Source organism: Saccopteryx leptura, chromosome 2 (assembly GCF_036850995.1).
Source record: "Saccopteryx leptura isolate mSacLep1 chromosome 2, mSacLep1_pri_phased_curated, whole genome shotgun sequence".
Classification (NCBI taxonomy): Eukaryota; Metazoa; Chordata; class Mammalia; order Chiroptera; family Emballonuridae; genus Saccopteryx; species Saccopteryx leptura.
Genome location: NC_089504.1, coordinates 64,564,461 through 64,852,818, shown reverse-complemented (window position 1 = coordinate 64,852,818; position 288,358 = coordinate 64,564,461). Strand labels below are relative to the sequence as shown.

Sequence of the window (288,358 nt, the reverse complement as noted above, 5' to 3'; positions counted from 1 at the left end):
TTTTGAAATATTACATTTTTCAAGGAATTTGTCCATTTTACCTAGGTTGTCTAATTTTTTGGCATACAGTTCTTCATAGTATTTTCTTACAATCCTTTGTATTTCTGCTGTGTCAGTTGTTACTTCTCCACTCTCATTTATAATTTTATTTATCTGAGCCTTCTATTTTTTTTTTCTTCATGAGTCTGGTTAAAGGTTCATTATCTTGTTTACCTTTTCAAAGAATCAGCTCTTTATTTCATTGATCCTCTGTATTGATTATTTAGTCTCTATGTCATTTATTTCTGCTCTGATCTTTATTATTTCCATCCTTCTACTTCCTCTGGGTTTTTTCTAGTTCTTTTAGATGCAAGGTTAAGGTGTTTATTTGAGCTTTTTCTTGCTTCTTTAGGTATGCCTGTAATGCTATGAACTTCTCTCTCAGGACTGCTTTTGCTGTGTCCCATAAATTTTGAGTTGTTGTATGTTCATTTTCATTTGTTTCAAGGAAATTTTTGATTTCTTCCTTGATCTCATTGCTCACCCATTTGTTATTTGATAACATGCTATTTAGTTTCCAAGTGTTTGAATGTTTTTCAGTTTTTCTATTTTAGTTGATTTCTAGTTTCATGCCACTGTGATTAGAGAAGATGATTGATATGATTTCAATCTTCTTCAATTTAATGAGACACATTTTATGTCCTAACACGTGGTCTATCCTAGAGAATATACCATGAGCACAAGAAAAGAATTTATATTCTGCTGCTTTAGGGTGAAAGGTTCTGAAGATATCTACTAAATTCAGTTGATCTAGTGTGTCCTTTAAGACTGCTGTTTCTTTGTTAATTTTCTTCCTTGAGGATTTATCCATTGATGTTAGTGGGGTATTGAAATCTCCTACTATTATAGTATTGCTGTTGATCTCTCCCTTTATGTCCATCAAAATCTGCTTTATATTTTTTAGGTGCTCATATATTAGGTGCATAGATATTTAGAATGATTATATTTTCCTGTTGGATTGCTCCCTTTATCATATTGTAATGACCTTCTTTATCCCTTACTATAGCCTTTGTTTTAAAGTCTATTTTGTCAGATATAAGTATTGCTACCCCAGCTTTTTTTTCATTTTCTTGAATGAAATATTTTTTCCATCCCTTTACTTTCAGTGTATATATGTATCTTTTGTTTTGAGGTGGGTCTCTTGTAGACAGCATATGTATGGGTCCTGTTTTCTTATCCATGCAGCTACCCTATGTCTTTTGATTGGAGCATTTAATCCCTTTACATTTAAATTTATTATTTTTTGTTGTTGTTGTTTTGCTTTGTTTTGTTTTTGTGACAGAGACATAGAAACAGATAGGGACAGACTGACAGGAAAGGAGAGAGATGAGAAGCATCAATTCTTCATTGTAGCACCTTAGTTTTCCATTGACTGCTTTCTCATATGTGCCTTGACCGGGGTCTACAGCAGACTGAGCAACCACTTGCTCAAGCCAGTCACCTTTGGCTCCAGCTGTGAGCCTTACTCAAAGCAAATGAGCCCACTCTCAAACTAGGAACCTCGGGGTTTCGAACCTGGGTCCTCTGTGTCCCAGTCTGATGCTCTATCCACTGCACCACTGCATGGTCAGGCTAAGGTTATTATTGATAAAGCTAGTGCTCGATTTATGAACACAATTGGTTCTGATAGACCGGTCGTAACATGATTTGGTCATAAGTTGAGTAGGCTATATGTACAGTACTGTGAATTGATGTTATAAAAATCTTAAAGTCAAAGACAAAGACAATTTACACTTGGTAGACATCTTGGGAGGGGTTTGATGAAAAATACCCAAGACACAAAACACAAATTGCTGTACCGAGTCTGGGATAACAGTTGAAATGGTGCACGCAGAGATGGTAGTGCTGCCAGAAGCTGGTCCGCACTGTCGTACACCCAGCTGGGCAATGCTTGCACTGCCAGATGTGGAGCAGTTGTGGCTAGCGATTGTGGTCGTAAAGTCAAATGGTTGTAAGTTGCATAGGTCATAAGTCAATCTATACCTGTATGTGGTTGTTTATTGCCATTTTATTCTTTAAATCTACATTCCTCTTTTACTAGATTTCTCCCCCCCCCCCCTTTGTTCTGTTTACAACAGGCCCCTTAACATTTCTTGCAGCATTGGTTTGGTTGTAATGAATTCCTTGTGGGTTTTTCTTTTTTTTTGGTCTGGGAAGTTTTTTATTTCTTCTTCAATTTTAAATGATAGCCTTGCTGGATAAAGAAGTCTTCATTGTAGGCTCCTGTTTTGCATTACTTTGAATATTTCTTGCCATTCCCTTATGGTCTCCAATGTTTCTGTTGAAAAGTCAGATGTCATCCTTATGGGGGCTCCTTTGTAGGTGATTGACTGCTTTTCTCTAGCAGCTTTTAGTATTCTTTATCTCTTAGCTTTGTTATTTTAATTATGATGTGTCTTTGTGTAGGTCTCTTTGGGTTCCTCTTTAATGGGATTCTCTGTGCTTCTAGAACTTGTGTGACTTTTTCCTGCATCAATTTAGGGAAGTTTTCAGCTATGATTTCTTCAATCAGATTCTCTATGCCTTGTTCTTTCTCTTCTCCTTCAGGAACCCCTTTATGCGGATGTTGTTCCTCTTCATGTTGTCACAGAGCTCTCTTAGAGTTTCTTCAGAATTTCTGATCCTCTTTTCTTTTTGCTGTTCTGCTTCCATGCTTTTGCTTATCTTGTCTCTAAATCGCTGATTCAATCCTCTGCTTCATCCAGCCTGCTTTTAATTCCTTATAGTGTAGTCTTCATACTGATATTGTGTTGGTCATTTCTGTCTGGTTCTTTTTTGTGATTTCAATGTCTTTTTTGATGCCTGCTATCTCTTTGTTTAGGTGCTCATTGTGTCCATCCATTGTTGCTCTAAGATCCTTGAGCTTCCTAACAATCATTATTCTAAACTCTGCATCCCATATCTTGTTTATTTCAATCTCATTCAGTTCTTTTTCTGGGATTTGTCTCATTGATTCATTTGAATTGCATTCTTCTCTTCCCATTTTGTCTCCGTATAGACTCTTTCTTTGAATGTGTTGTTTGTGTAGCTAGCTGAGTATAGGGTTGTAGTTGTCTTCCTTCAGCTTTCAGTTGTGTTGTTTCTAGATCTTCTTGGGTTGGCCTCAGTTGTTGTTTGTAATCCGCTGTGGGCTACTTGTCTGCTGATACTACTCTTTTTGCTATTTGTGTCAGCATTTTATATGCCTTAGCTGGGTCAGGTGTGAGGAGCCTTTCCTAAGATACCCCTCTAACTAGGGTTGTTAGGTCCTGAGCTGATGCTCCCCGTATCTGGCCACTGATGTACCAGCCCTAGACTTCCCTGTTTGGAACCTTGTGCAGACCAGTAGGTGTCACTGCTTATGACTGGCCCTTAGCAACCTTCTTGAAGCTACAGATGATCCAGAATTTGTGGCTACCTCTGCTAGGCCCTGATGTCCTAGTATATATCAACTGCACTCCAAGGCTGGCTTTTATCTACTCTTGGCCAGTTATTGTGGCCTCTCTATTCCTGAGGTGTGGTCTTTCCACCGGCTCTCCATTTCTACTGCCTCCTCAGGCACTCAGGCACCGGCACTGCCAGACATGAACGCTTGTGGGCCACAGCTTAGGCTGCCCTGCGGGCACAGGGACTCCTTGCCTTGCCGGGCTCTGTCCTCCCATGGACTTGCAGGATGCCTCTCAGGACTCCGCCTCCTGCAGGTGCATGGGATGCTTCTCTGGGCTCTGCCCCTCGCCATCACCACGTGGGCTGCCATACTGCACCCCAGTGGGCACACAGGCTTCTTCTCTGGGCTCCGCCCCTTGCTGTCGCCATGTGAGCCATCAGTCTCTGCCCTGTGGCTGTGCCAGACCTCTCACCAAGCTCCACCCCCCACGGGCACACAGCCTGCCTCTCCAGGCTCCACCCCTCATGGGCACATGGGAGGTCTCTTCAAGTTCAACCCACCACCACCATGCTGGCCGCCAGGCTCTACCCCATACAGCCACTGCATGGGCTGCTTCACTGGGCTCTGCTCCCTGCTGCCATGTGGGCCAAGCACCCCAGCCGTTGCTGCAGCTGGGCCCTCCCACCGTTTGGAGGGCACTCAGCAGTCTATGGGGGCAGTGTAGCCCAGACCTCAGCACTCAAAACCTGTGTCCCTGATATGCCCCCTGCTTCTAAGTGTCTCTCTGCACTGACTGGAGCAGGAGAGCCACTGTTGGGCAGGGTAATTGCTTCCCTTTGCTGGTTTGGTTCTCCCAGGAAAAATGATCACTTTAGGTTTGGGGAATGACCCAGTACAGGGGTCAGGGTGGCTGTCCCCCACAATCTCTCCCTGTGCAGCTGAGACTACACTCTCTTCTCGCTACTCCAGTCCTCTCAGCGCTTACCACTCCCAGAGCCCTGGGTAAGTGACTGTGAATAAGGTTTTCTGCACAGTCCCTTTAAGATGGAGCCTGAGCCCTGGCCGGTTGGCTCAGTGGTAGAGCGTCAGCCTGGCATGCAGAAGTCCCAGGTTCAATTCCCAGCCAGGGCACACAGGAGAAGTGCCCATCTGCTTCTCCACCCCTCCCCCTCTCCTTCATCTCTGTCTCTCTCTTCCCCTCCCGCAGCGAGGCTCCATTGGAGCAAAAATGGCCCGGGCGCTGGGGATGGCTCCTTGGCCTCTGCCCCAGGTGCTAGAGTGGCTCTGGTTGTGACGGAGCGTCGCCCTCTGGTGGGCAGAGCGTCGCCCTCTGGTGGGTGTGCCGGGTGGATTCGGTCGTGTGCATGCGGGAGTCTGTCTGGTTGTCTCTCCCCGTTTCCAGCTTCAGAAAAATACAAAAAAAAAAAAAGATGGAGCCTGAGTCTGAGAGTTCTGTTTCCCTCTTGCAAACAGTAACCCAGCTCCTTTTTCAGCTAAATACTGTCTGTACACCTCCTCTAGTCTCTGGGCTCCAGGTTGGGGTTCTGGTCCTGGCGTTGAGGACCCACAATTCTCCAGGCAACCCTCCCTGCTGCGAGAGACCCTCTGGGCCGCCTTTCACTCCTGGGAGCGGGGCAGCCCTTTCCGCATCTCTGCCCTTCCTACTAGTCTCAGTGTGGCTTCTTCAGTGATGCTTGGTTATAGATTCCTCTTAGTTTAGTCCAAAGTTAGTTTTTCAAGATGGCTGTTCCTAAGTTGTAATCCACTTTGGTTCTGGGAGGTGGGAGTTGAAATATCCACCTATTCCATTGCCATTTTCCCTCCTCCACTAATATTATATTTTTGTTCATATGTCCTTTCCCTGATTTCTTTTCATTCTCTGTCCATGTGTTTCTTTAGTTCTTTGAGCATATTTAAGACCGCTGTTTTAAAATTTGTTTGTCTAGTAAGTCTGATATCTGATCTTTCTCAGAAATGGTTCGGTCAGTTTATTTTCTTACTTTGAATGGGTCATGTTTTATTATTTCTTGAAATGCTTTGTGACTTTGGTTGAAAAATTGGCATTTGAAAATCAGCCACCTCTCCCAGTCTTTTCAGATAGGCTCTGTGCCAGGGAAGTCCTTCACTAATTAGTTGTACATGTTCTGAGACTTGAAATCAACGCAAAGAGACAGCTTAAGGTACTATAAGGTCCTGTCTAAGATGTAACGTACCAAAGACTTTGTGACTTTTTAAAATACTTCCAAATACACACTGCTTTGAAAAGTGTTAATTTCCCAAGAAGTCTCACCCAGCTTCTTCTTGGGGTCTTGGATGGTTTATTGAACATTTCCACCAATACTCTCTTGCCCAGGCATCTGTATCTCTTAGTATCTCTGAGCTTTCCCAACAACATCCACTGTTTCTTCCTGTCTGAGATCTGATTTAGGCAAAACAGACACCAGTTCTTTAAGCAGCCCCTAGATACCTTAGAATATTGCAAATATAGTCTGTTTACTTCCTCCAGTTTGAGGGAAAGAATTGGATACGGGGCTAATACATGCCAGCAAGCAGATGCAACACAAAATATCTTACAATGTTGAATATGGGTTTCCTTGACTGGTCATTTGGTTGCTGTAGGCAAAGGGTCCCCAAACTACGGTGCGCGGGCCACATGCGGCCCCCTGAGGCCATTTATCCAGCCCCACTGCACTTTCATTGGTGGTCAGTGAGAGGAGCATAGTTCCCCTTGAAATATTGGTCAGTTTGTTGATTTAAATTTACTTGTTCTTTATTTTAAATATTGTATTTGTTCCCGTTTTGTTTTTTTACTTTAAAATAAGATATGTGCAGTGTGCATAGGAATTTGTTCATAGTTTTTTTTATAGTCCGGCCCTCCAATGGTCTGAGGGACAGTGAACTGGCCCCCTGTGTAAAAAGTTTGGGGACCCCTGCTGTAGGCCTTTGACTATTTCCCAGAGCTTCTATAAGATTATATTAGTGCAATTTTTAATGTCTACATGAGGAAAGTAGAACTTGCTGCTCCCTAGCATGCTATTTTGCTAATGCCACTCCTATAGTTTGCCATCGTATATATAGCACTATGATATGTTTTGAGTTAAACTTTTAAAAAGATTTTTAATTGAATTTATTACAGTGATATTGGTTAACAAACTTATACAGGTTTCACCCTGGCCAGTGGCACAGTAGATGAGCATCATCCCAGAGTGCTGAGGTCACTGGTTCAATCCCAGGGTCACTGGGTCTATCTGGGGGTCACCAGCTCAATCCAGGGGTCCCTGGCTCAATCCTGAGAGTGCAAGCTCAATTCCAGTCAATACAGACAGTGCCAGCTCAATCCTGAGGGCTCTGGCTTAATCCTGAAGGCATTGGCTTGACCCAAAGATTGACAGCTCAAGCCCTGATCAGGGCATGTATGAGAAGCCATCAACAGGTACACGACTAAATGTGATAACTAAGAGGAACAATGAGTTGATGCTTTCCTCTCTCTCTCCCTTCCCCCAGCCTTCCTCTTTCAAAAAAATTATACAGGTTTCAAGTGTACAATTCAATAATATATCATCTGTATATTGCATTGTGTTCACCACCCCAACTCAAGTTGCCCTCCATCACCATCTATTCCCTCCTCTACCTTCCTCCACCTTCCCTACCTTTCCCTCCTGCAATCTCCACACTGTTTTCTGTGTCCTCAAGTTCTTTTCTTTGCTTAACCCCTTCACATTTTGAGTTAAATTTGTGAAAGGTGTAACTTCTTCATTTATATTCTTTTGAGGGGAGGGGGCATACTGATGTCCAGTTGTCCCAGTATTGTATGTTTAACAGAAAATCTTTTCACTCACTTTTTCCAGTTGAGAGAAGGGCTTGATGTCACTGCTTTGCTAGCATCAGCTCTACTGCCTTCTCTAACCTTCAGAACTTTGAACCACTGACACTTTGTTCAATTATCCTGCCCTCCCAGGAGACAAAGATACTCTACTTTAGAGCTTAGGCACACAGTTGTACTCATCAGACAGACGGTGTTATCTGTGAGGTCAGCAAATGGAACATCCACTACCTATGCCTTATACAGGCATACTTAATTTTAATGAGCTTTGCTTTATTGTTCTTTGTAGAGATTGCATTTTTCACAAATCGAAGGTAAAAGCCTCCACTAGTAAAAAGATTATGACTTGCTGGAGGTTCAGATGATGGTTAGTATTTTTTAAACAATAAATTGTTTTTAAATTAAGATATGCAGTTTTTTAGACACAATCAATTGCACACTCAATAGACTACAGTACAGTATAAACATAACTTTTATATCCACTGGGAAACAAAAAAAATATTGTGACTCGCTTTGAATATTTACTTTGTTGTAGTGGTCTAAAATCAAACCCATAATATCTTTCAAGTATACCTGTATGTAATAAGGACTTACTACTTTTCAAACACTTTTGCAACCACTCTGAAAGAAAGATGATTAACACTCTTATTTTACAGATGAAGAAAATGCTCAGAGAGCATAGCTTTTCTAAAATAGCTATAAAGAATAAGTAATGGCAGACCCTAGCCGGTTGGTTCAGTGGTAGAGCATCAGCCCATTGTGTGGATGTGCTGGGTTCTATTCCCAGCCAGGGCACACAAAAGAAGCCCTCATCTGCTTCTCCACCCTTTCCCCTCTCTTTTCTATCTCTCTTTTCCCCTCCTGCAGCCAAGGGTCCATTGGAGCAAAGCTGGTCTGGGCACTGAAGATAGCTCCATGTTCTTTGCCTCAGGCACTAGAATGGCTCTGGTTGCAATGGAGCAGAAGGGCAAAGCATCGCACAGCTTGCTGGGTAGATCCCAGTCAGGTACATGCGGGAGTCTGTCTCTCTGCCTCTCCACTTCTCACTTGAGATAAAAAAAAAAAAAAGAATAATGGCAAATTATACTAGCACCCCAATGTCAGCCACATCCAGAGTAGCCTTACAGTCTTCTTCTCCAGGTTTTTTTTTTTGTTTTTTTTTTAAGCTGGAAACAGGGAGAGACAGTCAGACAGACTCCCGCATGCGCCCGACCGGGATCCACCTGGCACACCCACCAGGGGCGAAGCTCTGCCCACCAGGGGGCGATGCTCTGCCCCTCCGGGGCGTCGCTCTGCCATGACCAGAGCCACTCTAGTGTCTGGGGCAGAGGCCAAGGAGCCATCCCCAGCGCCCGGGCCATCTTTGCTCTAATGGAGCCTCGGCTGCGGGAGGGGAAAAGAGAGACAGAGAGGAAGGAGGGGGGGAGTGGAGAAGCAAATGGGCGCTTCTCCTATGTGCCCTGGCCGGGAATCGAACCCAGGTCCCCCGCACGCCAGGCCAACGCTCTACCACTGAGCCAACCAGCCAGGGCCTTTTTTTTTTTTTTTTTTTTTTTTTTTTAGCACTTATTATATGCCAAGCACTATAGAACCAACTTGTAGGTCCATTTCCTCACCCCAATTTTCAATTCTGAAAAATTTCATACTACCAGAAAAATTGAAGATAGTATACTTAATACCTCTATTTCATCTACTTATTTACACACACATAAACAACTCACACACACTCACATAACCAAACATTTTTGCTAATCCATTTAAAAAGTCAACTGCAGATACATGAAACCTTACTCGTAAATTTTTCAGCCTGTATCTTTGAAACATGAATAGTCTCCTATGTAACCACCACAGCATTATCACACTCAAGGAAGTAAATGTTGATTTAGTGTAAAATAATATAATTTGTAATTTCCACATTATAAAAAATTTCTGTTTTGTATATCCTCTGTTTTCAATTGGGGAACCCATTAAGGTTTACAAATTGCATTTATCATGTCCTTCAGTCTTCTTTAATCTAGAATGCTGTCAACTCCACCTTTTCTTTGTCTTTCATAACATTAGCATTATTAAAGAGTTCAGGACAATTGATATATAGAATGCTATAGATCTTTTCAAAGTACAGCTAGTGCTCGACATATGACCATGATTGGTTCCAACAGACCAGTCGTAACACGATTTGGTCGTAAGTTGAGTAGGCTATATGTACAGTACTGTGAAATGATGTTATAAAAATCTTTAATATTTTATCATAATTTTCTTTCATTATTGTTATATATCATAATTTTCTTTGTTCATTTTATGCCATTTGTATCATCTCTACGCCATTTTGTTTCTTATTTTTACATTCGTCAGGTTTACGTAAAACACTGCATTACCAGTACAACTGGTTTAATATTTGCAAAACATACTAAATTACAAAATACCGGTTCATACAAAAATACAGGTGTAAAAAATACCGTAGGAAACATTTTCCCAATTGCAAAACATATCAAAATATATAAACATGAACGAAGCATTTTATTGGCTGCTGGTGCTTGGCTGCGGATCGTTGATGTCGTCATCTGAGGCAGAAGTTGGGGTTACCGGAGTTGGTTTTTTCACAAACATGGTGAGCTTTGTCTGAATCGTATTTTTCTCTTTTTCTTCATAAATTTCATGGTACAGATGAAACACATCGTGCGCCATTGGTTCAATCCTTGCAAATCATTCAATGTTTGGGTCCATTGCTTCGAAATGTATAAGAAGTTTATTCAGTAAAGATAAACCTTCTGATAATCCCTTAGTGGTGAACTTTCTTTCTGGCTTCTCCTCTTCTTTCTCTGCTTCTCTTCTTTCTTTTTCCACCACTCTTTCTTCTTCCAGTTCGATTAGCTCTTCATTTGTAAGTTCTCCGGATTCTTTGTCTAGCAACTCTTCAATATTCACTTTCTTTCCTCCTTTGTACTGCTTAATTACCTTCATTTTCGTGTCGAGATTGATGGCCTTTCTTTCCTTCTTGGCAGGCTGAGGCATAGACAAAGACAATTTCCTCTTGGTAGACATATTGGGAGGGCTTTGATGAAAAATATCCAAGACACAAAACACAAATTGCTGTACCAAGTCTGGGATAACAGTTGAAATGGTACACGCAGAGATGGTTGTGCTGCCGGAAGCTGGTCCACACAGTCGTATACCCAGCTGGACAACGTTTGCGCTGCCAGATGCAGAGCAGTCGTGGCTAGCAATTGTGGTTATCAAGTCGAATGGTCATAAGTTGCATAGGTCGTAAGTCGATCAATACCTGTAGAAGTTAGGCAACCTGGCTTCTGTTTAATTGATTAAACAAGGAGGCCATTAGATGAAGGTGCCTTTAAAGTTTTAGTGGTCTATATAAGCAAACCAAAACCTAAGCCTGAAATTATTCATAGCTAAAAAATCAAAACCTAATAACTACCTTCCACAAATAGCCAACCAGACTTTCCCAAATGAATTAGCATTTAAGCTACAGCTAATCAACAATTTCCTTGCTTTGCTTCCACCTCTTCTCCATAAAGGTCTTTCTCCTAGTCCCTATTGATGGACTGGTCCTAATCACTTCTGATTTGATACTGCTTGATTCAAATTGATTTTTTGTTTTAGGTGAGAGGAGGGAGATAGGCAGACTCCCACATGGGCCCCAGCCGGGATCCACCTGGCACCCCATCTTGGGCCGATGCTCGAGTACCAAGCTATTTTTAGCACCTGAGGCTGACACACCCCAATGAGCTACCCTCAGTGCCCGGGGACACAATCAAACCAATCAAACCACTGGCTGCAGAAGAGGAAGAGGAAGAGAGGGCAGAGAGAGAGAGAAGTACATGGTTGTTTCTCCTGTGTGCCCTGCCTGGGAATCGAACCCAGGATTCCATACTTCAGGCCAATGCTCTTATCTACTGAGCCACTGGCCAAGGCCTCAAATTGATTTTTGCTCAAATAAAAAAAATTTTAAGTAAGAAGAGGGGAGATAGAGAAACAGACTCCCATGTGCACCCCAGTTGGGATCCATCAGGCAACCCTGTCTAGAGCTGATGCTCACATCAACCAAGCTATCCTCGGTGTGCCTGAGGCCAAAACTTGGACCAACAGAGCTATCCTCAGCTCCCAGGGCCAACATTCGAACCAAACAAGCCACTGGCTGTGGGACGGGAAAACAGGCAGAAGAAGAGGAAGGAAGGAGAGAGAAGCAGATAGTCACTTCTCATGTATGCCCCAACCAGGGGTCGAACCTGGATGTCCACACAATTAGCTGACGCTCTTATCCATTGAGCCAACTGACCAGGGCCATAAACTCTTAAAATAATTTTAAAACCTCATTTCTCCATTGACTTGCCTTTTAATTCAACTGCCTTCTGTTTAATTTAATTGCCTTTTGTTTAATTGATTAAACAAGGAGGCCATTAGATGAAGGTGCCTTTAAAGCTTTAGTGGTCTATATAAGCAAACCAAAACCTAAGCCTGAAATTATTCATAGTTTTGTTGAAGATCAGTTGAATATATTTGTGTCAAGCTATTTCTAGGCTCTCCTTCCTGCTTCTATTCTATTTATATATTCTTTTGTCAATATCACATTGACTTCATTACTGTAGCTTTATAGTAAGTTTTGAAGTCAGGGAGGGTCAATTCTCTGGTTTAGTTCTTCTCTTTATGCCACTGATCTTTTGAAACTCCACATAAACTTTACAATCAATTTGCCAATATTTACAAGATAATCTGCTGGGATTTTGATTAAGATTGCATTTAATCTATAGGTAAATTTGGAAAGAACCTGTTACATCTTAATAATATTGAGTCTTTCTATCCAAAAGCTTGGCAAATCTCTCCATTTATTCACATATGCTTTTATTTTCTTCATTAGAAGTTTGTAGTTTTCCTCTTAGAGATCATGCACATATTTTCTTAGCTTTAAACCCAAATACTTTTTTGGTGCTAAAATATTTTTGGTGCTAATGTATATAGTTTTGTGGTTTTTATTTCAAGTTCTAATTATTCCTTGCTGGTACACAGGAAAGCAATTAAATTTATATATTAACTTCATATTCTACAACCTGGCTGATTATTAGTTCCAAAAGATTTTTAAAAATTTGTTGTTGTTACTATAGGGTCTTCTACATAACCAATCATGTCATCTGCAAATAAAGACAGTTTTATATCTTCATTGCCAATTTGTATCACTTTTATTTCCCTTTACAGTCTTATTGCATATCCCAATATGATACTGAAAATGAGTGGTGAGAGGAGACACCCTTGCCTTGCCTTGCCTCTGATCTTAGTGAGAAATACTCCGGTTTCTCAACATTAAGTCAGATGTTAGCTTTAGCATTTTCATAGATATTCTTTGTCAAGTTGAGAAAGTTCTTTTCTATTTATAGTTTGATGAACATTTATAACATGATTGGGTGTTGAAATTTGTCAAATGTGACTTTTGTATCTATTGATATCATCATATGGTTTTATTTTTTTAGCCTGTTAATATGATGAATGACAATAATTGATTTTCCAATATTAAACCAGCTTTCTATATCTGTGATAAATGTTATTTGGTCATGTCATGCTATTCTTTTTAAACATTGTTAGATGTGATACCCTAATATTTTGTTGATGATTTTTACATCTATATTCATGAGAGATATTGATCTATAGTTTTCTTTTCATGTAATGACTTTGTTTGGTTTTGATATGCTGGTTTGGAGGGTAATTCTGACTTCACAGAATGATATAGGATGTATTCTCTCTGTTTCTATCTTCAGAAAGACTATGGAGAATTAGTATAATTTTTATTTAAATGTTTGGAAGAACTCTCCAGAGAATCCATTCAGGCCTGCTGTTTTCTATTTTGGAAGGTTATTAATTACTGATAAATGTCTGTGGTATAGTTGTATTCAAATTGTTTCTTCTTCCTGTGAGTTTTGGCAGATGTGTCTTTCAGAGAACTGGTCTGTTTCATAGAGATTATCAAATTTATGGACATAGAGTCGTTCATAGTATTCCTTTAGTATCCATTTACTATCCACAGGATCTGTAGTGATGGACCCTCTTTTATTTTTGATATTTGTAATTTGTATCTACTCTTTTTCTCTTAGCTAACCTGGCTACAGGTTTATTATTTCATTAATCTTTTTATTTTTTATTTTTTATTTATTTATTTATTTTTCTTTCATTTTTCTGAAGCTGGAAACAGGGAGAGACAGTCAGACAGACTCCCGCATGCGCCCGACCGGGATCCACCCGGCACGCCCACCAGGGGCGACGCTCTGCCCACCAGGGGGCGATGCTCTGCCCATCCTGGGTGTCGCCATGTTGCGACCAGAGCCACTCTAGCACCTGAGGCAGAGGCCACAGAGCCATCCCCAGCGCCCGGGCCATCTTTGCTCCAATGGAGCCTTGGCTGCGGGAGGGGAAGAGAGAGACAGAGAGGAAAGCGCGGCGGAGGAGTGGAGAAGCAAATGGGCGCTTCTCCTATGTGCCCTGGCCGGGAATCGAACCCAGGTCCTCCGCATGCTAGGCCGACGCTCTACCGCTGAGCCAACCGGCCAGGGCCTCATTAATCTTTTTAAAAATAGCTTTTTATTTCATTGATTTTTTTCTCTATTGATTTCCTGTTTTAAATTGTATTGTTTTCTAGCCTAGTTTTTAATTATTTCTTTTCTCTACTTAGACTGACAGCTGTCAGAGGGGATGGAGGCTGGACTACTGGGTGGAAAAGGTGAAGGGATTAAACAAAGAAAAAAAACTTATAGATACAGACAACAGAGAAAAATTGGGGTGGGAAGAGGTGAAGGAGAATAGAGGGGGGATAGATGGTGATGGAGGGACACATGATTTGGGGTGGTGAGCACAATGCAATATACAGATGATATATTGTTGAATTGTGCACCTGAAACCTGTATAATTATATTAACCAATGTGACTCTAATAAATTCAAAAAAATATATTTTTAAAACTTTGTATTAATGTGCTTCTTTTTTCTAGTTTTTTAAGAGAAAAGGTTAGACCAGTGTTTTTCAATCACTGGTCTGTGAACTACTTCCTGCCAGTTTGCAGAAGAGTTAACCACCTTGATGATGTATGAAGATTATAGACCCAATGATCTTAGTCAAACTTGCGTATGCTCAGGGTAATTTCTTCCTTAACCATTCCCGAAATAATTCTATATTCACCATCCCCAAGTGTAAAAAGGTTGAAAACAACTGCTTTAGAGTACATAACTGAATCTATAAGAGACTCCAAGAAGAATCCAAGACAGGATGGCAAAAAGCTTGAAAGAATATACTGTTTGACTTCTCTCTCTCTACACTTAGAAATAAAAGTAAGCCATTCTGCAGAAAAGATGCACTACACAAAGGTTTATCCTGAGAATATAAAATGGTACAGTCAATCTGGAAAATCATTTGACACTTAAAAAAAATTAAATATGCAGTTATTTTACAATACAAAAATCACACTCCTAAACATTAACCAATATTTGAAATTATGTTCACACAAAACACTTTACACAAATGTTCATAGAAGCTTTATTTGTAGTAAACAAACCTTCATATTTGAAGTTTAAAGAAACATCAGTATGTATATATTATGGAATACTACTTGTCATTAAAAATGAACCAAGCACTGATACAAGTAACAGCCCAGACACACCCCCAAAGAATTAGGCTGAGTAAAAAAATGCAAATCTCAAATGTTATGTAATATATGATTCCTTTTATAAAATATTCTAATAATTATTTATTAAATAATAAAATATTATTTCTATAATAACATTATAGAAAGAAAAAAACATTTTTAAGATTAAAGCCAATTGTGTAGCATGGTAGAGAAGTAAGTATGACTATAAGACCTCCTTGTGGTGCTGGAGTAGATAAATATAATACCTGTATCAAGGTCAATACCTTGGTTGTAATATGTTACTATAGTTTTGTGAGGTGTTACCATTGAGAACAATTGGGTAAAGTGTATTCAGAATCATTCTGTATTATTAATTATATTCATATGTGAACTCTATGTGATCACAAAATTAAAAATTTATAAACAAGAAAACAATATGATTCAAAAATGGAAAGAGGACTTGAATAAATGTTTTACCAAAGTAGGTATACAAATGGCCTAAAAGCACATGAAAATGCTTAATATCACTAATCACTAGGGAAATGCAAATCAAAACCACAATGACATACCATATCACACACACTAGAAGAGCTTTCATCAAAAAAAAAAAAAAAAGCAAAACCAGAAAACCACAAGTATTGGTGAAGATACAGAGAAACTGAAACTCTTATACACTGTTGGTTAAAATTTTAAATGGTAAAGCTAATGTAAAAACAGTGTGGTGGGCCCTGGCCAGTTGGCTCAGTGGTAGAGCGTCAGCCTGGCGTGCAGGAGTCCCGGGTTCGATTCCCAGCCAGGGCACACAGGAGAAGCGCCCATCTGCTTCTCCACCCCTCCTCCTCTCCTTCCTCTCTGTCTCTCTCTTCCCCTCCCGCAGCCAAGGCTCCATTGGAGCAAAGATGGCCCGGGCACTGAGGATGGCTCTGTGGCCTCGGCCTCAGGCACTGGAATGGCCCCCTGGTGGGCATGCTGGGTGGATCCCTGTCAGCGCATGCGGGAGTCTGTCTGACTGCCTCCCCATTTCCAACTTCAGAAAAATACAAAAAAAAACAAAAAACCAGTGTGATGGTTCTTCAAAATATTAAAAATAGAATTAACATATGATCTGGAAATTTCACTTCTGAGTGTATACCAAAAAGTTAAAAGCAGGGTCTCAAAGACATTTTGTCTACCCACGTTAATAGCAGCTTTATTCAAAATAGCTAGCTAAAAGGTGAAAGTAGTATGTTTCACCAATGGATTAATGGATAAACAAAATGTGGTATATATGTACAACGGTATAGTATTCTGCCTTAAAAAGATACTACAGAGGCCCTGGCTGGTTGGCTCAGTGGTAGAGCATCAGCCTGGTGTGTGGAAGTCCCAGGTTCGATTCCCAGTCAGGGCACACAGGAGAAGTGCCCATCTGCTTCTCCACCCTTCCCCCTCTCCTTCTTCTGTTATCTCTCTCTTCCCCTCCTGCATCCAAGGCTGTACTCCAAGGCTTCATTGGAGTAAAGTTGGCCTGGGTGCTGAGGATGGCTCCATGGCCTCTGCCTCAGGCACTAGAATGGCTCTGGCCACAACTGAGCAATGCCCCAGATGGGTAGAGCATTGCCCCCAGTGGGCATGCCTGGTGGATCCTAGTGGGTGCATGCAGGAATCTGTCTGACTGCCTCCTGCTTCTAACTTCAGAAAAATACAAAAAAAATACAAAAAAATAAAAGTAAAAGATACTACAGAGAAAACTATAGACTGATATCCCTTATATTGATGCCAAAATCTTCAACAAAGAACAGCAAATAGAATTCAGCATTAAAAGGATGATATACCATGACTAAGTAGATTTGTTATTACAATACAAGGATAATTCATATATAAAAATCAGTTAGATGGGTGACGTCACGGAAATGGCGCCGTGAGCAGCGCGTCCGACAGATCTCCCCAAAATCACAACAAATTTATCAACTAGAAACAGGAAAATTTATCCTCGGAGCATTCCGGAGTTCCACACAAACTGAAAGCGAAAGGACTGTTATCATTTGAATCTGAGAGACGAGGGTGTGGAGGAAGCTACCGCAGGGACGTTCATTCAAGCCGCGAGGAAGTGCGCCTGTGGTGAGTCAGCCCACACTCGGGAGCCCCGAGCAGCAGCCGCGAGCAGTCGCGAGCAGCCACAGTGAGCAGCTGCCGCGAGCAGCCGCAGGCGCGCGCCCGGTTCGGTTGCAGAGCGAGCATCGCCCACACTCCGGAGCAGCGAGCAGCCGCTGGCGCGCCCGGTCCGGTTGCAGAGCGAGCACCGCTAACGTTCCCAGCGGCCCGCGCACTGCGAGTGAGAGTCGCCAGCCACCGGTGCCCGGAGCACCCCATTCGCGCGTGTACCCTGGGCATTCCACGCGCCCAGAACGCCCTGCTGGCCCGCACACCCAGGGTGCCCCATCATCCTGCGCCCGGTGCGCCCCAGCCGCCAGCAGCGGGGGGAGCGGGAGAGGCCCCAGGGCAGTATTCCCTACTTGGGAGATTCTCTCCGCGGGCGGGGCACCTCACCCAGCCATTCAAGCTAACAATCAAGCGTTGGGGGAGGGGCGCGCGCAGGCAGCCTGAAATACCTTCGGGAGCACAGCTGCGACCCAATCACTGAAATTAGCTAAAAAGTTTTTTCTCAGCAAGAGAAACTGATATCAAAATAAACAGACAGCCAACTAAATGGGAAATGATATTTTCAAACAACAGCTCAGATAAGGGCCTAATATCCAAAATTTACAAAGAACTCATAAAACTCAACAACAAACAAACAAACAATCCAATAAAAAAATGGGAAGAGGACATGAATAGACACTTCTCCCAGGAAGAGATACAAATGGCCAACAGATATATGAAAAGATGCTCAGCTTCATTAGTTATTAGGGAAATGCAAATCAAAACTACAATGAGATACCACCTCACCCCTGTTAGATTAGCCATTATCAACAAGACGGGTAATAGCAAATGTTGGAGAGGCTGTGGAGAAAAAGGAACCCTCATTCACTGTTGGTGGGACTGTAAAGTAGTACAACCATTATGGAGGAAAGTATGGTGGTTCCTCAAAAAACTGCAAATAGAACTACCTTATGACCCAGCAATCCCTCTACTGGGTATATACCCCAAAACCTCAGAAACATTGATACGTGAAGACACATGTAGCCCCATGTTCATTGCAGCACTGTTCACAGTGGCCAAGACATGGAAACAACCAAAAAGCCCTTCAATAGAAGACTGGATAAAGAAGATGTGGCACATATACACTATGGAATACTACTCAGCCATAAGAAATGATGACATCAGATCATTTACAGCAAAATGGTGGGATCTTGATAACATTATAAGGAGTGAAATAAGTAAATCAGAAAAAAACAAGAACTACATGATTCCATACATTGGTGGAACATAAAAATGAGACTAAGAGACATGGACAAGAGTGTGGTGGTTACCAGGGGTGGGGGGAGGGAGGACAGGGGGAGAGTTAGGGGGAGGGGGAGGGGCACAGAGAACTAGATAGAGGATGGCGAAGGACAATCTGACTTTGGGCGAGGGGTATGCAACATAATCTAATGACAAAATAACCTAGACATGTTTTCTTTGAATATATGTACCCTGATTTATTAATGTCATCCCATTACCATTAATAAAAATTCATTTAAAAAAAAAGAAAAGAAAACAAAAAAAAAATCAGTTAATGTAACATAGCATATGAACAAAATAATGGAAAAAATATAATAAAAAATTTGACAAAATTCCATACCATTTCATAATTTTAAAAGACCTAACATACTTGGAATAGAAGAACTCATATTCAACATGAAGGCTGTGTATGAAAAACCCACACTTAACATTATTCTCAGTGGTGAAGAACTGAAAGCTTATCATTTGAGTTTAGGAATAAGGCAAAGATTCCCACTTTCACCCCTTCAATTCAACGCAGTAGCCAGAGCAATTAAATAAGAATGAGAGAAAAAGGCATACAAATTAGAAAAGAATTAAAACATTTTCTGCCTGATGATGCCATGATCTTATACACAGAAACACCTGAAAATTTCACAAAATAACTCTCAGAAATAAACAATTACAGTAAAGTAGCAGGATACAAAATCAACATGTAAAAATTGGAGTATTTATATATACTAACAATAAACATCCATAAAAGAAATGGAGAATATAATTCTATTTACAAGAACATCAAAAACAATAAAATACACAGAAATAAAGCTAAACAAGGAGAAATCTATAAAATATTGCTGGAATTAATTAAAGAAGGCATGAATAAATAGAAACACACACTACTTTCATGGATTGGAAGACTTAATGTTGTTAAGCAATCAATACTACACGTTTAATGCTATCCCTATCAAAATGTCAATGACCTTATTTTTTTGCACAAATAGAAAAATAAATAAAACAAAATTATTTTTTCCTTAAAAAAGAAATGAGTTAGAGGACTCTACTTCCTAATTTCAAAACTTTCTACAAAGCTTTAGTTAAAGTAACTAAAACAGGTACTGGCATAAGAACAGTCACATAAATCAATGGAAAGTAATAGCCTAGAAACAAATCTTTTTTCTTCCTTTTTAAAAAAATTTTATTTAGAAAATTAAGTTTAACAGGTTGACATTGATCAGTAAGAGTACATAGGTTTCAGGTTAACGTTTCTATAGCATTTGGACTGTTGATTGCATTGTATACCCATCACCCCAAATCAAACCATTTTCTATCACCATGTATTTGTCCCTCTTTACTCCCTTTAGCATACCCCCTTTCTTCACATCCACCTCCACCACCTGGTAACCACTTCACTTTTATCTATGTCAATGAGTCTCAATTTATATCCCACCTATGTGTAGGATCATATAATTCTTAGCTTTATCTGATTTACTTATTTCACTCAGCATAATGTTCTCAAGGTCTATCCATATTGTTATAAATGGCACTATGTTATCATTTCTTATGGCTGAGTAGTATTCCATTGTATATATGTACTACATCTTTAACCCTCCGAGAGACACTTTGGTTGTTTCCATATCTAGGCCACTGTGAATAATGCTGCAGTGATCATGAAGGCACACTGTTTTTGAATTTTGGGGGTAGATATCCAGTAAAGGGATTGCTGGGTCGTATAGTAATTCTATTCTTAATTGTTTGAGGAGCCACCATACTTTCTTCCATAATGGTTATACTAAATTGCTTTCCCACCAGAGGGGATGAGGGTTTCTTTGTCTTCATGGCCTCTCCTACACTTGTTATTACCTGTCTTGTTGATAATAGACAATCTAACAGGTGTGAGGTGGTATCTTATCGTAGTTTTGATTTGCATTTCTCAAATAGCTAGCAAAGATGAGCCTCTTTTCATATATCTGTTGGCCATTTGTATGTCCTCTTGGGAGAAATGTCGGTTCAGGTGCTTGTTTGTTGCTGAGCCTTGTGAGTTCTTTATGTATTTTGGATATTAACCCCTTAGTGGAGCTGTTATTTGCATATATCATGTCCTAGTTAGTTGGCTGCCTATTTGTTTGCTGTCAATTTCTTTTGCTGTGCAGAAAGTTTTTAGTTTGATATAGTCACATTCATTTATTTTTGCCTTTACTTCCATTGCCTTTGGGGTCAAATTCATAAATTGTTCTCTTTAGCCAAGGTCCATGAGTTTAGTACCTATGCTTTCTTCTATGTAATTTATTGTTTCAGCTCTTATATTTAGGTCTTTGATCCATTCTGAAGTAATTTTTGTTCGGGGAGACAAACTATAGTCATTTCATTCTTTTACATGTGGCTTTTCAAGTTTCCCAGCACCATTTATTGAAGAGGTTTTCTTTTCTCCATTGTGTGTTTTTGTCTCTTTTGTCAAAGATTATTTGTTTATATATATGTGGTTTTATTTCCGGGCTCTCGATTTTGTTTCATTGGTCTGTATGTCTGTTTTACTGCCAATACCATGCTGTTTTGATTATTGTGGTTCTCTAGTATAATCTGAAGTAAGGTAGTGTGAGTCCTCCAGCTTCATTCTTTTTTCTCAGTATTGGTTTGGCTATTCAGGGTTTTTTATGGTTCCGTATAAAACTGGTGTTTTTTGTTCTATTTCTTTAAAAATGTCATTGGGGTTTAGATGGGGATTGCATTAAATTTGTATATTGATTTGGGTAATATGGCCATTTTAACTATGTTGATCCTTCCAATCCACGAACATGAAATATATTTCCATTGTATTGTGTCTTTTTCAATTTCTTTCAATAATGTTTTGTAGTTTTCACTATATAGGTCCTTCACATCCTTTGTTAAGTTTATTGCTAAGTACTTATTTTTTTATTGTTGCAATTATAAAAGGAATTTTTTTAGTTCATTTTCTGAAGTTTTATTGTTGGCATATAGAAAAGTAGTAGATGTTTGTATAATGATTTTGTATCCAACGAGTTCACTGTATTGGCTTATTGTTTCTAATAGTTCTTTGGTGAAGTCTTTGGGGTTTTCTATATACAGGATCATGTCATCTGCAAAAAAATGATACCTTTACTTCTTCTTTCCCGATATGGATGCCTTTATTTCTTTCTCTTGCCTGATTGCTCTGGCTAAAACTTCCAGAACTATGTTAAATAAGAGTGGAGAGAGTGCACAGCCTTGTCTCATTCCTGATTTTAAAAGAAAAGCCTTCATGTTTTTCACCATTTAGTATGATATTAGCTGATAGTTTGTCATATATGGTCTTTATTATGTTGAGGTACTTTCCTTCTATTCCAATTTTATTGAGTGTTTTAAACATAAAGAGATGTTGTATCTTATCAAATGCCTTTTCTGCATCTATTGATAGTATCATATGATTTTTGTTCTTTGTTTTGTTGATGTGTATTATGTTGATCTATTTCCATATATTCAACCATCCTATGCTCCTAGAATGAATCCCACTTGATCATGATGTATTATTTTTTAATTGTGTTGTATTCGATTTGCTAAAATTTTGTTTAGGATTCTTATATCTGTATTTATTAGAGATATTGATCTGTAGTTATTCATTTATGTATTGTCCTTGCCAGGTTTTGGTATGAGGTTTTGTCAGCCTCATAAAATATGTTGGGAAGTATTGCTTCTTCTATTTTTTGGAAGACTTTGAGAAAGATAGGTACCAAATCATCTTTGAATTCACATCTGGTCCTAGACTTTTGTTTTGGGGGAGGTTTTGGATAGTTGTTTCTATTTCCTCCCTGCTTATAGGACTATTTATGGTTTCTACTTCTTCATGGCTCAGACTAGGAAGGTTGTATAGTTCTAGGAATTTATGCATTTCCTCTAGATTGCTGAATTTGGTGGCATATAATCTTTCATAATATTCTACTGTGATCTATTATATATCTCTGATACCTGTTGTAATTTCTCCTCTTTCATTTCATATTTTGTTTATATGACTCCTTCCTCTTTTTTCCTTAGTGAGTCTAGCCAGTGGCTTGTTGACTTTATTGATCTTTTCAAAGAACCAGCTCTTTGTTATATTATTTTTTTCTATATTTTTTGTTCTCTATTTCATTTAGATATGTTCTAATTTTTACTCATTTTTTCTTCTTCTTTGAGTTGCCTTTGCTCTTCTTTGTCTGGTTCCTTAAGGTGTGTGTGATGTTAGGTTGTTTACATGGGATATGTCTTGTTTCTTGAATAAGCCTGTAATGATACACACTTCCCTCTTATTACTGCTTTCACCACATCTCAGAAACTTTGATATGTCATGTTGTCATTTTCATTTATCTGTATATATTTTTTTGATCTCTGCTCTTATTCCTTCTTTGACCCAGTCATTTTTTTAGAAGTATGTTGTTTAATTTTTACATTTTTGTAGGTTTCTTTACTTCCTTTTTGCAGTTGAGTTCTAATTTCAAAGCCTTATGATCAGAAAATATGCTTAGTATAATTTCAATCTTCCTGAATTTGTTGATGTTAGTTTTGTGGCCCTACATATTGTCTATCCTTGAGAATGTTCCATTGCACACTGGAGAAGAATGTATGATCTGATGTTTGGGGATGAAATGTCCTATAAGTTTCTATTATATCATTGTGTCCAGAGTGTCATTTAAGGATGATATTTCTTTATTAATTTTCTTTTGGATGATCTATCTAAAGGAGTCAATAGTGTGTTGAAATCTCCAAGTATAATCATGTTTTTGTCAGATTCTATTTTTAGATCAGTTACCATGTTTCCCCGAAAATAAGACAGTGTCTTATATTAATTTTTGCTCCTAAAGATGCACTAGGTCTTATTTTCAGGGGATGTCTTATTTTTCCATGAACAAGAATTCACACTTATTGTTGAAAAAAAAAATTAACATTTATTAATATATTGTAGTCATGTCATCACAAACATCAGCATAACCAGCCAAACTCTGAATTCTATCAAGAATTTCTTTTGACTCTATTTCCATGTACAACAATCTACCCTGTTTCCCCGAATATAAGACAGTGTTTTATATTAATTTTTGCTCCTAAAGATGCACTAGGTCTTATTTTCAAGGGAGGCCTTATATTTCTAAGCTTGAAAAAAATTTCACTAGGTCTTATTTTGGGGGATGTCTTGTTTTTGGAAAAATAGGGTAGTAGATGTCTTATATATGTATATTTTGGTGCTCTCTTGTTCAGTGCATATATATTAAGATATATATTAAGAAGTGTATGTGTTCTTGATGCAATGTCATCTTTATCATTATAAAATGTCTATTTTTGTCTCTGGTTACTTTTGTTGTCTTAAAGTCAGCATTGTCAGATATGACTATGGCTACACCTGCTCTTTTTTTTGGATAGTATTTGCTTGACAAATTGTTTTCCAGCCTTTCACTTTGAATTTACTTTTTTCCTTGCAGTTTAGATGTGTCTAAGGCAGTATACAATTGGTTTCCACTTTTTTATCTCATTTGCTACTCTGTGACTCTTTATTGGTGAGTTCAGTCTATTTACATTTAGGGTAATTAACACTTGACGATTTCCTATGGCCATTTTATGTTTTGTTTTCTGGTAGCTCTGTGTCTTGTTTGGTTCTTCTCTTTTCTGTTTCTGTCAGTTGTTTTTGTTTGGTGGTATTCCATACTTCTTTTCCGTTTCTTCTCTTTTTAAGCTGTGTGTTTCAGTAGTGGCTTTTACGTGGGTGGTTACTATTAAGAAAAAAATGTTCATATATATGAGTCCTTCATCATATGAGTGCTTCTGCACTCCATCCTCCTTCGCTACTGCAGATCTTTGTCCTCTCCCCTTTTATGTTACTGTTGTCACAGATTATCCTTGCTTTTATTGTGACCTTGTTGAAGCTTTTACTTGTAGTTTTGATTTGTTTTATTCTTTGTGTCTGGTCGAATAACCCTCTTGAGTATTTCCTGCAGTGGGGGTTTTCTGGTGATAAATTCCCTCAGCTTCCATATGTCTGTAAAAGTTTTAATTTTTCCTTCATATCTGAAGGATAACTTTGGTGGATATAGTATACAGTATTCTTGGCTGGTAATTCCTCTCTTTCAGTACTTTGAATGTTTGGGTCCACTCTCTATTGGCTTGTAGAGTTTCTGCTGAGAAGTCTGATGATAAAATAATGGGCTTTCCTTTAAATTTTATGTTCTTCTTTTCCCTAGCTGCCTTGAGGATTCTTTTTTTGTCATTGACTTTTGACAGTTTTATTACAATGTGCCTTAGAGTAGGTCTGTTTGGGTTGCAGTAACTCGGCATTCTGTTTTCTTATTGATTTGAGGCCCTCTTTCCATATGTTTGGGAACTTCTCATCAATTATTTGTTTGAATAGGCTCTCCATTACCTTCTCTTTCTCTGATATACCTATTATTTTTATATTGCTCTTTCTGATGGAGTCAGACTATTCTTATAGAGCTTTCTCAGTTTTTTAAATTTGTAAATCTCTCTCCTTTTCTCTCTGTAGCATCTCTGGTTTCCTGTCTTCAATGTCACTGATTCTTTCCTCAATCTGGTGTGTTCTCTTTGCTTAACTTGCTACCTCAGTCTTCAATGCACGTGAAGAGTTCTTCATCTCTATTTTTAAAGTTTCTGTGTCCTTGGTGAGGTATTTGTTTTGTTCATTAATTTGTTTTCTGAGCTCATTAAGTTGCCTATTGGTGTCTTCCCCCATCTCACTGAGTATTTTCAGGACTTCAATTTTGAATTCTATATCATTTAACTCCAATGCTTCCATGTGATTGAATTTTTTTCTGGAGATTTAAAATTTGATTTCTGAAACACATCTCTGTCTTGTGTAGCCATGGTATTCGATTTCTTCTTCCTTGATGGCATTTGATAGTGCTATTGTTAAGAATTCTTAACAAAAAAAATTGAAAAAAATTTTAAAATACAATAAAAAAATTTTAAATTACGACAAAAAGAAAAAGTGCAGGATAAAAGATTGAAAGCAAGGAAAAATATCAAATACAGAACAGCCACAAAAAAGTAAAAATATTGAAAAATGAAATTCAAAAATGAAAAAGAATAAGAAAGAAAAAGGGAGGAATGAACAATAAATTTCTTCTTTTGGTAGGTGCCATTGTATTACAACTTTTAGGTCTGTGGAAGTCTTGAACTATCTGCTGAGATGTTGCTGTTGCAATGATATAGGAAGGATCACAGTTGCATTAGTTTGTGGGGCATATTGTGAGGGCTTTCCAGCTTTGGCCTTATGGCTTTGGCTTTACCACTTCAGTTTTCTGGCTTTATAGCTCTAACAATGGCAATCTCAGGCTTCCAGCACTCCTCCCCACATCTCAACAAACCTGGGGACCAAACATGGAACACCTCTGTTCTTCAGGGGAGAGTGTGGTTCTGAAGAGCTAGCTGTGGGGTTTATTTCTGTCACTCTTGTACCAAGAGGTGAGGAAGGCACGATCTGGGGGCCTGCATTGCTGCATTTCAGCTTTCTCTGTCTTTGCCAAGTATGGCCTGCAGGCAGACCACAGGAACACTTGCTGTAACCCCACCCTTTGGCTGCTTTGGTTAATCTCTCTCTCTGCCCCTCTGTCTCACTGCTCCTCCCAGCAGAAGCAGATTCAATCACTCCAAGTTTTCCTCTTCATACTCCTCAGACAAAATCCAGAGAGCCCAAGCTTCCCTTCTCCCCATAGTCCAGCAGTGAAAAAACAAAACAAAACAAAACACCTCAGTCACTCCAGGATTGTCTCGTCTCCTGTCCAAAGCCCACTGTGATTGCATTTTATCTTTTGCCCACCTTTTCATCCTGTCCCACCTTTAGTCCATTTAGGTGCCTGGATCCTTCAGGTGTGAGTGCAAGCCCAGCTGGGGTTCTTTTGCTGAGTTATAGTTGTTCAATTTGTTGAAATTTCAAGGGGCTGCCATTCCTCTGATGTCATCCTCCTATAAATATTTTTTAAGTTTTTATGGGAGCACTGTAAACTTGAAATGGCCATATGTTGAGACTATCATGACCCCCCATATATCTTTTTCCTAAAGTTGACATGCAATATTATATTAGTTTCTGGTGTATAACCCAGTGATTAGACATTATATAACTTACTAAGTAATCGTCCCAATAAATCTTGTACTCATCTGACACCATATATAGAAATTGCAGCATTATTGACTATAATCTCTATGCTGTACTTTACATTCTCATAACTATTTGGTAACTACCAATTTGTACTCCTTAATCTCTCTCCTTTTTCCACCCATCCTCCCAACACACCTTCCATCTAGCAACCCTTAAAAGATTCTCTCTAGCTATGAATCTGTTTCTGTTCTGCTTGTTCATTTATTTTGGGTTTTTTTTTAGATTCCATTGCTGATAGATCTGTATTTATCACTTTATTATTCATATTTTTTATCTCTTTCCCCTCCCTCACCCTTCCTCTCACTTCTCTTCCTTCTCTCTTTCTTCCTCTTCTTCCTCCACTTCCTTTTCCTCAAGACCCTTTAACATTTCATTTGGTGGTGATGCACTCCTTTAGCTATTTCATGTCTGAGAAGCTCTTTATATATATGTCCTTTGATTCTAAATGATAGCTTTGCTGGGTAGAGTAATCTTGGTTCTAGGTCCTTGTTTTTTTCATAACTGAATATTTCTTGTCAATCCCTTCTGGCCTGAAAAGTTTCTGTTGAGAATTCAGTTGAAAGTCTTATGGGAGCTCCTTTGTAGGTAACTAACTGCTTTTCTCTTGCTGCTTTTAAGATTCTCTCTTTGTTTTTAACCTTTGGCATTTTAATTATGATGTGTCTTGAGTTCATCTTATTTGGGATTCTCTGTACTTCCTGAATTGTATGCCTATTTCCTTCACCAGGTTAGGGAAGTTTTCTGTCATTTTTTTAATGTAGGTTTTCAATTCCTAGCTCTTCCTCTTCTTCTTCTGGCACCCTCATGATGGGAATATTTGTATGCTTGAAGTTGTGCCAGAGGCTCCCTATACTATACTAATTTTTTGGATTCTTTCTTTCTGTTCTAACTGGGTGTTTTCTGCTTCCTTAATTTCCAAATCTCTGATTTGATCCTCTGATTCATCTACTCCACTATAGAATCCTTATAAATTATTCTTCGTTTCAGCAATGTATTCTTCATTTTTTATTCTTTTTTATGATTTCTAGTTCCATTTTTGTTTCATATCTCTCCATTGAAGTTCTAAGTTAATCTACTCTTCCCTTAAGTTCATTGAGCATCCAGTGTTTTGAACTCTATATCTAGTAAATTTCTTGTCTCCCTTTTGCTTAGTTATTTTTTCTAGAGTTTTGTTCTGTTCTTTCATTTGGGATATATTTCTTTGCTTCCTAATTTTTGCAGTCTCCCGGTGTTTGCTTCTAAGTGTTAGATAAAGCCACTACATTTACCAGGCTTGGTAAAGTGGCCTTATATAGTAGATGTCTTGTAGCATCCTGTGGCACAACCTCTCCAGTCACATGAGCTAGACACTCCAGGTACACCTCCCAGTGTAGGCTATGTACACCTTTCTGTTATAGTTGAGCTTTAACTGCTGTTGGCAAGTCAAAGGCAGTGATTTACCCCTGACTGATGAGCTGCAAGGACTGGTTTCAATCACCATGGAGGATCAGCTGTACTGGGGTCTACCCTATAGAACAGGACTTACTTCAATGGGGCTCTGGTGTCCACTGAGTCTGCCCCTTTAGTGTATCACTTTAGTGTATCACCATTACATAAAGCATGGTCTGAAGCTGTCTACCGGGTGTGTTGGTTCTGGGGCCTCCCAGGTCAAGGTCAGCCACAACTGGGTTCTGACTGCAACCACCCAGCATGAGCTACAAAGCAATCTGCAGGTGGCTACTACTTGTGCTGGGCATGGAGGTGCCCATGAAAGGCCAAGCTGAAAATCAAGACTGACTGCTACTGGTGACACTTAGCAAGAGGTAGCGGGTATGCTGAGGCCAGATGCTGCTTGTTTGAGAGCTTTTAGGAAAGTCTGAAGCATGAGCCAAGACTGTTGGTTAAATGGAAAGGCCACTGGAAACAGTTTGAGTGGACCTGCATGTTGGGTGGAGTGGGGACTCAGGAAACCACCAACACTTTTGTTTAGGAGAACACCACCACTCCAGTTCTGCTGACACCAGACAATTCAGTTCTTACTTGTACATACACAATTTCTTTAGATTGCTGTTTTGGACAGGAGCTCAGAATGAGCAAGTCCAAGTAAGTCCATGTGTGAATTCTTTAATGGGAATGTTGGGACTCCAGCAGCTCTCTGTCTCAATCAGCCACAATCCTTGCTGGTTTTTACAGCCAGAAGTTATGGAAACTTGTCTTCCTAGCAGTGGACTCATAGGCTGGGGGTGGAAATTATGGGGCTGAGATCCCTCACTCCTCAGGGAGGACCTCCACAGCCAAGATATCCTTCCCTATTTTTATCTGCCATGTGTGAGAGAAACCCTTTTCTGTATCTCTGCCCTTCCTACCAGTCTTGATGTGGCTTCTTCTTTAGATACTTAGTTGTGGGTCTGATGTTCAGCCAAATTTCATGTGGTTCTGAATGATGGTTGTTCTATACCATAGCTGTAATATTGAGATCGTGATGGGAGAATGCCTAAGTCCCCAAGACCCATAGTTTTCAATGACTCAGGCCTTTCCCCCTTTCCAGCTATGCCATCTTTAGCAAATTTCTCAATATCTCTAAGTCTGAGCTCTCTCATCTATAAAATGGGGATAATTATAGTAATACTTGATATGATTGCTACAGGATTAAATGTGGTAAAATGTGTATAAGCCTGATGTGATAATCACTCAACAGATGATGTCATTATTATCATCATTCTTTCAAGGCATAACTTGGCTATCAAACTATACTATAAGGCTATAATAATCACAACAGCATGGTACTGGCATAAAAACAGACACATAGATCAATGGAACAGATTAGAGAGCCTAGAAATAAATCCACACCTATACAGTCAATTAATATAATATATAACAAAGAAAGCAAGAACATATGATGGGATAAAGACATTCAATAAATGGTGCTGAGAAAATTGGTCATATATGTGCAAAAAGTAAAAATAGACCACCTTCTTACAACAAGCACAATAATAAACTCAGAATGAATTAAAGACTTAAATGTAAGACTTGAAACCATAAAACTCCTAGAAGAAAACAATGGCAGTAAAATCTCTAATGTTTCTCTTAGCAATATTTATTTGATATATTTCCTCAAGGGAAACAAAAGGAAAAATAAACAAATTGGACTATATCAAACTAAAAAGTTTTTGCACAGCAAAAGAAACCATCAACAAAACAAAGAGACAACCCATTGAATGGGAGAACAGATTCACCAATTATATATCTGATAAGGTGTTTTATCTAAAATTTATAAAGAACTCATAAAACTCAACACCAAAACAAATAAACAAACAATCCAATTAAAAAATGGGGCAGCAAACTGACAGACACTTTTCCAAAGAGGACATACTGATGGCCAATAGACATATGAAAAGATGCTCAACATCACTAATCATCAGAGAAATGCAAAATAAAAACACCATGAGGTATCACCTTATACCTGTCAGAATGGCTATCATCAATAAATCAACAACAAGTGCTGGCAAGGATGTGGAGAAAAAGGCACTCTAGTGCACTGTTGGTAGAAATGCAAATTGGTGCAGCCACTAGAGAATATAGTACGAATATTCCTCAAAATTAAAAATGGAACTGCATTATGACCCAGTGATTCCACTTCTGGATATATATCTGAAGAAAATCAAATACTAATGCAAAAGAATATATGCATCCCTATATCCACTGAAGCATTATTTACCAAGGCCAAGATATGGAAGCAACCCAAGTGCCCATCAGTAGATGAGTGGATAAAAAAAATCAATGGTTCATATAAACAATGAATATTACTTGGCCATAAAAAAAAAATGAAATCTTACCATTTGTGACAGCAATGATGGACCTGCATGGTATTACACTAAATAAGTCAGACCGAAAATGATAAATACATTTTATTTCACTTATATGTGGAATCTAAAGAGCAAAATAAATGAACAAGCAAAACAGAAAGACTCATAGGTACAGAGATCAGACTGATAGTTTCCAGAGGGCTGGTGGGTTGGGAAACTGGGTGAAAACAGTACAGGGATTAAGAAATACAAATTGGTAGTAACAAAATAGTCATGGTGATATAAAGTGCAGCATAGGGACTATAGTCAATAATACTGTAATAAATATTGTAGTAAGTGTGCTGCCAGGTGGTACTTGAAATATCAGGGGAATCACTTTGTCAAGTATATGATTTTCTAACCACTATACTGTATACCTGAAAATAATATAAAATAATATTGAATTAAACTGTAATTAAAAAAATTTTAAAGAATAATTTAAAAACAGATCATTGAATACATATTATTTGAATGTATCCAAGAATACATACTTGGTGTAAACACCAAGAATAAAGTGTCACAAAAATACCATTATAGTAGGGAAGGCAAACAAATAATTGGACAGAAAGCAAAAAGTAAGTAAAGGAGACATTTCTTGTATTATAACCAAACAATTATTTTAGTTATTATATTCTACCTACAATTAACATTACTATACTGAACATTTTAAGGATTAAACCTCGGGAATACCAGTTCCCGTATCAAGAAATCAACACAAAAATGCTAAAATAACTTGAAAAACAAATATTTTCGTATAATTCCTAACAATCCCATAGTCTGTCCTTCAAAAATAAAATTCTCATTTATACATACTCAAATGTGGTTTATTGTGCAGCTACCATTTTATGACAATTTTCTGGAATAAGGTACCTAGGATGGGAAACTAATAAGTCAGGCAGGAATTTATTCAGTAATATTAGTAACTTATTCATTCAAAATAAATAATCTCACTAATAATTTGTTCAATTTACTAAATTTATTGAATCTTGCTAATAAACATAATAAGTAGCATTAGTAGTTAGAATGCATTCCTTCATTGTTTATTGAAGGGCCTGTTTAGCAGGTAGGGTCCTGGGCTTGGATAAATAAGTATTAAACAAAAAGAGTTCTACTCCTTAACGAGTTTTTAACTAATAGAGAAGAGATAATTATATGATTTTTTTCAAAATTCACCATAGAACAACAAAGAACTATAATTATGACATAAATATAAAATAGGATGTAAAAGAACAAGTAGTCAATTCTTAGGGAGTTTATTCATTTATTCTTCCATTCATTCCCCCCAAATATATGATTGTTGATATTAATATTTACTTTATTATTTCTTATCAACATTATAAATTATAATTATTAACATTAAACTATTACTGAGAGCTGACTATGTGCCAGGCACTGCTCGTGGCAGATGATATCAAGGTAAACAAATAAAATGACTGCCTTCATGGAGCTCACATTCTGGTAGAAGGAAACAAATAGTAAACAGAGAAGTAAAATATATATGGTATGGTAGTTTGTAATGAATGTATGAAGAACTTCAAAGCAGGGCAAGGGTGTAAAAAAAGTGCAAAGAGAATGAGAGTACAAATCAAATTTGCTAGTTTCTGACACATATTACTTGAGAAGCTTTTTAAATCTTCCTCTCAGTATAACAAATATTTTCCTTCCTCATAGTGTTTTGCAGATAACGTTCTAACTGGAACTCATGGCCCACTCTGGTTTGGACATTATTTTTCAAGGAAGGCAATGAAATTGTACTAATCAAATCATATCGGCCTTTTAAAAAGATCTGACTGCCAGTTAATTTAACAGCACTCATGGATGCCACTGGGAAGCAGGGTAAAACCAGGGGAACGGAAAATGGAAACAAAGACAGAGAGGAGGCAGAAAGGAGAAAAAAAAGAAATGTAAAAGAATGTGGAGAATATCACTGACAACTGCTGGCGCTTCTCTGAGGCTCTGGCATCCTTAGTCTACTACTCCTGAGACGGCCCCTGGCTGCCCCCTTGTGGGTGGTAGCACCTCCATTATAGCTAACACACTAATAAAATTTTATTTCAAGTGACAAAGCGACCTATAGGGATTGTACTGAACTTTCCTGCTCCTTTCCTCCTAATTGAACAAAATTCTGTTATTCTTAAAAGGCAAATTTTTACGAGTGTCTGTCACAGGCTAGTTACAATTTGACAGTAGACAATCCTCTATCATCTATAACTGAAAACCAGATTATCATCCCAGGTACCCTAGGCCTATTTCTCCCCGCAGAACTGGTAGGAATTTTCTGAAGAAGCTTTGAATCTGACTTTAAAATACACATACACATACTCCATCCAGCACACACGTTTCAGTATATTTCATTGACAACTACGCGTCAGGCCCTGAGGAGCTGCAGGAGCAAGAACAGACACAGGCACTGACTTCATGCAGCTTGGGAATTTACGGGAAGGCGGTACCGAGCAAGCAACACAAATGTTAACAAACCTACTGTGATAAACATCATGAAGGAAATGAGAGGTTTCTCTGAGGAAGTGACGCCCCGTTACCTACCAAGCAAAAAGGGATATAGTAGAAGGAGCAACACTTTTTACGGCTTTTTCGGTTAACTGGGGCCCCATGTTTCATTTGATCAGTCTCCCTAGTGAGGAAGACAAGAAAAATGAAATCAATCGTACTACTTACGACCGTCTGAGAGCCCAAGGGAGCGTGGGCAACCCAGGCCCTGGCAGCACCTCACACCACCTCTTCCTGGTGTTCTCACGAGGCCCGCACGCGCTATGAGAGAGCGCGTGCGCGTGCGCGTGCGCGTGCTTGAGGGCCTGCGCGGGGGCGTGCGGCCGTTAGCGCGCCCGGCGGAGCTGGCTGGGGTTGTTAAAGGGATGCCACAGCGTCTCTGTTTACGTTTGCTGTGGTTCGGGCTCTTGTTGCTTCGGTTTTCCCATGAGCAAAGCTACAGAAGCAATGCCAGGAAGCTGTGCGGCAGGCAACTACTAAACAGAATAGTAGAGCTCTGTGGCGATGCTGACTGGAGCCACTTCGAGGTGAATACCCCTCTAAAAACACAGCTGCTGCCCCAGGCCATGGAGAAGGTTGAAAGCCTCAACTTTGGCAGGTTGGGAAATTCCCAAACCACTTTCCCCGTCTTGGGGAGAGGCACAAACACAGGTAAAAATCTAAACCAAAGGCATGTTTGTTTATTTCTGTGTATTTCTTATCCCCAAATCTGCTCTGCCAGATGGTGAGCTTCCCCAAGAAATGGGTTTTTTGTCTAGTACACAGGTAAATAAAACATTTTTATGAACCAGTATATTGTGGATATACAAGACCTCTAAGAAGTTCTTTTTTAACTTAGAGGAAATAAATGTACATATGTAAGCCTACACATTTATGTAAGATTGCTGCTTCTTCCCTCGCTTTCCCTTGAATACCCTTGTCACCTAGCAAACTCATTTTGTTTTGTTAGACTTTGTCCTCCAAAGGCTAACTTAGGTATTATTTTCCCTGTGAAGTTGTCACTGTCCCATACCATAGCTACTCCATTTTCCATTCTAGTATGGTATTAACACTTAGTTCTATTTAATTTTTATTGATTGATTTTAGAGAGAAGAAGAAGAGAGAAACGATTTGTTGTTCTAGTTATTTATGCTTTCATTGGTTGATTCTTGTATGTGCCCTGACCAGGGATTAAAACCACAATATTGGTGTATTGGGACCATGCCTTAACCAACTGAGCTACCTGGCCAGGATCCACTTAGTTCTATTTGGCTGTCACCTGAACTGACTACATAACTGGCCTGGCCCAGTGCAAGATGAAAACGCAGGACCCCTTGTTCAAAAGGCAGGAAAAGGCCATTAGGTTTATTTAAATAACTTTGTATTCCTTTCTTGTATCTCCTCTGCTCACATATGATCCATTGTTCCATCAGACTTAAAGGTTCAAACATATAGCTACTGAGAATTTCAAGACAAAAGAGCATTGAACAAAATACAGCATCCTTCTAAGCCCTAGGTCTATGCAACTTTATTCCCCTTAGCTCCAGCCTCCTTATACCATGCCACACTGTAGGGACTATCTCATGCATATTTTTTATCTGAAATGCCTAGCAGAGGGCCTAATACTTTGTATGTGTTTAATACATAATGAATTTATATTGAATGCTTTTAAGGAATCTTTAGGAAGAATATTCTTGTGTCAGAGCTATTGTTATCTTCCAACTATGCTTTTACATTTTGTGATAAACACATTTTAGTCCTATACTGTTTACCATTTTAAAAGAAAATGCACTTTTAAAAATAAATTAATTTGATTTGGACAAATTTTGCAAAGGTCAAGATTTCTGAAATTAATGGTGCCTATAATGAGATAGGCACTGTTTTACTTTGTTTCAGTTATCTGCATTAGGATTTCTTTAGGCGACCCCTGTGTTTTGGTCGTTCGACCCCCACCGGGGTCGCAACCCACAGGTTGAGAACTGCTGCTTTATTGGCATGATACACCTTTCCTTAACTTCTTTTTGAATGAATCAATCAATAAATGAATGAAACTTACAGGATTAGTACTGCTAAGGGAATGAAAACTTTTAAAAACATAAACAATAGAAACCATGAGAACGAATCTTGATCATTTTCCACCATCAAACCCACCTACATATAAATTCTCTTTATCCTGTTCTTGTAAAGGAAGAAGTGTCACTCCCCAAAGTCTTCCACTTTTACAGTCAGTGATTCTCACACTTTAATGTGCATATGAATCACCTGGTGAATACTTTTAATATATAGATTCTGGTTAGGTAGATCTGGGGTGGGGCCTGAAAGTCTACATTTTCACAAGCTCCCAGGTGATGCTGATGCTGCTAGTTGGATGATGCTTTTTGAGTAACAAGGGTCTAGTACACCTGTCTATTCCTTATTCTTTTCTCCTAGAAATGTAAGGAGGACCTTCATTTTCTACTTCATGTTGGGTGGGCATTTCTCTCACATCAAATACTGTGCTTTTACTACCTATAACTACAGTCAAAACTTCACTTTCAAACATCCACGCTTGAGTGTGTTATTTAAAAACAGGTTGGAAACCCTTTTCTTGACAAAGCCTGTTATGGAGACTATTTTCTTAATTAAGAAGAAAAGTCAACTTTAAAACTCAGAGCTGATTAATGACTCCTTTGCTTCAGATATTATTCACACTCCCCTGGAGGAATCTGTCATTAATTCAATGATGAAACAAGATTTGTGTGAAATAAAAATATATCTGACAATATTTCAGAATTGCTGTACCTGTTCAACATGTTACTGTGGGAACTATGTTAAGGATAGTTTGCTGAAATGGAAATATGTGGCAGTTAAGCAATAGTTTTAAACTATACAGAAGAAGGAAAAATGGGTTTAGGTTATCAATATGAATTTGCATTATAACTTTAAAATGTTTTAATCTCTAGGGAGAGATAACATTTAATCTGACCTGTTCATTTCCAGGGGATAGTTAGAAGTTGTAGAGAAATATAGGTATGTGTTTCCAATATAGCATTTCAATACAGAATATATAATTATGCCATTTCTTTTACATATGAATGTAGCTGGAAAGTTGATTAACTGTTATTTAGCTTGTACCAACAGGACACATTTCTATGTTAGAGCAAGTCAATTATTAACGATTTAATTTTTTTTAATTTTTAAATTACAGTTGATGTATATTATATTAATTTCAGGTGTACAACCTCATGATTAGACATTTATATAACTTACAAAGTGATCACCTTGATAAATCTAGTACCCATCTGACACCATTGTTACTACAATATTATTAATTATATTCCCTATGCTGTACTCGATAACCTCATGTCTATCCTGTAACTACCAATTTGTACTTCTTAATCCTTTCCCCTTTTTCACCCATTCCCCCAGTCCCCTCCCATCTGGTAACTGTCCAAATGTTCTCTGTATCTGAGTCTGTTTCTGTTCAGCTTGTTTTTTTGTGTTTTAGATTCCACATATCAGTGAAATCATCTAGCATTTTAACAGTATGATCATCTATCTGTTTACCTCTAACATGGAAAAGATAGCTTGGTATACTGATATTCAGAAATGCTTTATTTCCAGACTAATTATATATAACTTGAATCTGAAATTGTGTACATCTTGTTAGTGGATCCTGAAGGTATGGGCCATGTCTCCAAGACCTACCCCAAAATGTGGCTTCACAAAGCTGACATATTTCTGAATTCTGGCTGATTATAGTGCTTCCCAGCTCTTAGTGCCAGATGAAACCATTAATGTTTTATCACCAGCCATTCAAAATTTATAACACCTGTTCCAATTAGACTGACCATATTCCCCTATTCTTGGTCTTCATTCATCTATTCTTGATTTTTGTTTTTTAAACAGCATTATCAAAACTGGGCCATGCAGGCCCCCTCTCTATATATTAACAAAATTTGAGTGGCTATTATATGCTAGGTATTTTTCCTAGTACTAGATATATAAAGGTGAACAGTTTTACTCCAGAGACAGGGAAAGGCTCCTGTCCTCATGAAGCTTGCCGAAAAGTAAAGATAGATAAGAAACATAAGTAAATTATATAGTGTATATACATGCTACAACATGAACTTTGAAAACATTATGCTAAGTGAAAGAAACCTGACACAAAAGGCCACATATACTATGATTTCATTTTCGTAATAGGAAAATCCAAAGAAATAGAAAGTAGACTAGTGGTTTCCAGGAATTGAAGGACAAGAAAAATAGTAGAGTCTGCAGATGAGTATGGGGTTACTTTTGGGGGTGATAGAAATGTTCTTGATTACATAGCGGTGATGGTTGCACAACCTTGGGAATATACTAAAAAAAACCCACTAAATTGTATACTTTAAAATGCTGAATTTTATGACATGTGAATAATATATCAAAAAATGCTTTTTACATAGAAATATGAAAGGTCTCTAATCTTTTTTATAGGAAATCACTGCCTATAAGTATTTTAGTTAAAATATATATTGCTTTTGAATAACCATTTTATTATTTAAAATGTGATTACTTGTTTTTTAATAATTAACTAACTTTAGGCCCTGGCCAGTTGGTTCAGTGGTAGAGCGTCAGCCTGGCGTGTGGAAGTCCCGGGTTCGATTCCCGGCCAGGGCACACAGGAGAAGCGCCCATCTGCTTCTCCACCCCTCCCCCTCTCCTTCCTCTCTGTCTCTCTCTTCCCCTCCCGCAGCCGAGGCTCCATTGGAGCAAAGATGGCCCGGGTGCTGGGGACGGCTCCATGACCTCTGCCTCAGGTGCTAGAGTGGCTCTGGTCGCAACAGAGCAATGCCCGGATGGGCAGAGCATCGCCCTCTGGTGGGCGTGCCGGTTGGATCCCGGTCGGGCACATGCGGGAGTCTATCAGACTGCCTCCTCATTTCCAGCTTCGGAAAAATAAAATAATAATAATAATAATTAACTGACTTTAGTATTCCAGTATTATGATTACATTTTCAGCTAAATGAAGATTTTAATAAAGTAGAATTTTTTCTTATCTCTCAACAGTGTCTACTTCTGAATCTCCGAAAGAAGCAATAAACAATTTGGAGATGCAGACACCTCCTGAGTATCAGTATAAAAAGGCCCACTTGCTACCTAATAAGACAAAAGAATTTGTCTCATCACAAGATACCAAACCATATATTCAAGAGATTGTAGACTATCAGAAGAAAAATACAAACAAAATTGAAACCTTAAGGAAATTGTTTTGGGGGTATCATCCTCAAAGAATACGCAGAGGATACTCAGAAAAATGTTGTCTTAAGGGATGTACAAAAGAAGAACTTATTATGGCATGCCTTCCGTATATTGATTATAAAAACTTAAAGAAGTATCAGTTGTGACTGAGATATACTAACCATCATAGGAATTATACTAACTTAATAAAAGCTAATATGTTTATTTTACTTTTAATTTATTTATTTTATTTATTTTTGGCAATTATCCTTGTAGGTTCTCTGTTGTAGTACCTGCAAGCACTTGACAGTTCGTTATGGTGATAATAGGAATCTTAGTATTTTCTTTGTTGACCCCTATTTTTCATAATTTTTGTATTTGAAGATGTTACTGGAGATGGCATGATCCATGCAGACATCTAAGAATTACCTGTTCATCCTTGTCATTATGGTTGAAACTGTCTTGTATTTAAATGGATTATAGAGTGTTCTGTATTCCATCTGTATGACATCCAGGTTGATGCCCATGACTATTATTAGGCTCACTCCAGTATGCCAATACAGCTGTACCACTAACTTAAAAACAACTAACCAACTACCACTCCTGTAACAGTACGCACACTTTTAATTCCTTGAATTTTATTATAGTAACTGGTCAGAAATCTTTTCAGTTTCTATTGAAGACTTAAAAAGATTTTAGTTAATCTCCTTTGGTTGTAAAGTCTCTCCAAGATACTCTGTCTTTGCTTGGAAGGTACTGATATAATTGTAACACTCTACTCTAACTTAGTTTCTGTGGGCTTGAATGATAAAGCCTCTGACAGTGTTTCAGAAAGTGGTTTTGAATTGGTTTGAGGCAACCAGTTTCATCTTAAATGGAAACTTCAAATGATTAGTACTGGTTTGCTTGCTTGCAGTCTGTCATTCAAATAGTATATCTCTTCACATGCATTTTAAGACCTCTTCAACAGTATACTGTTGTCTCCCCCCCCATCTTTTCTGCTATTTGTGTTATATCTTCTACTTCCACATCTATTATAAACCACATAATTCATTTTTATTATTTTGTTTAAAATAATTATCTTTTTTATTCATACACCTTTTTTAAGTGAGAGGAGGGGAAATAGAGATAGACTCCCACATGTGCCCTGACTGGGATCCACCCGGCGACCCCCATATGGGGCCAATGCTCTTCCCAGCTGTGGCCCATGCTCACAACTGAGCTATTTTTAGCACCTGAGGCAGAAGCTCCACGGAACCATCCTCAGCACCTGGGACTGATGCACTCGAACCAATCGAGCCATGAATGTGGTAGAGAAGGGGGAATGGAGGAAAGAAGCAGATGGTCACCTCTCCAGTGTGTCCTGACCAGGAATTGAACCCAGGACATCCACGTGCTGGGCGGACACTCTACCTACTAAGCCAAATGGCCAGGGCCTATTCATACACTTTTAATGAGATGAATGCCATTGAATATTTTTTCATTAACTGATTTTTATATTAAGACAATGTCTGTCATGTAGCCATCAAAATTTGATGGTCCATACAGGGAGGAGGGAAGCTCGAGCTCTTAGGATTTTTTCTGAGAGGTACAAAGAGGGAAACTCAGAGTGACTGGGTCTCCTTCTGCCAGGAGAAGTGGTGAGATAGAGGTGCAGAGGTTGAGATAAACCAAAGTGGCCAGAGTGCAAGGTCATGGCCAGTGTTCCCACTGTCTGCCTGCAGCCCACACTCAGCAGAGACAGAGAAAATTAAAGTGCATCCCTCAACCTCCCAGATCCTGACTCCCTCACCTCACAGTACCAAGAATGGTGGAGACAAACCCACAGCTAGCTCACCAGAGCCCCTCTAGTTCCTGAACAACAGAGGTGCTCCATATAAGGTCCCCAAGTCTGTTGAGATGTGGGAGGAGCTCCCAGAAGCCTGAGATTGCCATTGCTTAAGCTGTAAAGCCTGAAAGCTGAAGACATAAAGCTGCAGCCCTAAGGCTGAAGCCATAAAGCCCTCACAACACGCCCCAGCCAGCAATGTGACAGTGGCCATGTCTATATCATTGTGACAGCAACATCTCAGCGGAAGACAGCCCAGGAACTTCACAGAGCTAAAAGTTGTAATACAGCAACATCTACTGGAAGAAACCTCCCAAAACCTAAATATATTCCCCTCTTCTTCCTTTTTTTCTTATTTTTTTTAAATTTATTTTCTTTAATTTTATATCTTTATTCTGATTTTTTGGTGTTTTGTTTTTGACTTTTTTTGTTTGCTTATGCTCTTTTTTCCTATGATTTTTCTTAACTTGTCATAATTTTTAATTCTTTATTGTATTCTTTATTTTAATTTCTCGTTTCTTTATATATTTTTTTTTGTTAGGGTTCTTAACAATACCACTCTCAAGTGCCATCAAGGAAGAAGAAATCAAATACCATGGCTACACAAGACAGGGACGTAGTTCAGAAAGAAAATGAAAAATCTCTAGGAAAACAATCTCAATCACCTAGAAAGCTTGGAGTTAAATCATAGAGAATTCAAAATTGAAGTTTTGAAAATACTCAATGTGATGTGTGAAGACACCAAAAGGCAGCATAATGAGCTCAGAAAACAAATAAATGAACAAAATTAATACCTCACCAAGAAGACTGAAACTTTAAAAACAGAAATGAAGAACTCAGATGTGATTTGAAGACTGAGGTAGCAAGTTTAGCTAATAGAACAAGCCAGATAGAGGAAAGACAGGCAACTGGAGATGCTACAGAGAGAAGAGGAGACTCACAAATTAGAAAAAAATGAGAGAGCTCTACAAGAATGTTTGACTAAATCAGAAAGAGCAATATAAGAATAATGGGTATATTAGAAAAGAGGGAGAAGAGAATGAAGAGCCTATTCAAACAAATAATAGAGAATTTCCCAAGCCTATGGAAAGAGATAAAGCATCAAACCCAAGAAGCAAACAGAACACTGAGTTACTGCAACCCAAATAGACCCACTCCATGACAAACTGCAATAAAATTGCCAAACATCAATGACAAAAAAAGAATCTTCAAGGCACCTAGGAAAAAGAACATATTTTTTAAAAGCCCATTAAGTTATCATCAGACTTCTCAGCAGAAACTCTACAAGCCAAGAGAGAGTAGACTCAAACATTTCAAGTACTGAAAGAGGAATTACCAGCCAAGAATACTATATCCATCAAAGTTATCCTTAAGAAATGAAGGAGAAATTAAAACTTTTACAGACATACAGAAGCTGAGGGAATTTATCACCAGAAAATACCCACAGCAGAAAATTCTCAAGGGGGTTATTTGACCAGATACAACAAAAACAAATCAAAACTATAAGTAAAAGCTCCAACAAGGTCAAAATAAAAACAAGGATAATTGTGACGACAATAACATAAAAGGGGAAAGGACAAAGATGCACAGTAGCAAAGGAGGATAGAGAGCAGAAGCACTTATATGATGAAGGACTTTTGTATATATGAACATTTTTCTCTTAATAACCTAGTGGTAACCACCCACAAAAAAGCCACTACTAAAACACACAGCTTAAAATAAAAGAAGAAACGGGAAAAAAGTATGGAATACCACCAAACAAAAACTACTAACAGAAACAGAAAAGAGAAGAACCAAATAGGACACAGAACTACCAGAAAACAAAATGGCTGTAAAAATCCTCAAATGACAATAATTATCCTAAATATAAATGGACTGAACTCACCAATAAAGAGGCACAAAGTAGCAAATTGGGTCAAAAAGCAAAACCCAACCATATGCTGCCTTCAAGAGACACATCTAAGCTGCAAGGACAAAAGTAGATTCAAAGTGAAAGGTTGGAAACGAGTCTCCAAACAAATAATATCCAAAGAGAAGCAGGTGTAGCCATACTCATATCTGACAATGCTGACTTCAGGACAACATAGGTAACCAGAGAAAAGATAGACATTTCATAATGACAAAGAGTACATTGTATCAAGAAGACATAACACTTCTTAATATATATACACTGAACCAGGGAGCACCAAAGTAAATAAGATATCTACTAACTGATATAAAAACAAACAGACAAAAAACATCATCTAATTGGACATTTCAACACACTATTGATTGCTTCAGACTGATCATCCAAACAGAAAATCAAAGAAATATTGGCCTTAACACTCTGGACCAAATGGATTTAATAGACACTTATAGGATATTTCATCACAAATAGTCAGATTATACTTTCTTCTCCAGTGTGCATAGAACATTCTTAAGGACAGACCATATGTTGGGCCACAAAACTAACATCAACAAATTCAGAAGGACTAAAATAATACCAAGCATCCTGGCCAATCAGCTCAGTGGTAGAGCACCAGCATGGTATGTGAGTGTCCCGGGTTTGATTCCTGGTCAGGGCACACAGAAACACCAATCTGCTTCTCCACCCCTCCCCCTCTGACCTCTCTCTCTCTCTTCTCCTCCCCGCATGCAGCCATGGCTTGATTAGAGCGAGTTGACCCCAGGCTCTGAAGATGGCTCCATGGCCTCTGTCTCAGGTGCTAAAAAATGGCTTCGGTGCAACAGAGCAAGGGTCCCAGATGGGTAGAGCATTGTCTCCTAGCAGACTAGCTGGGTGGATCCCAGTCAAAGTGCATGTGGGAATCTGTCTCTGCCTCCCCTCCTCTTACTAAATTAAAAAAAAAAAGAAAAAGAAAAATATAATACCAAGCATATTTTCAAATCATAAGGCTTTGAAATTTGAATTCAATGTAAAAGGGAAGTAAAGAAACCCACAAAAATGTGAACAACATACAGTGGTACCTTGAGATACAAATTTAATTTGTTCTGTAACCAAGCTCGTAAGGCAGTCAACTTGTATATCAAATTGCTGATACTGGACCTGTGCGCCAACACACCAACTAGCAGCAACTTCTGAATCACGACTCATATCTCAGAATTTCACTCGGATCTTGAACAAAAATATGAACTGAGTCGCAGCTCATATCTTAAAATATTCATATGTTGGTCTGTTTGTATCTCAAGGTACCACTGTACTTCTAAAAAATGACAGGGTCAAAGAAGAAATAAAAGCAGACATCAAAAGATATATACAGACAAATGAAGAACACAACACAACATATCAAAATTTCTGGGGTGCAGCAAAAGCAGTTTTAAGAGGGAAATTTATATCATTATAAGCTTATATCAAGAAACATGAGATCTCAAGTAAACAACCTAATATCATACCTTAACTACAAAAAGAAGCACAAAGGCAACCCAAAGTCAGCAGAAGAAAGGAAATAGTAAAAATTAGAGCAGAACTAAATGAAATAGAGAAAAAACTATAGAAAAAATTAATACAACAAAGAGCTGGTTCTTTGAAAAGATCAATAAAATCAACAAACCACTGGCTAGACTCAGAAAAAAAAGAGGAAGGACTCATATAAACAAAATCCAAAATGAAAGAGGAGAAATTACCACAGACATCATAGATATACAAAGGATCATAGTAGAATATTATGAAAGATTATATGCCACCAAATTCAACAACCTAGAGGAAATGGATAAATTCCTAGGACTATACAATCTTCATAGACAGAGGATTGCATAGTCACAAAGAAGTGGAAAACCTAAACAGACCTATAAAAGCAGGGAGGAAATAGTGACAACTATCAAAAACTTTCAAAAACGGCCCTGGCCGGTTGGCTCAGTGGTAGAGCATCAGCCTGGCGTGCAGAAGTCCCGAGTTCGATTCCCGGCCAGGGCACACAGGAGAAGCGCCCATCTGCTTCTCCACCCCTCCCCCTCTCCTTCCTCTCTGACTCTCTCTTCCCCTCCCGCAGCGAGGCTCCATTGGAGCAAAGATGGCCCGGGCGCTGGGGATGGCTCCTTGGCCTCTGCCCCAGGCGCTAGAGTGGCTCTGGTCGCGACATAGTGATGCCCTGGAGGGGCAGAGCATCGCCCCCTGGTGGGCAGAGCGTCGCCCCCTGGTGGGCGTGCCGGGTGGATCCTGGTCGGGCACATGCGGGAGTCTGTCTGACTATCTCTCCCTGTTTCCAGCTTCAGAAAAATACACACACAAAAAAAAACTTTCAAAAACAAAAGTCCAGGCCCAAATGCTTACACTAGTGAATTCTACCAAACATTCAAAGATGATTTGGTACCTATCTTTTTCAAAGTCTTCCAAAAAATAAAAGAAGAAGCAATACTCCCCAACATATTTTATGAGGCCAACATAACCCTCATACCAAAACCTGGCAAGTACAACACACACACAAAAAAAACTACAGAGTATTATCTCTAATAAATACAGATGCAAAAATCCTAAGCAAAATACTAGTCAATCGAATACAACACATTAAAAAAATAATACAGCCTGACCAGGTGGTGGTGCAATGGATAGAGCATTGGACTGGGATGTGGAGGACCCAGGTTCAAAATCCCAAGGTTGCCAGCTTGAGTGTGGGCTCACCTGGTTTGAGCAAGGCTCACCAGCTTGATCCCAGGGTCGGCTGGCTTGAGCAGGGGGTCACTTGGTCTGCTGTAGCCTCCTGGTCAAGGCACATATAAGAAAGCAATTCATGAACAACTAAGGTGCTGCAATGAAGAATTGATGCTTCTTATCTCTCTCCCTTCCTGTCTATCTGTCCCTATCTCTGTGTCTGTCACAAAAATACAAAAAACATCAGGAACAAGTGGGATTCATTCCAGGAACACAAGGATGGTTCAACATATGGAAATTCATCAATGTACAATACCACATCAACAAAACAAAGAACAAAAATTATATGAACCTATCAATAGATGAAGAAAAGGCATTTGATAAGATACAATATCCCTTTATGGTTAAAGTACTCAATAAAATCAAAATAGAAGGAAAGTACCTAAACATAATAAAGGCCATATATGACAAAACATCAGCTAATATCGTACTAACTGGTGAAAAACTGAAGGCTTTTCCTCTAAAATCAGGAACAAGACAAGGCTGCCCACTCTCTCCACTTCTACGCAAAACGTAATAGTTTTGAAAGTTTTAGCCAGAACAATCAGGCAAGAGAAAGAAATAAAAGGCATCCATATCTGGAAAGAAGAAGTAAAGTTATCACTTTTTGCAGATGATATGATCCTGTATATAAAAAACTCCAAAGACTCCACCAAACTATTAGAAACAATAAACCAATACAGTAAAGTCACAGGATAAACTCAATATACAAAAGTCTATTGCTTTTTATATGCCAACAATGAAACATCAGAAAATGAACTCAAAAAAAACAATTCCTTTTACAATTGCAACAGCAAAAAATAAAGTACCTAGGAATAAACAAACGAGGTGAGGGATCTGTATACTGAAAACTACAAAACATTAGTGAAATAAATTGAAAAAAACAATAATATGGAAAAATATTTCATGTTTATGGATTGTAAGAATTAAAATAGTTAAAATGGCCATATTATCCAAAGCAATGTACAAATTTAATGCAATCCCCCTCAAAATCTCTATGTCATTTTTTAAAGAAATAGAACAAAAAATTACCAGGTTTGCATGGAATCATAAAAACCCTGAATAGCCAAAGCAATCCTGAGGAAAAAGGATGAAGCTGGAGGAATCACATTACCTGACTTCAAATTATACTATAGGGCCACTATAATCAAAACAGCATGATATTGGCAGAAAAACACATACACAGCAATGGACCAGAATCGAGAGCCCAGAAATAAAACCACATATATATGGATAAATCATCTTCGACAAAGGACCCAAAAACACACAATGGAGAAAAGAAAGCCTTGCAAGATTCCAAGATGGCAACAGAGTAGGCAGACGTTCTAACTGCCACCTCCTAGGACCAAAATGGATTACAACTTAAGAACAATCATCTTGAAAAAAACGTTGTACTAAACGAAGAGGAGTCTATAACCAAGGATCACAGAAACCACATTGAAACTGGTAGGAAGGGCAGAGATGCACACAGGGCTGCATCTCCACCCAGGATTGAGCAGTGGAGGGTCTGGAGGCACACTTATACGGGAGGTTCGCCCTGAGAGGGGAGGGTCCTAACCTCAGTTCGGGTGCTCCAGCCTAGAGACTCAGAGCCTAGAACACACACCCACAACATTTGGTGGTGAAAAGAGCTGAGGTTTCTGTCTGCCAGGATAGCTCAGTTTATTTGAGCATGGGCCCCAGATGGGAGTTGCCAGAGGTGGGTCCCCGTAGGGGCGCATGCAGGAGTCAATCTCCCCTCCTCTTAAAAAAATTGTTGCTTAAAGATCTAATACCAGTGGCTGTTCTGACACTGACTTATCTATCTACCCTCCTTTACTGAGATCATTTCTGAGGTAATGCTGGTTTGGCCCATGTCCATGTGAATGCAGTGTTTCTCAACTTTCTTTCCATTATCTGCCGTCTCTTACTACCCACACCCCAATCCAAGAATTTTAGACATTTTCCCCTATCTTCTCCACTGTGAAATTTTAATATCATTGCATGTTTATGAAATTTACATATTTATGTGCTTTATACATAAAAAAGAGATATTTTTATCCCTCAACATTAATATTCACCCTGTAATGTCACCTCTATTGAAAAGTCATGCTGTGGAGAGTAAAACTCCAATTCTTACACTAGGCCCAGGCTCAAGATACCTTTCCTATGGGTCCTTTATACATGAGATTATTTGGGGCAACACCAAACTAGGTTCCCTGAAAACACCATGACTAGGGCTCCTACCCTCAGAGAAGCAACAGAACTGAAAGTTTTAATCTCTTCCTTTTGTCTGAATATCTAATATGAAATTCTAAATTGATATACCATTAGGATTCACCCTCACATATAGCATTATTCAGGATCCCTTTGCCTATATCCATCATTGGCTTACCAACTCTTCTTTATTCTCAATATGTGAATGGTACTTAGTATTTTATCAACTTAAGAGGTGATGGCTTCGTTACTATAATGGTTAACACAAATTACCTGGTACAGCTTCAGAGTTGTAGGTACCTTGCATTGTCATACTGACAAATGAGTACAAATGTACAAAAGTCTGAAGTGATATAAAATGTAGATACAGTGTTTGTACTTTTGTTTTTTGCTTTTGGTTTTTTTTAAAATAATTTTATTTTTTTAATGGGGTGACATCAATAAATCAGGATACATATATTCAAAGATAACAAGTCCAGGTTATCTTGTTCAATTATGTTGCATACCCATCACTCAAAGTCAGATTGTCCTCTGTCATCTTCTCTCTAGTTTTCTTTGTGTCCCTCCTCCTCCCCCTTTCCCCCCTCTCCCCGTAACCACCACACTCTTATCAATGTCTCTTAGTTTCACTTTTATGTCCCACCTACGTATGGAATAATGCAGTTCCTGGTTTTTTCTGATTTACTTATTTCACTTCGTATCATGTTATCAAGATCCCACCATTTTGCTGTAAATGATCCGATGTCATCATTTCTTATGGCTGAGTAGTATTCCATAGTGTATATGTGCCACATCTTCTTTATCCAGTCATCTATTGATGGGCTTTTTGGTTGTTTCCATGTCCTGGCCACTGTGAACAATGCTGCAATGAACATGGGGCTGCAAGTGTCTTTACATATCAATGTTTCTGAGCTTTGGGGGTATATACCCAGTAGAGGGATTGCTGGGTCATAAGGTAGTTCTATTTTCAGTTTTTTGAGGAACCACCATACTTTCTTCCATAATGGTTGTACTACTTTACATTCCCACCAACAGTGTATGAGGGTTCCTTTTTCTCCACAGCCTCTCCAACATTTGCTATTACCTGTCTTGTTAATAATAGCTAATCTAACAGGTGTGAGGTGGTATCTCATTGCAGTTTTGATATGCATTTCTCTAATAACTAATGAAGATGAGCATCTTTTCATATATCTGTTGGCCATTTGTATTTCTTCCTGGGAGAAGTGTCTGTTCATGTCCTCTTCCCATTTTTTTATTGGATTGTTTGTTTGTTTGTTGTTGAGTTTTATGAGTTCTTTGTATATTTTGGATATTAGACCCTTATCTGAGCTGTTGTTTGAAAATATCATTTCCCATTTAGTTGGCTTTCTGTTTATTTTGTTATCAGTTTCTCTTGCTGAGCAAAAACTTCTTAGTCTGATGTAGTCCCATTCATTAATTTTTGCCTTCACTTCTCTTGCCTTTGTAGTCAAATTCATAAAATGTTCTTTAAAACCCAGGTCCATGAGTTGAGTACCTATGTCTTCTTCTATGTACTTAATTGTTTCAGGTCTTATGTTTAGATCTTTGATCCATTTTGAGTTAATTTTAGTACAGGGAGACAAACTAAAGTCCAGTTTCATTCTTTTGCATGTGGCTTTCCAGTTTTCCCAGCACCATTTATTGAAGAGGCTTTCTTTTCTCCATTGTGTGTTCTTGGCCATTTTATCAAAAATTATTTGACTATATATATGTGGTTTTATTTCTGGGTTTTCTATTCTGTTCCATTGGTCTGAGTGTCTATTTTTCTGCCAATACCATGCTGTTTTGATTGTCGTGGCCCTATGATATAGTTGAAGTCAGGTATTGTAATGCCCCCAGCTTCATTCTTTTTCTTTAGGATTGCTTTGACTATTCAGGGTTTTTAATAGTTCCATATAAATCTGATGATTTTTTGCTCTATTTCTTTAAAAAATGTCATTGGAATTTTGATGGGAATTGCATTAAATTTGTATATTGCTTTGGGTAATATGGCCATCTTGATTATATTTATTCTTCCTAACCAAGAACAAGGTATATTCTTCCATCTCATTATATCTTTTTTGATTTCCCTTAACAATGGTTTATAGTTTTCATTATATAAGTCCTTTACATTCTTTGTTATGTTTATTCCTAAGTATTTTTTTTTGTTGTTGTTGCAATCGTGAAGGGGATTATTCTTTTGAGTTCATTCTCAATTGTTTCATTGTTGGCATATAGAAAGGCTATTGACTTCTGTATGTTAATTTTGTATCCTGTGGCCTTACTGTATTGGCTTATTGTTTCTAGTAGTCTTTTTGTGGATTCTTTGGGGTTTTCAATGTAAAGGATCATATCATCTGCAAAAAGTGATACCTTTACTTCTTCTTTTCCGATATGGATGCCTTTTATTTCTTTGTCTTGTCTGATTGCTCTGGCTAGAACCTCTAGTACCACATTAAATAAGAGTGGAGAGAGTGGACAACCCTGTCTTGTTCCTGATTTAAGGGGGAAAGCCTTCAGTTTAGTGCCATTTAATATGATGTTAGCTGATGGTTTATCATATATGGCCTTTATCATGTTGAGATATTTTCCTTCTATACTCATTTTGTTGAGAGTCTTAAACATAAAATTGTGTTGTATTTTATCGAAAGCCTTTTCTGCTTCTATTGATAAGATCATGTAGTTTTTGTTCTTTGTTTTGTTGATATGGTGTATTATGTTAACCGTTTTACGTATGTTGAACCATCCTTGAGATTCTGGGATGAATCCCACTTGATCATGATGTATTATTCTTTTAATATGTTGTTGTATTGGATTTGCTAGTATTTTGTTTAGTATTTTAGCATCTGTATTCATTAGAGATATTGGTCTGTAGTTTTCTTTTTTTGTGCCATCCTTGCCTGGTTTTGGTATGAGGGTTATGTTGGCCTCATAAAATGTGTTTGGAAGTATTGCTTCTTCTTCAATTTTTTGGAAGACTTTGAGTAGAATAGGAACCAAGTCTTCTTTGAATGTTTGATAAAATTCGCTGGTATAGCCGTCAGGGCCTGGACTTTTATTTTTGGGGAGGTTTTTAATGGTTTTTTCTATTTCTTCTCTACTAATAGGTCTGTTTAGGCTTTCTGCTTCTTCTTGACTCAATCTAGAAAGGTTGTATTGTTCTAGGAATTTATCCATTTCTTCTAGGTTGTTGAATTTAGTGTCATAAAGTTTTTTATAGTATTCTACAATAATTTTTTTGTATATCTATGGTGTCCGTGGTGATTTCTCCTCTTTCATTTTGGATTTTGTTTATATGAGTCCTTTCTCTTTTTTCCTTGATAAGTCTTGCCAAGGGTTTGTCGATTTTGTTGATCTTTTCAAAGAACCAGCTCCTTGTTCTATTAATTTTTTCTATAGTTTTTCTGTTCTCTATTTCATTTATTTCTGCTCTGATTTTTATTATCTCCTTTCTTCGGCTGGTTTTGGGTTGTCTTTGTTCTTCTTTTTCTAGTTCCTTAAGGTGTGAAGTTAAGTGGTTCATTTGGGCTCTCTCTTGTTTGTTCATATATGCCTGAAGTGATATGAACTTTCCTCTTATCACTGCTTTTGCTGCATCCCATAAATTCTGATATGTCGTATTGTCATTTTCATTAGTCTGTATATATCTTTTGATCTCTGCTCTTATTTCTTCTTTGACCCATTCATTTTTTAAAAGCATGTTGTTTAGTTTCCACATATTTGTGGGATTTTTTCCCTCTTTTTTGCAGTTGAATTCTAGTTTCAAGGCTTTATGATCAGAAAATATGCTTGGTACAACTTCGATTTTTCTGAATTTGCTGATGTTGTTTTTGTGGCCCAACATATGGTCAATTCTTGAAAATGATCCATGTACACTGGAGAAAAAAGTATACTCAGTCACTTTGGATGAAATGTCCTGTAGATGTCTATCATATCCAGGTGCTCTAGTGTTTTGTTTAAGGCCACTGTATCTTTGTAGATTCTCTGTTTGGATGACCGATCTAGAGCCGTCAGTGGTGTATTGAGGTCTCCAAGTATGATTGTATTTTTGTCAGTTTTGGTTTTAAGATCAATAAGTAGCTGTCTTATATATTTTGGTGCTTCTTGGTTTGGTGCATATATATTAAGGATTGTTATGTCTTCTTGATTCAGTGTCCCCTTAGCCATTATGAAATGGCCATTTTTGTCTCTGAGTACTTTTGCTGTCTTGTAGTCAGCATTATTAGATATGAGTATTGCTACGCCTGCTTTTTTTTGGATGTTATTTGCTTGGAGTATTGTTTTCCAGCCTTTCACTTTGAATTTGTTTTTATCCTGTTACTTAGATAAGTTTCCTGTAGGCAGCATACAGTTGGATTTTCTTTTTTAATCCATTCTGCCACTCTGTGCCTTTTTATTGGTGAGTTTAATCCGTTAACATTTAGTGTAATTATTGACACTTGTGAGTTTTCTATTGCCATTTTATATATTGCTTTCTGTTAGTTTTGTGTCTTGTTTCATCCTTCTCTTTCGTTTTTCTATCTTTTGTTTTTATTTGGTTGTATTCCATACATCTTTCCTCTGTTGCTATCTTTCTTATCTCATGTACTTCTGTGGTGGTTTTTTAAATGGTGGTTACCTTTAAGTAATGAAAAGGTTTCCTACCCTTTTCATTGTAGTGCACTATTTTGTGAGTACTTTTGCACTCCATCGTCCTTTGCTACTGTTAATCTCCATCCTCTGCCCTCCCTTCTTTTTGTTGTTGTCACAGTTTAAGTTTGGTTTTATTGTGTTCTTGGTGGAGCTGTTACTTGTGGATTTGTTTTTTGTTTTTTTGTTCTTTGTATCTGATTGGAGAACCCCCTTTAGTAATTCCTGGAGTGGGGGTTTTCTGATGATAAATTCCCTCATCTTGGCCCTGGCTGGTTGGCTCAGCGGTAGAGCATCGGCCTGGTGTGCAGGGAACCCGGGTTCGATTCCCGGCCAGGGCACATAGGAGAAGCACCCATTTGCTTCTCCACCCCCCCTCCTTCATCCCTGTCTCTCTCTTCCCCTCCCGCAGCCAAGGCTCCACTGGAGCAAAGATGGCCCGGGTGCTGGGGATGGCTCCTTGGCCTCTGCCCCAGGCGCTATAGTGGCTCTGGTCACGATAGAGCGACGCCCCGGAGGGGCAGAGCATCGCCCCCTGGTGGGCAGAGCTTCGCCCCTGGTGGGCATGCTGGGTGATCCCGGTCGGGTGCATGCAGGAGTCTCTCCCCGTTTCCAGCTTCAGAAAAATACAAAAAAAAAAAAAAAAATTCCCTCATCTTTTCTGTATCTGTGAATGTTTTTATTTCTCCTTCATATTTGAAGGATAGCTTTGATGGGTATAGTATTCGTGGCTGAAAGTTCCTCTCTTTCAGGACTTTAAATGTTGGAGTCTACTCTCTTCTAGCTTGAAGAGTTTCTGCTGAGATAATCTGATGATAATCTAATGAGCCTTCCTTTATATGTTGTATTCTTTTCCCTGGCTGTCTTGAGAATTTTTTCTTTGCCGTTGGTTTGTGCCAATTTATTTATGATGTGCCTTGGAGTAGGTTTGTTGGGGTTAAGAATACTCGGAGTTCTGTTTGCTTCTTGAATTTGAGGCTTTAGTTCTTTCCACAGGCTTGGGAAGTTCTCATCTATTATTTGTTTGAGTATGTTCTCCATTCCATTTTCTCTCTTTTTTCCCTCTGATATACCTATTATTCTTATGTTATTCTTTTTGATGGAGTCAGATAATTCTTGTAGGGCTATCTCATTTTTTTTAAATTTTTGAGTCTCTTTCTTCTCTCTGTTGTGCCTCAAGTTGCTTATCTTCTATTTCACTAATCCTCTCTTCTATCTGGCCTATTCTATTAGCTAAGCTTGTTACTTCGTTTTTCAGCTCGTGAATTGAGTTTTTCATCTCTGTTTGATTTGTTTTTATAGTTTTAATTTCCTTGGAAATATATTCTTTGTGTTCATTGAGTTGTTTTCTGAGCTCCCTAAATTGCCTTTCTGTGTTTTCTTGTATATCTTGGAGGATTTTTAGGATTTCTATCTTGAATTCTCTATCATTTAGCTCCAAGGTTTCCAATATATTAAATTTTTTCTCCATAGATTTTTCCTCATCTAGCTTTGTTACCTCTCTTTTATATCCATGATATTCGATTTTCTCTTCCTTAACGGCATCTGAGGGTGGTTTTGTTGATAGTATTAATGAGATTTAATAAAGAATAAAAAGTTAAAAAAATAAAAAATCAAAGTTTTTTTTTAAAAAAATTAATAATGTAATAAAGAAAAATAAAATAAAAATTAAAAAAAAGAATTTATTCCCCCCTCCTTTTTTCCTCTCCTCTCCTCTCCCCTCTTTCTTGAGAAAATCTTGTGGTGAACTGTGAATTATATTGTATTAAATAGAACAAACAATGCTTGTAATGGAGGGCCTGAATTGGGGAAAAGTAATAAAGGGGCAAAAAAAAAAAAAAAAAAAAAAAAGGGGGTATGGATCCACAAAAAGCAAATAAGGAAAAAATTTGGGTCAAGAATAAAATTATTTGCTTTTAGGTGTTGGTTGACTAAGAGTTATGATGAGAGGAATAAGAGGGAAACAGGAAAATGGGGGGACAAATTAAAAAATTACTATTGTATTTAGTGGAACAAGAACTAGATAAAATGGAGAGCCAGGGATGGGAGCACTGCTAGTGAGTTAAAAAGGTGAAGTAAAAACCCCCCAAAATGCCACAAACATAAGTTTGAGTCCCAGATAAGATAATTTGTTCGTTATTGAGGTTTGAATGAAAGGAGACGTAAAGGAGAAAGGAAGAATCTAATATAGAGGGAGAAAAGAAAGAGAGAGAGAGAGAAAAAAGAGGGAACCACTAAAAGAAGAAAAAAGAAAAAAGAGATGAGAGAGAGAGAGAGTTAAAGGTTTTGGAGTGCAAACCTCATAGAGAGAAAGGAAGAGGAAAGAAAAGATAATGGGCAATGTAACACTTATGGGTAGTGTAGTTCAAGGAGAGGAGAGAGTAAGACAGGCAGAGAGTTAATAGACCAAATTGGAGGAGGAAAAAAAGAATATCAAGAATGAAGATAAGAAAAACAAACGAACAAATATAATAAAATGGGATAGGTTATAAAGTCTGCGGATTATTCTTGATTTTTTTTTTTTTTGTATTTTTTTGAAGCTGGAAACGGGGAGAGACAGTCAGACAGACTCCTGCATGCGCCCGACCGGGATCCACCCGGCACGCCCACCAGGGGCGATGCTCTGCCCACCAGGGGGCAGTGCTCTGCCCCTCCGGGGTGTCGCTCTGCCGCGACCAGAGCCACTCTAGCGCCTGGGGCAGAGGCCAAGGAGCCATCCCCAGCGCCTGGGCCATCTTTGCTCCAATGGAGCCTTGGCTGCGGGAGGGGAAGAGAAGAGACAGAGGAAGGAGGGGGTGGGGGTGGAGAAGCAAATGGGCGCTTCTCCTATGTGCCCTGGCCAGGAATCGAACCCGGGTCCCCCGCACGCCAGGCCGACACTCTACCGCTGAGCCAACCGGCCAGGGCCAGATTTTGAGAGATTATCTTCTTGCTTTTTCTTTTCTCTCCCTCTTCCTGGTCAGTGACTCTGTACCCCGGGTTCTGCCCCTTTGGCACGCTCAGGTAGAGGTTTGCAGTTGATAAGTCTCTATGGCGATGTCATGTATTGTGCTTTAGTCTCGTTGGCAGTCGAGGCTCATTAGCATTTATAGGCTCTGCCAGTGAAAGAGTCTGTGTTCCTGGAGCCTTTCTCCTAGTCTTTCCTTCTTCAATTAGTAGCCTGATAATCCAGCTATGGGGTTGCTGCTGCCTCTGCCTGGATAGTAAGAGGCTCAAAGAGCTGGCAACTCCCCACTCTATTCCCACTCAGCACAGGGCTCTGGGTAAGGCTCAGTCAGTCAGAGCTGCTAGCATAATCAGGTGGGGCTTCCACCCACTCAAAGACCTCTGGCTCTGCCACTCTGTTCGTTACATGGGCGGGCGCCCACTCCCGGGGCACTTGGAGGAAACTGTCGCTCACTATCTGTGCGCGCAGACCAGGATATCCGGTCAACTGCCTCACCCTCTGATTGAAACCCCTCCCACACGGAAAAGTTCCAGCATTGGAATTGGCTCTTGCTCCATCCCCGTGCACGGCTGTTACAAGGCGCTGGGGCGGCCTGAGATTCCACTTTTGGCCCACACAAAGGCCCCTGACTCTGCCCCTCTGTGGGATAACACGGGCACATACTGCCAAGGCACTCGGAGGAATCTCTCGCTCACTATCTGCGTGCGCAGACCAGGATATCAGGCCGGCCGCCTCACCCTCTTTTTTTATTTATTTATTATTTTTTTTTTTTCTGAAGCTGGAAACGGGTAGAGACCGTCAGACAGACTCCCGCATGTGCCCGACTGGGATCCACCCAGCACACCCACCAGGGGTGACGCTCTGCCCACCAGGGGGCGATGCTCTGCCCCTCTGGGGCGTCACTCTGCCGCGACCAGAGCCACTCTAGTGCCTGGGGCAGAGGCCAAGGAGCCATCCCCAGCACCCGGGCCATCTTTGCTCCAATGGAGCCTTGGCTGCGGGAGGGGAAGGGAGAGACAGAGAGGAAGGAGGGGGGGTGGAGAAGCAAATGGACGTTTCTCCTATGTGCCCTGGCCGGGAATCGAATCCGGGTCCCCCACATGCCAGGTTGATGCTCTATTGCTAAGCCAACTGGCCAGGCCCCGCCTCACCCTCTGAGTGAAACCCCCACCCGCACGGAAAAGTTCCAGCGTTGGAATTAGTTCTTGCTCCCTCCCCGTATGCGGCTTTTTAAGGGCGCTGGGGCAGTCCAGAGATTCCGCTTTCGGCCCACACAAAGGCCTCTGACTCTGCCTCTCTGTGGGATAACACGGGCGCCCACTCCCGGGGCTTTGGAAGGAATCTCTCGCCCATGCTGATCAGGGGATCGGAGAAAATGGCTGCCCCACTTGTCTTTCTTTGTCTGCGTTTGGCGCGAGTGTTAGCTTGTATTGCCCGGGTTGCCACAGGAACAGTTTTTCCTCAGCTTGGATCTCCGAGCCACAGCCTGGTTCGGCCGTTTGTGCCGCAGCCTGGATCTATTCACCCCCTTTGCCCGCCTTAGTTTCTATATTCTCAGTTCCCAGTGAAAGCCGCCCTGTTTAGGTTAGTGAGGAAGGCGGAGCATTTCTTACTCCCTATTTCCTTCGGGTTTGATTATATATTTAGCCAATTTTTTGCTCGACCATACCTTCGTGTGTATTGTGAAACATCTGGAGGCTCCAAGGATAGGTTTTTCTGTTTCTGGTTGAAGATCTTGTTGAGTTTTGGGGGAGATTTATCGGTATCGCTTCCTACCCCGCCATTACTCTGACGTCTGTACTTTTGTTTTTTAATTTAGAAAAAAGGATTCTATTAAAAATATGGCCATTAAGTAATCAAGTTAGAAGTATTAGAAAATGAGCCAAAGTATTTTTGGCATTTGAATCAGTTATGCTCTAACTCAATACTCTAACCTTCCACATTTATTATAGTCCCAAAATAAGAGAAATTTTAAAATGTTAGAAAAAATCCCATTAAATGTGAATTTAATATCACGTATTTTTTAGAAATCTTTATTTTTTATTCATTTTTGAGAGAGATGAGAGAGAGAATGAGAGAAAAGTGAGGAAGGAGCAGGAAGCATCAACTCCCATATGTGCCTTGACCAGACAAGCCTTGGGTTTTAAATGGGCGACATCAGCGTTCCAGGTCAACGCTTTATCCACTGTGCCACCACAGGTCAGGCTTAATATCACATTTGACAAAAACTTAAAAATTCTCTTTTCTCAGCACTGTACTCATTGTTTCTTAGGTCTCAGATTTCCAAATCATTTAAGATTGTTTTTTATAGTACTATAAATTTTTGGAATTTTTTTCCTCTGTAATAGTAATTTTGGAAATAAATAGGCCTCCTGAAACAATTGTAATATATTCCGGGTTCTAGAATTCAACTTCAACGTTTTAAATAAAGAATTCTAGAATTCCATTTTAACATTAAAAAACAGAAAGCTGTTTCAATTTTCTTTATCAACTATACCTTTATTCATATTATTAAGAAGCAGTATTCAGCATGCTGCAATGTAATAGTATAAAACTTAATGGAGCCCTGGAAGAATAGTTCAGGTGGTTAGGGCATTGTCCAGATATGCAGAGGTTGTTGGATCGATCCCTGATCAGGGCACATACAGAAACGGATTGTTTCTGTTGTTCTCTCTCTCTCTCTCTCAAATCAATCAGTCAATCAATCAATTAATCAATAAAAAACAGAAAGGGAAGAAAAGTGGTGCTAGGAGATTCACATTACCCTCCACTGAAAGAAACAAGAATTTAAAAAATATATTTTTTAAACAAAGAAAGGAAAGAAGAAAACATTCTGGCAGGATTTGTGAGAATTAATGACTATAACTTTGTTTTTAAGTTGCTTTCTGAACAGTAATTCAACACAAACCACTTCCGAGTTGTAATTTTACTCTGGGCCACCTGAAGCTTGCACATCATCACTTTGGTGATGCAGAGTAGTAGTATTTTAACTAGTATTGTTAGAGAACTTAGTTAAAGACTCAGGAGAAGTCTTTGATTCTGCAAACAACTTTCTTTTTACTTTTACTCCAACCAAAATTGAGGGTTCTTAAATGTTACTAAGAACATATAATAAATTTTGTTCTAATATACTTAAAATTTTAAAAAGCTATAATGATTTATTGTTACAGCAATCTTCAAAAAAAGTTTTATGCAGAGGAAGAAAGTATCATGTCTATTTCCAGTAGTTGAAGATGAAAAGAAAATTTCAAGTAGATATTTTCATAACTGAGTGCCTTGAGTATTAGGCTTCCCTTTCTTATTTTGTTTCTATTTTCTATAGTATCTAAGATTTACTTAATCTCTAATGTTTTTAATTTCAGTAAGTAAATTCTGACTCACAATCTTAAACTACATGCTAACAGAAAACTCACACTCTGAGATGTTTATATTCCAAACATCTGAAAGATCCTAAATTTTATTAAAAATACTACCCACTTATCTTTTCTTGTGTGTAAAGCATGTCTAAACATTTTCATCTATGTATACAACTGTTCTTGTATACATAGATTAAATAATAAATTGATCAATAAATTTTTTTATTGCTTGCTCTTGTTTTTAATACTCGTTCTTAATCATCCACAACTGATCATTTTCCTTCTCAGCTGCTTGTTGTCTTTACGATATCCTGCCATACCATTGAGAAGATAAAAATTCTGAGATGTTCTAAATTAAATTACAGAGGCTGGAGAGTAAGATAAAAATAGTTGATCAATTAATAGCTGTAAACAATATAAATTGTTTATATTACATCGGTACTGCACAGTGCCTACTAACACCTCATGGTTCTTTAATCGTTTCAACTGACTGCCCTCAGATATTATCTTCTGGATCAGCTCTATTCTTCAAATTGAACTTAGCATTTTATTATAAAAACTTTTGCTTTTATAAGTCTTTGTTTTGCATAGCTTGATATTATAAAGACACCACTCTGATAATGGTTGCTCATTTTGAGCTGATCACTAAGACCTATGAGAAATCTCAACAAACTACAGAAGATATCATCTTTAAATAAACATGATGGTAAAAACCTTTTCTGTTCCAGCACTCTTGTTGTTCAGATGTGATCTAAGCCTCCTAAAAACTCACTTTCCCTTCTGTGTGGGACATAACATACCAGGAATGAACCTTCCTGGCTATCAGGGACCGACAATGGGATGACATATCCAAAATAAGCCACCTGACAACAGAGGACCAATTGTGCTTTTTAATAACTGATTAGTGCTGCTTTCCAATAATGGATCAGCCATGCTTTCAAGGAAATATCTTGATCAAAATGTAAACACTAATATAAATAGGGCCACATTAAAATGGAGCTGCCATGCCAGAGGAATTCTTTGCATATCTTATGCCTCAAATCTTAGAATTTTAAAACAGGACAAAGTAACCTTTGGACTGGGCTTAGGCCAACACTATGTATCAAAGAACTCTTTTTTTGAGAAAGACTGGGGGTGGAGGGAGTGAATGAGGAAAGGAGACAGGGAAGTGAGAGAGGAAGGGAGAGAGAGAAACATCAACTCATTGCTTCACTTTATTATTATTATTTTTTTTGGTATTTTTCTGAAGCTGGAAACGGGGAGAGACAGTCAGACAGACTCCCGCATGCGCCCGACTGGGATCCACCCGGCACACCCACCAGGGGCGACGCTCTGCCCACCAGGGGGCGATGCTCTGCGCCTCCGGGGGCGTCGCTCTGTTGCGACCAGAGCCACTCTAGCGCCTGGGGCAGAGGCCAAGGAGCCATCCCCAGCGCCTGGGCCATCTTTGCTCCAATGGAGCCTCGGCTGCAGGAGGGGAAGAAAGAGATAGAGAGGAAGGAGAGGGGGAGGGGTGGAGAAGCAGATGGGCGCTTCTCCTGTGTGCCCTGGCCGGGAATTGAACCTGGGACTTCTGCACGCCAGGCCGATGCTCTACCACTGAGCCAACCGGCCAGGGCCTCATTGCTTCACTTTAGTTGTGCATCCATTGATTGCTTCTCATGCATGCCTTGATTGGGGGGCATCAAGTTGACAACCTCGAGCTCCAACCAGCAACCTTAGGGTCTGCCCAGCAACCCTGGGCTTGCCAAAAAACTTTTTTTTCCTGCATGTGCCCCAACTGGGATCCACCCAGCAAGTCCACTAGGGGTTGATGCTCTGCCCGTCTGCGGCCTTGCTCTGTTACAACTGAAGCCATTTTTTGAGCACCTGAGGTGGAGCCATGGTACCATCCTCAGCACCCAGGGCCAACTTGCTCTAATTGAGCCTTGGCTGCAGGAGGGGGAGAAGACAGAGAGAGAGAGAGAGAGAGAGAGAGAGAGAGAGAGAGAGAGAGAGAAGCGAGAGGAGGAGGTGTGGAAAAGCAGATGGGCGCTTCTCCTGTGTCCCTGACCATTTCCTGGTACATCCACAAGCTGGGCCAACGCTCTACCACTGAGCCAACGGCCATGGCTGCCAAAGAACTTTCTGCAAAGACAACCAGAAAGCCATTATTATGCCTGCTGGACTGACTACCAAACTCAAAATTAAATTTAAAATGTTGTTTAAAATAACATCATTGTGTTATATATATTATCAGCACTGGTAGAAATGTCTTCCTTCTATTAATGTACTTGCTCCCTTTTTCTTTCTCATAAATACCAATTGCTTTGTCTCAAAACACTGAGCTTCTGCCTGAATTAGTGTATCTGAATAAATATTCTTACTGATCTCAAAAGAAACAATTGTTGCCCCTCACTTTGAAAGACTTTTTTTATCTTTTTATTTTTAAGTTAACAGTTTTGAGCCAACTAACAAAAAACAGGTCACATTCCTGAATGTATGTTGGAGCTTTGAATCAACTTCCAGGAGTACATATTAGCCAACCACTAGACACACCACCACATCTTGCTTATACATGCACTTTCAAAACTATTGCTTGTAACCAATCAAAAAGTAGTAAATGTTTCTTTCTTACAGATTGTGCATCTATCATAGAACTTCCCCTACTTCACCTTTTCTCACCTCTCTTATCTGTAGCCAATGTAAATTCTTTCAAGACAACTTACATCTTTCTTCCCCCAAACAATGTGTAAAAGCACCCATCAACTCCAGGACAGCAGATAGGTTTGTCTTTTCTACCTAGCCTGCTGATGTGGTTTAGACTTCATGTTGCAGGACCTTGTCATTTTCTGGCTAGCATATGGCTCAATAAGCTTTTAGCTGTGGAAGCTTTTGTTTGTTTAACACCATCTTTTCCTAACTACCTTGCACTATGTATGTTATCTACCAAATCAGATCTAAAATCTATGTTTGTTTGTTCATACTACTCAAAGCTGACTTACTTAACCCCAATAAATATAATTTATAGGCGAACTTATTAGTTATTTTAAATTGATTTTAATTTAGTGTTTACATAGATTCAAGTGTTCCAATGAATACATCCCCACCACCCCTTTGTTCCCCTCAACATCCCCCTTGTCCCCCTCCTCCCAATGCCCTGCCCCCTTCCCTCCAGGATTTGCTTTTCTGATTTCTATAATGCTGTGTTATGTATATATAATTTCACCAATCTCTTTCCCTTCTCTGATCGCACCTATCATCCCCTTTCCCTCTGTCCACTTTCCCTCTGGTCCCTTTGATCCCGCCGCTGCCCCATTCCATTCTTCAGTTCAAACTGTTCATTGGATTCCTCAAATGAATGAGGTCATATGATATTTTTCTTTCTCTGCCTGGTTTATTTCACTGAACATAATAGTTTCTAGGTCCATCCATGTTGTCACAAAATGTAAGATTTCCGTCTTTTTCATGGCTCCATAGTACTCCATTTTGTATATGTACCACCGTTTTTTAATCCACTTGTCCACTGACGGACACTTGGGCTGTTTCCAGATCTTGGCTATTGTAAACAATGCTGCCATAAACATGGGGGTGCATTTCTTCCTTTGAATCAGTGATTTGGTGTTCTTAGGAAATATTCCTAAAAGTGAGATGGCTCGGTCAAAGGTATTTCCATTTTTAGCTTTGAGGAATCTCCATACTGTTTTCCAGTGGCTGCACCAGTCTGCATTCCCACCAGCAGTGCAGGAGGGTTCCCTTTTTCCCACATCCTCGCCAGCGCTTATTATGTGTTGTTTTGTTAATGAATGCCATTCTGACTGGTGTGAGGTAGTATCACATTGTCGTTTTAATTTGCATTTCTCTAATGATTAGTGATGTTGAACATTCTTTCATCTGCCTATTGGCCATCTGTATGTCCTCTTTGGATAAGTGTCTATTCACTTCTTTTGCCCATTTTTTTTTATTGGATTGTTTATCTTCCTGGTGTTGAGTTTTACAAGTTCTTTATAAATTTTGGATATTAACTCCTTATCAGACGTATTGTCCAATATGTTCTCTCATTGTGTGGTTTGTCTTATTTTGTTCATATTGTCTTTAGCTGTGCAAAAGTTTTTTAGTTTGATATAGTCCGTTTTTCATCCTGTCCTTTATTTCACTTGCCCATAGAGATAAATCAGCAAATATATTGCTGCGAGAGATGTCAAAGAGCCTACTGCCTGTGTTTTCTTCTAAGAAGCTTATGGTTTCACAACTTACATTTAAGTCTTTTATCCATTTCGAGTTTATTTTTGTGAATGGTGTAAGTTGATGGTCTAGTTTCATATTTTTTGCAGGTAGCTGTCCAATTTTTGCAACACTATTTGTTAAAGACCCTGTCTTTACTCCACTTGTATGCTCTTACCTTCGTTTAAAAATCAGTTGTCCATAAAGGTGTGGGTTTATTTCTGGGTTCTCAGTTCTGTTCCATTGATCTATATGCCTCTCCTTATGCCAGTACCAACCTGTTTTGAGTACAATGTCTTGTAGTATAACTTGATGTCAGGAAGTGTGATACCACCCATTTTATTCTTTTTCAAGATTACTGAGGCTATTCCTGTTCTTTTTTGGTTCCATATGAATTTTTGGAACATATGTTCTATATCTTTGAAGTATATCATTAGTATTTTAATAGGAATTGCATTGAATTTATAAATTGCTTTGGGTAATATAGACATTTTAATGATGTTTATTCTTCCTATCCATGAACACAGTACCTGCTTCCACTTGTTTGTATCTTCCTTGATTTCTTTTATCAATGTTTTACAATTTTCCAAGTACAAGTCTTTAACCTCCTTGGTTAAATTTACTCCTAGGTACTTTTTTTATTGTTGTTGCAATAGTGAAGGGGATTGTTTTCTTAACTTCTCTTTCAGACAGTTCATTGTTGGTGTATAAAAATGCCTCTGATTTCTGAATACTAATTTTATATCCTGCACCTTGCTGAATTCATTTATCAGGTTCAACAGTTTTTTGACTGAGACTTTAGGGTTTTCTAGGTACAGTATCATTAACAAATAAGGATAGTTTTACATCTTCTTTTCCAATTTGGATGCCTTTTATTTCTTCTTCTTGTCTGATTGCTGTGGCTAGGACTTCCAGAACTATGTTGAATAAAGAGTGGTGAAAGGGGGCACCCCTGCCTTGTTCTTGATCTTAAGGGGATTGCTTTTAAGTTTTGCCCATTGAGTATGATGTTGGCTGTGGGTTTGTCATAGATGGCCTTTATCATGTTGAGGTATGTTTCCTGTATTCCCACTTTGCTGAGAGTTTTGATCATAAATGGGTGATGGATTTTATCAAATGCTTTTTCTGCATCTATTTATTAAATATGTTGTTTTTCTCTATCCTTTTGTTTATGTGATGAATCGCATTGATTGATTTGTGAATATTGTACCAGCCTTGCCTTCCCAGAATGAATCCTACTTGATCATGACGTATGATTTTTTTCATGTATTGCTGGATCCGGTTTGCTAATATTTTGCTGAGAATTTTAGCATCTAAATTCATCAGGGATACTGGCCTATAGTTTTCTTTCTTTGTATTGTCTTTTGCCTGGTTTTGGAATCAGAATTATGCTCACCTCATAAAAGGAGCTTGAAAGTCTTCCCTCCTCTTGAATTTTTTGAAATAACTTGAGAAGGATAAGAGTTAGTTCTTCTTTGAATATTTGGTAGAATTTGCCTGTGAAGCCATCTGGCCCAGGGCTTTTGTTTGTTGGGAGTTTTTTTTTTTTTATAACTGTCTCGACCTCATTTGTTATAATCGGTCTGTTTAGGTTTTCTGATTCATCCAGATTGATTTTTGAAAGATTATATGTGTCAAGGAATTTGTCCATTTCACCTAGGTTGTCTAATATTTTGGCATACAATTCTTCACAGTATTTTCTTACAATCCTTTATTTCTGCTGTGTCAGTTGTTACTTCTCCACTCTCATTTATTATTTTTTAATTTTTTAATTAATTTTAATGGGGTGACATCAATAAATCAGGGTACATATGTTCAAAGAAAACATGTCCAGGTTATCTTGTCATTCAATTATGTTGCATACTCATCACCCAAAGTCAGATTGTCCTTCGTCATTTTCTATCTAATTTTCTTTGTGCCTCCCCCCCCCCCCCCGTAACCACCACACTCTTGTCCATGTCTTTTAGTCTTGTTTTTATGTCCCACCTATGTATGGACTCATGCAGTTCTTGGTTTTTTTCTGATTTACGTATTTCACTCCATATAATGTCATCAAGACCCAACCGTTTTGTTGTAAATGATCCGATGTCATCATTTCTTATGGATAAGTAGTATTCCATAGTATATATGTGCCACATCTTTATCCAGTCATCTATTGAAGGGATTTTTGGTTGTTTCCATGTCTTGGTCACAGTGAACAATGCTGCAATGCACATGGGGCTGCATGTGTCTTTACGTATCAATGTTTCTGAGTTTTTGGGGTATATACCCAGTAGAGGGATTGCTGGGTCATAAGGTAGTTCTATTTTCAGTTTTTTGAGGAACCACCATACTTTCTTCCATAATGGTTGTACTACTTTACATTCCCACCAACAGTGTATGAGGGTTCCTTTTTCTCCACAGCCTCTCCAACATTTGCTATTACCTATCTTGTTGATAATAGTTAATCTAACACGTGTGAGGTGGTATTTCATTGTAGTTTTGATTTGCATTTCTCTAATAACTAATGAAGATGAGCATCTTTTCATATATCTGTTGACCATTTGTATTTCTTCCTGGGAGAAGTGTCTGTTCATGTCCTCTTCCCATTTTTTTATTGGATTGTTTGTTTGTTTGTTTGTTGTTGAGTTTTTCAAGTTCTTTGTATATTTTGGATATTAGGCCCTTATCTGAGCTGTTGTTTGAAAATATCATTTCCCATTTAGATGGCTATCTGTTTATTTTGTTGTCAGTTTCTCTTGCTGAGCAAAAACTTCTTAGTCTGATGTACTCCCATTCATTTATCTTTGCTTTACTTCTATTGCCTTTGGAGTCAAATTCATAAAATGCTCTTTAAAACCAAGGTCACTGAGTTTAGTACCTATGTCTCCTTTTATGTACTTTATTGTTTCAGGTCTTATATTTAGATCTTTGATCCATTTTGAATTAATTTTAGTACAAGGGGATAAACTGTGGTCAAGTTTCATTTTTTTGCATGTGGCTTTCCAGTTTTCCCAGCACCATTTGTTGAAGATGCTTTCTTTTCTCCATTGTGTGTTGTTGGCCCCTATATCAAAAATTATTTGACCATATATATGTGGTTTTATTTCTGGACTTTCTATTCTGTCTATTGGTCTGAGTGTCTATTTTTCTGCCAATACCATGCTGTTTTGATTGTCGTGGCTCTATAATATAGTTTGAAGTCAGGTATTGTAATGCCACCAGCTTCGGTTTTTTTCCTTAGGATTGCTTTGGCTATTTGGGTTTTTTTTATAGTTCCATATAAATCTGATGATTTTTTGTTCCATTTCTTTAAAAAATGTCATTGGAATTTTGATGGGAATTGCATTAAATTTGTATATTGCTTTGCGTAATATGGCCATTTTGATTATATTTATTCTTCCTATCCAAGAACAAGGAATATTTTTGCATCTCATTGTATCTTTTTTGATTTCCCTTAACAATGCTTTGTAGTTTTTGTTATATAGTTCCTTTACATTGTTTGTTATGTTTATTCCTAGGTATTTTTTTTTTTTTGGTTGCGATTGTGAAGGGAATTATTTTTTTGAGTTCGGTTTCTAATGTTTCATTGTTGGCATGTAGAAAAGCTATGGACTTTTGTATATTAATTTTGTATCCTGTGACCTTACTGTATTGGTTTATTGTTTCTAGTAATCTTTTTGTGGAGTCTGGGGTTTTTGATGTATAGGATCATATCATCTGCAAAAAGTGATACCTTTACTGATATGGATGCCTATTTCTTTATCTTGTCTGATTGCTCTGGCTAGAATTTCTAGCACCACATTAAATAAGAGTGGAGAGAGTGGATAACCCTGTCATGTTCCTGATTTAAGGGAGAAAGTCCTCAGTTTTATGCCATTTAATATGATGTTAGCTGATGGTTTATCATAGATGGCCTTTATCATGTTGAGATATTTTCCTTCTATACCCATTTTGTTGAGTGTCTTAAATATAAAGTAGTGTTGTATTTTATTGAATGCCTTTTCTGCATTTATTGATAAGATCATGTGGTTTTTGTTCTTTGTTTTGTTGATATGGTGTATTATGTTAACCGTTTTGCGTATGTTGAACCATCCTTGAGATTCTGGGATGAATCCCACCTGATCATGATGTATTATTTTTTTAATATGTTGTTGTATTCGATTTGCTAGAATTTTGTTTAGTGTTTTAGTATCTGTATTCATTAGAGATATTGGTATGTAGTTTTCTTTTTTTGTGTCGTCCTTGCCAGGTTTCGGTATGAGGGTTATGTTGGCCTCATAAAATGTGTTTGGAAGTATTGCTTCTTCTTCAATTTTTTGGAAGACTTTGAGTAGAATAGGAACCAAGTCTTCTTTGAATGTTTGATAGAATTTGCTAGTATAACCGTCTGGGCCTGGACTTTTATTTTTGGGGAGGTTTTTAATAGTTTTCTCTATTTCCTCCCTGCTAATTGGTCTGTTTAGGCTTTCTGCTTCTTCATGACTCAGTCTAGGAAGGTTGTATTGTTCTAGGAATTTATCCATTTCTTCTAGGTTGTTGAATTTGGTGGCATGCAGTTTTTTGTAGTATTCTACAATAATTCTTTGTATATCTATGATGTCTGTGGTGATTTCTCCTCTTTCATTTTGGATTTTGTTTATATGAGTCCTTTCTGTTTTTTCCTTGGTGAGTCTTTCCAAGGGTTTGTCAATTTTGTTGATCTTTTCAAAGAACCAGCTCCTTGTTCTATTGATTTTTTCTATAGCTTTTCTGTTCTCTATTTCATTTATTTCTGCTCTGATTTTTATTATCTCCTTTCTTCGGCTGGTTTTGGGTTGTCTTTGTTCTTCTTTTTCTAGTTCCTTAAGGTGTGAAGTTAAGTGGTTCACTTGGGCTCTCTCTTATTTGTTCATATAAGCCTGAAGTGATATAAACTTCCCTCTTATTACTGCTTTTGCTGCATCCCAGAGATTCTGATATGTCATATTATTTTCATTTTTCTGTATATATCGTTTGATCTCTGCGCTTATGGGTCTTCTTTGACCCATTCATTTTTTAAAAGTATGTTGTTTAGTTTCCACATTTTTGTGGGGTTTTCCCCCTCATTTTGCAGTTGAATTCTAGTTTCAAGGCTTTATGATCAGAAAATATGCTTGGTACAACTTCGATTTTTCTGAATTTGCTGATGTTATTTTTGTGGCCCAACATATGGTCAATTCTGGAGAATGTTCCATGTACACTTGAGAAAAATGTATACTCTGTCACTTTGGGATGAAATATCCTGTAGATGTCTATCATATCCAGGTGCTCTAGTGTTTTGTTTAAGGGCAATATATCTTTATTGATTTTCTGTTTGGATGAATGATCTAGAGCTGTCAGCGGTATTGAGGTCTCCAAGTATGATTGTATTTTTGTCAGTTTTTGTTTTTAGGTCAATAAGTAGCTGTCTCATATATTTTGGTGCTCTTTGGTTTGGTGCATATATATTAAAAATTCTTGTCTTCTTGATTCAGTGTCCCCTTAATCATTATGAAATGACCATTTTTGTCTCTGAGTACTTTTGCTGTCTTGTAGTCAGCATTATTAGATATGAGTATTGCTACGCCTGCTTTTTTTTGGATGTTATTTGCTTGGAGTATTGTTTTCCAGCCTTTCACTTTGAATTTGTTTTTATCCTTGTTACTTAAATGAGTTTCTTGTAGGCAGCATACAGTTGGATTTTCTTTTTTAATTCATTCTGCTACTCTGTGCCTTTTTATTGGTGAGTTTAATCCATTTACATTTAGTGTAATTATTGACACTTGTGGGTTCCCTATTGCCATTTTATAAATTGCTTCCTGTTAGTTTTGTATCTTGTTTGATTCTTCTCTTTTGTTTTTCGATCATTTGTTTTTGTTTGGTTGTATTCCATACACTTTCCTCTGTTGCTACCTTTTTTAAGTCATGTGCTTCTGTGGTGGTTTTTTCAAGGGTGGTTACCATTAAGTAATGAAAGAGGTACCTACCATGTTCATTGTAGTACACTATCTTATGAGTGCTTCTGCACTCCATCGTCCTTTGCTACTGTTAATCTCCGTCCTCTCCCCATTTTCTTTTTTTTCTGTTGTCACTGTTTAAATTTGGTTTTATTGTTTTCTTGGTGGAGCTTTTACTTGTGGTTTTGTGTTGTTTTGTTCTTTGAATCTGGTTGGAAAACCCCCTTTAGTATTTCCTGGAGTGGGAGTTTTCTGATGATAAATTCCCTCATCTTTTCTGTATCTGTGAATGTTTTTATTTCTCCTTCATATTTGAAGAATAGCTTTGATGGGTATAGTATTCTTGGCTGAAAGTTCCTCTCTTTCAGGACTTTAAATATTGGGGTCCACTCTCTTCTAGCTTGTAGAGTTTCTGCTGGGAAATCCGATGATAATCTAATAGGCCTTCCTTTATATGTTGTATTCTTCTTTTCCCTGGCTGCTTTGAGAATTTTTTTCTTTGTCGTTGGTTTGTGCCAATTTCATTATGATGTGCCTTGGAGTAGGTTTGTTGAGGTTAAGAAAACTCGGTGTTCTGTTTGCTTCTTGAATTTGAGGCTTTAGTTCTTTCCACCGGCTTGGGAAGTTCTCATCTATTATTTGTTTGAATATGTTCTGCATTCCATTTTCTCTCTCTTCTCCCTCTGATAAACCTATTATTCTTGTGTTAGTCTTTTTGATGGAATCAGACAATTCCTGTAGGGCTTTCTCATTTTTAAAAATTTTTGAGTCTCTCTCTTCTTCTCTCTGTTGTGCCTCAAGTTGCTTGTCTTTTATGTCACTAATCCTACCTTCTGTCTGGCCTGTTCTATTAGCTAAGCTTGTTACCTCGTTTTTCAGTTCATGAGTTGAGTTTTTCATCTCTGATTTGTTTTTATAGTTTCTTGGTAATATATTCTTTGTGTTCGTTGAGTTGTTTTCTGAGCTCCCTAAATTGCCTTTCTGTGTTTTCTTGTATATCTCTGAGTATTTTTAGGATTTCTATTTTCAATTTTCTGTCATTTAGCTCTAATATTTCCAATATATTTAATTTTTTCTCCATAGATTTTTCATCATCTATCTGTGCTACATCTCTGTCTTTTGTATCCATGATATTTGCTTTCCTTTTCATTAATGGCATCTGAGGTTGGTATTGTTGATAGCACTATTGAGAATTAATAAAGAATAAAAAGTAAAGGAATAAAAATGGGAAAAAAAGAAAATTTATTATTTCCCTTTTTTTCTTCTTCTTCTCCTCTCTCCTCCTCCTTGAGAAAATATCGTAATGAAATGTGAATTATATTGTGCTAAATGGAACAAAAACTACCTATAACGGAGGGCCTGAGTTGGGGAGAAGTGATAAAGGGGCAATAAAGGAGGTAGGGACCCACAAGATGCAAAAAAGAGGAAAATTTGGGTCAAGAATAAAATGACTTGCTTGTAAGTGATGGTCAACTAAGAGATATAATGAGAGAGATAAGAGGGAAACAGGAAAAAGGAAAAAAATTACTATTGTATTAAGTGGAGAAAAACTAGATAGAATGGAGAGCCGGGGTTGGGGGGAATGCTAATGAGTTAAAAAGCAAAGTGAAAAGCACCCAAAATGCCACAAAGAAAAAAAATTCGAGTCCCAAATAAAATAATTTGTTCGTGATTGAGGATTGAATGAGAGGAAAAGTAAAGGAGAAAGGAAGAAACTAATAGAGAGGGAGAAAAAAGAAAAAGGGAAAAAGGAAAAGAAGAAAAAAAAGAACAAAAAGAGAGAGAGAGTTAAGGGTTTTGGAGTGTAACCCTTATAGAGAGAAAGGAAGAAGAAAGAAAATGAGAAATGTAACACTTATGAGTAGTGTAGTTCAAGAAGAGGAAAGAATAAGATGGGCAGAGAATAAAAGGACTGAGTTGGAAGAAAATAATAAAGACAAAAAGATGAAAGAAACAAAAAAAATGGAAAAAGTTATAAAGTCTGTGGATTTTTCTTGATATTGAGAGGTTATCTTCTTCCTTTTTCTTTCCTCTCCCTCTTCCTGGTCAGTAACTCTGTACTCCAGGCTCTGCCCCTGTGGCATGCTTAGGTAGAGATTTGCAGTTGATAAGTCTCTATGGTGATATCATATATTAGGCTTCAGTCTCGTTGGTAGTTGAGGCTTGTTAGCATTTGCAGGCTCCAACAATGAGAGTCTGTTTTCCCGGAGCCTCTCTCCTAGTCTCTCCTTCCTGAATTAGCAGCCTGATATCCAGCAATGAGGTTGCCACTGCCTCTGCCTTTGTTTTCAGTGTGTGGGACTTTCAGACATTCCAAGGATAGATTTTTCTGTCTCTGGTTGAAGAACTTGTTAAAATTTGGGGGAGATTAATCAGTAGGGTTCCTCATGGTGCCATTTCTCTGACGTCCTCCTATTTTTTTTCTCATTTATAATTTTATTTATTTGAGTCCTCTCTTCTTTTTTCTTGGTGAGTCTGGTTAAAGGTTCATCAATCTAGTTTATCTTTTCAAAGAACCAGCTCTTGGTTTCATTGATCCTCTCTATTGTTTTTTAGCCTCTATGTCATTTATTTCCACTCTGATATTTCCTTCCTTCTACTTCCTCTGGGCTTTAGTTGCTGTTCTTTTTCTAGTTCTTTTAGATGCAGGGTTAAGGTGTTTATTTGAGCTTTTCTTGCTTAAGATATGTCTGTAATGCTATGAACTTCCCTCTCAGGACTGCTTTTGTTGTGTCCCATAAATTTTGAGTTGTTATATGTTCATTTTCATTTGTTTCAAGGAAATTTTTGATTTCTTCCTTGATCTCATTTTTCACCCATTTATTATTTGATAACATGTTGTTTAATTTCCAAGTGTTTGAATGTTTTTCTATTTTAGTTGATTTCTAGTTTCATGCCACTGTGATTAGAGAAGATGCTTGATATGATTTCAATCTTCTTCAACTTATTGAGACACATTTTGTGTCCTAACATGTGGTCTATCCTAGAGAATGTACCATGAGCACTATTCTGCTGCTTTAGGGTGAAAGGTTCTAAAGATATCTATTAAATCCAGTTGATCTAGTGTGTCCTTTAAGGCTACTATTTCTTTGTTAATTTTCTTTCTTGAGGATTTGTCCATTGATGTTAGTGGGGTATTGAATTTTCTTTCTTGAGGATTTATCCATTGATGTTAGTGGGGTATATATCCCCTACTATTATAGTATTGCTGTTGATCTTGCCCTTTATGCCCATCAAAATCTGCTTTATATATTTGGGTGCTCCTAATTAGGTGCATAGATATTTATCATGGTTATATCTTCCTGTTGGATTGCTCCCTTTATCAATTTGTAGTGACCTTCTTTATTCCTTACTATATAGCCTTTGTTTTAAAGTCTATTTTGTCAGATATATTTATTGCTACCCGTTTTTTTTTTCATTTCCATTTGCATGAAATATTTTTTTCCATTCCTTAACACTCAGTCTATATGTATCTTTTGTTTTAAGGTGTGTCTCCTGTAGACAGCATATGTATGGGTCCTGTTTTCTTATCCATGCAGCTACCCTCTGTCTTTTGATTGGAGCATTTAATCCATTTACATTTAAGGTTATTATTGATATGTAGTTGTTTATTGCCATTTTATTCTTTAAATTTACATTCCTGTTTTACTAGATCCCCCCCCCTTTGTTCTGTTTACAATAGGCCCCTTAACATTTCTTGAAGCACTGGTTTGGTTGTAATGAATTCCTTGAGTTGTCTGGGAAGCTTTTTATTTCTCCTTCAATTTAAACAATAGCCTTGCTGGATAAAGAAGTCTTTATCTTGCTGGATAAAGAGTTGTAGGCTCTTATTTTGCATTATTTTAAATATTTCTTGCCATTCCTTTCTGGCTTCAGGTGTTTCTGTTGAAAAGTAGGATGTCATCCTTATAGGGGCTCCTTTGTAGGTGATTGAATGCTTTTCTCTAGCAGCTTTTAATATTCTTTATCTCTTAGCTTTGGTATTATAATTAAGATGTGTCTTGGTGTAGGTCTCTGGGTTCCTCTTTAATGGGATTCTCTGTGCTTCTTGAACTTGTTTGACTTTTTCCTGAATCAATTTAGGGAAGTTTTCAGCGTTGATTTCTTCAGTCAGGTTCTCGATCCCCTGTTCTTTCTGTTCTCCTTCAGGAACCCCTATTATGCGGATGTTGTTTCTCTTCATGTTGTTACAGAGCTCTCTTAGAATTTCCTCATTTTGATCCTCTTTTCTTTTTGTTTTTCTGCTTCTGTGCCTTCACTTATCTTGTCCTCTAAATCGCTGATTTGATCCTCTCCTTCATCCAGCCGATTTTAGTTCCTTCCTCTAAATCGCTGATTCGATCCTCTCCTTCATCCAGCCGATTTTAGTTCCTTCTAGTGTAGTCTTCATTTCTGATATTGTGTTGGTCATTTCTGTCTGGTTCTTTTTTATGATTTCAATGTCCTTTTCGATGCCTGCTATCTCTTTGTTTAGGTGCTCATTTTGTCAATCTATTTTTGCTCTAAGATCCTTGAGCATCCTAACATAAATTATTCTAAACTCTGCCTCCTGTAACTTGGTTGTTTCCATCTCATTCAGTTCTTTTTCTGGGGATTTCTCTTGTTGATTCATTTAAATTGCATTTCTCTCTCTTCCCATTTTGTCTCGGTCTAGACTGCTCCTTTTGGATGTGTTGTTTGTGTAGCTCGCTGAGTATAGGGTTGGAGTTGTCTTCCTCTAGCTTTCAGTTGTGTTGTTTCTAGATCTTTTTGGGTTGGCCTTATTTGTTGTTTGTAATCTGCTATGGGCTACTTGTCTGCTGGTACTGCTCTTTTTGCTATTTGTGTTGGCATTTTATATGCCTTAGCTGGGTAAGGTGTGAGGAGCCTTTCCTTAAGATATCCCTTTAACTAGGGTTGTTAGGTCCTGAGCTGATGCTCTCTGTATCTGGTTGCTGGATGTACCAGCCCTGGATCTCTCTGGCCAGAACCTGGCACAGACCAATTGGGGTTGCTGCTTTTGATTGGCCCTTAGCAACCTTCTTTTAGCTACAGACGATCCAGAATTTGTGGCTGCCTCTGCTGGGTCATGCCATTGTAGATATGAGCTGCACTCCTAGGCTGGCTTTTATCTACTCTTGGCCAGTGTGTGTGGCCTATTTCTGAAGTGTGGTCTTTCCTCCCACCCCCTGCTGCCTCTGCCTCCTCCGGCACTCGGGCATCGGTGCACGCTCCCAGGCCGCAGCTTTGGCTGCTCTGTGGCCCAGGGGACTCCTTACCTCGCTGGGCTCTGCCCTTATCCCTGTAGTTGCGGGCTGCCTCTCTGGGCCCCCCACCAGACATGAGGGCTGCCTCTCAGGGCTCCGCCCCCCACAGGCACGTGGAACCCCTCGCTGGGCTCCACCCCCGTTTGCCATGTGAGCCAAGCACTGTTGCTGGCCGCCACTACAGCTGGGCGCTCCCGCCCTTCAGACAGTACTTAGCAGGTTGGGGGGTTGTGTAGCCCAAACTGCAGCCCTCAAAACCTGTGTACCTGATGCTCCCTCTGCTTCTAAGTATCTCTCTGCACTGACTGGAGCAGGAGAGCCTATGGTTGGTGCAGTAATTGCTTCCCTTTGCTGGCTTGGTTCTCCCAGGAAGAATGTCCACGTTAGGTTTGGGAAGTGACCCAGTACAGGGGTCAGAGTGGCTATCCCAGTCTCTCCCTGTGCCCCTGACACTATGCTCTCCTCTCGCTACTCCAGTCCTCTCGGAACTCCTTGCTCCTGGAGCCCCGTCTAAGTTGCTGTGAACAAGGTTTTCTGTGCGTTCCCTTTAAGACAAAGCCTTGGCCTGAGAGTTCTGTCTCCTTCTCACAAACAGTAACCCAGCTCTTCTTCAGATAAATACTGTCCGTACTCCTCTTCTAGTCTCTGGGGCTCCAGGCTGGGATTTTGGTCCTGTGGCTGAGGACTCACAACTTTCCAGGCAACGGACCCTGCCATGAGAGACCCTCTGGGCTGCCTCTCGCTCCTGGGAGCAGACAGCCCTTTCCCTGTCTCCATCCTTCCTACCAGCTCAGTGTGGTTCCCTCGATGATGCTTGGTGATAGATTCCTCTTAGTTTAGTCCAAAGTTGGTTTTTCAAGATGATTGTTCCTAAGTTAAGTTGTTAGCCACTTTGGTTATGGGCGGTGGGAGTTGTAATGTCCACCTAATCTGTTGCCATTTTATTCCTGTCTTTTCTTCTAAAACTCCTATATAGTTAAGATCATAACTATTCACAAAATTTAAGAATATGGATAACTAGAACAGGGATTCTTAGAGCTCTTTTAACCTTCCTCTTACTCCTCCTCTTCCCCCCTTCCTTCTTCTCTATCTCTCACCTCCTCCCTCCCTCCCTCCCTCCCCATCTCCCTTCTTCTCTCTCCCTCTCTCTCTATCACCCCCTCTCTTCCTCCCTCCTTCTCTCCACCACCTCAGTCCTCACTGTGTGGCTCCAGGTGTGCTATGTAATTTCCAGGTCCCATAGGTAATAGATCGTTTTTTGTTTTGTTTTGTTTTTTCAAGGTTTCCTGCTGGTTTTTGCTAAATGGCATCTTGCCATCACAATAAGAATCACAAGGATAGGTCCAACCACATTAGTTATTGACAGGTTGACACCAACACACAAAACAAATCATTAACAAGTTTTAAAGCCACATTAGTAAAGATTGGTGTTTCAATTGGAGATAAGACTTTTCTCCATACATTACTAAGATTGCAAAAAAATGAACCATATTTAGGGCCTGCACCAATTAATTAATGCCATCTGGCATAAGCACAATAGTAATTAATTTTTTAACTTAAAGAAGAACATATTGTAATATAGTAACAAAATTTAAATATTTTAATATTTAGGTATATAATGTATATTTTACTAAGAATTTGATTCATATGAAAAGTTAAAGGCTGTATCATATTTATATTACATAAATTTGATTAATGTGTAAGTTTTTAAATTCTCCTCTCTCAGTGGCATTCTGAAATCTCTTCAATGTTACTGTAAGCATCACGAAACACTTAGCAGCAAGTTACCTTGAAATTAAGTACAACCAACCCAAATCTGGGAATGAATACTAAGTATATTTTCTGATATTAACACTGATTTTTTTTCTAAAATAAAATAAACTTTACCTCGTATAATCTAGTTTTTTGTTTGGGTAGTCCTGCTGACTTATTATTTATTCTCATATAGCAAAGTGGAAATATCTTTATAGTAAGTTATACTGGAAAACCGGAGAAACTTTCATTAGGAATAACTTAAATTCGAGAACTAGAGTGGATAAGCAATGCTCACAAAGAGCACACAGTAGTTGATAGCAATCTTAGGAAGCATATCTTATAAAAAATCTAAAGGTAAGTTTACTATTATAAAAGGCTTTCTGTGCACATCTCTAACCAGTGTGTGTACACTACTTCCTTGGTTAGGTCACAATACAAAAGAAAATAACTTCTGAATATTTATTACATCAATATTTCAATTTTGTGGGAACATGCTAAAGGCACAATGAAGAAAATAATACAGTCTTAATAAACTGACCACATAATGCCACTCCATGGAGAATGATTCCCCAGGTATAGAACTGAGGTATTTTCTAATGTCTACTCAATAATAAGACTGTTTAAATTTGAAATATCATAAGTTATAGTTGTGATAAAAATTTCACTTGACTTCATAGCAGACATCTTGGGTTATAAGAAAGCAATCCTCTACAGCAAATTATAGTGCTAATGGCAGCATATACATAAATAACATAAAATTGTGACTATTTTCCAAACTAGGCTGCTGCATGATATAAGCAATTACTTATATAAAGACTGTATAACTTAATATATCAGAATATTTACAGAATTCTAAGAATATCTTTACCTTCATTTCTGAAGATTAAATCTGAAGAAACATTTTGGCATTAAATGGTACAATAATTACCTATTTCTTATGCAGAACCAAGTAAACAGCTACAGGTTCAATTTCTTTTTCTGTATAGTCAGAATCAAAACTTAAACATCATTAACCTTTAATGAATAATAATTTTCTTGAAAACTTAGAATTTTACAATAAGGTAGTCATCCCACTGTAAATACTTAAGAATGTTTATATTTTTCCCTAAAACTAAAAACTAAAACATTAAAAACATTTTTTGAAAGAAATCTAGTTAACATCCTTGTTTTTTTTTAAAGTTTTAGAACTTTAAAATTCTATCATTTCAGTACTTAAGTTTTAGTAAACAGATCTAAAATCAAATACATCATATAATATGCTTTTGACTTGCAAAGTAGAACAAAAGATTAATTGCACTATATTTACAGATCCTTGAAGAGTTGTTATAAATTAAATAATATATTCAACTTTCATCAAAATATCTACCAGAAATTTTTTAAAATTTAATGCACTATCATTTTAGATGATTTCTGCATTCAGTAACTACTAAAATATTTAAAAGATCATGTAAAAAGCATTTCTTCTCTTTCCATCCTTCCAAACAAAAAAAAATCTCAAACTTTACATGTGAAGCAGTTTTTTCTTATACAATTTGCACTTTAAAATTAGCTCCAAAAAATAGTCAGAAAATTAAAAGCCTTAAGTACAAGTTTGAAAAAAAATTGTATATGCCACTGAAACTAGAGTAAGAAACTATTTTCCTTTTAACCAAATACTAAGTGTTTTAAACTTTGTATAAATAATACAATAAACTGCCACATATTAGGTATGGTGCCTAAAATGGAGTAGCAATAAGACAAATGATGCAGACAAGAAACAACTCTTTATACTTCACTGAAAATATGTATACTCTCATTTTTCTTAAAGGCTATTATGAATTTTCTACTGGCATTCTTGAATAAAATAACAAGCATACTTTTTCACCAATTTACTTTTTCCCTTGTACATGAGAATCTCTAACAAAAGAAAATATTTTCTGTGAGTACAGTAGAGATTTCTGAAATCCCTAAAATGCAGTTTTTAGGAAAATAAAATCCTAACCCACATTATGCATCTTAATAGGCTTATACATTTAATAAATAATGTATTTTATGGCTCACACTTAAATTTAATGCATGACCATTAAATTTAAATTTAAAGCAATCCCAGGGATTAAAGAATCTTACTGAGCCAACAGCATAAAGGATGACAATATTCCCACATTCATAATCTCTAAATTTAAAAAGAAAACTATTCACCAAAGTCTTAGAAAAACTTAGAGATAAGTTCTATTTTTAAAAAAACATACCACAAATAGATACAATGGAGACAAATAAGAAAATAGATTGTATTACAGCTTTGTAAACTAGTTCCATTTCAAAATGTATTCTTCAGAGTCAGGAAGATTTCCTATACAAATAACACTAAACATTTGTTCCCTTTTCTTTGAAAAATATTTACAGTACAAAGAGCTACAAGCAAAAAGTGTACATCTGCTTATATTGCTTGTCAGTAGACAAACAAGAACACAAAGGTGCTTATTCAATTATCTGAGCATCTTAATGTGTTTGTAAAGTTAAGTTATTGTAAATCAATTATGGAAAATTAGAAAACACCATTAATGAATACCAGCCCCTGTGTAAAACATCACACAAGATGCCAAAGTATTATACATTCACTGTGGTAAAAACTGTACATATGTATTCTGTGCACTTTTAACACTGTAAAATTTATATTACAATTTTTTCATCTTTCAAAATTCTGAGTTAAAAAATGTCTTTTTTTCTTTTGCCAAAAAACATGGGGATGTTAACTGATTAGGTTCATGAAACTTTTTATAAAATTCTTTAAGAAGTTTTCATCAATTTCTTTTACTGGTGTCATAAAGAAAAACTCACTAAACTGAAAGTTTTGAGCAGATATTTCCACATATTTGTGGCTAATATCATAATATACATAATAATGATATATCTAATAATAGTCCACAGCAATGTAATATACAAAACTTTGTTCTCTAACTTTATTTTGGTCTCAGAGTGAAGTTCACTTCTTTCATCCAGCCATGTTGTCCCTTATTTGATCAACTCGCAGAGCTAGGTGTCTGAAAGAGGGGCGTTGATTTACATTATTGTTCCAACATTCTGTCATGATCACATATATCTGTAAAAGAAAAAATTATAATGAGCACAAAGTGCTATCTTTTAATTGGCAGGAGTCATGAATTTGGAACTGCTATTTAATTCTCCCATATAGATATATGTCACAGCTACGCCTAGATCCACAGTCATACGATTAGGTTATTTACCTAAAAGCTTATCAATTACATTTCATAGAGTGACCTGTAGTCCTTGTTTCATTTATTTTTATTTTTATCAATTGGCTTTTCCCTCTAAAGACTTTGTTTTAAAAGAGAAAGAAATTGTATGATCACTGGGGGGAAAAAAATTTATTTTTTACCTCATCTGGGCATCCATCTGGTCTTGGTAATCTTCCGTTATTCTTCAAGAGTTCTATCAAATGAAACACAATCATCTGTCCTTGTTTGTCGTTGCCAATCATACGCATGAATTCCTGAAACACAAATCCACTGTTCAATGAGATTTTTTGGTACATTTAATTTGAAGCAGAATCCTTTCTTAACTTCTCCCGGTAAATGGGAAAACTTCTGTATATGTATGTTTTTTATTAATTTACAGAATTTTTTTATTAATTTTAATGGAGTGACATTGATAAATCAGGGTATATATGTTCAGAGAAAACATCTCCAGATTTTGACATTTGATTATGTTGCATACCCATTACCCAAAGTCAAATTGTCTTCCGTCACCTTCTATCTGGTTTTCTTTGTGCCCCTTCCCTCCCCCCTTCTCCTCCCCCACCCCCACCCCCGTTACCATCACAGTCTTGTCCATGTCTCTGAGTCTCATTTTTATGTCCCATCTATGTATGGAATCATATAGTTCTTTCTCACATATTTGAAACTTTTTAAAAACAGACTATCTTAAGGATCAGAAACTTCTTTTTCAATAATACTTCAGAAAATATTATTAAATGTGGGGTTTCTAAAATGCCATCTTCATAACTGTGATATATTCAACACAAATTCCCTGAGAAAGGCCCAAAATAAGGGAACAAAAAAAAATTTACAATTTTTTGGTTTTTATTGTTTTAACATATCATATCACATTTCGGCTGAAATAAAAACTTGAATGTGAGAGGGAATAAAAAGAAAATGCGGAATGAATGTTTAAGCATACATACATGGAGAGAAAAAACATTCACGTTAAAACTTCATAAAAGTCTGAACTGTAAGCTAGAAAAAATATTTACAACACATCATTTATTTAAATATAGAGAGCTAGTATAAACCGGTAAGAAAAATTACCAATATAAAAATGGACAAAGTACAGAAGGAGACAATGCACACACACACATACTCATACCAAAACCCAATAAATATGTATTCAACCACACTAAGAGAAGAAGTGCAAATTAAATAAAAAAGATACACCTTCTGTCCTATCAATTTGGCAAAACTGTGTAAAAACATAATGGTCAATACCGTCAAATGATGAAATGTACAAGTCCTATGCACTGTTATTGAGAATGTAACCTGGTATAGTTTTTCTGGAACGCATTTTGAAATAATTATAACCTTTAATCTATCATTAAACTTTTATTCTAAGGTGACAACCAGAAATAAACAAATATTGACTCATGACGATGTTCACTATGTTCATTGAGGTGCTACTTAAAAGACTGAAGAATGGAAAAAAATGGTTTAGAAATTATATCCTTATTATGAAATGCTACCCAAATGTTAGATGCCATATTTGCAGTAAATATTTACTAACAGGAAAATACCCATGCTCTAATGCTTGATAAAAAAGCAGGACAGAAAGCTTACATACATATAAATTAAAAGAAGCCTAGAAGAAAAACATCACAATATTAAAGTTACCTCTCAGTAGTTGAATAAGAGATGATTTTTTTCCATACTTTTCTATATTAAAAAAAAAAATTCTACAACAATCAGGGAAAAATTATTTTAAAAGGCTTATTTTAACTTTTGCAATAATTCCTAGAATAAATTTATTGGATTTACTAGGAATATTCATAAGAGAATATAGTACAGTATAAAGTATTTTACCTCTCTCTTTTTTTTTAAGTGAGAGGAGGGGAGCTAGTGAGACACTCTCCCAATGTGCCTGACTGGAATCCACCTGACAACCCCCATTTAAAGCCGATGCTCGCAACTGGGCTATTTTTAACACCTGAGGCCTATGTGCTCGGACCAACAAAACTATCCTCAGTGCCCCAAGCTGATGCTCAAACCAATCCAGCCACTGGCTGAGGGAGAAGAGGAAGGGAAAGGGGAAAGAGGGGGAAAGAGAAGCAGATAGTTGCTTCTCCTATGTGCCCTGAACAGGGATCAAACCCAGGACATCCATATGCCAAACTGATGCTCTATCCACTGAGCCACTGGCCAGGGCCCCCTTTTCTTTTTAAAAATTAAAATTAATTTAGCCTGACCTATGGTGGCACAGTGGATAAAGTGTTGACCTGGAATGCTGAGGTCACAGGTTCGAAAACCCAGACTTGCCTGGTTAAGGCACATACAAGAAGCAACTACTCTAAGTTGATGCTTCCTGCTCCCCTTCCCGCCCCATTTCTCTCTCTAAAATCCATAAATAAATTTTTAAATCTTAAAAAAAAAATTCAAGTTAATTTAAGAAGTTTAGGGTTATTTTATTAGATGCTGTCTTACAATCAAGCAATAAAAGTCATAAAATTAGCCTGAAGCTTACTATTATTGTTTGGAAAAAGCTGAAAGTAAATAAAAAACACACTGACCGCTGGTGGACTTTTACTCTTCTCAATATATGTGAAAAGTTCATATAGAACCACTCCAAAGCTCCAAACATCTGAGGCCACAGAAAACTTGCTTTCTGTTAGTGATTCTGGAGCATACCTGTGATGTAGGAAAAGCATTTAAAAGACAGTTACTTATGCGCCAACTCTTGATTTACCTGTAAACCAATGGATTAAAAAAAAAGGCAAGGTGTACCGGAAAGAATTAACATAGCAGGCTTGAAACTGCCATCAAGAAGGCCTGCTTGCAATGTTGACACTTTCCTGGTACCTGGAACTTAGATTTCACAAGGGTTTCCATAATTCCCTAAATGATAAGAGTGGCTCACTGTGCCTAAAATATTTCTGCAAACAATATGGTTTGTGCTGAACACCTGCTTTCCTTCTTGGAGTCTGGAATTTTGGTATGTGTTGAGCGGAGAGTGACTACGTGTCCAGTTCCAGTGAAAACTTTGGGCACTAAGTCTCTAAGGAACTTCTGTGGTAGACAACATTTCACATGTATTGTCACAATTTACTGCTGGGGAAAGTAAGTGTGTCCTAAATCAGTGGTCCCCAACCTTTTTTGGGCCATGGACCGGTTTAATGTCAGAAAATATTTTCACAGACCGGCCTTTAGGGTGGGATGGATAAATGTATCACGTGAACGAGACAAGCATCAAGAGTGAGTCTTAATCGGATGTAACAGAGGGAATCTGGTCATTTTTAAAAAATAAAACATCATTCAGACTTAAATATAAATAAAACAAATAATGGAAGTTATTTATTCTTTCTCTGCGGACTGGTACCAAATGGCCCACGGACCGCTACCGGTCCGCGGCCTGGGGGTTGGGGACCACTCTCCTAAATGACTTTACTGGGCGAGAACCCTTGAAAGACTGTGCTTGGTTTCCTCCAGCTTTGCCCCAGACTCCTTTTCCCTTTGCCAATTTTGCTTTGTATCCTTTCCCAGAAAGGAATCCTGGCTACAAATATGACTGACTGACTATGCAGAGTGCTATGAATCCTCCTAGTAAATGTCAACCCTGAGGGTGGTTTTGGGAACCTTCAACACACAAAGATAACCTAAAATCCAAAATAAAAATTTTTTTGTCTGTGTAGGAAAAACCTATAGGGTTAACTGCAAAGTACCTTCTAAAAATTGAAAAAATAAGCTGCTCTTTGCAAATTAAGTTTTAAAATGAATATACATAAGTATCCTAGAGGAAAAATAAATGGCTTCTAAACGGGATCAAGACTTGAGGCTATTAACATATAAAAGAAAGAACCTGTTCATCCCAAGGGAGTGATCTTGTGAGGAAGCACAGAAAACAGAAAGTCACAGGGGGAAATGGTGCCACTGTCTACTCAAGTATCAATACTAACCAAGGGATTATTTTGGCTAGTGGACTGTGAATATCCTGATTGCATTGCAAAATTTATCTTTATTACAGAAGATGATGACAGAGATCTGCTTAAGACTGATGAGATTAAAATATGAATTATAAAAACCTATCTCTCCTTAAATATTTCCTTCTAAAAATCCTTCTCTGATGTCTCAGTCTCAATGAGCCAATGATACTGAATTTCTAGAGTGCTATTTTTTTTTTTTCTTTTTCTTTAGCTGGAAACGGGGAGAGACAGTCAGACAGACTCCCGCATGCGCCCGACCGGGATCCACCCGGCACGCCCACCAGGGGCGATGCTCTGCCCACCAGGGGGCGATGCTCTGCCCCTCCGGGGCGTCGCTTTGCTGCGACCAGAGCCACTCTAGCGCCTGGGGCAGAGGCCAAGGAGCCATCCCCAGCGCCCGGGCCATCTTTGCTCCAATGGAGCCTTCGCTGCGGGAGGGGAAGAGAGAGACAGAGAGGAAGGAGGGGGTGGGGGTAGAGAAGCAAATGGGCGCTTCTCCTATGTGCCCTGGCCGGGAATCGAACCCGGGTCCCCCTGCACGCCAGGCCGACGCTCTACCGCTGAGCCAACCGGCCAGGGCCCTGAATTTCTATAATACCTGTAGTCCATACCACACAATTAACCATGTAATGCTAAATGTTTTTAAAAACACTTTACATATTTAGTTATGATATTTTTAAATGAATGTTAGTTAGCTTCATCCTACAAATGAATCATAATCTCCCTGAAGACAGTGCTGTTCCCCCAACCACCGCAAAATATTCTTATCTTTTGGTTTTCATAAAAGGACTCTTTGTAATTCCACCCCAACCCCTGCCCACTTCCAAGGTTGTTTCTCTCTCTCTCATCACTTATGCAAAGATAAATACAAATCAAAAAAGAAAAACTGTAATTCTTCCTATTAAAAATGAGAAACAATTCTTTCTCCTCTTTATTTACTTTAGAAAACTTGCTGTAAATTCCTTGTCTCTTTCAAAAGTATATAAATCTTTTTAAAAGCTTTTGCTTAAAATCCTCTTGCTAGCTTTATAACATAGGAATGTTTTTCTCAAGACCCTGGGAACCATCTCTTTGGAATGTAATAATCAGGAAGTTAGCACCCCTACCCCCCAGTTTCTGTGGAAGAGTAGGAACCTAACTCAGCAGGTGCCTCCTTCCAAGTTACAAATTATCTCTTGTCAAGAAGATACGAGGAATTTATTTTTCCTTTGGTAAAGTCAGGTAACAAAGATGGTAACTTTACCCAATGAATTTAGGATGAACTATATGTGTCAAACAGTGATGTGAAGTCCTCTCACTTGAGGACTAGTTATTATTTTGAGAACATGTCAGTAATGGGTTGAATCTCCTTGGCCATAAAAAAAGAATAAGGTTTCTTTCTCTCTTTGCAGTCTATAAGCAAATTGCTTCTGATGCACATTACTTTCTGGATTGATGCTTATTCAGTAATAAAACTCTTCTAACTTTGTGGTGAGGTTCTGGTTTGGGAGGGAATTTAGTTTTTAATTGCACTTCCCCAACACTTTCCCTTCTTTTCTCCATCATCTAAATCTAGGTTTCCTCAAGGTTCCATTATCCAATCTTTTCCTTGCTCTCAAAAACTTTCCTGTAGGTAGTATCATACACCTATCTACTGAAGTCTCCTAAATTTATAACATCTTTGACCTTTCTTTTGTGCTTTATACTTACTGAACATTCCCATATTAAAAGTTTTATAGGCAAACAGAACTTCATTTGCAGTTTTCCAAAACCTACTGATTATTTTTCTTTCTCTGTGCAATAAATTGCATCACAATTTATCTAACTGCCCAAGCTGGAAATTTAAGAATTATTTTGACTAATCTTTCATTCCCTCTATTGGGCCACCAAGTCCCCTTAAAGTATGCCTTAGAAATCTCTCCCATCAGTATCCTATTCCAATTATCACTGTAATGGTCTTAGGTCAGATCCTGTACTAGATCACTAGTTACAGAGGTCTTCAAACCAGATGAAGAGTAACTTCAAGGATAAAGATTTTCCAAGGGGTACTCTATAGCAAGTACAGTATAAGAGTCCTCTGTGAGTCCAAAACCCTGCTTCAACAATTTAAAAAATGTATTTCAGGAGAAGCACTTTTCTCTCAATTCTTCTTAACACTAACCCCTCAGGCATAACGGAATATGCTATTAGCTTAAAACAGATAGCACTTCTGAACACACAAGCAATATAGATGACAAAGATTCTTTTAAATGAAACTGTAATTTTAAGAAGATATGATGGATTAAATCCGATGGATAAAAATTATATCTGATTTCCTTCAGACCAGATTTAGTGTTCATTATTCAAGTTCTTTCAGACCAGATTTAGTGTTCATCATTGATCATTTAAGTTAGTTAAAACCTATATTATCAACTTATATTCTGAAATATTTATACAAAATGTAGTCAACCTCACTTCATTATATAAAATTTAATGTTTTTACTTGTTAATATAAAACTATATGTCAAATGACCATCTGATTAGCTTTTAGCAGTATATATAGCTTTCTTTTTCATTACTTTGGAAAAATTTGAACATGATAAAAATGATATTATTTCTGATTTTTATTCAAGCTTCTTATTTAATTATTCCCCAAAGTTAAATATCCGAGTTTAATACATACCTCCATAACACATTTACTGAAAGAATATTAGGCCTTTTATGATATACCTCACTTTATAAATTATAATATTAGCTATATCTGACTCTGTACTATTTCTTTTAAGTTAAGCAATGAAAAATTATTTACTATTTTCATCACTCAATGATATTAATGATAGTAGATGTACATCATTTTAAGTTTACCTTGATTCCCTTGTGATTTTTCTTTCCAGATATGCAGGGAGAAATACAGGGCCCAAGGTTTACATAATTTGGAAGCTTTCATTATGACAAAGGATATAAAATTAGGTATGAAATTGAATATTCAAAATTAGAAAGAACAAATCTTGGAAGAATGATATTCCAGGGAATACTCTTTGTTAGCTTCATTATAAACGTGCCTCTGCACATGTGTTCTGCAATTTATTACTCTTTCTTAGAAATATTTCATTATATTACTAAATTTATTTGAATTGAAACTGAAGTCAGACTTTTCTGTTGGAAATTAAATGTAATTTGTTTATGAGACTGAGCATTGCCAAATGGGTTATATAAAGGATATTCTTCATAAACTGAGTCAATCTTTGAGGCAGCACAAAGATTTGACATATTTAAATAATATATTTAAAACATGATACTAGATGCTATTAAAAATACTATATTTAAATTAACTGTCTGTTTTAACAAGCTTTTCTGAATGTACCATTTTAAACAAGATACCTTAAATGAGAGCCACACCACAATTTCAATTTTTAGTATACTGCTTCTCAAAGATGGAGAAAATGAATGACTAATGATTGGGTAGTAAGTCTACTTTTGAAAATCAAGTGGCCTTAATTCTTTGTTTCTAATAACAATGAAAAAAGAATCAATCAAATCAAATTGCCAGGTAACAGATAAATTTTAATGGAAGGTCACTATATACTTTCTTACTTTGTATCTCAGAAGGAAACATAGAAATGATTGATACTGTTATAATAAAACTTCCATTCCTATCTACTTATTTATACAAACTACATAGTTTTCTCAGTGTTTCTATCTACAAAAATGCAAAATAAATAAAGAATTTATGCTGAATCTAGTTCCAGTATAGAAATTATTTTTCCAAGGAAATATGAATTAATCGGAGAGGGAAACTTCCATTTATCTCATTAATAAATATCTTTACAAAGCAGCACAGGTGTTCAAGAAAAAAAAGAAGAAATAATACAGGATTCCAACAAATGATGAACTATTATATGATCCTGAAAAAGATAATAGAGATCAGGCCTAGGTTGATGCACGGAGAAGAGGATACATGGTTTTGGAAAACAGAGGCCGTGTCAACAACAGCCTGCTCCAAATAGTGATGCTGTCTTGAACTGCCCTGTCTGCATGACAGCACTCTGTCTTGATTGGAAAAGGCATGAATCATACAAAACTCAGAATAAAGCAATGTTTGTGATGCATTGTTCCGTCAACAAAGAAGAGGTTCAAAGATACAAAGCCCCAGAGAACAGGGAGAAAAGGCAAGGCCACAGAAGATGAGGTCTAACCAGGAAGATGCTGCAGAGCAGGCAGAGGCAGCAGGGGAAACCGATCACCCAGTTCTGTGCAATGAGAGTTCTACGTAAGTGTCAGTCTACGACAAGGATGAAGTCTTTCACTTTTTCAATGGTTTAGCAAGCCATTCCTAAATATCTAAGTTGGCATTTAATTGCTCAATACTGTCTATAATGCAAATATAGATAGTTATTTTCCCCCTGCTTGTTCTTATCAAGTGACATTCTGAGTGGTTATTTGAGGAAGCAGTGCCTTATTCTTTTTGAAAGAGAATGGTTACCAACTTTCATCTCTCTCCCTTAAAAAAAAAATTTCCCCCAGCTCTGTTAGGACCGATAATTCATTCCCTTTCTGATGGACTTGGAAAACGTGGGGCTTTTTATTTATTAAAGCTCCTTAGAATTAAAATGTTCTGGAGTTAAAAATAAAAAATTTAAAAAAAAAGGAAACGTCTTCAGCCTGACCACTAGGCAGTGGCATAGTGGATAGAGCATCAGACTGGGATGTGGAGGACCCAGGTTTGAAACCCAGATGTTGCCATCTTGAGCGCGGGCTCACCAACTTGAGTGTAGGGTCACTGGCTTGAGCAAGGGGTCACTTGCTCTGCTGTAGCCCCGGGGTCAAGGTACATATGAGAAAGCAATCAATGAAGAACTAAGGTGCTGCAACAAAGAATTGATGCTTCTCATCTCTCTTCTTAACTGTCCTTATCTGTCCCCCTCTCTGACTCTCTCTGTCTCTGTAAAAAAAAAAAAAGTCTTCAATAAAATTCTTTAAACAATTATTCAAATTTATAATTTATTTACATTGTTTTGGAAAGCTGTATCCTGATAACTTCAATAATAACTCAACCCAGAAGAAAAATGTAAATACCTATGAGTTTTGCAGTCAAAGGAAATTTAAAAACTAATTTCAATTCATATGCATATTTTGGTTACAAAAGAGACAAGTGCTCAAAAGATTTTCCAAATACAAAATATAATACATTATGCAAAACTTGGGATGAGTTGAAAGTGGAAATATAATTTTAAAGAGAAAAGGAAACGATGTTAAATTTCTATCCAAAAAAAAATGTCTGTTCCTATATTTTAAGTGGGTGACAATAGGTATCAAATTGTTATTTACATAGATTTTATTGGGTACAGCTAAAAGATTGCTATACATGTTATTTAAATGTCAATATTTATAATACTTTAGAAATACATTATTTACACTATTAAATTTACAAATAACTATTTTTTGTTTTAGGTGAGAGGAGGGGAGATAGTGAGGCAGACTCCCGCATGCGCCATGACTGGGATCCACCCAGCAACCGCCATCTGGGGCCGATTCTCAAATCAACTGAGCTATCCTCAGTGCCTGGGCCAAAGCTTGAACGAATTGAGCCACTGGCTGCAAAAGGGGATGACAGAGAGAAGGGGGAGAGGGAGAAAAAGAGAAGCAAATGGTCGCTTCTCATGTGTACTGCGACCAGGAATCTAACTCGAGACGTCCATACGCTGGGCTGACGATCCACATTCACTGAGCCACTGGCCAGGGCCATGAATAACTATTTAAATTTAGCTATCAATTTTAAAATATGTGAGACAATATATTTCTTCATAATCCTCTCAGTGGATATTTATATACAAAGCATTTAAAAACCAATCGCCCAGAATCCAGCAAAAGTTGCCTAACTTGTCTCTCCTCAATACAATGTACCTTTTATACCAGTTGTTAGTTGTTCTCAAATCATTAGGTCAAAGGCCCTTCATACACTCTTAAAAATTATTGAAATCCTCAAAAGCTTTTTTTTATGAGGGTTATTTCTATCAATATTTATCATATTAGATATTAAAACTAAGGAAATGTTAGAGTATTTATTAATTCATCAAAAATATCAATAAACCCAGTACATGATAACAAATAATGTTTATGAAAAATGACTATTTTCAAACCAGAATAATTTTGTGGTAAGAGTGGCATTGCTTTGATTTTTTTTTTTTTAAGTTTCTTTAATGTTTGGGTTAACAGAGACTATACAACTATAGCCTATGGAAAATTCCACTATCTATTTATAAAAAAATGAGAATGAAAAAGGCAAATAACATCTTAGTAGTAGTATGAAAATAACTTTTGATAACAGAGACTTGCTAAGAGGGTACCAGAGATCCTCATACTTTGAGAACTGCTGTTTCCCACCAAAAGCAGAGGTAAAGAACAAAAAAAACAAAGTAGATTTATATTCCCCTGGATAAAGCCTCTAATTTCTCACCTACATGCTGCTACTAATAAAGTCTGAACTCATTAACATGGTGCATGGGGCTCAATACCATTGTACCCCTAACTACCCCTGTTTGTTTTGTAATTTATGCCCTTCAGCTGCAAGCCCCTGATCCTCTTGTTCCTGTTGTCCTCCTTATGGAATGCCCTTCCTCTGGTCTACCAAGTAAACTTTCATTTATTTATATTTTTTAAGAAAGCGAGAGAGAGAGAGAGAAAGGGACAGACAGGAACAGACAGACAGGAAGGGAGAGAGATGAGAAGCATCAATTCTTCGTTGCAGTTCCTTAGTTGTTCACTGATTGCTTTCTCATATGTGTCTTGACCGGGGTGCTATAGCAGAATGAGTGACCCCTTACTCAAGCCAGCGACCTTGGGCTTCAAGCCAGTGACCTTTGGGCTCAAGCCAGCAACCACGGGGTCATGTTTATGATCCCACTCTCAAGCCGGTGACCCCACACTCAAGCTGGTGAGTCCACACTCAAGCCAAATGAACCCGAGCTTAAGCCAGGGACCTCGGGGTTTTGAACCTGGGTCCTCAGCATCCCAGGCTGATGCTCTTTCTACTCAGCCACCACATAGGCTATCCAGTAAACTTTTTTTTTTTTTTTGGTATTTTTCCAAAGCCAGAAACGGGGAAGCAGTCAGACAGACTCCCGCATGCGCCCAACCGAGATCCACCCAGCATGCCCACCAGGGGGCGATGCTCTGCCCCTCCAGGGCATCGCTTTGTTGCGACCAGAGCCACTCTAGCGCCTGAGGCAGAGGCCACAGAGCCATCCGCAGTGCCCGGGCCAACTTTGCTCCAATGGAGCCTTTGGCTGCGGGAGGGGAAGAGAGAGACAGAGATGAAGGAGAGGGGGAGGGGTGGAGAAGCAGATGGGCGCTTCTCCTGTGTGCCCTGGCCGGGAATCGAACCCGGGACTCCTGCACACCAGGCCGACGCTCTACCACTGAGCCAACCGGCCAGGGCCTATCCAGTAAACTTTTAAATAAAACATTTACCTATTACTTTACTTCTTTTCTTTTTATTAAACTATAGATGACATATATAGTAAATAAGCTTCAGGTGTACAACATAGTTATTCAACATTTACATACCTTGCAAAATGATCACTGTGATAAATCTAGTAACCATTTGTCACCATACAAAGTTATATGATACTACTGACTATATTCCTTATACTGTACATTACATTCCTGTGATTTATTTTATACTGGAAGTTTGTATTACTTATTTCCTTTCACTTTTTCACTCATCTCCCTAGGGACCCCCAACACCTCAAGGTATCATGTTTAGTGAAATAAGTCAGACAGAAAAGGACTAATACCCTATGATTTCACTTGATGTTATATATGAAATCTAAAAAACCCTGACCTTAAACAAGCTATTTACCCTATCTACAATTCCATTCCCCCATGCTTAAATTGAGATAATGATACATATTCTACAAGAGTTATTATGAGGATTAAGTGAAATAATCCATGAAATGCATTTAAGTATATAATAAATTTTTGCTATTATAAACATATAAATGACAAACTATTAATAATAGTAAAAATAAAGTTTGAAGTTTGCACTGTAAAATTTCATTTTACTGTACTAAAATGCACTCACCAGAATATCGGACTTTCACCAGGTTCTTTTACTTTGTAGTATTCCTTGTCTTGTGGTAAGACTTTGGTTAACCCAAAATCTCCAATTTTAACTCTGTTTTCATTCTCCACTAATATATTCCTTGTTGCCAGATCCCTGTGGATATACCTTTTTGTACCAAGATACTCCATACCCTATGGATAAAATAACATTTTTCTTTCAGCTGGTTTTGAAAACATAAACAATTTAAATGGCCTTGCCTATATATACTCCCTTAATTATCTAAGAAAAACTAGAGAATTTCTTAATTACTTCAACATACTCTTTTCACCTATAACAAATAGCCAGAATATTAGGTACCTTGCATATTTGCGATGTATATTGCAGAAGTTTTTTATGATCTATCCGTTCTTTATGCTTTTGGAGATAGTCTCGTAAACTTCCATATGGTAAATATTCCATAATTAATCTTAGATTACGCCGGCCTTTAAAAATACAAATGGGAAAATAATGTTTTACTTTGCCATATTTTACTGATGAAATACTAAAAAAAAATACATAAATGACTTTAAAGTATTAGAAATATGTGTCTAAAATGACAAAATTTGACTATAAATTAAAGGTGGCATAGTAAAAAAAAAAGCTTTTGAATCAAATAATTTTAAAAAGAAGCTTTAAAATAGCTGTTTTACTCTTCTGTAACTCTATGTATACCAAAATAAACTGTTCAGAAAAGTTCCTTTCTCTTCATTTGTACTGAAAAAAAGCATCTAATTTTAAAAATATTTTTAAAGAAAACCTGAGCAAAGACAATTTCTTTCTTTAAAAACGATGTTCACTTGCCCTGGCTGGTTGGCTCAGTGCTAGAGCGTCGGCCTGGCTTTCAGGAGTCCCAGGTTCGATTCCTGGCCAGGGCACACAGGAGAAGTGCCCATCTGCTTCTCGACCCCTCACCCTCTCCTTCCTCTCTGTCTCTCTCTTCCCCTCCCGCAGCCAAGGCTCCTTTGGACCAAAGTTGGCCCAGGCCCTGGGGATGGCTCTATGGCCTCTTCTGCCTCAGGCGCTAGAATGGCTCTGGTTGCAACAGAGCAACACCCCAGATGGGCAGAGCATCGCCCCCTGGTGGGCATGCCAGGTGGATACTGATCGGGTGTATGTGGGAGTCTGTCTGACTGCCTCCCCGTTTCCAACTTCAGAAAAATACAAAAAAAAAACCCCAAAAACTGTTTTTTAAAAAAACACACAATGTTTACTTAACAAGCTTAAGCAAGAGTGATAACTACCACCCTCAGTGAAGAGAATGATTAAGCATCTAGCAAAAGACTTCCTGTCGTTATAGTCCACCATCACCAAGCACAATCTCTAGTCTTCTCTTTCCACACTGGTATAAGTCCAGATCTTGAGACAGTACATGTTTCTATTACCCAGGATGCCAACTACGTATCTCGAGTTCAAAATAGGTATAGGTTTCAATGCACAACATACCAGCACTGTAGCACACTCCCTTGTACTTTACGATGTTGTCATGCTGCAGGGATTTAAGGATTTCAATTTCCCTTTCAAAGTCTCTGAGGTGCTCTTCAGTACTGTGCTGGAGCTTTTTCACAGCCACCACCTCCCCAGTGTTGTCTTGTAAAGGGTCATACCGGCACATCTCTACACTGCCGAAATTACCCTAAACAGCACAGCACAGCACATTAAGATAGAAATCTCAAGTTTTCTATACAAATATTAACAAGTTCTTATTACATAAACAATTCAATAGCTAGAATTAACACACATCCCTAAGCTTACATTAGGCACCTTTCAGAACAAAAAAGGAAACAGTATTTCAACAGATGGGTAATAAGTCTATATATTTAATTTCCTCAAAAGAAATTATAAGATCAAATATAAACAACTTCAAAAAAAAAAAGTATTTAAACACAAATCATGAACATTAATTAAGAATACCTCAGGAACATGCCAGGGAATTCCTAAATTTCTATCACTAACTTCCAGGAAGAACTTTGCTTCTACACAATATATCCTCTGACATCACTGCCAATGAACTGGATGGAGTAAGGGTCTATTATGGACTGAATGTGAATGTCCCCCCCAAAATTCATATGATAAAGCTCTAACCTCCAATATAAGTATATTTGGAGAAAGGGTCTTTGAGGAGACATTAAAAGATAAATGAGGTCTTAAGGGTGTCAATCTGATAGGGCTGGTGACTTTGTAAGAAGAGAAAGAGGCCGTGGCCGGTGGCTCAGTGGATACAGTGCCAGCTCAGTGTATGGACATCCCGGGTTAAATTCCCGGTCAGGGCACACAAGAGAAGCAACCATCTGCTTCTCTCCCCCTCCTTCTCCCCTCCCTCCTCTCCTCCCACAGCCAGTGGCTCACTCAATTGGTTTGAGCTTCGGTCTCAGGCTCTGAGGATAGCTGGGTTGGTCCAAGCCTCAGCCTTAGACACTAAAAATAGCTTGGTTGATTTGAGCATCAGCCCCAGACGGGATGCCAGGTTGATCCTGGTCATGGTACATGCAGGAGCCTGTCTGTCTCACTATCTCCCCTTCTCTCATTTAAAAAAAAAAAAAAAAAAAAGGAAAAGAAACCAGAATTTTCTGTTATCTAAAGATATAGCAAGAACGTGGCCTTATGAGGATGGAAAGAAAAGCCTTCACCAGCAGCCAAACCCTGCCAGAACCTTAATTTCAGACTTTCTAGCCACCAGAAATATGAGAAATAGATATCTGATGTTTAAGTAACCAAGCCTATGTTATTTTGTTATGGCAACCTGAGCAGAGTAACATGAAGTCTGATTTATTTGCCCAAAAAAGTAAATTTTTATGGGGATGTTTCTTTTTTTTTTAAGGTGAACTCTTAAAGAAATCTGTTTTCTTTTTATTTAAGAATTATTATCTACATAGAGTTGATAAATTGAGATATAACATTTAAAATTAAGTTTCGGCATTAATCAAATTAGTATATTTTGGATATTACTGCATTTTTAAAAAATATAACAACATAGTCCTTGAGTTACAAGATTCTAAGTGACAATATTTTCAGTTAAATATTTGAAGTCAGTTAAAAAATTAGACCAGCCTGACCAGGCGGTGGCGCAGTGGATAGAGCGTCGGACTGGGATGCAGAGGACCCAGGTTCGAGACCCTGAGGTTGCCAGCTTGAGCGTGGGTTCACCTGGTTTGAGAAAAGCTCACCAGCTTGGACCCAAGGTCACTGGCTCAAGCAAGGAGTTACTCGGTCTGCTGTAGCCCCATATTCAAGGCACATATGAGAAAGCAATCAAAGAACAACTAAGGTGCCGCAATGAAAAACTAATGATTAATGCTTCTCAACTCTCTCCGTTCCTGTCTGTCCCTGTCTATCCCTCTCTCTGACTCTCTCTCTCTGTCCCTGTAAAAAAAAAAAAAATTAGACCACATATAAGCTCAAAGTTAAAACTCTAATTACATAGGCCACTGAGCAAGTGATAAGCTGACACTTCTGAGAGTAGGTTATAAAAAGACCATAGCTTCCACCTTGGGTGTTCATTCTCAGCTGCTATGTCAATAGCCCCATGAGTGCACTTGAAAGTAGATCTTCCCCTAGTCATGACTTCAGATGAGACTGCAAGATCTGGTTGACACCCACTAAATTGCTCCCAGAATCCTGACTTTCCTACACTAGGTTAGAATAAATGTTTGTTGTTTTCAGCTGTTAAAGTTTAGGGTAATTTGTTATACAACAATAGATAACTAATACACCCAAAGACCTAGACTTTTTTTTTTTGCCTCTGCTACATTCCCTTGAAACATTCTTAAGAATATATTTCAAACAAGGAACAACAGCAAAATATTAATCTAGCTATGCCAACATTCAATATACTGTAACTCTCAATGTTTAACTCTGATAAAGATGAATCAGAACATTTAGCTTACATACAAGGCCTAAGTGAGGCCATCATAATGTGTCCATAAATGTGTCCAAACCAAAATCTAATTCATAAGGTCACATGGTTCAGAACCCTATGCTAACAAACTTAGGGAAAGAAAGAGCTTACCACTATGACTGAACCTGCTAAGAACTGAGTCTTTCTTTGTCTTACTTAAAATATATAGGCTAACCATGACTCTATGGCCTTTTAGCAGACAGAAACTGTCTGCTAGTGAATAAGTCTAGTCAACATCCAGACTCTGAACAGACTATTTCTCCCTAAGGTGACTAAAAAAGGAAGTAAGTTAAGTTAATTTTTCCTTTTGCTATTTCATAAATATAGTGCTTTCTTCCAACAGAGTCCCATGGTCAAAACAATTGGGGAAATACTGCCTAATTTATCATCCTCTTGAAGATGTTCAATGTATATTACATGTTAAAGGTTCTGAGAAGTTCTTAAAGACAGCTAGCTGTTTATTTAAATACAGCACTTCTCCAACATCTGACAAAGGTAAACCTTTTTTTCTACAAAGTCATTAAAGTTTTGTGAAATGTGAACTTTAAAGAATCTCTAAAGCTATTTCTGCCCAAATATGTTCTGTGATTATTTAAAACACTTCTACTATCTTACCTTCCCAAGTTGCTGCAGAAATTTCAAGTGTCTCTCTTCAAACTGAGTAGGGTCTCGGTCTTCAAAAGCACCAGAAAACCCTAGGGCACCTATCCTTATATTTGGTAACATGTCATTCTCTGTTAATAGTTCATAATCTGCAGAAATAAAGAATATTACCACCATAAGCTGGCAAATACATCCCCTGAGTTAAATCGATATTTATTCAAGCTGACTAAAATAATTAGAATGAGTTAGAAGTACTAAATACAAATTAATACAGGTTAAGTCTAATAGTTTAGATTATACTCATGAGAACCTTTAATTATTACCCATAATTTGACAGGCTTTCAAGAGAGATTTTTGCAAAGGGTAAGTAATTACTTCACAAAATAGGTAGTTTTAATATTATAAAGTGAGAATATATCCTGATTTTTGCTGTGAAATTAGCAAGTAGTATCAGAACAGGAAATACCTGTGGATCAGACACATGCATATTTAACTACATATTTTAAAGGAGAGGACAAACAAAAACAAATCTACTTCATGTTTAGAAAATCAATTATAAAATGTTAAAAAATAGTTTAAAAAAATTTTTAAACATTCAAATAAGGCAAACTGCTGTAATATACTACTCATCAAGTGGCAGACTAAAACTGGAAAATTGAAGGAGAAAAGGCCTTTAAAGACAGCTCAATCAAGGAGTCTAGAATACGTATAAAATAGGAAAAGTCATAACCATAAGAAATTAAGAAGTCCTAAAAGACATCAAAGGACTATTGTAAGGGATTACAAAATTAGTAAAGATTTATTAAATACAACAAAAATAGAGAGATAGCTGGAAAATCAGTAAGATTACTCCATCAATACATACCTGGAGTAAATAAACTATTAAGATCTCGTATGATAGCTCTGAAAGAAGGTCTGAAATCTGGTTCATAATCCATACAATTATTAATAAGATTTGCTAATTCTGTCCACTTTGGTGCAGGAAGCTGGTGTCTATCTTCATAAAACTGTAGCTTCTATAATTAAAAAACCACATATTGAAAATAAATTGCATAACACCTTATCAAACTTCTTTTTAACATTAGATGGGCTAAAAAGTAAAAAACCATGTGACAGAAACACAAGGATCACAGAGTTAATCCAATTCCACAGTCTATATAAACTTACTCTTTGAGAATCCAAAGCACTCAGAGGCTTATCTCCACCACTGCAGATTTCCCACAAAGTGGTACCAAAACTCCATTGGTCTGTTGCCAAGCTTAAATTCTTAGGATTTTCAATGCATTCAGGTGGTACCCATGGTATTCTCTCCTGAAGAACTTTTAAAAGATAGGAACATAATCTAGTTAAATAATTCTCACAAAAGACAAATAAGTCTTTTATATGCAAATAATTATCACACTGATTTGAATAACTAATTCATTATCTCAGCTTTAACAATGACAACACTGAGATCTTAAAGGCTGAATGAATAATTTGCCTAAAGTCACATAATTTGTCAGTAGCCCTAAGAGAATTAGAATCATGTACAACAAATCCAGGATCCATTAAATCAGCAATTATCAACTGGTGTGACATGAGAATTTTTAAAACATGCAATACCTGACTATTTAGTCAGGGTCACTGACCTCTTTTCCCTTAGATTGTCAAATAAAAAAACTGACAACAGCCAACACAACAATGGCTATCCAGTGCAAATGCATCAATATTATATCTATTGTTTTAATCAGATCAGCAAAAAATATATTTTTTGGTATGCAGCAGAATTTAAGTACAGTAGTACCTTGAGATATGAGCAGACCAACATAACTTTTTTTTTTTTTAAGATACGAGCTGCAACTCGGTCGATATTGTTTGAGATCCAAGCAAAATTCCAAGATACAAGTCGTGATTCGGGAAGCTGCCACTAGTTGGCGCTTTGGCACACAGGTCCAGTATCGGCAGCACATCAGCATCTGATTGTTTCTCATGTATTACCCACAGAATCAAGTCGAATCTCATGCACTGTACTGGTTATTGCATCATTTTTGCCTTTTTTACTAACTTTTTTTATGTGCTATCATGGGGCCGAAGAAAGTAAGTGTAACGGACAGTGGTGAGAAGAAGAGAATGATGTCGATAGAAGTAAAGCAAGGAATAACAGAAAAACATGAGCGTGGTGTACGAGTGATTGAACTGGCAAGGCTATACGACTGCAATACATCTACAATTTATACCATCCTTAAACAAAAGGATGCCATCAAAAGCGCAATCTGGTGAAAGGAACTACAATTCTGTCCCAATTAAGGACAAATATCCATGAAGAAATGGAGAAGCTTCTGCTGGTGTAGGTGAAAGAGAAAGATCTGGCAGGAGATACAGTGATGGCAACTGTAATATACAAAAAGGCACATATTATTTACTGCGACTTGAAGAAGAAAGAACCATCAACCTCAAAAGAGGCAGCAGAAGATACATTTAAGGCAAGTCACAGCTGGTTTGAAAATTTCAAGAATCTGGCATCCTCTCGGTGGTGAGGCATGGTGAAGCTGCGAGTGCTGACATTAAGGTAGCTCAGGAGTACATCACATGTTTTGCTGCACTTATCGCAAAGGAAAGCTTTATTCCCCCAACAAGTGTTCAACTGTGACGAAACAGGATTGTTTTGGAAAAAAATGCCCCAGAGGACTTTCATCACCGCAGAGGAGAAGAAGCTGCCAGGCCATAACCCATGAAGGACTGTCTGACCCTTGCATTGTGTGCAAATGCTAGCGGTGACTGTAAAGTAAAGCCACTGCTAGTGTATCATTCCAAAAATCCTCAAGCCTTTAAGACTCACAGATTCTTAAAAAAAATCTGCAGGTTATGTGGTGCGCCAATGCTAGGGCATGAGTTACATGGCAGTTTTTTATTGAATGGGTAAGTCTCGTCTTTGGTCCTGCTGTGAAGAAATATCTTCAAGAAAATAAACTCCCGATGAAAGCATTATTAATCCTTGATAATGCTCCAGCCCATCCACCTGGTCTTGAAGATGACATTCTCAATGAGTTCAAATTCGTGAAAGCCCTCTACCTCCCACACAACACGACTTCAATCTTGCAACCTATGGATCAGCAGGTCATTTCCAACTTTAAAAAGCTTTACACGAAGCACTTGTTTTGCCGCTGCTTTGAGGTGACTGAGAATACCATTCTAACCCTTTGAGAGTTTTGGAAAGATCACTACAACATCGTGGTATGTTTACGCATTATTGACTTGGCATGGCAAGAGCTTACAAAAAGAACCTTGAACTCGGCATGGAAAAAGTTATGACCTGATGTTGTCGCAGACAGGGACTTTGAAGGATTTGAACCAGAGACCAAGACTGAGGTAGAAGTGTTGGAGGAGAGTGTGTCCCTCAGAAAGTCGATGGGTCTGGAGGTAGATGAGGGTGATGTAGATGAGCTCGTCGAGGAACATGAGGAGAAACTCTCAACTGAGGAGTTGAAGGAGCTACAGATGATGCAACACATGGAGCTTCTGCAAGAGATTAGTAGTGAGGAGGAGGTAGAGTCGGAGGAAGTGATTTCTACAAGTGATATTAAAGACATGCTGGCAATGTGGGAGAAGCTTTCAAGTTTCATTGAAAAGAAACACCCAGAAAAAGTTTCAACTGGTCATGCTTCAGCACTTTTTAATGACACTTGTTTGTCACATTTCCGTACCATTTTAAAAGGCAGGCAAAAGCAAACCTCTTTGGATAGATTTTTATTCAAAAGTCCTGCAAGTGAAAGTGCAGAAAGTGCAGCCAAAAAAGCAAAAACAGGTGATGATTAAATGAAAAATATGTAATGTTAAGCTTAGGTTAAGTTTAAAGTTAAGAAAGTGCATTTTTTTTTACAATTAAGTTTATGTGGTTTCATTTTAAGTAAAGAAAGTGCAATTTTAGTTTTGTTTAAAGAAAATGCGCCCTGGCCGGTTGGCTCAGCGGTAGAGCGTCGGCCTAGCGTGTGGAGGACCCGGGTTCGATTCCCGGCCAGGGCACATAGGAGAAGCGCCCATTTGCTTCTCCACCCCTCCGCCGCGCTTTCCTCTCTGTCTCTCTCTTCCCCTCCCGCAGCCAAGGCTCCATTGGAGCAAAAATGGCCCGGGTGCTGGGGATGGCTCTGTGGCCTCTGCCTCAGGCGCTAGAGTGGCTCTGGTCGCAACATGGCGACCCCCAGGATGGGCAGAGCATCGCCCCCTGGTGGGCAGAGCGTCGCCCCTGGTGGGCGTGCCGGGTGGATCCCGGTCGGGCGCATGCGGGAGTCTGTCAGACTGTCTCTCCCTGTTTCCAGCTTCAGAAAAATTAAAAAAAAGAAAAAAAAAAAAGAAAATGCAGTTTTAGTTTACGTGTCTACAGTGCCTGCAACCCTCCCTCCCTCCTCCTCTGCCATTCACCTGCGTTAGCCGCACTCTTCTGTCTCCAAGGTAAGAATACAGTACTAAATAACACATTTTTCTTTTATTTCATATATTTTGTTATGCATTGGTAAAGTACACGTGTGTGTTATTTTTTAATTAAAAACATGTCTTTTTTCATCATTTAGGATGGTTTGGAGATATTTCACAAGGCTGGAACGAATTAAATCTATTTCAGTTATTTTAAATGAGAGAAATTTGTTTGATATACGAGTTGATGACTTACGAGCTCGGTTACAGAACGAATTAAACTCATATCTCAAGGTACCACTGTAATTAGTTTATGTGTGTCATCAGGTGAAAAAAGTTGAAAATCACTGCATTAAATCATAGCTTTCTCTACTCCTATTAATTCTGCATTCAAAATGTTTTTTCATAAATTTGTCCTAAAATTACCTCTTGATATTTTTTGTATTTCTTTACAATGTGTAAGTATATAGTAAAGGTACAGTTAGCATCATTCTAATCTGTTTTAATGATTCAATAATAGTGGTAATTCTAATTTGAGGATGACATCGGATCATTTACAACAGGGGTCCCCAAACTATGGCCCGCGGGCCACATGCGGCCCCCTGACGCCATTTATCTGGCCCCTGCTGCACTTCTGGAAGGGGCACCTCTTTCATAGGTGGTCAGTGGAGGAGCATAGTTCCCATTGAAATACTGGTCAGTTTGTTGATTTAAATTTACTTGTTATTTTAAATATTGTATTTGTTCCCGTTTTGTTTTTTTACTTTAAAATAAGATATGTGCAGTGTGCATAGGGATTTGTTCATAGTTTTTTTGTAGTCCGGCCCTCCAACGGTCTGAGGGACGGTGAACTGGCCCCCTGTGTAAAAAGTTTGGGGACCCCTGATTTACAACAACATGGATGGATCTTGATAACATTATACGGAGTGAAATAAGTAAATCAGAAAAAATTAAGAACTACATGATTCCATACATAGGTGGGACATAAAAATGAGACTAAGAGACATGGACAAGAGTGTGGTGGTTTTGGGGCGGGGGGGGGGAGAGGGAGGGAGAGGGGGGAGGGGAGGGGCACAAAGAAAACCAGATAAAAGGTGATGGAAGACAATTTGACTTTGGGTGATGGGTATGCAACATAATTAAATGTCAAAATAACCTGGAGATGTTTTCTCTGAACATATGTAACCTGATTTATTAATGTCACCCCATTAAAATTAATTAAAAAAAAACAAAAACCAAAAACCCCACCAGAACTGAACCTCTAAAAAACAGTGAATCCTCTATGGATAAGCCACTATGAAAGGCTAAATTCAAATGCCATATGACCTTTACTCTCTAAGGCCTTTCATGTGTGCTTTAAGAGAAATTTCAATCATATTTGGTTATTGAATACCATTTATTGTATATTCTCAAAGCTTTACATTACAGTGTGCTGGACTTTTCTGGAACCAAGAAAAAAAAACCTTTTGATTTTTTTTCAGATTTGAAATAAGACATAGAATAGAAAAATAAAAAAAAATAAAAATAAGGAAAAACAGGCAATTATACCAAGATATTCTATATACAAAATAAATACATGTAGGTTCTGCTCAGATCACAGAATTTTCCAAGTAAAATTTCTGTGGTCTTTGACCCTGTCAAAAAAAAACTGCATTCAAGAAAAGAGGATGCATTTTAACTTCACCTTCTTGTAGTCTGTCATAGATAGATGATAGATAAAAATGAAGACTAATTGGTTAAATCTTTGGATATATTCAAAGAGTACATGATGCTTTCTCCTTTACTATATGAATATATTTTCTCTTTCTTCATTTCCTATTCTGAAGGATAAAATTTCACTAAATACCAGATTTAAGATTCTATTACATTTTCTGCCTTATAATCTGTCTTCGCTGCCAGATAAGCCACCAAGTTTAATGTCTATGGTCTCAAACAGGATACCATTCATTAATGCACAAAAAATGGGTTGATTTTGACTTTAAATATTCAAAGCACTTCCTAGTATTTAGAGGAAGGTAGTAGATGACAAAGGAAGGACACATTAATACCAAAGAAACTGAGGTAAAACTGGCTAAGTTCTCCAAAAGAGTCAATTTAGACACAGTGCACAAACATCAAAATAAACTACAGTTCAATTAATATAACATGTAAACAAAGAACAAACTATCTAGAAATACATATAAGTGAATATTTGACCTGTGGATAAGAAAGAACTTTCAAGGGATAAAAGTAATGGAAGAAATTATAAAGAAAATTATCAACAAACTTTCATACTTAAACAATCTTAATGTTAAAAAAAATAAAAGGTAAGTTAGATTTGTAAAGAATTTGACACAAAATAAGAAAGGTAATATTATTCCATGAAGAATACACAAGGACCAATAAAAAGTTCACTAAAACCTGCAGAGAAAAGAAACAGGGCAGTAAAGGATAAACACAAATACACAATAAATTTATGAAAAACTCTTCAGTGTTATGAATAATCACAGAACAGCAAAGCAAAACAATGCAATGTGATTTTCACCTATTACATTAAGAGTTCTCCAATACTCAAAAGCCCTCTGAGGTCAACTGAGTACCACACTTTTTCAGAGAGATCCCTGATGACTTCTACTGAGTGCCTTAAAAATGTTCCCATCCCTTAATTCAGTAATTACACTGTATGTATCTATTCTAAGAAAAAATTTAGAAATACAGCCAAGACTTCTTTACATCTTATCATAGTCTCTAAAAAAATAAAATGTAAATAAATGAATAAAATCTGACCTTCCATACATAATTAGGGAATAAAACTGTTTAAAAAAGAAGATGCCAGCCTGACCTGATGGGAGGTAGCACAGTGGATAGAGTGTTGGACTGGGACACAGAGGACCCAGGTTTGAAACCCCAAGGTTGCTGCCTTGAGTGCAGACACTGACTTGAGCATGGGATCATAGACATGACCCCATAGTTGCTGGCTCAAGCCCAAAGGTCACTGGCTTAAGACCAAGGTCACTGGCTTGAGCAAGGGGTCACTCATTCTGCTGTAGCTCGCCCCGCCACCATGTCAAGGCACATATGAGAAAGCAATCAATGAACAACAAAGGAGCTGCAACAAAGAATTGATGCTTCTCACCTGACCGGGCGGTGGCGCAGTGGATAGAGCATTGGACTGGGATGCGAAGAACCCAGGTTCGAGACCCTGAGGTAGCCAGCTTGAGCACAGGCTCATCTGGTTTGAGCAAAAGCTCACCAGCTTGGACCCAATGTTGCTGGCTCAAGCAAGGGATTACTCGGTTAGCTGTAGCCCCATGGTCAAGGCACATATGAGAAAGCAATCAATGAACAACTAAGGCGTCACAAAGAAAAACTAATGATTGATGCTTCTCATCTCTCTCCGTTCCTGTCTGTCTGTCCCTATCTATCCCTCTCTCTGACTCTCTCTCTCTGTCACTGTAAAAAAAAAAGTTGATGCTTCTCATCTCTTTCCTGTCTGTTCCTATCTGTCCCTTTCTCTGTCTCTGTTATACATACACACACAAATAAAAATAAAAAAAGTTGCCTACTAAAAAGGGCTCCTGGTGGCTAACTGGGCTCAAATTTTAAAAAGCAAACAAACAAAAAAAAACCCAAAACACAAACAGAGCCTTGCAGCCGTTTCTACACAAGGTCCTCTGCCTGCCATTATCAGAACCAGCCCTTACAAAAGTGTTCCTAGAATCCTATTTCAACCAGTAGGACTAAGGCTTTCCCATCTACTTGGAGCTACAACACAGCTTTAACCAACCAGAGTGGCTCTATTCTGACTAATCAAGACAGTGCCTTTGGGATCAATCAAACTGTGAGTATTTGGAGTTCTCATTTGCATGAGGACAAACAAATCAGGGACCAGGGGTGGGGACACCTGTCTATATAACCTAGCTCCCCTCTGGCTCGGGAAGCACAGTTTCCCTTTCTAACAAAGACTGAAAACTGAGTTTCCCTGGCTTCTCACCAGAGCAGACCAGCACAGGCACACTGGAGCAGATCAGCACAGAGCAGAGTAGACCATCAAGAAGAGCAGTGTCTAGCCAGAGAAGGGCCAGGCCCCAAGGCTGCCTCATAGCAGTGCTGTCTTCACAGCCATGCTGTATCACAACTGAGCGGTTTTGACTGAATAGTTTCCATTTTCACCACACCCCAATTTGGAGATCTCTGTTGGCATTAAATTAACACCAATAACCATCCGATGACAGTCCCTAATAACATGACTATAAGGATAAATGGACATAGACTAGGATGTAACTTTCACTTAATTTAGATTGCTAAAAATGGTTGATAAACTTAATGTTGATCAAGAATAGGTCAATAAAATGGTTTAAGAAAAATTAACATTTTTTTATGCAACCCTCCAAGTAAATCTTAATAAAGTTAAATATGACCCCTGCAGAACTTACTGTCCTTTGGCAAAACTGTAATACTAATGCCAGGATCGCTAAGTTTGATGAAAGGAGGATTTCCTGTCTTCCTGTCTTCTTCTCTGATAAGTAGAATATTTTTGGCACACACATTCCCATGAATAAGGGATTTTTCTTCCTATTAAAATAAAATGCACATACATTCAAATATCAATCCACACACCTCAAAAATTCAATAAAATTTAAAAAAATTAATCCACAAATATATGAGCACTTAATGTCTTAGGCCCCAAAATGGATTTAAAAAGAAAAATAACTAAATAGTATTAATTAGTAACCATTAATTTGGAGGTATGCTTTGAGATAATAAAAGGAAATTTTATGGCAACACTGTGCTTCCTGTATTACATTTTAAGTGATACAATAATCTATACCCATAAAACAAATACATTAAAATACTCAATAACTTTTCACTTTTTAAAGTTGAGATTTTAAGTAGTATCAATTTCTAGGTGGTAGACAAATACTACTCCTGTTCAACAGCAGAATATAGGTGCACATGAGGGGTCTGATCACTGGCTGGCCCTATGGTTTTCTGCTTCTCTAGCAATATTAGACATAATTTCTAATTGCACACAAACACCACAAGGTATATTCTAACGGGGTTTCTGCTATCCATAGTTAGAACAACATGTTTCTGCATAATTTTTGGTTAAATTATCTAAACCCCAGTGAAACAAACATAGAGTGTTCAGCAGTTCTAAGAAATTGGTATGATGACAAAACTATTTCTTTTTAAGGTGATTTTACAAAAATGAATATATGCCTAAAATAATACCTTTCAAAAACTAACAAAGATTATTTTAAATGACTCTGCATCCATTTACAGATCTATTTCTTGTTCCCAGGTCAATATCCTTTCTATATTGCTTCATAAAACAAATTTCTGATAAAAGAATAAACTAATTACTTACTAGAAAATGCATGGCCCATGCCAACTGCTTAGCCACTTCAAGTTTCCATAATATATTTATAGAATTTTTATTCTTTTTCAAATATGTATCTAGTGATCCAAATTTCACAAACTCTTGAACCAGAATATCTGCATTAAAATATAATAATAAGGCTCAAGTACACATACAATAAAAATATATATATAATTTAAAACTTTTATAAATACATTTACAGTTATATGTGGGTACTATAGGAAAAGAGATTAAAATACATATAATTCACTAATTTAAAGAACCTAATAGCTGTATACTATTTGGGGGGCTGGTTTATTCACAACAGCAGATAGAAATTTAAACAATTTTATATACAATATTCTATGTAATTATGTATTACATATAGTAATATATAACTATATATTATGTATTGTTATATAGTATATGTGCATAAATATAACATATAAAATTATATATAACATATATATACACATTTTATACACACACACTCACACACACATATAAAATATTTCAGCACACCTCTATGTATCATTACTGAATTATGGCTACATTTTTTAAAACAAATGAAAATTTCTCACATAGTTAATTTTCTTCCATGAAACTATTTAGACATTCAAAACTTATTGAAATTCTTCCACACACAAAAATCAATACTGATGTCTATTCTATTGGAGGCATAAAGGATAACTTCAATTTGAACTGCGTTCATTTATTTAAGCTAGGCTGTAAAAAATTAGTGTTGTGCATTGCTTTATCTTTAAAATGATTTTAAAACTTTTTTATTCATTAATTCGAGAGGGGGGGGGAATATCAATCTGTTCTTGTATATGCCCTGAGTGGGGATTGAATCAGCAACCTCTGCACTTTGGGAGGACACTTAAACCAACAGAGCCATCCAGCCTGGGCTAAAACTATTTTTAAAAATACTATTCAAATATGTTTTGCTTGAAAAACAAGAATTTGCTCTTTAAAAAGTGCTGACTGCCTTTAAATCACAATAAAAACTCCCAACCCTGTTAGTATTGACCAAGTTCCTGAAAGCCAAGACTGTTTCTACATAAAAGTATGTTATTTAATAAAGTAATTAACTGGTTTTAGGGTTTATTACATTCATCTATTCTGATGTTATGTTAAATCAGCCATAATCTACAGGATTGGTCAAAAATAGGTTTATAATTGTTTGTAGGGAAAATACAATAATAAATAATAATACAAAAATAAACTGTGCTTGAGTATTCCCAACTGTAAACCTTTTTGCCCTATCCTGTATATTGTTATGGTAAAAGATTAGTAAAATTGTTTACTATAATACCCTACTATTTTGACTTTTTTTTTTTGACAGAGACAGAGAGAGAGTCAGAAAGAGAGACAGATAGGGACAGACAGACAGGAAGGGAGAGAAATGAGAAGCATCAATTCTTTGTTGCAGCTCCTTAGTTGTTCACTGATTGCGTTCCTTGACCAGGAGCTACAGCAGAGCGAGTGACCCCTTGCTCAAGCCAGCGACCTTTGGGCTCAAGCCAGCATCCATAATGTCATGTCTATGATCCCACACTCAAGCCAGTTATCCTATGCTCAAGCTGGTGAGCCCATGCTCAAGCCGATGAGTTCACACTCAAGCCGACGACCTTGGGGTTTCAAACCTGGGTCCTCCATGTTGCAGTCTGACGCTCTACCAATGTGCCACTGCCTGGTCAGGCTGTTTTAACATTTTAACATAAACCATCTTAACTATTTGCTGCATTTTAATTTCATTCACTGGTTTCCTTTTTTAGAAGACCTAACTGAACAGTTCTACAATGTTTTTGGTTTCAATAATATTTAATTCCTATTAAATTACTGTTTATACTGATACCTAACTATGATCCTGAAATTGAATTTTCTATATAAACAAAAATGAAGGTATTGAGAGAGGTATAACATTAACATAAAGAAGCCAGAGATGTACTTACTCTCCTCTCCACAGACACATACTCCATAATTTAAAACCAGATGCTTGTGAGAAAGTTGGCTCATCATGCTTGCTGCTTCAAAGAAAGACTAAGGAAAAGAAAAACATACAAAAAATGCAAAAGAATTACTATTTATGCCCATAAGTATTCACAATTTAGAAAGATATTCTTTTTTTCCTATTCTCAGCAGAACTATATATAAGGCTACAATGTCCTTTGTCCCCTTCTATGGTCTTGCAATGCTATCAATCTTAATGCTAAAGTTCATTCTGAGGAAACCCCTCAATAACGCTGGAATTGGAAGATAGCAACGAGAGAGAGTAATAATGATACAGGGAAGCATGAATGATGGAAAGTAAACAAGCTTAGGCCCATGGCACCTAGAGTAGAAGACAGAGGTACAGAGGTAGACACCAGAGATAGTAAAATGGGACACTTAAAGTAAATGGAGAGAACCTTCAAATAACATGTCCTAAGGAATTAAGAATGATCTCTGCACAGAAAATATCACAACTATGTTGGGAGATTAGTACAGTATTAACATCATTCTAACTCACTAAACACTGATTAGAACTTCTGGCTATGGTTGTTGAGGATCACATTCATCAACACTGGTATTCTGGAATAGAACAACTCTTCAACTTATGTTTCTCATCATCTTTCACTAACATCCTTTAAGACATTTTCAGTATCACAAATGTTTGGTGATGACTTGTTATACTAAGGACTCTGGCAAATGGTAGTTGGGTTTCTGTGGGCCAGTATCTCTGGAATCCATATTTTACCTACAATGTTCCTTAGTACAAACTCTATTTTTTTTTCAAGTAGATGAAATTGTGGAGGAAATCTGGAGAACCAAGTCTGTAAACCATTGCCTTATGCAGAGACATAATGACACCCATAACACAATGCGAAAATTAGTTTGAAAATGTTACAAAATATATTCCATTACTTTTTCATTTTCTTTCTTTTTTTCTGAGAGAGACAGAGATAGAGAGACAGGGACAGACAGACAGGGAGAGAGATAAGATGCATCAATTCACAGATGCAGCACCTTAGTTGTTCATTGATTGTTTTCTCATATGTGCCTTCACGGTGGGGAGTGGGGGTAGACCTCCAGCCAAACCAGTGACCCCTTGCTCAAGCCAGCAATTAAGCCAATTTTGAGAAACTGCAAGCATGAATGTATTATGTGCCTATGAGCCCACATCTTTAAATATCATACACTACATGAACTATACAAAGAACATACGCACCTCTGAATAGTTTCTATGTGCCTTATCCAGAACTTTTAAAAGGACTTCTGTTTCATGCAGTTGACCATAGTCTCCCACTTCTCTTCTTACGCCTTTAAAAATTTTTGTAAAAGTGCCTTGGCCGAGGCTTTCATTCTTTAAAAGTAAGAAAGGAAAGAAAAGAATGAGTAAAAGATGGATAAAGATGTGGGAATTAGGAAATATGTTCAATGACAAAGTTAAAAAATTCATAAGCAAATATTTCCCTTACAAACTAAACCCAGATTTAAGACTCCAAATTAATCATATTTGCCTCCTTATATAGTAATAGAAGACAAGAAAACAAAGATTAGTGAATAAAATGTATTTTGGTTCCACCTAGTTCTTAAACCCCCTGAATTAGCTATAATTATCACTTATTTGCAGTGTCAATGTTTACTTACATTTATTTACGTGTGAATTTTTTTTTTTGTTTGTCTTTCCTAATATTGCAGTAGAAAGGCAATACAGTATGGTCTGCAGAGGCAGAATTTCTGACTTGTTCCTTACTACCTAATGCAAATGCAGCACACAGTGTGACCTTGTAAAGGCAATTTAATCTCTCTGTGCTGCATTTGACCTGTTTTCCTCATCAAAGGAATAGGAATAATACCTATTTTTCCAGAGATTGTTATGAACAATAAATGAATAAAAACATGAAAGCACTTAGTCTAGTCCATTACACACAGTTAATAATCAATTATTAGCTACTACTACTATTACTGGTATTTCTTACATACCCTTACAGAGTAATTATTGAAACCCAGAACTCTGAAACAGGGGTGCTTGTGTTCAAGTCGAAACGCTAATATTATTATTTTTATAATGTTAGGTTACCTGAAGCATCTTTGCTTTCCATTATTCACACGAGAATTCATGTCTTTACAATTCCTGATAATGTTATTTACTGTCCCTTTACGGAACCCAGACAGCAGTTGATCCTTCTCATTTTGCTCTTATGTCCCTTAATCTCTCTTTCATAATTTACATTTCTTTCTCCCTATCTGCTATATCTGAATAATTTTCAGGTCTATCTTCCAATTCACTAATTCTCTCTCTTCAACTATAAGTAATCTGATTTTTAATCTGTTTCTTTTGTTTTAATATCAAGTATATCTTTCATTTCTATATTTTCTCTAAATCTTTTTGGTCTTTTTAAATAATGTCTTGTTTTTTTCCTCATGTCTTCAACTCCTTTTATATCTTTAAAAATATGTATATATTTTATAATCTCTTTCTAAAAAGTTTGTTATATGAAGTACTTTTGATGTTTGTTGGTCTGCTGACTCTTGCTTACTCATAGATTATTTCGCTTTATATTTTAAATTTTTCAGTTAAAAGCCCAGGTTTGAAGTCGTTTCATCCGTAGAGTCCTGAGTGACCTAGCTTAATTGTATATTCTTCCAAAAAGATTTTGTTTCTGCTTCTGCCAAGCACCACAGAGTATTACTAGGGCAATATCACTTTTTATTTTAATTTATTAGCTTAGGATTTCTCAGATCATGCAGGTGGTATAAAGAAAACCAAACTCAAAAGCTTATGATTACAAATTCTCAGGAGAGACTTTTATTCATAAGAACCCAACTAAAAATAAAACAGACAATACTCCTCTTTGCCTTTCGCGAGTGGATAAATGTTTCACAATTCACATATTGTTTAATTGAGAATTATTTACTTGAAGTTCCTGGCTTTATTGGGAGATAGCCTCACTTTTAACTCCGGGTCCTATGTAGGCCTTAAGACTTGGCCCTGCTTTTAGATCTTAATTCCCTTGATTAGTGAGACTAATCTCAACCCCCAATACCATTCTGTAGCCAAAACATCAGCTCTTATGTACTTCTTTATTTTCAGTTTCTTCTTCATTTTTAATTCCTTGAATTTTCCTTACTTTATCCACAACTTGAGAATTAAGATATAGATCTTTTGCAGAAGATTTTTAAGTTTTTACTTAAGATTTAAAAATAAAAGTTTTAAATCCTGCAAAGAGAATACAATTCCCTTTTTTTTTTTTTTTCATTTTTCCGAAGCTGGAAACGGGGGAGGCAGTCAGACAGACTCCCGCATGCACCGGACCGGGATCCACTTGGCATGCCCACCAGGGGGCGATGCTCTGCCCCTCTGGGGCATCGCTCTGTTGCACCCAGAGCGAGCCATTCTAGTGCCTGAGGCAGAGGCCACAGAGCCATCCTCAGCGCCCGGGGCCATCTTTGCTCCAATGGAGCCTCAGCTGCGGGAGGGGAAGAGAGAGACAGAGAGGGAGGGGGAGGGGTGGAGAAGCAGATGGGCGCTTCTCCTGTGTGCCCTGGCCGGGAATCGAACCCGGGACTCCCACACGCCAGGCCAACGCTCTACCGCTGAGCCAACTGGCCAAGGCCCAATTCCCTTCTTTAAATCATTAATTTTACTAAATTCTAACTCGTTTGGTATAACATTTCCACAAGAAATAAAAATAAACCAATAAAATTTTAACAATATTGATTATAATAAAAATAGTTCCAAATGTCACCTGAATATAAGTGGGAAACAGTTGTTATTTTAAAAAGACAAGAAAGAAAATAATCAGCATCTGATGACTTACAAATATCAAGTCTTCATTTCTAATTTTGTGAAACACCATTTGGTTCACATTATTATGCCTCTGTAATGTTGGTGAGGTTGGTACATCAGAAATGCCATTGGTTCTGAAAACTAGAAGGTTTGATTTATCTGTAAAAGAAAAAAAAACAAATAATAAGAAATATATACAGTCAAAACACACTGAAAAGGGATAAAATAAAATGTGTTCTAAATATAAGAAATGCTTAACAACTTCTTACTATTTATTTTTTCCACAGAAAATTACTCTAGAAATTTATTCACTGAATTTTAATATATTCTAACCAGTTCTTTCAAATATTTAAAATTATAATCACTCCCTTAGCCAATATAATTTTCCAGGAATTATAACAATTTTTAATAATACTATTATTTCAAAAGATTTCCAACCTTACTATTTTCATTTTAGAAGTATAAAAATTACAATTCTGAAAGAGCATGAAAATTTTTACTTAGAACATATAAGAATTTGGTAGTGAGGTCTTTCTTTCATTTCAGCAAATAAGTAACTGGTTTATATCAAACAATTATTATTTTTAAATACCACTTTAAAAATTCAGAACTTCACATCATTTCTAGATAATCCGAACCAAATGGAAAAATCCTATTTGAGAATGTATGTATAAAAATGAGACAAAATTAATGTCTTTAAAGCTACATCTTTCATATTTCTTTTTAAGTCCATACACTGATGATATCACTCACTATATACAAAGGCCATGACCTAGCTTTTAAAAATAACTGGAAAGTTATTGTACCTTTTGGCTTTGGAGGACAGCATTTTGTAAACTGGAAAATTATATTGTCTGAGCGAACAGTTTCCATCTGGTAGCAATTCAAAAGATCTTTAAGATTACTGAAGTTCTTCTTAGTCCCACTGAGGTTGTATTCTTCATTCTCAGTTTTTGTAATTAAACAGTGCTTATATTCAATGACATTGTCTCGCTATATAAGTTTAATTATAAAGAGGAAGGAAAAATCACAATAGACATCATAGTGATTATTGTCACAAAATGAATTTCACAAGAATAACCAATAAAATAGTATTCACACATTTGAATCATGAGTCCTAATACAGCACCAGTTTAGGGTAACAAAGGTACTTGATTCCTAAAGAACAAATATACGTACTGCACAGCCTACAGATATGGCTTAATAACTGACTTCATTTAAAAAATAAAAGCAATTATAATGAACAATAATAATACTATCCTTAACAGCTTTCCATCATTTATAAGATAAAGTCTACAACTAATTTAATGTATAATAAAGCATTCCTTGAACAGGCTGTGCCTCCATCTCCAACTTCAACTTCTGCCACTCCCAACAGACAGTCTATGCTCTAGCTATAATAAGCGACTTAAACATTTTCAAGAAAAACTTTTCAAGTAAATGTCATGCTATTTCATGCCTTGATAACTGTACATGTTCTCTCTCTACCTATGAATGCACATCTTCTCCTTCTGATCAATGGGCTTTCATTCATTCCTAAAACTCAGTTCAAGTTCCACTTTCTGTGTGGTCCTCCCTATAACTCTCACCACATTCCACAAGCAAAGGTGATTACCCACTCCACTGTGCCATTACTGTATTTGTATAATCGTCTCCAATATGGTTATTTTAATATTTTTCAGTTTTCCAATGTTTATCTTATGTGCTATATTATGAACTTGGTCATTCATCTATTTTTTTGAGCTATTTTTTTTTAAATGAATTTTTATTAATGGTAATGGGATGACATTAATAAATCAGGGTACATATATTCAAAGAAAACATGTCTAGGTTATTTTGTCATTAGATTATGTTGCATACCCCTCGCCCAAAGTCAGATTGTCCTTCGCCATCCTCTATCTAGTTCTCTGTGCCCCTCCCCCTCCCCCTAACTCTCCCCCTGTCCTCCCTCCCCCCACCCCTGGTAACCACCACATTCTTGTCCATGTCTCTTAGTCTCATTTTTATGTTCCACCAATGTATGGAATCATGTAGTTCTTGTTTTTTTCTGATTTACTTATTTCACTCCTTATAATGTTATCAAGATCCCACCATTTTGCTGTAAATGATCTGATGTCATCATTTCTTATGGCTGAGTAGTATTCCATAGTGTATATGTGCCACATCTTCTTTATCCAGTCTTCTATTGAAGGGCTTTTTGGTTGTTTCCATGTCTTGGCCACTGTGAACAGTGCTGCAATGAACATGGGGCTACATGTGTCTTTACGTATCAATGTTTCTGAGGTTTTGGGGTATATACCCAGTAGAGGGATTGCTGGGTCATAAGGTAGTTCTATTTGCAGTTTTTTGAGGAACCACCATACTTTCCTCCATAATGGTTGTACTACTTTACAGTCCCACCAACAGTGAATGAGGGTTCCTTTTTCTCCACAGCCTCTCCAACATTTGTTATTACCCGTCTTGTTGATAATAGCTAATCTAACAGGGGTGAGGTGGTATCTCATTGTAGTTTTGATTTGCATTTCCCTAATAACTAATGAAGCTGAGCATCTTTTCATATATCTGTTGGCCATTTGTATCTCTTCCTGGGAGAAGTGTCTATTCATGTTTTGAGCTATTTTTTATAAGCATATTCAACCTACTTACAACTATTTATATAAACTCAACTAAAAACTTCAAGGTCAATCTCAGTTCCTTCCTACTCTAAAAGATCTTCCTTAAAAAGTGTAAGCATTTTTGTTATTGTCTATATTTACCTATGCCAAATAATTATGAAGCTCAATTTAGTACTTTTTTGGTACACTTCCTTATATTTTTCCAAAAGACCAATTTCTGGAAACAGGGCTATATATCATATACTCCCTAATACATAACAATATATTCATTTTGATTTGGTAATTGACTATAATAAACTGTTGTAATTTAAAAAATATTGTGAAATTAGGATAGAGTTTTTTACAATGCTGAAGTTATGGAGTAACTTACCTTCTGTTTTATAGACAATTAATCCACTACGTATGCTAAATATAAGATGGTTGTATTTTATAATCTTAAAATAACTGATACATAATAAAATCCTTACATTCTATTTTTAAAAACAAGATAAATTTTGGATGCTGACATAAAGTTTCTCAAGATTTATACCATGAAACTGCCTTATAAGTAATAGTATCTTTCTAGATAATTTTCGATAGTAAGCAATCTTAGAGAACATCCAAAATAATCTGTATTAACAGTGAGGTTTCATTGTAGTTTTATGCTTAAAATATACACTGTAGATCATTACTCTTTATATTGAAAAATCACTAGTTAAAAGCGCAATATTTCTTATTTCATTGTTACTGCCCTATGTCACTTTAATCTTTTAACCATTACTAGTAAAAGGAAAGTTTGCTTCCAATTTATTTTGTTCCATATATTTTGGTAAAGATTTCCATTTTTCTGAAAAGAGATTCTAAGAAACTTGATGTAATTTGACACACTTGTGACACCTAAACATCAAAAAATAAAATAAATTCACATAAAAAGACAGAAAAACATTATAAATCATTTTATACTTTTATACAAATCCTAGGAATTATATCTTCTTTATTACATACACAGAATTCCTCAGGTAAATTAAACATTATTATGCTGGTTATATTCAGAGCAGTAATTCAAAAGGACATAAGGTAAATAAACACAAAGGGGAAATTATATAGTCTAAAAAGAGATGTTATTATTAATTAATGTGACATACTAACCTCGACAGCAAAAGTCAAAAAATATTTATTAAACTCTTTAGGACTGCATCGAAGTACATAAAGTCCAGTCTGATTACCTGCTTTCTTCAGTTTACTTATGGCAAAATCCATTCTAAAGGTAAAGAAATAGTATGAATGATAACATAGCAAGCTATCAAATAAAGATGAAAAGTTAAACCTAAAACTCAGAAATTTTAGAAATCTCCTCTACTTTGTAAGTTTATCAATGACCTTACATAGAAAATTATTAAAAGTTCAAACTAACTCAAGGGGCAATTATATTGCTTTAAAAACAAATAAAAGGTATTACAGAACACACAAAATCATAAAGAACAACTCATTCATTTGAATTTTCTGCCTTCTGATTACAAACTTAGTATTTTAAAAACCATACTTACTCTCATAAAACTTCATTTAACTATAAAAACAATATATCATAAAACAGTATATCTCTTTTACCATATCAATTTCTAATATAAAAATATATGTGCATTATTTTAATATTTAATATAATACCAAAGTCTAGGAGAAAACCCATGGCAAGTAACAAAGACTACTGATTTTTAAAATTTGATATACATATATAGTATAGATATCCAATAAATTCAATAAAAAGGAAAAAAATCAAAATCAAAATAAATAAAATTTGATGTTTATAGAAACTGTACATCTTGAAAGAAAAGTCAAAATATAATCTACATGAAAGCAGAAATCATCTCTATTTCACTTATCACTATCTTATCACATTACCTAGGCAACTAAATATCAAACTTTACAGGTTAGAAATATTGCAGACTGGGATACAGGTGATAAATTATATCCTAAGTAATTCTAATTATTATTTCATCTAATTGTAAAACTTTTATTACAAAAAACTTCAGTTAAGATATTTTTTTCCTAAACTCCTAAGCTGATATATATATATATCAGTTGTGTAAAACATTCTTTGTAAATAACTCATTTACTTTTTATAAAATGTACTTCTAAAGTCTCCATTACTCACGAAATTGGGCCATGACAGTTGCTTTGTATATTTTCAAGCACCATTCGAGGTGCTACTTCTTTACAGAGGTAATGATGTGCATCTGCAGTTAATCTATAATATCCATCAATTAATGAAACAAAAGACAAAGCCTCTCTTAATGAACTAAGTTCAATTTCCTAAGCAAAAAACAAAAAAAGAAAAGAAAAAAGAAATAAGTGTCATTTAAAAAGTCAACTGCATGGCACATATTGAAAACCCTCTTTGCTCTATGTTATTAGATTAACTCTACTAGATTAATTTTCTTCCAAATTGCTCAAATGTCTTTTATGGTCCCATTTGAAGTACAATTCTTCTGTCTAATATTTAAGACCCTCTTGAATATGGGCTTATCATGCCTTTCCAGTTATAGTTCATGCTACATCCATAATTTCACTATATTTTCCAGTACCCCTTTTAGACAAATGTGCCAGTCATTTCAATTAGAAATCTACCTAATCTGATAGAAAAGTATTAATTAGAAATAATGACCATTTATTTTTACATATTATGTTATAAACTAAAATGTATATAGAATAAACTAAAATCATGTATAACTATGCTATGATTGTATCATACATACTTATGGAAACATATAATCAGTCTAAAATACAGCATCTTATTTAATGGGAAAACACTGAAGCAACTTCTCCTAAAATCATGAATAAGATAAGAAAGTAAATAAAAATACACTATGTAATAGTGTACTGTATTGTATTATACTAACATAATGAAGCCACAGAAAGCAAAAACAAATACAGAAATTGGAACAAGAAGTTGAAATATCTCTATTTGGAGATTATGTGATTATATACTTAGGAAACCCAAAAGAAAAGTATAAAATTACTACAACAGTAAGATCACTTATTAAGAAAGCAAGATGCAGAATCAATCTCTTTTACACATAAAAAATAGTCAATTAGGTCTTATAAAAGTATAAACTTAATAAAAAAACAATCATTTTTAGAAAAACTTCAAAACACTCCTGTGAGACAATTTTTTACTTGACTATATAGAAGATATAATACGTTCTTGAATAGGAAAACTTAACATCTTAAAAATGTAAAAATCTTCCCGGAATTAATTTCCTAATTTGTCACAATTCCATAAAAATACCAAAAGGCTCTGAAGGATGTGCCTAGAAAAACAAGGCAAATATGAGATTCAGAAAACCAAGAATCCAACTTAAGAGAAATAAAGAGAGACAGGAAGATAATTTCCATGAAATACTTGTCAAGCTTTCTCTAAACTAGGCCCTAGAGCACAGTGCAAGGTGCAGGGAATGAAAACACACGCGCACACACACACACACACACACACACACACACACACACACACAAAGAAAACACACACAAAAATATTACCCTTGCCTTCAAGACTCTCATAGTCTGATAGGGAGAACGTGCACACTATTAACCATATATATAAGGACTACCGGAAAGTTCTGTCCGTTTTTGGAATAAAACAAAATACAAATTTTTCTTACCGTCAATAAACTTTATTAAATAATATATTTCCACACCAATCCTATCTTCTGAATATGGTCAGAAATGGTTTGCTGAGCTGAATTAAGCCTTTCTGCCATCTCTGATGTTGTCAGAAAAGGATCTTGTTCCAACATGGTCTTAACACCATCGTCATCGATCAAAGATGGTCGCCCTGAACGTGGCTTATCAGAAAGGTCGAAATCACCTGTTTCGAATTTTTCAAACCATCTTCTGCATGTCCTATCAGAAACTGTACCTTCACCAAACACTTTCAATAAATTTCTACATGCTTCTCTAGCATTTCTTCCTTGTTGAAATTCATATACAATACAGTGGCATAAATGAACTTTATCAGTAGCCATGGGTACACTATCGCTTCACACATAAAACTAACGTGAATCAACTTTGTTTTAATTTGCTACGTCAGTATGTATACATTAAGTGATAAAAATAGAGAGGCACACATGCGCCAAATAAACATGTGCTTACATAAATTGTTGTGATAGAAACGGACAGAACTTTCCGGTAGACCTTATATATATGGTTAACCATATATATATATATGTATGTGGTTAATATATATATATATATATATATGCCCCCCTCCCCCAAAGTTAGAAGCTGGGAGGCAGTCAGACTCCTGCATGCACCCAACTGAGATCCACCAGGTATGCCCACCAGGGGGTGATGCTCTGCCCATCTGGGGCATAGCTCCATTGCTGCCGGAGCCATTCTAGCGCCTGAGGCAGAGGCCATGGAACCATTCTCAGCACTCGGGCCATCTTTGCTCCAATGGAGCCTTGGCTGCAGGAGGGGAAAAGAGAGATAGAGAGGAAGAGGAGGAGAAGCAGATGGGCACTTCTCCTATGTGCCCTGGCCAGGAATCGAACCTGGGACTTCCACATGCAGGGCTGACATTCTACCACTGAGCCAACCAGCCAGGGCCTTAATCATATTTTTAATCTAAGAGCAAAGCATGCTAACTAAAATGACTTACAAGTTATAATTTTGGTAATTTAAACAAGAAATGGCCAAAGAGGTACATACAGATACTTAAGTTAAATGAAAAAATAACATTAATATAACATTTAAGCCAAGAAGTTAATAAATACCTAAGTTAAAATAAGATAAAGCCAGATATATGATACTTAAGAGCAGAGTATAAAGGAATTCATTCCTTTCTTTTCAACTAAAATAAATAGGATTTTAGAAACTAAGGAAAGAGAAAGGGTTAAATCTTTTAGAATCAATCATGTCTTACAGCTTAGCAGGGCTGAGCTGGGACTGGTTTATACAGTGTGTCTCTAAAGTCATGGTACACTTTTGACAGGTCACAGGAAAGCAACAAAAGACGATAGAAATGTGAAATCTGCACCAAATATAAGAAAAACTCTCCCAGTTTCATACTTATTCAGTGCAGTTCGATGTGGGCTCACGCACAGAATTTTTAGGGCTCCTTAGGTAGCTATCCCGTATAGCCTCTACAGACTCATCACTGACTGATGGCCTACCAGTACCGGGTTTCTCCATCAAACTGCCAGTTTCCTTCAACTGCTTATCCCACTGAGTAATGTTATTCCTATGTGGTGGCGCTTCATTATAAACATGCCGATATTCACGTTGCACTTTGGTAACGGATTCGAATTTAGCGAGGCACAGAACACACTGAACTTTCCTCTGTACCATCCACATCTCGACTGGCATGGCCATGGGCTGCTCCGCTGTATACATGGTGTTACATCATCATCTGCGCTAACGCACATGCTGCCACATCATCCTACAGAAACTTGGAGAGTTTTCCTGTTATTTGGTGCAGATTTCATATTTCTATCGTCTTTTGTTGCTTTCCTGTGACCGGTCAAAAGTGCACCATGTCTTTATGGACACACTGTATTTTGTTATATAAATTCCCAGTAATACTGTTTTGGTTTCTTTCTCTCCTGTAATTAGACAGTGTGACTGGTATTATACAATTCTCTCTATTGGTTAAAAAAGATTACAGTCAGGAATAAGAACTATAGAGAGAACTTGCACAACCCAGATTGGAAGTAAAAGTAACTGGTGCTTTGCTAAATCATAAAAATGAGTTAAAAGATGATGTCAGAGTAATGGCGGCATGAAAGATACTCCTGATCTCTCCCCTTGAAATTTCAACAATTTGAACTATAATGCAGCAAAGAAACCCCAGTGGGCTCACTGGCGTGCTTGAAAGATCCACACACCAAATGAACTAAAGGTGGGACATTGAAAAGGAGGGCAGAAGATAAAATGCATTCCCTGTGGGATCTGGAGAGGAGACAAACCTGAAATGACTGGTTTTTTGTTTTTATTTTCTCTACTAGACTTTGGGGAGGAGGGAATCTCAGGCTGTCTGGATTTTGTCTGAGGGGTATGGAGAGGGGAACCTGGAATGACTGGGTCTTCTTCTTCTAGGAGATAAACCAAAGCAGCCAGAGCACGGGGTCAGGGCCAGTGTTCCCAAGCTCTACCTGCACACCACACTCAGCAGAGAGAGAAAAAACCAAAGTGTGGCTTCAGCCACCCAGGTCCCTCCTCCCTCACCTCATGGTACAAAGAGTGGCAGAGACAAACCCCAAAGGTAGCTCTCCAGAGCTACCCTCTCCGCTGAAGAACAGAAGTACTCTATTCTGGTCCCCCGGTCTGTTGAGACATGGGGAAGAGCACTGGGAAGTCTGAGATCACCATTGCTAGAGATAGAAAGTCAGAAAGACATAAAGCCCTCACAACACGCCCAACCCATGACCGTGATTGCGGCCCTGCTTACATCATTGAGACAGCAACATAAGTAGTGCAGGACAGCCTACGAACTTCACAGTGTAAAAACTTGTAACATAGTGAACCTACTGGAAGAAGACTCTCAAAACTGAAATTTCTTTTTTCTTTTTTTCCTTCTTATTCTTTTTTCTCTTTTTCTCTTCTGAATTTCATTATCTTTAATTTTTATATTTTTAAATGTAATTTCTTATGGCTGCTTGGTTTTTTATTTTGTTTGTTCATTCTGATCATTTTTTCTGTGGTTGTCATATCATAATTTTTTAAATGTTTATATTTTTTATTGTTTTGAACTTTTCATTTAAAAAAATTTTTTTTGTTAGGGTTCTCTTTTTTTGACAGAAACAGGGACAGACAGACAGGAAGAGAGAGAGATGAGAAGCATCAATTCTTCGTTACAGCTCCTTAGTTGTTCAGTGATTGCTTTCTCATATTTGCCTTAACTGGGGGCTACAGTAGAGCAAGTGACCCTTTGCCCAAGACAGTGACCTTGCACTTCAAGCCAGCGACTTTTGGACTCAAGTCAGCAACCATGGGGTCATGTCTATGATCCCACGCTCAAGCCGAATGAGCCCGAGCTCAAGCTGGTAACCTTGGGGTTTCGAACCTGGGTGCTTTATATCCCAGTCCAAAGCTCTATCCACTGTGCCACTGCCTGGTCAGGCATTAGGATTGTTAACATTACCACTCTCAAATGCCATCAAAGAAGAAGAAATTGAATACCATGGCTACACAAGACAGAGACGTATTTCAGTAAAAAGATGAGAAATATTTTTTAAAAAATCTCAATCACATGGAAACCTTGGAGTTAAATGAAAAATAATTCAAAACTGAAGTTCTGAAAATACTCAGAGATGTGAGAAAACACCAGTATGCAACTTAATGACCTCAGGAAACAAATTAATGACTAAACGAATACTTCACCAAGGAGATGGAAACTTGAAAATCCGAGATGAAGAACCAATAAGTGAACTGAAGACTGAGGTCGTAAGTTCAGCTAAGAGAACACACCAGATAGAGAAAATAATCACTGACATCAGAGACAAGCAAAAGGAGACATATTCACAAATTTAAAAAACTGAGAGCTCTACAAGAATTGTCTGACTCAATCAGAAAGAGCAATATAAGAAGAATGAAGCCTGACAAGGCAGTTGCACAGTGTATAGATCATCGGACTGGGACACAGAGGAACCAGGTTCGAAACCCCGAGGTCGCTGGCTCACCAGCTTGAACCCAAGGCTGCTGGTTTGAACAAGGGGTCACTCGGTCTGCTGTAGCCCCTGGGTCAAGGCACATATGAGAAAGCAATCAATGAACAACTCAGGTCCTGCAATGAAGAACTGATGCTTCTCATCTCTCTCCTTTCCTGTCTGTCTGCCCCTATCTGTCCGTCTCTGTCACCAAAGGGGGGAAAAAAGAACAATGGGTATATCATAAGAAGAGAAGAGGGAGAAGGGGCTGGAGAGCCTATTCAAACAAATAAATATTGATGAGAATTTCCCAAGCCTATGGAAAGAGATAAAGCCTCAAATCCAAGAAGTAAACAGAACACTGAGTTACCTCAACCCAGAGAGACCTACTCCAAGGCCCATCATAATAAAAATGTCAAAAATCACCCCAAACATTCCAAGTACTGAAAGAGAGGAATTACCAGCCAAGAATACTATACCCATCAAAGTTATCCTTCAAATATGAAGGAGAAATTAAAACTTTTGCAGACATACAGAAGCCGACAGAATTTATCACCAGAAAAACCCCACTGCAGGAAATACTCAAGGGCGTTATTTGACCAGACACAAAAAACAAAACAAACCAAAACTCCAAGTAAAAGCTCCAACAAGGTCACAATAAACACAAGGATAATTTGTGACAACAATAACATAAAAGGGAGAGGACAAAGATCTGCAGTAGAAAAGGAAGATGGAGTGCAGAAATTCTAAGATAAATGACTCTTATACATAGGAACATTTTTCTCTTAATAACCTAATGTTAACCACCCAATAAAAAGCCACTACTGAAATACACAGCAATAAAAAATAAGAAACAGGGAAAAGAAGTATGGAATACCACAACACAAAACCAACTAACAGAAATAGAAAAGAACCAAACAGGACACAGAGCTACCAAGAAAACAAAACATAAAATGGCTATAGAAAATCCTCAAGTGTCAATAATTATCCTAAATGTAAATGGATTGAATTCACCAATAAAGAGGCACAGAGTAGCGATTGGATAAAAAAAAAAAAAACCCAACCATATGCTGCCTTCAAGAGTCACATCTAAGCCACAAAGACTTTGAGTCGACCCAAAATGAAAGCTTGGAAAACGATTCTCCAAGCAAATAATATCCAAAGAAAAGCAGGTGTGGCCATACTTATATCTGACAACATTGAATTCAAGACAACAAAGGTAACCAGAGACAAAGATGGACATTTCATAAAGATAAAGGGGACATTATATCAAGAAGACATAACACTTCTTAATATATATACCCCAAACCAGGGAGCACCAAAATATATGAGATATCTACTAACTGATCTAAAAACAGATGCAGACAAAAACACAATCATACTTGGACATTTCAACACACCATTGATTGCTTCAGATAGATCATACAAACAGAAAATCAATAAAGAAGTACTGGCCTTAAACAACACACTGAACCAAAACATTTACAGAAGATTTCATTCTAAAAAGTCAGATTATACATGTTTGTCCAGTGTGCATGGAACATTCTTAAGGATAGATAGACCATATGATGGGCCATAATACTAACATCAACAAATTCAGGAAAATTGAAATTATACCAAGCATATTTTCTGACCATAAGCCTTGGAAATTAGAATTCAACTGCAAAAAGAAAGTAAAGAAACTCACAAAAATGTAGAAATTTAACAACATACTTCTAAAAAAAATGGGTCAAAGAAGGCATAAAAGCGGAGATCAAGAGATATATACAAATGAAAATGACAACACAACATATCAAAATTTGTGAGATAAAGCAAAAGCTATAATGAGAGGGAAGTTTATATCATTACAGGCTTATATCAAGAAATAAGAGAGATCCCAAGTAAACAGCTTAACATCACATCTTAAAGAAATAGAAAAAGAACAAAGGTAATACCAAGTCAGCAGAAGAAAGGAAATAGTAAAAATAAGACCGGAACTAAATAAATAGAGAACAAAATAATTATAGAAAAAATTAATACAAAAAAGGCTAGTTCTTTGAAAAATCAATAAAATTGACAAACCACTGGCTAGACTCACTAAGGAAAAAAGAGGAAGAACTCATATAAACAAAATATGAAATGAAAGAGGAAAAATTACCATAAACATAATAAATATATCTACAAAGGATCATAGAAGAATTTTATGAAAGACTATATGCCACCAAATTCAACAACCTAGAGGAAATGGATAAATTCCTAAAACTATACAATCTTCCTAGATTGAGTCACGAAGAAGTCGAAAATGTAAACAGACCTATAAACAAAGAGGAAACAGAAACAACTATCAAAAACCTCCAATAAACAAAATCCAGGACCAGAAGGCTGCACTATTGAGGTCTACCAAACATTCAAAGATCTGGTATTTATCCTTCTCAAAATCTTCCCAAAAATAGAAGAAGAAGCAATACTCCCTAACACATTTTATGAAGTCAACATAACTCTCATACCAAAACATGGCAAGAACAAAACAGAAAAAGAAAACTACAGACCAATATCTCTAATAAATGCAGATGCAAAAATCCTAAACAAAATACTAGCAAATCAAATACAAAAACACATTAAAAAAATAATATATCAGGAACAAGTGGGATTCATTCCAGGAACACAAGGATGGTTCAACATACGGAAATTGATCAATGTACTATACCACATCAACAAAACAAAGAACAAAAATCATATGTACCTATCAACAGATGCAGAAAAAGCATTTGATAAGATACATCGCTTTATGTTTAAAACACTCAATAAAATAGGTATTGAAGAAAGTACCTCAACATAATAATGGCCATATATGACAAACTATCAGCTAATATCATACTAATTGGTGACAAAATGAAGGCTTTCCTCTAAAAGCAGGAACAAAACAAGGCTGCCCACTCTCTCCACTCTTATGCAAAACACAGTACTGGAAGTTTTAGCCAGAGCAATCAGGCAAGAGAAAGAAATAAAAGACATCTACATCGGGAAAGAGGCAGTAAAGGTATTACTTTTTGCACATGATACTATCAATATATATAGAAAACCCCCAAAACTCCACCAAAAAACTACTAGAAACAATAAATCAATACAGTAAAGTCACAGGATACAAAATCAGTATAGTATATATAAAAGTCTATTGTTTCCCTACATGCCAACAATAAAACTTCAGAAAATGAACTAAAAATAAAAATTCCGCCCTGGCCGGTTGGCTCAGCGGTAGAGCGTCGGCCTAGCGTGCGGAGGACCCGGGTTCGATTCCCGGCCAGGGCACATAGGAGAGGCGCACATTTGCCTCTCCACCCCTCCGCCGCACTTTCCTCTCTGTCTCTCTCTTCCCCTCCTGCAGCCAAGGCTCCATTGGAGCAAAGATGGCCCGGGCGCTGGGGATGGCTCTGTGGCCTCTGCCTCAGGCGCTGGAGTGGCTCTGGTCGCAACATGGCGACGCCCAGGATGGGCAGAGCATCGCCCCCTGGTGGGCAGAGCTTCGCCCCTGGTGGGCGTGCCGGGTGGATCCCGGTCGGGCGCATGCGGGAGTCTGTCTGACTGTCTCTCCCTGTTTCCAGCTTCAGAAAAATGAAAAAAAAAAAAAAAAAGAAAAAAAAAATTCCTTTTACAATTGAACAAAGAAAAGTAAAATACCTAGGAATAAACTTAAAGGATGAGAAGGACCTATATACTGAAAACTACAGAACATTATTGACAAAATTGAAAAGAACACAATAGAATGGAAAAATACTTCATGTTTATGTATTAGAACAATCAACATACTTCAAATAGCCATATTACCCAAAACAATATACAAATTTAATGCAAACCCCACCAAAATCCCAATGTCACTTTTTAAAGAAAAAGAACAATAAATTACCACATTTGTATGAAACCATAAAAACCCCGAACAGCCAAAGCAATACTGAGAAAAAAGAATGAAGGCAAGGGTATCACACTACCTGACTCCAAATTACATTATAGAGCCTCAATAATCAAAACAGCATGGTTTTGGCAGAAAAATGGACATACAGACCAACGGAACAGAATGTAAAGCCCAGATATAAAACCACATATATATGGACAAATCATCTTCAACAAAGAAGTCAAAAACACACAATGGAGAAAAGAATGCCTCTTCAATAAATGGTACTGGGAAAATTGGGAAGCCACTTGCAAAAGAATGAAACTTCACTACAGTTTGTCCCTCTGCACAAAAATTAATTCAAAATAGAATAGATCAAAGATCTAAATATAAGAACTGAAACAATAAATTACATAGACGAAAACATAGGTACTAAGCTTATGGACCTTGGCTGTAGAGTACAATTCATGAATTTGACCCCAAAGGCAAGGGAAGTAAAGGCAAAAATAAATGAATGGGACTTTATCAAACTAAAAAAGCTTCTCACAGCAAAAGAGACTGACAACAAAACAAACAGGCAGCCAACTAACGGGGAGATGATATTTGGAAACAACAGCTCAGATAAGGAGTTAATATCCAAAATATATAAAGAACTCATAAATTTCAGCAACAAACAAGCAAACAATCCAATTAAAAAATGGGGAGAGGACCTGAACAGACAGTTCTTCTAAGAGGACATACAAATGGCCAACAGATATATGAAAAGAGGCTCAGCTTCATTAGCTAATCAAGAAATGCAAATCAAAACTACAATGAGATACCATGTCACACCTGTTAGATTAGCTATTATCAACAAGACAGGTAATAAGAAGTGTTGGAGAGGCTGTGGAGAAAAAAGAACCCTCATTCACTGCTGGTGGGAATGCAAATCAGTATAACCATTATGGAAGAAAGTATGGTGGTTCTTAAAAAAATTAGGAATAGAATTACTATATGACCCAGTGATCCCTCCACTGGGTAATTACCCCCCAAACTAGAAAACATTGGTAAGTAAAGACATACGCACCACCATATTCATCCCAGCATTATTCACAGTGACCAAGATGTGGAAAAAAGTGTCCCTCGATAAGAGTATTGGATAAAAATGATGTGGTACATATATAAAATGGAATACTACCAGTCATAAGAAATGATGACATAGTGCCATTTATGATAACATGGATGGACCTTGAGAACATTATACTGAGTGAAATAGGTAAATCAGAAAAAAATAAGAACTTTTTGATTTCACACACAGGTAGGATATAAACTGAGACTGATAGACATAGATAAAAGTGAAGTGGTTCCCAGGGGAAGGGGGATGTTGGGAAGGGGTCATGGGGGAAGATAGTCTTGGGAAGATAGTCTTGACAGTGATACAAAAAACTAGATGACATATAAAAGCTGACTAAGCTGATATTTATGTTTAGAGCTATATTTAAAACTATAAAAAATTTCTATGAGATAACAGGTATTGAGAAGAAATACTTCTAAATAATATATAACATAACCATTATTTAGTCATAAAGCAAACTTACCAGATTTTTACCATCTTGTTTATGAATAGTTACAATTCTGCTCTCATTTGAGCCTTCTTGGTTTGCCTGCTTAATACTGACATCAATAATATCAGGAAAATCACAATATAACTGTAAATCCTATAATTAAGAGTATTCGAAATTAAAACAGGTAGAATCTATGGACACATTTTAAAACAAAACTTATGAAGGAGATAACATTCAATAACAAATTCTTTAATATAAAACAGTATTAATAGCAATAGATAAGTATTAAATGGGATACTTCCCTCCAATATTCTAACCCTAGACTATACTATATCTTGCTTTTACTTAAAAATGACAGCATTAAAAAGTGCCAGATTCTTAGGTGTGCTCTAGTAACCCCTTCAATCCAATCAACACTGATAGCAACCAATACCAGAAAATTAAAAATTTTGTTTACCACAGAATGAAGATTAAAAATTTTTTGTATCTCTAATAACAATCAAAGAATACAGATATTAACAAACTTAAAACTTATAATGCAATCCTAAAACAAACTATTTAAGAGGACATCATAAAATCAATTAAAATTAATCTTTTCTAGGATATTAAATTTTATGATTGTGCCTCCTATCAATAGTAAAATAAAAAATTAAAGGTAAAAGGAGGAAAAACAACCTTAAAAATCATTTTTGTGCCTTTTCTGAAACTAATAAAAAACCATTATTATTTTGTCGTAAAGAATAAAAACAATATTTAAAAACAATCAGAAAAGAACTATAGATATGACCTTGATGGCTTCACACCATTAAAAATTTACACTTCTATCAATGGGAGATGAAAAATACAACACCATGCTTCAAATGACTAAAATTACTTTGTTTTTATTGCCATTCTACTTAAATTAACAAAGAATGAGAACATATTATTAAAAATTACCTGTTCTGTCAGTGTCTCACTTTCTTTATGTTTCCCTCTTGACCACTGAATTCCAGCGTTTCCAGTTATTATAATGGTTGCAAAAATCTCCTCACCTGAAGGACCTCTTCCAGGTTCTTTTACTTCAAATTGCTCTGTGTAGAAGGCAGACTGAAGAGTTTCCAGATTTATAAGATACTTAAGTTTCAAATTTCTGGCAGTGGCTTTGCAATGGCTGAATTGCTCAATAAATCTGCGAAATCTGTACCTTATTCGCTTTCTTGTCAAAATATGATAGTCTTGGATCTTTGCTCGAATACATTTTGGTAAGAATGTCTTGTAGCTAAAGAGTACAAACAGCAAAACAAAACAAATTGGAATATAAATCTAAAACAAAATTAAAAGAGAAATTACCACCTTTCTCCATGAAGTAGGTACTGTAAGCACATAAGTGAAGAAAGATGACATAGTCACCACTCACACAATATAAAACCTTTCGTTTGATATGAACATATATATATATATATATATAAATTCTAAGTTATCATAAATGTTTAGAATAGGAGACATTACTGTTCTTTCCCTAATGCAAATGAAGTCAGTCTAGTTACTAATGGAATCTTTAAAATTTTGTTTCCTCTGATTATCTTATATATCATTTTTTTGGCACTGTGCTGTAAATGTATCCTATGAAGTCATACACAAATACTTATCTGAATTCTAGAACTTGTTACATTTTGTTTAATGTTATTGTTGTTCATTATACAAACATACTTTTGTATACATTGTTTTCTTAGGCCAGCTGCAGTCAAAATAATGTCATTTGGAAATGTTCTGACTTTTGTACTTCCATTTCCATATAAAATATCCTTAAAAAAGTAGATAACTTATTTCCCTCCTGCTCAAATATCTGATACAGATAATAAGTACTCAAAACATATAACTTCCAAATTCTTTTACATTAAAATTTTTATTTTATATTTTAGTCCTACCTATGCTTTTGAAGTTATGAGTGTCTATCATATAAGAGTGGTGGAAAGTATTTGCTACTGCTCATCTCTTCCCAATTCTGTATTCAGTGATATCAGGTGTATACCCTGAGATTGGCCATAAAGGGAGTATCCATGGATATCAGCAAACATTACAAACAAACCAGATCTTTCCCCTCCACCTCTCTAAAGAACAGGTAAACATTTACCGGCATACCACTTCTTACTCCTTTCCCCACCACTCTACTGTAAGTCCCTGGAGGGACTCTCAGTTTTGTACTCTAATAACCAATACTGTTGGAGAAACTCATTTGACAAGGCAGATGTGTTGCACTGTAAATTCATAATCACCAATTTTAAATAGACTTTCATCACAATCATCACTTTTTTGACGTTTCTCTTTCCGACTAATGTTCCTAAGTCCCACAACCATGCCATACCTTCTCCAATTTCCTCAAAGCTCCTCCCTCAAACCTCAGCTATATGCCTCCTCACTTTCAGCTGATGACTTCATTTCCTTCTATATATATATAAAAAAAAATGAATAAGTAAATAACTTCTCTAAGCAGAGTTCCTTCTATAGCCTGCAGGCAAACCTACATATATCTGCACTCATTCTCTCCTTTCCACCTATTACAATAAATAAGATATAAACCTACTAGTTAAAGCCATTTCTTTAACAGGTACTTCCTAAACCCTACCTTCCTCTAATATACATCTACTTTCTGGGGACTTTTATTCTACATATTATTTCTCTTCTATCCACATGTTTAAAAAATATGTACTAACGTTCTTCCCATCCTAAATATAAAACCTCTTTTTCCCACATCCTCTCCAGCTATAGCCTACCTGGCCTCTTTTTGAGAGTTTAAGCAGTCATTTCCATTTTCTTGCCTTCCATTCACTCCTCAACTCACTCCAATTTGGCTTCTGCTCCATAATCCCACAGAAACTGCTCTTGCTAAAATAAAGAAAAACTTCCATGTTGCTAAAACCTCAAATTTTTGTGTTTGTGTGATTTTTCAGCAGCATCCAACACTGTTGTTGATCATTCTCCCCTCGAAACTCTCTCCCCTTAGCTTCTCTGATTTATTCCCATCTCTTTGACTGCTCCTTCTCAACCTTCTTCACAGGTTCATTCCCCTTTACCTGGTGATAAAATGTTGATGTTCCTCAAGAGTTAATAATCATGGCTGGGTTGCTCAGTGGGTAGAATGTTGGCTCCATGTATGGATGTCCCATGTTCGATTTCGGGTCAGGGCACACAGGGGAAGCAACCATTTGCTTCCCTCTCTCTCCCTCTCCCCCTTCTCTTCTTCTCCTCCTCCCACAGCCAGTGGCTTGATTGGTTCTTGCATCAGCCCTGGGTCCTGAGGCTACTCGGTTGATTCAAGCATCAGCTCCAGACATGAGTGGATCCCAGTAGGGGCACATGTGGGAGTCTACCTCATTATCTCCCCTCCTCTTACTTAAAAAAAATCATGGACTTTATTCTTATTTATACACTATTCTTTCTTTTAGATACTCTATATGCAAATCACTCACTATTTCTTTCTGTAGCCCTGATCTCTAAACTCCAGACCCTTATCTTCCATAGTCAAGTCAAAATACCCATTTAATTTGGATAGCCAAAAAGCCCCTGAAACAATGTGTCAAACCAAACTCATGAGTCTCCCTAACATCCTCCCAAGATCCTCTTACAACATTCCCTATCTGAGTAAGCACCACTATAATTCACCTACTTCTAAAAGTCCCAGAAACCCAGGAATCATCTTTTACGTTTTACGCCACCTTCTCCCTCAATCCCCATTATTCAATCCATCACCACATTCCCTTGATTTTGCCGTTTATATAGCTCTCTTTTCTGCCCATTTTTCTCATTACTAACCCATTCAACTGCATCTACTGGAGGAACTACTGCAACGCTTTACTCTCTGATTGACCCTCATTTACATTTACTCTTACATTCCTCTGATTTGTTTTCTACAGCAGATTCATGGGGAATCTTTTAAAAACACAAATCATTTCACCCTTGCTAAAAGCCTTGCATGTTTTCTTAGTGCTCTTAATCTTGACAACATGACTCTAAGGTTCTACATGGTCAAGCTCCTGTCTTATCTCTTACTAACTCTGAGCTCTGAGTGACTCTTTTCAGAGCTTCCTATGTTCCCTTCTGCTACAAGGCCTTTCCATCACTCACCTGTCTCCACCCATTAAATTCTACTCATTTTCCAGACCATAAAAGTCACATTCTGTTCCTTTTCATAGCAATTATATATTTGTAAGTAAACAAATATATAAAAGTCTAGATAGGGCATAGGAGAGTCTCAGTAAGTTTGGAATAAACATTGAAAAGAAGATTAAAAATGCAAATACCCATGCCCCCTTTATCTACTTCTGTCAAAAACAAATTAGTTACCAGAAGCCATACTAAGTTTGGAACGCAATTCACATAAACACCAATGACTACTTGATTTAATAAGGCTTTGGAAAACTAATTTGAAGATTAAAAAGAGGAGTTTAAGATAACATCATACAACAAAGCTTTCCACTTTGATTCGTAGAATCAAGGACTAGACATACACCTTTGGGAATTCCACAGTAGTGTGTGGTTCTTGAATATGATGAATACACTTCAATGTCATGCTCAGAACCAGACTTGTGAGAAACACTAAAATAAGCATAAAACATTTTTCAGATGCTTCTCTTATATTGAGTTTTTTTAAAGAATCCTAAAATTAAGGCTCTCAAAGGCTCTGAAATTGAGCTTTGCCTTAGAAATTGTATTATATTTTGTACTGTAAAATGAAATCATCTTATTATTACAATTGAAGTAGGCCACTGGAAATTTTAGTATTTACTTAGTTGTTTAGAAAGGGAGTCTTAGTGATATGAAGTATGCAGCTCAGCTGCTATATAAGTGTCCCTGGCCTTGGCCTAGTATTTGCAAATTCAATAGTCTCCTCTAAACTCTCCATTCTTCAGTTCCCTTATTCCTACCCTTTAGCAAATGTAAGATTTAAAGAGCAGATGAAGAATGAAAATAAAAATCTTATTTGTTTCTTTCACTTTCTGTATTTCAACAGCTAAGCCAAAATATTTAATTAGGAAATGGCACACAAAGAGTTAGTATCTAATACATATACAAGCACAAATACATATATGCGGGTGTGAATACACACAGAAGCATGAGCTCACAGACATAGACACACCTAATGAACAGGCTCAGACACAGATGCACCCTGAAGGTATTTTTTTTTTTTACTTCTGGGAAAGGATATGTATTTAGTTACACTAATAAGAGATCCGTACTCTACTGGATATTTCTGGGAACAAAGTAGCTTATTTAATTATACCCCAAACTACTCATTCACCTGTTCTCTCATCAATCCTGAATGTTTAAACACTGAGTCGAGTTCTTTGATTATTTCTCAGAGATGAACACTAAATGAGAATTCAGAAACGATCAGTGAGTTAAATTATATTAAGAAGGCAAGCCAGGCAGGTATGTTTTTGCATTAGGATAGGCATAAATTATTTATCTAATATTAAACTATCATGTATAAGAGACAAAAGAAAAATAGAAAATTAGACTACTTCAAAATTTAAACTCTTGCCCTGGCCAGTTGTCTCAGCGAAAGAGCCTTGGCACAGCATGTGGAAGTCCCGGGTTTGATTTCCGGCCAGAGCACACAGGAGAAGCACCCATCTGCTTATCCACCCTTCCCACTCTCCTTTCTCTCTGTCCCTCTCTTCCTCTTGGGCAGCCAAGGCTCCACTGGAACAAAAGGTTGGCCCGGGTGCTGAGGATGGCTCCATGGCCTCTGCCTCAGGCACTGGAATGGCTCCAGTTGCAGCAGAGCTACGCCCCAGATGGGCCCAGCATAGCCCCCTGGTGGGCATGCTGGGTGGATCCCAGTCAGGAGCATGCAGGAGTCGTCTGCCCCTCCCCCCCCACTTCTCACTTCAGAAAAATACAAAAACAAAGCAAAACAAAAAAAAATTTAAACTCTTGTGATGCAAATGATACTTTCAAGAAAGTGAAAAATACAATCCATAGAATGAGAAAAATATCTGCAAAACATACAAAGGATAACTTGTATTTGGAGACTTGTATCCATTATACAAAGAGAGAGCCCAGACAACTCAATAATAAAAAATATTGAGTTGTACATTTTAAATGTGTAAACTTTATGGTATGTGAATTATATCTCAATAAAGATGTTTTAAAATATTATGGGATTTTATAATAAAGTTTAAGATTTGTACAATTATAAAAGTAAAACAAAGAAATATAAATGCAGAATTTTACAAATGCATTTATATCCTGATTAAGAAAAAAACAGAAAAATACAATTACTAAACATTCACTGAGTTTAGGACACTAAATTAAATAATATAGGGAAAAGAATAGAGGGTGTTATTCCTGACCTCAGAGAAACCACAGACTGTACCAAGACTTTGGAAATACTGTGGCCTCTAAAGTACAAGTGTTCCAACATAGCATAAGCCTAGAGATGGCTTCACATTTATAAAATTTATCTTCAGTGGCTCAGAGCTTCTCTGTTCTTCAACTGTATTGCCTTCAATTCCTTCAGTTTCTTTTAATGGTATAAGATACTCCTCCCTGACTCTCTTCTCGTACCATCTAGCATATAGCAGATATTCAAGAAATACTGTTAAGTGAATAAAATAATAAACAAATTAATAAATAAGTTCATATCCTAAGAGGTATCACTGGCATTTTAATAAAGATCGAGGCCTTAGTGAAATCAGAAACATTTTTGTTTTTTCCTTTGGGCTTTGTAATCTTCTAGATTCCTCAGTGAGGTCCTAAAATCATACACTATGGCCCACAGCCATAGGTTAAGGCCTAAAGGGCATCTAAAAGCAAGACAATACTTAAAACTAAAGAGGCAAGAAGTTAATATCCTGAAAACTGTGATAAACTGTTTTGAAGGCACTCAGGTAAGAAGCGACTGAAGACAATGACTAAAAGAGGCATTTTAAGAAATAAAGAGAATTTTAAACAGATGAGTAACATCTTCAAACTTTAAATTTGATAGGTATATATAACACACATATTTAGTCTTCAAACTTAAAAAAAAACAACCAAAAATCAAAGCATTCTTATATATATCCTTATTTAAATATATACCTTTAAAAAGAGTAGAAGTTTTACAGACATTAATGCTGGGCTACACTTTGGGTGATGAATATATAATACAATATACAGATGATGTATATTAAAGAACTGCACACCTGAAACCTATAAAATTTTATTAACCAAGGTCACCCCAATTCATAAAAATTTTTTTAAAAAGCTGGGTTATAGGAGTAGTATCTCAAATATTATATTTGGCATGAATGTCAAAATTCAGTGTGTAGAAGAATAATTTGGACAATATGGACTGTGCTTCACTTGTATAAGATTCTGCTGAATCAGTATAAGAGAAATAAGGTCTGAGAATCTAATGTATGTACAACATGGCAACTATAATTAACAACACTGTATTGTGTAACTGAAATTTGTTAAAGAGAACAGAACTGAAATATTCTCACTGAAACAAACAAAAAAAGATAAATATATGGGGTGATGGATATTTTAATAAACAGGAATCTGTCAAAATGTATTCAAATATCAAATCATCATGATACAGTACTTTAAATATCTTATAATTTTATATGTCAATTATACCTCAATAAAGCTGAAAATTTTTTAAAAACCTCCTGGAGCACTTATAAAAAACTCATATTTGTAACCTTTACCTCAAGTTTACTAAATCCAAATTCTTGGTTAGAGCCCAAGAATTTTTTATTTTAGCAGCACCTCAGGTGATACTAATTCAAGTGAAATATGGACACTATTAGAGACATTCTGAATCAGAATTATTTACACCAACAATGTGAGGATGTGCTAGCAGAAATTATGCCTCTGGGTGCTCTTTTTCAGTTCTCTGACCTTACCTAGCCATTTCAGAAAAAAGAAATTAAATAAATAACTATTGAATACCCATGATATTTTCTGTAGTACACCAACTCTTCAATAATTTCTTTTACTTATAAGTAAGTACAGTACTACTCAAAAGCAATGTATAATATGATGATAACAGTTTATGCTGTTGTATAGTTTACATGAAAGTTGTTAAGACAGTAATCCTGAGTTCTTATCACAAGGAAAACAATATTTTTCTCTTTTTTCTTTCTAGCTATATGAAATGATTGATGCTAACTAAATTATTGTGATAATCATTTCATGATATATGTAAGTCAAATTATTATGCTGTATACCTTAAACTTATAGTGTTTATGTCAATGTTCCAATAAAACTAGAAGAAAAAATAAGTTTCTTTTATCTCACAAAGTATGTGATGTGCATAAGAAAATTACCTGACAGAGCTATAAATGTCCAGTGGGGTTTGGTCCTTTTCTTTGGCTATTCTCATCATATCTAACACTGCCATCCCAAGACACTCTTCCTGCGTTTCATGAGTTACAGGTACTTTTATCCATCCATGCAAAAAATCATGACGCCACTAAAGGGAAAAAATATTAAAGAAGGAAATATCTCTTAAGTTTCAATATCACATTTTAATCTACTACTGTATTTTAACCTATAATATACACTGCTCAAAAAAAATTAGGGAATATCTTATAGCTTCACATTCATTTTTAAGATACCCCCTAATTTTTGTGAGCAGTATAATTTCCAGAACACATGCATTTAAAAAGAATGTCAATTCCCCTGATTTTCATTTTGCCCTAAAATTTTAGTAAAAGTTCTTTTGCAAATGGAAACTGACTAAAATTCAGTTCCGAACCAGAGAGTACATATATCGATCTTATGCTTATGTTTTTCTACATCAAAACTACCTAAATTAAAATAGATATTAACTAAATATGTACTGAGTTCCAAGTATACTCAAAGCATTATACCAAGGACTGTGTTGGATACAGTCTAAGATGTGGTCTCAACTCTCAAGGAGACTAAAATCTAGCAGAGAAACTACCTAAGTAAAAAGAAAATTATGGTGCCAGATACTGTATAGTAAGTGCCATACAACAGATAGTTCTGATTATGTCCAGTTGGGTTAATTAGGGGTTTCATGGAAAATTTGAAGATAAAGTATCTTCTTTGAAGATAAAGTAATATTTTTTTTAAAACTTGACTATGCGCTCATGATACTTTTTTAAGATATTACTTATTGCCCTGGCCAGTTGGCTCAGTGGTAGAGCGTCCGCCCGGCGTGTGGAAGTCCTGGGTTCGATTCCCGGCCAGGGCACACAGGAGAAACACCCATCTGCTTCTCCACCCTTCCCCCTCTCCTTTCTATCTCTCTCTTCCCCTCTCACAGCCAAGGCTCCATTGGAGCAAAGTTGGCCTGGGCACTTAGATGGCTCCATGTCCTCTACCTCAGGTGCTAAAAATATGGCTCTGGTTGCAATGGAGCAGCACCCCAGATGGGCAGAGCATCGCCCCCTGGTGGGCATGCCAGGTGGATCCCGGTCAGGCGCATGTGGTAGTCTGTCTCTCTGCTTCTTGCTTCTCACTTCAGAAAAATACAAAAAAATTTTTTTTACAGAGAGAGGAGGTGGGAAGCAATAAGTATCAACTCATAGTTGCTTCACTGTAGTTATTCATTGATTGCTTTTTGTACATGCCTTGACACAACAAGCCCAGGGTTTCAAACAGTCAACCTGAGCATTACAGGTCAATCCTTTCTTCATGGCGCTACCACAGGTCAGGCTGAAGTAATTTTGATGGACACAAAACACAGTGAGAAAATAAATGCCACAAGAACAAAGCACAAAGCATGTTCAAAGATTCAAACTAGTTTGGCTGGGGCAGACAACTTGAAAAAGTAAGTTTAAGTCAGACTGCAGTAATCCTTGAATGACTTGATTCTAGAAGCAATAGAGAACCAGTTTCTTAAGGCATCTTTTCTTAAAGCCTCATGACTTTTTCAATGGTAGGAGTGGCAATGATATAAGTACTTTAAGGAAATAAAGTGTTTTCGGAGAGAATTCTTAAGAGGTTGCTATAATGGTTCAGCTATAAGATAATGAGGGACTGATGGAGAGAACAGAAGACCTGAAAAGAGTCTAAAAAACTGATAAATTTATAATTATATATATAAAAATGGGCCCTGGCCAGTTGGCTCAATGGTAGAGCATCAACCCAACATGTAGATGTCCTGGGTTTGATTCCCAGTCAGCGCACAAAGGAGAAGCGACCATTTCCTTCACTACCCCTCCTCTTTCCCCTTCTCTCTATGTTTCTCTCTTCCCTCCCACAGCCATAGCTCAACTGGTTCTAGGGCATCACCCCAGGCAGTGAGGATGGCTCCTGGAGCCTCTGCTTTGGCATTAAAAATAACTCGGTTGTGAGCATGGCCCCAGATAGGCAAAGCAGCGGCCCAAGATGAGGGTTGCAGGGTGGATCCTGGTAGGGGCGCATGAAGGAGTCTATCTCCCTCCTCTCACTTGGAAAAGAAGAAAAAATAAAAATGAAGAAAAGGGGAAAACAGAGTTCCAAGATTTTGATCTGGATACTTTAGAGATAGGAGAAAATCAGACTGAACATGTAGTAAGAGAAAGGGTAGAACATTGAAAGCATCAATATTCTAAAAGCAATAGCAATTTTCTTTATAAGAAAGGTAAGAGCTATAATAATCAATGGAATACCAATACTTAACCAAGGTTTTAAACTGGATAAGAGAAAAATAGGGCTGCTTCTATATTTTTTCTATGTATCTTCCTTCTTTTGATAACATCTCATAAAATTAAAATTTTACATGAATTGTTTTAAAATAATCTGATTAAAAGAAATAAATATGCATTTAAAAATAAATTTGCTAACTTTCAAAAAACTTTAACTTTCTATTAACTAATTAGAAAACATTTTTGTACAAAAATATAAACTACATTACTCAAAAGGCACAAGCAATGAAAAAAACAGCATTAACCAAAACAAAGGCCTAAATGTTGATAATAAAAAAATTAATTCAGGGAAAGTGCTGAATTTTTTTTTTGCTCAATTTCGAATATTTATTTCACTACACTTTTAAAAATGAGCAAATAAATTATTTTGATTCAGAAGAAGCTACTGAAACTGATGGCTAGGTGGATTTCTTTTTAATACTTTGCTATTTCCCCATATATTATATAAAACTAGTAGATAATAAATTCTGTTCATGAAGATATTCTGTGGAACTGATGCCCAAAAGAAAACAAATATATGAAAAGTCAGTGAGATAGCACTAAGAATATAATCAATCAAATACTCATTAGAGAAAATTTACAAATAAAGTCCCAAATGCCAAAGCATATTATTTTAAACTAGTTTGCCTTCAAAATCACAGAATGTACCAATAAATTTTCACTTCAATAAAACTGCAGAAAAGTAGTTTTTTATGGGTAGCTGACAACATTTGGACAAAGAATTTTTATCTCCATTCAGTCAGAAAAATAAGAAAACAGTTATAATCACAAATCAGAAATGAACCAAAGAAAGAACATGGAGTATATATCAACAACTTTTTGCTGAATATATATGACCTAATTGAAGGTTGTTCATATAAAAAGGGACACAGGGGTTGGGGATGAGGATGTTATATTCCATGGGACACTTGAATCAATGTAAACACAATAAATTAAAAATTAATAAAAATTAAAAAAAGAAAGGGCCTGACCAGGCAGTGGTGCAGCAGATAGAGCATTGGACTGGGATGCAGAGGACCCAGGTTTGAGACCCTGAGGTCACCAATTTGAGCGTGGGCTCATCTGGCTTGAGCAAAAAGCTGACCAGCTTGGACCCAAGGTCACTGGCTCGAGCAAGGGGTTACTCAGTCTGCTGAAGGCCTGCGGTCAAGGCACATATGAGAAAGCAATCAATGAACAACTAAGGTGTCGCAATGAAAAACTGATGATTGATGCTTCTCATCTCTCTCTGTTCCTGTCTGTCTGTCCCTATCTATCCCTCTGACTCTCTCTCTGTCCCTGTAAAAAAATAAATAAAAAATTTTAAAAAAAGGTTGTTCATGTGGCAGCAGTTTACTTATTTCCTGAGTGGCCTTTTTGATGATATAAAGAAAATCCTCAGAAAAAGCATAAATTAAAAGAGGCAGCTTGCTTTTGGCTTTTTAATTGCTTACCTGTTCCAAATCTGTCTTTCTACAGTACTGTCTTATATAATCTAAAGAGAGTTTAATGGCTGAACTACTACTTTTCAGTTATTTTAAAATGTAAACATATTCGTACACTCTGGTAATATGACTGGCAAATTTACTTTACTAAGTCTCTAATATGCATAAAGCCTAACTGATATAATACATTCAATGAATAAGATAATTACTACTTTATTTTCTGAGCAGAGATTTATAGAAGTAGAAGCATTAAGAAATAGAAAAATGGAAACTAACATAAAATAATACTGAATGTCAATAGTAATTGAAAAATTTTTAAGTATATAAAAAAAAATAAAATATTCATGTTATTGTACAGACACAATTCAGAATTGTAATTCATAACTGTGAAATTAATTTGCTGTCCTAAATATGACGATCTCTCCTAGCAAGACAAAATTGGAAATCATCCATAATTTTTCTAGATCAAAAAGTATAAGATATTACAGAATTAATATCAGGGTAAAGTAACAATGAATAGTTTAGGCAAACTTGCCTTCTTAATGTGACTTAACTAGCATGCCACCAAAATAGATCATCTCTTCAGTACAAATGAAATAATAAAATTATAAAAGCAACAGAAAGTCATAACTCATAGTATACTATTTTGAAAAGCCTTTCTCTCTTTCTTATTGGTTACTAAAACAAAGAAAGCCAAATAATGGTTGGTGGTCAAATGCATTTGACAAGCATGCCAAGACCATTCAATGAAGCAAGTACAGTCTTTTCAACAAATGGTGCTGGAAAAACCAGATATCAACATGTAAAACTGAAGTTGGACCCTTATCTTATACCATATACAAATATTTACCCAAAACGGACAAAAGACCTATATGTAAGAGCTAAAACAAGAAAATATAAAACACTTATAAGAAAATACAAGGAGAGCCTGACCTGTGGTGGGGCAGTGGATAAAGCATTAACCTGGAATGCTGAGGTCGCCGGATCGAAACCCTGATCTTGCCTGGTCAAGGCACATATGGGAGCTGATGCTTCCTGCTCCTCCCCTCGTGTTCTCTCTCTCTCTCTCTCTCTCTCTCTCTCATACATGCTCTCTCTCCCTCCCATCTCTAAAATGAATAAATAAAATCTTTTAAAAATAAATAAATTTAAAAAGAAAAAGAAAAGAAAATACAGGGAGAAAGGTACATGATATTGGATCTCACAATGATTTTTCAAATATGACATCAAAAGCACAGGTAACAAAGGAGAAACTATACTGGACTACATAAAAATTAAACTTTTGCTCACACAGGGCACAACCAAAAGAGTAAAAAGTAAATCTATGGAATGGGAGAAAATACCTACAAATTATATATCTGATAAGGAGTTAATATTCAAAATAAAGAACACTTATAACTCGACAAAAAAATTTTTAAATAGGCAAAGGATTTGAATAAAGATTTCCTCAAAGAAGATATACAAATGGCCAACATGCTTATGAAAAAATGTTCAACATCATTAATCATTACGGAAATGCAAATTAAAACTGCAAGATACCACCTTCACATTTATCAGAATGGTTATTATCAAAAATTAAGTGTTGACCAAGATGTCTAGAAACTGAAATGCTTATAAACTGCTAGCAGAAATGTAAAACGATGCAGCTGCTATGGAAACCAATATAAGAGTTCCTCAAAAAAAAAAAAAAAAAAAAAGAAGAAAAAGAAATTACCATTTGATTCAATTAATTCTACTCTGGATATATATGTCCAAAGAAATTGAAAGCAGGATCTCAGATACCTGTATACCCATGTTCACAGCAGCACTGTTCACAAGATCCAAAAGCTCTCTAATATCCATTAACAGGTGAATGGATAAACAAAATGTGCTACTATGTACAATGGAATATTCAATCTTAAAAACAAAGGAAATTCTGATACACACTACCAACATGAATGAACCTTGAAACATTATGCTAAGAGAAATAAGCCAGTCACAAAAGAGCAAATACTGTATAATTCCACAGGTGGCTGCCAGAGGCCAGAGGAGAGGGGAATGAGGAATTACTGTTTAATGTGTATGAAGTTTCAATTTAGGAAGATGAAAAATGTTCTGATGATGGACAGTGGTGATGGTTGTACAACTTTATTTATGCCACTGAGCTATCCAGCCATAAATAGTTAAAATAGCCTGACTGGTGTGGTGCAGTGCATAGAGCAGGGGTCGGGAACCTATGACTTGTGAGCCAGATGTGGCTCTTTTGATGGCTGCATCTGGCTCGCAGACAAATCTTTAATAAAAAAAATAACATTAAAAATATAAAACATTCTCATGTATTATAATCCATTCATTTCCTACCACTCATGATCATGATTGTGGGTGGCTGGAGCCAATCACAGCTGTCCTCCGGGAAAACACCAAATTTTTATTGGATAATGCCTAACGTACACAGATTGTTGTATGGCTCTCACGGAACTACATTTTAAAATATGTGGCATTCATGGCTCTCTCAGCCAAAAAGGTTCCCGACCCCCAGGATAGAGCATCAACCTACGGATGCTGAGAACCCAGGCTGGAAACCTCGAGGTCACCTGCTTGAGTGTGGGCTCACCCGGCTTGAGCACAGGGTGGCTGGTTTGAGCATGGGATCATCATCAGCATGATCCTATAGTCGCTGGCTTGAACCCAAAGGTCACTGACTTGATCAAGGGGTCAATGGCTTGGCTTAAACCCCCTGGGCAAGGCACATATGAGAAGCAATCAATGAACAACTAAAAGTGATGCAACTATAAATTGATGTTTCTCGTCTCTCTCCTTTTACCCTTCCTTCTCTCTCTCTCTCTTCGCAAAAGAAAAAAGTTATAATAAAAATAGTTAAAATAGTAAATTTTATGACATTATTTTACCACAACAGAAAATGTAGGTTGCTTTCACCCCCCAAAAAAGAAAGTTTTCAATTTGTTGCTGACAAACTGAACTAGCCTTATCAAACATCTTAGAAATGTGAGCCATCAGCATCTGTGGGATTACTTCCTATGATATTATCAAAGCTGATTTAGAACTCCTTAATCTGATACCTTGAGGAAGATCAAAAACATACCTTTACCCAAAAACACTAAGATCTTTTTTCTTTCTTTAGTTTCTACTCCTCAGTCTTCTAGCACATAAAAACAAAAGTTATTTAATAAAATACTTCAATTACTCCTTAAATCAACTAACAGATAAAAAAAAGCATTACAAAATGTTCAAATACACTATAAAAATTTAATATAACAGTATTAATAAACAAATAACTGGAACACAGCTCTCAGACTAAGTATTAACACCCAGCCACCCTCTCATGAGGAGCTACACAAACTATTATAGCTCAACTTTTTATGCAGTTACTTTTATACTAGTTCCTTTATATTTTACTCCCCACTATTTAAGTCTGAAATTGTTCAGGAATTAAAAACAAAAAGATTTCTCTAAAGATATTTTACTGTCTTATGTTCCAGCCACTTATGTCTACATTGTACAGCTGTAAAAACTCACTCTAAACATTGAAATCCTTAAAGTAATCTAAAGCATAAAAAAATAAAAAGAAAAATGGTCAAATCAAGAAATCTTTATAAAATAGATTATATTATCCATAAACCACAGGATTAAAAATTAGTAATAAAGACTTAGTTTTGCTATCTATCTGCACCTGTTATACAAGACAGATCAATTTTCCCATATATGAAGTTTTTTCTGATTAAGAGGTACACTACACAGAAAGATATATCATTTTACACATGCACAAGTAGATCATATAATCATACCTGAGCAAAAAGATAAGACATGACAAAATCATCAAGAAGAGGAGCTTCGGCACCTCGAGTTATTCCATACCGATAGGTTCTGTTGCTGCCGTTGCAATACCAGTAAGGAAAGTAAAATCTACAAGACAATTAAAACATTCTGTCAGCCTCCAAATAGTTCCAACATAAATGTACTGTATATATATAACCACTTACAGCATAAGGTATTATTCCATAATCAGAAAACACAGCTAATAGTGTTTAATATAAATCAAGAACAAAAGGAAACCTGGATGAGACCATAATAAAAATAAAGGTAGAAAGTACAAGAAACATAATGATAAAATCAATACACTGCCTTCCTTCCATGCACAGAAGGTAGATACAATAATAGGAAAAAGAGAAATGTAGAAATATGCTTATTATTAATACTTGTGGATTGTTAAAAATCATATCATCTCCAAATAACTACTTTTTGCTTCTTTGTTCTCAATTATTAAACATTTCTTCCCCTGTCTTACTGCACTGGTTAGGAACTCAACTAAAATTTTAAACAAAAGCTAGCTGTCCATTTTTGTTCCTAATTTTAAATAAACCGCTTTTAACATTTTGTCATTTAAGATTGTTATTTGCTATATGATTTTTACAGATACGCTTTATCATGGTAAGTACATTTCTCTTTAATGTTAGTTGAGGCTTCCTTTACCTTTCTTTTTAAAATTATGACTGAGTCCATGTTCTTTTTTCACTGCAACATTGGCTCTCTGCCTTGAACAAATCTATTTCATAAGAGCCACAGATCAAACTTAACATCTTTGTTTCATTCTTTTTAGTAGAAAAGTACATCTGGATTTCTCTAAGTTAGTATTACATGTTACCATAAATTATTAAATAAATTAACTTTATAATTTGAGATGGTAATAAACACTAGCAAAATCTTCTCTTCAGCTTAAAATAAGTTATTAAAAAGAAGAGATGTGAGATTACACTTTATTTCATAAAACATCTAATTTCCTGGACAACTAGCACCATTCCAAACATTTAGGACTTTGCTAGTAAAAGCCTTGCTCACCATTTTAAAATTGTAATTATAAGCGGTAAAGTAGCATCTCACCAGAACAGCTTTGTTCTCAGACGATTCTAGTTAAAGAACATATATGGATACTTCCTCTAATGAAGAAACAGTCTTAAATGAAGAAAATTAAATGCTAATTAGTTCTACTCACTGATATTAGGTACCTTGCAATTTTAAATAAGTTCAGTAATTTCTCCCACTTTTTCTTACTACTATTATGTGAGTCATTTTACTGAATAAAGTACCTTATTCTGTAGAGTACATTGTGCCTGGTTGATTCATCTATATGGAAGACATGGTTGGGAGGATACCAGATCCTTTCTGTTTCACTCATTAAAGCAAACATACTATGATACACAGGTGTGATTCCTAAAATAAGAAGCAGAAAAATAAATAAATACAGATAGTTAAAAGTATATTTGCATAGCATCTATAACTTTTAGTGGGTCTGAAGTACAAATCAAAATCAGCACAAAATGCAGTAGCAGGCCCTGACCATTTGGCTCAGTAGTAGAGAATCAACCTAGCGTGTGGACATCCCAGGTTCAATTCCCGGTCAGGGCATATAGGAGAAGTGACCATCTGCTTCTCCTCCCCTCCTGCTTCCTCCTTCTCTCTCTCTTCCCCTCCCAGACATGGCTCGATTGACTAGAGCACGTGGGCCCCAGGCACTGAAGATGGCTCCGCTGAGCCTCCCCAAGCCTCCATCTCAGGTACTGAAAATAGCTCAGTTGCCAGAAACAGCACCAGATGGGCAGAACATCCACTCCAGACAGTGGTTGCCAGGTGGATCCTGGTTGAGTTGCAAGCAGTATTCTGTGTCTCTATTTCCCCTTCTAGTTCAACACAACCTACAACTGAATTCTTAACTAAGTATCTTTTCCCCTATATTTTAAAATATGATTGCTGGAACTCTTTCAAGCAGATTTTTTAAATTATTCAATTTATTTAGTTGTCTCTACAGAAAAACTGATTCAAATCTGTGTTTTAATTGATAATGAGGACATCAAATAACCAAAATATTTAGAAGTCACTGGATACTTTTAAAAGCATAGTGAAACAGCTTTATTTTTAAATATCAAGTTTTACACAATACACTAGCAATTATATTCTCTGCACTATTTAAACTTACAATGAAAAAATTTCATTGTCAACTTAAAATGCAAGAGCATGTGATTCTTTTTCAAAGATATATATATTAAATATGATATATATTATATATATCAAAGATATGATAAATATTAACAAAAAGTTGAAGGTCACTGAAATTTTTAAAAAGCATATAAAATATCTAAGTAACACAATTAATGCTTATACATATACATATACACCAATCATGTGGAGATTAAAAATAAGTCTCAGCCCTGGCTGGTTGGCTCAGTGGTAGAGCGTCGGCCTGGCGTGCAAAAGTCCCGGGTTCGATTACAGGAGAAGCGCCCATATGCTTCTCCACCCCTCCCCCTCTCCTTCCTCTCTGTCTCTCTCTTCCCCTCCCGCAGCCGAGGCTCCATTGGAGCAAAGATGGCCCGGGCACTGGGGATGGCTCCTTGGCCTCTGCCCCAGGCGCTAGAGTGGCTCTGGTCGCAACAGAGTGACGCCCAGGAGGGGCAGAGCATCGCCCCCTGGTGGGCAGAGCGTTGCCCCCTGGTGGGCGTGCCGGGTGGATCCCGGTCGTGCGCATGCGGGAGTCTGTCTGACTGTCTCTTCCCGTTTCCAGCTTCAGAAAAATACAAAATAAATAAATAAATAAGTCTCCGAAAATGCCAGAGAATAATCATGTATAGCATGTTCTCTAATCATGCTTCAATTAACTCAGAAATGAATACTTACATTTTAAAATCTTATATATTTGAAAATATAAGCCTCAAAAAAAGCAACAGTATTTTTATTTTAATATTTTCATTCTTTTCCACTGTAGGCAAAAATGATACCAACTTGACACAATAACAACAAAAAATTTTAATTTGTAGTTAAGTTATTAAAACAACTATCTACTTATAGGTGTATAATAATTTCAGTAAGTTATATATAAAAAGCTTATTCAGTAAAAACAATGAAACTGTATCCTTGCATTCGTTCTTGTATTTACAAATATTTCTAAATATCTCACAGGTCACAGGAATATTATAACAGAAATTAAAAAGCATTTACAATGAATGACAATCAATATCAAGTATTAAAAATTATAAAATATAACTAAAGTAAAACTCAAGGAAGAAAAATGTAGCTTTAATTTGATTGTATCAGAAAATAACAGACTGATCTACACTATCTAAGTTAAGACGTTAACGAACAACAGACTAATACCAAAGACAGCTGACAGGACATGACACTATAGAAGTTAACAGGGAATACAATTTTAATAAAGAATATCAACAAGATAAAAGTTGATTTTTTGCAATGACTAAACTCTGATAAAAAAAGGCAGAGATAAAAACTAAGAATTTTTTAAGTGTAAGTTATGAAGACAAAAAGAGTGCTAGAATAAATTTGAAAATGTAGACAAATGAACAATTTAAAAATATATAACTTCAAAAATGGATTTAATAAAAAACTTCAAAAGAAACATAATCATTAAAGAAACAACCTATCCCTTTAAAAAATAAAGGGAGAAGAAGAAGTAAAGAGAAATAAGAATCAGAAAGAAAACCATCATCAGGCCCGAATAAAGTTTATGAGTTCAACCAAACATGAAAGACAATTACAATCTTAATTACAGAGAAAAAAGAAGAGAACAGAGAAATTGACAGTTATTGTGGGTTCAGTTCTACCATGATACCAAAACCAGACATTATAAAATAATGTCACCAAAATAGACACTAAAAATCCTAAACTAAATATTAGCAAACCAAATCCAGCAATGTTTCTTTTTTTTAAATTAACAAAGTTCATTTATCCTAAGATTGCACAGATGGCTATATTAGAAAAACCTATTAATATAAATTTATCACAATAACATACTGGAGAAAAATTAGCAGTAAATGGCAAAATCCGATTTGAAAAGTTAAGTAGGAAGTAGACTGATATGTATTATATATGGTTTTATGATCATGGAGAAAACTACAAAAAGATTCACAAGAGATTATTTATATGCCCTGGTTAACAGAATGGTACTAAAAGAAAAGAAAGGTCAGAGTACAGTAAAGAAATCTTTTCAAAGAATTTATTAAATAAAAACAGTAAGCCCTTGTAGGAAAATGGCCTGAGATTGGAACTCTGTCCTGACACAAGTCTTTGCTGTGGACTTTGGAACGCCAAGTCCTGCGGGGGCAAGCACTGGTAAGATTGTTTAAAGGAAGCTTCTGAACCTTTCAGCCGTTTCCTGCATACCTGCAAGGTTTTAGTTCATCATCCTTCTCTGTTCCTGGGCCTATGCTCTGCTAACTTGCTTACTGATTAAAGAAAAAAGTAAATACAATGAGGCTGCAGAGATCTGGGCTCTCAGTCCAAGAGGCTGGGAGTTCCCTGTACCCATCTTTTCTTCATGCATGTCTTTTGTGTTTTTTCTTAAGTCCTGCAGCTCCTTCCTCTCTTGCATACCCATTACAGAGCTGGTCTCAGCAAACCCTCATGTCAAAAAGAAAAAAAAAATGAAAAGGGGGGAGAAAAAGAGACTAATCAATATCAAAATAAGGGTTCACCATATAAATTATCTTGAAACTATAGAGAATGATTGCTTGTCATTCTCTAAACTTTAAAGTAACAATAAGTTGACAGCAAATGCCAGTCAAATAATTTGAGGACGTTGTTTTACCTGAATACTATTTTGAACTGCATAAATTCCACATTGAAAAAATACTTTAAACTTGAAATTTTAAGAAAACCAGATAGAAGGTGACGGAAGACAATTTGACTTTGGGTGAGGGGTATGCAACATAATCAAATGTCAAAATAATCTGGAGATGTTTTCTCGGAACATATGTACCCTGATTTATCAATGTCACTGCATTAAAATTAATAAAGATAAGATAAAAAAAAACTTGAAATTTTAAATAACATCATCTAATCAAGTAGTTAGCATCATAATCCCATGTCTCTGTACCTTACAATATACTACTTCTTTTATCTAGAAGGTACTATCTCTTCTCTATCTGCAAAATATTTCACATAAACCAGTGTTATAGGTATATAAGAGACACAGTAGGAGATAAACCTGCCCAGGAACGAGTCTAAAAGACCTGATATGAGAGTATCTTAGAGAAAATCCTGGAAGTACAGCTTAACAAAGAGTTAGGTTTTAGTTTAAATGTAATCATATAAATGCAATTACATATGAAACTATTTTTTAGAAAAAGACAATGAATGTTATGATTTTCAAACAATAGTGTAACTATACAAAGCAAGAATTGTGAATTCATACTATAAATCATCATGATTTTTTAAAAATGAATAATAATATCTTAACATTAGAAAGACAATTTATTAATTATGAGTATCAAAATAGGTAAATAAATGTATCCACATAAATTGGCAAAAAGGGGTCTGAGAAAGGTGGCACAGCCCTGGACAGGTAGCTTAGTTGGTCAGAGCACCATCCATCCCAATATATATGATAACAAGGTTGCGGGTTTGATCCCTAATCAAGACACACATAAGAATCAACCAAGGAATGCATAAATAAGTGGAACAACAACTTGATCTTTTCTCTCTCTCTCTCTCTCTCTCTCTCTCTAATATTAATAGATAAAATAAAAAAATCTTTAAAACAAATTCAATGAAAAATAAAACTAAAAAATAAAATGGGGGTACACACCAAAAGAAAGTGGTAGGTCAGCCCTACAATAACAAAAGACAATGCTTATATTTATAGTCATGTTTAGCCACACTGATACCTTATTTCACAGTGGCAATTGTATATTAATACTTATTTCATTTTTTCATTTTGATTGGGTTGTTCAAGAAAAGAAGAAAAGGCAGTGACAGTGTAGTTGAAATATATATTGTATTGAAAAAATAGGACCTCAAAGAAACTTCTGTCATTTTTAAGTCTCTTTTCTTTCCCTATACAACAAGTCCAAATTATTTTTATTTTTATTTATTAAAATCACTTCAATGTGTTTATTCTTTTCCAACTCAACCCATTACAGGATTTGTGATGTAATTTCATATCATCCCAGAGCAAGAACAGTCATTGTTCCACTAATATTAACAAAGTCCCTACTCCATAAAAAGAATAAGATGGGTATGGGAAATATAAAAATGAAATAGTATCTAACTTTAAGGATGGCACAGAGAAGACTTTGGAGAATTATAATTCAAGAGGCTAAGTATAATCGGGGAAAACCACAAGAAAATACAGACGTACAGGCAAGAGATGACAAAGATTCTTGGCTGGACAAATTTTAGTCAGGTTCCTCTGAATCCTCTTCCCAATATGGCCCATGTGTACTTCTTTATAGAACAGGGGTCCCCAAACTTTTTACACAGGGGGCCAGTTCACTATCCCTCAGACCACTGGAGGGCCGGACTATAAAAAAAACTATGAACAAATCCCTATGCACACTGCACATATCTTATTTTAAAGTAAGAAAACAAAACGGGAACAAATACAATAATTAAAATAAAGAACAAGTAAATTTAAATCAACAAACTGACCAGTATTTCAATGGGAACTACAGGCCTGCTTTTGGCTAATGAGATGGTCAATGTGCTCCTCTCACTGAGCACCAATGAAAGAGGTGCCCCTTCCGGAAGTGCGGCAGGGGGGCGGATAAATGGCCTCAAGAGGCCGCATGCGGCCCGCGGGCCGTAGTTTGGGGACCCCTGTTATAGAATCCAGTTTTAGCAAGAATCCTGCTAAGTCCCTTTAGCAAGAATTCCCCACCTGGGACATATCATTAAACTCCCTTTCCCGCCTGACCAGGAGGTGGCGCAGTGGATAGAGCGTCGGATTGGGATGCAGAGGACCCAGGTTCCAGAGCCTGAGGTCGCCAGCTTGAGCGCGGGCTCATCTGGTTTGAGCAAAAAGCCCACCAGCTTGAACCCAAGGTTGCTGGCTCCAGCAAAGGGTTACTCAGTCTGCTGAAGGCCCGTGATCAAGGCACGTATGAGAAAGCAATCAATGAACAACTAAGGTGTTGCAACACGCAATGAAAACTAATGATTGATGCTTCTCATCTCTCTCTGTTCCTGTCTGTCTGTCCCTGTCTATCCCTCTCTCTGACTCACTCTTTGTCTCTGTAAAAAATAAATAAATAAACAAATAAACAAACAACTCCCTTTCCCTACTATCCCTCAGGTAATATCTGATCACTTAGCCTGCCTTGAGTAAGAATCCTGTTAGGTTGGTTCAATGGGTAACAACTAACAGAATAATATAAAACCTATAACAAAAAAGTCTGATAGAAGCTAAAAGTTAAAAAATATATATGTAAAATGTTAGGTAAGAAAGAAAATAGAAAACAAAAACAAATAAATCAAATAGTAGTAAAAGAATAGACTTAAACAAAACTATATTAGCAATTACATTACATGTAAAAGTAAACAAGCCAATTAAAACATACAGCCTATCATTCTGGATTATAAAAAAGACCTTTTATTATTTAAAAGATATTCTTTAAATGAAGGACATAGAAAGGATGAAGCTAAAAAGAAGAAAAATGATATCTCATGCAAACATAAAGCAAAAAAACCTGGTGAGTGAGAAAATAAAAGTTTAAGAAAGAAGTATTAGTTGAGATAAAAAGTAATCCTTCATACTGATAAGAGGTCAATTCAACAGAAAGACAAAAATATTAAATTTGTGTGCAACTCATAAGAAGGCTTCAAAATATATGAAGCAAAAGTAGATGGAACCAGAAAAAAAGCAGACAAATTTTAAATCTATTAACCAACTTAAATTTAATTTATATTTAAAGAACACTACACCTGGCAAGTGCAGACTATATACTGTTTTCAAATGCATGTGAAACATTTTTAAAAAGTTACCTGATAACACTGGGGAACAAATTTTTTTTCATTTTCTGTTGCATGAGGTTTTAGAACTGTTTCTATATATTTCTGCATTGCTGATTCCAAATCTGAAATCCATTTTTGGTGCATGCTCTAGTTTTTATGCAATTTTAATTTCTTTTTGTTACAGTTAATGGCATGCATTGGTTTTTAAACTGGAGTTAAAGGGCAACAACTCTTGGATTGAACATAACCACAAGGCAATTAATATTTCACAAACATCACTTTTACATAATTGTAGTTGTTTCTAAATGTAAAAAATTATTATCTGATAAAAACACCCTTTATTTTAAGATCGGAATCATGACTTCTTTGAGTAGGCGTAAATGTAAGAATAGTCCTGACACCTTCTGTTATATATGTGGCTGTTACACACTTCAAAGTCAAAGGCACAATATTTCATCATGTGACACGTGCATATATTGCCTATTTTCAAGTTCCCCTTAGCGATCAAGACAAAAATTGGGCTCCTCATATTGTGTGTCATAATTATAAGGAAATGCTTCATGACTGGACAAAAAGAAAACACAAAGGAATGCCTTTTGGTATTCCCATGGTTTGGTGCAAACCTAAGGACCACAGCAGTGACTGTTATTTCTGTCTGATCCATACAAAGGGCATCGGCAAGAAAAAATGGCATATGATCGCATATCTTAATATTCCTTCAGCAATACAACCTATCCCACACTCTGAGACACTCCTGGTTCCAGTTCTCAATGGTTTTATTTCTCCTAAGGACGAAGAAAGTGAACATGGTTATCAAGTGTATTTTGATAAGATGCATGAGGAAATGGTTGTAAAATCTTAAGGGTCTTCTTCTAATGCCAAGCACTCATTAACCTCTCAGCAGTTTAGCCAACCGAATTGAATGACTTAGTAAGAGATTTGGGCCTATCAAAGAAAGCAGCTGAGTTATTAGCCTCCAGGCTTCAAGAAAAGAATGTACTTCACCGGTCAGCTAAAGTATCCCATTTCAGGAAGTGTAAACAAATTTCTGTGGACTTTTTTTCCGAAGACAAACACTTTGTTTACTGTCATGATATCTGTAGTCTTCTCAGCCAGCTAGGTGTTACCACTTACAGTCCAACAGGATGGCGGCTATTTCTTGACAGCTCTAAATGAAGTCGGAGATGTGTTCTCCTACACAATGGTAATGTTCATGCAGTGGTAATGTTTATTCAACTCATCTGTGAGAAGATTATAATGACATAAAAGTTGTCCTCGACTTTCTGAAGTATGAGGAGCATAACTGGAACATTTGTGTGGATCTTAAAATGGTAAATTTCCTGCTAGGACAACAGAGAGGTTTCACATATCCTCGCTTTCTGTGTTTGTGGGACAACCGAGCTTGGGAGAAACACTGAACACAGAAGGAGTGGCTGAAACATGAAGATCTGGAAGTAGGGATGCAAAATATTGTGAATGAACCTGTACTTAATCGAGACAGGATCATTTTCCCCCACTTCACATCAAACTTGGCTTAATGAAGCAGTTTGTTCAGGCTTTGAATAGAGAAAGTGAATGCTTTCAACATATTATTTCTGCTTTTCCTGCCTTGTCTTTCGAGAAGATAAAAGCAGGTATATTCGATGAACTTCAAATTCAAACCCTCATATGTGATGAAGAATTTGCCAGGAAGATGAATAAGGAGGAGAAAGCAGCATGGCAGTCTTTTGTGGCAGTTACAAAGAACTTCCTTGGCAACAAAAAAGCAGAAAACTATGAACTTCTGGTTCAAAGGATGCTGTTGGCTTTCCGCGACATTGGATGTAACATGAGCGTTAAGATTCACTTCGTGGCCCTGGCCAGTTGGCTCAGCGGTAGAGCATCGGCCTGGCATGCGGGGGGACCCGGGTTCGATTCCCAGCCAGGGCACCTAGGAGAAGCGCCCATTTGCTTCTCCACCCCCACCCCCTCCTTCCTCTCTGTCTCTCTCTTCCCCTCCCGCAGCCAAGGCTCCATTGGAGCAAAGATGGCCCGGGCGCTGGGGATGGCTCCTTGGCCTCTGCCCCGGGTGCTGGAGTGGCTCTGGTCGCGGCAGAGCGACACCCCGGAGGGGCAGAGCATCGCCCCTTGGTGGGCAGAGCGTCGCCCCTGGTGGGCGTGCCAGGTGGATCCCGGTCGGGCGCATGCGGGAGTCTGTCTGATTGTCTCTCCCCGTTTCCAGCTTCAGAAAAATACAAAAAAAAAAAAAAAAAAAGATTCACTTCGTGAATAGTCACGTTGATAAGTTTCCCCAAAATCTTGGAGCTGTTAGTGATGAGCAGACTACTGCTGGAGCATCAAATGAAATTGTCCTCAACAAGTACACAAACGCAAGAGCTACAAACGCAAATTTTTGCCTGAATAGAATTTAAATAAGTTTTGAGCAAATTTTATGATTAAAATAAGTGTTTTAATATGTTCTATTTCAAAATTGTAGGCAAATTCTGATGCCATCATATCTTTTAGTGTATTAGTGTATTTACTGCATTATATAAATTATTATATTTTCACAAAGATGATGCCCAAGAAGACATCTACCTTCATTATGTTAAACTAAATATTGAAAATTTTACAATAAGATGAAAACTTAAAACCTTTAATTGCAAAAAAACTGTAGCTTACTGAGAAAAACTAATGTCAGATTTGAGATCAGGACACTCGAATTAGGTAAGAACAAGTGTTTCTGTGGATGCAACAAAAATTTTGTTCCCCAGTGTAATTTGAATCACAAAACAGTCCACAAATTTCAGAGGCCTGAAACTATAAAAAGTATAATATGGGAGTCCCAGAGGAAAATAAAACAAAGAAAGGGAACAAAAAGAATATTTAGAGAAATAATGGCACAAACCTCCCCAAATTTTATGAAACCTACATATACACAAATCCATGAAGTTCAATGAGTTCTAAGATAAATAAATTCAAAGTAATACATACCAAAGCACATTAAAAATCAAACTATCAAAGCTAACAATAGAGAACCTTGAAAATAGTAAGAGAGAAGTGATTCAATGCATTCAAGAAATTCAAGAGTAGGAATTCTCAATAAGACTCATAGCCAGCTTCTCATCAGAAACCATTTAGGTCATATTTAAAGTGCTTAAAGAGAAAACTGTCAAACAAGAATTTTCTATCTGCAAAATTATCCTTCACAAATGAAGGAAAAATTAATACTTTCTTAAATAAACAAAAACTAAGGGAGTTCACTGTTAATAGACATGCCCTACAAGAAATGCTAAAAGCATTTTTTAGGTGGCAATGACAAGACATTAGATAGTAACACAAAAACAAGGAAAGGAAAAGAACTCTGATGACAGTAACTATATAGGTAAATACAAAAGCCAGTATTAAATTTTTCATTGCTATTTCTCTTTTTCCGTACATAATTTAAAAGACAAATGTGTAAACCAATCATTTAAATCTACATTAATGGGCACACAAGGCCTAAAGACATAATTGGTAAAACAATACCACAAAGGAGAAGGTACAGAGGTGTATATAAGCAGAGTTTTGCATACTATCGAAGCTAAGTTAGTATTAATTCAAAACAGATTATTACAATGGTATAATGAAAAAAATAAACACAAAAGACAACAGTAGAGAAAACAAGAAGTAAAAAAATATGAGAAATATAGAAAACAGAGAAAATGGCAGAAATTAGTCTTCCTTATCAGTAAGTACTACAAACGTAAATGAATAAACTATATGAATAGGCAGAGACTGGTAGAATGGGTAAAAAATACAACCTAACTTTATGTTGTCCACAAGAGACTCACTTTAAATCTAAAGACATTTTAAGTTGAAAAGGAAAGGATGAAAAAAGATAACCCATGCAAACAGTAAGCAAAAAAAAAGCTGGAATGGCTATAACTAGTAACAATAAATAAACTCAATGAGATTGTGATATATAGTGAATATATATATATATATATATTTGGTCATTTAGATGATGAAAATATATTTTTCAGATATATTTTCAGATATGACTGAAAAATATATATTTGGTCTTCATCCACAGGTCCTGCCTCATATTTCTCAAAAACCTCTAGAATTTCCTGAGCAATAAAAGCAATGGGGGAATCTTTGGTTATAATATAAAAATTGAGATTTTTTTTTTTTTTTTTACAGAGACAGAGAGAGAGCCAGAGAGAGGGAGGGATAGATAGAAACAAACAGGAATGAAGAGAGATGAGAAGCATTATCATTAGTTTTTCATTGCAACACCTTAGTTGTTCATTGATTGCTTTCTCATATGTGCCTTGACCGTGGAGCTAAAGCAGACTGAGTAACCCCTTGCTCAAGCCAGTGACCTTGGGTCCAAGCTGGTGAGCTTTGCTCAACCAGATGAGCCTGCGCTCAAACTGGTGACCTCGGGGTCTCGAACCTGGGTCCTCAGCATCCCAGTCTGACACTCTATCAACTGCGCCACCACCTGGTCAGGCAAAAAATTAAGGGATATTTTATTGCTTCATATTCATTTTGAAATATCCCCTAATTTTTGTGAGCATTATATTTGGTCTCTTGTCCTCAGTTTCTGAAAACACTTCAGAGCCAAAGAAGTAAAATAGGTGTCTATTATTCAAAACACACCTGTTCCACCACTATTGGGTTTATGTTAATAAAGATGGCTTTTACAAAGCATCTCCAGACATGAATAGAAGGTTGGAACTTTAAGTCCCACCCTCTGATTTCTGGGGAGGAGACAAGGAGCTAGAGGTTGAATCAAACACCAATGACCAATGAGTAATTTATCATGCCTCCATTTAATGAAGCCTCCATAAAAATACAAAAGGAGAGGTTTTTGGGAGTTTCCATGATGGAAAACCAGAACACTTGCAACTATGCTGAGTCTCAAAATCCATAAACACAAAAGTTCCTTTGATCAGAAGCTCAACCTACAAATCTCTTCAGATGGCTGTTGGTTCATAGTCTTTTAACATGCTTTGTAATAAATCTATAATCTAGTTAGTAAACGGGTTTTCATAATTCTATGAGCTATTCTAGCAAATTAACCAATTCCAAGGAAGGGGTTATTAGAACCTTCCATTTATACCTGATCAGTCAGAAACACAGGTAATAACTGAGTTAAATTCTTGATACCCTCCTGGTGTCTGAGAATTGCATGTTGGTGTAATAAAGCAAACACATTCTGTGGAACTGGGTCCAGGAAACCTTCAGATACTCTTAAGTCAAAAACAGTTACAAAGACAAAGAATATCATGAAAGTTTAAATTCTTCAAGAAGTATAACAATTGTAAATATACATACCTAAAATAAGCCCTAAAATATATAAACATTTAGAAAGTTCAATACCCCATCTCAGTGACGGACACAAAAACAAGACCAAAAAAAAAAGGAAGAATAATAATTAGGGAATTAAATAATGCTATAAATCAACTACATCTAACAGATATATATATATAGGACACTACCCCAAAATAACAAATACACATTTTTCTAAAATACAAATAGAATATGCTCCAGGATAGGCCACACGTTAAGCCACAAATGAAATCTCAATATGTATATTTATAAAGACTGAAATCATCCAAAGTATCTTCTCTGACCATAATGGACTAAAACTAGAAACCATAACAGAAGGAAAACTAAAGAAATTCACCAATATATGGAAATTAAACAACATACTGAAACAATCAATGGGTCAAAGTAAAAATAACAAGAAATTAGAAAATAAAATGAGACAAATGAAAACAAAACCACAAGATATCAAAACTTATGGTATTCAGCAGAACCAAAACATAGAGGGGGGATTTGGGCTGTACACACCTACATTAAAAAATAAATAAAGATCTCAAATCAATAGCCTCACTCCACACCTTAAAGAACTAAAAAATGTAGACCAAGCCCAAAGCTAACAGAAAGGAAGAAATAATAAAGGCTAGAGTACAAATAAGAGAAAAAGAGAACAGAAAAAAAAACATAAAAATCAGTGAAACCAAACACTGATTCTATGAAAAGATCAAGAAAATTGACAAACTTTTAGCCAAACTGAACAACAAAGGATTCAAACTACCAAAATCAGAAATGAAAGTGGGAATACCGCTACTGACATTACAAAAATAAAAAGTGTAGGAAAATACTATGAAAAAAAATATTTGCCAACATTATATAACCTAGATAAAATGGAAAAATTCCTAGTCACATAAACTATCAAAACTGACTCAAGAAGAAATAGAAAATCTAAACAGACCTATAAAAATTGAATTCGTAGCATAAAATGTCACCCCCCAAAAAAAAGCCCAGGACCAGATGGCTTTGTTGGTGAATTCTATCAATCACTGAAAAAATAAAAAATAAAAACAATCTTTCTTAAAATCTTCAACAAAAAAAAAAAAAAAAGAGGGAATGCTTCCCAACTCAATTAGGCAGCATTACCACCTTATAAAAAGATGAACAAAGACACTGTAACATAACTACAGACCAATATCCTTGATGAATATAAATACAAATGTCCTCAACAAAATAGTGGCAAACCACATCCAGCAAAACATTAAAAAGGTTGATTAACCAGGAAGATTTATCCTAAGAATAACAGTGGTTCAATATATGAAAATAATAAAGATAATGGGGAAAAAACCCCACAGATTTTAAAAATACTTAAACTAGAAATGGAAGGAAACATCCTCAATGTAATAATAGGCACTGATAAAATACCCACAAGTAACATCATAAGCATTGAAAGACTAAAAAACTACCCTTAAGATCAGGAACAAGACAAGGATGCCTCATTCATAACACTTCTATTCAACATGGTAATAAAAGTTCCTGAATAGCCAAAGCAATCCTGAAAAAAAAGAATGGAGCCATAGGTATCACACTATCCAAGTTCAAATTATACTAGATATCTATGATAATCAAAACAGCACAGTACTGACAGAAAAACAGACATATAGACCAATGAAACGGAACTGAGAGCCCAGAAATAAAACCACATATATATGGACAAATAATCTTTGACAAAGGAGACAAAAACACACAATGGAGAAAAGAAAGCCTCTTCAATAAATGATGCTGAAAAAATTGGAAAGCCACATACAAAGGAATGAAACTTGACTATAGTTTGTACCCCTGCATTAATTAAAAATGGATCAAAGACCTAAATATAAGAGCTGAAACATTAATTGACATAGAAGAAAACAGAGGTACTAAACTTACGAACTTTGGCTGTAGAGAACATTTTATGATTTTGACCCCAAAGGCAAAGGAAGTAAAGGCAAAAATAAATGAATGGTACTATATCAAACTAGAAAGCTTCTGCACAGCAAAAACAACCAACAAAACAAAAGGTAGCCAACCAAATGGGAGATGGTATTCACAAACAACAGCTCCGATAAAGGGTCAATATCCAAAATAAATAAAGAACTCACAAAGCTCAACAACAAACAATCCAATTTAAAAAATGGGAAGAGCACTTGAACAGATACTTCTTCCAAGAAGACATACAAATGGCCAACAGATACTATATGAAAAGATGCTCATCTTCACTAGCTATTTGAGAAAAGCAAATCAAAACTACAATGAGATACCACCTCATACCTGTTAGGTTGGCTGTTATCAACAAGACAGGTAATAAAAAGTGTTGGAGAGACTACAGAAAAAAAGAAACTCTTATTCACTGCTGATGGAAATGCAAATAAGTACAACCATTATAGAAGAAAGTATGGTGGTTCCTCAAAAAATTGAGAATAGAACTACCCTATGACCCAGCAATCTCTTTACTGGGTATCAACCCAAGGAATTTGAAAACATTGGTACACAGGGACACATGCATTCCTGTGTTCAGTGCAGCATTATTCACAGTGGCCAAGACAGGAACAGCCAAAGTGTCTCTCGATAGAAGATTGAATAAAGAAGATGTGGTACATATATACAATGGAATATTACTCAGCCATAGAAATGATGATCTATAGCCATTTACAAAAACATGGATGGACCTTGAGAACATTATACTGAGTGAAATAAGTAAATCAAAAAAAGCTAAGAACTATATGATTTCACACATAGGTGGGCTATAAAACTGAGACTCATGGACATAGATAAAAGTGAAGTGGTTACCAGGGGGAGGGGGTGGAGAGAGGGAAGTAAAGAGCTGGAGAAATATTTATATGGTGACGGAAAATGATTTGACTTTGGGTGATGGGCACACAATGCAATCAACAGTTCAAATGCTATAGAGATGTTCACCTGAAACCTATATCAATGTCACCACATTAAATTTAGTTTCTAAAGAATAATAATAAAAAAAAAGTTCTAGCCAGAGCATTTAGGTAAGAAAAATAAAAGATATCCAAGTTGGGAAGGAAGAATCAAAATTGCCCCTATCTGCACATGGCATGATCTTATATACAGAAAATAATAAACAATCCCCCCAAAATGATCAGAGCTTTAAATGAATTCAGCAAAGTTGCAGAATACAAGATCAACAGGCAAAAAACAGTTGTATTTTTATATGCTATGAATGAACAATCTATAAATGATAATAATACCACCGTATTGTTCTCTTCTGACCACACTTTCTCATTTTTCACAAGATGGTTGGCTAAGATTTTTCCAAATCTTTAAGTTTTGCTTCCTTTTTGCTTAACAAGTCCATCTTTAAGTTATTTCTCTCTCATCACATTTTACTATCAGCAGTCAGGATTCATCAACCCGTACCTTCAACAGATCGCTTAGCTAAATATTAATTTTATTGCTCACAGAACCCTACTTTTCACAAAACACAAAAACACAAACAATTCAGGCAAGTTCTTTGCCACTTTACAACAAGAATTACTTTTCCTCCAGTTTCCAATAACATGTTCTTCATCTGCTTCTAAGACCTCATCAGGTGGCCTTTATGGTCCATATTTCTACCAACACACTGCACAAGATTACTTAAGTACCTCTAAGAAGACTGAGGCTTTCTCTACAGTTATCCTCTTTTCTAAGTCCTCACCAGAACTACCTTTAAAGGTCTGCTCACAGCAATGTAGGCTTTTTCTAGCATGCACCTCAAAACTCTTCAATTGTCCATTACCCAATTTCAAAGCCACTTCCACATTTTTAGGTATTTGTTAAAAGTATCTCCCCACTTCTCAGTACCATTTTTTGTCTTAGTCCATTTAGAATGCTATAACAAAAATACCATAGACTAAGTGGCTTATAAACAACAAAAGTTTCTCACAATTCTAGAGGTTGGAAAGTACAAAACAGAGAGCTGCCAGATTCAGCATCTAATGAGAACCTACTCCTGGTTTGTAGATAACTTTTTCTGATTCATCTTCTTACTATATCCTCACATGAGCCTGACCAGGTGGTGGCACAGTGGATAGAGCGTCAGACTGGGATGCAGAGGACCCAGGTTCAAGACTCCGAGGTCTCCAGCTTGAACGCGGGCTCATCTGGTTTGAGCAAAAGCTCACCAGCTTGGACCCAAGGTCGCTGGCTTGAGCAAGGGGTTACTTGGTCTGCTGAAGACCCACAGTCAGGGCACAAATGAGAAAGCAATCGAACAACTAAGGTGTCACAACGAAAAACTGATAATTGATGCTTCTCATCTCTCTTCGTTCCTGTCTGTCTGTCCCTATCTATCCCTCTCTCTGACTCTCTCTCTGTCCCTGTAAAAAAAATAAAAAAAATAAAAAAATATCCTCACATGACAAAAGAGGCAAAGATGCTTTCTGGGTCTCTTTTTATAAGGATACTAATCCTACTGATGAGGGATCTGCCTGATGGTCTAATCACTTCCCAAAGCCCTACCTCCAAATACCATTACACTGGGGGAATAGATTCCAACATAAATTTGGAAGATGAGGGAAGCATTCAGTCTATAGGACTAACCCAAGGCAGGTATACCTTAAATCAGGGGTCCCCAAACTTTTTACACAGGGGGCCAGTTCAGTGTCCCTCAGACCATTGGAGGGCCGCCACATACAGTGCTCCTCTCACTGACCATCAATGAAAGAGGTGCCCCTTCCGGAAGTGTGGCGGGGGGCCAGATAAATGGCCTCAGGGAGCTGCATGCAGCCTGCAGGCTGTAGTTTGGGGACACCTGTCTTAAATTCTACTCTACAGATGCTCTCATTTTTTTATACATGAAAACACACCTGTCTGCCATACAAGCATTAAAAAATAATATTAACACATTATAAATATACATTGTATTTGAATAGCATAATTAAAGCAATCATTTAATAACAAAAAGAAACAACTATTTTTAATAGTTACCAGAGGCTTTAGAAGCAGCAACACAAATTTCTTCTGCAATATACTCCCCAGTTGGAAACTTCAGGTAATCGCCCTCAGTTTTCCCAAGGGAATGATAAAGATACACCTGTAGAACTGGATCTATTTGCTTCACAGAATCAGCAATTCCAGGAATATCACCATTCTGATGTATAGGAGATGTCGGTGTCCCTTCCATTTCTGTTACTGTAAGGCAAGCCATTTCCATGCAGAGCCGTTTTCAGAACATTTGCCTATAAGAGAAAACAACATAGTTAACAAATAAAAATGGTATTGATAAGGTATGCTTTATTTACCAAGAAGTCTTCACAGACAGCAATGACTCTGTCTAATCCATTGTTTGAATAAATAGTGTCTTACTATACCCATAAAAGACATCAAGATTATAAACTTCCTGTGAACAAGGACCATAAAATTGTCAAGTTTACAATCTTATTAAGGAAACAAAATATAAGTATGTAACACACAACAAAGAAAATCAGTTACAAACCACAGAAGAGATCCCAGGAGGCAATGTGATTTCTCAACAAATGAATTACTCTGAAAATTGCTTATTGGTGTCTGGAGGGGAAAAACTAACATTTCCAGCTAGGATTAATGAATGAGTTTTACTAGAGCAGTGGTCGGCAAACTCATTAGTCAACAGAGCCAAATATCAAGAGTACAACGATTGAAATTTCTTTTGAGAGCCAAATTTTTTAAACTTAAACTATATAGGTAGGTACATTCCTTATCAAGGTAGCGCCTGCACGTGGTATTTTGTGGAAGAGCCACACTCAAGGGGCCAAAGAGCCACATGTGGCTCGCGAGCTGCAGTTTGCCGACCACTGTAACTAGAGGAAGCTATATTTAAAACTGATCTCAAACAATGGATTGGATTTAGATGGATGGAAGAGGAAGAACATTCCAAGACAGTGAAACTGCTGAAGAGGAGAGAAGTACAAAATTTGTTCAGTAATATATTGGGTTGAAGTGTAGAATTTGAGAAGTTACACAATTTAGGATGGATAGATACTTGTGGCAAAACTGTAGCTACAAACCCATCTGCATTCTTTCCCTTCTTCCTTAATACAGAAGCCCAATTTGTGGAGGAAAGTAATGTATGACAAACAAAACAAATCATTGTACTTCCTCACAGATGTACAGCCATATGAACCAGTTTCAGCAAATGAGATTTAAATGAAAGTTGCTGGGTAGTACTTCCAGGACTAGTCCTTAAAAGGAGGCTGACTTAGCTTCCTTTTTGCTTTTCCCCCCTACTCTCTTCCTACCTGAATCTAAATATAAATATAGGATAGTGAGTCACCTTAAAACCAAGACAACCAAGTAGAAAAGCCCAAGAAAATAAGAGACCTGACAACCTTACACATCTGAATCAATGTCAGGCATCACCTACAATCTATAACCAGACATCCTGCTACTTGTAAATGAATGCACTCTAACTGATATAGTACAAAATTAAGAAAGGTCTGACTGAGTTAATTTCAACTCTACCCAACAATCAATGATTAATTAGAAAGGTAAAATGATGAAGAGTCAGAAAGCTACTGCAATGCTGTATAAGATCCCGAACTGAAAGAGCAACACAATGAGAGGTAAAGCAAGAGCAAAAAGACTTGATACAACCTGGAGACTAAATATTGGAGAAACCAGAAATGGAAGACAGTGTGAAGATTTCAAATTTGTGATAACTATAATATCAAAAAGACCTAATACCTCTTAATATATATGCACCAAACCAAAGAGCACTAAAATATAAAGTATAAGACATCTACTACTGATCTAACAATAGAAACAGACAGAAACACAATCATACTTGGACATTTCAACACATCATTGATGCCTTTAGATAGATCATCCAAACAGAAAATCAATAAAGAAATATCGTCCTTAAATGGGATTCTTCCCAAAATGTCAGATTATATTCTTCTCCAGTGTGCATGGAACATTCTCAAGGATAGACCATATGCTGGACCACAAAACTAACATCAACAAATTCAGGAAGACTGAAATTATACCAAGTATATTTTCTGATTATAAGGCTTTGAAATTAGAATTCAACTGCAAAAAGGAAGTAAAGAAACCCACTGAAATGTGAAAATCAAACAATATACTTCTAAAGAAATGACTGGGTCAAAGAAGGAATAAAGCAGAGATCAAAAGATATATACAGACAAATGAAAATGACAACACAGCCTGACCAGGTGGTGGCACAGTGGATAGAGCGTCGGACTGGGATGCGGAAGACCCAGGTTCGAGACCCCAAGGTTGCCGGCTTGAGCATGGGCTCATCTGGCTTGAGCAAAGCTCACTGGCTTGGACCCAAGGCCCCTGGCTCAAGCAAGGGGTTACTCAGTCTGCTGTAGCCCCACGGTCAAGCCACATATGAGAAAGCAATCAATGAACAGCGATGGTGTCATAACAAAAAAACTAATGATTGATGCTTCTCATCTCTCTCCATTCCTGTCTGTCTGTCCCTATCTATCCCTCTCTCTGACTCTCACTCTGTCTCTGTAAAAAAATAAATAAATAAAAATTAAAAAAATAAATAAAATGACAATACAACATATCAAAATTTCTGGGATGCAGCAAAAGCAGTAATAAACATATGTACCCTGATTTATCAATGTCACTGCATTAAAATTAATAAAAAAGGGGAAGTTTATATCAAGAAACAAGAGAGATCCCAAGTAAACAACCTAATATCACATCTTAAATAAAGAGAAAAAGAAGAACAAAGGCAACCCAAAATCGGCAGAAGAAAGCAAAATAGTAAAAATTAGAGCTGACTAAATGAAACAGAAAACAGAAAAAGTACCTGTATAGCAAAAGTTAATACAACAAAGAGCTGGTTTTCTTAAAAGATCAATAAGAATTAATTGATAAATCCCTGGCCAGACTCACTAAAAAAAAAAAAGAGAAAGGACTCATAAAAACAAAATCTAAAAGGAAAGAGGAGAAATTGCCACAGATATCATAGATATACAAAGGATTGTTGTGTAATACTATGAAAAATTATATGGCACTAAATTCAACAATCTAGAAGAAATGGATAAATTCCTAGAACTATACAATCTTCCTAGACTGAGTCACGAAGAAATGGAAAATGTAAATAGACCCATAATAAAGGAGGAAATAGAAACAGTTATCAAAAACCTCCCCAAAAATAAAAGTCCAGGGCCAGATGGCTACACTAGTGAATTCTACCAAATATTCATAGAAGAGTTGATTCCTATTCTTCTCAAAGTCTTCCGAAAAATAAAAGAAGCAACACTCCCCAACATATTTTATGAGGCCAACATAATCTGCATACCAAAACCTGACAAGGACAAAAAAAGAAAACTACAGACCAATATCTCTAATGAATACAGATGCAAAAAATACTAAACTAAATACTAGCAAATCAAATACAACACATTAAAAAAAAATAATACATCACAATCAAGTGGGATTCATTCCAGGAGCACTAGGATGGTTCAACATAAGGAAATGGATTAACGTTATACACCACGTCAACAAAACAAGGTCACAAATCATATGATCCTATCAACAGAAGCAGAAAAGGCATTCAATAGGAAACAACATCCCTTTATGTTCAAAACATTCAATAAAATGGGTACAGAAGAAAGTATCTCAACATAATAAAGCCCATATATGACAAACTATCAGCTAATATACTAAATGGTGAAAAACTGAAAGGTTTTTCTATAAAATTAGGAACAAGTCAAGGCTGCCCACTATGTCCATTCCTGTTAAACACAGTGCTGGAAAATTTAGCCAGAGTGATAGGACAAGAGGAAGAAATAAAAGGCATTCAGATCAAAAAAGAAGAAGTAAAAGTTTCACTTTTTGCAGATGACATAATCCAATATATAGAAAACCCCAAAGACTTCACAGAAAGACTAACAGAAACAATAAACCAATACAGTAAGGTCACAGGATACAAAATCAATATACAGAAGTCTACTGCTTTCATATATGTCAACAATGAAACTTTGGAAAATGAACTCACAAAAATAATCCCTTTTACAGTTTCAACAACAAAATAAATAAATAAATAAATAAATAAAATACCTGGGGATAAACTTAATAAGAAATGTAGAGTATCTATATACTAAAAACTACACAGCATTATTAAAGAAAATTGAAAAAGACACAATGAAATAGGAAAATATTCCATGTTCATGGGTTGGAAGAATCAACATAGTTAAAATGGTCATATTACCCAAAGAAATATAGAAAATTAATGCAATTCCCTTCAAAATTCCAATATCATTTTTTAAAGAAATGGAACAAAAAATCACCAGGTTTGTATGGAAACATAAAAAAAACCTCAAATAGCCAAAGCACTACTGAGAAAGAAAGAACAAAGCTGGAAGTATTATAATACCTGACTTCAAATTATACTGAAGAGCCATGATAATCAAAACAGCACGGTGCCTGACTAGGCGGTGGTGCAGTGGATAGAGCGCCGGACTGGGATGCGGAGGACCCAGGTTTGAGACCCCGAGGTCACCAGCTAGAGCACGGGCTCATCTGGTTTGAGCAAAGCTCACCAGCTTGGACCCAAGGTTGCTGGCTCGAGCAAGGGGTTACTCGATCTGCTGAAGGCCCACGGTCAAGGCACATATGAGAAAGCAATCAATGAACTAAGGTGTTGCAATGAAAAAACTGATGATTGATGCTTCTCATCTCTCTCCCTTCCTGTCTGTCTGTCCCTATCTATCCCTCTCTCTGACTCTCTCTCTGTCTCTCTAAAAAAAAAAAAAAAAAAAAAAAGGCCTGACCTGTGGTGGCGCAGTGGATAAAGCGTTGACCTGGAAATGCTGAGGTCACCAGTTCGAAACCCTGGGCTTGCCTGGTCAAGGCACATATGGGAGTTGATGCTTCCAGCTCCCCCCTCCTCTGTCTCTCCTCTCTCTCTCTCTCTCTCTCTCTCTCTCTCTCTGTCTCTCCCTCTCCTCTCTAAAATGAATTAAAAAAAAAACACAGCATGGTATCAGCAAAAAAAAAAAAAAAAAAAAAAGACACATAGACCAATGGAACAGAATTGAGAGCCCAGAAATAAAACCACATATACGGTATATAGTCAAATCATCTTCAACTAAGGAGCCGAAATCACACAACAGAGGAAAGAAAGTCTCTTCAATAAACAGTGCTGGAAAAACTGGAAAGCCGCATGCAAAATAATGAAACTTGATTACAGTTTGTCCCCCTGCACAAAAATCAATTCAAAATGGATCAAAGACCTAAACATAAGATCTGAAACAATAAGTTACATAATAGAAAACATAGGCACTAAACTCATAGACCTTGGCCGTATAGAACAATTTATGAATTTGACCCCAAAGGCAAGGGAGGTAAAGGCAAAATAAATGAATGGGACTATATCAAACTAAAAAGCTTCTGCACATCAAAAGAAACTGACAACAAAACAAATGGACAGCCAACAAAATGGGAGATGATATTTTCTCTTTTTTTTTTTTTTTAATTTTTTTTTTCTGAAGCCGGAAACAGGGAGAGACAGTCAGACAGACTCCCGCATGTGCCCCACTCTAGCGCCTGGGGCAGAGGCCGAGGAGCCATCCCCAGCACCCGGGCTATCCTTGCTCCAGTGGAGCCTCGGCTGCGGGAGGGGAAGAGAGAGACAGAGAGGAAGGAGAGGGGGAGGGGTGGAGAAGCAGATGAGCGCTTCTTCTGTGTGCCCTGGCCGGGAATCGAACCTGGGACTTCTGCATGCCAGGCTGACGCTCTACCACTGAGCCAAGCGGCCAGGGCTGATGATATTTTCAAACAACAACTCAGATAATGGCCGAATATCCAAAATATACAAAGAACTCACAAAGCTCAGCAAGAAATAAGCAATCCAATTAAGAAATGGGGAGAGGACATGAACAGATACTTCGCCCAGGAAGAAATACAAATGGCCAACAGATATAAGAAAATATGCTTATCTTCACTAGCTATTCGAGAAATGCAAATCAAAACTACAATGAGATACAACCTTACACCTGTTATAATGGCTACTACCAACAAGACAGGTAACAGCAAAGTGTTGGAGAGGCTGTGGAGAAAAGGAACTCTCATTTACTGCTGGTAGGAATGCAAATTAGTGCAACCATAATGGAAGAAAGTATGATGGCTCCTCAGAAAACTAAGAATAGAACTATCATATGACCCAGCAATCCCTTCTTTCTCTCCATATCTTCCTCTCTTGCTCACTCTCTTTCTCAAAAGAAAAAAATATATATATAGGAAAACTCAATATTGTTCTGACATTAATTCTTTTTCCAGATTGATCTACAGATTCAGACAAGTCTCAAAATTTTAGTAACTCATATTTTTGGAAATCTAGAAAGAAACTAAAATCTATATGAAAAACAAAAAATAACAATAATAGCCAAAACAATCCTGAAAAGCAAACTTGAAGGATTTACACTACCAGACATCAAATTTACTATAAAGTTATAATAATTAAGTTAGGTTGGTATTGGCATAAATATCCACAAACAGCAAATGAAATAGAGTTCAAAGAAATATCCTCATATAAGGTCACCTAGTTTATAAGAGATGTGTCACTACACTGGTGAAAATATCTTGGTCTTTTCAATAAATGTTTCTCAGTTAGTTGGTAATCGAGATGGGAGAAGAAAAATCTTGACTTCTGCTTTACACCTTACCCAAATATTAATTTGAGATAGATAATTATTCAAAGGTAATAAATACTCCAGAAAAAAAATAAGAATATTTTCATGGTGTGCATGAATAAAGGGGGTTTTATGGAAAGTAACCTCACAGGGTGATCTGATCATAAATTCTTAACTGGGCAGGTCATGGTGGGTCTTACCCCAGGTCTTTATCTTCTTCAGTGAAAGGTTTAAACCAGCCCTGTCCACTGTTCTTGTGCATCTAGATCAGGGGTTCCCAAACTTTTTATACAGAGGGTCAGTTCACTGTCCTTCAGACCGTTGGAGGGCTGGACTATAAAAAAAACTATGAACAAATCCCTATGCACACTGCACATATCTTATTTTAAAGTAAAAAAACAAATGGGAACAAATGCTATATTTAAAATAAAGAACAAGTAAATTTAAATCAACAAACTGACCAGTATTTCAATGGGAACTATGGACCTGCTTTTGGCTAATGAGATGGTCAATGTGCTCCTCTCACTGACCACCAATGAAAGAGGTGCCCCTTCCGGAAGTGCGGCGGGGGCCGGATAAATGGCCTCAGGGGGCCTCATGCGGCCAGTGGGCCGTAGTTTGGGGACTCCTGATCTAGATGTACACTTCTTTAAAATACCAGAAGTTGCCAAAAGTAATACCCCTAAAAGGGGGTATTAACCCTAAAAAGAGTACATAATCTTGTTAACTCCCCTGTAATGCCTTTTCCCCACCTCCAGGTAATCTTTCCTTCCTTAATTCGAAATGCACAAAAGAGACTGGAAAACTGTGGCAAAGCATTTGAGATCTTGCACCTGGCATGTGATCAGTTTGGCTCAAATAAACTCTTATAAAAATTCTCTATAGGTTTACACATTTCTTATATTGACATAACCTCTTCAAGTGTGCATGGAACATTCACATTAAATTGTACCATATACTGGAATGGTGTATAAACTACAGTAAGTTTCAGTTCATTTGAAAAGGCTGAATTTATAAGAATTATGTTCTTGGCCCTGGCCGGTTGGCTCAGTGGTATAGCATCGACGCAGCATGTGGAAGTCCAGAGTTTGAGTCCTGGTCAGGGCACACAAGAGAAGTACCCATCTGCTTCTCCACCCTTTTCCCTCTCCTTCCTCTCTCTCTCTCTCTTCCCCTCCTGTGGCCAAGGCACCATTGGAGCAAAGTTGACCCAGGCGCTGAGGATGGCTCTATGGCCTCTGCCTCAGATGCTAGAATGGCTCCGGCACAACAGAGCAACGCCCCAGATGGGCAGAGCATAGCCTCCTGGTGGGCATACCAGGTGGATGGATCCCAGTCGGGCGCATGCGGGAGTCTGTCTGACTGCCTCCCTGCTTCTAACTTTGGAAAAACATACACACACAAAAATAAATAAATAAATAAATTTATGTTCTTAAACCTTAATGAAGTTAAATTAGAAACTAATAATGGCCCTGGCCAGGTAACTCAGTTGGTTAGAGCGTCTTCCCGATACACCAAGGTTGTAGGGCACATACAAGAATCAAACAATGAATTAATGCTTAAAATCAATTTCTCTCTCGTTCTCTTAATTTTAAAAAAGAGAGTAATATTAAGAGGATATCTAGAAAATCTCTCAATATTGCAAAATTAAAATATTTCTAAGTAACATGGAAAACCATTACCTTCTGTTCCTTTGTCCATAATACTATTCCAGAAGACAAAAGGTTGTTACCTCCATAATTCCTGGCCCTCACCTAATAAACCTAAAAAGTTCTTTGAGAATGGTTTAAGAAAAGTAGAAAATCTACTGTTAAAGCTGTTGGGAATAATATCTAAAAACAACTTCTGGCCCTAGCCTGGTAGCTCAGTTGGTTGGAGCATCATCCTTATGTGCTAGGGTTGTGGGTTTGATTCCCAGTTGGGGCACTGACAGGAATCAACCAATAAATGGGCATGGATGAGTGGAAAACAAATCAATGTTCTCTTTTCTCTCTCTCTCTCTCTCTCTCTCTCAAATCAATAATAAATAAATAAAGTTTCCACTACTTATGTTAATGGGAAAGGGAAAAATCCTTCCTCCTTCTTCTGGTTCTTTTGGCTGGTTAAATAATCAAATCAACATAAGGCAGATTAACAAGAGAAAATCAAATTAATTTCATGCACAAGGGAACCTCACATACATGAAAGAGTCAAAGACCCACAAACATGAGAGGAGACCCCACATATATGAGAGGTCCAGGGACAGAAAGTTAAAATGAGGTATACTGGCATTCTAAGTAAAGGATGAGGTAAGGCACCTTGGGGCTTCCCAGGGGAGGAAGGTCATTGCAAGACAATACAAGGAGCAGACACTCAGTAACTAGTAGTGTGTGCATATAGATAAGTCAGAAGTTATCTCTTATAATCTCTTATTATGGGCAAGGCTGCTAATTTAAATTCTTCCAGTCGTTAAGGGAGAGGAGTAAAAGTTCTCTTAAGCCTGAAGTCTCTCTTGTCTTTAACTCAAAATCATCTGCAAAGAGGCACATCTTGGGATGACTCATTCTGAACATCTATCTACATTCAATAGATTCTAGTTTGGGTTCTTCAATTTAAAGCAGAAATGTACAGCTGGGGTGGATTTTATGGTGTGGATTATGACTCAAATTGTTTTTTTTTTTCAAAGTATGCCTATTCTTAGAAAAAATATAAAAGGAATGTTAAACAATTCCCCCAGCTACCTGTTAGCATCCAAACAAACCTTTTAATTGTCTTTACCTATTCTCATGACTACTTTAAGCTAATTGGTTTCTACCATATATTTGCCTACCCAAACATACATTCAAGTGCACATCTGACTAATTATATCTAATGCAATATTTCTCTAAACTATAATCAAACATACAAGTAAGGAGACAGCCAAGAAAAGTTACATAACATGAATTGTACAAGGGCAGAGTGTCTACTTTGAGCTTCCTGTCAAAGTTAATAGGAACACCCTATCATTAACAAAAATCATCAGTGATAAGAATTTGGATCTATTGCCCTGGCCTGGTAGCTCAACTGGTTAGAGCAGGCATGGCCAACATATGGCCCGCAGGCGGATCCAGCCCACATAATGAGTTTATGTGACCCATGATTAAATTTTTAATATTCTCCGCTACTTTAAAATCTCAGCTACTCAGAAGTGAAAGCATCTTTGATTATTGGAAATTGAGAAATTTAACAAGATAGTGGTGATACATGGAAAAGAATTCCACGTGTGACTAATCTAGGGTTAACTTCCAATAATTCGTCAAATGGATTAGCAATACTTCTTATTTTTTAAAAAAATTCATTATAAGGATTTACAACTTTTGTACTCATCTGTACTCAGTATGAACTACTTGACATTTAGCGGAGATGTAAAACCCACATTCTTTTAGGCGGAGTTTGCCAGTACGCACCCAAGGTCAAACAATTCGTTACTTTTGTGGTCGAGTGTGCTGAATCAAGTGGTGTTGTAGCATAGACAATAGCTGCAGTTGATAACTGAAAACAGGTCCAGGCTGTTTGTAAAACGAAATATTTATAATTGTTTTATTTGTGATATAACCCCTTCAAGCTCATTCTATTAAATAAATGTTTTGATTGATTGTGATACAGTTTGGATATTTATACAGTATGTAATTATACTTTTATTAAAAAATATTTTTATTAAAATATATATTAAAATATTTTTCACTCACTTACATTTATTCATAAACAAATTACATAATAAAATTGTTTACTTAAATGAATCATTTTTGTATTTAACACTCTTTAATTTTAATATTTCATCTGGCCCGTGAATAAAGTTTTCTTTCTAATCTGGCCTGGGGGCAAAAACTGTTGGCCAAGCCTGGATTAGAGTGTCATCCTGATACTCCAAGGCTGCAGGTTCAATCCCTGGCCAGGGCACATATAACAATCAATTAAGGCATGCATGAATGAATAGAGTAACAAATTGATGTTTCTCTCTCTCTCAATAAATAGAAAAAAATTTTTAAAGAATTTTTAAAAAGAATTGAATCTACTTTTCAGCAACTATTTGAAAAAGTAATAACAGAAAACTTCTCTGAGTGTGTTGGTCAAATAAGTTTGTAAATATGATATATATGTTTGCTCGCTTGTGACTTATATTGGGTGTGGGGGACAGGCTATATAAGCAGGCCAGGTCGTTGTAGCCTAAGGTTTGGTTTTGGGATTAAGCTTTTCCCCACACCCTTGACTGATTGTATGATCTGGGTGGTGCACTCTCATGGGAATCCAATTATGCCTTGGATAAGTGACTTTGTATCGGGGACTTCCTTGTTTGTATATTGGATTAAGGGATTTTGGTTTTCTACACTATAAAGTGGGACAGACCAGGAGCTGGCACACACAGTTCCTGCTATCACAATTGCAGGGGCTTCCCTGATCCCTTGCCCTTCATGGGAAGAGCTGGTTTTCTGCTTTTCCCTTGTCTTCTTTTGTGGTTTGCTTGTCTTGGTGAGACACCAATAAATAGGATGGCCCCCCATCCTCTGACTCCGCCATTTCTTTATCGTCTGCCCGAATCCAATGGGAACCTGCATGTGAATGGCCACAATGGCGGCTCCTGGCCTTACAGAGTGAAGGTAATAGACACACAAGTCCAAGAAACTCAGAGTCTCAAACAAGATGGACCCAAGGGGGCACACACCTAAGACACATCATAATTAAAACGTCAAAGGTTAAAGACAAAGAGAGAATCTTAAATGTAGCAAGAGAAAAGCAGTTAGTTACCTACAAGGGAGGTCCCACAGACTCTCAGCTGATTTCTCAACAGAAATTTTGCAGGCCAGAAGGGATGGACAAGAAATATTCAATATTCAAAGTGATGAAAAGCAAGGACCTACAACTAAGATTACTCTAACCCAGCAAAGCTATCGTTTATGATCAAAGGAAAAATAAAGAGTATCCCAGACAAGAAAAAGCTAAAGGCGTTCATCACCACCAAACCAGTCTTACAGGAAATGTTAAAGGTTCTTAAGAAGAAGAAGAAAAAAAGATAAAAAATATTAACAAGAAAATGGCAATAAATACATACCTATCAACAATGGAATCTAAAAGCCAAAATAAAGGAACAAAACTATAAAAAAGAAAAACCATTTATGATATATCAGATAATTAGAAATTTGATTGCTTGCTTAATGTATAAAGATAAAAGAATTATGATTTTTTCATATTAAAAATAGTTCTTATATTTTAGAGGTACATACAGAAATAATAATGGAAGAAATGATGTCTACAATGTGCTTCAAAATAACACAATAGTAGGGAAAACAGATGGCACAGAACTAACTATAGGTAATTACAGCTATTGAGGCTGCGTGATTACTTTATTATACTATTATGTCTGTTTTTGCATGTTCAAAATTCTACCTGAAAAAAGGTTTTTTATAGGATTTTGTTATATTTTACCTAGTACTTCTTAAAAGAGTGTTTTCAGGTTATTCAAACAAAAATATCAGAAAATAATATCCAAGATTTATAATTTTTTTTCACGTAGGTGTAAAAGCAAAGATATGTCATAAAATTTACTACAAATTTTTTTCTTTTGAAGCTACTAATCTCTAAATATAATTATACATTAACAGTTTAATTCATTTATATTCAAACAAAAAACAAAATCTCACCAATTATACTTAAAAATATCTAAAACAAAGTATTTCTTGGATGCCCAGAGTTATTATATATCTAAAATATCTAATCAAACGAAACACTCTCCTTTACAACACTCATTTGATCTGCAAGAATAAAATGCAATTTAAGAACTTACGAAAGATACCAGTTTACTTTTTATTTAATATAGATTTTTAAATATTTAATTTATAATCTCTAGTGCCAATTAGTAGTTCTAATTGTTTGTTGCCAGTCTAATCTTAACACTGTGTGGGTCCTTAGTATTCACATTTTTTCCTTTGACTTCCTTCATCTTTATAATGATGTTAAAACAGTGTACTCCATACTGAAATAATTTAAAGCAATGGTTTACACCTCAGGCTACAAGTTATAATAACACAGGGAACTTTTTATAAATATCAATACCTTAACCTACTCAAGGTCAAAGAAATAATATGGTCTGATAGAAACTTCAAAATAAATATTTTAGTGATGCTCAAATATACAAGGGAAAGATGATGCTCAAATATATAAGGGAAAGATTAACATTCATGAAAAGAACAAGAAATTATAAAAGAAAACCATTTCAGCAGAATATATGGGATAATGATAGTCTAGATAGAGATGAAGAGAATAATAAGCTGAAAGACAGTACTAAGGCATTCACCCAGATAGCAGCAACTATAAAGAAAACAAAAATTTGAAAATGTAATTAAGAGACAGAGAAAAGATTGTAAGACCCCTGTATGCATCTACTAGGCAATCAATAAGAACAAACATTGAAAACAGAAATAGCTGAAAATTTTACAAAACCAAATGAAGACATTATCAGGAATTAAATGGAGTAAAATAAACTTTTAAAATTCACATCTAGATATACCATAAGCAAACTATAATTCCTTAGAATATCATACATAAGGAAAAAAGGTGAATAACAACCAAAGACAAAAGGCAGATTATTTACAAATGAATAAAAATTAAACTGGCATCTTTTCAACAATAATTAATACTAGATGACAATGCAGTAATATCTTCAAACTGATGACAGAAAATAATCCAGGAAACAACATTTTTCAAGGGTGAGGGGAAAAAGGTATTTTCAGACATTCAAAGCTATATAAAGAAAAGATGTTAAACCACACACAGACTCTTACTAAAAGAACTATTAGTAGATATGGATTTTTTTTTATTTTTTTTAATTTATTTATTTTAGAGAGGAGAGGGAGAGACAGAGAGAGAGAGAGGAGAGACAGGAAAAGAGAAGGGGGGAGGAGCTGGAAGCATCAACTCCCATATACGCCTTGACCAGGCAAGCCCAGGGTTTTGAACCAGCGACCTCAGCATTTCCAGGTCGACACTTTATCCACTGCGCCACCACAGGTCAGGCAGTAGATATGAAATGTTTTTTATGAAAGGAAAACATAATTCAGACAGAGAGCATTTCAGTTACAACAGTAATCACCAAAATTGACTAAAAAAAAAAAAGCTTGTTAAAAAAGAAACACATAAAGGTGAAACTTTACATTAAAATAAGACGGTATTTGGTTCCTCCTTGCCTACTTAGTAGGAGATTTACTCAATAACTTGGAACTTTGCTGTAAAAGGTTTTATTTAAGCATATGTCAAAAATGTTAAAAGTAACCACTAAAAGAAAAGACTTACAATCTACAAAAAGGAAAAATATAAAGAAAATGACAAACAAAAATATAGTAAAAAAATTTTAAGTCCAAATGTCAGTATGTACAAATAAACCAATTAAACCTACCTTACATATGACAAAGGACATCAGATTGAATCTTTTTTAATCAGGATAAGGAAGATGTGGTACATATATACAATGGAATACTACTCAGCCATAAGAAACGGTGACATAGTATCACTTACGACAACATGGATGGACCTTGATAACTTTATACTGAGTGAAATAAGTAAATCAGAAAAAGCTAAAACTGTATGAATCCACACATAGGTGGGATACAAAATTGAGACTCACGGACATAGATAAGAATGCAGTGGTTACCAGAGCAAGGAGGGATGTGGGGGAGGAGGAGGGGTTGGGTATAAAGAGGGACAAATTATAAGGTGATGAAGGATGATATGACTTTGGGTGATGGGTATACAACATAATTGACTGTTCTGATGTGGAGATGTTTACCCGAAATCTATATACTGTTGATCAATGTCACCCTGTTAAATTTAATTTTCTAAATAAATTTAAAAAAAAGATATACAGTACTTAGAAGAGACAGATAACAAAACCCTACAGAAAGATTAACCAAAATAAAAAGACATTTTTCTCAATTTGACAGGGACAAAATGGCACTAATTCTTACTGATGATAAGCTGAACTATAAACTCAAAGAAGGAAACTTTAAAATATAAGTCAGTAAGTAATAGAAACCCCAACTGAAAAAAAAAGTAAAAGATATGAATAGATAAATATAAAAAATGGTAAATCCCACTTGTGAACAAGAAAATATAAATTAAAATAAGATACCAAATCATACCCATGAGGTTGGCAAAATTATGAAGTCTCAAAAGACCAAGTGTCATAGAGAGGACATAAAGCAGAAGAACCTTTCAAAAAACTTGTTTTGAAAAGCAATTATGCTACCTTTAATTAACCTGAAGATATACCTATTTTACAACCCAAAAATTCCATTTCTAGTATAGCTCTAGAGAAATAAACTGCAGAGCCCTGAGGAGCCACTGCGCCACCTCACCCACAGGTGTTGTAAAGTACCAAAAGCTACAGAATAAATATTAATATTTTAAGAGGCTTAAAGAACATTTTATTAATTTGGGTTAAGGTGTGCAGAGAAATTTTGTGAATGATCTCTGTACCGTGTGATTGGCATAAAACCAGGATGGCCCTTGGCATTGTATTATAAATGCGAAGGGAAGGAAAACATGGATTCCCTGACATTCCACCACATCTGTGGGGAAAGGGGTGAATGGCTAGCCAGGTGCAGGAAGAGAAAAGCCAAAATAAACCTTTTCTTATAGCAATGAGCCATTTGCGGGCATTTGTCCCCATGGAAACTATCTCTCCCATGTGAATGCATGCAGTTAATGTGTGTGACTCTGGACAAAGAGATAGCGGATAAACATTAGAAAATATAGGAATGTCTCTTAATATGTAAAGAGACATCTTTCTATCATTGTGTTGACTTACAAATTTTGTTTTCTCCAAAATGATGTATGGCTTGCAAATTGAACATGGTCCTATCATGTTAAAAGGCATATGGCTATAACCAATAGTGGTAAAGGGCTCCTAATTGCAATTTTTGCTTCTATACTTCCCGCTTGCAAAACTATAAAAACTAAAGTAGAACAAAGGGCCGGCGCGCTCTCCCTCAGATTTCTGTCGGAGTTGCCGCCACTTGGCCAAGCTAGACAATAAAGCTTTGGTGTGTACTTGACGGATTTTGTTCATGTCTTCAATGTTTTGAGTCCCTCCGGATTAGGCTTAACATAAACTAGTACATAATTTTCAGAATAGCATTATTTATAATAAAAAAGCAAGTAACTTTAATGTTCATCAGTTGAAAAAAATATGTAAATTGTAGAATTTCATACAATGCAAATACCATACTATACATCAATTTAATGATGAATGAACTAGAGCTATATGTATCAAAACATGGATAAATGTCACCAAAATATGTGAGGATTACAAATTTGTTGATCGATATTTATGCATGATACCATTTTACCATTTATTTAAAGTTCAAATTCAATTTAATAGTACCATATTACTTATTTATATACATATGTAGTAAAAGTTTAAAATATGCGGCCCTGGCCGGTTGGCTCAGCGGTAGAGCTTCGGCCTGGCGTGTAGAAGTCCCGGGTTCAATTCCCGGCCAGGGCACATAGGAGAAGCGCCCATTTGCTTCTCCACCCCCCTCCCCTCCTTCCTCTCTGTCTCTCTCTTCCCCTCCGGAAGCCGAGGCTCCATTGGAGCAAGGATGGCCAGGGCGCTGGGGATGGCTCCTTGGCCTCTGCTCCAGGCGCTGGAGTGGCTCTGGTCGTGGCAGAGCAACGCCCCGGAGGGGCAGAGCATCGCCCCCTGGTGGGCAAAGCGTTGCCCCTGGTGGGCGTGCTGGGTGGATCCCGGTTGGGTGCATGCGGGAGTCTGTCTGACTGTCTCTCCCCGTTTCCAGCTTCCGAAAAATACAAAAAAAAAAAAGTTTAAAATGTGCATGACAATGATACTAACTCCAAGTTAGTGGGCACCTCTAGTGAGGTAAAAGGGAGAGATACAGGAGTAGAAATAGGTAGATGAGCTTCAACTCTATCTATAATGTTTATTTCTCAAAAAAAAAAAAAAGATCTAAAGCAAAAAGTGGCCAAAAAACTGTCAGAACTGAATGGTAAATACAGGTAAATTAATTATTCTATTTTTCCTGACTTCCTATATATTAAGAATATTTTTAAAAAAAATCATAATACTAAAATGAAAAGAATAAAGGGAAGAATCTTTGGTTTAGGAGACAACTTGAAATAGAACTGGGTTTGAATCCTGACCCCAGTGCTCTTACTCTGAAGAAATTATTTAATCCTTCTAAGCCTCAATTTCCTAATCTCATCTAAAAAATATAAATAACAGCCTCTATTTCAGAGATATTATAAGGATTAAATGGGACAACCTATCTGAAATAATCTCACCCGAGATTAGCACTTGCCCAACTTTTCATACTTTACAAGACAATGCTGGAACTATTTGTCCCTCCTCCCCCCCCTTTATTTTCTTTTTTCCTCCAAACATAACAGGCTTTGAGAGTTAAAATGTATGGTAATTAATACATGTTGAAAAAAGAAACTGCTGAAAATTAAAACTTCTTATTGAAGTTGGTCACATTACCACCAAAGACATGATGTCTTAGTTTAAATGTTCCTAGAAGCAAAACTTGGTACAGGATTCAAATGAAACATTAGTTTTGAAGTTCAGGTAACATTAACAAGGAAATAGAGGTGATATAGGGAAGAGAAGACAGCCAATAAACTGCACTCTTAAATCAGCTACCACAGTTGGCTTAATCCCTCAGAAAAGCTCTAAGAAAACAGTGTAAAATATGTCTCAGAATTATCCCACCCAGGGCAGCTATAGTATTTATAGGATACCAAACACTGGGAGTCACTGGCTGAGTGACTTCTGGCCTGCCACAAGCACTGGAAGCATGGATTCCTACAGTTCCAAGAAAAAAAGTCAGCAGGTAGAAATGCAAATACTAACAAGATTGCTAAAGCACACAGAAGTTGCCAGAGGATAAGGGTGGAACATATCCATACTACATAATTATACTATTATTTAAAGAGCACAAAAGGTGAAAAAAGAGATGATACAATGTCAGATCTGGATTATTAGTTCAGAACTTGTTCTTCCTCAGTTTCCACTTGAAAACTAAATTACATTAATCTTAATTACATCAAACAGAACAAACCAAAAGTTTTCCTTTTTGTTTTCTTTCTCATATATATTTTGTATGGTCTTTAAAGAGTGAGTGTTCCCATTTTGTCAAAAATGGAATGTCCTCCTCACACAGCATAAGAAAAATGGATTCTAGATATAACAGCAAAATTAACTTACAAAAAAGTTTTAAAAAAGAGATAGCTACTACCTAACCAGGCAGTGGCGCAGTGGATAGAGCATAGGACTGGGACGCAGAGGACCCAGGTTTGAAACCCTGAGGTTGCCGGCTTGAGGCCGGGCTCATGAGCTTGAGCGCGGGGTTGCTGGCTTGAAGCCCAAGGTCACTGGCTTGAGCAAGGGGTCATTCACTCTGCTGTAAACCACCCCCCACCCCCCCATCAAGGCACATATGAAAAAGCAATCAATGAACAACTAAGGAACCATAACAAAGAATTGATGCTTCTCATCTCTCTCCCTTCCTGTCTGTCTGTCCCCATCTGTCCCTCTCTCTTAGTCAGAAAAAAAAAAAGAGATAGCTAGTTAAATGTTTTTATCTTACATTCACACCATCAAATCTATTATGCTACACACTTCAACTGAATGTAAATATTAGATTAAAATGTCTATAAAGTCAGTAATGGTAAAGACTATTAAATTAAACTCATTTAGTCTAAAGTCATAGGATAAATTTTGTCAAGACAGGGTTTTGAATGCTTTAAAACCAAAGTAATTTGGTTGTAAGAGGGGAGATGTTATATACTTTCATTATCCAAAACTTAGAAGTGTTTGTTGGAGTAAAAAGTCCCCTGTGAATCTGATACATTAAACCAAAAGATGGTAAACAAAAAGTGGTTGGTTACTTGCTCTTTCTCTACTTGTACATATACATACTTTTTCTTCATCTAAAATACATGTACAAAAGCTGTAATAGTATAAAAGAACTCCTTTTTGGAATAATGAGGAGGAACAGTGTCTAGGAAGATGCAAACATTTCATTTATTACATAAAAACATATGTATCTCCTATAAACAAAATTAAAAGCAAATGATGGATAGTTCCTTAAAATATAGATACTGTTAAATTCTGTTTGAATGTATATGATAGGCATTTAAAACCAAAATAGTATTGTTATACACACAGACAGGTCAGTGGACCAAAACAGCATCTAGAAATAAAACCAAGTATATATGGGAACTTAATATAATAATATTTCAATACAATAATAAAGCATATTTGTTTACAAAAGGCACTGGCATAACTGACAATACAACTAGAGAAAACATGCTAAACCAGTGATTTTCAACCTTTTTCATCTCATGGTACATAAACTACCAAAATTCAGCAGCACACCCAAATTATATATTTTTCAAACTGACAAAAAAAATAGGTATAATTTTGATCCTTTCACACCAGACGGCTATTGTTGCTTTGGCTATTGTCATTTTTTTATTTGACAACTTAAGGGAAAAGAGATCAGTGTCCTGACTGAATAGTCAAGTATTTAAAAATTCTTGTAGCACACTGGTTGAACAACACTGTGCTAAACCTATACTTTACATAAAAGTATACTGTATATAAATTAAATATTTAATGTAAAATATAAAGGAATCAAAATACTGAAAGAACCTTTGAGATGACTTTTACCTGGAATAGAAAATTTTTCTTATGCAAAATGAAAAACCCAAAATACATGTAACAAAAGTCACACAACTTAGTTGTCTAAGTCCTTTTTTATTTGGCTAATACAGTGGTATTTTTTATTCCCACTTGAGTTTCAATGCCTTTGGCAAGACATGCACTGTCCAGTTCCCCATGGTCTGCCCTTCTCTCTACTATCTTACATAACAAGTCTCTATATATTATACATTAATGACACTGAAGTCAATCAAGTTTTTTACCTCTAAAATAAAGAAAAAGATCCATTATCTTAAATTTCTTATTTCTCTAGAGAAATGAATCATAAACAAAAGCAAAAGGCAGACTGAGAGAAAATATGTTTAATTCACTTGTCAAACAAGGAGTATCCAAACAAAGAGCTCCACAAACTGATAAAAGACAATCCACGGTCCTGGCCAGTTGGCTCAGGGGTAGAGTGTCAGCTCAGCGTGTGGATGTCCTGGGTTCAATTCCCAGCCAGGGCATATAGGAGAAGCACCCATCTGCTCCTCCACCCCACCCCTCTCGCCTCCATCTATCTATCTCTTCTCTCCTCCGGCAGCTGTGGCTCGATTAGAAGCGAGCTGATCCCAGGTGCTAAGGATGGCTCCATGGCCTCCACCGCAGGCATAAATTATGGCTCTGGTTGCAACGGAACAAGCACCCCAGATGGGCATAGTACTGCCCCCTAGAGTGGGCTTGCCGGGTGGATCCCGGTCCAGGTGCATGCGAGATTCTGTTTCTGCCTCCCCACCCTTATTAAAAAATAAAATAAAATGTTAATTAAAAATTAAAGAAATAAAACTAAAATTAAGCATAACAAAAATCTAAAAATTATTTCAAGTTAGAGTAACTGTCAGTAGGAATCAATTTCTATAATTAGTTATATATGCCTTTATTTCATTTCTCTTTATATTTCTATCCTAATTCTTTAAAAATGACATTTAAAAAAATCATTTTTCTTAGCTCTTCTTAATGCTCTTCTGATTCATCTCCTTGTATATTTGAAATTGGACATTTCCACTAATTTCTTGGTGTGCTTTAAATCCATCCATTTTGATTACTTTTATACCAAAAAAATCTTTCACATGTATACATCTTTTCCAACCTAGTATCTAAGCAAAAAACAAAGGAAATAAAGACTGATAAACTTGACTACATAAAGTTATAAACATTATAATCAAGTTTTTCTCAATTGAGAAAAAAACATGCTACAAATGTATAATACAGTTATACAAATAATCCTTACAAATCAATGAGAACATGAACAACGAACATGAATAAGCATTTCACAAAAGAAATGCAAAATTCCCTAAAATAAAGACATGATCAACATCATTAATAATTAGAGAAAAGTAAATAAAAATGAAATATTGTTTTATCCTTATTAAACTGGCAAAAATTAAGACTGGCAATACTGTTGGCAAGGATAGAAAAGAGTATTTAAAAAGGACAAGAGCACAATAGTAGGATGTGTATCAAAGAATTCTATGAAACACTGTTAATAATAATGAAAAACTTTGAAATGACATTAAAGGGAGCTGCTAACTCCCTTTATGGTATACACAGCTAGTAGAATAGTATGAAGACAATGCTTGACCAGGTAGTGACAAACTGGATAGAGTGTCAGACTGGGACACAGAGGACCCAAGTTCTAAACCCGAGGTCAATGGCTTGAGCATGGACTCATCCGGCTTGAGATACAAGATCACCAGCTTGAGCGCAGGGTCACTGGCTTGAGCATGGGATCATAGACATGACCCCATGGCTGATGGCTTGAAGCCCAAGGTTGCTGACTTGAGCAAGGGGTCACTTGCTCTGCTGTAGCCCCCCATCCTGTCAAGGCACATATTAGAAAGTAATCAATGAACAACTAAGGTGCCGCAACAAAAAATTGATGCTTCACATTTCTCTCCCTTCCTGTCTGTCTGTCCCTATCTGCCTCTCTCTCTGTCACAAAAAAAAAAAAAAATTACAGTATGAAGACAATAAAAACGATATCCATGGCTTCCATTATAACCTTAGCATTATATTCTATGCATAGCACAAAACTGAAATCAAGTATTTATTGAATAATTGTCACATTAATGATTTATTTAATAAGTGATTAAACATTGAGTGATTTTTCAGTATGTAGGTGGTAAGTGACTGACCAACTAAGTGATCCGTGAGAAATCAATTAACCAACTGAGTGAGTGGCTTGAGTGACTGATTGATGAGCTAAATGACTGACCCTACAGGATGACCTTATTCATTTAAAACTGGATTTGAATTTCTCACTATACACCACATCCAGAAAGGTATTAAAAAATTTGTTAAGCAAGTTCTGTCAATCACATGAAATCTTTTTTTGCTCCTTTCATTGACAAATGTAAATTTTAAATGACTAATTTAGAAATACTTCCTGATTTAGAAATCACAGTATAGTTTCACAGCAGCCAATGTTAGAAAAGAAGCCTGGAAATAGACCCAACTATATAATTTAAAACACTACCATTTCATAGCAGCAGAGAAAAGACGGATTATCCCATCTTTTCAAACACAAATAGTGTTTGAACAACTAGACAACCATCTGAGGGGAAAAGGTTGAATCCATCTTATACCTTGCAACAATATAAATTCCAAATAAATCAAAAAGAAAAAAATAGGCTGCCCTTGTCAGATAGCTCAGTTGGTTAGAGCTTTGTCCCAAAGCACAGAAGTTGCTGGTTCAATTCCTGGTCAGGACACATCCAGGAACAGATCTATGTTCCCCCTCCCTCTTTCTTTCCACCTTCCTCTACCCCTAATTAATAAACAAAACTTTTTTTAAAAGAAGAAAAAGGTGCTCGCTTTGGCAGCACATATACTAAAATTGGAACAATACAGAGAAGATTAGCATGGCCCCTGCGCAAGGATGACACACAAATTCATGAAGCGGTCCATATTAAAAAAAAAGAAGAAGAAGAAGAAAAAGATGGAAGTTTTCCAAAATATAATTTCAGGGTTAAGAAGGGGCCTAAGTAGGAGGAAATAATAAATTATTACTGTTTTTTTTTGTGGGGTGTTTTACCTTTTTTTTTTTTTTTTTTACTTTTTACTCTTTATTAATTCTAATTAGTGCTATCAACAAGACCACCCTCAGATGCCAATAAGAAAGAGGAAATCGAATATTATGGATACAAAAGATAGAGAGGTAACACAAATAGATGTGGAAAAATCTATGGAGAAAAGATTTAACATATTGGAAGCCTTGGAGCTAAATGACAGAGAATTTAAAATAGAAATCTTAAAAATACTCAGAGATATACAAGAAAACACAGAAAGGCAATTTAGGGAGATCAGAAAACAACTCAATGAACACAAAGAATATATTACCAAGGAAATAGAAACTATAAAAACAAATCAAACAGAAATGAAAAACTCAATTCACGAGCTGAAAAACGAGGTAACAAGCTTAGCTAACAGAACAGCCCAGATAGAAGATAGGATTAGTGAAATAGAAGATAAGCAACTTAAGGCACAACAGAGAGAAGAAGAAAGAGACTCAAAAATAATAAAAAACGAGAAAACCCTACAGGAATTGTCTGACTCCATCAGAAAGAATAACATGAGAATAATAGGTATATCAGAGGGAGAAGAGAAAGAAAATGGAATGGAGAATATACTCAAACAAATAATAGACGAGAACTTCCCAAGCCTGTGGAAAGAACTAAAGCCTCAAATTCAAGAAGCAAACAGAACACCGAGTTTTCTTAACCCCAACAAACCCACTCCAAGGCACATCATAATGAAGATGACACAAACCAATGACAAAGAAAAAATTCTCAAGGCAGCCAGGGAAAAGAAGAGTACAACATATAAAGGAAGGCCTATTAGATTATCATCAGATTTCTCAGCAGAAACTCTACAAGCTAGAAGAGAGTGGACCCCAATATTTAAAGCCCTGAAAGAGAGGAACTTTCAGCCAAGAATACTATACCCATCAAAGCTATCCTTCAAGTACGAAGGAGATATAAAAACATTCACAAATACAGAAAAGATGAGAGAATTTATCAGCAGAAAGCCCCCACTCCAGGAAATACTAAAGGGGGTTTTCCAACCAGATTCAAAGAACAAAAGAAAACAAAACCACAAGTAACAGCTCCACCAAGAACACAATAAAACCAAACTTAAACTGTGACAACAAAAGAAAAAAAGGGGGGGAGAGGATGGAGATTAACAGTAGCAAAGGACGATGAAGTGCAGAAATACTCATAAGATAGGGTACTACAATGAATATGGTAGGTACCCTTTTCATTACTTAATGGTAACCACCCTTGAAAAAACCACCACAAAAACACTTGACTTAAAAAAGGTAGCAACAGAGGAAAGAAGAATGGAATACAAACAAACAAAAACAAATGATAGAAAAACAAAAGAGAAGAATCAAACAAGATACAAAACTAACAGAAAGCAATTTATAAAACGGCAATAGGGAACCCACAAGTGTCAATAATTACACTAAATGTAAATGGATTAAACTTACCAATAAAAAGACACAGAGTAGCAGAATGGATTAAAAAAGAAAATCCAACTATATGCTGCCTACAAGAAACACATCTAAGCAACAAGGATAAAAACAAATTCAAAGTGAAAGGCTGGAAAACAATACTCCAAGCAAAAAACACCCAAAGAAAAGCAGGTGTAGCAATACTCATATCTAATAATGCTGACTACAAGACAGAAAAAGTACTCAGAGACAAAAATGGTCATTTCATAATGATTAAGGGGAAGTTGAATCAAGAAGACATAACAATCCTTAATATATATGCACCAAACCAAGGAGCACCAAAATATATAAGACAGCTACTTACTGACCTTAAAACAAAAACTAACAAAAATACAATCATACTTGGAGACCTCAATACACCGCTGACGGCTCTAGATCGGTCATCCAAACAGAGAATCAATAAAGATATAGTGGCCTTAAACAAAATACTAGAACACCTGGATATGATAGACATCTATAGGACACTTCATCCCAAAGCGACAGAGTATACATTTTTCTCTAGTGTACATGGAACATTCTCAAGAATTGACCATATGTTGGGCCACAAAGACAATATCAGCAAATTTAGAAAAACTGAAATTGTACCAAGCATATTCTCTGATCATAAAGCCTTGAAACTAGAATTCAACTACAAAAAAGAGGGGGAAAACCCCACAAAAATGTGGAAACTAAACAACATACTTCTAAAAAATGAATGGGTCAAAGAAGAAATAAGCGCAGAGATCAAAAGATATATACAGACAAATGAAAATGAAAATACGACATATCAGAATCTCTGGGATGCAGCAAAAGCAGTAATAAGAGGAAAGTTCATATCACTTCAGGCCTATATGAACAAACAAGAGAGAGCCCAAGTAAACCACTTAACTTCACACCTTAAGGAACTAGAAAAAGAAGAACAAAGACAACCCAAAACCAGCCGAAGAAAGGAGATAATAAAAATCAGAGCAGAAATAAATGAAATAGAGAACAGAAAAACTATAGAAAAAATCAATAAAACAAGGAGCTGGTTCTTTGAAAAGATCAACAAAATTGACAAATCCTTGGCAAGACTCACCAAGGAAAAAAGGCACAGGACTCAAATAAATAAAATCCAAAATGAAAGAGGAGAGACCACCACAGACATCATAGATATACAAAGAATTATTGTAGAATACTATGAAAAACTATATGCCACCAAATACAACAATCTAGAAGAAATGGATAAATTCCTAGAACAATACAACCTTCCTAGACTGAGTCATGAAGAAGCGGAAAGCCTAAACAGACCAATCAGCAGGGAGGAAATAGAAAAAACTATTAAAAACCTCCCCAAAAATAAAAGTCCAGGCCCAGACCGTTATACTAATGAATTCTATCAAACATTCAAAGAAGACTTGGTTCCTATTCTACTCAAAGTCTTCCAAAAAATTGAAGAAGAAGCAATACTTCCAAACACATTTTATGAGGCCAACATAACCCTCATACCAAAACCTGGCAAGGATGGCACAAAGAAAGAAAACTACAGACCAATATCTCTAATGAATACAGATGCTAAAATACTAAACAAAATACTGGCAAACCGAATACAACAACATATTAAAAAAATAATACATCATGATCAAGTGGGATTCATCCCAGAATCTCAAGGATGGTTCAACATACGCAAAACGGTTAACGTAATACACCATATCAACAAAACAAAGAACAAAAACCACATGATCTTATCAATAGATGCAGAAAAGGCTTTCGATAAAATACAACACAATTTTATGTTTAAGACTCTCAACAAAATGGGTATAGAAGGAAAATATCTCAACATGATAAAGGCCATATATGATAAACCATCAGCCAACATCATATTAAATGACATAAAACTGAGGACTTTCCACCTTAAATCAGGAACAAGACAGGGTTGTCCACTCTCTCCGCTCTTATTTAATGTGGTTCTAGAAGTTCTGGCCAGAGCAATCAGACAAGACAAAGAAATAAAAGGCATCCATATCGGAAAAGAAGAAGTAAAGGTATCACTTTTTGCTGATGATATGATCCTATACATCGAAAACCCAAAGGACTCCACAAAAAGATTATTAGAAACAATAAACCAATACAGTAAGGTCGCAGGATACAAAATTAACATACAAAAGTCCATAGCTTTTCTATATGCCAACAATGAAATATTAGAAAACGAACTCAAAAAAATAATCCCCTTCACGATTGCAACAAAAAAAATAAAATACCTAGGAATAAACATAACAAAGAATGTAAAGGACCTATATAACGAAAACTACAAGGCATTGATTGCTAAGAGAAATAGAAAAAGACACAATGAGATGGAAAAATATTCCTTGTTCTTGGATAGGAAGAATAAATATAATTAAAATGGCCATATTACACAAAGCAATATATAAATTTAATGCAATTCTCATCAAAATTCCTATGACATTTTTTAAAGAAATGGAACAAAAAATCATCAGATTTATATGGAACTATAAAAAACCCCGAATAGCCAAAGCAATCCTAAGGAAAAAGAATGAAGCTGGGGGCATTACAATACCTGACTTTAAACTATATTATAGAGCCACAATAATCAAAACAGCATGGTATTGGCAGAAAAATAGACACTCAGACCAATGGAACAGAATAGAAAGCCCAGAAATAAAACCACATATATATGGTCAAATAATCTTTGACAAAGGGGCCAACAACACACAATGGAGAAAAGAAAGCCTCTTCAACAAATGGTGATGGGAAAACTGGAAAGCCACATGCAAAAGAATGAAACTCGACTACAGCCTGTCCCCGTGTACTAAAATTAATTCAAAATGGATCAAAGACCTAAATATAAGACCTGAAACAATAAAGTACATAGAAGAAGACATAGGTACTAAACTCATGGACCTGGGTTTTAAAGAACATTTTATGAACTTGACTCCAATGGCAAGAGAAGTGAAGGCAAAGATAAATGAATGGGACTACATCAGACTAAAAAGTTTTTTCTCAGCAAGAGAAACTGATATCAAAATAAACAGACAGCCAACTAAATGGGAAATGATATTTTCAAACAACAGCTCAGATAAGGGCCTAATATCCAAAATTTACAAAGAACTCATAAAACTCAACAACAAACAAACAAACAATCCAATAAAAAAATGGGAAGACCGCCCTGGCCGGTTGGCTCAGCGGTAGAGCGTCAGCCTAGCGTGCGGAGGACCCGGGTTCGATTCCCGGCCAGGGCACACAGGAGAAGCGCCCATTTGCTTCTCCACCCCTCCGCCGCGCTTTCCTCTCTGTCTCTCTCTTCCCCTCCCGCAGCCGAGGCTCCATTGGAGCAAAGATGGCCCGGGCGCTGGGGATGGCTCTGTGGCCTCTGCCTCAGGCGCTAGAGTGGCTCTGGTCGCAACATGGCGACGCCCAGGATGGGCAGAGCATCGCCCCCTGGTGGGCAGAGCATCGCCCCTGGTGGGCGTGCCGGGTGGATCCCGGTCGGGCGCATGCGGGAGTCTGTCTGACTGTCTCTCCCCGTTTCCAGCTTCAGAAAAATGGAAAAAAAAATAAAAATAAAAAAAAATAAAAAAAAAAATGGGAAGAGGACATGAACAGACACTTCTCCCAGGAAGAGATACAAATGGCCAACAGATATATGAAAAGATGCTCAGCTTCATTAGTTATTAGAGAAATGCAAATCAAAACTACAATGAGATACCACCTCACCCCTGTTAGATTAGCTATTATCAACAAGACAGGTAATAGCAAATGTTGGAGAGGCTGCGGAGAAAAGGGAACTCTCATCCACTGTTGGTGGGACTGTAAAGTAGTACAACCATTATGGAGGAAAGTATGGTGGTTCCTCAAAAAACTGCAAACAGAACTACCTTATGACCCAGCAATCCCTCTACTGGGTATATACCCCAAAACCTCAGAAACATTGATACGTAAAGACAGATGTAGCCCCATGTTCATTGCAGCACTGTTCACAGTGGCCAAGACATGGAAACAACCAAAAAGCCCTTCAATAGAAGACTGGATAAAGAAGATGTGGCACATATACACTATGGAATACTACTCAGCCATAAGAAATGATGACATCAGATCATTTACAGCAAAATGGTGGGATCTTGATAACATCATATGGAGTGAAATAAGTAAATCAGAAAAAAACAAGAACTACATGATTCCATACATTGGTGGAACATAAAAACGAGACTAAGAGACATGGACAAGAATGTGGTGGTTACCAGGGGTGGGGGGAGGGAGGACATAGAAGAGGGAGAGAGTTAGGGGGAGGGGGAGGGGCACAGAGAACTAGATAGAGGGTGACGGAGGACAATCTGACTATGGGCGAGGGGTATGCAACATAATTTAATGACAAGATAACCTAGACATGTTTTCTTTGAATATATGTACCCTGATTTATTAATGTCATCCCATTAACATTAATAAAAATTTATTAAAAAAAAAAAAAGAAGGGAACTAAGTAGATTTTTTTAAGTAATAAAAGGAATGATAAAGTAATAAAAGGAGTGCACAGCAACAACAAAAATAAAAACCACACTATAAACAGAGTCAGCTTGACCTGTGGTGGTGCAGTGGATAAAAACATCGACCAGGAACGCTGAGGTCACCAGTTTGAAACCCTGGGCTTGCCTGGTCAAGGCACATATGGATGTTGATGCTTCCTGCTCCCCTCCTTCTCTCTCTCTCTGTCCCTCTCTCTCTCTCTCTCTCTGTCCTCTCTCTAAAATGAATAAATTAAAAAAATCTTTTAAAAAAATCTTTAAAAAAACAGTCAAAAAGATTAAAAAGACAACCTGAGGAAAATATTTACCATTCATTTATCAAACCCAGAGCTATTTTTTTTAGTCTAGAAAGAGCTCTCATAAATCAAAGTAAAAGGTCAACAACCAGACAGAAAATGGGCCAGAATATGAGGGAACAGTTCCCAGAAAAGAAAAATTCAAAGCAAATTAAAATGGTGCGATTCCACTTTTCACATCTCAAATTGATAAATATCAAACCATCTGAAAACAGTTGTAGAAAAGTAAAAGCTGGCATTTCTATGGAGATCAATTTGGCAATATTTATTGAAATTAATAACACGTATCACTTTTAAATTAGCAATTCTTCTTCTATATAATTTAGTTATGGTCCTACACATGCAAATTGACATACGTACAGAGATATTTCTTACTTTTTAGATTCTAAAACATTTAACATGTCACCTGTTCAGAGTAAGTAAAATTTTTGAGAGAATAAATGTAAGACACAAATACAGACAACCCTTTCAAAGAAGTGGAAAATGTGGCAGTAGCTTGAAGAGAATGTGTCAAGTAATAGCATTAAATTAGGAATTGGCAAACAAATGATCACAGGTCAAATTCAGCCAGTTGCCTGTTTGTAAATAAAGCTTTGTAAATCCTTTCATTTTTGTATTGTCCTTGGTTGCTTTTGCACCACAAAGGCAGAATTGAGTAGTTGCAATAGGAATAATCTTGCCAGCAAAGCCTAAAGTATTTAAAATATTAGGCCCTGGCCGGTTGGCTCAGCGGTAGAGCATTGGCCCAGCGTGTGGAAGGCCTGGGTTCGATTTCCGGCGAGAGTACACAGGAGAAGCACCCATCTGCTTCTCCACCCTTACCCACCTCCTTCCTTTCTGTCTCTCTCTTCCCCTCCTGCAGCCAAGGCTCCATTGGAGAAGTTGGCCCGGGCACTGAGGATAGCTCCATGGCCTCTGCCTCAGGCGCAGGAATGGTTCTGGTGGCCCTGGCCGGTTGGCTCAGTGGTAGAGCGTCGGCCTGGCGTGTAGAAGTCCCGGGTTCGATTCCCGGCCAGGGCACACAGGAGAAGCGCCCATTTGCTTCTCCACCCCTCCCCCTCTCCTTCCTCTCTGTCTCTCTCTTCCCCTCCCATAGCCGAGGCTCCATTGGAGCAAAGATGGCCCGGGCGCTGGGGATGGCTCCTTGGCCTCTGCCCCAGGCGCTAGAGTGGCTCTGGTCGCCACAGAGCGACGCCCCGGAGGGGCAGAGCATTGCCCCCTGGTGGGCAGAGCGTCGCCCCCTGGTGGGTGTGCCAGGTGGATCCTGGTCGGGCGCATGCGGGAGTCTGTCTAACTGTCTCTCCTGGTATCTAGCTTCAGAAAAATAAAAAAATAAAAAAAAAGAATGGCTCTAGTTGCAACAGAGCTACACCCCAGATGGGCAGAGCATCGCCCCCTGGTGGGCGTGCCAGGTGGATCCGGTCGGGTGCATGCAGGAGTCTGTCTGTCTGCCTTCCTCTACTTCTCACTTCAGAAAAATACAAATAAAATAAAATAAAATATTTAATACTAGAAAAACTTTGCCAACCCTGGTTTACATCAGTCTGGTCCCCAAACCAACATCATCAGCATTACCTGGGAACTTGTTAGAAATGTAAATTCTCAGGTTCCACTCCAGACCTCCTGAAAGAGAAACTCTGGGAATGGGCACAGCAATTTGTTTAAACCAGCCCACTAGGTAATTTTTTTTAATTAAGTGAAAAGCAGGAAGCAGGGAGGCACACAGACTCCCCCATGCACCTGACCCCGATCCACCCAGCAAGCCCCCTACAGGGGGCTCTGCCCATCTGGGGCCACTGCTCCGTTGCTGGGCAACCCAGCTATTTCAGCACCTAAAGCAAGGCCATGGAGTCATCCTCACAATCCAGGGCCAAACTGCTTGAATCATTCGAGCCAAGGCTCTGGGACAGGAGGAGAGAGAGAGAGAGAGAGAAAGGAAAGGGGAAGGGGGTGAGGTAGAGAAGTAAATTGTCACTTCTCCCATGTGCCCTGACCAGGAATCAAAACCTGGAATATCCACATGCCAGGCCAATGCTCTATTGCTGAGCCAACTGACCAGGGCTTAGGTAATTCCATTAAGAACCCCTGGGTTAGGAGACAATTCTAGTATATCCAGGAATAGATGAAGACCCATCTGAGGTTTGTGTTCACAAAAGTAGAGGGCCTTGAGAAGATTTAATGGAAGCCTAATAAACCTTACCAGACCAGGCTGAAAGGAAAGTGAGGAAAATACTATTGAAGGATCAATTAAAGGAGATCCTTGTTATGCAGTAGTGGAAAGCTTGGCAAAACTATCCGCTACAGTAACACGGCAAATAAAATATATACAGTTGACCCTGAACAATACAGGAGTTAAGGGTGCTGATCCCTGTACAGTCAAACATTTGCGTATAACTTTCAACTCCCCCAAAACTTAACTATGAATAGCCTATTGTTGACCAGAAGCCTGACCAATAACAGAATCGATTAACAAATACTTTTATAAGTTTCATATACATATTCTTAAAATAAACTAGAAAAAAGAAAATTAAGGAAATCATAAGGAAAATACATTTACAGTACTGCATTTATCAATACAGTAAGTTTATGTCATCTGATGATTATTTATTACACAGTAAGTGGCAGTGGATCATCATAAGAGGCAGTGAATCATCATCAAGATCTTCATCTCCATCTTCACATTGAGCAGGCTAAGGAGGAGAAAAAGTGTAGGCTTTGATGCCTCAGGGGTGGCAGAGGCAGAATATGTGGAGGAAGTAGAAAGGGAGGCAGGAGAGGCAGGCACCCTTGATACAACTTTATGGAAATAGATTGTGATTTGTCTGGTTGTTCTGCTTTTTCATTTCTCTAAAAATGTTTCTACATGGTACCAATCTGTCTTCCACTGTTTACTTTCAGAGCCAGTATCATGGAAGGGTCCATGTTGTAAAAGAAGTCAAAAGCAGTCCTGAATAATCAGAACCCTTCTGTCAGATTATCTAATGTCAATTTATTTTCTGGCCCTGCTTCTGTCTTCTTCTTCATCGTGTGGCACTGGTTCTGAGGCACTCATCTCCATCAAGTTTTTCTGTTAATTCCTCTCGTGTGGTGCTTATTAGCTCTTAAATTTTTCCAAGATTCATATCTTGAGACCCCTCCCCCCACTTTTTGCCATATCCACAATCTCTCATAATTCCCTTGATTGACTCTGTCACAAATCCTGTGAATTCATGCACATCTGGACACAGTTTTATTCAACAGGAATTTATTATTTCAGGCTTGATGACTTTCACAGCCTTTTCTATAACAACAATGGAATTTTCAATTGTATAATCCTTCCAGGCTTTCATGATGTTCTATCAGGGTTCTTCTCAACAGTGTTTACAATCCTTTCCATAGGTCCTTATGATTCTCCAATCTAGAGGCTGAATTAGAAACAATGTCTTTGGGGGCAATTGACCATTTCTATGCCTTAGGCCAGGGGTCCCCAAACTACGGCCCACAGGCCGCATGCGGCCCCCTGAGGCCATTTATCTGGCCCCCGCCGCACTTCCGGAAGGGGCACCTCTTTCATTGGTGGTCAGTGAGAGGAGCACAGTTCCCATTGAAATATTGGTCAGTTTGTTGATTTAAATTTACTTGTTCTTTATTTTAAATATTGTATTTGTTCCCGTTTTGTTTTTTTACTTTAAAATAAGATATGTGCAGTGTGCATAAGGATTTGTTCATAGTTTTTTTTTATAATCCGGCCCTCCAATGGTCTGAGAGACAGTGAACTGGCCCCCTGTGTAAAAAGTTTGGGGACCCCTGCCTTAGGCGTTGAGCTCATAGCATTCTAAATTACCAAGGGCGGATGTGAGGGCGATCTGGCTGCGACATCTGTCACCCCATTGATCGCCAGGGTTGATTCGGCTGATCTGGCTGGCTAGGCGGGTGTCCCCTTCCTCCCTCACCGCTCCATGTGCATCCCTCCCGAAGCTGCGCGCTCGGTCGAAGAGGACGACCTTCCCCGCTAGAGGAGAGGACCGTTCTTCAGTCAAGGGTATACGAGTAGCTGCGCTCCCCTGCTAGAACCTCCAAACAAGTCTCAAGATAAATTACCAAGGGCATTGTCCAGTATCAAAAGAACTTTAAAAGGCAATCCCTTACTGACAAGGTACTTCCTAACTTCAGGGACAAAGCATAAAAAAATTAAAAAAACCAATCCAGAAAAAACGGTTCTTGTTCTCCAGGCTTTCTTGTACAATCATAAGACTGGCAGCTGGCATTTATCTTTTGTCTTCAAGACTCAAGGGTTAGCAGCCTTACAGATAGGAGCAGTCCTCATCATAAACCCGACTGCATTAGAGTTGATTAGAGTTGGCCTATCCCTCTCTAAAATCCTGGTGTTCATTTCTCTTCCTCAACAAATAAATGTTCTTTGTAGCATTTTCCAGAATAGGGTACTTGTGTCTGCATTAAAAATCTGTTCAGGCAGATACATTTCTCCTCAATGATTTTCTTAATGATATCCAGGAACTCCACTGCTGCTCATTCAACAGAAGCCGTTTCCCCTGTTATCTTGATAATTTTTACGCTAAATCTCTTTCTAAAATTATCAAATCATCCTTTGCTGGCATTAAATTCTCTGGCATTAGATCCTTTACCTTCCTTTTGCTTTAAGCTGTCATAATAATGACTTTACTTTTTCAGAATTATATATATTAGTCTATAATTATGCCTTTCTCCCACATAAAAGGTGCACCCACATAAAAGATGCATTTTCATTATGTGATAAACAGGTATTTAGCAAAAAGTACAGCATCACACCTGCTGGATTCATTTATCTTGAAATGGTGGGCAACCACAGCGGCATACTCAATCTGTAGTGCATATCAACCAATTCAATTTCTTGTGAGGAGCATTTCCAACATGGCACTTTGTATGGGTCCCATGGTGCTATTCTAGGCTCACAGTAATGCAGTAAACGATGAAAAATACCCAAGAACCGTAAGAGATCACTAACTGTGATATGCAATTTACTGGAGAGAGGAACTGCTCTCATGGAGATGATTAGTATCACACAGTGTTTTAAGAGGATACTTGCAACACTTGAGCGCATCTCAATAACAGGAGGTGGCTATGAAATTATTATAGTACCACAGTATGTGCTACAATTAATTTTATGCAGTTATAATATTGCATCTTCACCTTATTTATATTTGTCTTGCCAGAGAATGGTGCCATGTACAGTCTGTGTCTGTGTGCCTAAGTTTTGATAAAATTTAACTTTTTATAATAGATTTGTATATGTTTTGTTATTATCATAAAATTATAAAACAAACTAGTATCTAGATATATTTATGCATTCATTCATGACATACATTTTTCCTGATTTTTCAATATTTCTAAGTTATGTAGTTCATCTGCAAGTTTTAAAAATTATCACGAATCTCCAAAAAACTTTTCCAATATACTATTAAAAAGAAATCTACATATAAGTGGGCCCACACAGTTCAAACTAGTGTTGTTCAAAGGTCAACTGTATGTAATAAATGAATTAAGGAGATTCTAGGTAGAATGCTGAAGAAGCAGCTGGCTTTTTCTAGCTGCTTTTATAACTGAGGGAGCAGAGAGATGAACTGAAGAATGAGCTATTCACTTTTTGAGTGAAATTTCAAGAAAATGTAAAGGGCTCAAAACAGTGTTTTCAGCCAACAAAGTGTTCTTAAAGTAAGAAAGGGTTTAAGGGCAACGATTACTCTAGGCTGGGACTGTAAGATCCATTGTTAAAATCTCAGCAAGATCTAAGTCAAATCTAAGGAACCTCATGGATCCTTTCAGACACAAGATTATCTAAGGATCTTAAGAGTGTTGTTCCACAGCAGCCTCACAGGGAGCCTAAGGTAGGAAAAAGATTGCTGCTACAAGAGATTTATTGTATGGCCTTTATCTGACGAAGTCTGTTATGAATTAATTAATACACAGGAAGTCTACAAAGTTTTTAAAGGAATTACATTAGCTTAAAATGAAAGGGACAGTAACATATAAAATAAAAGGAGGCCTTTGAACCCTAAACCACACACTAGGCAGGAAGCAAGCTCACATTACTCAGTTGCAAACACAGATAAGTTTTTGTGGGGGAAAAATGATTCAGCCTGACCAGGCGGTGGTGCAGTGGATAGAGCATCAGCCTGGGACTCAGAGGACCCAGGTCCCAAGCCCTAAGGTCGCCAGCTTGAGCATGGGCTCACCAGCTGGAGCACAGGGTCGCTGGCTTGAGCATAAGATCACAGACATGACCCCATGGTCACTAGCTTGAGCCCAAAGGTCGCTGGCTTGAAGCCCAAGGTCACTGGCTTGAGCAAGGAGTCTCTGGCTCAGCTATAGCCCCCTAGTCAAGCCACATATGAGAAAGCAATCAATGAACAACTAAGGTGCCGCAACAAAGAATTGATGCTTCTCATTCTCTCTCCCTTCCTGTCTGTCTGTCCATCCCTGTCTGTCCCTCTCTCCATATCTATTTTTAAAAAAAAGATTCAGTATGTGAAATCAAAGATCAAAAGCACAAGCCATGGTCCCCTAAGAGCAACTAGGGAGTAGGAGTGAGCCCCAATCAAGAAACTGCCAACATGTAGCCAGCCAGATTTCAGAAATGCTATAGACTGCCTGCCATGTGCCTCTCTCCTCTTTTTGAACAGGAATATCTACTGCGGTTAACATATGCCCTCCCAATCTTGTATGTTAATTATGTGGGGACATATTATTTGTCTCTTCACAGGTCTTTAGTTAAAGAGCTATCATTCTCAAGAAACTATACCCAAGGACCCTGATCTGTATCTGGACCTGATTTAGATGATGCCATACCAGATTTTAAGTTGATGTCATAATGGGATATGAATTAGAGGTCTCTGAGGAGGAGCTTAGTATATTTTGCATGTATTTTGGATGTGGAAAGGATATGAAGTATGAAAAAAGGGTAAACTATAGCAATAGTATTGTCCAGAGATGGTCATTAACAATATCTCCTGTCCCACATGTTTTTTTCCACAATATGACTTTGCCAACCTCCTATTAATAAGCGGAGTCTAGCGCTTCCCCTCTTGGGAGCATACCCACGTGTTTCCGTTCCTCTTCTTCTTCCCCCACAGGTGTGCATCTCCTAAACTCTTAAGGGTCCCCACAAGAGTTGCAACCAGGGGAGCAATGCGCAGTAGCAGCTTCTCCCAGGCTCACCCTCAGAACCTGTCTCTAGGGCCCCCTTTTCTCTGACTTCTCAGAGAGCCGGAGCAGCCCTGCCTTGGCTCTCTCCTGTTGTTTCTTTTAACCAAACCCTGTCCTTGTTTCACTGTCCCAAGCTTTAATAAATGTACTCCAAAAAAAATAAACAAATAAGTGGGTCTAATCCTTCACTCTCCACCCCCTCAATGGCATGTTCAACAAAACAGTTGATTTTAAACCCTGGCTCACCAAGTTAGAAAGTCAACTGTCTTGTGGCCACCTCCCATGCTATAAGAAAGTCCAGGCCATGCTCCAGTTAACAGCCCTAGATGAGATCTTGGTTAATTGTCAGCATCAACTATATCAGTCATGTAAGTGAAGAGACCTCTGGATAATTCCAGTCCCTTAACTTCAGGTTACCCCCAGCCAACAAGTCTTCCCAACTGAGGCCCTAGACATTGTGGAGTAGAAAGAAACAAGCCAACATTGGCGTGTCCCATCTGAATTACTGACCCATAATATTTATATCTATAAGTCTAATAAAGTAGTTGTTTTACATCAGCAAATTTGGGGCTAGTCATGTCATGCAGCAATAGCAGCCAGACTACATACTAATGGAAATGATCTTATAGAGAGAAAAAGAGAATACAGGAAAAAGAGGGGAAAATATACAGGCAAAGTTCTTGAACGCAAAAGGGGATGGATGCCTCTATACAAGCAGATGGAGAAGACTTGCAAAGGGGGAAAGGGCAGAGTATAAGTACAGACACAGGATGAGAAAGAGGAGATACTGTGGTAGATTGTTATTTAGAAATATAGAGTACACACCAAAAGACACTGCTATGAAATTTATACATATTTTACCATGTGATTCCACCCTTTTAAAATAAAGTTTAAAAAAATTATTTACTTCATTCCTCATTTTCAAAATAAGGAAAATATAAGTCTCAATGATTATATGACTGGATCAAAATCACACACCATGTTGACAGCAGAGTCAGTCAATGACCTCCTGATTTCCAAACCACTATACCTCCTCACATCACATTACCTTTCACATTACAAAAATATTACCTACTGGCATATTTCATAAGCAGAATTTATTAAACTAAAATCATTTAGTAAGCAATAATGAATACCCTATTCCCAAGGACTGATAGCAAAAAGCAGACTGAAAGACGTCCTTGGAAAAATCAAAATAAGCATTCAAGCAAAACAAATAGCCCATGGACTATTCCAACCTAGTCCACATCTGGTAGTCATACTGCACAGGTTTCAAAAACAGATAGTGCTTTCTTTTGCCCTTTCCAATTCTCCAAACTTGAACACTCTTAATCATGCTAACTTCAGTTATCTACAAAGAATCTCTTTCCTGTTAGAAACTCATACCTTATAATTTTGTTCAGATTTTATCAGTACAATAGCACCCAAAGATCACTTGTCTAACCCACTAGATCACTGAATGTCTAATGCTAATCTCTGAATGTCTACTTAACTAATATAAATGCAGGGTTAATGTCCACAAGGAATAGCAGTACCTGCATAGTGTGAAATGAACAGACACCGAAAAATGAGAAACACTCAAAAATACCTCCCAGGCTTTATTATGCCCAAAATTCTCATCATTAGTCCCAGTCATAAGAGCTTTGGATAGAAGTCTCCATTGTTTAGCCAATTGTCAAATCCAAAGATCGTGTCACACTAAAAAGAACAAAATATTAATAGCAGTTACTTCTGCATGAGAAAACTATAAGCAATGTTCTTTCTTCTGCTTTTCTAGACTTCAGAGCAGGTACAACACTAGTACACAGTTTTAAACCCTTTTTTCAGTTCTGATTCTTCTCATTTGCTGGCAGTGATCAACAACGATCAACATGTTACTCATTCTCACCTTCTTAACCTACCCATCTACTTGATTCTCATATTAACTATCCTTCTTTGTCTCCTTTGCCAATTCTTTCACCCAGTTTCTAATTACAGCCAATTCCCCAGGTTCAATCTCAGGTCTACTGCTCTTCACTCTGAACACCACAGTCCCAGCTTTAAATTCCTCTACCAAGTTCTAGTTATATATCCCACTTACTGGCTATTTTCACTTGGTAACCCCACTGTCAACTTAAACATATCCAAAAGATAAGTCCAACTTATATCTGTATCTCCTCAACCAGTTACTAATCCTTTTATACCTATTTCTGTCAATACTGCCACTAATAACATTTCATTTCTTTCCTTATCGCTAACCAGATGAGTAACTTTGGGCACATTTTTACATCTGTCTGGGTCTCATATTCCTAATACATAAAATGTATTCATTGTGATCCAGATGCTCTCAAATATCTTGGAGTTGCAACATTCTTCACTTCTTCTATTACTGAAGATCAAACTCTCAAAGTCAGCTTTGATCACTCTTCTTCCTCCCTCCTATATCCTCCTTTCCTATCCAATCCACAATAAAGTCTTGTGTGACATCTTGCCAGTCTTATTTCCACTAAATGCAAATCCTCATTACTTCAGACCTAGAATATTTCCCTACTCTATCACTTCTCACTCCAATTCATACAATTCAAAATATTTCTTTTAGCAAGCTCTTTCTCAATCCAAAAATTTTAACACTTCTCTATTACTCTGGAGCAAAGTACAGTCTTCTCATCCGGACTCTTAAAAGCATCTATAATCTAATTCCAACCTACATTTTCAACCTGATTTCTTACTACTCTCCCACACAAACCTTCATTTCAGTCAAGTTGTTTTATGTACTGTTCTCCGAACATGGCATGCATAGTTTGCCTTAGTTTACTTACTATATAAGTTCCTTCCACTTATGCAAAATCCTATCTGTGCGTATGTGCTTTTCTTTATCCAGGAATTGTTCATCAAATACAATCAATTTGAAAAAAATATGGTTAACACTAGAGCAATAATTATCAAATGACCAAAGCATGGTGTCTGTACATATAAACTATGCAAAGATTTTCTAAAGACTAAAAGGACTATATAAATATAGAGAGGGCCCTGCCTGGTTGGCTCAGTGGTAGAATGTCAACCTGGCATGTGGATGTCCTGGGTTCAATTCCCGGTCAGGGCACACAGGAGAAACGACTATCTGCTTCTCCTCTCCTCCCCTCCTCTTCCCCTCTTGTTTAAATCTCTCTTTCCCTACCACAGCCATGGCTTGACTGATTTGAGCACATAAGCCCCAGGTGCTGAGGATGGCTCCGTGGAGCTTCTGCCACAGGTGCTAAAAATAGCTTAGTTGCAAGCATCAGCCTCAGATGGGGGTGGCTGGGTAGATCCCAGTGAGGACGAATGCAGGAGTCCATCTCACTATCTCTCCTCCTCTCACTTAAAAAAAATAAATAAATAAAAATTAAAAAGAAATATAGAGAGGGAAAAAGTAGTATTTAGTGAATTAGTTTCACAAATGAGGCAGAATTTTAACTGGAAGTATAGTTATAGTAACAGTAGGAATAGTATTAATAGTAGTGGTAATAAATAATTACAATAATATTAGCTAAAACTTAAGGTGTGATTAATGTGCCAGGAACTGGTCTTAAGGACATTCATGTATTAATTTTCACTACAAATCTATGAAAAAAAATACTATAATTCACACCTAGTTAGTAGTGTAATAGGATACAGAACTGGGCTTGGTGGAAAAACATGAATAAAAGTTAAAAGATGGAATAAGTACAGCTTCTATTAGAAAATGTGGAAAATGGCTTGCAAGATGATAGCAGAGAATGCTTGCTGAGGGTCCTTACACAAAAGACTGAAATAAATAGGGCAGAGATTAATAAGAGTATCTTGAAAGCCAGAAAATAGAAGTTGAATAGGTATAAAGTGGGAAGCCATTGAAGATATGGGGGCAAGAGAATGCCACAATAAGGAGTATTAGAGTGACATTTTTATTAAGGATAACTAGGAGAAAGAGATTCTGAGAGGTTGCTATGACTTTCAATAATCTAGGCTGAGGAAGTGAGTCCTGGAATTCAGATGGTAAGGTGGGGGAAGCAGAGATAGACAAAAGAAATATGGTCAGGCCATGTTAAATGGATTAATATAAGTGGTTAATGAAAGAGGTGTTTTTAAAATGCATAATTTAAATTCTATATAACAAGGAGAGAAGGAAATTACAAAAGGATATAAAATGATTTTCATCTGGGCCAAGCTGAGTTTGAGAAGATGGTCAAAACTAGTAGAAGATAGCCTGACCTGCTGTGGCGCAGTAGATAAAGCATGAACCTGGAATGCTTGGGTCACCAATTCGAAAACCTGGGCTTGCCTGGTCAAGGCACATACAACAAGCAATCAATTAACAACTAAAGTGAAGCAACTATGAGTTGATACTCCTCACTCCATCCCCTTCCTCTGTAAAACCAATAAATAAAGTCTTTAAAAATATATATATATATTTATACTAGAAGACCAGTACTGTGACTATAATGACAAATGAGCAACAAGATTACAGGGGTCCTCAGGTTACGACAGTCTCAACATTTCAAGTTTACGACACTCACTCCCATAAAAACTTTAAAAAATTGACACGTGAGTGTTTCAGCTTATGCTGTTAGCATCACACTTTTTTTTTAACACTCATTTTTTTGGTCATTTTTTCTGTTACTACAGTACAATGTACAGTACAGTATATTTATGTTCTTATCCTTTTTCTGTGGCTCAGCTGTATTTTTACATTCTAGATTATGATTTTACAACTGTGTTAGGATAGGTAAGTGACTTACGCTGGGGTGTGTTTTGACTTACTTGTCACTGTCATAGATATAGAACTATGTTGTAACCCGAGCACCCCCTGTAGTTTTAAAATGAAAGAACTGGGCAGAAACTTTAAAGACAAATAGGAGCCCTGGCCGATTGGCTCAGTGGTAGAGCATCGGCCTGGCATGCAGAAGTCCTGGGTTCGATTCCCAGCCAGGGCACATAGGAGAAGCGCCCATCTGCTTCTCCACCCCTCCCCCTCTCCTTCCTCTCTGTCTCTCTCTTCCCCTCCCGCAGCCAAGGCTCCATTGGAGCAAAGATGGCCCGGGCGCTGGGGATGGCTCCTTGGCCTCTACCCCAGGCGCTAGAGTGGCTCTGGTCGCAACAGAGCGACACCCGGGAGGGGCAGAGCATCGCCCCCTGGTGGGCAAAGCGTCGCCCCCTGGTGGGCGTGCCGGGTGGATCCCGGTTGGGTGCATGCGGGAGTCTGACTGTTTCTCTCCGTTTCTAGCTTCAGAAAAATACAAAAAAAAAAAAAAAAAGACAAATAGGAAAGGAAATAGTGTATATTAAGCCATGATCAGCTGACACTAGTCTTTTATCATTAATTATATCAATATTTTTGGTAGAAAAAGGGAATCAATAAGTGATCAACTTTAAAAAAATACAGTTTTCACCTGACCTGTGGCAGTGAAATGGATAAAGCATTGGTGTGGAATGCTGAGTCGTCAGTTCAAAGCCCCAGGGTTGCCAAGTCAAGGCACATACGGGAAGCAACTTTCAGTTGATGCTTCCCACTTCTCCCCCTACCTTTCTCTCTCTCTCAGCCCTCTCTAAAAATCAATAAAATTAAAAAAAAAAAATTTTAAATACAGTTTTTCAGCCCTGGCTGGTTGGCTAAGCGGTGGAGCATCAGCCCGGCATGTAGATGTCCCAGGTTTGATTCCCGGTCAGGGCACAGAGGAGAAGCAACCATCTGTGTCACCCTCCCCCTTCCCTTTCTCTCTTTCTCTATTTTCTCCTCCCACAGCCATGGCTTAATTGGTTCAAGAGCACCGGCCCCAGGCACTGAGGATGGCTCCATGGAGCCTCCACCTCAGGCATTAAAAGTAGCTTGATTGTGAGCACGGCCTCAGATGGGCAGAGCATAGGCCCCAGATGGGTGATGCTAGGTGGAACCCAGTCAAGGTCATGCACGAGTCTGTCCCTGTATCTCACCTCCTCTCACTTGGAAAAGAAAAAAATATATAGTTTTTCCACTAAAAATACATTTTTTTAAAATCAGAAAAGCCAACCAAAATGAACAAAATAAACTAACAAACAAAATAGAAACAGACTCATAGATACAGAGAACAGACTGACAGCTGTCAGAAGGGAGGGAGTAGGGAGCCTGGGTGAAAATGGTGAAGGAATTAAGCAAAAAGATAACAAAAACAAAACCTCATAAACAGACAACAGAGAGAAAGGGGGTGGGAGAAAGTCGAAGAGGGTACAGGGGGATACATGGTGATGAAGGAGACTTGACTTGGTGTGCTGAACACACAATGCAGTGTACAGATGATGTACTACAGAATGTTACACTGGAAAGCTACATAATTGTATTAAATAATGTCACCCTAATACATTCAATAAAAGAAAAAAAAGAAAAGCTATGGCAGACGTTTTCAAATCCAGTCTTAGTAATTTTTCCCCAAGACCTCTAAGCCAAAAGAAATAAAAGTAGGTAGGGTCAAAGCATTTAAGTGTTAAGGTCCTTACAACTTAGTGATTGCTGAGCACTGTACAACTTTGCAAACTTTGGAATTAAATCGGATACCATCACACTCTCATTGCCTGTATCATTGATTTTCATATAGTATTTGTTTTTTATTAGAACCTCTAATACAGCTTTGCAAAGTCATGACATTGTAGAAAGGAATGTTTTCATTTAATGTTGAAACTGTGAACTACTTCAAACAAATGGTTCAGGCCTGAGTTTATTGGTACTCTGGGGCACTCAGCACACAATTTGGGCAACTGGAGTAAAGGGAAGGGGCTTAAAAAGAGACCCAAAAAAATGCAATGTCAGAAAAACAAATGAAATGTCTTAGCACATTTAACCACAAGAGGGCAGAACAATAGTAGGTGGGGGCAGCACAGTGTAGAAAAGGGTGTCAAAGAGGTGAAAACAACCTTTCCATAAAAAGGCTATAAAATCCCTTAATCAGTTAAAGACCTAAAAGTCTTTTTTCTCCTCATACTAAAGAGGAAGAAACACTGGTCACTGGCAGATCATCTTATGCAGAGTCATTCTGCCTTCTCTGAATCTCTTGGCCTGCCCAGCAATGATAGTAGCCAATATACTACTTTGCATGTATAATCTTATTCAACTTTCACAACAATCATAAGAAAAGTGAGGCCCTGGCAGGTTTGCTCAGTAGTAGAGCATCGGCCAGGCATGTGGATGTCCCAGGTTTGATTCCTGGCCAGGACACACAGGAGAATTGACCATTTGCTTCTCCACCCCTCCCCCTTCTCTCTCTTCTCCCTCTCCCACAGCCACGGCTGGATTGGCTCAAGCACATTGAGCCTGCTGAGGATGGCTCTGTGGGGCATCCAACTCGGGCACTAGAAATAGCTCGTTGCAAGCAGGGCCCCAGATGGGCAGAGCACTCATCAGGAGTCAGCGCATGCGGGAGTTTACCTCCCCTACTCTCACTTGGAAGAGAAGGAAAAAGAAAAGAAAAAGAAAGAAAAGTGAAGTTCAAAGAGATTTTAAATAATACAACACCAGGATTCAAACCCAGATCTAATTGCAAAGCCAGTGCTGTTTCCTGTTCTGCCTCAGAAGCATCCCATCTTTCAGTAACAGTCAGGCAAAGGTAAAGAAAAGATACTAGTTCCCTTCCTAGACCTGAGACACCTGTCTCAAATTACCAGGAAACAACAGTAAATGGTCCTTAAATGGTCCTCCAAACTATTCCTTAAATCAGGGGTCGGAACCGTGTTGGCTGGGAGAGCCAAAAACGCCACATATACATAAATAAATATTTTAAATTGTAATTCTGTGAGATACAACGACACACACACACACACACACACACACACACACACACACACACACACACACCACCCCCCCCCCCCCCCCCCCCCCGTGTACTTCAAGCATCATCCAATAAAAATTTGGTGTTGTCCCGGAGGACAGCTGTGATTGGCTCCAGCCACCCGCAACCATGAACATGAGCGGTAGGAAATGAATGGATTGTAATACATGAGAACGTATTATATTTTTAACGTTATTATTTTTTTTATTAAAGATTTGTCTGCGAGCCAGATGCAGCCATCAAAAGAGCCACATCTGGCTCACGAGCCATAGGTTCCTGACCCCTGCCTTAAATGGTCCCTAAAACACCATATAAACTCCAAACGCAGGACATTCAATTAAGGCAAAAACATGTATTTTGTACATATCTAGTCAGCAAGTACACAGCTTTCCTATACAGGTAAATACGTATACTATTAAGGCAAGCATTGGGACACATCCAGTTTGCAGGTATATTTGTTACACACCAAAAGATACGTGCATATACAAGGGAATGATTCTCCCACTAGAAGCTGCAAAAGGTGAAGGGGGTGGGAAGAGGGAAGCTAAAGGTTGATTATTCATCTTCAAATCTGCAAGATACTATATCAGAATATTTGCAGTAGCCCAACAACTCACTTGTGCAAACCTATTATGAAACCAAAAGCAATCGTCATCTCTCTTATGCATACTTCTGGTTTCCTTCTCCCAATTTCTCCTCCCCACTCTGTATGAAACACCTCAGCTGCTTCTCTTCTTTCATTCAGCGAAAAGGAGTTTCTCCTGACAGATTAATAACCACCGGAAAGCAAACTGGGTAAACTCAACCGACAGCAAACTCAGGGAGATAAAACTATCCAGGAAGCATTCAGTGTAGTGGCTGAAACAGGCAGGAACAACTAAAAACGTGTTCTCTCAGTACGTATCTCTCAGTACTACAAAATGTTCCTCTTTGAAGAGTAAGAATCTCTGGCTGCTTAAAGGAAAGGGTGACTGACAACGTGGGGTTTTTTTTCCTGCAAAGATGAATTATTTCCATAATCAGCAGAGAAAGAAACAATGAATGTATCTTAAAAGATCCAGGACCCAAGATACACACCCCCAAGATAACCTCCCAGACCAACATTAAAAGTTCAGCACTGCCATTTTCGGGAGGGGGAGCGACGGAGCCGGCGTGCCCACACACGCTTGCACCTCCCTGGGCGCGCTCCCACGGCTCGTGAGCCCCTCACCTTTACCGCGGCGGCGAAGGCCGGCCGCCCGGTCGCACACCCACCTTCGCGGCAGGGGGAGGAAGGGCCTCTTGTTTCTGCTGAAGAAAAACAGTTCACATCTTGTTCCCTTGCCTGTTAAGGCAACCTAAAAAAGAAGAAGCAGAAGCAGTCACTACCTCAGAAATCCGAGGGAAAGACATGTTCCTTTCTGGGCTGTTGAGGTGTCTAGAGAATTTTAAAGAGGGGTAGTAAAGGGTGGGGGTGGATATTAGGCTCGCAAAAATGCAAATATCAACAGCAAAACACTCTGGTTTCCCTACAAACAAGGAGATTTTCCTGCTGTCAAGCTCACTGCCACGAGCAGGGGAAAGCGGGGGTCAGAAGGTGGGAGGATAGTGGGGAGACAACCGCTGTCCCCCGCCCAGAGAACAGACGGCAATAAAACGCACCCGCTGCGCGGTCGGGCGACGAGGACGCGCCCCCAAGCCCACAGGGGCTGCTCCTACCGGGCGACTCCGGCCGGCCGCGGTCTGCCAAGCCCCGGGAGCCGGCACGGGTCCGAGCGTCCGCCAGGCTGGGACCTCCGGGTCCCTCCCGTGCGATCGCGGCTCGCACTCACATCCCTCGGCGGCGAGGACCGGGCCTCTCCCTGCGCCGCGGCAGCAGCTCTTCGCCCCGGCGCGCGCCGCAAGTGCTGGCCCAGGAGCCGAGCGGTCGAGGCGGCGGCGCGAACACCCAAGCGAGCCGGTCAGCGCCCAGGGAGGCCGTTCACTATCGCCGCTGCTGCCTCCTTCTGCGGCTCTTCCTCTCTACTTCCTGCAGCCCACACCACCCTTAATTCAGGCAGCCGGGAAGCCCGTCACAGGCGTCGTCTCCACCCTCTCCCCGGCCACCCAGCTTCCTCGGAGCCGCAGGCGACACCCTGACTTAGCCTACGGGCCAGCCTTCACCCGAACAGCCAGTTTACTGCTGACTGAGGCCGGGTCTGAGCCAGGTGGGGGCGGGAGCGGGGGCGGGAGCGCGCCCCCGGACTGCGCGTGCGCCGCTCCGCCCGGGCCGCGCTTCTCCCGGCGCGCGCCGCGGGCCCGACGTGGGGCCCAGGCCGGACCGTGGCCTCAAGCGAAGCTGGCGGGCGCGCGCGGAGATTCCCGGGACCGCCCCAGGGCCGCAGCGCGTGAAGAAGCTGAGCTGGCGGGGGCTAGCGAGGACAGCCCTCCCCAACATGACAGTGTGTGGCCGCCGCCATCAGCGGAGGCGGCTGGGAATGAGTCAGCCGGCCGGGAAGGCGCCCCCTGCGCGCAGCCTGGCACAGCCCACTTTCCCCGCCCGCGCGCTGCTGTCTCCTTTCCGCCTTTGCTTCCACGTTCCGGGTGCAGCAAACCCGTGCTTTCCCAGACTTGGTCTATAGGCCGAGAGGAAGTGGCGCCGAAGGTTGGGGCAACGCGCTCACCCGCACAGTTAACGTGGTAGCGCAAACCCGAGCGCCCGACTCCAATTCGTCACTCTGCTAGAAAGCGATGAGGTTGGGATGAGGCTCCCAGCTGCCTGCGGATTGACAGCAAGGCCTGGGTAATTGAGTAGAAACAATTTCCAACTTCCCAAAGAGCTTCATTCATGCATTCAACAAATATTTACAGAGCACCTACTGGGTGCCGGGCAGTAGGCGCCTATGGATGCTATGTGATCACTAATTGCTTACTCCTTGCATACTGGAGCTAGTATTCTGATAAAGTTATAAAAAAGCCTTAAATGTATAGTGTGGGTATGTAATTGCCACTAAAAAAAGAAAAAGAAAGAAAAGAAAAAAGGAAGGAAGGGAAAGACAGAAAGAAAGAGAAAGAGAGAAGAGGAAGGGAGGGAGGGAGGAAGGGAGGAAGGGAGGGAGGGAAAGTGAGCAGGCTGTTTTAGTGAGGGTGGCCAGAAAAGACCTTCCACAGTAACTGACATTTCAGCAGAGATCTGAAGTATGAAAATGAGCCAGACCTATGACTACCTTGGAAAAAAGTTTTAGGCAGAGGGACTAGCAAAGAGGCTAAGACCCTCAAGTGAATGTGCTTGGCAAGTTCAGGAACCAGGAAAGAAGTCACTGTGGCTGGAGGACAGTGAAGGAGGGGGCCAGGGGTAGGAGGTGAGGCCAAAAAAAGTAGCCTTTAACCACCTGTGTAGGGTGTTTTTCACTTATTAACCCTCTTTCTGTCACTCTGAAAGACATGATGCATTTCTAGCCCCAGCTTCTCCATACACAAATGATCCTGCCATTCAAGTCTAGCTTGTATTTAATGGTTTCTTTAAATAAACATCACCAAAGGAACTCCTGCATTTTTTCTTACATAAGACCCATTGCAAAAGGTCTTTAAGCAAATGATAGCAGGAGAGGAAATGACTTGAATTCACACTGACTTCTTTAAAATAAATGATGAACTAGGGCCTTGTTTCCTCATAAGAGGATGAGATAATAGGGAATTGCATTCCTATGGAGCAATATTGTAATTTATAAGATATTTGGTGTTCATCATCCACAACTCCAAAACTCTTGAAATTTCCTAAATGCAGAGTGTGGTTAAGGTCTTTTGTCATGTTAATGAGGTATCTTTTGGACATCCCCCCCACACACACACCTCATTTTGGGATAAGGAAAAGGGTCTGGAAATTAAGTTCAATTGCTGCCCAGGCTAAGTAAGTAGCTCAGTTGGTTGGAGTCATCATCCTGATACATCATGGTTGCCACGTTTTGATTTCCGGTCAGGGCATAATTAAAAAAAAAAAGTTCAGTTTCCAGTGCTTAATGACTCATTCAATCCTGACTGTAATAAAGCCTCCATAAAAACCCGGGAAGACAGATTTCCATTTTCGGAGACCTTCCACATTTAGGGGAACTAGAATGCTTCCACGTGAATGCCACCTGTTGGGGTCCCAAACGCCACAAGAACAAAAGGCCCTCACCCTAAGTATCTCTTCATCTGGCTGTATCTTTTAAAAAGAAAAAAAAGATTTTATTTATTGATTTTACAGAGAGAGGGGAGACAAAAGAGAAGTATCAACTCATACTTGCTTCACTTTAGTTGTTCACTGATTGCTTGTCATATGTGCCTTGCCTGCACAAGCCTGTGTTTCCAACCGGAGACCTCAGTGTTCCGGGTCAACACTCTATCCACTGTGCCTCCACAGGCCAGGCTGGATGTACCCTTTATATCCTTTTCTAATAAACCAATAATCTAGTAAGCAAAATGTTTCTCTGAGTTCTGTGAGCCATTTTAGCAAATTAATCAAACCCAAGGAGGGGGTTGTGGGAACCTCTGATTTATAGCCAGTTGGTCAGAAGTACAGGTAACAATTTGGACTTGAGATTGGCATTTTCAATTGAAGCATTCTTTGAAACATCCAATTTATAGTCAGTTGGCCAGAAAAAGACGTAAGAGCCTGGGGCTTGTGATGGCATCTAAAGTATATGTGTTCTGGGGAGGTGGATGGTGGGGCAGTCTTATAGGTCTGAACCCTTAACCTATAGACTTTGATGCTCAGGTTAGATAGTGTTAGAATTGAGTTAATGCCCTGGTCGGGTAGTTCAGTTGGCTAAAATGTCATCCTGATATGCCAAGGTAGCTGGTTTGATCCCCGGTCAAACCAGGGCACATAGAAAAATCAACCAATGAATATATGAATAAGTGGAACAACAAATTTATGTTTCTCTATCTCTCTCCCTTGCTCTCTCCAAAATCAATCAAAATTTTTTAATTGAGTTGAATTCTTGGACTCCCAGATGGTATCTAAGGAAGTACTATTTGTTGGTGTGAGGGAACACCCACTCCTATGAGAGAATTGGGTCCAGGAATCCTGTTTGGGTGCTACTGTCTTAACAAGCAAAACATGCTGCAGAGTCTCTTTTTTTAATTTCTAATAAAAAAAAGAAATGTAACTTGTGATTCAAACAGCAAATCTAAAACTTGCTTACAATATTAAGGCTGAAATTACAAACAGCAACCACCATGAGAGTTCTCTTTCTTGCAAACAAAAACTGTTGCTGTAGTAGAAACTAGAACATAGGCCCACAAAAATAAAAATAAATAAATAAATAAATAAATCAAGTGATGAATGTGGCTTTAATGTAAGTTAAAATGAAAAGCATCTGAATTGTGGAAATAGAAACATTCTCTTTTGTGAGTCAAAAAAAAAAGTCTGTTTTAGTACTGATACATTCATTGTATATTATAGTTAAGTGATGTTTCTATATTTTACAATGATGTGTTTAACCAGGCATGGTATCTGTTACTGTCCACTGCCTGTCTATAGGGGAAAAAAAAACAGTTTGGAACTAGTCTATATGGAGGGTTTCTTGTGGGGAAATGGTTTTTTTTATATATATTAGAGATTTGGATATAGAAGACAGGTGGCCAAGGGAAATATGTTATTCATAGGCTTATACAATTGAGAAATTGATATATTCACATAAAGAGAGGAAACGATTTGCTTAGCGTCTGTCATTCAAATAGTGAAAGCTTCTCTTCTCACAAAAATATCAGGATTTTAAACTAATACTGCTCTGGAATATTTAGCTCTTTTCACTCTGCAGAGAATTTTTTAGCTTTTTATGTGATCCTTGGTAGCTAGAAATTTTCTCCCAGGGCAAACATTTCAGAAAGTTTGCCCTATTCTTTGATAAAGACAAAAAGAGAATACCAAAAAATTTGACCAAGTCTTTCACAGCATTCTTTCACACAAATATTGAGAAGTAATAAGTGTGAGTTGGATGATACACATTTAAATTCCAAAAAGATAGTATGGCCCCTATCTAAAAATAAAAATCAGCAGGTAATTATCAACTATGGGGCAATGTGTAGTGGTATGCAGCAAAATTCTGTCCCTCACTGTAGTAGAACCTAGCAGCAGTGGTTCCTGACTGCTCTTCCCCAAACTTATACCTTGCAAAAAAACTGTGACCACCCTGGCCAAGTAGCTCAGTTGGTTAGAGTATCATCCTGATACCTCAGGGCTGTGTGTTCAATCCCCAGTCAGGGAACATACAAGAATCAACCAATGAATACATAAATAAGTGGAACAACAAATTAGTATTTCTTGATCTCTCTCAAAAAATCCATAAAAAACAGCAGCAAAAAAAAATCGTGACAGTATGTGTGAGACAGGCCTTTGGCTTCTATCTCATTTGAAAGTTTTTTAGGTGGCTTTGAAGCAAAGCTGAGACTGAAAATGCAGGGCCAGCAGTTAAAGGCTTCAAGCTTGAGAGCCTGACAGACCCAAGTCTGAGACACAGCTTACAGTCATTTAGAGTTTCTAAACTTCCATTTCCTCATCAGTATAATGGTGATAATACTATCTTCTCTGAAGAGTTGTTTTGAAGATTAGATGAAAAAGTATTTTTAATCCCTTAGCACAGTTATTTAATGCCTAGTCTAGTTGTTGTAGGGACCACTTACAGATATCACCAAGTTGGGGGGGTATATAAAAATATTGAATTTCCTTTGTAACCTTGAAAGCATTTGTCACAATTTATTGCATTACATGTAACTGTGTGGGCTGGTATGATTAGGGCTCAGTTGTAATAGAGAAAAATGCTAAGACCTGCATTTGGATTTAAAAAAATAAAATTATGCCACTAAATGATGAAATAATAAAAACAGTCTTAAGGGGAGCATAAATGATATAGAGAAGAAAAAAAGACAGGAAAGTTCTTAGGAAGGGGAAACAGGCCCAAGCAATGGACCTGGATAGACCCCCAACAGTTAGTTTGTTTCTTACCGAAACAGGGAAGATGAACTTTTCTGAATGCAGAAAGGAAGTGACTATAAAGAGACGCTGATTTATCCCAGGTCTAGTAATATAAAGGAAAAGCAGGACTATGAATCAGGTAGACAGACAAGCAAGCAATGTCTTTTACTTTGAGTTACCAGATATTTTAGGACTATTTTTTTCAAAGTTTGGTTGACTATGGCAAAATATTTTCCAAAACCTCTTCTGCACTTCAGACTAACTCTGTCTGTCTCTATCCTCTCATCCTTCCTTACAGTCCCAAAGAAAAACGTGCTGTCTGACCTGTGGTGGGGCAGTGGATCAAGAGTTGACCTGGAACATTGGGGTCACTGGTTTGAGGCCTTGGGCTTGCCTGGTCAAGCACATACGGAAGTTGAGTCTTCCTGCTCCTTCCCCATCTCTCCCCCCCCCCCCCCCCGTCTCTCTTCTCTCTAAAATGAATAAAGTCTTTTAAAAAATTCAATAAAAAAGAAAAAAAGAAGAAAGAAAAACATGCTTCTGGTAAACAGGTCCCTCCTTCTCTTGAGATAACCATATAAGTTTAGACTTCATGCATGAAAACCCAAACAATATCCCCTCTGTAAGCCAGGAATTAATAACCTCCTTCAGATGAGGATAATTACATTATGCAAAATGTTAATTATAATTATGCTCCATTTTATAAAAAATATTTAACTAAAACAGAGATAAAGTAAGTCACTCACTAAAAATGTTTTTCTTTGTAAAAGGACTCATACCAAGATTTACTCTTCAATATAGAAATTCTCCTGGCACAATTGTTAGTTCACAGAGCATTAATTCCTGAGTGCTTATTTAGATTAAGGATTCTTCCCTCTTTTTGACAGATATCCTCTACACCCAGAGTAGCCAGCCTCTAGCCCCTATATTATTTGTGACCCTGCCCCCATACTCTTCATTTCACCAGGAGTTGTCACCTGACAAAGTCAATCACGGTCTCCCTCCTGGGGAAGTTGGAACTTGGATTCAAAGACAGTTGCTCATACTCTTGGTCACTTAAAATAAAGTTACCTGTACTCTAAAGTTAACCACTGTGAGGTTGCATTCTTTATTCAAGTACATAGAGTTGTTCAAAAATGATTTGCTGTGGGAGAAAAGAATGACACAGAAGAGAGAAAAAGAGAGCACACACATCAGGAATAATCCTCACAGCTTTTTAATTTCCTCTTCCTTATAAGGCCCAAAGAAACTTCCTGTATTTGGTACCTTGAAAATACTTTCTTATGAAAAATCTCTCTTTTTTACTTAAGCTGGGTCTAGTAGTGTCAGAGTACTTGCAATGAAAGATCCTGGAAAAAGACAGTTATTATAATACACAGATGAAAAGAAAAATACTCTCTCAGATTACAACAGGGAAAATGTATGTTTTTGAAAAATCCAATTGGCCCAAAATAAATTTTGAAAGTTTCTATTCAACTGTAAAGCCAATCACAACAATATAACTATTTGTCACAATCTAAGACATTACACAGAACCCTTTAGGTTAGCAGAAAATAAGCTATCTTTGAGTATAGTGGATATTTCCTACAGGGAAATTTTCCCTCCTCTCCCCAATCATCACCCCCCTCACCACAGTTCAGTTTTCTTTTCTGACTTATTACACCCAACTTCCTCTGTAACTTAATTTTGTGAATCTGCTGAGCTGGAGCTACAGTAATTGCTTGGTCACTCCACTCTAGCTACACACAGTAAAATCTAATTTGATATTAAAGCATCATAAACATAAATCACTCAGATACTGTGTATTTCAGTTTCACCTATGAAATATGTAACTAAACCAGAAAATGCTTCAAGAAACAATTTTCAATTTTAACTTCTACTCCTACCTGCCTACATACCCCCAATGTCTAGAATTTGTCCTTAATTAAGACTTTTTCCCCATCTTTGTCTTTCCTTAAGGTTTTAAGGCTGTTACTTTTTTTTTCTCAAGTGAGTAAAACAGAAACCCATGAATAAAAGAAGAAGCCCAAAAAACACTTACTTACAGGCCTAAGAGATTAGTTTTCTTTCTACTGTTTCAAATAATTTTTGTTAACTTGCCTGACCCTCAACTATTCTCCTCTGGAATACATAACCCCCAAGGATGGACTTTATAAGATAGTGAATGTGAAAGTGCTTTGGTAAAACATTAGACACACTGCAAGTCAGAGGTTTTATAATTAAAAGTATCACAGAAGTGAAAAAAGTGGAAACTTCCAAGAAGGAAAAAAGTAGCGTCAGATTCTACAGACTTTCAAAGAAAATTTATTTTTACCTCAGTTCACTTAGTTTATGATTTAAGGAAGTTAAGTCAAAAGAGTGGAATCTGTTCTCTAATTAAATGAGAAAGTCTCAATTGGGGCAAATAAGTCTGTAACATCTAACACTAGCTAATCTCTTTTTTCAATAATCTCCTTCAGGTTATCAACATTATCTATCTAGAATTTAACAACATCATATTAACTTTAAGATTACCATCTACAGTACTTTCTTATTTTGGCAGGGGATACCAGTTTTCCAGGTACAGAAATAATATAAAGTTTCCTTTTAAAATAAGCTATTTTGGGAGGGTATACCTCTGTATCCCTACATCATGTAACTTGGGCAAAGAGAAAGCAAGTGTTTTCCAACGAGCAGAGGCAGCTGGTGAACATCTTCTTAAAGGTGACCTTACTTTATTCCTATTTCTGTCCTCTCAGTTGTCTTCTAGATCTAAGATCCATCTCAATGACCTATGCTTGAATTTGTTAACTTATGTTAACTTAAAATTTGCTTTCTTAAAATAAAGACACCTAAGTCACTCTGAACTATTGTTGATTATTGTAATCAAATGACAAGTATTTTAAAGACCACTGAATCAAAGTCTTATGCAAAAGTCCTACATTTTAAATAACTGTTATTAATAACTGATTAAACTTCAACCCATCTATTCTACCCACACACACACCCCAAATATATATATATGTTGAAGTTGTAACCATCAGTACCTGTGAGGACCTTACTTGGATATATGGTCTTTGCAGATAAAATCTAGTTAAGATGATGTCATTAGGGTGTGCCCAATTCCAATATGATGGATATCCTTACAAAAAGAGGAAAAGGACACACAGGGAGAAAACAGCCATGTGAAAAAGACACAAAGATTGAAGTGATGCATCTATAGCAAAGGAACACCCGGGGCTACCAGAAGCTGGAAGAGGCAAGGAAGGAATCTCCCCTGGAGGCTTGATTTGGATGGCTAGCCTCCAGACTGAGAGAATAAATTTCTGCTGTTTTATGCTACCCAGGCTGTGATACTTTGTCATGGAAGTCTAGGAAACTAATACATTACCCTACATTCCTCAAACTGAAATTGAGAAAGCTTTGAGAATAACTTTCTCTTCTTTCATCCACACCTAATAGGGTCTCTTATTGAACATTGATATAATCGTTCATTTGAAGGGGGGGGATATTTCTTTGCTTTCTCCTTTTATGTAATGGTGCTTTTGCTTATTTGGGTAGTTTTTTGTTTTGTTTTGTTTATTTTTGGTTTTTTATATGTTTTTCAGTGTTACCTTCATCTCTTACAGATCAAGCATGAAATGATGTAATAGTCCTAAAGCAAACTCCTTTGGCAAGATACAGTAATGCTACAAGAATTTTAGTATTGTGTACTTTCCACTCAGATGCCAATTCAGCTCTTTCACTATTCATAGGAAATGTTCTGGGAATCAACAGCATTATAAATAATAAAGTTTTTATTAAGAACAATAATTTTGGCCTGACCAGGCAGTGGCGCAGTGAGTAGAGCATCGACTTGGGACACCAAGGACCTAGGTTTGAAACCTGGAGGTCGCCGGCTTGGGTGCAGGCTCACCAGCTTGAGTGTGGGGTCACCAGCTTGAGCATGGGATCGTGCTCAACCCCATGGTTACTGGCTTGAGTCCAAAGGCCACTGGCTTGAACCCAAGATCACTGACTTGAGCAAGGGGTCACTGGCTCAGCTTGAGTCTCCTGGTCAAAGCACATATGAGAAAGCAATCAATGAACAACTAAAGTGTTGCAACTATGAGTTGATGCTTCTCATCTCTCTCCCTTCCTGTCTTTCTCTCTCTCACTCTAAAAATAATTTTAAAAATAAGAAAAACAATGATTTTGAAAGATTTTTAAGTAACTGCAAATTACTAGAATAGACATGTTTTAAGGCTTGTGAAAGCTTACTCCAGTATACTTTAGTTCAGCATCTATTATCTTATTGAAAGGTTTTTAAGTCTATTTGTTAAGCAATCTACTCTTTTGTCTTTTTTCATCTCACAAGTAAATAATACATACCAATTATGGAAAAATCCAAATAATATAGAATATAAAGTGTACAAAGTGGAAGTTCTTCTTTTTTTCTTTCTTTATTTTATTTTACTTTTTGAGAGTAGTACATTATTAAAGCTGGGGTCAGAGAAACAAGGAAGGGCTTAGGATAGAAGAAGCAACAGGAGAGAGCCTAGGTAGGCTGTTCTGGCTCTCTAGAAATGTTCTATGAAAGAAATGAACCTAGGTGGGGCTGCTCCGGCTCACTGAGAAGTCAGAGAAAAGGGGGCCCTAGAGACAGGTTCCGGGGATTAGCCCAGGAGAAGCTGTCACTGCCCATTGCCCCTTGGTTGCAAGTCCTATGGGAACCCTTAGAGCTTAGGAGATGCACGCCTGTGGGGGAAGAAAATGGGGAAAAGAGAAGCTCCTCAGGAGGGGAGCACTAGATTCCAGTTATTAAAAGGAGGGAGGCAAGGTCATGTTGTGGAAGAAAACATGTGGGGACAGGAGATAGTGTAATGGCCATCTCTGGACAATACTGTTACCACAGTTTACCGTTTTGCGACACTTCACATCCCTCCCACATCCAAAATATGTGCAAAATATATTAACCTCCAACTGATACCCTCTTATGACATTAAAAACTTATTATGTGACAGGTACTCTGCAAATATTAAACACTCACCAGTGTGTTATAAAGCCACTATTATACCTATCCTTGCCTCCATTATTTGTTTTTAACACATTTTAAAGTAGACATAACAATGTTAAATTATAAAATTCACTAATCATCTTTATCAAGCAATTATTCAATTATATTCTAATATTCCTTTTTTTAATTGATTTTTAGAGAGAGAGGAAGGGCAAGAGGAAGAGAGAGACAGGAACATCCATCTGTTCCTGTATGTGCCCTGACCAAGAATCAAACCAGCAACCTCTGCTCTTTGGGAAGATGTTCTCACCAACCAAGTCATCTGACCAAGGCTCAAATATTCTTCTAATATTAGCTTCCTTATACCATGTTTCTTATGGGAGAAAATAATTCCTTGGGAAAATACTGGTGAAATATAAAGACCAGAGATTTTTACTAACTGGGGGGCCTTTCTGAGCTTGTTTTCTAGTCTCCACAATGAGAATAATAGAGGTGCTTACCTTTTAGGACCAATAACAAAGAAAACACTCAACAAATTCCTAATAATAATAATGATGATAGGTAATGTACTACACACAACATGCTAGTCATTCTTGAAGAGCTTTCTATATATTAAATCATTTGAGCCTCACAACAACTCTAGATGGTTACTTCCAATACCTTCGTTTCAAAACTAAGAAACTGAGGCACAAAAGAATAACTTTCCCAGGGTTTTCCATAAATCCTGCCTCCTCAGGACTGACCCCCAAGGGACTTGGCTTCAGGGCTAACTCTCCTACCAAATCTACTCTACTATCTCCTGTATAGGAAATCAAGCAATAAATATTATTTCCTTTATTATTCTTGTGTTATAGTAAAGTCTACCAAATATACATCCCTACCTGCAGAATGTTGAATATGACAATAGAAGATGACTCATTAAATTCTCAAGCTTCATATTAACATATAAAAAAGCAGGCCTATGTATAGGTTCAGTGGATAGAGCGTTGGCCCAGCATATGGACATCCTGGGTTCAATCCCTGGTCAGGGCACACAAGAAAAGTGACTATCTGCTTCTTTCTCACTCCACCTCTCCCTTTCTCTTCCTCTTCCCCCTCTGCAGCCAGTGGCTCCATTAGTTCAAGTGTTGAGCTCAGGTACTGAGGATAGCTCAGTTGGTCCAAGCGCAATAGCTTCAGGCGCTACAAATAGCTCAGTTGATTTGAGCATCTGCCCAGAAGGGGGTTGCCAGATGGATTCCGGTTGGGGCTCATGCCAGAGTCTGTCTCACTATCTCCCCTCTTCAATAATAATAAGAAAAAAAGCAGGTGACATTATATATGTATAACAAAGGCTTCCACCCCAGATGAGTCTTGTTTGCTGGAATAGCTATCAAATGGTCCTAAGTTGTAAAACAGTGGTCATTAAAATTTGGTCCCTGGATTTGAAGTATCAACACTGCCTGGGAACTTGTTAGAAACATAGCTTCCAAATCAGACCTACTATATCAAACTCTGGAAGTGAGGCCCAGCCACTTGTGTTTCAAACTTTCAGGTGATTCTGATGTATGCTAAAGTTTAAGAACTACTGTTGTAGAGAACCCATGTGATGGGTGAAATTAAAAGAAAAGAAATAAACCAAAGAGTTTAAGTTCACTTTCCTAATAAACATGTGATACAGAAAAGAGAGGTGGTGGTTGGGGAGAATGAAAGGTACATAGGCCTAGATGTCATACGTGACTTAACCCTTTGAGTAGTTCTTATGTTCATGTATGTCCTCGTGCCTCCTGACCATCCAAAGTACTGTCAATTTATTTTAAAAATATGTAAGGCAACATTAAAAAAAAGGCAAATGTATGTTCTTCTTGTTTCCATTAATTGGTTATCAAACAAACATGATTTTTAAGTTAATAAAACTGGAACTGGAACTAATTTCATTTTTCGAAGAAAAACTCACTCCCGAGGTCAGCGAGCATGAAAATAACTTACTACTCAAAGAGTTAAGGGATAAACAAATAGAATAGATCTTTATTTCAAGTTACTGAAGTTATGTGGAAGGAAATAAGAGATAGATAGCAAAAGAGAATTTTCAAACATACTTTCATGCCTTTAAAATAAAACCCTCAAATTTTTTCTCCAATTACTGTCAGCTATTAAATTTGTCTTATTCGAATGCAGATCTATATAATGCCTAGACCATATAGGAATCCCTAGACATTATATTATAATACAATGAATTTAAGTCAAATAATATTGAGTATACTAAATACAAATTCATTCTAAAATCACAAAATGTTGGTGCTGAAGATTACTGATTAGACAATCAATTAAAAATACCATTTCTGTAATTTACAGAGGTTGCAAAGATGACACAGCTCAAGCAACATACCTATTTCTTGTCTGGTAGGGTTGGTGCAAAAAGAGTCTATTGTATAAGAACCCAAAGACAGTCCTTTAGACAGTGAAGGCAGGAAATATATCTGTTTGATTCTCCACTGCATCTCCAGTACCAATCAAAGTTTGACACGTAATAGATGCTAAACAAATGTTGAATAAGTGAATCAATGAATAAGAACAATGGCAGAACAAGGTGAGAGTTAGTGACCAAATCCTCTGTACTAATAATACTAATAACTTGGCTGAATACTAATGACTTCTCCTAATAATACTAAGCTACCAGGAAACAAGTTACCACTTAACTCTTTGGGCAGAGGCCTAGATATGGAGGTAAATCACCTTAAGGGAAAAATTTGAATTGCAGAAATTTAGCCTGGAGAAAATGATAAGTATCAGGAGATGTGATGAATAATAACTTAGTTCAACACAGAATGATTTTGTTCAAGCTTTCCCTTCAGCCCAGCCATCCAGCACCTGTGTCAGAGTTAGGAAAGGAATGGACAGAAAGAGCTGTTATTAAGAGCATGTCAGATAAAATAGTTATATATCTAGGGCTTTTGTAGGAAACAGAGAGCTCAAGTCAGGGCTATTGTGGATCAGTTATGGAGTGCAACCAGGGAGGTACCCCACTGGAAGACATGGGTCTGATAGAACAATAATCACAGTCACAGCCAGGATTCAGAGCAGTGACCTTCCCTGGACCCTATCCCTAACTTCCTGTATCACATGGCTTGCTTCATCACCTCCTTCAGGTGTGATGCAATTGAAATTGCAATGACTCCCAGCCCCCCAGCACTCCCTACACCAGGCACCTATTTTGTATTTCTCTATAGCACTTACTACCATTTCACGTATAACATATTTCATTTACTTATTTGTCTGTCTTCCTTCAAGTAGAAGGTGAGTTCCATGTCTGTTAGATTCATACTGTATACCTAGCACCTAGGACAGTGCCAGGTATGTGGTAGGAGCCAATAAATAAATATCTATTGAATGAATAAACTTATCCTTATATTGCTGTACATTCTATTAGGTAAGTGTTATTATCTCTATTTTACAGACAAGAAATGAAATTCAGCCAAGTTAACTGGCCCAAAATAATATAACCACTAAGTATTCAAGTTGCTATTTGAAGTTATCTCTGTCTCCCCACAAAGGATATTCTCTTAAAGAAGATGTCATTTGAGCTATAAAAATGGGTAGTATTAGAACTGTTTTGTAATTTGTATGGTTTCTTTTAAAACATTACACTTTGTTTTGTAGCTATAATCTCCCATATACTTCATTCTTAGTACTACAATAAAAGAGACTCAATATTCATCAGCCATTTAGCTATAGTTTCTCTTTTTACCTGTAAGCTTCATCCTTCAATAAATTCTTCACAAAGGGTTCAAGATAACTGATCTCTAATTATTTCATGATCAAAAATATTTTTATGTTTTCTATCTGCTTTAGTTTGATTACACATAAACTTCTTGCTTGTACTTTCTTTCCTTTTAGGGCCTTAAAGGTTTTTCCTTACTCTCCTCTAAACTCACCACCCACCTTCAGAACTAGCAACACTTTGCCAAGTTTGTTTCTACTCCCCCCCCCCCATTTTTTACAAGGTCCAGATATCATGTAATTGTTTTCCAGTAAATAGTATGCATCTCCAACTGTAAGCAGTGAGAGTGAAGAAGAATTATGCTTTCTCCATTAATTAGAGAAAATTGTTGGTTAAATAGAATGTACAATTTTGTTTTCTTTGGAAAGGGCAACCAGATATTGTGCTTCAAAGTGACAGTTCCATTTTAGGAGAAAGTCCTCTAAGCTGGAACACAAAATGTCAAGCTCTCATGTTTCAATGTCCCCAATTATCCATCTAGGCAAAGCTAGATAAATTTAATTGAAATTACTCCATCTTTGTCTGTTATTGACTAAATTCCCTGAGCCCTTGTACGTATATCTATTCAATTTTTAACTTGAATCTAAAACATAGAAAAATTTTGGAGAAAGGCCCCTACTAACTTAAAAAGCAAACAAACAAAAAATTCCCAGTTTTCCTTGATTCCATGACTTGCTTTTTTTCTGAGCTACCAGCTCTTCTTTCCTAGAGTTGAAAGTTATTGTTCCAATGTAAACAAACCTATCTAGCTTGAACTCAGATTTGACTTATTCCTTGCCTTAGCTTCTTATATTAAAACAAATACAAAATTTTCCTAAGAGGAAAGTTAAAAGAGAAGCCTCTCATTTAAAACTTTGCCTTAAATCAGTTACTTTTCAGAAGGCTTATTTTTCTAAAGACCTATGACATAAACTTTAAAACCACAAGGAACTTCTTTTCTTGAGTCACCTCTTCTTGCCAAATACTGGTTCTTACTGTGTGTTTTCCTTTCAGTGCACATTTTACTCACTGGCTACAAACTCCTAAAAACAAGGGTGTAAGGGTGTGTGTGTGTGTGTGTGTGTGTGTGTGTAACCCCAAAGCAGAAACTCTCATACAACTGAACTAATTCACACTTGGCTAGACATCTATATAGTCATAACCAGTTACTATCATTAAAATATAATGACATAGTGTGTTCTTTAAAAGAAATACATAGCAACTTAGCTATTTTATAAAGTTTTCATTAGCCTATTTATAAAAATGGGATCTTTTTCACACATAGAAATAATGCTACTTATTCTGCAAGTCAGTAGGTATTCTTTTTGAATTATTTGAATTAATCTGTTTACATACTGTTTGTATGGCAGTTTAGATCATCACTCTCAAATTTCCTTCTGCCATGTGAACATCTAATGGCAGATATTTTCCCCATTGCACTGATGTTGGGTACTGTCATATATGTGATTTGCTTGGGACTATTGAATAATAGCAGACATGATTACAGGCTTTAAATATATGGTTTGACTTGGTCTCTTGTGCTTATTGACCCACCAGGAAAAAAGTGAGCGTTGGGTAGCTAATGGGATTGTGAGGACATATAGAGTAGATGTTATCCCAATCTGAAGCTTTGAAACAAGCCTAGCTGACCTGCAACAGAAGTACAGCAATCCTGGCTCATCTACAGACTCATGAGCAAAAAAATAATTGCTTGTTTTTTATAAGCCACTGAGTTTGGGGGCTGGTTGTTACTCAGATTTAGTGTAACAATAGATGACTAATATATGCTATTTCTTTCAAATTATAAAAGAAAGATAATTTATAAAGTTACAGAGGTAGTAGAAGTGAGCCAGCTGGGCTGCATAGGCTCAGGAAACAAGTAACAGAGGCAGAAGAAGGGCCCTGGGAGTTAGGAGGAAAAAAGGCAAAGGTAACATGCCTGGGGCCAGGGGGTGGGGGGGTGGGGGATGGCACAAGCATGCTCCTGAGAAGGTGAGGGTGCCTATATGCCATATTTTTATGTGTTGAGTGGCATATACATATGTGAAAACTGACTGGCGAAGTCACGTCCTTGTATTAACTCTCAGTCCCACAGTCTGCAATGACCAAGAGCTTTGGAGACTCAAATAATCAAGCACATCTTAATAGTTAGTGTTTCCTACTACTATCAGTGGGGACCAAATAAATTGGAAACACAAGATAATCTTCCATATTAAAGTTGGAGAAGAAAAATGGAGTAAAGCGGCCTGACCTATGGTGGCAGAGTGGGTAAAGCATAGACCTGGATTGCTGAGGTCGCTGGTTCAAAATCCCTGGATTGTCCGGTGAAGGAACATATGGGAGTTGATGCTTCTCGCTCCTCACCCCCTTCTCTTTCTCTCTTTCTCTCTTTCTCTCCCCTCTCTAAAATGAATAAATAAATAAATAATCTTTTTTTTTTTTTTTCTGAAGCTGGAAACGGGGAGAGACAGTCAGACAGACTCCCGCATGAGCCCGACCGGGATCCACCCGGCACGCCCACCAGGGGCGAAGCTCTGCCCACCAGGGGGCGATGCTCTGCCCCTCCGAGGCGTCGCTCTGCCGCGACCAGAGCCACTCCAGCGCCTGGGGCAGAGGCCAAGGAGCCATCCCCAGCGCCCGGGCCATCTTTGCTCCAATGGAGCCTTGGCTGCGGGAGGGGAAGAGAGAGACAGAGATGAAGAAGGGGGAGGTGGGGGGTGGAGAAGCAAATGGGCACTTCTCCTATGTGCCCTGGCCGGGAGTCAAACCTGGGTCCCCTGCCCGCCAGGCTGACGCTCTACCGCTGAGCCAACCGGCCAGGGCCTAAATAAATAATCTTTAAAAATCAATTAAAAAAAGAAAAATGGAGTAAAGCAATCAACTAAAATGTGTGAAAATTCTCAAGTTTCTATAAGAGCCCAGTAGAAATAGCAAGAGCAGAGAAAGAGTTTTGTAGTTAACCAAGCAATCTGCCTTCCACTCCACTGGCCAAAGAATCATATAGCCCAGATTCTGGCATCTCTTCCCTTTTGCTACCTTTCATTTACAAATAGCCACATTAGTACATTTTCCTCCCAGAGCATAGAGTACAGGGTACTAGAGAAGGGAAAAGGAGGGAGGGGGTGTATCTATCAGCATCTTGTTGATACTTCAAAATTCTGCTTCTAGAAAAGTTATTTATAAAATAATTCTCACCAGATTAGAGTTTCCACACAGGAAGGAATAAGAGGTTGCATACATCACTCAGATGCTATTCTTTAGAGAAAAGCTTTTCAAATTTACATTCTTGTTAAATTCTAAACAAGATTATACTAATACTAGATTGATTCTGATGAAGGTTAGTGATACAGTTCTTGGCAATAGCCCAAAGGAAAATTAATTTATATCACTTTTTGGTTTAAAAATGAGACTTCTCCACATCCACCACTTCACCTCCCACAGCCATGGCTTAACTGGTTCAAGCAAGTTCACCCCAGGCACTGAGGATGGTACTAAGGCTTCGCCTATGGCACCAAAATCGCTCTGTTGCTGAGCAATGGAGCAGTGGCCCCATATGGGTGAGCATAGCCTCGTAGGGGCTTTGCCAGGTGGATCTCAGTCAGGATGCATGTAGGAGTATGTCTCTCTGACTTTCTGCCTCTCAATCAAAAATAAAAATAACTGCTAGCAAATCAAATACACCAACACATTAAAAAAATAATACATCATGATCAAGTGGGATTCATTTGGGGAGCATAAGGATGCTTCAACATATAAAAATTGATCAATATAATATACCACATTAATAAAACAAAGAACAAAATCACACGATCCTATCAACAGATGTAGAAAAGCCATTCAATCAGATACAATATCCCATTATGCTTAAAACACTCAACAAAATGGGTATAGAAGGAAAATACCTCAACATACTAAAGGCCATTTAATACAAACCACCAACTAACATCTTACTAAATGGTAAAAAACTGAAAAATTTTCCTCTAAAATCAGAAAAAAGACAAGGTTGCCCACTCTCTCCACTCCTATTCAACATAGTGCTGGAAGTTCTAGAGAGAGCAATCAGATAAGAGAAAGAAATAAAAGGCATTCATAAAGGGAAAGAAGAAGTAAAATTTACTACAGAAAACCCCAAAGACTCCAGAGAACGGCCATTAGAAACAGGAAACCAATACAGTAAGGTCGCAGGATACAAAATTAATATGTAGAAGTCTATTGCTTTCTTATATGCCAACAATGAAACCTCAAAAAAAGAACTCAAAATAATAATTTCTTTTACAGTTGCAACAAAAAATACCTAGGAATAAACATAACAAAAAAATGTAAAGGACCTATATACTGAAAACTACAAAGCATTATTGAAAGAAATTGAAAAAGACACAATGAAATGGAAAAATATTCCTTGTTCATGAATAGGAAGAATAAATATAGTTAAAATGGCCATATTACCCAAAGCAATATACAAATTTAATGCAATTCCCATCAAAATTTCAATGTCATTTTTTAAAGAAGTGAAACAAAAAAATTATCAGGTATATATGGAACCATAAAAAAACCTTGAATAACCAAAGCAATTCTAAGGAAAAAAAATGAAGCTGGAGGCATAACAATACCTGACTTCAAACTATACTACAGAGCCACGATAATAAAAACAGCATGGTACTGGCAAAAAAAAAAAAAAAATAGACACACAGACCAATGGAATAGAATAGAGAGCCCAGAAATAAAACCATATATATATGGTCAAATCATCTTTGATAAAAGAGCCAAAAACACACAATGGAGAAAAGAAAGCCTCTTTAATGAATGGTGCTGGGAAAATTGGAAAGCCACATGCAAAAGAAAGAATGAAAGTTGACAAAAGTTTATCTCCTTGCACAAAAATTAATTCAAAATGGATCAAAGACTTAAATATAAGATCTGAAATAATAAATTACATAGAAGAAAACATAAGTACTAAACTCATGGACCTTGGCAGTAGAGAACATTTTATGAATATGACCCCAAAGGCAAGGAAAGTAAAGGCAAAAATAAATGAATGAGACTACGTCAAACTAAGAAGCTTCTGCACAGCAAAAGAAACGGACAAAAAAACAAATATACAGCCAACTAAATGGGAGATGATAGTTTCAAACAACAGCTCAGATAAGGGGCTAATATCCAAAATATATAAAGAACTCACAAAACTCAGCAATAAACAAGCAAACCAATAAAAAAAATGGGAAGAGGACATGAACAGACACTTCTCCCAAGCAGAAATACAAATGGCCAAGAGATATATGAAAAACATGCTCATCTTCACTAGCTATTCGAGAAAAGCAAATCAAAACTACAATGAGATACCACCTCACATCTGTTAGATTAGCTATTATCAACAAGACAGGTAATGACAAGTGCTGGAGAGGCTGTGGAGAAAAAGGAATCCTTTTTCACTGTTGGTGGGAATGTAAATTAGTACAACCATTATGAAGACATGGAAACAGCTGAAATGTCCTTCAATAGAGGATTGGATAAAGAAGATGTGGTACATATATACAATGGAATACTACTCAGCCATAAAAAATGATGACATAGTATCATTTTCAACAACATGGATGGATCTTGATAACATTATACTGAGTGAAATAAATAAATCAGGAAAAGCTAAGAACTGTATGATTTCATACATAGGTGGGATAAAAAATTGAGACTCATCAACATAGATAAAAGTGCAGTGGTTACCAGAGGGAGAGGAGGAAAGAAGAGGGAGGGTGGAGAGGAGGGAGAGAGGCTTAAAGAGAAACAAAATACAGGATGAAAGAAGAAGATTTGACTTTGAGTGATGGGTATACAGCATAATCAACTGTCCAAATGATGTGGAGATGGTTTCTCTGAATCTATGTACTCTGGTTGATCAATGTCATGCTGTTAAATTTAATTGTCTAAATAAATAAACAAACAAACAAATAAATAAATAAAACACCCAATGATATTGGAATAGAAGGAAAGTACTTCAAAATAATGAAAGGCACAAATGACAAACCATCAGCTAACATCATACTAAATGGTGAAAAAAATGAAGGCTTTCTTCTAAAATCAGGAACAAAACAAGGTTACCCATTCTATCCACTCATATTCAACATAGCTCCAGAAGTTTTAGCCAGAGTGATTAGGCAAGAGAAAAAAATAAAAGGCATCCATATCAGGAAAGAAGAAATAAAGGTATCACTTTTTGCAGATGCCATGATCCTGTATATAGAAAACCCCAAAGACTCCACCAAAAAACTGTTAGAAACAATAAACCAATACAGTAAAGTCGAAGGATACAAAATCAGTATACAAAAGTCCACTGCTTTCCTATATGCCAATGATAAAACTTCAGAAAATAAACTAAAAAAAAAAAACAATTCCTTTTACAATTGCAACAACAACAAAAATAAAATAACTAGGAATAAACTTAACAAAGGATATGAAGAAACTATATACTAAAAACTACAAAACATTATTGAAAGAAATTGAAAAAGACACAATGAAATGGAAAAATATTCCATGTTCATGGATTGGAAAAATCAACATATTTAAAAAGGCCATATTACCCAAAGCAATATACAAATTTAATGCAATCCCCATCAAAATCCCAATGCCATTAAAAAAAAAAAGGAACAAAAAATCACCAGGTTTGTATGAAACAAGAAAAAACCCGAATAGCTAAAGCAATCTTGAGGAAAAAGAATTAAGCCAGGGGTATCACATTACCTGACTTCAAATTATTGTATAGAGTCACAATCATCAAAACAGCTTGGTATTGGCAGAAAAAGACATACAGGCCAATGGAACAGAATTGAGATCCCAGCAATAAAACCACATATATATGGACAAATCATCTTCGACAAAGGAGCCAAAAACACACAATGAAGAAAAGAAAGCCTCTTCAATAGATGGTGCTGAGTAAATTGGAGAGCTACATGCAAAAGAGTAAAATTTGACTACAGTTTGTTCCCCTGCACAAAAGTTAATTCAAAATGGATAAAAGATCTAAATATAAGATCTGAAACAAAAAATTACATAGAAGAAAATATATGTACTAAATTCATGGATCTTGGCTATAGAGAACAATTTATGAGTTTGACTGCAAAGGGAAGGGAAGTAAAGGCAAAAATAAATGAATGGGACTATATCAAACTAAAAAGCTTCTGTACAGCAAAAGAAACTGACAACAAAACAAATAGGCAGCCAACCAAATGGGAAATGATATTTTCAAACAACAGCTCAGATAAGGGGCTAATATCTAAAATATATATAAAAAAAACTCACAAAGTTCAGCAACAATCAAGCAAACAATCTAGTTAAAAAATGGGAGAGGACCTGAACAGACAATTCTCTCAAGAAGAAATACAAATGGCAAACAGATATATGAAAAGACGCTCAACTTCACTAGCTATTCAGAAAATAAACTGGTACAGCTTACATTACATTCGAGGAATGTAAACTGGTACAGTAATTATGGAACCAAGTGTTGTGGTTCCTCAAATAATTAAGACACTTACCATATTACCCAGCAATCTCTCTACTGGGTATCTACTCTCAAAATTCAAAAACAGCCTTACCAAGCAGTGGCACAGTGGACAGAGTGCTGGACTGGGATGTGAAGGACCCAGGTTTGAAACCCCCCAGGTCGCCAGCTTGAGTGCAGGCTCATCTGGTTTGAGCAAAGCTCACCAGCTTGAGCAAGGGGTCACTCGCTCTGCTGTAATGCCCCCCCACCCCGGTCAAGGCACATATGGGAAAGCAATCAATGAACAACTGTACTGCAATGAAGAATTGATGCTTCTCATCTTTCTCCCCTCCTGTCTGTCTGTCCATATCTGTCCCTCTCTCTGTCTTTGTCACAAAAAAACCCCTCAAAAACATTGGTACATAAAGACACATGTATGCCACGTTCATTGCAGCATTATTCACAGTGGCCAAGACATGGGAACAACCAAAGTGTCCTTTAATAGAGGATTGGATAAAGAAGATGTGATACATATATACAGTGAAATACTACTCAGCCATAAGAAATAATGACATATTGCTTTTTATGACAACACGGATGGACCTTGAAGATATAATAAGTGAAATAAGTAAATCAGAAAAAAGCTAAGAATTACATGATTTCACACATAGGTGTGATATAAAACTGAGACTCATGGACATAGATAAAAGTGAAGTGGTTACCAGGGGGAGAAGGAAATAAAAAAGGGAGTGGGGAAAAAGGACTAAAGAGGAACAAATATATGGTGACACAACATTATTTGACTTTGGGTGATGGGTATACAACATAATCAACAATTCAAATGATATAGAAATGTTTACCTGAATCCTATGTACTCTTATTGATCAATGTCATCCTGTTAAATTTAATTTTCTAAAAAAAATAAAATAAAGAAACATTTGGAAGCCCACTAGGATGTGATGCTCTGCCCATCTGGGGTGTTGCTCTATTGCTCAGCAATGGAGCTCCTCCTAGCACCTGTAGTGGAGGGCATGGAGCCATCCTCAGCACCCGGGGCCAATTCGCTCCAATCGAGCCATGGCTAGAGGAGAGGGAGAGAGAGAGATAAGTGAGAGAGGGAGAGGTGGAGAAGCAGATGGTTGCTTCTCCTGTATTCCCTGACCAGAAACTGAACCTGGGACTTCCACACTCTGGGCCAATACTCTACTGCTGAGCCAACTGGCCAGGGCCAATTAGCTAGTATTTTATTTAGTATTTTTGCACCTGTATTCATTAGAAATATTGGTCTGTAGTTTTCTTATTTTGTGTTGTCCTTGCCAAGTTTTGGTATGAGGGTTTGGTATCCTCATAAAATGTGTTAGGGATTATTGCTTCTTCTTCTATTTTTTGGAAGACTTTGAGAAGGATAGGTACAAAATCTTCTGTTTGGTATTCACTAGTGTAGCCATCTGGTCCTGGACCTTTGTTTTTGGGAGGTTGTTTTTTGTTGTTCGTTTTGTTGTTTTATTTTTTTTATTTAGTAAGAGGACAGGAGACAGAGACAGACTCCCACATGCACCCTGACTGGCATATACCCAGCTAGCCCACTAGGGGGAGATGCTCTGGCCATATGGGGCCCTTGCTCCATTGTAACTAGAGCCATTTTTTAGTGCCTGAGATGGAGGCCATGGAGTCATCCTTAGCACATGGGGCCAACTCGCTCCAATCAAGTCTTGGCTGCAGGAGGGGAAGAGAAGAGAGAGAAAGAGAGAAGTGAGAGAGGAAGGGGTGGAGAAGCAGATGGATGCTTCTCCTATGTGCTCTGACCAGGAATCAAACCCGGGACATCCACATGCCAGGCCAACACTACTACTGAGCCAAATGGCCAGAACTTGGGGAGGTTTTTGATACTTGTTTCTATTTCCTCCCAGTTCATAGGTCTATTTAGGTTTCCACTTCTTCATGACTCAGTCTAGGAAGATTGTATAGTTCTAGGAATTTATTCATTGGGTTGTTGAATTTGGTGGCACATAATCTTTAATAATATTCTACTATGATCCTTTTTACATCTATGATATCTGTGGTAATTTATCCTCTTTCAATTTGGATTTTGTTTATATAAGTCCTTCCTCTTTTTTCCATAGTGAGGCTAGCCAGTGGTTTGTTGATTTTATCTATCTTTTCAAAGAATCAGCTCTTTCTTGTATTAATTTTTTCTAAAGTCTTTTTTTGTTCTCTATTTCATTTAGTTCTGTTCCAATATTTTTTTAAACTTTTAGTGAGATGAGGGGAGGCAGAAAGAGATTCACACATGCACCCTGATCAGGATCCACCTGGCAAGCCCACCAGGGGGTGATGCTCTGCCCATCTGGGGCCCTTGCTCTGTTGCACCCAGAGTAATTTTTTTAGCACCTGAGATGAATGCCATGGAGCCATCCTCAGTGCCCAGGCCAACTCACTGTAATCGACCCTTGGCTGCAGGAGGGGAGGAGATGAGAGAGAAAGAGAGAGAGAAGCGAGAGAGGGAGGGGTGGAAAAGCAGATGGGCACTTCTGTGTGCCCTGACTGGGAATCAAACCCAGGCATCCACATGCCTGGCCAACACTCTACCACTGAACAAACTGAACAGGCCAGTTCTGCTTTAATTTTTACCATTTGCTTTCTTCTGCTAACTTTGGGTTGCCTTTGTTCTTCTTTTTCTGGTTCCTTAAGATGTGATGTTAGGTAGTTTATTTGGGATCTTTCTTGTTTCTTGTTATAAGCCCATAATGATATAAACTTCCCCTCTTACTACTGCTTTCGCTTCATCCCAGAAATTTTGATGTCATGTTGTCATTTTCATTTGCCTGCCTATATCTTTTTATCTTTGCTTTTACTTCTTTGACCTAGTCATTGTTTTAGATGTATGTTGTTTAATTTCCACATTTTTGTGGGTTTCTTTACTTCCTTCTTTCAGTTGAATTCTAAATTCAAAGCTGTATGGTCAGAAAATATGCTTGGTATAATTTCAATCTTCCTGAATTTGCTGAAGTTACTTTTGTGGCTCAACATAGGGTCTATCTATTTTTGAGAATGTACCATGCACACTAGAGAAGAATGTATAATCTGATGCTCCACTATGAAATGTCCTATAAATGTCGATTATGTCCATTTGGTCTTAAATTGACATTTAAGGCTGATATTTCTTAATTGTTGTTTTTTTTTGTTTGAATGATCTATCTAAAGCTATCAATGGTGTGTTGAGATAACCAAGTATGATTGTGTTTTTGTCTGTTTCTATTTTTAGATCAGTTAGTAGATGTCTTATATATTTTGGTCTCCCTGGTTTGGTGCATATTTATTTATTTATTTTTATTTCTTTAGAGACAGTGAGAGAGTCAGAGAGAGGGATAGATAGGGACAGACAGACAGGAACAGAGAGAGATGAGAAGCATCAATCATTAGTTTTTCGTTGCGACACCTTAGTTGTTCATTGATTGCTTTCTCATATGTGCCTTGACCGTGGGGCTACAGCAGACCAAGGAACCCCTTGCTCGAGCCAGCAACCTTCGGTCCAAGCTGGTGAGCTTTTTGCTCAAACCAGATGAGCCCAGGCTCAAGCCAGTGATCTCGGGGTCTCGAACCTGGGTCCTCCACATCCCAGTCCGGCGCTCTATCCACTGCGCCACCGCCTGGTCAGGCTTGGTGCATATATATTATGAAGTGTTTTGTCTTCTTGATACAATGTCCACTTTATCATTATAAAATTTCCATCTTTGTTTCTTGTTCCATTTGTTGTCTTGAAGTCAGCATTGTCAAATATGAGTATGGCTACACCTGCTTTTCTTTGGGTACTTTAGCTTGGAGAAACATTTTCCAATCTTTCACTTTAAGTCTACTTTAATCTTGGAGCTTAGATATGTCTCCTGAAGGCAGTACATGTTTGGCTTTTGGTTTTTTATCCAATCTGCTACTCTGTGCCTCTTTGTTAGTGAGTTTCGTCCATTTATTTTTAGGGTAATTATTGACACTTGAGGATTTCCTATAACCATTTTATGTTTTGTTTTCTGGTAGCTCTGTTTGTGCTTTGGTTCTTCTCTTTTGTGTCTCCGTTAGTTTTTTTTCTTTGATGGTTTGTCATTTTTTTTTTCTCACTTCTTTTTTTAAGCTGTGTATCTCAGTAGTGGCTTTTCGTGGATGGTTACCATTAGAGTATTAGAAAAAAAATTGTCATATGTACAAGAATTCTTTGTCTTATGAGTGCTTTTGCACTCCATTCTCCTTTGCTACTGCAGATCTTTATCCTCTCCCCTTTTATGTTACTGTGGTCACAGATTATCTGTGTGTGTGTGTGTGTGTGTGTGTGTGTGTGTGTGTGTGTGTGTGTGTATGTGTGTGATAGAGACAGAGAGAAGGACAGATAGGCAGGAAGGGAGAGAGATGAGAAGCATCAATTCTTCGTTGCAGCACTTTAGTTATTCATTGATTGCTTTCTCATATGTGTCTTGACCTGGGCGCTACAGCAGACCAAGTGACCCCTTGCTCAAGCCAGCAACCTTGGGCTCAAGCTGGTGAGCCTTGCTCAAACCAGATGAGCCTGCACTCAAGCTGGCAACCTGGGGGTTTTGAACCTGGGTCCTTCGCATCCCAGTTCGATGTTCTATCCATTGCAACACTGTCTGGTCAGGCTATCCTTGTTTTTATTGTAACCTTCTTGGAGCTTTTACTTATAATTTTGATTTGTTTTGTTCTTTGTGTCTGGTCCAATTGCATATTTCCTGTAGTGAGGGTTTTCTGGTGATGATTTCCCTCAGCTACTGTATCTGCAAAATTTTTCATTTCTCCTTCACATTTGAAGGATAACTTTGATAGATATAGTATTCATGGTTGGTAATTCCTCTCTTGGTATTTTAAGTGTTTGAATCCACTCTCTTCTGGCTTGTAGAGTTTCTGCTGAGAAGTCAGGTAGTACCCTAATAGGCTTTCCTCCATATGTTATGTTCTTTTCTCTAGCTGCTTTGATGATTCTTTCTTTGTCACTGATATTTGAAAATTTTATTATGATGTGATTTGGAGGTTTGTTTGGATTGAGGTAACTTGGCATCCTGTTTGCTTCGTAGATTTGAGGCTCTAAGTCTTTCAATAGGCTGGGGAAGTTCTCTCAATTATTTGTTTATTTTATTTTATTCATTTTAGAGAGGAGAGAGGGAGAAAGGGAGAGAAGCAGGAAGCAAAATTCCCATATGTGCCTTGACCAGGCAAGCCCAGGGTTTCAAACCAGCGACCTCAGCATTCCAGGTCAATGCTGTTTCCAATGCACCACCACAGGTCAGGCCAATTATTTGTTTGAATAGGCTCTCCATTCCTTTCTCCCTCTCTTCTTCTTCTAATATACCCATTATTGTTATATTGCTCTTTCTGATGGAGTCAGACAATTTCTATAGAGCTCTATCGTTTTCTTAAATTCATGAGTCTCTCTCTTCTTCTCTCTGTAGCATTTCTAGTTGCCTGTCTTTGACGTTATTGATTCTCTCTTCCATCTGTCCTGTTCTATAAGCTAAAATTGCTACCGCATTTTTCAGTTCATGTACTGAGTTCTTCATCTCTGTTTGGTTCTTTTTTAAAGTTTCAATTTCCTTGGGGAAGTACTCATTTTGATCATTAATTTGTTTTTTGAGCTCATTAAGTTGCCTATCAGTGTTTTCTCACATCTCATTGAGTATTTTCAGAATTTCAATTTTGAATTCTCTATCATTGAACTAAAAGGTTTTCATATGATTGAGATTGCTTTCTGGAGATTTTTCACATTCTTTCTGAACTATTTGTCCATCTTGTATAGACATGGTATTTAATTTCTTCTTCCTTAATATCACTTGAGAGTGGTATTGTTAAGAACTCTAACAAAAAACAACAACTAAGAAATGAAAAATAAAAATTGAAAAAATACAATGAAAAAATAAAAAATTTAAAAGTAATAAGTAAAAAGGAAAAATTCAAAAAACAAAAAGTGAAAACCAAAAAAATCAAAAACAAACAAAATACTTACAAAAAAATAAAAGCAAAACTATAAAAATTAAATAAAATGAAACTCAAAAAAGAAACAGAAAAAAAAAGGAAAAACAATTCAGTTTTGAGAGGTTATTGTTTTCTTCTATTAGGTGTTACTTCTCCCATCTTTCTATCATAAGAATAATTTCAGTGTATTTCTTTGTAGATGTGATTTTGTAATATACTATATCTTTTTACATGTGGTTACAAACTAGTGAGCCTCAATATTTTTCTACTTCCATACCAATGACCTACCTAAGATTTTCCCACTAGGGCCATCTAGATTATTGTATACAAATTTGTTTTGTTTTTTTTTTTAGAGAGAGAGACAGGAAGGGAAAGAGGTGAGAAGCATCAACTCATAATTGCGACACTTTAGTTGTTCATTGATTGTTTCTCGTACGTGCCTTGACAGGGGTGGGGGAACTCCAGCCAAGCCAGTGACCCCTTGCTCAAGCTAGCGATCTTGGACTCAAGCCAGAAAACTTGGGCTTTAAGCCAGTGACCTTTGGGCTTAAGCCAGCGACCATGGGATCATATCGATGGTCCCACGCTCAAGCTGGTGACCCTGCACTCAAGCTGGTGAGCCTGAGTTCAAGCTGGCAACCTCGGAGTTTTGAACTTTGGACCTCAATGTCCCAGGTTGACACTCTATCCACTGTGCCACCAATGAGGAGGCCACAAATTGTTTTTTAATTTTTTAATTGATTTTAGAGAGGCCCTGGCTGGTTGGCTCAGTGGTAGAGCATCAGCTCAGCATGTGGATATCCTGGTGTAATTCCAGGTCAGCACACACAGAAGTGACCATCTGCTTCTCCACCCCTGCCACCCTCTTCCCCCCCACAGCCATGACTTGATTGGTTAGAGAGCACTGATCCCGGGCACTGAGGATGGCTCCGTGGAGCCTCCACCTCAGGTGCTGAAAATAGCTTGGTTGTGAGCATGCACTCAAATAGTCATAGCATTGGCTTCAGAGATGTGTTGTTGGGTGTTTCCTGGTTGGGGCACATGGGGAGTCTGTCTCTCTATCTCCCTTCCTCTCAGTTGGAAAAGAAGAAAAAATAAAAATTGACTTTAGAGAAAGAGGAAGAGAGAGAGAGAGATATAGAGAGAAAGAGATCTATTTGCTGTTCCACTTATTTATGCATTCATTGTTTAATTCTTGTATGTGCTATGACTGGAAATCAAACCTGAAACATTGGTGTATCAGGACAATGTTCTAACCAAATGAGTTACCCAGCCAGGATCAAAGTGTTTCTTTTTCTTTGTAACCATATTTGTAATGGCAGCCTATTCTCCCATTGAGTGGGCATGATATAACTTAATTATTTCCTATTGTTGAATTTTTAGGCTGGAACCAAATTTTTCACTATTACAAATAATTTTCTATAACAGATTATAAACTTTTATCAGATATTTCTTTAATCTTTTGATTATTTTCTTAGTATCAGTTCTCAGATTGTATTGAGCCAAAGAATATGTATATTTTTAAATCCCTTGATAGATACTGCTGAATTGATTTCTAAAAGACTTTTGTAATACCAATAGTAATGAATAAGAGTACTAGTGTTACTCCTTCCTAACAAATTTGAATGTTATATGTGTTGCTTTGTTTTTTCAATTAAATGATACTTGTTTAAATTAAAAGTTAAGTGGAAGTGAAATAAGTCAGTCAGAGAAAGACAAATACGATATGATTTCATTATAAGTAGAACAGAATATACAAAATTGAAAAAAACTTATAGACACTGAAAATAGACTGATGGTTGCCAGAGGGGAGGGCAGTTGTGGGACTGGGTGAAAAGGTGAAAGGATTAAAAAGTACAAATTGGCCTGGCCCTTGCTGGCATAGTGGATAAAGCGTTCAATCTGGAGTGCTGAGGAAGCCGGTTCAAAGCCCTGGGTTTGCCTCATCAAGGCACATATGACAAGCAATCAATGAATAACTAAAGTAAAGTAGCTATGAGTTGATACTTCTCGCTCCCCTGCCCCTCTCTCTCCTCTCTGTGTAAAATCAATAAATAAAATCTTTTTTTTTTTAAAAAGTACAAATTGCTAGTTACAAAATAGTCCCAGGGAAGTAAAGAACAACATAGGGAATATAGTCAATAATATAGTAATAAGTATATGGTGCCAGGTGGATACTGTAAATATTGGGGAATACTGTGAAAGTATATGATTGTCTAACCATTATTCATACACCTGATACAACATAATATTTAATGTAAATTGTAATTGAAAAATAAAATTTAAATTTAAAAAGTGAAAGTTAAGTGGAATATTTTTACAGGTTGGTTAATTAGATGATCTCCTCTTCTCAATACCTATTTACTTTACTATACCACAAAATAACAGAAGTAGCTTTCAAGTAGTACCTATCAATAAGAAAACATACTTATTGGGGTTTTTTAATGTGGATTACTCTACATATTTCTGTATAAAGCTATTCTCACAAAATGAATCTATAAGTTGAGATCATTTTCTTTTTTTTCTTTTTTAAACAGAGCAATATCAAAATCTTTCTGAAAAAATAATTGATAGAACATTTTTACCAGAACTTACCTAGATCCAAAAGCACTGAGTTTATAGAGGGATTGAATCAACTTAGCAAATCAGCCAAAAACAACAGTACATGACAGATCAAATTCCTTTTGAACAAATACCACACAGACTGAGCAATTCCAGAGGGCACAAGTAAGACCGAAGAGGAGAAGGTGAAGGAAGACAAAATTTTTCCTAATGATAAAAAGAACTAACAATTAGCTCAAGCCCCAAATGGACATGGACTGTTCTATAAAGAAGCAAGTTCTTTATCACTCAGCTGTGGCAGAAATAGTCAGGGGTAGTTTGGGGTAATACATGCATGTATGGAAGGCCTGGTGGTGAGTGGATGAATGGACTCTAAAGTCTCTCCCAACTCTGTTTTCCCTGGCACAGCCCATGGGCCTGGACCTCTTGGTCCTGGGAATAGAGGACTGATTTGTATAGGAGAGGGAAAAAGGAAGAACCTGTCTTTTTCTTCTGGAGGGTGGGGCTAACCCTAGACAGAATTTCAAAATCTTCAGATTTATCTTTGGCATCTTCCCACTTCCCCTTTTATATTTTTGTTTATCATCTCATCCAGACCTCACCTGCTTCATATTACGATGAGAGCCTTAGTCTCCAAACAAGACCACTCATACTGCATTACTTCTCTCTCTCCAACCACTTCAAATGTTATATACTTTCTTATTTTTAATTTGTATATTTTAAAAGGAGAGAGGAAAAAAAAGACATAAACACTGATTTGTTGTTCCACTTATTTATGCATTCATTGGTTGATTCTTTTTTTTTTTTTTTTTTTTTTTTTTGTATTTTTCCGAAGCCAGAAACGGGGAGGCAGTCAGACAGAATCCCGCATACACCCGACCGGGATCCACCTGGCATGCCCACCAGGGGGCGATGCTCTGCCCATCCGAGGCGTCGCTTTGTTGTGACCAGAGCCATTCTAGCGCCTGAGACAGAGGCCATAGAGCCATCCTCAGCACCCAGGCAAACCTTGCTCCAATGGAGCCTTGGCTGCGGGAGGGGAAGAGAGAAACAGAGAGGAAGGAGAGAGGGAGGGGTGGAGAAGCAGATGGGCACCTCTCCTGTGTGCCCTGGCCGGGAATCGAACCTGGGACTCCTGCACGCCAGGCTGACGCTCTACCACTGAGCCAACTGGCCAGGGCCCATTGGTTGATTCTTATGTGTGCCGTGACTGGGATCGAATCCTCATCCTTGGTATATCTGGATGATGCTCTAACCACTTGAGACCCAGCCAGGGCTCATATCCCATTCTTGTAATACAGGTAACCTCAACTAGGTGTAAAGAGGAATGCAATCTGTTTAAACCGTTTCACTCTAAAATGTGAATGACTGATGGCCACATGACCTTTCCAGACAGATATGAGTTTTCAAAACAAGATGTTCCTAAAACCAGTGGCAAATGACATAATATGGTAAATTAAACTCCAATTTAATAGCTCTTCTAGAGTTCAAGTCCAAGTTTCATTACTTACTGTCTGATGAACTTGAGGAAGTTAGTAAGCCACCCTGAGCTTCAATATTCTCATCTGTAAATTAGAAAGATATATTATTAAACCAAAATATATATATAACTTGCCAAGCATAACATTTGACACAGAGATCTTAATAACTGTTAGTTATTATTCTCCCTCCTGCAGTCCTCCACCCAGAGGTACAAGCGTGGATTACCTGCTGTCTTCCTTTCTCCACTTCAGTGTCCATAACCCATATTCCTTAGGCTGCCAGGTGAGTCCCCAAGTCAGTCTGGGCAGCTGAGAGCTCTATGTAAAAGGAGGACTTCCTCAAGTTCAGCTGACTCTACTATCCTTTTCTATTGCATATTTTCTGCTAATACATTTTTTTTTTTTTTACATCTGTCACTTTTCCTTGTATTCATTTTCTTATTCTTGTTTGATAGTTGGACTGGGGTGTTAAATTTTTATTTGAAAGTTTGTTTAATTTACTTTCAATATTTCTTATTCTCTAAAACATATATTTAAGCCTATAGGTTTTCTTCTAAGTAGCATGTTGACTATAAACCACAGATAATGCTTCTGTGTTCACACGTCTTTACCTGTTTTATAAATTCCATTTGCTTTCCTCCTAAACCCAAGTTAGTAATGTGATTTTAATTTTTTTAATGTATGACTTTGGTTGGTATTATTATTGATTTGTGATTCATAAGTAGTCTTGTTGTTGTTATATTCTCATGATAAATAAATGTAGCACATTAGGCATTAGAAAACCAGCAACCATTTGATGGCTCTCTCTCCTCTTTATCTCCTATCTCTCTATTTATATCTCTATAGATGATGCTAACTCTCCAAAATTTATATTAAGTGCAGGTAAGCTATACATGAAAAGATGTTTTATTAAATATGCTTTAAAAGTAAATAACGCACACAAATATATAAATGACAGTATAGTGGTTTCAGTAAACAATAGCAACAGGTATCCATTTAAATGATATTCTACAAAAAAAACCCAGCTGTGTTCCATTAATATTGTCAAAATTGATGAAATCTGCAATTAAAACAAAAGCATACTAAGCAAGAAAAAGGACAATCATTTTTTGTGTGTGTAATGCAACAATCTTTACAAACATAAGGCATTATCTTTACACGTGAAACTAAAAATTGGCAAAGTCTTAGTGGTTTAAGCCAGAAAAGTTTAATTATGTAACTGTTGTTATTTTTATAGCCACTTTTGGGAGTTCTCTGTTGATTGTAATATTTACTTATTGTAATGAGATAGTGAAGCTGACATCCTCCCAAACTGAGCTGGTTGTTTACTTATTTAGTAATTTATCTATATTTCACAGGTACTGAAGACCAAGTTAGCAGCCATGTTATGTTAAAATTAAGAGACTATAATCCATTTTACATTTGGTTCTTATAGGGTGACAAAATGCCCTGGCTTGTCCTGGATTGGGGACCTCAAGATATGGAATCTTCAGTGTTAAGGTGGGTACAGTTAAAACCAAGACAGTTGGTTGCCTCACTTATTTCCCAACAATAAATCACAGAATTATTCAGAGTTGTCTTACAAGCAGGCAGACTAAGCTAACATTGATTTTGTATGATTTAAAAGCTATCAGAATGGCCATTCTGTCCCTCAAATTACTCAGACTCTAATAGCACTATCCACTTTCCCAACCTGCATCTTTTACCACTAGAGTCATTACTTAAAGTTATTTTTTTTTCCAGCTAGAATTAGACATCAAAAACCCAGCATTACCTTTGGAAGACCTCTGCTACAAAGCTCAAAACTGGAAAGGAAGCCCCTTTTAGTCCAAGCTCCGTTACATCTCATGACCCAAAAATCCTTTGAAACTCAAGGACTGCTCTGGTGAGGGTGACACAAAATTAATGAGAGGTTCCCTCTGTCCCCAGCTGCCTCTCTTCTGAACCCTCTACGGTGGAGCTCCTGCAGGTAGGAAGGTTTCATCAGCAGGATGAGAGAATCTATTCATTCTTTCAAGAAACATTTGATGAGAGTATTTACCATGTGCCAGGCACATTTGAGCTAGAGAGAATTTAGACGTCCTTTCTACCCCTAGGTCCAGGTGGTAGAGAGATATGTGTGATTAAGTACTGTGTAAGAAGCATGCTTAATGGAAGCAAGAAGGGGGAGCCCGAGATAAAAGTAGCTGAGGGGAAGTCAGGGCTTGCAGACCAGACCTGGTGAACACACAATTTAGGCCCACAACACCTGTGTTCCTAAAATAGGCTGACAGAGACAGCCAAGTCCAAAATGCAAAATTCTCCTCACTCTACTAACTTACATCAAAAATTGAGTTTTGAACTCAAAATATCTTCTTAGCTACTAAAAAACAAAACAAAACAAAAAACCAGAAAAAAAGAACCTAAACACAAAAGTAGGAAAAAAAATATATAATTATTGCTTGACCAGTAGTGGTCCAGAGGATAGTGTTGACCTGGGATGCTGAGGACCCAGGTTCAAAACCCTATGGTCACCAGCTTGAGCGCAGGCTCATTGGCTTAAGCCAGTGGTACTCAAAGTGTGCGCCAGGGCACACTGGTACACCCTAGATTTCCAGGTGCGCCCTATGGTATTCCAGAGAAATATGTGCCTGTTGGGGACAAAAAAACAAACAGGGTTTTTGGAGTTTAGATTTTTGGGAGACAGAGGTGTGGGGAATTGGCTGTAAGCTGACAGTCTGCCCAACGCCTCACCTCACTTGCCTGATTAGGTTACAAAAGGCTGTTAAACTGTGGTGCTGGATTGTTTACACTATCCCCCATGTTCCCTGGAAAGACTGGAGGCAAGTTTCTTCTATCCTTTGTTTGGTGTAAAGTTAAGATATATATGGTGGACGTTTTCTGCACTCAACACAATTAAGAGTAAAAAGAGAGGAATTCTTCAATGTATTGATGAGGAAATGAGAGTTTGCCTTTCAACTATATGCCCAAACATTGAAGAAGTTGCTAGGACACATCAGGCTCATGTTTCTCATAAACACAAGAATGAAAAATCTTAACACATTCATGCCGGGACCTAACCTGCCAAATTCACTAAATCTTACTAAGAATGTTTCCATATATATAAAAAGATCACTTATTTGTCATTTTTTTATTTTTAACCCCTCTTTTTTATGAATTCTGAAAAACATAACAAAAAATATAACATAAAAATGTTTTTTAATGTCAGAATAAATTTAATTTTGTTGTATTTATTATGTTTAATTACCATAAAAGCATGCTTGGACTTTATATGATTTTTCTTTAATATTTGACTTAATTATTATAACATATTTCTCAGAAATTTGTATATAGTGCACCTACAATTATTTGTAGGATTTTAAATGTGCCCTGACTTCAAAAAGTTTGAGAACCACTGGCTTAAGCTCAGGCCTGCCAGCATGAGTGCGGGGTCACTGGCTTGAGCATGGGATCATGAAAATGACCTCATGGTTGCTCGCTTGAGCCCCAAAGGTCCCTGGCATGAACCCAAGTTCCCTGGTTTGAGCAAGGGGTCACTGGCTCGGCTTGAGCCTCCCCCTATCAAGGCATGTATGAGAAACAACTAAGTGACACAACTAAAGTTGATGCTTCTCATCACATCTCTCCCTTTCTGTCTGTTTGTCTTTCTCTCTTAGAATATATATATTCTAAGAGAACTACAAACTTAATTCAAAATTTTTTACTGGGGGCTCTGGCTGGTGGCTCCATGGATAGAGTGTCTTTCTGGTGCATGGAGGTCACGGGTTTGATCCTTGGTCAGGGCACATAGGAAAAGCAACCAAGGAATACAGAACAAAATGGAAGAACAAGTTGATACTTCTCTCTTGCTCTTTCTCGCCCCTCCCCCATCTCTCTCTCTCAAATCAATGGGAAAAAATATTTTTAAATTTTTCTTTACTGGAAAAATAATGATTCAAAAACCCAAGTAAAAGAAAAGACCCCAGTTTTTGTGGGTAATGGGTCTGACTTTTATTTTTAAGTTACTTGGCTTTTTTCTGGTTCTGTTTCATTTCCCAAAAATAAAAACTGTTTCCATTCCATTATTTCCACTTTCCAAAATACATTACACACTAACTCAGTGATTATCAACCTTTATCATTTCATGGCACATATAAACTAATTACTAAAATTCTGTGATACACCAAAAAATATATGTTTTGCAATCTGACAAAAAATAGGCATCATTCACACAGGATAGCTATTGTTGTGTTGGCTGTTGTCATTGTTTTTATTTGACAGTCAAAGGGAAAATGTGTCCCTAACTCAACAGTCAGTTATTGCATGTTTTCAATGTTCTTGCAGCACACGGGTCAAAAATTGTGGCATTAACTGAATCATCTTTCAGGTTCTGACTCATAATGAAAGCTTCCAACCCACAATTCATCTTCTGACATTTATATATCAGAAATTTTACTAATTTAACTTAATGGTTCTAAGTTTGCTCCAAGTATTTCAACAGCACAACTTGACAGCTTCTTCAGGAAGCACTACAGATTTTCAAGGAGATTATGGAAATCAATATATCTTACATTACACACATCCAGGTTACCATTGGGCAAGCCAAGGCTTGTCAAAGTTCAGCAGTGAAATGGAATTCTTTGGTGGTAAAAAGAATCACTCAAGGAAGTTGTGGAACCTTTCCTAAATCTCTTGCTCAGACATTCTCCTGGCATGTTTACTCACTAGAGCAATCCTAGGTATGAGGAGATGAATGGCACATAGGAATCACGCCTTAGGTCGAGTCAATCGGGGCTCCTAAGTTCCCTTCCAAGTCTAAGAGTTTATAAAACTGTTCTTTGAGATGTCTGAGAGCCTTAACCTGATGAGCCTTTCCTTGTTCCAGGTGAACTATGGATCCTAGTCAGGTGGCTTCCTTTGTTGGCTTTCCTGTAAGGAAGCAACTGACTAACCCAATTCTTAGATCTGGACTTCCTGATACCGCTGCAACACCAACCCAGAAATCAAACAGAAAATTAACAATCACTGAGTGAGCATGTTTTGTATATAAGCCTATAAATTAAGGTTGGGGCGATTTTTCAGTAATTGGCAACAAGACATGTAAACAGTGAAAATTTTAAAACACAATGAAAGTTTTTTGCTTTTTAGATTTTATTTATTCATTTTTGTTAGAGAGAGAGGAGAGAGGGGAGAGAGAAAGAGAAAGAGAGAGAGAGAGAACAGGGGGAGGAACTGGAAGCATCAACTCCCATATGTGCTTTGACCAGGCAAGCCTGGGGTTTCAAACTGGCGACCTCAGCATTTCAGGTCGACGCTTTATCCACTGCACTACCACAGGTCAGGCAAGTTGGTTTTTTTTTTGTTTTTTTTTTTTTACATAGAGAAAGGGGGGCAGGAGGGAAGAACAGACAGGGACAGACAGGAAGGGAGAGAGATGAGAAGCATCAACTCATAGTTGACCTTAGTTGTTCATTAATTGCTTTCTCATACATAGAGTTGGATTAAGGTTGGTTGAAGCCCAGGGCACAGAAGAAAATATTGGGCCCCTTACATTAGAAAAAAGTGTAAAGTTGGGTTTTGCTGGGCCCTTCAGAAGTTGAGGCCCAGGGTGCCTCCTGGTGCGCCCACTGTTAAATCCACCTCTGCTAATAAGTGCCTTTACTGGGGGGGGAAGGGCGTGGAGCTACAGCAAAGCCAGTGACCCCTGCTCAAGCCAGCGATCTTGGACTCAGCTACCTTGGGCTTCAAGCCAGCAACCTTTGGGCTCAAGCCAGCAACCTCAGCATTTTGAACCTCAGTCCTCAGCGTCCCAGGCTGACGTTCTATCCACTACACCACCACCTGGTTGGGTGAAAAAATTTTAAAAATAACAATGAAGAGCATTTGATATCTTGCTCCCTAGGATATGTCATGAGTTTGGCTAGAATAAACTCTTATAAAACAAACAAAACAATGAAACGATGTCACCAGGAAGTCTCATACACTAAAATAGAAGTAAATATGTACTTTTGGATTCTAGCACTGTTTGCTAACTCTGCAGCCCTGATTAAGTTGTTCAGTGTCATAGGTAAAAGGGAACATTAATAGCATTTCTCCTTATATATAAAATTGCTGTGAGGATCAAGGGAGGTGACAATGTAAAATTGTTAAAAGGCACAGAGGAATTATTTGAGCTTGAGTGTTCCATTTGTCCCTCCATAGACTCTCTGTTCTCTACCCTCTCGCCTCCCTGTGACGGGGAGGCTGGCCTGTTGTGGCTTCTGCTTGTATTTGGCCACCTGACAGCCCCTATAGGAGAACTGAGTGGGGAAGGAGAGCACAGGTGAAGTACATAATCTCTTGCTCCCTACCTGGAGGATCACTGTTGAGGTTCCTTGACAGGATGCCACAAGGCCTGTGAAGTGGCCCTGTCCACCTGTTCACACAGCTTGTAGGCCAAAATGAGGTAACTGAGCATCTCTTGGAGTTACTACACTCTCCCCCGCGGTTTCTTACACATTTCCCACAGCATTGTAAATGGTCCCTCTATTAAACTCTCTTTAGATTACCCAATTGGTGCACCACGTGATAAAGTAGTCAGTGAAGCACAGTAGCAACCACAGTAGCCAAGTAGTAATTGTAATTATTTGGACTGTAAGGTTAAGTACCAAATGAATTAAACAGACAGCAAAATACATACTGCAATGCAGACAAATTCCTCCAAATTCAAAAGGTAGCCGGAATAACTCAGACACAAACCACTCCCTACTTTTCAGACTTTTTTATAACATTTCTAAGGAAGAGCTATTTCTTTAAAGAATCTCCTGTCATTAGGGTTGTCCAATTTAGAAAACAACAACAGAAACAATGAATAATTTTTTTAGTGTAAGCATGTCACAAACATTGATGCTGCTTATTTGAAGTTTATTCGATGTTTATCTAAAATTTAAATATATATCAATATATTTTTAATTTTGTTTAGAAAATTAAAATTAAAAGGGTAACATTGGTCAATTAGAGTACATAGGTTTCAGGTAAACATTTCTATATCATTTGAACTGTTGATTATGTTGTATACCCATCACCCAAAGTCAAATCATTTTCCTTCACCTTAAATTTGTCCCTCTTTACACCTTCCCACCACCACTTCCCCCACATCTCCCTCTCCCTGGTAAACACTTCACTTTTATCTATGACCATGAGTCTCAGTTTTATATCCCACCTATGTGGGATATAACATACAGTTCTAAGCTTTTTCTGATTTACTTATTTCACTCAGTATAACATTCTCAAGGTCCATTCACGTTGTTGTAAATGTCACTATGTCATCATTTCTAATGGTTGAGTAGTATTCCATTGTATATATATACCACATCTTCTTTATCCAATCCTATATCGAGGGACAATTTGGTTGTTTCCATGTCTTGGCCACTGTGAATAATGCTGTGATGAACGTGGGGGTGCATTTGTCTTTACATAACAATGTTTTTGAGTTTTGAGGGTAGATACCAAGTAAAGGCATTGCTGGGTCATATGGTAATTCTATTCTTAATTTTTTGAGGAACCACGATACTTTCTTGCATAATGGTTGCACTAATTTGCTTTCACACCAGCAGTGAATGAGGGTTTCTTTTTCTCCAACACCTGTTATTATCTGTCTTGTTGATAATAGCCAATCTAACAGATGTGAGGAGGTATCTCATTGTAGTTTTGATTTCCATTTTGCGAATAGCTAGTAAGGATGAGCATCTTTTCATCCATCTGTTGGTCATTTGTATGTCCTCTTGGGAGAAGTGTGTGTTCAGGCTCTCTCCCCATTTTTAATTGGATTGTTTGCTTGTTTGTTGCTGAGCTTTGTGAGTTCTATGTATATTTTGGATATTAACTCCTTGTCGGAACTGTTGTTTGCAAATATCATCTCCTGTTTAGTTGGCTGCCTATTTATTTTGTTGTCAGTTTCCTTTGCCATGCAGAAGCTTTTTAGTTTGATATGGTCCTATTAATTTATTTTTGTCTTTACTTCTTTTGCCTTTGAGTTCAAATTCATGAATTGTTCTTTATGACCAAGGTCCATGAGTTTAGTACCTATATTTCCTTCCATGTAATTTATTGTTTCAGATCTTATATTTAGGTCTTTGATTCATTTTGAATTAATTTTTGTGCAGGTGAATAAACTATAGTCAAGATTCATTCTTTTTGATTGGATAAAGAAGATGTGGTACATATATACCATGGAATACTACTCAGCCATAAAAAATGATGACATCGGATCATTTACAACAACATAGATGGACCTTGATAACATTATACTGAGTAAAATAAATAAATAAAAAAAACCTAAGATCTATATGATTCCATACATAGGTGGGACATAAGGACATGGTGAGACTCAAGGACATGGACATGAGTGTGGTGGTTACAGGGGGGTGGGGGTGGGCACAAAGAAAACCAGATAGAAGGTGACAGAAGACAATTTGACTTTGGGTGATGGGTATGCAACATAATCAAATGTCAAAATAGCCTGGAGATGTTTTCTTTGAACCTATGTACTCTGATTGATCTATGTCACCCCATTAAAATTAATTAAAAAAAAAGATGTTAAAAAAATAAATAAGTAAATAAACTCCTTTCATTCCAAAAAAAAAAAAAAAAGATTCATTCTTTTGCATGTGGCTTTCTGATTTTCTCAGCATCATTTATTGAAGAGGCTTCTTTTTCTCCATCGTGTGTTTTTCGCTCCTTTGTCGAAGATGATTTGTCCATATATATGTGGCTTTATCTCTGGGCTCTCAATTCTGTTCCATTGATCTGTATGTCTGTTTTTCTGCCAATACCAAGCTGTTTTGATTATCGTGGCTCTATACTATAATTTGAAGTCAGGTAGTGTGATAACTCTGGCTTCATACTTTTTCCAAAGGATTGTTTTGGCTATTTGGATTTTTTATGGTTCCATACAAACCTGATGATTTTTTGTTCTATTTCTTTAAAAAATGACATTAGGATTTTGATGAGGACTGCATTAAATTTTTATATTACTTTGGGTAATATGGCCATTTTAACTATGTTGATTCTTTTTATTTATTTATTTATTTATTTTTTACAGAGACAGAGAGTGAGTCAGAGAGAGGGATAGACTGGGACAGACAGACAGGAACAGAGAGAGATGAGAATCATCAATCATTAGTTTTTCATTACGTTTTGCAACACCTTAGTTGTCCATTGATAGCTTTCTCATATGTGCCTTGACCGTGGGCCTTCAGCAGACAGACCGAGTAACACCTTGCTGAAGCCAGTGAACTTGGGTCCAAGCTGGTGGGATTTTGCTCAAACCAGATGAGCCCGTGCTCAAGCTGGCGACGTCGGGGTCTCGAACCTGGGTCCTCTGCATCCCAGTCCGACGCTCTATCCACTGCACCACCGCCTGGTCAGGCGATGTTGATTCTTCTAACCCATAAACATGGAATATTTTTCCATTTCATTGTGCCTTTTTCAATTTCTTTCAAAATGTTTTGTAGTTTTCAGTGTATAGGTCCTTCACATCCTTTGTTAAGTTTATTCCTAGGTATTTTTTTGTTGTTGTTGCAATTGTAAAAGGAATTGTTTCTTTGAGTTCATTTCCTAAGTTTCATTATTGGCATATAAGAAAGCAATAGACTTTTGTATATTAATTTTTATCCTGTGACTTTACTGTATTGGTTTATTGTTTCTAAAAGTTTTTTGGTGGAGTCCTTAGGGATTTCTATATAGAGGATCAAGTCATCAGCAAAAAGTGATACCTTTACTTCTTCTTTTCTGATATGGATGCCTTTTATTTCTTCCTCTTGCCTGATCGGTCTGGCTAAAACTTTCAGAACTATGTTGAATAAGAAAAGAGAGAGTGGGCAGCCTTGTTTTTTTCCTGATTTTAGAGAAAATGCCTTCATTTTTTCACCATATAGTAAGATATTAGCTGATGATTTGTCATATATGGCCTTTATATGTTAAGGTACTTTTCTTCTATTCCAATTTTGTTGAATGTTTTAAACATAAAGGGATGTTGTATCTTATTGAATGCCCTCTCAGAATCTATTGATAGGATCATATGATTTTTGTTCATTGTTTCGTTGTCATGTATTACATTGATCGACTTCCATATGTTGAACCATCCTTGTGGTCCTGGAATGAATCTCACTTGTTCCTGATGTATTATTTTTTTAATGTGCTGTTATATTTGATTTGTTAGTATTTTGTTTAGGATGTTTGCATCTATATTCATTAGAGATATCAGTCTGTAGTTTTCCTTTTTTGTGTTGTCTTTGATAGGTTTTGGTATCAGAGTTATGTTGACCTCATATAATGTGTTAGAGAGTATTACTTCTTCTATTTTGTGAAAGACTTTGAGAAAGATAAGTACCAAATCTTCTTTGAATGTTTGGTAGAAATCACTAGTATAGCCATCTGATCTTGGACGTTTGTTTTTGGGGAAGTTTGATAGTTGTTTCTATTTCTTCCCTGCTTATAGGTCTTTTTAGGTTTCCCACTTCTTCATGTTTCAGTCTAGGAAGATTGTATAGTTCTAGGAACTTATTCATTTCTTCTAGGTTGTTGAATTTGGTGGCATATAGTCTTTCATAATATTCTACTATGATCCTTTCTACATCTATGATGTCTGTGGTAATTTCTCCTCTTTCATTTCAGATTTTATTTATATGAGTCCTTCCTCTTTTTTCCACAGTGAGTCTAGCCAGAGGTTTGTTGATTTTATTGATCTTTTCAAGAATCAGCTCTTTGTTGTATTAATTCCTTCTATAGTTTTTTTATCTCTAGTATTTTATTTAGTTTTGCTCTAGTTTTTATTATTTCCTTCCTTCTGCTGACTTTGGGTTGCCTTTTTTCTTCTTTATCTAGTTCCCTAAGATGTGATGTTAGGTTGTTTACCTGGGATCTCGTTTCTTGATATAAGCCAGTAATGATATAAACTTCCCTCTTATTACTGATTTTACTGCATCCCAGAAATTTTGCTATATCATGTTCTCATTTTCATTTGCCTGGCTATATCTATTGATCTCTGCTTTTATTTCTTCTTTAACTCAGACACTTTTTAGAAGTATGTTGTTTCATTTCCACATTTTTGTTGGTTTCTCTGCTTCCATTTTACATTTGAATTCTAATTTCAAAGGCTTATGATCTGAAAATATGCTTGGTATAATTTCAATCTTCCTGACTTTGTTGATGTTAGTTTTGTGGCCCAATATATGGTCTATCCTTGTGAATGTTCCATGCACATTGAAGAAGAATGTATAATCTGATATTTTGGGATGAAATGCTCTGTAAATTTCTATTATATTCATTTGGTCTAGTGTGTCATTTAAGGCCAATATTTCTTTATTGGTTTTCTATGGATGATCTATCTAAAGCTGTTAATAGTGTGTTGAGATAACTAAGTATGATTGTGCTTTTGTCTGCTTCTATTTTTAGATCAGTTGGTAGATGTTTCATATATTTTGGTGCTCACTGTTTGGTGCATATATGTTAAGAAGTGTTATGTCCTCTTGATACAATGTCCCTTTTATCATTATAAAATGTCCACCTTTGTCTCTGGTTACCTTAGTTGTCTTGAAGTCAGCATTGTCAGATATGAGTATGGCTACACCTGCTTTTCTTTGGATATTAATTTCTTGGAGAATCATTTTCTAACCTTTCGCTTTGAGTCTACTTTTGTCCTTGCAGCTCAGATTTGTGTCTTGAAGGCAGCATACTGTTGGGTTTTGCCTTTTGCTCAATCTGCTACTCTGTGCCTCTTTATTGGTGAGTTCAGTCTATTTACATATAAGGTAATTATTGACAATTGAGGATTTCCTACAGCCACTTTTTGTTTTTGGAGGGTTTTTTGGTAGCTCTATGTCTTGTTCAGTTCTTCTTTTTTCTGTCTCTGACCATTGTCTTTGTTTGTTGGTATTCCATACTTCTTTCCCGTTTCTTCTTTTTTTAAGCTGTGTATTTCAGTAGTGACTTTTTTGTGGGTGGTTACCATTAGGCTATTAAGAGAAAAATTGTCATATGTACAAGAGTCCTTTGTCTTATGAGTGCTCCTGCACTACATCCACCTTTGCTACTATAGATAATTTTTTTAAGTGATATGTGGGGAATCAGCAACAGACTCCCACATGCTCCCTGACTGGGATCCACCCAGCAAGCCCCTAACAGGCCATAATCTCCCTGGCTGGGCTGTAGCTCCAGTACTTAGCAGCACAGCTATTTTAGGGCCTGAGGCCAGGCCATGGAGCCACCCTTAGCACCTGGGGCCAACTTTGCTCACACCATTTGAGCCATGGCTGCTGGAAGAAGAGAGAGAGAGAGAGAGAAATAGGGGGAGGGGTGGAGAAAGAGATGGTCACTTCTCCTGTGTGCCCTGACTGGGAATCAAACCTAGAACTTCCACATGTCAGGCCAACACTCTACCACTGAGCCCACCAGCCAAGGCCTGCTAACTACAGATCTTTATTGTCTCACTTTTCTCATTATTGTTGACACAGTTTATCCTTGTTTTTATTGTGACCTTGTTGGAGGTTCTACTAGTAGTTTTGATTTGTTTTGTTCTTTGTGTCTGGTCAAATGACCCCCTTGAGTATTTCTTTTTTTTTTTTCTTTTTTCTTTTCTGAAGCTGGAAACGGGGAGAGACAGTCAGACAGACTCCCGCATGTGCCCGACCGGGATCTACCCGGCACGCCCAGCAGGGGCGATGCTCTGCCCACCAGGGGGCGATGCTCTGCCCCTCCGGGGTGTCGCTTTGCCATGACCAGAGCCACTCTAGTGCCTGGGGCAGAGGCCAAGGAGCCATCCCCAGCGCCCGGGTCATCTTTGCTCCAATGGAGCCTTGGCTGCGGGAGGGGAAGAGAGAGACAGAGAGGAAGGAGGGGGTGGGGAATGGAGAAGCAAATGGGCGCTTCTCCTATGTGCCCTGGCCGGGAATCGAACCTGGGTCCCCCGCACGCCAGGCCGATGCTCTACCGCTGAGCCAACCAGCCAGGGCCCCCTTGAGTATTTCTTGCAGTGGGTGTTTTCTTGTGATAAATTTCCTTAGCTTCTGTATGTCTGCAAAATTTTTATTTCTCCTTCATAGTTGGAGGATAACTTTAATGGGTATAGTATGCTTGGTTGGTAATTCCTCTTTTCCAGTACTTGGAATGTTTGGATCCACTCTCTTCAGGCTTGTAGAGTTTCTGCTGAGATGTCTGATGATAACTTAATGGGCTTTCCTTTATAGGTTATGTTCTTCTTATCCATAGCTGCCTTGAGGATTCTTTCTTTGTCATTGATTTTTGACAATTTCATTATGATGTGCCTTGGAGTAGGTTGGTTTGGGTTGAGGTAACTCAGCATTCTGTTTGCTTCTTGGATTTGAGGATCTAAATCTTTCCACAGGCTTGGAAAGTTCTCATCAATTATTTATTTGAATAGGCACTCCATTCCTTTCTCTCTCCCTTCTTCTTCTGATATATTCATTATTCTTATATTGTTCTTTCTGATGGAGTCAGACAATTCTTGTAGAGCTCTTTTAGTTTTGTTTTTTTTTAAATTAGTGAGTCTCTCTCCTGTTTTCTCTGTAGCATCTCTAGTTGCCTGTCTTCAATATCACCGATTCTTTCTTCTATCTGGCTTGTTCTATTAGCCAAACAGCTACCCAGTTTTCAATTCATGTAGTGGGTTCTTCATCTCTGTTTTTAAAGTTTCAATCTCCTTGATGAGGAGTTAATTTTGTTTTCTGAGCTCATTAAGTTGTCTATTGGTGTCTTCTCACTACTCATTGAATATTTTTAGAACTTTGATCCTCAGTTTTCTATTATCTCCAAAGTTTTCATGTAATTTAGCTTTTTTTTATGAATATTTTTCCTTTTCTTTCTGAACTATATCTATGTCTTGTGTAGCCATGGTATTCTATTTCTTCTTACTTGATGGCATTTGTTAAGAACACTATCTAAAAAATAAACCTAAAAAAATTAAATATTAAAAAATACAATAAAAAACATAAATATTTTAAAAATCATGCCAAGTAAAGAAGAGAAAACAGAAAAAAAAGATCAAAAAACAATAAATCAAAAACAAAACACCCAGAAATTAATAAGAATAAGAATATAAAATTAAAGAAAATGAAATTCAAAAGGAAAAAATGAAGAAGAAAAAGGGATAAATAAATTTCAGTTTCAGAGGTTTCTTCCAATAAGTGTCTCTGTATTAAAAGTTTTAGCTCTGTGAAGTTCCTGGACTGTCCTCTGCTGAGATGTTGCTGTTTCAATGATGTTCAATGATGTAGGTAGGGTTGTTGTCACATTGGGGGGGGGGGCGTGTTGTGAGGGCTTTATGGTTTCAACTTTATGGCTTCACCTTTCCAGCATTAGGGCTCTAGCAATGGTGATCTCAGGCTTCTGGATACTCTTCCCCAAGTCTCAACAGACATGGGGAACTCTGTTCTTCAAGGAAGAGATTGGTTCTGGAGAGCTGGCCATGGGTTTTGTCTCTGCCACTCTTTGTTCCATGAGGTGAGGGAGGCAGGATCAGGAATGTGGGATTTGGGAGGCTGGGGGGATGCACTTTTGTTTTCTTTGTCTCTGCCAAGTGCAGGCTGCAGGCAGACAGTGGGAACACTAGCCGTGACCCCGTACTCTAGCCACTTTGGTTTATCGCCCATCTGTTCCTCTATCTCACTGTTCCTCATGGCAGAAGTAGACCCACTCACTCTGGGTTCCCCTCTCTGTACCCATCAGACAAAATCCAAACAGCCTGAGCTTCCTTCCTCCTCACAGTTCAGCAAAGAAAAAAAACCCAGTCTGGGTTTGTCTCCTCCACAGAGCCGACCTCAAATGTGTTTTATCTTCCACCCCCCCTTTTCAACCATCCTACTTTTAGTCCATTCAGTGCATGGATCTTTCAAGCACACCTGCAAACTCAGCTGGAATTCCTTTGCTGCATTAAAGTTGTTCAATTTGTTGAAATTTCAAAGGAAGAGATCAGGAGTATCTCTCAAGCCATCATTACTCTGATGTCATCTGAAATTCAAATTTAAATGGGCATCCTGTGTTTTATTTGGCAACGGTACCTTTTATGGGAAGATTTGGACCCTTTCATTCATTGTTTCTTTTTTGTTTGTTTTTTTATTAATGGAAATTTTATTGTAAAATGTCTTATTTTTTTTCTATACACATTTCTTTCATAAAAAAGTTCATAGGAAATAAGAAACAATAGCCCAAGCAACTGGCATCAAGTATTGATTACTACCAATACTCATTCTCCCATTCAGAGCTCAAATCTTTTTCCTTTTTTTTAACTGAATTTATTGGGGTGACATTGGTTAGTAAAACTATATAGGATTCAAGTGTACAATTCTTTAATACATCATCTGTATTCTGTATTGTGTGTTCACCACCCCAAGTCAGGTCTCCTTCCATCACCACTTATCTCCCATTTACTCTCTTCTTCCTGCCCCAACCCCCTTTCCCTCTGGTAATCACAATACTGTTGTCTGTGTCTATGATTTTTTTTTCTTAATCCCTTCTCCTATTTTACCCAGCTTTCCAGGCCCCCTCCCCTCTTACAGCTATCAGTCTGTTCTATGTATCTATGAGACTGTTTCTATTTTGTTTGTTAGTTTACTTTGTTCATTAGATTCTATACATAAGTGAAATCATATGATATTTGTCTTTCTCTGACTGGTTTATTTCACTTAGCTTAATATCTTCTAGGTCCATCCATGCTGTTGTAAAAGGTAAGGTTTCCTTCTTTTATATGACTCAGAAGTATTGTGTAAATGTACCACAGCTTTTTTTTTATTCATTCACCTACTGATGGGCACTTGGGCTACTTCCAAATCTTGGTATTTGAAATACTGCTGCAACTATTTGGGGTATATACATTCTTTCAAATCAGTGTTTCAGGTTTCTTCAGATATATTCCCAGAAGTAGAATCGCTGGGTCATATGGCAGTTTTATTTTTTATTTTTTGAGGAAAATTCATACTGTTTCTTAAATATATTAAGAACACACTTTCCAGCCCTAGCTGGATAGCTCAGTTGGTTAGAGCATCATCCTGATACACCAAGGTTGTGGGTTTGATCCCTGGTCAGGGCACATACAGAATTAACCAATGATTGCATAAATAAGTGGAACAACAAATTGATGTTTCTTTTGCTCCCTTATTCTCTCCCTCTCAAATTAAAAATTAAAAAAATAAAAACAACAAAAACACACCTGCCTTTACAATTGCGTGGGAAAATCAGGCTTTATGATTAATTGGTACTTTCCCATAAAATATAGTCACTATCAACCCGAGTATACAAGTGATAAGGAGATGAGGTCAACTCTGGGTTACATTCTGATATGCAGCCAACTTTGAGAACAGTGCTCCAGAGCAATTTGCTTCTCAAATTTTAATGTGCATACAAATAACCCAGGCATCTTGTTAAAACAGCAATTCTGATTGATAGATCTGTGATGGAGTTTGAGCAGTTCTAACAGCTCCCATGGGATTACAGTTGCTGGTCTGTGGATCACACTAAGAATAAGAAAGCCCTACAGCTTATCCTGGCCAATGTGTATATATTCTTTTAAGGAAAAAACAACAACAACCCATCGACACTTAAAAAGTGATTATAAAGAAACAAAAGAACAAAACAAAGCAAAAAACAACCTTCATACTTAGGAAGGTCTTCATATCCAACCACATTTTCATTATCTATATTTCTTCAGCTTAATAAAACACTCTTCCATAGCCTACCCCCAAAGGCCCAAAGTTATCATCAGTTACCTTAAACTAGCGAATATTTTTTATCACTCCTGCTTTTGTCTGATTTTTCATGTTCCTGTAGATCCAAGTATGAATGCAGAAATACTGATTTAATAAGCTAAAGTTACTTCCACATCTTCATTATAGTACATAAAATATAATGTCAACATTTTGGTGAGACTTTATGCCTGATAATTTAGAAACAAATCATACAAGATCTTGACAGCTTTGCCACTCACTAATGCCAAAATCATTCCCTTTCCCAATATCAAGCAGTAATAAAGTTGAAAAATTATATTTAAAACTCTCAAGAAAATGAATTTAAAAACAATGCCAATTATTTATAAATAAAATAATTTTATTGACAGAGAAAATGCCAAAATTTCAGATTCCAAAGGGTCTTAAAGATTATGCATGAGGTCTCCAGTAATGATTATGATTAAGAATTTAAATAGTAGTAGCCAGAGATTTATTATTTTTTTATTTATTGGTGAGAGAGAGACATTGATTTTTTTATTCACTTATTTATGCATTCATTGGTTGATCTTGTACATGCCATGACCAAGGATCAAACCCACAACCTTGTCATGTCAGAACAATGTTCTAACCAACTGAGTTATCCAGCCAAAATAGCCAGAGCTTTAAAAAAACTCATTGGTGAGGCATTTAAAAGAGGTTGATAAATGGGTGTTATTACAAAAGACAGTTCACTTCTAGTATCAATTTATCAGATTATATGTTATATAAACCAAGAGAACAGAAGAAGAATTTCAAAGCTTCACTCTAAATTAACTTTTGCCTGAAGCTGGTACATGTAATGCTGGTGCTGAGTTTAACTGTATCCAGAAAATACATAGTCCAAGAGCCACACAAAGTTCAGAAACCTATAATGTGCAGCAGTAATGAATAAAAGCAATGCATGTGTGAAGACGGAATAAAATCTAAAACTATTGCTAGGAGGAAGAGATACCAATTAAGCACAGATTTGTGATAATAATTACTCACAATATGGCTAATTTAAGCAAACTCATGATAACAATTTAAGGGTTCAATTATGATGTCTGATAATGTCAATTCTATAGCAAAAAGCATTGAGAAAGAAGTATTTAGAGCAATAAATAATAATATTATATTAATAGAAGCCATAATAAGTAATGCAAAAAACAATAGCCCTGAATTTGTGTTCCAAATACAGCAATACATACGTAAAATAAAACCAGAAATAAAGTAAAAATGTAATCACAATCAAGAGATTTCAATTCTCTGCTTTCAGAACAGTATCTCTTAATAAGGTAGAGCATTAATAGGAAACTACAGATCTGAATAACTTATTCTATTGCTCAGTGCCTCTTAGATAAAGATCTGCATGGTAATTTTTCTCAAAGCTCACAGCCAAGGCAGTATTTCCTCTCTAGATGGACAGATACTCTTTTTTAATATATAAAACTTTAGAACTATTTCAGAAAGATATAAAATTCGTGTAGCTCTTGTTTTGCTGAAGCTGTTAGAAAGCACAGGGCCAAACCTTGCTCTTAAAAATATCACTTTCTTCAGCCACAACTTTTGAATATAATACTAATTTTCTTCTTCTCAGCTTGGATTTGTGCTATTTAACCTGTATTATTGGTTGCTGATCTTAGTGTATCTATGTTTTTATTCTCTCTCTCTCTCTTTTTTTTTTAGTAAGAGGAGGGGAGGCAGAGACAGACTCCTGCATGCACCTAGACCGGGATCCATCTGGCAAGCCCACTAGGGGGTGATGCTCTTCCCATCTGGGGCCCTTGCTCCATTGAAACCAGAGCCATTTTAGCACCTGAGGCGGAGGCCATGGAGCCAGCCTCAGAGCCCGGGGCCAACTTGCTCCAGTGGAACCATGGTTGCAGGAAAGGAAGAGAGAGAGAGAGAGAGAGAGAGAGCAATGGTGAGAAAGGGAGGTGGGGAGGAAAGCAGATGGGTGCTTCTCCTGTGTGCCCTGACCAGGAATCAAACCCAGGACATCCACACGTCGGGCCAATGCTCTACCACTGAGCCAACTGGCCAGGGCTATGCTTTTATTCTAAGCTACCTCAGATCATTTTTTGAAAGTGTACCCTGAAAAATAAATCAATACAAATGCAGGCCTCAACATGGTGTCTAATGAAATAGAATGATTTATACAAACCTGTTGGAAATCCCTGGCCATCCTCAGAATAGGCTCTTTCAAGACTAGACAGGACCAAGCAGGTTTCTCTGAGTCAAGACTTTTATAAGACTCCTTATCATTTGCATAAACTAATATTAAAATGCACAGCCCAATCCTAGTTCAGACTTGAGATCTTTTAGCTGATTCTGTCATACAACCTCTGCTGCCCTGGTTCGCATCTGTATCTTTGACAAGTCTTGTGTGCATGAGGTGGTTTATCTCCTTCCAGTTCCTGGCTTGCTGTCTCCACTTTGGCTCCCCTAGCACTGATCTTCTGCCAACATTCACTGGCACCCCTACTAAGAACCAGTCTCACCTAGTGAAACCAGCCAGCAACTTGGCTAATTCCTCCAAGAGCCAACTCTGCTCCACTGCACAGGTCTGATAAAGCCTGCTTTGGTCTTGGCACCATGGAGGACACCATGAAAGTCACATAAGAATCAAGGGAATTGGCCCTGGCCGGTTGGCTCAGTGGTAGAGCGTCAAGTCTCCCTGGCGTGCGGAAGTCCCGGGTTCGATTCCCGGCCAGGGCACACAGGAGAAGCGCCCATCTGCTTCTCCATCCCTCCCCCTCTCCTTCCTCTCTGTCTCTCTCTTCCCCTCCCACAGCTGAGGCTCCATTGGAGCAGGGATGGCCCGGGCGCTGGGGATGGCTCCTTGGCCTCTGCCCCAGGCGCTAGAGTGGCTCTGGTCACAACGGAGCGACGCCCCAGAGGGGCAGAGCATCGCCCCCTGGTGGGCAGAGCGTCGTCCCCTGGTGGGTGTGCCGGGTGGATCCCGGTCGGGCGCATGCGGGAGTCTGTCTGACTGTCTCTCCCCGTTTCCAGCTTCAGAAAAATACAAAAATACAAAAAAAAAAAAAAGAATCAAGGGAATTAAAAACACATGCTTTCTTTCTAAGTGTCTCTTTCAATACAATATGGATCACAGCATGAAAAACAACAACAACAAAAACCACTTGGTAAGTATTTAAAAATATCAATTCTATATATTGGTGCTATAAACTTTAAAAAAAATAAAGACACTTGGAAATGTTAATAATGTCTCAAAGTCTGTGCAAAGAAAAAAATATAAACTATTTCAGCAGCCTCAGCTAAAAGCCCAACTTTCCACATTTCTTTTATATATTTTGTTCATTCACTGATCAAATAGTTATCAGGCATCTACTGTGTGTCAGGTCTGGGCTGGGCACTGGAGATACAAGAGTGAAGGAGAAAAAAATGAAGAAAAAAATAAAGAGCTTATTGTTTAGTGGAGAAGACAATTCTACTTATGAGTAAGTACAGAATGCTGTGGAAACACAGATGAGAGCTCTCTGTCTTGTATGAACAGGATGAGTAAGGGAGACGTAAAGGTGAGTAAGGGCAAGGCAGGACTGAGCTGCTGTGGTAATGCCAGCAGGTAGAGATGAGAGAAATGGACAGCAGCAAGAGTATAGATGAGGAAAAGCTGATGGAATTTCATGACTAAACAGTAAGATGAGGAAGACGAAGAGGCATGGATAATATATAGGGTCTGGTTTTGGCAGAAAGGTGGTGTCACTCACTGTGACAGGCAACAGAGGAGATGCAAGACTAGGGAATATCATGCACGAGGTTAGTATGTTTCTAAGATGTAGAAGAGAAAGAAAGTGAAGAAAAAGGGAGAGGAAGAAAAAAGGACAGGAAAGGGGAGAAAAGAGGTAGAGGGGTTGAGGATGGATGATTCCAGGATAACTGACATTTCCACTGGTCACAGATGAGAGAGGGAGAGATGCCTACATTTTCCCTTTCTTATTAGCTGGGATATGGACACCCTTATACTTAGAGACCTAAAGCAATTGGTGTATATGCTGGAAGGATCCATTTATCTAGGCTGGAAGCAATTTGAGTGGCTTGGAGAAAAATTTGGTAAAATTAGCTTCACGGCTCTATTCCCTAGGGCCCACAACTCATGGAAAGGAGGAGCAATAACCCATGAGGAAAAAACTAAAAGGGGTGGATTCTCTGGAAGCCCTAGAGTTGTGGCCCAAAGGCCTCTTTTTCTCTGGTTTCCACTTTCTAAGGATGAGTATGGGCTGCACTTCTTCCCAAGTAGAAGGTTCAGGCCCTCTCAGGGTAGCAGCATGTGTACCAATAACTAAGACACAAGCCAAAGTAGCTCGGTGAGCCACAGATAGGCTGAAGAAGCAGACAAATGTCAACAGCTCAATAAAAACTGTTGGACTCAAAGGAATAGAAAGTTTGCAGGAGAGACAATGAGCCATGATCCTGACTCCAAACCACAGGAAAAGGTCTTCATAACCTTTAATTTGATCTTGTCCCAATATATTTGACTCTTGCAATAAAACTAGCTGAGCATCAGTAGAAATGTCAGATCTTAGAGGCATCGACAAGTTCCAAAAGTATTTAGACCAATCATATTTCTACTTCTGGCCTATGAATGGCTGCCTTAGGTAATTAGAAGTGTGGAAAATCTGGTATCTAATTCAGAGCGACCAATCAGAGTCCCACTGTGGTCTCAGGAGACATTTTAGGGTGTTTTGAGAGGAAGAGGAAAAGCAAAGATGCAGCTTTTCACTCAGACCTGGAGACAAAGTATAAGTTCAAAGTCGATGAGGATAGAGAAATATGCTTTCTTTTTCAAATCTACATACAAACACCACTAACCACCTTCTGAAATATGAAGACAGTTGCAAATATCGTTTAAAATTATTTCTTGAGTGCTAGATGACTTGATTGTTCAAATCTTTGATGAATCAATGAGTATCACTTCCCAGGAAATTTATAGAGCACCTCTGTGTAAACTATCAAATCTTGCACGGGCTTAGTCATGTACCTGTGGGATAGTCAGAGTTGGCCTCTCAGAGTCCAAGGCAAGTCACAGGTATACTATGTCTTAGGTTTGACATAAGAAAAGTAGAGCAATGGCTTGCCAGGTTCTGACAAGTTTTTTTCTTCTGGCTTTTTCCTAGCACTTCTCTGTGCAGTTAAGCCAACACAGGAAGTGAGTCCTTCCAAGACGAGCTTCCAGAGGGACCTTTCAGGTAATCACTTTCCCAGACAGCATGTCCTTCACCATCTTCCTCTAACAGAAGACAGTAATCTGTTTCAAGGAAGCATAAAAGATAGCTCTCTTCCAAGGAACCCCTGGGTAAGGAGCCAAGAGAGGAGGGCCTCCAAAGGTCTGGACTCAGATTTAGAAAGAAGGCCTTCATTTTTGCAGGGACTGATTTTCTCACCCAAATGTCTGTGATAGCATCCTAATTTGGGGCCCTTGGAGTTGTGCTCTACAGTGGCATTGGTTGAATATTGTTGTTGTGAGTGAGAATAAAATCTGACTGTAAGCTTCCAGAAGCCAGTGTAAGGAGGGAAGTTAGGTAAGAATAGTATTTAGCTAAGAGAAAGAACTGGGAAAATGTCTGACAGGAAAAAGAGGATTTCCTATTACTGAATTTGGAAAGAAAGTCCTTGCAGGGGACCATATATAGGAACACTGAGTGATTTGTTGGAGAATGTTTACAAGAACAGTTGTTTTGCAAGTCCAAAAGCTGAAATAAAATAATTTTATTTTAGCCCTGGCCACTTAGTTCAGCTGGATAGAGCATTGTCCTGATATGCCAAGGTTGCAGGTTTGATCCTTGGTCACAGCACATACAAAAATCAACAAATTTATGTATAAGTAGGAGGAACAACAAATTGATGCTTCTCTCTGAGATTAAGAAGTAAAATATTTAAAAACTAAACAAAAATAGTTTTATTTTGTAGTTATCATTGATAAAGGAAGAAAGCATAACATTAAAGTTTAATTCAGTGAGGGATATTCTGTTCAGAGCTGAGCTGAATTGGTCCAAGGTAATAGTCTTCCAGCAGGTGAACTTGACTCATAGATAGAATCTAAAGTTAATAAGAGTGTACAGATAGGATGTCCTTTGGCTTATATTTCCTAAATCATTTCTGTCAAAGGGGATCCTAATAGAAGCTGTAAACGTCCAGACTATTCTAAGAAGTTCCTGGAGTGCTGATGGTACATACAAGCATCAGCAAACGATAGCTTCTAGGCCAAATGTGGCCCACCACCTGTTTTTATATGGACCATGAGGAAATAATGGTTTTTTACATTTTTTAAATGGTTGAAAAAAAATCAAAAGAATAATATTTTGTGCCTGACCAGTGGTGGCTCAGTGGATAGAGCATCAACAAGTATGTTGAGGTCCCATGTTCAAAACCCTGAGATCTCCAGCTTGAGCACAGGCTTGCCAGCCTGAGTGCGGGATCACCGGCTTGAGCATGGGATCATCGGCATGATCCCATGGTTGCTAGGCTGGGCTGGGCTGGGCTGGAGCGCCCCAGTCAAGGCACATATGAAAAGCAATCAATAAGCAACTAAAATATTGCAACCACAAGTTGATAGTTTCTCATCTCTCTCCTTTCCTGTTTCTTTCTCTCTCTCAAAAAAAGTAATATTTTGTGACATGTGAGAATAATATGCAATTCAAACCTCAGTGTCTATTAATAAAATTGTATTGAAACAGCCATACTCGTTCCTTTACATTTTGTCTGTGAATGCTTTCATACTATAAGCAGAGTGAAATAGTTGCAACAGAGACTGTGTGGCCTGCAAATCTAAAATATTTATTATTTGGTCCTTTATAGAAAACATTTGCCGCCCTGGCCGGTTGGCTCAGCGGTAGAGCGTCGGCCTGGCGTGAGGGGGACCCGGGTTTGATTCCCGGCCAGGGCACATAGGAGAAGCGCCCATTTGCTTCTCCACCCCCCACCCCCTCCTTCCTCTCTGTCTCTCTCTTCCCCTCCCGCAGCCAAGGCTCCATTGGAGCAAAGATGGCCCGGGCGCTGGGGATGGCTCCTTGGCCTCTGCCCCAGGCGCTAGAGTGGCTCTGGTCACGGCAGAGCGACGCCCCAGAGGGGCAGAGCATCGCCCCCTGGTGGGCGTGCCGGGTGGATCCCGGTCGGGCGCATGCGGGAGTCTGTCTGACTGTCTCTCCCTGTTTCCAGCTTCAGAAAAAAAAAAAAAAAGAAAGAAAACATTTGCCAACATATGTAGTACACTGCTGACTGATAACAAACCTCTAAATTCCTAAATCAGAGAAGTGAATTGCAGGATTCTCTAGTTTTCGGTGTTTCCCAACGTGGGGCCCACACCCCACAGGGGGCAATTCGATAGTTAAGGGGGACAATTTGAAAATGGACTCAACGCGACTTTAACTCTTTCGCCCCGGGCCATTTAAATGCAATGCTAGACATCGGTGCCAAATTTAACAAAAAATGCAATTCTTAAATAATTGCCGTAAATAATTATTAAGTATAATTTTGTTTGACGAGACCAAAATATCAACTGGGTGATTGGCGTCGTCAAGTAAACTTTGTCCTGGGTTCACCGCGGAGCGTGCCGTCTGCTGCGGGGAACCCCGGATGTTCTAAAAACTCGCTAAACAACGCAGTTATTCTCACCTAATTGGCCCATCGCAACTTCTGTAGTGTTTCACATCATTCAGTTGGTGTTAATTTGAAATAAGTGTCAGTCAAAACTGTTGTAAAAGCTCATTGATTTAATAAATATACATATTGTATAGATATAATTGGTAAGTATTTGATTTTATTTTTATCAATATTAAACTCTTTATTAAATACTTCTTGCATTGGGGCTAGAAAGCACTAATATTTTATAAATATTATTGGGGCTATAATAGTGCATGCACGACAATTTTAATTTTAGAAGCATAACTTTCCAGAAAATTTTGTCAAGTGGAAAAAATATAGATACCTTTTGATTTGCGGTGGTAGTGTAGTAAATGTGTTATATACATTTACATAAATATGAATTTTTAGTATACGTTTACTCTATGTCACATTGAATATATTTTAACACATGTTTTAATATTAGTTTTTAATTGATCTTATTTTTATTATAGCCCATAGTCAAATGAGTGGAGCAAGCAAGAAAAAAACTCGTCAATATTCGGAAGAATATTTAAAATTTGGGTTTATACCCGCTGTTCACGATGAGTGGATTCCTTTTTGTCTTTTATGCCAGCAATGCTTGACCAACGAATCAATGAAACGAGGTCGTCTTGGGGCGCATTTGAAGGTGAAACATAGTGCTCATATTAATTCAGATTTGAGTTACTTTAAAACTTTAAAGAAAAATTCTGAAAAAAGAACAACATTAAAGTCTCTATTTGCTGCTCATACTTCAACTAATAATCGTGTTCTTGAGGCTAGTTATCAAATTTCTTTATTCATCGCTAAAACTGGAGAAAATCACACTATAGGAGAGAATTTAATAAAACCGTCAATATCAGCATTTCTTAAAATGGTTCTTGAAAAAGATGACAAAGATGTAAAAGCTATGCCACTCAGTGACAATTCTGTTAGCAGAAGAATAGACGAAATGAGTGAGGATATTGAAAAACAACTTATTGAAAAGCTGAAAACAAGAAAATTCTCCTTGCAAATGGATGAATCAACTTTGAGAGACAGTGAGGCAGTATTGATAACTTATGTAAGATATATTGATAAAGGACATTTTGCTGAAGAAATGTTGTTCTGTAAAAGATTAGAAAGCACCACTACCTCCAAAGATATATATAATAAGCTAAAAAACTACTTAGATATACCAATGAAAAATATAACATCTTGTGCTGCAGATGGTGCTCCCAATATGATGGGCAAGAAAAATGGCTGCTTAAAATTGATGAAAGATGCGAATCCAGAAATGATTCTTGTGCATTGTGTTATTCATAGGGAAAACTTGGTAGCTAAAAACATCTCGCCTGTTCTGAATGAAGTATTACATACAGTAATAAAGTGTGTTAATGCTATTAAAGCTAGTGCCAAATGTGAGCGTCTTTTCAAGCTATTTTGTGAAGAACAAAATGAAGACCATGTGAGACTTTTACTTCATACTGAAGTAAGATGGCTATCTAAAGGAAACTGTTTGAAAAGATTTATGGAACTGTTTGATACTCTTAGTGATTTTTTAAGCGACAAACCTGAAATGAAGTATCTGTTAACAATAGATGGTAAAGCATTTGTGAGTTATTTAGCCAATATCTTTGAAAAACTAAATATATTAAATAAGCAACTTCAAGGAACAAATAAAACTCTTGTCGATGCAAAAGCAAAGATATTTGGTTTCATTGCCAATATTGAGTTATGTCAGAAACATATTAACAATAAAAACTTTAAATAGTTTCATTGGCTCCAAAAATGTGAAGTAACTGATACCGCTTTAACTTGTTATTGTCAATCATTTGAATATTCTATCAGCTGATTTAAAAGAAAGATTTTCTCATTTAAAACAAATTGATTTCCCAACATGGATGATGCAGCCAATGTTAGTGGATTTGTCTGATATATCAAATATGCAGTATCAAGAAGAACTTGCAGAATTGCAAAATGATGAGTCAGTTAAAGCTTTATTTAATATCAAAGGAGCGATGGCATGGCTTTGTGAGGAAACAGAAATCAAATACCCAAATTCAACCAAATGTGTAAGAAAACTATTGCTACCGTTTCCATCTTCATTTTTAGCTGAATGTGGATTTAGTGCTGTAAATGATTTACTGGTAAAAAAAAGAAATCAGCTGGATATAACACAATGTGGAGACTTGAGACTAAAGCTAACCAAATTGGAACCTAATATAAAATCTCTGTGCAGCAAGCATCAAGCACAAGGATCACACTAAATTAAAATAATAAATTAATATAGAAAAATCTGTATTAAAATTATTTGGAATTTAAATTTCTGTTTTTCATTATATGTTTTGAAATTTTACTTACTGTGTTTTGTTAACAATTTCATAGTGATTACTTCCTAGAACCTATCATTTATGTTTATTAAGTGAACAAATCAATTTTTTAATGTTAAAAATTATGTATGTTACATGGGGGGACATAAAAATTTTAGAAAGGTTAAGGTGGGGCATGGCACAAAAAAGGTTGGGAAACACTGCTCTAGTAAGAGTCATTGTTGAATTACTAGGCCCATAATAATTTAGGGAGAAAGCCCGTATTTTCTTCAGGAAGTCTCATGTAATCTTTTACCATTTAATAGTAGGCTTTCCACCTATTTGTACTGATGAGAAAACAGACCTAAGATACTAAATGGTGGCATAAACAGACTTCCAGGTAAAGATGGTACAACAAAGCAAGACTAGAGAATCTTTACTCACAAAATTATTGAATAAAACAAAAATAGAAGAAAACTTAAAAATTTACCAAATCTGTAAGCAAACATGAGAAAGCACTGTGGGCACTTTTAATCTTACTGATGACTGATCTGCCATAGAACTCAAAACTTGTCTAGTAACCAAGGTAAAACCAGAAGCATAGAGCTGAACAAAAGTCAAGAGTGTCGTAAGAACTCTCATTAATTATCCTCGATTGTAAATGAAGTGAGACATGATTAAGCAGTTCTGGAAAAAGTCAAAGTCAGGATTTGCAGAGACAGGAAGGGCTGCTGGAGCTTGTCATTTTTTCAGGGCATTGTGCTGAATCAGAGAAATGAATTAAAAGAAGAATGTAGCTTCGGCTGGGAGGAGTGAGCTCTGTGATCTCACCCTTCTGAGATTCCACAGAACCCAACAAAAGACTGCACTCAGCCCAGATTAGCTCTTCTCTTCCTCACACCCATGCCCATAGGCTTGGTTTGCAGGAAAGTCAATAGAAAGCAGCACATTGCTCTTAGAAGGGGTAGAATGAAATAGGTCATTTATTCCCAGTAAAAGAAGAAACAATGACAATTTGAATGGATGTCCTGGAGAAAATGTAGAAGATAATCAGAGTGAATGCAGAAGAAAATAAACAAAGAAATAAAGGAAGATGAATGATTTAAAAAATGAAAGATGATAAAGAGAAAAAAATTTTAATCCTATATAAGAGTAATTGGTACCAACAGCAAGACAATGAAATAGAAATATTCAGAAACATAATATAAAATATTTTCCATGAAATGATGGCAGAATTGATTGAAAGTACCTACAGTGCTCTTTTTTTTTTCTTTTTAGAGACAGACAGAAAAAGAGATGAGAAGCAACAATTCATAATTATGTCAAGTTTAGTTGTTCACTAATTGCTTCTCATATGTGCCTTGACTGGGGGGCTCCAGCTAACCCAGTGACCCCTTGCTCAAGCCAGTCACTTTGGGCTTCAAGCCAGTGACCATGGAATCATATCTATGATCCCACACTCAAGCTGGATGAGCCTGTGCTCAAGCCAATGACCTCAGGGTCCTAGGTCGATGCTCTATCCACTTGCTACCACCGGTCAGGCCCTCAGTTTTGGGGTGTTTTTTTTTTGACAGAGATAGAGTGAGAGAGTCAGAGAGAGGGACTGGTAGGGATAGACAGACAGGAAGGGAGAGAGATGAGAAGCATCAATTATTCATTGTGGTTCCTTAGTTGTTCATTGATTGCTTTCTCATATGTGCCTTGACCTGGGGGTTACAGCAGAGTGAATGACCCCTTGCTCAAGCAAGCGACCTTGGGCTTCAAGCCAGTGACCTTTGGGCTCAAGCTAGCAACCATGGGGTCATGTTTATATTCCACACTCAAGCCAGCGACCCCGAGCTCAAGTTGGCAAATCCATGCTCAAGCTGGATGAGCCTGCGCTCAAGCCGGCGACCCTGGAGTTTCAAACCTGGGTCCTCTGCATCCGTCTGATGCTCTATCCACTGTGCCACTGCCTGGTTGGTCCACAGTGTTCTTTTAATAAAGATTTAACATTTAAAAAAATCAACATTTGATTCATATTTCAATTAGGTTAGCAAGATTCAGGTATAAATAAAGAATATTTCAGGCATACAGACAGAAAAAGCAAGACTTTGGGCTTCAAGCCAGTGACCTTTGGCTCAATCAGGACTTACATGAAGAATAGTAAAGTTAGTCTCAAAAAACTTTTTAGCTACATTTAACGCTACAAAATAAAAGAACAAGATTTACGAAGTTCTAAAGAATAGGGTAACCCAGAACTATTACAACAGCAAAGCTGTTGTTTAAACAGATAATATTTCTCTAAATTTTAGAAAACAAGTCATAAAACTCTTCTTTTTAATTGATTTTAGAGAGAGAAGCATTGATTCGTTGTTCCACTTATTTATGCATTCTTTGGTTGCTTCTTTTTTTTTTTTTTTTTTTTTTTTTACAGCTGGGTTTTTTGTTGTTGTTGTTGTTTTTTTATAGAGGTAGAGATAGACAGGGACAGACAGACAGGAACGGAGAGAGATGAGAAGCATCAATCATCAGTTTCTCGTTGCGCGTTGCGACTTCTTAGTTGTTCATTGATTGCTTTCTCACATGTGCCTTGACCGCGGGCCTTCAGCAGACCGGTAACCCCCTGCTGGAGCCAGCGACCTTGGGTCCAAGCTGGTGAGCTCTTTGCTCAAGCCAGATGAGCCCACGCTCAAGCTGGCGACCTCAGGGTCTCGAACCTGGGTCCTTCTGCATCCCAGTCCGATGCTCTATCCACTGCGCCACCACCTGGTCAGGCTGGTTGCTTCTTATATGTGCCCTAACTGCGGGTCAAACCCACAACCTTGGCGTATTGGGATGATGCTCTAACCAAATGAGCTACCCAGCCAGGGAAGAACCCATAAAACTCTTGGAGTTTAACTATCTAATCTAAGCCACCAGAGTTGAATCAAACTATATTTAGGAAGGCAAAAATCATGGTAAAAGCCTTAATGGTAGGCTCTGGCTGGGTGGCTCAGTTGGCTAGAGAATCATCCTAATACACCAAGGTTGTGGGTTTTATCCTCGATGAGGGCACATACAGGAATCAACTCATGAATTGATCAACTCATAAATAGATAAGTAGAATTACAACAAGAAGTTCTAATGGTGATCACAAAAGTCTTTATTTATTTATTTTTCAAATTATAAGAGAAAGTTCATTTAGAAAGTCACAGAAGTGAGTCAGCTGGGCTGCACAGACTCAAGAAACAAGTTACAGAGGCAGAAGAAGGGCCCTTGGAGATTGGGAGAGAGAAAGGCAAAAGTAATGGGCCTGAGGAAAGGAAAGTAGGAAGGAAAAGGTATGGGCCTGCTCCCAAGAGGGAGAGTGCCTACAGAAGCCTTTTAAATGTTAAATTAAAACTAAACAAGTGGGCCTTGGCTGGTTTGCTCAGTGGATAGATCATCAGCCCAATGTGCAGACACCCCAGGTTCGATCCCCAGTCAAGGCACACAATGGAAGCGACCATCTGCTTCTCTTCTCCTGCCTCTCCCCCTTCTCTCTCTCTTCCCCTCTCACAGCCAGTGGCTCGACTGGTTCAAGCATCGACCCCAGGCATGGAGGACAGCTTGGTTGATTGAGCATCAGTCCCACACTGGGGTTCCCTGGTGGATGCCAGTAGGTGCGCATTTGGGAGTCTCTCTCTATCTCCCTTCCTCTCACTTAAAAAAAAAACAAAACAAAAAACAAAACAAGCAAACAAACAAAACTAAACAACTGAGAGAATTATAATTATAACTAGAATGCAAATATTATCATTTTTCACAAATTTAAAATATGTGATCAACAAAAATCAATGGTAAATGCAAAGGGAGGAGGGAGCACATTTAAGAGCTCATATTACCTCCTTTTTCCCAGCAAGCTGTCAATCTGTGTTGCCCAAAGTTAAGCATATTTCTTTTCTTTTCTTTTTTTTTTTTGCATTTTTCAAAGCTGGAAACGGGGAGGCAGTCAGACAGACTCCCGCATGCACCTGGCCAGGATCCACCCAGCATGCCCACCAGAGGGCGATGCTCTGCCCCTCTGGGGCATTGCTCTGTTGCAACCAGAGCCATTCTAGCGCCTGAGGCAGAGGCCACAGAGCCATCCTCAGCGCCCGGGCCATCTTTGCTCCAATGGAGTCTTGGCTGCGGGAGGGGAAGAGAGAGACAGAGAGGAAGGAGAGGGGGAGGGGTGGAGAAGCAGATGGGCACCTCTCCTGTGTGCCCTGGCCGGGAATCGAACCCAGAACTCCTGCACGCCAGGCCGATGCTCTACCACTGAGCCAACCAGCCAGGGCCTAAGCATATTTCTTTTAAAAGTTACCAACTCTTAATGATTTCCTTAATTTCTCTTCTTAAGGCTAGAAGGACATTTAGAATATATCTTATGTGGTGAAAAAAATTTTAAAAACTCAGCATTATCTAAAGTTCATTAATGCCTTCAGTTTCTATTTCTTTGATTAAATTCAAGTAAAGTTAAATTTAAACTATTATTTATGGTATAGTTTTTATATATAAATGCAAGTAAAATTAAACATATTATTTACAACATAATTCTTTGTATAGTTAAACCTTATAGTACAATATTTATTTATTTGTCTCTCCCTCCCCTCATCTGTATGCAGAGAGAATACCTGAAAATATGTTAACCAAATGTCACACTCTTTGGGGGATATGGGACTTTGGGACTTTGGGTGATTTGTTGCTTTTTTCCTTCTTATTTTCCTTTATTTCTTGAGTTTTAATGTATTGTTTTAGTCACTTTTAAGTGTACATACAGTGAAACACTCTTTTTGATATACAGCTCTTTGAGTTTAGACAAATGCATAGCCATGCAACTATCACCAAAATCAAGACATGGAACAGTATCATCACCCCACAAACTTCCTTCATGTTACTAACTCCTTTTTATTGTGGTGGTTGTTTTGGGTTTTTTTACTTACTCCTTTGGATTCAACACCTCGTCCCACTCCCAGCCTCTCAAACTACTAATTCATTTACTCTTCCTATGATTTTGCCTTTTCCATAATTTTATATATATGACATAATACATTATGTATAGTATATTAAGTCTGGCTTCTTTCACTTAGCATAATCCATTTGAAATTCACCCATGTCGTTGTGTATATTAAGAGTTTGTTCACTTTTACTGCTTAGTATTCCAATGTGTGGATGTTCCACAGTGTGCTAATCCATTCACCAATTCAAGGACATTTGGGTTGTTCCTGTTTTGTTATTATGAATTAAGACATTTGTTAACATTTGTGTACAGGTTTTTCTGTGAATATGGCTTCATTTTTCTTGTATAAATACCTAAAAGTGGGCTAAGTACAGGTTTAATTTTATAAGAAACTGCCAAACTATTTCCCAAAGTGGCTGTAATATTTGCATTCCCACTAGCAATGTATGAGAGTTCCAGTTGCTCTGTTTTCTCATCATCACTTACTATTTTTAGTTATCAGAGTGTGTGAGTTTTTAAACTTTTAGCTATACTAATAAGTATGCAATGGTATCTCGTGAATTTCCCTCGGCTTAAAGTTTAAAAAAATGCCTTTTTTTTATTTTAGGAAACAAAAATCTTTAAAGTTATTACTTTAAAAAAAATAGAACAGCCTGACCAGGATAGAGCATTGGTACTGGGACCTGGAGGACCCAGGTTCAAAACCCCAAGGTCGCTGGCCTGAGCATGGGCTCACCAGCTTGAGCGCAGGATCACTAGCTTGAGTGTGGGATCATAGACAGGACCCAATGGTCGCTGGCTTAAGCCCAAAGGTCACTGGCTTGAAGCCCAAAGTCACTGACTTGAGCAAGGGTTCACTCAGTTTGCTGTTTCCTCTCCCACCCCCCTGTCCCCCTCCCATCAAGGCACATATAAGAAAGCAATCAATGAACAACTGAGATGCTACAACAAAGAAGTGATGCTTCTCATCTCTCTCCCTTCCTGTCTGTCTGTCCCTATCTGTCCCTCTCTCTGACTCTCTCTGTCTCTGTCAATAAATGAATAAATAAATAGACTAGAACATATAAAAAGATTTTGAGTTTTTTAAAAAAGTGGTAAGATATTTTTAACTTTTGCTTTTTGAAGTGTGGTGTGTAGTCAAGCTAGTGCCACCTTATTATCTTTTTTTCAAGAAATTGTTAGTCCCTACTCTCTCACTTTGTAATGCTGAGGACATCCTCCAGCGCTTGACTCCTCATCTCTAAAAGCAAGCGTTTTTACTACAATTTAATTAAATCAGAATCTCCAAGGATAGGACCCAAGTGTCTGTCAGTATTTTAAAGCTTCCCAAGAGATCCCAGTGGAAACCAAAGTTGACACCTGCCCATCTACTACCCAAATTGCTTCAAACCCCAAAATTCTATCAGTCCAATTTCGGCTTTCTCAGGCCTGTCAAGTACACTATATGGGAGCCAGATAATTGTTTGTTGGGGTTGGGGAAGAGGGCTCTCCTGTGCATTGTAGGATATTGAATATCATCCTTTGATTCTACCCACTCTGTGCCAGTAACTCTGTGCCAAGTTGTCTCCAAAAATGTCTCCAAATATTGCCAAATGTTCCTTTGAGGGCAAAATCACCCCCAGTTGAGAGCCAATGCACCACTGCAAGCCATAGCAAACCAGAGGCAATTTGGTGGAATTGCAAAGCTTCTAGGGGCTTTTATAATATACAGCAATATTTTCTTTTGTGTTTTATCTTATCTGCCAGTGCCCCCACTCTAAATTTTTATTAAGCAAAGAAACTATTTCCGGACTTTAATTCTGATGTTGCATGGCCAACAACCAGCAGAGGGCACATCTAAATATTGACCCCTCCTTCTAGTTTCTTCTGAGCTCCTGTGGAGTGGCGATATGATAAAAGCACAAGCTAGCAGCTTGGCCCACCATCCCTGTGTGTAGGACAATGGGAGAACATAAAGGAAGACAGGACTGAGGCTAAAGAAAGATCTGAGGGGAGACAAGATAGTGCAGAAGAGCCAGGGAACTGGCAGGCATGCCAAGTGGTCAAAGATGTGGGCCACTAAACTGAAAATTAGTTTCAGAAAGTAAAAATTTAGGATTCCAGCTCTGCGGAGAGCTGAAGCCACTTCCGGTTTTCTGACATGAACTTCAGGGAGTACGGAAGCATACCCAGACTTCCTCCTTTTGCCTGGCCTAACCCAACGGCCCCTGCAGAGGGGCAGCGACAAGGGCAGGCACAACCTCTCCCGACTTGTGACCTTGTGAGGGAGCCCAAGATACCATGTTGCAACTGCCATGGTGCATTGCAATTTAAAACTGCAATAATGTGTTCTGCTCTGGGTACACTGTCTGGTTTTCTGCAGGGTCTAAAAGTTCCATAAATCTTCTCTCCAGGCTCCTGTCGTGTTGACTTCGTTATTATTCTCAGTAAAGTATATCCATTCATTCACTCTTCTTAAGAGCCATGAACCTTTCTAAAAGTAAGTCTTCTAAAATCAGCTTTTATTACACATCACTTCTCACCAGCAAGCTTGATTTTTCTTCTGGCTTACTTTTTTTCTGAGAGGGCACAGCCTGATGGTTTAAACCAGGGGTTGGGAACCTTTTTGGCTGAGAGAGCCATGAACGCCACATATTTTAAAATGAAATTCCATGAGAACCATACGACCCGTGTACGTAACGTATTATCCAATAAAAATTTGGTGTTGTCCCAGAGGACAGTTGTGATTGGCTCCAGCCACCCGCAACCACGAACATGAACAGTAGGAAATGAATGGATTGTAATACATAAGAATGTTTTATATTTTTAACGTTATTATTTTTTTTATTAAAGATTTGTCTGCGAGCCAGATATAGCCATCAAAAGAGCCATATCTGGCTCAAGAGCCATAGGTTCCCGACCCCTAGTTTAAACAGTTCTAGCTTGACACTTCTCTCCTCTTTTGGCAAAATCAAAGCAGTGCCCATGATACAGGGAAAAAGAACAACAGCCACCTAAGGTAGTGTCTTTTCTTTTTTTAATTACCTATTTTCCCATTTAAAATAACATATACATGGAGGAAACTCAAATGCACTTTGCTAAGTAAAAGAAGGCAATCTGAAGATTACACACATGTGTGATTTTGGCTATATGACATTCTAGAAAAGTCAGTAAAAAAGATGAGTGACTTCCCGGGGTTTGGGGGAGAGAGGGATAAATAGGTGGAGCACAGAGGATTTTTTAGTTCAGTGAAATTCTTTGTATGATACTAGTGTGGACAAATATGGGCCACATACTAAACCTGATAAGCTCAGGGGAGGCCTGCATGGCAGGCCTTACAAACTCAGAGACCTAAAAAACCACATAAAATGGCCTGAAATTAAAACTTGCTAAATAAAGTCAGTCACGGTGGGTAGTCATGTCCTAGGCCAGTATCTTCTTTAACAAAGGTCAGTCTTAACCTTAACTGAGCATATCTATTGTCTTTTGTATCTGTGATAACACACCTTTGGAATGTCAGAGTAATCCCCCTTTTTCCAGACCCCTTAGTGCAGTCTCCCACCAGAACAGGAGACCACAAAACCCCTCACTGTTATCTTATTCTCCCACAACCATCTCTGTACCCACCAATGTAAAAGGAGTATGTCTATTCATTTTTACGGTTTATCCATTCCAAAGATTTCCCTGCTTTGCTTTCTCCTACCTCCCTAATCTACCACCAATAAATTTCATGTAACCCACGTACATTTTCCCCTTTGATTCTGATATATAAAATAAGTGGTAAAACTGCCACTTCCTGGAGCATATTTACTCTGTTGAGATTTTGTTTCCCAGAAAATGTTGTCAATTTGGCTCAAATAAACTCATAAAACTCTCTACAGCTTGGACATTTTTTAGTTGACTCTATCATAGTAGAAACATGTTATTATACATTTGTTCAAGCCCATAGAATGTACAACACCAAGAATGAATCTTAATTAAACCACAGACTTTGTCCAAACTTGCAGAAAATTTCTATAAGAGTTTATTTGAGTTGCACTGAGGATATATGCCAGGGAGCAAGTTCTCAAATGCTCCAGAGCAGTGGTCCCCAACCCCCAGGCCGCGGACCGGTACCAGTCTGTGGGCCATTTGGTACCGGTCCACAGAGAAAGAATAAATAACTTACATTATTTCCATTTTATTTATATTTAAGTCTGAATGATGTTTTATTTTTTTAAAATGACCAGATTCTCTCTGTTACATCCGTATAAGACTCACTCTTGATGCTTGTCTCGGTCACGTGATACACTTATCCGTCCCACCCTAAAGGCCAGTCCACGAAAATATTTTCTGACATTAAACCGGTCCGTGGCCCAAAAAAGATTGGGGACTACTGCTCCAGAGAATAACAGTTTTGCAGCTTGTTTTATGCAATTTGAAATTAAGGAGGGAAATACATGGAGGTGGGAAAAGCAAGGCAGGGACTGGTTTACAGGTCAGTTAACAAGATACTGTGCTCTCTGGAGAGCTAATACCCCCTTCCAGGGGTATTACGTACTTCTCGCATTTCAAAGGTGTGGTAACCTAGATGCACAAGAACAATGGGTAGGGCTGCTTAAAACCTTTCACTAAAGTGATAGGCGTTAGGCATGACTGCCCACCATGACCTGCCCGGTTAGGAACATATGATCAGATCACCCTCTGAGGTTACTTTTCATAGAACCCCTTTTTTCACCCATGGTGTCAATGTAGGTTCATCAGTTGTAACAAATGTACCTTTCTGGTGAGGGATGTTGATAATGGGCGAGGCTATGCATGGGTGGGGGGCAGGGAGCATATGGAAACTCTCTATATCTTCTGCTCAAGTTGTAAACCTAAAACTGCTCTAAAAAATAAATTCTACTAAAAATTTTTAAACAATACATACACAGTACAAAAGCATTGCAAAGTGGACAAGAATAGTAAAAAAGAGAAAATAATCAAAGTTGGTTTAATTTAAAGGACAAAAAAAAAATTCGACCAGTCTGATAACCCATTCTAATTAAATCATTTGCATCTTCTAGAGTTTCTCTGTTGGGACACAATTATCCTTGGAGGCAAGAGATTTTAATCTAAATTAATCTTTGGAATAGAGGCTAGCATATTTGTTAAGAACTTGGGCTCTGGAATCCAACTGGCCAAAGTGCAGTGCTAGTTTTGGTACCTGCTACCTATGTGAGCTTGAGCAAATGATTTACTCTCTTCAGGTGTCAGTTTCCATCATGAAAAATTGGGGATGGTGACAATAGAATTTAACTCAGCGTTGTTTTAAGAGGATTAAATATATATTAAATATCATGCATTTACATTTTTTTAGGAACAGGGTTGTAGGGCACATAAGCAAGCATTTTTTATTCCTGTCTCTAAGAACTTTGTAATAATGTCTTTTGAACATACATTGGGTTTTGAAAGTGTTAAACTCTAAATGAGCGTTATAGTCTTTGGAGTATCTTTATTTGCTAGTTTCAAGATATACTCAGTTCTGAATTCCCAGTCAAGATGGCACTGTAAGTAAACTCACCTCCTCCCACAACTGCATCAAGATTACAACTAAACTGCAGAACAACCATCATTCAGAACCACCTGAAATGTAGCTGAATGGAAGTCCTACACCTAGGGATTTTAAAAAGAAGCCACATCAAGACTGGTAGGAGGGGCAGAGATATGGAACAGGCTGTTACCACATGGCAGATAAAAGTCAGAAGAGAAACCTCAGCAGCAGAGTTTCCCCTTGAGAAGCGAGGGGCCCCAGCCCTACATCAGGCCCCCATTCCCAGGTGCCAGTGTCAAGCTGTAAAACCAGCAAGAATAGAGTCCAAGGGAGATGGAGGGCAGTTAGTATCTCAGGCAGTTCCTCTTAAAGGGCCCATGCAGGAACTTAGTCGGACTCACTCCTAAGCTCCAGCGATGAGGCAGCAGCCTGAAAGGCAACAAAGACATATGGGGAGGGAATGAGTTGTTGGGCATCAGGACAAGGGCTGGGGAGGCAGCTTTCTTCCAGACAGACGTGCTGGCAGAGGCCATTATTCCTATGATAAGCCCTCCTCAAACAGAGCTGGCAGACAGGCAGCATTTCTGAGTCTCTATCAACCAAGCTTACATTGTTTGCCCCACCTGGTGATTCCCTGAGGCTCCATCCCACCTAACTTTATGGCCGATCCAAGCTGTTTCCAGTGGCTTTTTTATACAAATGGCCTCTGCCTTGGCTCATCCTTCAGATTTTCCTAAAATATCTCAAATAAGCAGCATCTGGCTTTAGCATGCCCCATACCTCTTGCTGGTCCCAGCCCTGGCAGTCGTGGCTTTAGTTTGCAGCTTAGCCTCGCTTGGGCACCTCTAAGCCCAGCACCAGTAGCAGTCATCTGTGATCACTATGTAGCTCCTGTCAGGTTGCCTCTGTAGAACACAGAGGGCAGCTGACCATGGCCTGCACTTTCCAGGAGTTCCCAGTGCTGGCACACCCAGTGGACAGCTTCAGATCATGTTGAAATATCACGACCCAACCACTCCCACAAGTGGCACACTGAAGGGGCAGACTCAGCAGGCATCAGAGCCCTGCTGAAGCAAATGCTGCTCTGTGGGATAGATCCCTGCGTAGCTGATCTTCCATGTGGTTGATGGTTGGAGGTTGGTTGTTGGTGGTTGGAGGTCGCAGCCAGTCCTTACAGCTGATTGGCCTGGGGGTAAATCCCTCCCATTGATATATCAACAGCAATCAAGGCTCAACTACAGCAAGAGGGTGTACACATCCCACGTGAGGGGCACACCTCAGTGCCCAGCTAGGGTGATTGGGGAGGACTTGCCACTTGACCCTACAGAACACCTACTACATTAGGCCACTCTACCAAGCCTAGGAGACATAGCAACTCTACCTAATACATAGAAACAAACACAAGGAAGCTGCCAAAATGAGGAAACAAACATGTCCCAAATGAAAGAACAGAACAAAACTCCAGAAAAAAAAAACTAAACAAAATAGAGACAATCGACTAGATGTAGAGTTTAAAATACTGGTTATAAGGATGCTCACTGAACTTAGTGAGAACCTCAATAGCATAAAAAGGTCCAGTCAGAAGGACTGAAAGATACTCTAACTGAAATGAACAATAATGTATAGGGAATCAATAGTAGAGTAGGTCCCAGCAACACTGATGATTAGGACAGTGTTCGGCAAACTCATTAGTCAACAGAGCCAAATATCAACAGTACAACGATTGAAATTTCTTTTGAGAGCCAATTTTTTCCCCCATGGTATAGTAGAATAAAGTTTCTTTTTATTCATCATAGAGAGCCAAATTTTTTAAACTTAAACTATATAGGTAGGTACATTCCTTATCAAGGTAGCGCCCACACATGGTATTTTGTGGAAGAGCCACACTCAAGGGGCCAAAGAACCGCATGTGGCTCACAAGCTGCAGTTTGCCAACCAGGGTATTAGGACAACACTCCAAACAACCAAGTTATCCAGCCCATCTCAAATACACTAAAAATAAAACAAAAACCCCTGCATCCCTGACTCAGTTGGTTAGAGTATCATCCCTATACACCAAGGTTGCTGGTTCCATCCCTGATCAGGGCACAAACAAGAATCAACCAATGAATGCATGGATAAGGACAAGTAGAACAAGTTGATTCTCTCTGTCTCTCAAATCGATAAATTTCAAAAAAAATTAAAAGAGAAAAACTGTAAACTGTTATTCTTTAAAGCATTTATGTGAGATCTTGCTTCCAAATATATCCTCTCTTTGGCTTAAATTTTTTGTAAAAATTCTTTACAGGTTCGGACATTGGTTTTTTTAATTTTTATTTATTAACTTTAGTGAGAGAGGAGGGGGAGGGAGAGAGAGAGAGAGAGAGAGAGGAACATCAATCTATACCTGCATGTGCCCTGACTGGGGATTGAACCAGCAACCTCTGTGCCTCGGTATGATGCTCTAACCAACCAAGCTATCAGGCCAGGGCCAGGTTTAGATATTCTTATGATGACATGCCTAAAAGCAAAAAGACATTAGAGACAAAATACTTAGCACTTTGAGATAAAAGCTGGGGACAGACGATTGACTTTGTAATTTGAGAGAGATGTAGATTATAGCTATTACAAGGTTGAACAAATTCCTGAGTTAACTCCGTGAGAACTAAGTGAGAGAGTTTAATGACTCAGAATGATTGGAATTCATTCAGAATGGAATTAATCCAGATCAGGAACTGTTTACGTTTTTATCTTCTCTTGCCCCTTTGTTTTCCTCAATGTAATGAACGAAGTTACCATATTGCATAAATTGAGCGGACTCTAGTTGAAAACAATGGAATGACTCACTAATAACTCTACTAATAACTCTAATATAATTTCTGCTGCTTTCAGAAAACTCAAATTTAATGCAATCGCATATAAATTTAACTGAGTCTCCTCTTGAAATTCCTTTTTACAAACTTTGCCTGATTTGTTGTTGACACTTACATTTTTGCTTCACAGCAATCTATTTCAAACCAAGACTTAGGATGGTCTATAGAGTCAATACACTTTTCTGTATGGCTTGCAAGGAAGTCTCCATCAAAAATAAACAATGAAGGGATTAAGCAAAGAAAAAAAAACCCTCATAGACACAGACAACAGTATGGGGATCACAAAGGGAAGGAGGGTGGGGTACGTAGAAGAGGGTACCGGGCAGGTAAATGGTGATGGAAGGCAAGACTTGACTTGGGGTGGTGAACATACAATACAGTGCACAGATGATTTATTATAGAATTGCACACCGGAAACCTATATAATTTTATTAACAATGTCACCTCAATAAATTTAATAAAATTTTTTAAATAAAAATAAATAAAAAGAAACACACACAAAAAAAACAAGAGTTGAAACAGTCTTATGAAGATGTTATACTTCAGAAGATTATGTATGAGATTGTATCTGTATATACACACACACACACACACACACACACACACGTGCGCGCGCGCATGTGTGTGTGTGTGTGTGTGTGTGAGACTGGAGAGTCTCTCCCTTGCCTCTTGTTCCAACTTCCCAACCTAATTTCACTTTTTCAGTGTTAGGATGGGCCAGAGAGCAATGTTAAAGTATATTTAAAGGTATCTGACCAGGTAGTGGTGCAGTGGATAAAGCATCAGTCTGGGACACTGAGGACCCAGGTTTGAAATCCCGAGGTCACCAACATGAGCGCAGGCTCATCTGGCTTGAGTGCAGGCTCACCAGCTTGAGCACAAGATTACCAGCTTGAGTGTGGGATCACAGAAATGATCCCCTGGTCACTGGCTTGAGCCCAAAGGTCGCTGGCTTGAATGCCAAGGTCATTGGTTTTGGCTCAAGGTCACTGGCTTGAGCAAGGGGTCACTTGCTCAGCTGGAGCCCCCTGGTCAGGGCACATATGAGAAAGAAATCAATGAACAACTAATGTACCACAACTACGAGTTGAATGCTTCTCATCTCTCTCCCTTCCTGCCTGTCTGTGTCTCTTTCTCTTTCTCTCACTCTTGTTAAAAAAATTTTTAATTTAAAGAAAAGTATATTTGAAGGGAAAGTCATGCCTTACCATTCTGTCTAACATATAGTCCCTCCTCATTATATGAGGATTCTAAATTTTAAAATTCAGCTATTTCCTGAAATTTATTTTTAGCTCTATCCTTGACCAGAAAGCTCAGTTGGTTAGAACATCTCCCCCAAGTGAAGACGTTACCAGTTCGATCCCAGGTCAGGGCACCTATAGGAACAGATCAATGTCTCTCTCTCTCTCTCTCTCAAATCAATCAAATTAATATTTAAAACAAAATAGGGCTTTTGGAATTATTTGCTGACATGTGCAGAGTAGTAGAAAAATTTGAGTCATCCTACAGCACACACTCCTAGCTGAGGTACAAGGGCAACAATGTTCTGCCTTGTTTCAGCTCTCAGACTATAAACGTGTCCCTTTCATGCTCTACTTACTACCATGTTTTTAATATTCTGGCATTTTTTCTTGTTAATTTCATTCTTTAAATGACCCCCAAACGTACTGTTGGAGTACTGTCTAGTGTTCCTAAGGGCAAGAAGGCTGTAATGTGCCTTACGGAGAAATCATATATTTAGATAAGCTTCATTCAGGCATGACTTATAGTGCTGTTGGCCATTAGTTCATGTTAATGAATCAATCATATATTAAACAAGGTTTCTTTAAACAGAAACACACATAAAACTAGGTATGTATTGATCAGTTGATGAAAATGAACCACTGATGAAAATATGATCAGTAACTTGCAGAAACCTAGCCTTATACTTCCCCTAGGAACATGGTTCAGTATTTGCTAATTCAGTATTCACAGAAACAGTTCAGAATGCAATTACTGTGAATAACGAGAGTCAACTGTATCTCAAGGATAGAGACCACTAAAGAAGACCTAATAGCTGGATTAATCATGTTTGTGCCTTCACCTAGTATATCAGTGACACACCTTCCTATTCAGCCCACAGGTTCCCACTTAATAATAGTAGAGATGATTACACAGGTAAAGGTGGCTTGGCATTGTGGCCTTTGATTGAGACATGGAAGTGACAACAGAAAATACTCTTTCCACTCTATAATATAGTGTAATGCTTAATGGAACCTTGCTAAACCAAAGCAATTATATCTCCTAAAAGTATCAAGTCAGGGAAGGGGGGAAGGCATTAGGGGGGGCATAGTGGGGTCCGAGAGGGTGTAAGGGGGTAGGGGGAGATATATTCGGTGGGACACTTGAATCTATGTAAACACAAAATAAAATCATAAATTAAAAAAATATATTATCAAGTCAGCAAATGAGCGCTTAGGAAGTTCAAAACCAAAAATTCAAGTCTATCAAATATAAGGAACTACAATACATACATTCTGGGTCATGTAATTATGAGAATTTTTTTAATTTATTGATTTTCAATGAGAGACAGAGAGAGAGAAAAGGAGAGGGAGAAAGAGAGACATCAAATTTTTGTTCCACTTACTCAGGCCGTCATTGGCTGATCCTTGCATGTGCCCTGATCAGGAATGGAAACTGCAACCTCGGTGCAACGATGCTGTAACCAACTGAGCTACCCAGCCAAGGTTAAGCATTTTTTCCTTTTTGCCCTGTTTCTACATTTTCTATAATAAAATGTATTATAATAAAACTCAGAGAAAGGGGATTTTTTAAACGGTTTTACTTTTCCATACTGACAATCTTCAGATTATTTCATTCTTTCAGAAACATGGTTCAAGAAGCCTGGAACTCTAGAAAAACTGACCTCATTTGCCTTTTGGAACTTGGCAATTGAATTGCAGTTTTAATCTTCAGGCACCCCCAGAACACAGAGGTTTAATTTACCTGGACCTTGCGCAAGAAGCGATCTCAGGTTCTTGCAGTCAGTTGTCAGAAGAAAGGCATTAGGGCCTTCTCCAGTTAGACTGCCTAAGCAGGGGCACAGCTCTGTCATGAGACTGCCAGTGGACAGGTGGATTGGATGTGGGTGTGTGTCTACCTGGGGAGGCTGGGACCACCAGTCAGGAGACTTGAGGAGGAATGCCTCTCGTTTTAAAAGGGCATTACCAGTAACTTCAGTCAAAGGACCTGGGGCAGATTTATCCATGTAAGCACAAACAATTGGCTAGATCAAATGGGAAGCTTTGTTGGTATAAACATTAACATACTGGAACAATTTGTATAATTATTGGTATAATTTGGTCTAAATTCCAGTATGTTTTCACTTTGCCTTGCAGAGACTTGGGTCAGCCGAAGATGACATTTATTCTTCCCTTGAGAATGACAAATATTTCAACACACCCTTTTCAGCTTCTTCATGGTACTGCAACTCAGACTTAGATTGGCCTAACTGATCAGAATGTGATAGAAAAGTATCAGTCTTAACATCAAAAAGAGAAAACATGCTCAGTGTCTGTCATTGGGTTCTGGTTGATTTAATTTCGGTATGCCCAGACAATGCTATGCCACCCTTAAAAAGAAGGACAGAGACCTATGTGTGCTAATATGGAAAGATATCAGTAAGTGACATTAATGGTGCTCCATGTCAAACCCCCTTAGTCCTAACCTGAGCTGCAGCTGCAGTGGATGGTTCCTGTGCATGCTGAAAGCCTCCCTACTCCAGTGCCAGCAGTAGTCTCTCAGCTTTTCCACACCAGAGCTGTCTCAGCCCTACCAGAGTAGACTGGAAGCACAGGGGAATTAACCTCTTGAGGGAGGAGCCCTCAACAAGTGGGAAATGTCTCCCATCCTTCAGAGGGACAATTCTGAAGTGCATTCTACATGTTAGTTAAGAGTCTGCATAATATTGCTCCTAGTATTGATCTTCACACCCAGTGCACTAGCCAGACCCTGCTTTTATTGGTTTTCCTTCCTTCTCTGTATTACTCTCTTTAATATTTCATTCCAGGTTATTGGGATTGGAAGGAAGAAAGGGAGGGGGGGAGGGAGGAAAATAAAGACTTATTAACTACAAGTATAACTTTAAAAATCTAAGAGAATCAACTGAAAAATCATTTCCACTGATAAAATAATTTAATGAAATAGCAAGATTCAAAAGAAATAACACAAAAATTATTAGTTTTCTTACACTAGCAATAATCAATAAGAAAACATAATATCGACCTGGAAATGCTGAGGTCGCCGGTTCAAAACCCTGGGCTTGCCTGACCAGGCGGTCGCGCAGTGGATAGAGCGTCGGACTGGGATGCAGAGGACCCAGGTTCGAGACCCCGAGGTCGCCAGCTTGAGCGCGGGCTCATCTGGTTTGAGCAAAATCTCACCAGCTTGGACCCAAAGTCGCTGGCTCCAGCAAGGGGTTACTCGGTCTGCTGAAGGCCCGCGGTGAAGGCACATATGAGAAAGCAATCAATGAACAACTAAGGTGTTGCAACGCACAATGAAAAACTAATGATTGATGCTTCTCATCTCTCTCCATTTCTGTCTGTTTGTCCTTGTCTATCCCTCTCTCTGACTTACTCTCTGTCTCTGTAAAAAATAAATAAATAAATTTAAAACAAAAAAACCCTGGGCTTGCCTGGTCAAGGCACATATGGGAGTTGATGCTTCCAGCTCCTCCCCCCTTCTCTCTCTCTGTCTCTCTCTCTCCTCTCTCTCTCTCTCTCTCTCTCTCTCTCCTCTCTAAAAAAACAAAAAACAAAAAAAGCATAATAAAATCCATTTTCAGGACTAAGGATTAGCCACCAGAACAAATAATGCATAAGTACATATTATAAAGATTAAGATTTGCAATGAAGGCATAAAAAAACTCTACTTCATTCACCACCATGACCAATATGTCTTTCCACATCTGTTACACTTTCACTTGTCATCAGAACCTCATTGTGGATCCTTATCCTTCTTCACAGAGAGGGACCCCTAACAATACGTGGCACATTCTATCTCTATTCCCTTGTATCATTATTTTTTGTATCAAAATTATTTGTGTTTTATTTCCTCTACTAGATGATCAATGACTTTCTCTTTATATTGCATCCCACAATATCTTTAGTTCAGTAGTTACACACTGATTACTGACTTGAATACGGTCAGATGGTATGAGTGAAAGAGAAGAAAATGGAGAGAACAAATTAAAGAAGAGGGAAATAATAAAGGGTCAGAAAAGACCACTAAATATAAGTAATTTGAGCTTCTTTTATTCACTCCTTTCTATGTCTAAGTAATTACCTGAATTCCTTAAATTTCAAAATGGTAAGAATTCTAGAGCAATTCTCTTTAGTATTTAGGGAACTTCCAGTGAAAAGACCGGAAAATATTCCATATAAAATAGCCTTAGTGAAAAGGACACTCTTGATTTTTTGCAGGACTTGAATTCAATTCTCCCTTTCCCATTCTCCACAAATTCTCCTAAATATCCTTTGTTTATCTTTCCTTGGCCTCATCTCTATGTTGCTTTTTTTCTTTTCTGTCTTTCTCTCCTCTTACTCTTCCTCTGTCCTAAAACTAGGTCCAGCATTCTCTTTTGTTAAGCCTGGTTTAGGGAGAGCTGAGGAGGCCCTAGGTTTTGAGTCTAACTCGGCTATGTCCTCTGTGGTGTGAGAATGAAGGAATTAGATATGATCAATCATTTACACAGTGCATTCTGTGTTTGGAAAGTGTGAATGAACATTTGGGAATTAAATAGAACTGGATTGTAATCAGGGTCCATACACACTTACAATCTCTGTGCCTCAGTGTTCTCATCAGGAAAATAAAGACAACAATAGCAGCTCCCATGGATAGCTGTGTGGATTAAATAAGATATGATTTGTCCAATGCCTAGTTCAAAGGAGGCACTCAGTAAATAATGGCTATTAGAGAATTATGTTGCAAAACAAGGACGAGAGTAGAAAGGCCACATTCCAGTTTTTCTCCCACTTTCCTCCCATCTAGCCTAAAATCATAAGAGTTGGGAGAAGAAAGAAGGCAGGAGGTGAAAGTGTGGACACAGCAATACTAAATCGTAAAGCTTAACCCCCAATTTACTGCTGGGTCAAAATCAAAGACATTGATATGACAGTTTTTTTATTTTATCTATCTGATTTTTAGTTTATTTCAGAGAAATAACAACGTATTTGGAATAAAAATTTCAAATAGGAAAATTCTCTTGGGTCAAAACTGCAGCCAAACTGACACACCCAGATAACTTACTGATGTCATTTCTCCCCTTGCCCATTCCAGCATCAATACAGTTTCAAATTCTCAGAAGGTAATAAAAGTTCCTATCTCTCACACAATAAGAAAACAAAGTAAACCTCCCAAAACTTATAGGGGTACCATGATTGAGCAAAAGAGGGGCAATTTTGTCTAATTAGTGAATTTCCCAGATATTTTATATTTGTTCTGCATTAAACGTGACTGCCTGCTGTAGATCATTTATGGCTATATGGCTATTGGTAATCGCAAGTCACTCAAAAAGTATTTTCAAAGCAGGTAGATATATTTTTCAGAACACCAGTCCACTCTGTAATTATTGCTACACTTACAATTATTGCTGTGATGAACAACAAGGGAAGGAGCAAGTTTCAGGATAACCCTCTAAGAAAATGCTTTGCTCTGTCATCATTCAGTCTTGGCTATATCTGATTTTAGTGTTAGTGAATCCAGGGTACTTTTAAGTAAAAAAAAAAAGAAAGAAAGAAAGAAAAGAAAAGAAAAAAAAGAACACATTTCAGTTACTGCTGACAAGATATTTCATCAATCTTCCTGTTACTCTGAATCATAGCAGAGAAGAATTTGATGATCTGCAAGAAGAAACCATGGCCCAAGAGAATGGAATCAACAACAAGTTTTACTCTAAATTTTCTGCTGAGTGCCTACTCTGTATAAGTACTAGTCCAGGGTTTCTGAGTACACTAAAAAAAAAAAAAATCAAAAAAAAAAATAAATAAGTAATAAAAAATACAGGATATATTGTCTGACCTTTAGGAGTGTTTAACCTGAAATTTTCTTTATAAAAAATCAGCATCCCTGCCTGACTGGTGGTGGCACAGTGAATACAGTGTCAACCTGGGACATGGAGGTCTCAGGTTCAATACCTCGCAGTCACTGGCTTGAGTGCAGACTCATCTGGCTTGAACACAGGCTAGCCAATTTGAGTGCGGGGTCATCAGCTTGAGCGTGGCATCATCAACATGATCCTGAGGTTGTTGGCTTGATCCCAGAGGTTGCTGACTTGAAGCCCAAGGTTGCTGGCTTGAGCCCAAGGTTGCTGGCTTAAGCAAGGAGTCACTGGCTCAGCTTGAGCCCCCTGGTCAAGGCACGTATGAGAAGCAATCAATGAATAACTAAGGTGATACAACTATGAGTTGATGCTTCTCATCTCTCTCCGCCCTCTCTCTCTCTCTCTTTCTCTCCTCCTCCCTGTCTCTCTGCCTCCTCTCTCTCTTTCAAAAAAAAATCAGCATTCCTTTTATGAGTCTTCTAATGTTGAGACTTAAAAAAATCAGTCTAAAGAGCCCAGCCTTCATTCCCTTTGGAACAAGAATAATAACATACATGCCCAAATTTCACCAGCTCCAAGCCTCCCATTTGCTTGCTCACAGTAAGTCCAATCTTTTAGTTATTTCCTGGAGCCTGCAAAGATGCCTGTAAACATTGAGCTGCGAACTCAGAAGGGAAACAGGCTGGAGCCAAGTAGTTTCAGTCTCAAAATGTTAAGTGGTTAGTCTAGCAAACTCTTTTTTTTTCTTAATTTTTATTTATTCATTTTAGAGAGGAGAGAGAGAGAGAGAAAGAGAGAGAGAGAGAGAAGGGGGGAGCAAGAAGCATCAACTCCCATATGTGCCTTGACCAGGCAAGCCCAGGGTTTTGAACCAGTGACCTCAGCGTTCCAGGTCAACGCTTTATCCACTGCGCCACCACAGGTCAGGCCAGTCCAGCAAACTCTTTCATTTAAAAAACAAACAAACAAATGCAAGCAAACAAACAAAAACTCATTGCCACCTTATTAGTAGCTCACCCAAGGGTCACACCATCCTGCCAATACTGGACATCTAATCACCTAAGAGTGACTCTGAAAAATGAGAGGGAGTTAGGAATGTTTCATGGTAAAGTCAGTCCCCAAATTGCTCTGGACAGCTCACTCACAGCCATTTTCCTATGGTGCACCAGGACAAACCACTCCATAGAACCCGATGGCTTTGCTGCTGGATTTGGCTTGCTATGGCAGCATCCTTTTTCCCTTATGATGAGTTAGCTGTCAAGTGTCCCAGTTGTTTCTCTCTGTTGTGTGGCCTTTATGGAGCTATTCCAGTCCATTAGGCAGGCTGTCTAAAGCCAACAGTGGCTCCTTGGCCCCTTTGCAAATCAGTGCCTGGCTCTCTCATCAGAATCACCTGAGCCCCAGCTTTGGCCCAGCCAAGATGCTCTGTTACAGCAACATTGGGACTGTCACTACCAGGTGAGTGATCATAAATGATAGACCAAAGTAATGGTAAACATGCTTAAAATGTAAAAAGCCTTCTTGGTGCCAGTTGATATTTTTCACCTATCAATTACCCAGTTCAAAGGGACAGTGGTGGATGTAAGTAAGTAGAAGGCTATTTATTTAAAGTGACCAGCACAAGAGAAATTCATATTAAGTCTGCAGGAATTAATGTTTTACATGAAACTTTTATTTTCTCAAAAAGATTAAAATATTTTATTTTATACTGCTCACAAAAATTAGGGGACATTTCAAAATGAATATGAAGTGATAAAATATCCCCTAGTTTTTGTGAGCAGTGTATTTATTATTTTATTCATTGATTTTAAACAGAGAGAGAAAGGCAGAGAGTAAGACAGAGAGAGAGAGAGAGAGAGAGAGAGAGAAAGGAGCATTCATTTGTTGTTCCACTTAGTTGTGGTTCATCGATAACTTCCCCTACGTGCCCTGACCAAGGATCAAACCCACAACCTTGGTGTTTTGGAACAATGCTCTAACTGACTGAGCTAACCAGCCATGGCAGAGGTAAAAATATATATTTTATTTCAGAATAATACATGCCCAGTACCAGAAAGCAAGCAGCAATACTCCCAAAATGATGTACTTGAGATATCTTTAGAGACTGAAGACAGCAATTTGGATATATATAGTTCAGTTTCCAAAGCCCCAAAAAGATGGAGGAGCATGATAGGTAAAGTTTATTAAGAAGTTTCTGTGTGCCAAACATTGTGCTAAGTGGTTTATATGTGTTGTCTCACATGTTTGAGGTAGCTACTATTATGATCTCCATTCTACACATAGGAAAAATGAAATTAAGATCTCCCAGTATCCTAAGCTAGTAAGAGATGGAACTGGGATAAGAACACAAGGCATCTGAGTCTGACACCTCTGTGCTCACTTCCTCCCGCTGGGCTTCATCAAGGAGTTTGGATTCTACCAACTGTAGCTTCTAACCCCATTTCTGCTCCTAAAGGGTCACATACCCTCACTATCTTGATTGATGTGGTGAGGATTCTCTGAGCTAATATTTGCAAACACCCAACAGAGGGTTACCATTACAGAGTCCATCCCTCATGAGAAGGATGAGCCCTGGCTGGATAGCTCAGTTGGTTAGGGCATCATCCAGAAGTGACTTGTCCCGAAGCACAGAGATTGCCTGTGTGATCCCCAGTTGGGGCACCTACTGGAGCAGATCAATGTTCCTGTTTCTCTCTTCCTCTCTCCCATCCTCTCTCTCTCAAATCAATAAAATAAACATTTAAAGAAAGATAGAAGGATGAGGGGAGCAGAGGACCCTCCTGCTGCAAATCCACCATCAAAATGCAGACACTCCAGTCCCTGTCGATGGCTCAGCGCATAGAGTCGGCCCAGTGTATGGATGTCCTGGGTTCGATTCCCAGTTAGGGCACACAGAAACAAACATCTGCTTCTCTCCCCCCTCCCTCTCCCCCTTCTCTCCTTCTCCCTCTCCTGCAGCCAGTGGCCCATTGGTTCGAGCACGGTCCTGGGTGCTGAGGATAGCTCAGCTGGTTCGAGCACAGCAGCCTCAGATGCTAAAAATAGCTCGGTATTCCAGCATCAGCCCCAGACTGAGTTGTTAGATGGATCCTGGTCGGGGTGCATGTGGGAGTCTGCCTATCTCCCCTCCTCTCACTTAAAAAAAAAAGAATTCAGAAACTCCAGTCACATTGCTGACTTATGAAAATGATGTTCATGCAGAATGTTCCTATTTTAATTCCTACCCAGACTATTTTTGCTTTTGTCCAAAACTGGGAGCACTGGGATCATCTGCTTCTTTCACTGGCATAAAATTTGTCTCAATGGCCAAAGCTGAGCCCGACCAGGTGGTGGCACAGTGGATAGAGCGTCAGACTGGGATGCAGAGGGCCCAGGTTCAAGACCCCGACGTCGCCAGCTTGAGCGCGGGCTCATCTGGTTTGAGCAAAACCCACCAGCTTGGACCCAAGGTCGCTGGCTCGAGCAAGGGGTTACTTGGTCTGCTGAAGGCCCACGGACAAGGCACAATGAGAAAGCAATCAATGAACAACTAAGGTGTTGCAACGAAAAACTGAAGATTGATGCTTCTCATCTCTCTCCGTTCCTGTCTGTCTGTCCCTATCTATCCCTACGCATACATTCATGCTTCTTGCCACAGTGCACAACACCACAGAAGGCTCAGGGCATGAAAGCTCAGAGGCCCTGGGCCTATAGAGGAATCTCTTTTCTAAGGCTTGTGTTCTCCTTTAAATGATAAAATTACAGCTAGTCAGTAAAATACTTATTCTTTTTTTAAAAAAATTGAATTTATTGGGTTGACATTGGCTAATAAAATTATACAAGTTTCAGGTGTACAGTTCTGTATATTGTCAAGTCAAGTCTCCTTATATCACCATTTATCCCCCCTTTGCCCTCTCCTACCTCCCCCCACCCCTTTCCCTCTAGTAATCACCACACTGTTGTCTGTTTATGAGCACTTTGTGTGTGTGTGTGTTTACTTAATCCCTTCACCTTTTTTACCCAGCCCTCAACACCCTCCCCTCTGACAGTGTTCTCTGTTTCTATGAGTCTGTTTCTATTTTGTTAGTTTATTTTATTCATTAGATTCCACATATAAGTGAAATCATATGGTATTTTGTCCTTCTCTGACTGGCTTATTTCACTTAGTGTAATAATCTCCAAATCAACCTATGCTGTCGCAAAAGGGAAAATTCCCTTCTTTTTTAGGTCTGAGTGATTTTCCATTGTGTAAATGTACCACAGCTTTTTTTATTTGCTCATCCATTGATGGGCACTTGGGCTGCTTCCAAATCTTGGCTATTTTAAATAACACTACAATGAACATAGGGATGCATACATTCTTTTAAATTAGTGTTTTTGGTTTTTTCAGATATATTCCCAGAAGTAAAATTGCTGGCTCATCCAATACCTATTTTATCCTCAGTTTGAAATCTCTATAGTTACAGAAGGCTTGTTACTAGGTTCTCCACCTGGACTCAGACCCAGCACAGGTAGCCACTTCTGGAGCTTTGTGCTTATGAGGTGTAATAAAGGTAGAGGAAGAGGGGAGGGGGTTGTGCCCTTAGTAGGAGGACTGAGCCTTCCAGCCAGCTGATATCCTGGTATCAACTGCTCTGAAAGATGACTGCAACAGAAGTGAGCCATCTGTTACAATCTGCCAGTTTAAGAAAGCCACATCTCTCTCCAAATCCAGTCCATACTACATGGAATATTGATACATTCAATATCAATTTCAATTGATATTGAATTTTTCATCACTGAGTCCCCATATCCCAGTTCATGCTTAAATCTATCATTTGTTAATTGGTTGCTATTATCATTTTTTTCTTTTTTCTTCTTTTCCAGGTGAAAGGAGGGGAGATAGAGAGATAGACCCACACATATGCCCCAACCAGGATCCACCCAGCAACCTTGTCTAAGGCCAATGCTCTGCCCATCTTGGGCCATGCTTGCAACCAAGCTATTTTTAGTGCCTAAAGAAGAAGA

General features: G+C 37.8%; 2 protein-coding genes, 1 non-coding gene and 1 pseudogene across 5 annotated transcripts; 3 read left to right on the top strand and 1 right to left on the bottom strand.

Moving 5' to 3' along the window:
- The first annotated feature begins 33,076 nt into the window (after positions 1-33,076).
- Positions 33,077-38,059, top strand: INSL6 (insulin like 6). Its single transcript, XM_066365688.1, has 2 exons — positions 33,077-33,362; positions 37,722-38,059. The coding sequence occupies exons 1-2, from the start codon at positions 33,077-33,079 to the stop codon at positions 38,057-38,059; spliced, it is 624 nt and encodes a 207-aa protein (XP_066221785.1).
- Positions 38,060-76,883: 38,824 nt separating this feature from the next.
- On the bottom strand, positions 76,884-205,095 carry JAK2 (Janus kinase 2). Of its 3 annotated transcripts, none has more exons than XM_066368098.1 (25): positions 204,959-205,095; positions 204,515-204,597; positions 159,580-159,830; positions 142,665-142,788; positions 141,366-141,483; positions 133,826-133,971; positions 126,468-126,789; positions 125,565-125,684; positions 114,632-114,789; positions 113,629-113,740; positions 110,692-110,878; positions 109,917-110,044; positions 107,321-107,455; positions 106,065-106,152; positions 104,119-104,246; positions 103,184-103,322; positions 95,547-95,698; positions 95,245-95,395; positions 94,392-94,528; positions 91,325-91,514; positions 90,200-90,324; positions 89,861-90,033; positions 80,410-80,527; positions 78,013-78,126; positions 76,884-77,715 (listed from the first exon to the last, which is right to left on the bottom strand). In XM_066368098.1, the coding sequence occupies exons 3-25, from the start codon at positions 159,803-159,805 to the stop codon at positions 77,608-77,610; spliced, it is 3,399 nt and encodes a 1,132-aa protein (XP_066224195.1). In that variant the 5' UTR covers positions 159,806-159,830; positions 204,515-204,597; positions 204,959-205,095; the 3' UTR covers positions 76,884-77,607. The 3 variants fall into 3 exon arrangements, with proteins under 3 accessions (XP_066224195.1, XP_066224196.1, XP_066224193.1); XM_066368099.1 differs by having other exon boundaries at positions 204,471-204,597; positions 204,902-205,039; XM_066368096.1 differs by having other exon boundaries at positions 204,902-205,039.
- LOC136393798 (E2F-associated phosphoprotein-like) lies at positions 80,784-86,213 on the top strand (annotated as a pseudogene).
- On the top strand, positions 181,784-181,890 carry LOC136396439 (U6 spliceosomal RNA). The gene has a single exon (XR_010749726.1). It is a non-coding gene; the product is annotated as a U6 spliceosomal RNA (small nuclear RNA).
- Positions 205,096-288,358: the final 83,263 nt, after the last annotated feature.

Excerpts from the sequence above, each read along its gene's own strand:
- INSL6 (XM_066365688.1), top strand. The coding sequence starts at position 33,077 with ATGCCACAGCGTCTCTGTTTACGTTTGCTGTGGTTCGGGCTCTTGTTG. Across the intron at positions 33,363-37,721 it reads GGGGAGAGGCACAAACACAG|TGTCTACTTCTGAATCTCCG; the intron begins GTAAAAATCTAA and ends ATCTCTCAACAG.
- JAK2 (XM_066368098.1), bottom strand. The coding sequence starts at position 159,805 with ATGGAAATGGCTTGCCTTACAGTAACAGAAATGGAAGGGACACCGACA. Across the intron at positions 103,323-104,118 it reads CATGGGCCATGCATTTTCTA|GAAGAAAAATCCCTTATTCA; the intron begins GTAAGTAATTAG and ends TTATTTTAATAG. Across the intron at positions 90,325-91,324 it reads GGGAGTGTGCTACAGTGCTG|GCCGGCGTAATCTAAGATTA; the intron begins GTATGTTGTGCA and ends GTATTTTTAAAG.